Source organism: Aythya ferina (assembly GCF_964211825.1).
Source record: "Aythya ferina genome assembly, chromosome: 2".
NCBI lineage: Eukaryota > Metazoa > Chordata > Aves > Anseriformes > Anatidae > Aythya > Aythya ferina.
Genome location: NC_140297.1, coordinates 156,056,150 through 156,344,507, shown reverse-complemented (window position 1 = coordinate 156,344,507; position 288,358 = coordinate 156,056,150). Strand labels below are relative to the sequence as shown.

At 41.1% G+C, this 288,358-nt stretch overlaps 1 protein-coding gene across 1 annotated transcript; it reads left to right on the top strand.

Moving 5' to 3' along the window:
- The first annotated feature begins 63,439 nt into the window (after positions 1–63,439).
- COL22A1 (collagen type XXII alpha 1 chain) lies at positions 63,440–286,380 on the top strand. The gene is made up of 66 exons (XM_084512133.1): positions 63,440–63,540; positions 87,039–87,086; positions 87,247–87,405; positions 92,427–92,993; positions 129,491–129,565; positions 147,477–147,588; positions 155,577–155,700; positions 157,372–157,647; positions 158,699–158,779; positions 159,372–159,485; positions 160,043–160,087; positions 166,028–166,081; positions 166,846–166,881; positions 183,847–183,900; positions 185,468–185,521; positions 187,109–187,162; positions 192,264–192,317; positions 194,459–194,503; positions 198,986–199,039; positions 200,821–200,874; positions 202,414–202,449; positions 203,540–203,569; positions 204,448–204,501; positions 205,425–205,478; positions 216,320–216,373; positions 225,592–225,645; positions 226,059–226,112; positions 227,066–227,119; positions 227,782–227,835; positions 228,245–228,280; positions 231,044–231,106; positions 232,282–232,335; positions 233,146–233,187; positions 235,028–235,060; positions 238,264–238,317; positions 238,857–238,910; positions 240,074–240,127; positions 242,160–242,213; positions 243,797–243,850; positions 244,763–244,867; positions 245,394–245,438; positions 247,659–247,736; positions 251,193–251,228; positions 252,193–252,246; positions 258,585–258,629; positions 259,095–259,142; positions 261,113–261,226; positions 262,817–262,870; positions 265,544–265,597; positions 266,417–266,470; positions 267,826–267,879; positions 269,218–269,271; positions 270,082–270,135; positions 271,227–271,280; positions 271,952–271,996; positions 272,940–272,993; positions 273,988–274,041; positions 275,390–275,443; positions 278,037–278,108; positions 279,849–279,884; positions 280,139–280,183; positions 280,488–280,667; positions 282,872–282,938; positions 284,381–284,563; positions 285,412–285,489; positions 285,986–286,380. Exons 3-66 carry the CDS (start codon positions 87,315–87,317, stop codon positions 286,171–286,173), a joined length of 4,845 nt encoding a protein of 1,614 aa, XP_084368259.1. The 5' UTR covers positions 63,440–63,540; positions 87,039–87,086; positions 87,247–87,314; the 3' UTR covers positions 286,174–286,380.
- Positions 286,381–288,358: the final 1,978 nt, after the last annotated feature.

Here is a 288,358-nt window from a genome sequence, read left to right as displayed (position 1 = left end):
AAATGCAATAAACAGTAAATTTGTCTTTTTTTTTTTTTTCTTTCTTTTTTTTTTTAGATGATTTCATTTGTCCTTTGACACAATGATTGTTGAGTATTGTGAAAAACAGCAGTCTCCCTTTTCACAGGTAGCTGCAAAGAGTTCTCTGTGTAACTAGTTCTACTTGTTCCATATCCACAGTTAAAAAGCAAATGGACATATGCATACACATTTCCAAATACAAGATTTTTTTTTTCCCACGTGATATCTGATATCACAGATCTTAAAGCACAGCTTCACTGAAACTGGAGGAGGAACTTTAGGAGAACAATTGGATATTTAGTTGAGATTCAGATTTTAAGATATGAATTATGGTTTCTATAGTGTCCAGGGTTGCTTTGTGATAGTGAGTATTCAGAGAAAATGAGGTCCAGAAATCTGTTTCATGACTTCATATCACACAGCCTGACTCCCATCTTCTTAGGAGGAATGTCCCTGAGAGTCACGGGAAGATGTGTATTGATGAACTTCCCAATATATGGCCAAGCTCAGCTGCATCCTTTATTTTTGCATTAGGCACTAGCCATTTCAATTAGAAAGAACATTAGCTCACAGACCATAAATTCAGGAGACGAGGTGGTATCCCTCACTGCACTGCAATGGGATCTAATGACTTCTTTGTTTCAACAATACAGGGACCATTTAAAGCAGTGTCCCTTATGGATATTCTCCAGCACACGTGATGACTTTAGAGTACACAGTATATTTAGCAACAAAGGAGAGCAAAGCTGTGAGTTCTTCTGTTAGAAAAAATACAAGGCAGGGAAAATGTGGAAGCTGTCATTGGGCAGGCTCAGCACAATCTCACGTGAGCAGGCAAAACAACAGAGTTTGTATTGTACAGGAACTTGACTCTGGGTGTTATTTACCTTCAGCTTTTCTTCAGGTGTGTTGCATGAGCATGGCTGGTGTGTGCAGGAGGAGCAGTGGTCCTGTGGTCCAGAGCCTGGAGGGACCCAGTGTCCAGGCTGTGAACACTGTGGAAGGCAAAAATGAACACACCTCGTTGGCAAGTCCTCTCTGTGCATTGCACACTCGGTCTCACCTTAAAACACACCTCTGCAATATCAGCAGATCCCTGCTCCTGTGACTGCTGTGCAGTGCTGCCTGTAGTCCTTCCCCAGGGTGCCGGAGTTAGTTACACTTGTGTTACACTGTGATTAGCACAGCAAATCCATAGGGGAACAGCGATGTATAGTGTCCCTACCCTGCCATCCTAAAGCAGTGGGAACAGAGAAGGTAAAATATTTAGACTCCAGATGTCTTTATTTGCCAAAATAAAAATCCTTGCTGTAAAATATCTATAAAATGTAATTAAAATTGCCATTTATTTTTCTCACTGTTGCTAACATTTCTAGCAAAACTGAGTCACTTGGTGCTGCCAAATATAGCATTCCAGGTGTAAAACACTCTCAGATGTTCATGACATTTTGCACGTAAATAGTGAGTCATTGAGGATGATCTGGTACTATCCATATGCCTGATACAGAAATACTGTGATGAGTGGGAGATCAGTATACACACACGACAGGATAATGTTTGAGAATGAAAAGCTTGTGTTTGTGCATAGTTCTTAATAAAGATGTGGAATTGTGCATGTAATGAATCTTCTGCTTCAAAGACCATTTCACTAAGGAGGGTGACCATTATCCTCCAGCCTCCTAACTGCTGCTCCGTTTCTGAATATCAGGTTGGAGCTATTTTGTTGAAGTCCATTTCACATCTTCCTTCTTTTCCTTTTCCTTTTCCTTTTCCTTTTCCTTTTCCTTTTCCTTTTCCTTTTCCTTTTCCTTTTCCTTTTCCTCTTCCTCTTCCTCTTCCTCTTCCTCTTCCTCTTCCTCTTCCTCTTCCTCTTCCTCTTCCTCTTCCTTTTCCTTTTCCTTTTCCTTTTCCTTTTCCTTTTCCTTTTCCTTTTCCTTTTCCTTTTCCTTTTCCTTTTCCTTTTCCTTTTCCTTTTCCTTTTTTCTTCCCCTTCCCTTTCCTCTATCCTGTATGAAAAACTTGCAAACTGTGCTGCTGTGTAGAAGGCATCTGAATACACTGAAGGCAGCAGCCTGATGCATGGTGTGCTGCTGTCCCTTCAGAATGCCCATTCTCTGCCAGTCACCTATTTAATCTACTTTTCTGCTGCTACTTGGCATAAGGCAACAATAGAGGCTGTGTTTTCAGGCATTTTGTTTTCCCAGGGAAGAGGATTTGTTTCTGGAAAGCGTGTAGGAATAGTACACCCTGTAATCATGCTGGATATTCTAAGCCCTGGAGAAAGGCAGTGCTTGCTGAAATCCACACTATGGAATTGAGACGAATCATTTCAGCCTTAAAGACATAAGTCTCTCTTCTCACCAGCTACATAAGGATAAAAAGTCCTCTGCTGTTACAAGTGTGAGAGCTCAGCATCAGACCTGCTCTGCATCACGTGTCACAGGCAGTCACGCTGGTCCTGGGCACCTCCTTGCACCACCTTGGGACCCCTCTGTCTCCCTTTCCTCATCCAATGGTTAACTCTCACTCCTGTATCTCTTGTGTGAGATTGTAATAAAATTTTATCTCAGACTTTGTCTTGCCTAGAAAAGCAGTAGATGGTGAGGTACATTATGTCTATTTTCCCTTGATCTTCCTGAATGAAAAAAGTGCTTTTCTTCTTATTTCTCTCACCGTCAAGGGAAATACACTGAATTGCATTTATGCAGCATCATTAACCTGCCTGTCGTATAGCTTCCCTTGCATTCTACCTGCTTTCTCTCACCACAGAGAATTTCTTCTTGTCATCACCTTTTGCCTCGCATCGTTCACTCTGCATTTCCACATCTCTTCTCCTTCCACTGGTTCCCTCTGTTTCTTATCCAGTTCCTCATTCTTTTATTTCCTCTTCTTTCTCTTGTCCGTGCATTTCCCTGATGTCTTACCACGATGTTCCTCCTGTCTGTGCTCTAAAGAGAAGCAAGAACAAAGGGCAACTTCAGAGAGGGAATTCATAAGCGGGCTCTGTAGAGCTGGTGGTCCCATAGGTGCTATCAGAAATTCATTAAAGAGCAGTAAGAATGATAGAGTCTGAAAGATCATTAGACTAGAAATGTGATTTTCTTATTCTGGATGAAGGACATGAACACCCCCATCTCCTTGTTCAGTTTTGGGTTCCATCTGTCTAAATCAACAGAGTTCAATGTTTGGATGCTAGGCACTTATTTAGAAAAGCAACAAACTATAGGACTTATTATAGGATGATAAGAGGTCACCCCTTCACACTGCAGCAGGATTAAATAAATCTTGGCCGCCACTAGCACCAGTTTGTGTAACGTCTTAGAAGCTCCTTAGCTTGTAATCCGCTGCCCTCTGAGGCAGTCTGTGAGAGGTCCACTCCCCATCCTGATGGAAGCTTTCTTGTCTGTTTTCCCTTTCCTATTAGCTAATGTGTCCCTTGCTGAAAACCAAGACACTTGCCCTTTCTTTGCCCTCCATGGGCACAGAGAGCAATGGATAACAACTCTCTCCATACAGACCTTTTGGGTGCCTGAAGGTGATTATTGCACATCCACAGAGGCCCATGGGCCCAATCATTTCATTCTTCATTCCCAGTCTTGTTTTCCAGCACCTGTGTCACTCGTTGCTCTGTTCTGGACTCTCTCCAAGTTACCTACCTCTCCACTGCAGAGCAGTGTCAGGCACAGTGCTCTTGCTGAAGTGCCCTCCCTGCCTGGTTCAGTGACTAATTCCCTCCAGGGCCTTACATAAATGATGGTGTTTAAGAAGCCCCTGAGTGCCGTGTACCTTGTTTGCAGCACTGTCACAGGGTTTGCCTACAGAATACAGTCACTGTAAAATCTGTTTTGGTGTCTGGTGCTCTGGCTTCTCCACACCAAATCCCTGCAGGGACTCTCTGGGCTGACATTAAGTGCAAGTACTTTATTTCATTTCAAGAGTGAAACTGTGAACTAACAAGGTAGAATTCAGCTAAGATGAAATCCTATTTGTGCCTACAGGTAGGCATCTGCCTGTCAGTGGGGTGTCTTAATTTAGCCACTCCAGATTCTAGCAGCTAAGAAAAGCCATCTGGCACAGTTGAAGCTCCCAAGGTAACCCCAACTCACCTCTGGAAGCCAGTCTCAGAAGGCATGGGTTTTCCTTAGACTCTGCACTTTATCTGCCAGCCCAGCCTTGAAGTCCTCTAGGAAATCTCAGATATAGACTCATAGAATCATTAAGGTTCTAAAAGACCTCCAAGATCATCTGGTCCAACCATCACCCCACCACCAATGTCATCACTAAACTGTGTCCCTAATCACCATGTCCAACCTTTCCTTGGACACCCCCAGGGATGGTGACGCCACCACCTCCCTGTGCAACCCGTCCCAGTGCCTGACTGCTCTTTCTGAGAAGAAATGTCTCCTCATTTCCAACCTGAACATCCCCTTGTGCAACTTGAGGCCTTTCTCTCTAGTACTATCTATAGTTACCTGTGAGAAGAGGCCAACCCCCAGCTCCCCACACCTTCCTTTCAGGTAGTTGTGGAGAGCAATAAGGTCTCCCCTGAGCCTCTTCTTCTCAAATATATATAGGTACCTATATATATAATATATATTATATAGGCACCTATATATTAGGCACCTAACTATGGACAGCTGAGTTGAGCCCTGGTATCAGCTATAGGGTGACCTAAATCACTTGCCAAAAGCCACAGACTGTGTTGACTGTGGAGCCAAATGGTGGTGGCACATGTATATGAAGTTGAGTGGGCAATGCGCTGGTCCCCAACTTGCTGCTCTCTCTGCTCTGTTGACTTATATGGATCAGTTTTCCATAAACTATTTAGGACTCAGCTCAGTTGTCTATGGGCATTCAGCATGGTTTGAGTTACCTCTGGATGTTCTTCCATCCAGGAAAAAGCACTTCCTTTTTCTTGCACAGAACAATAATGTTCTCCTTCCAAGAAGCCTGTGTGCTCCAGACGGTTGTTTATGATGCTGAGGCTGTGTTCATTCCCTTGGCACCACTGACTGGGTAAACAGGCAGATCTCAAAGAAACAGTATTGGTACTTTCATCATTATTACACTAACTCTGCGATAAACTGGCAAATTATGCTACAAATTTTAAGAGAAAAAAATAAATCATTGCAATTTAAATTAAATGAAAAATTCATGTCCTACCATGGAGGTTATTGATAGAAAAACATTTCTCCAACTGGAAAAGTTGGAGAAGTTGCAACTTTTACAAGGACAGTGGAGCATAACCATGGGAAATGGCAATGATTTGTGCTTCTTCTTATTCACTAGATAAGTTGTCCTGTCTTTGGCTGGATGAAAGCAATCTGTTTTTTGACAAATCAGTGTTGGCTGTTTCTTATCACTTTCTTTTCTTTTAGATGTGTATTTATCAACTGTTTAATTACTCGGTCTATTTTCTTTCCAAGCACCAAAGTTAGGCTGACTCATCTAGAATTCACCTTTCCTTCTGTGATAGTGCTGTTTGCCCTTCTTTGCTCTTCTGGTACTTTTCCTCCATAAGATCTTAAAGATAATCTCTCATCATGCAGCGATTGCTTTTGGTAGTTCCTGATGTACCTTATTGCAATTGCATCAGTCCCCACTGACTTGCAGGCACCTAACTTATCCAAATATTATTTAACTGGTGCTGACCTGCCCTTTCCTCTATGCACCATTAATTCCAATTAAGTTGATAACCTGGTTGCAGTTAATTTTTTTTTTTTTTTTTTTTCTTTTTCTCCAGTCAGGCTGAAGCAAAAAGGCACTGTACCAAGCAAGAAAGATAAAGCCATCACATAGATAAAGCACTTCAGGTACATAGCTTAGGAGTTACATAGCAACAGCTGGCCATGAATTACAGGGAGAAATTATCCACAATCTAGATAGCTCCATTCAGCTAGAAAGCGGTACTCTTCTGAAGCTAAAAATGACATAAAAATCAAAGGGGGCCTAAAATTTTAACAGTGCTTGAAAGGAAGGGAGGAGTTTGGGTAAGTGAGGCTAATGTGAGTTAGTCAAAGGCTGACAGTCTGCCCATCTCACAGAAAGGCAGGGAGACAAAGATGTGGTGACAGAGTGAGATGTTACTAACTTTAAAGGATGAAAGGATGCAAATTTATGAAGATGCACTTAATACCCATACATTTAGCCTGAGTGTGGTTGTTAGACTTTGTTCTGAAAGCTTTGTGCCTTACAGGAACAAGTAAATAAGGCTGTGTGCAGAAGGCAGCTTTTGTGACTGCAGATATATGTAGCCACAGGCAGCTGAAAGGGAATTGTGCAGGGTCGGGTGCTTGATGGACCTATTCAAGTCGACAAAATGGGACCTTGTAGGTGCTAAGAAAGCTTTTGTGCTGCAGAAGGACACCCAGAAAAGCAATGACATTGCAGGGGAGGAGGTCAGAACCTTTGTCCACTTACCATGACATAGAAATAGAAGGACAGCTCAAATAAAAGCTTAGATCGAAAAAATGACATAATTTGGTTGGGTTTACACATAATAGACTCCATTCATACAAGCAAGAACTGTAGACAGAAAAATAATGACCTTGCATTCCTCTTATCCTTTAAACTTTTATTTTTGTAACTTGATGTCAGCAGTGGTATCTTACTTCAATGTGGATTGCCCTGTTAGACTCCAGATTTAATTCCTCATTAAGATATTTCAAAACCAATTAATTTTCTGAGTTTCAGAAAGATGTATGCGTATCACCTAGGAATGTAATGCTGGAGGCAAAGATGTACATGTTTATATATATCTTTGATAATCCTGTTACTTAGGTTATGAGTGTCTTGGAGAAGAGGCTGTTGCTGTATAAACACAAAAGGACAGCATTCATGGCCCTGAATAAGATTTTAAATATTTTCATAATCAAATAATGCACAGCAGGTTTCAGAAAAACAGACTGCCTATTTTGGAGACTGGTTTGTTACATGAATTTGTTATACCATCACCTTGTCTTGTAAGTCCTCAGTGTTTGCATCAGCCTCTTATCTTGAGTCATAAAGAGATTATAAACTCTTCAGTGCAAGGCAGACTTTTATTGCACGCATATAAAATGGAAAACATTACACTGGAGCCAAGCATTTCCACTGCTTACTTCATTAATGTAAACAGCAACAATAATAATGATGAATTGATTAAGGGTCATACAATGGAAAGTAGCTCAGAGTAGCAGGCTGAATTTAAAACTAAAAGAAAAAATTGAATCTGATTATCAGCACAAACTCCTTACAAAGGCATTGATCAGGATGTGGCTTAGTCTCCCAGGAAAAGCGGTAAGAGAGCTATCGTTTGCGTCCTTTATGATCAGATTGGATAATATTCTGTGTGGAACAATCAATCCTGCATTAGTCCAATGGGAATGGGCAGTGATTTTCATTTGTAATTTCAATTTCAAAGATGGATAGAGTGTGTTTCTTTGTACTGAAAGTGCAGAAGTTTGGAAAGGGAGTTTTATACATCTCCTGAGACAGCAGAGATTTGACTGGAATTAGAAGACAAAAGTGCAGAGGAGGAGGGAAAAATGGTGATGCCAAGAAATCTTTCTACTTGGCCATGGCCGGATCAGTCATCGGTCAACTTAGAGCCCCTGGAAGTCTATACAGATGCCTTCTGTAATTGTTGTGATAATAGCATTGAATTGGTCAGTGATCCTTGGACCTTTTGCTTAAAAAATGCAAAAAGAACAAGTGATGAGAAATGAATAGAGGGACTCAGACTGAAGGAAATAGAGGAGACAGAAAAAAAGTAGACTGGCCAAGAAGGTAATTCTAATGAGAAAAGATAGGGATGATAATAATAATAATAATGATAATAATAATAATAATAATAATAATAATAATAATCCTACAGTAGACTAAGGTGAAAATGTGTGAAACACAAACACATCATGATAAAGCCCTAGAAGCATAAAGCAGCAGTGCTTTAGATGAAAATATACTTTGGAAGAGAGAGAAAAGCTGCAAAGTGCTTTTCAAAAGGCCTTTGAGATGCATACAGGGAAGGTCTTTCTTAGCTGGAGGTCAACCCAGAATTTCTAGTGGAGTAAAAGGATGTTGGTGAAGAAGATGGATGTCTGGCTGTCAGGACCACGATACAGTTAATGAGAATAAATACATTTTGCTTACAGAACATGCACAGGATTGATTGTGCCTGTTTGTGAACGGCTTGATCTGACCAAAGATCAGACAGATGTAGATGTAGATGCATCTCCAACCCTACCCATACAATGAGGGGTAATGGCTCCAGCAGATAACTACCATCACGGGAGATGTGCTTAAGATAGTTTCAGAAAGAGCAAAGGAAGAGCAAGAAAGAGCAAAGTGTCTGGAGGTCAAAACATGGTGTGTGTTACAAATATTCAACGCCCTCACAACTGAAGTCTCTGTGTGATTTATCTGTGCTTTGCAAACTCAGTAATACTCAGTCTGGAGGGGCGTGCTCTTTTCTGTGAGCTTGTACATTCTCAGTCCTTCTGGATGTGTTTATAGTCAGGAAAATGATGGGTATTTGTGAGCACGCTCTGTGTGGACATCAACAGAGTACTCAAATGTGTTGGATGAGGGTTCAGTTTCACTCTGGTATACCCTGACTGGGCACTGAGCAGCACCATGGGCAGCAGAAACTGGTAAATTCCAGAAAACAGGAGAAAGTTTGAGTAAGCGAGCATATGCTTGTGTTTGCTAGCAGTTTTAGGTAATAAAAATATAGGTGTTCTTCCCCTTCTAATTACTTAAGTATGATATCATAAATATTAGCATTACAAATCATCAGCATTAGCTAATATTTTCAAGAGACAACACAGTAACATTTCAAACAGAAGAATGGCCAATTTTTACAGCTTTTTCTTTATCAAAATACAGAATGTGATGTGGTCTAGTGAGGGCATTGTAGAAGAAACTGCTAAACATAAAATCATACATTGCTATATTCATTATAGGCAGTGTTACAGTAGTTTTACAGTCTAGGGACATCAGCCCATCTCCTGAGTATATCATATAAGGTATATCAGCCATCAGAGAGTCCTCCAGGCACTAAGACTGCAAATGACAGCTTTCTTCTTTTAGGGCAAGGAGGAAGCTATCCAGAGATGTGTTACTGTGCCTCAGTATGAGACTGAAAGAAGTCACATCAAAATGGAAGGAAAACAGAGTGACATTGTGTCAGAATTTCCATCAGTCCTTACACAGAAGGAAGCAGTAAATTCATGCCCCACAACAAAGGATGAGTGAAAGCATCCAGGGATATATAAGGCTGGTGATTCTCCTTCTACATTCTGCACATATCCGTGCAGAAATGTATTACAAAACTAAATATGAACACTGCCTTTGCTGGAAAGCATGTAGAGAAATTTTATATGGAAGTATTTCTGTGGCCAAACTGCACATCAGTCTGACCAGGGGCTCTGTGCTGCACTGTGAGTCAGACAGTGCAGGGATGTGGACACAGCCCCGAGCAATCTGCTGTAGCTGACCTTGCTTGGAGCAGGGAGGTTGGATGAGATGATCTCTAGAGGTCCCATCCAACGTCAGTGATTCTGTGATTCTCCGAATTTGCCTCTCTAAATTCCAGAGGAGCTTCCAAATCACAAGCCTGATTTTGTTTATTTGTTTGCTTGTGTGTTTTCTCTGTGGCATGGTTAGATTCTCATAGTGATTTTATTAATTTTTTTAAAAAAGAAAAACAAAACAAACATCTTGGCTTTGATTTAATCAAAGCTGAATCAAGCTCCTGGTATTCATGAAGACAAATACCAAGAGCTTAATAGGCTCAGGAAACCAAAGTTCAGTTTTGGACAGCTTCAATCCATATGCACTTAGTGAGCCAAGGTATTTGATGTTTAATTCCCTGCCCATGGCAGGGAGTTGGAACTGAATGATCTTTCAGATCCCTTCTAACCCAAACCATTCAGTGATTCTGTGATTAGCCTCTTAGTTCAGTGAGAATTTTCTTAGTCAAAGACTTTGGGAGCTGTTCTTCTGTGTAACATTTCTAAGTTTTTGAGTATGGTTGAAGTCAACTGCGGAAAAATCAGTGTCTGGTTTATGGAAGTCTGCACTCACGTAAAGACTGCAGCAAGACAGAAAGAAAGAGAAGGAGTTAGTTGAGAAGGTTATAAGTTAAGCATTCTTTATTGGGTTTGGCACTGTTTTCTGATACACAGAAATGTGTATTAGAAAACCACAGGATTGTATTGCCGTGTGACCAGGGTTATTATGGAGGAAACTGAAATTAATGCTAAAAGTAATAGAAAGAATAGAATAAAATTCTGACAAAATTTCTGAGCACTTCAAACCTTATGATTAGTCCAGCATGCTAGAGATGTTCTTTAACAGTGATTAAAGTCTATAGACAGCCTCTTGGAAAGTGTGGAGATTTCTAAAAAAAAAAAATGATCCAATGGGTTGGAGAGCTACATAGTGAAGTATCAGGCACAAGCAGTAAAAGAACAGCCAAGGAGCAGCCAGGTGCAATGTGAACCCAGGGGAGCTGGGAACAACAGCTGAGGTGATAGAGGTGGGAGATGTCAGGTCCCGTCAGATGGTTGGGATCTTCCTGAGGTGATGTCCCAAGTGTCTCTTTCTACATCCAGCTGAGAGGTTTTGGATTCAAATCCTGCCATGTGTACAGCAGGAAAGCTTTGGAGCCCAGTAACTGTGATCTCTATTTAAAGGTCACAGGCTTGGCCTTGACCTGACAGTCAAGCTTGAGTCAGTCCACACTGAGGATTTGTCTCAGCTTGCCTAGGCTGAGCAGATTTTAACTTTCTTTTGTTATGATAGCAGCCATCTAGCAGTCAGGTAAGTATGGTCCACATTTGTTCTAGTTTAGCTTTAGTTTATAGTGATAACATAGAGTTACACTGGGGGGACTGAACAGCCTTTAAGTTCAAAATAAAATGTGGTGTGGGTGATACCAATGGTTGCAGACTGTAAACAGAGATCTCAAGGATCAACCAGTGGTCACTATGGAAGTGCAGCCCTATGCTGTTCAAGTAAAAATAGCTTTGGAGATAATAAGAGAAAAAAAATGAATAGTGAGCATGATCAGAAGAAAGAATATGTTAAAATCCCAGCAGACCCTAAACCAAAGAAGAGCAAAGCATCAACATCAGCATTATGATCCTCCCAAAAGAGAGGATGAAGAAAACCCCAACACAACATCACATTACTCATGGCAGGCATTTCAGGGTTCTGACAACACATCACAACCCATCTGCCACTACTCATGAGGAAGGCTGAAAAGATCAGCTGTAGAATCCAGACAGGCTCATTGAAATAATGAGTATGGTACCAAAGAAAAGGAGAAGATATCAAGATTTTTTTGATTATTGTGAATTTTCTGCATTAATATGGATTATGCATCTGTAGTGAGGTGGGGATTACTCTATTCTCCCATGTGCCTGGTGACAGGATGAGGGGGAATGGGCTAAAGTTGCGCCAGGGGAGGTTTAGGTTGGATATTAGGAAAAAATTCTTTACCGATAGGGTTGTTAGGCATTGGAATGGGCTGTCCAGGGAAGTGGTGGAGTCACCATCCCTGGAGGTCTTTAAAAGATGTTTAGATGTAGAGCTTAGTGATATAGTTTAGTGGAGGACTGGTTAGTGTTAGGTCAGAGGTTGGACTAGTTGATCTTGGAGGTCTCTTACAACCTAGACAATTCTGTGATTCTGTGATATATATATATATATATATATATATTTTTTTTTTTTTTGACTGGACTAATCATTTGGACTATTAAATTATGAAAGCTTTAAAAGAAAAGCTATAACAATAGCTCCATATATAACAATACCTCATATGTATATTGGCCATAGCAAGATTTTGAGTGAGACAGCTTACAAGTCCATCATAAATCTGTAACAAACACCAGCAAGCATTCTGGTTCCTGCTTTTCCAATGGACTGGGCTTCATGAATGAGACTTGTGAGCTAAGTAGTGGTCTGAAAGAGACTATGGGGAGAGGTGAAATATGTCTTTTCTGGATATATTACATGCAATCTTAGCCAGTAAAAAATTACCCGTGGAGTCATACTGTTGATATTTTTGGCTACCTTTTTGCCTATTGTATTATCTGCCTTAGAAGCGTGAACATTAGCAAAAGAGAATGCATTTGGTTCCACTTCTCTTTTTCAGGTTGCCTTTCAAACTTCCCAACTTCTGGGTACAGCAATATTTAGGAGAAAAAAAAATTGAAAAGAGAACAGAATTAGCCCCCCTTCCTTGTGCAAGCAGTTAGTGAAGATGAGCCCTACATAAACAAATGTTCTGGACTTGAAAAGAAAATTATGGTATATATCCACTAGGTGTAAGAATTCACCTACTTTCTTGTCTACAGACTGTAGCTAGTTTGTAATTTGTCATATTTCATGCGATGGATGAAGCTAAAATTATTTATCATTTTCATGAGAATATATGACTCTGATTGGATTTGTCCCTCATGTCTACAATGGTGCAAATGGGAAGCAGAAAACAGTATGGGTCTGCTCTGATGAGCTCCTGCTTACTAAAGGGCTGCTCTTCTATGGCAGTGAGATCTGAAGGTGTCTCTGAAAATTGTGCATGATTTTCTTTACTGTATGAAAGCAGCCCATAAGCTGATTACCCCCCATCACCATTGTATTTCAGATTTCAGTGTAAATTGTCTTTTGCTCTTCCTTTACTCTTCATTTATACTTAAGGAAAAGATTGTATATATTTTTTCTTTTGAAAAACTTAAATCCTCTTAAATCCTCTTTATTTTTTTGTCTTTTTAACTTCTCTTGCAGGACACCTTTTGTTCCCAACACAGACAATCTTTTGAGAAAAAAAACCACTTGTGCTTGAGACAATTTCTCATTTTTTTTAATTTTTATTTTTTCAAAATCAGGTGAAAAGGCAGGACAGAATATTAACATAAGAGGCTTAAACATGACTGAAGGATTGTAGTTCTGTGTGTGTGCATAAAAGAGCATGCAAGAGAGCACATTATATATAGTACATGGGGAAGTGGGTTACAGCTCATATTTTTGAAACAGTTGAGAAGAGTTAGGCAGATCCTTCAGAAGACCCATGCACTGCTTTGGAGATGTTGACTGCCATTTCGGGGATACCCTTCAGGTCTTTTTAAGTTTATATTTTTAAGAAAATTCATGTTAATATACATAAGCTGGAGATCCCCAAAGGCTTTGGAGATCTATTGGCATGTACCAATTATTTTTATTTGACTCCTAAGCCAAAAAGTCCATTCCCAGCTCTGAGTCAGGAGGATTTTAAGCACAGTGTTGACTTACGAGCTACTTCACCCCATGAGCTGCTTTCATTTGACAGAACAATTGATTAAAAAACCTACTTAGGCATTTCCTTCTCTCCTTCTTTTTGGTATTGAAATCTCCCAGCACCAGCAATTCCCTGGCAAACTATAAGCACATATTTCTTCTCTGTTCATTCCTGTGCAACTCAGTAGACTTCAGACAAACAGCAGCAAAACACATCAGGGATAAAAAAAAGGACAGAATTTTAAATGAAAAAAGAAAATCAATAGCCCATTTTCACAGGAGTTGAAGGACTTGTCCTGTGGACCGTGTTATCTGTGGAAAGGATCCCAGCACAGTAAATAGAAAGTCCTGCAGCAGAGAGGTAACTCTCTCTTTTAAACCAGTTCCTATAGTGCTGTGCTTAGCTCAAATCTTTGTCTTTACAGCCAAATGTATGTATGTATGTGTGTGTTTATTCTGGAAATGTCGTATTTCCTTTGTTTGTTTGTTTGTTTGGTTGGTTGGTTCATTTGTTTTGCAGAGACAGTGGGACTGCTGAATCTTTCTGAACACTGCCCACCACCTTCTGGAAGGATCTATCCTGCTTAGGAGCGTTACAAGCTGCTTTATATTGTGGGGAGTCATTCTGGCCCTTCTGGGAGAGCAAAACTCCGAGATTCTTTAGGAGCATTGACTCTCATTTAAGGTAGGACAGGCTCAGGAGGGTTTCATAGGGCTAACATGATTCATCTGGGTCAGTCAGGCTAAAAAAATCAAAGCAAAACACTTCGTTGGCTAGAAAGGAGTAAAGCCCAACGGGTTAGAAGCACATGGTTCATAAAAACAAGGCAGCATCAGCTGGGCTGCCCAAATGGCAGCAATTAACCTCCCATTGTGGCTGGAAGAGATTGCTTCCCCTCTGCTGCCTCCATGTCCTACCCCAGTCCATGCGTTATCTGTTTGGGTTGTGAATATATGAGGGAACATTCACAGCAGTAAGACTGTGCCTAGCACAATGGAACCAGGAACTTTTGGAAAATCCTGATGGCCAGCTAAACCAGAGGAAGGTCTATACACACTGATCCATCATCAGCTGCACATTCAGGTCCTGGATTTGTTCTTGCTCTTCATCTTGGGGTGTATGAACTGACTGGTGCTGGTCTTTGGAACCTTTGATACAGTCTTTAGTACATCTGTGATTTTTTAATTCACATTTTGTCTTACATGATGGCCAAGCACAACAGTACCACTAGTCTAGATTTTCCTTTATTAACATGAGGACAGGGGGACATGCAGTTAAGTGAATTCTTGCTCAGAGGCATAACTTGAGGAATATTGATACTCTGTATCTTACCTCCACTGTCCCGTATTGTACGTATGGAGTTGGTTTGTCATGGTTACTGCTGAAAGCTGATGCTCATCTGCAGCTACTCAGAGCTACTCACTGCTCCCCCAGGTCCCATCCCTGTGTCAGAACACTGTTGCAGCAATATTGCTACCCAGTGAAAGATGGGAAACATGGATACCTTAGCAGGGATGATGATATACTCTATATTTACAGGGCAGATGACCGACCTTCCAGAATAAATAGAGTAGTGGGAAAACGCGAGATATTTATTTCTCTCCTTGCAAAATGTTCCCTTACAAAAACAATAAAGTCTCTGCAGATTAAGATCATGGACTCTTCAAACCAGAAGAAAAGAGCACTGGTGTCACCAGCAACACCATTAACACCAGTAACACCAGTAATCTCACTTTGTTGTATAACTGAATTCTCTTCTTATACAATCCAGTGGTGATCAGCAATCTGGGCTAGGCAGACTACACTTTGAATAGCACAAAGCTCTAATCCTTATCTTTCCAAACTCAGTGCTTCTGTAACCTTCACCCCTGCTGATAGCATAACTCCTACACCCAGTCCCTCTAAGTATACGCCATGCTCTACTCAACCCAACAGCATCAGGAAGTATTCTGGGACTGGGCTGTCTGTGCTGATGAATGCTCCCCAGCATGCTTTCGGTCCATGAAAACAAGCATCCTCTCAAATAATTCTTGGGCACAAATTGGCACTTAGGGTCTTCCAGGAACCATGCAAAGGAGGCATTTTGCAAGCAGTCACTCTCCTTTGCAGGCTAGTACACTTTATTTTCATGGATGTGGGGTGCAACAGGTATGTTGGCTTCAGTACTCAAGAGCATACCAATCATCTTTCATTTATTGGGATAGATTTGGCCATCTCAAATTCCAGTGTGTTTTTGAATCTCTCCTGTTTTTCCTGGATGCTTGGAACTGAATTGATCTGTTCCTGCTGATCCTGATAAAAGCTCCATTCCTCTAGCTGTTCAAGACAGAAATGAAAAATAAATAGGCTCAGGAACCACTCAATGGCTACAGCACAGCAACCAAAATTGTGAATAGCTGTGCTTGCCACAATAGAACAGCTTAGAAAAACATCAAAGACAACACTGCTGCAAACATGACATTCATCAGTACATCTGATGAGAGGCTGAAAATAAGCACTGATATTGCCAAGCATCTGTCAGTGGATGTAGGGAGGCACTGGCCAAATGGGAAACATCTGCATCTTCTCCAACAACAATCAATGGAATAAATGAAAAAGGGTTGAAATAAGGCTTTTCTCTTCAAAAAGACTTGTGGGTGCTATGTTTCACAGACCGGAGTGTCTGTGTGCTGTCAGGAGATCCAGGTAATTCTGACAACCTGGCCATGAGACTAACAAAACTTGGAGCTGGTGGGACACAGGTGGAGGACAATGCAAAAGGGCTGGGCATAAGTGACACTGCCCAGTAGCTAAGCAGCATAAGGTCATAAGATCTCTGATATGATTGAAACCTGCTGTACTGCCTTCTACTTTCATCATGCCCTTATGAAGAATCTTCTACTTTGTGCAGTGAACATATAGATTCAGTGTATCTGAGTTGGTTGACATGGTTTGAAATAACTCTTGCTTCATATACCGCACTGTAGGCTACCAGCCTTCCTTGATCTTACACACCCCACCTTATCTTATACACTAGGATTTGGATGTAACATACATGATAGGGCTTTCCGAGACTCAATATACCCAGAAACCCTATCTCCGATTCTGTAGACAGTTTCTACTTTATACACTGAAACACAGATTTGGGGCATTACTTTAGGAATCAGCACCTTAGTTTAAGGACAGGTATGATTTGAGGATTTTAGGGCCACATGCCCTAGTGAAAGGAGCACAGACAACATGAATTACAAGCATAGAACAGGAAAAAAAAAAAAAAAAAGGAAAAATAATGAAAAGACAAAAAAGGTACATATTAGGAGAAAGATATCTGGAGGAGAGGAACTATTTAAAGATGAGTACTTAAAAAAAATAAAGTAAGAATACTGCTCCCTAATGAAGTAAGAAGAATACAGCACATTCATGTTGAATTTTATTTGGCATACAGAATCTGTTCAGGATCCACCTCCCTAAGTGGCTATAGAAGCGCTGACCCTAATCTCCCACTTCTTATCTCTCTGTAGGCTTTCTAAGCCTTTCAGTCCTCCTGAGCAAGCAAGACACCTCTTCTCTACATACCCTGCCACAGCAGCTTGGAGCCCACGGAGTAAATAGATCTTATTAGAGGAGGAGACACTTGGGAATGATAAAACAAAGAGCAAAGCAAGAATTGCCGGGCCGTCTGGTAAGTGTGGGAGCTGTTGTGTCCTTATTGATTGTACAGGAGTCGTGTCTAGATAGATGGTTAGAAATTTTTACCTTTGAAAATGTTACTCTGAGGAAGCTGAGAGCAGAGCAGGAGACAGGGCTGATCACAGGGATCAATGCAGAGCACAGGTGGAATGAGATTATTAATAAGTAATAGGCTCGAACTTTGGAGCTAATCGAATAAAAGAAGACATTTTCTAGATAGGGCATTGCAGAGGAACTTGATTGCCATTGTAATGGCAATGGAGAAATTAGAAACAATGAGCTGTACAGCAAAAACTGGCTCAAAATCCCTCCTCATGGAAGCATCTATTTAAAAGAACGGCTGCAACAGAACAATTTCTAGAAGAGAGATATTTCAGGATATTTAACAGGGGCTGTGAACAGGAATCAGTGATCTTTGGAGCATGTAAAAATTGAAATAATGCTGGCAAAAGATGCCAGATAAGCCTGCAATCTCAATTCTTCCAGCTATTACTAGCAGGGTGACAATTTCACACAGTTTGAAACTGAATGTCTAGGCTCTACAAATACCTTCACCTACAGGGACCACCTCCCATTATGCAGCACTCCTGTTCAGACTTTGGCACCTTTTTCTGAAGCACTACTTACTGTTAGTTTTAGAGGAAAAGGCCTGCAGATGTGAATGGAAATTAATCATTTCCCCCCAACTTTGTTGCTTCTCCAACAAAGTCTAGTCATCTTCTTCAGTCAGGATGGGTGCAAAACCCTGGAGACCTCTACAAAACTATATGTTTTTTAAATTATTATTATTTTTTAATTTTTTATTATTAGTATCTTATCTTTATTTTTATTATATATATATATTTATATATATATATAACACATTAAAACTTTTCTGCATCCTTTCTTGCTACATTTCCTAGGAGTTTTCTATAAGTAAAGCATGTTTATAGCTTTTCATGAAGAATTTGTCTTCTTTGTTGACATCCCCAGTGTCTTCTGATAGATTAGAAAATTGCTACTACTAAAATAGACTAGCTTATCCAGTCACTTAAGGAGCTCTAAAGCCAAGATACTAATAACAACCACCAGCAGATTTTCACTACTGGGGAAAGGTTCCAGGAGAATTTTAAGCCTGATTTGCCTAATTTCCTTAAGGAGATCTCCAAGATCCAAGGATTGAACGAGGCAATTAATGGGAAGCAGATGAGAATGCTGGTCTTGTTCCTACAATATGAAAAAGCATCTAAAAATGGAAAAAGCTCATTGGAAGGATATCAGGCACAGGGAATTTGTAAGCTTTGAGTCCTACTGGGTAGTTTTTCAAAAGAGGAAAACACTTCAGGTGCCTGTTGGAGAAAGGGGAAAAAGCTGACACTTTTGTTCTGGTTTAAGAGATGTTAGTCATGCTGCTTTCCTAAAACATTGGTGCTATAAACCCGGAAGAGCACACTAAAATCTGTGAGAGGCAAGAGGCACAATGCTGAGGGTGAATCTGTGCGTTTCAGCAAGCACAGGGCATGTTCTCTGCCTGAACAGCACAAACCTTATATCACTCATTTGGATGAAGAAATTTTTCAGGACCATGATGTGAAACATAATCTGCATACCTCTGGTGTGGGTAGCACCTTGGCTTTGCAGGTATGCAGCACTGTGTGTCTTCTTGGATGAGTCCAGGGCAGGTGTGATGTTGATTGTGCTGCTGCTATCACAGCAGAGCAATGACTGCAGTGTTTTGGGAATATTTCCTCACAAGGCTCTGACAGAAGCAAGAGAACATTAAATAACAAGACACACGTCCCAGTCAGCACCTTGGTTTTATGACATGATGGTTTGATGTTACCACTAAGTCCATGGAGCTATTCATTTAGTTCCCTTTTGGTGTGGGAACCACACTAAAAGTGGCCAATTTTGCTTTTGCTCCACAGCAGTTGAGCTGAGATTTCTGCTGATTCCCTTCATTTTGGGGGGAAAACTACCATGAGAGATTGGACCAAATGGCCTGCAGGGCACCAAGGGGACTCAGTTTGCCTTTATTTAGGACAATGTGTCTTATGTCCAGCTTTGGTCTGATAGGACGAGGACGTAAAAGCCCTATGTGTTGTGCTTTCGATTTATATACATCTCCTGTGCACAAGGTGCATTTGCTGATCTGTAATGGCTAAAGATCATCTTGAATGATGCCAATGATTTTATTTAATCCCTTCATCCCTGCTCCAACCATTCCTGGGAAGGCGATGCTTAAAATCAACCCTGAGCAGGTGCTTTGTTGGGAGTAGTAAGGTAGCCATGCTACCAATTATGCTATCCAAGCAACAACGTAGGTGCCATCCAGCTGCCAAATGATGTGTGTAGGCAGCACAGTGGGTTGGGCAGGACAGAACATGAGTAATAGTTCAGACCCGAAGGAGACCCTTTAAGGAGCCAGATTATCGAGATAATGACAGTGATCATAGAAAACACTCTCCCTCTCACTTTAATATACAGCTTCTCTGGAGAGGAACCCAGCTGGGAATACCAAGCAGGGTCACGGAGGAGATAGAGGAAAGAGTTAGGACTCTCCTGATACTTGAGCAGAGCATAATATAAAAAACTTTTTTTTTTTTTTTTTTTAATCATTGAGGCGTCTCTTTTGTAGGTATGATGTGCTTTCCTGGCTCATCCTAGGTTTCTTCATGCTTCTGCTTTTTTCCTGTCCAAAACAAAATTGGCAGGAGGAACAGCCAGCATATAACCCCATTCAGTGTGGAGCTCTTCCCCTAAAAATGTTCCTAGAGATGGAGAAAGAGCAGCCACTGCTCCTCCACAGCCAAGGTCCTGTAATGCCTGTTCTCATGCACTTGTCCTTTCCACTAACTTGCTGGGTTACTTATTGGATATGTTAATAGCACCTGAAAACATCTGGAGGAGCTGATATTTAGATATTATTCAACATCATGAGAAAGGAAAGAAAATGAATCTGAAGCTGATTAGAGAGTTCCCCTTCTGTTCCCTGACCTGTTAAGAAAGTGTTATGTACTAATAGCTTTAACTTCCCTTCCTATTATGCTCTGATAGGATTTGCCTTTCAAAGCACTCTGACAAGATAAGGCAGTAGGCTGTTAAATTGGAATAAGTAACATGGGCACATAAATGATGAACCGATCTGATAGTTAAGGTAGCCCACTGCAACCCTCACCATAAAAATAAATAAATAAATAAATAAATAAATAAATAAATAAAAATCTTCACTTATTTGACAGGGGGAGAGAAATTACCTCCACAAGTGAATTGGAGGGACCAGAAAACTCTGGTGAGACAGAGCAAGGGGAGCAGCAGCTTAGAGGAGAGTGACAGAAGGTTACAGTGTGCTAAGAGCTAGCATCTGTGTACTCTGGGGTCTTTGGGAGATAGAGTTGCTGGTGGTAGCTTCTTTATGTTGAACACAAAATTGTTTGTTCGGACAAAGGTGCTTTTGACAGACCCAAGAGCTCAATTCTACTGATACCAAGTGTACAGTCCTACTTAATGAGGAAAATTCACTGATTTTCCAGAAGCTCAGGAGGAGGCAAGACTCAACTAGCCCCTGATTTTGAGGCCCACCATGAAATTTAGAAAGTGAGTAAGAAAGTTTACACTTTTCCACTTTCAAGGAAGCTTGATGGGACTGTTTGCAGGTATGCAGTGATCTACATGTGTAGAGGTTTACAACACTGGATCCTTAGCCATGAGGCATACCTAGTACCCAGAGGGGATATAGGTGGCAGGCTGTAAATACATGATGAACAGGACCAACAGAAAATGTGGTGGAATTATACAAAACAGGGAGGATGAAGAAGACAGGTTGTTGTGCCTGAACTGGATCACTCAGCTTGTTGAAGATGACTAAGAAATATGTTATAGAATTTCCAGAAACGAAAGTATGTCTGTCAGAGCAAGGAATGTGCGGCACCAACAGTCAGAAATTTGGGGTAGTCCAGCCTTCACAACTTTTCCCTCTGGGTGTGAAAATAGAAAATACAGCTGATTGGCAGAATATTTGAAAAGTTTGATCTAGATCCCTGCCAGAAGATGAGTTTACGGATCTGAAGAGCCTCATAAAGAAGAGCCTTGGAGGTTTTAAATGGTATTTAATGGGTTTTTCATCAAGAGACTGTCTTCATTGGTCTTTAGCCATATATCAGATTGGGTGATGACCTCATGCAATTTGTAAAATTGTGCACAGGAATTTGGGAAAAAAACAGTTTGATTATGCCTCTGTTGAAATCAAGGGGAGTGTCTTTACTGATTGCAAAAAGGTGCAGGATCCAAGGCTTCTAGGAAGTGTAGGGGTTTCCCAGGGCATGTCTCTGTGTTGCAACACACACACCCACCTTCTGGTGACACTGAAGATCTCCTTGTTGGATTAGTTCTAACACCCAGTACAGTGAATGGAAAGATTCCTACTGAGTGCTGAATTTCTGAGTGCTGTGTTACAGTCCTCAGGGCAGAACAGTCATGGATTAGGAGGGTCTTTAATATATATGGATAATATAATGAACCTGTCTGATGGCACAGTGCATACTGGAGGAGGCTGTGACAGCTTGAGCTGTGGACCATGCTCTACAGAATTGGAGCTGCCTCTGTGCCCAGTTGATCACATAAGAGAAGAGGTCATTGTGAATTCACCAGGGAGCAGCTTACCTGAAGATGCGCAAGGCTGCCTTATTCCTCTCGTTGTGCTGGAAAGCTGCTCTTCATCCAGGCTTTGTTTGCTTGTGGTGAAATATGCTAACTCTCAGGAAAAAAATATTTTTTCTTTTCCTTCCTAATTCCTGCTGGAAAGCAATGCTAACAGGTAAGGAAAAAAAAAAATTAGATAGAGGGAGGTGAGTAAATGCATCACAATTCCCAGGGAGCTGGTAGGAATGAATTCAGAAAGCCCACAAAGAAATCAATGGAGCTCCCTTCCACATACACATTTGCACTAGAGGGGGAATTGGCAAGTAAGGGTGTAATCTTCATTGGCAGGGTCACTGGAATGACATTTAACCATGAAAAATTCTGATGCTCTCAGGCTTGGTTGAATGGGTTGCTCTCAGGTTGCTCCTTCCCTTGGTGACACTACATGGTTCTTTACAAGCCAGGAGACAGAAAATGGATCCAGTGCTACAGCTGCTATGGGGCTTCTGTCTGTTTATAAAGTGGTTGTCTTTCATCCAAGAGATTCCAAGAATGAAATAAAAGGTCCTGTCCATCTATCCAGACTAGGTGAAGTCATATAAGTGCTGAAACAAAAAGTGACTCTTGACTGAAGACCAAAATGACGTGAAGCCCCCAAGATCTCTGTATGCCACCAACCTTCTGAAAGGGATTTTAGCATCTGTCTATAGATGCTAAAATCTGTCTACACCATAGAATGGTGTGCCTGGTATAGCCTGGCACTGTGGGTGCAACAGGAGCATCTGGCTGGAGATCTGAGAGTGCCATGAAGAGGAAATGGGATAAGAATTTAATTCGCAGCAATTCGCAGTGAAGCTATCTCAAGATATCTATAGCTGGGACAAATTGATTAGAGAAGGCAATTTGCGTAACTTGTCTGCCATAGCTCTCCCAGTACACTTCAAATATTCCAAAACAACTCCTTTATGCAGACATGAGCAAAGAGGTATCTTTGTGTTTGGATTATCTTCTCCACGTAGGGCAGTTAGTCTGAAATTGCCATTCTGATTGATTCCACTTGAATGGATGGACATTTATGAGGGTGCTTTACCCACTATAATCTGTTTTACAGTACATGTAAAACGAACCAAACCCCCATGCTGAAATCAAGTAAAGTCATTAAATCATTTACACCCCAGTTCAGCCCAGTTTTGTGAGGTTTAAGAGAAGTGCAGCAGCTAATTCCATCCTTTAAGTCATGGGAAACATGATCATTCACTGTAAGTCAGAGGTCAAAGTTTTGGGGAAGTCTGGGATCTATTTGGTCTGCTTAGTGTATATATGTATCTATAAATATATATATATAATGTGCATATATAAATATATATATATATAATTTTTTAAGGGATGCTTTTTTCCGGGTAATTTTTTTTTTCTTGGCCATGATTATTTTTCTTCATTTTTTGTGTGTTCAGTGAACAGTGGTAGAGATTTTGGCAATGTCACCATGTAATCGTGTTGTATTTGAATGGGCAGACTTGAATGGGCTTTGCTCCTATGGTAACAGACTTTTAGCTGCAATTGTTCTTAGCTTTTTGAAAGTGCCATTAATCATTGCTCCCAGTTGCCTGGTTATCTGTGTGGCCTGGGCTTTCCAAGATTGGATCTCAAAAGGGTCAGGGCTTCACTGAGCAAAGTTAAGGAAAGCGAGTAACTGGGAAAATGAGATCAAGCCTTTTTCATCTTTTCCCTAATCCTGGACTAGGCAGAGGCCAAAGCAGCCCCAGCAGAGCTTGTATCAGCCAAGAGGTCACTGCAAATTCTGCCAGCCTCGATGGTTCTTTGTGGAGGATCATGCCAACAGGACTCTGACCCTTTCTGCCACATCCTGATTCCCTTCCATGGCAATATGCCCTTGGCTCAAAACTGAGAGAAATTCCCACTGTGCCAGCTGCCACGGGGATCTTCAGCTACTTCTTGAAGACATTACCTCTGGGGCTATGTCAGAAAACCAGGTGGAGTTGCAGCTAAGATTTTGGCAATATCTGCAACTCTGGGGCTGTGTTTAAGGTCACATTTCTGTAGCTGTGCTCGCTTTCATTTAATCTTGTTTGCTCTGACGTCAATGCAAATGTAGCAGCAAGCCCATGCTGTTACATGTTGTTGTTTTTTGTTTTTTTCCTCTCTCTCTTAAATCATGGCTGGCTTCTTATGATTGAGTTAGATTTACTATGGAGAGGGGCAGGTTGTTTTAACAGTGCAGTAGCTGGTGTGTTGGCATATTCTATCCAAATAGCATAACTGTACTTAATAATTCTATTCAATTGCTTCTTGTTATAGCAGCCAAAAACTGAGTTCACTGTGAGCTCTGTGTGCCTGAATCCTGGTGCGATTCAACCCTGAATGCTAATGTATTAGTCCTGCCTATTTTATACATAAACAATTTATTACCTTCATATGAATTAAATTTTCATGACATAGATTAATGTATTCTGTCTACCATCTGGAAGGTCCTACAGCGGTCTCCAAATGGTGCAGGGATCTGCATGTCATTGAAATGCAGCCCTTCCCAGAGTGGAGCACAGTAGCTGAATGGCACTGCACAACTTTTGGAGCACTGGGTAGCATGGAATGAACTAAAGAGCATCCTGCTGAAGCTAGAGGTAAATTTAAGTTAGAAGAGGTTGCAGTCAGTTTCTTGAGCAGCCCAGCAGGTTTAACAAACTCCCAATTCTTGCAAAATGTCTAAAGGGCATCCCTTGATTGCGAGGCACAGTGATGTTCAGTGACTTGTCTGTTGCTGTGGAGCAAGTCCGCAACAGTTCCTATGTCCCCTGCCTGCCCACTGCACTGCTCTATAAAGCAGCCTCTGTTTGAAGAGGGAAAGGCAGAACAGTCATATAATAGGCTTGAGGATAAAAGAAGTGACATTAAAATCTTTCAACATCCATGTCATTAATGGATCAGAGGATGGGCTGTCGTTGACTCTTCTGGCCTTAAACGCTACAGCATTCAAGAAGGAAATGGTAAGTTTTCAGGGAATTGGAAAGCTGTGGACTCTCAGGTCATGTTTAATCATTTTGTACAAAGAAGCTCTATTTGTAATACCCCTGCTGTCAAAGCATCAGTGGATTAACAGGACTAGCAGGTAATTCTGCTTTAACATCAATACTGGCATAACACTATATGCTGCCTACAGCTTAATAGCAACATTTGAAGAATGTATTTGTGGAGTGACAGTACTAAGTGAGTAATAGACACAGAATGTGGGTACGAAAGTTATCCCAAAGGGTAGAAAAATTATTCAGGGCATGTCCCAACCACTAAAGAGATGGGGTCTGCTTCACAGGCTCTGCTGCTAGCTCCCCAGTCTGTATTTCCCATCCTTCACCTTAAGCACTGAAGCCACAAATCAGTGAAATGGGACAGGATCTCCTGTTAGGATTTTCTCTAACAGCTGAAGATGGAGGAGCTGACCCCTGTCAGTTGTGCACAGCCTTTCAATAGCACACAACTGCCTGCCCAAAGCCTTTCCTGCTATAGGGAATCATCTGCTCTGATGAGACTGCACCCAAAAACTCTCACTGGAAGCATTCCCTAACTACAGTGTGAGGTCAGCATGGGCTATGAGCAATCTCTACCCATTTTGTTGAAACTATGGAGGTGATAATGTATTGGAGCAAGGGGTAAGGAAGTGAGAGAGGAGCTTTTGGTCTTGTAGCAGGGCTTTCAGGAAGAATGGAAGAATGGAAGAATACTGGTATGGAGCCTCTTTGTATTAAATTGTCCTTGTCGGAGGGCACCTCCAAGATAAAGACCCTTACTTTCAGCCTGCATAGTCATGCCAGCTCTTAGCTTCTGGATTAATTAGTCTAACAAAGCAAAACCAAAGTGTTGTGGCAGGAATAATGCCCCGCGATGATGTGAAAAGATGGGCTATGGGGACACGAGGGTCCCCATAGGAAGTTCATTTCCTAATCTTCTGTGTTTTAAGAAAAGATAATGGCAGTGCTGACATCCCCTTTCCAGAAGACAGGGATGTTTTTTTCTTCTATTCTGAATGAAACATTGCAAAAGAGAGCTGAGAAAAGGTGCTTGTCTCCCAGAGCATTCCTGAGTGCAATGGATGAGTGGCATGCATAGAACAGGCAGATTGAATGATTGCAGAGCTGCTTGCGCTGCCTCCAAGGTGCTGGCCTCTGTTATCAGTAGGATGGTGCAGGGTACCAAATTAATTCCTAGCCAGAAGCTTCCACTGTAGCAGATAGCTCCATCTCTCCGTCTTTTACAGTGCCAAGCTCTAAATTAAGAAAAACTGGCAAGGAAAGAGCTCAATTTCTTTGACTCTGCAAGTTCTGCTCACGCTACTATCTTTGTGAACATGTAATGAAAACAGGAGCTGCTGCTTAACAGGGATATTATTTTTATTTGTTCGTTATTGTTGTTTCATTCCACTCAGAGCAGTGAGAAGATTTATGTGTGTAATGTCATGCACACATACATACCACGACCCACAGCCCTGGAGCTCTGGACCCATGCTTTGCAGCATATGCAGACCTTTACTTCTCATAGTCTTGTTGAAAGGGCTGAGAGCTGCAGGTGCTCAGGACTTTTCGGAAATCAATCTCCTTATTCTGACAGCTAAGGCTAAGTTTTGTGAAGCTGAAGCTAGCATCTTAAATTACAATTTAGATCCTTAAATAAGTTGGCTGAATTTAAGAAGTGCAAAGCCAGTGCTACTACTGAAAAGCAGGTCATTTATTTTTATCTTAAATCTGTATTTAGAAATCTAATATTAGTTGCTCATTTTTTATAAATCTTTGTCTTGGTCTAAATAAGTAACTGTATCATTATTTTCATGTGGAAGTTGGAAAAGTAAGTTTACATTACTTTCCCATGGTACAGAGTACCTATAAGAAGCCCAGGAGTTCTGTAGCTCTTTTTTTTTTCCCCCCCCCTACAATATTGCAAATCCCTATAGGAAGATTCCAGAGTTATCTTGTTCAGTAAAGCTTGCCAGTGATATGGGAAGTCTGGTAGGCTCCACAATTTGCAACTTGTGTGTATGCTGTCGATTTCTAAAGTTCAAATTGAACTCTTCATGTATTCAGTGAGGAGCTATTAAAGTGGTGATAATACTAGGAATAAGAATGTGCCAAATTCTATGAAATGAATTAATTCCTCTTAGGATTCCCAACAATTTTTGAATAAATATTAAATATGGTTTTATTAAACACACTTTTAAGTTAATGACTGCAACTACTAAGTCATGTCCAAAATTCTTCTCACCTACAAAATAAAGTCCTTAACATAAAAACAAGCCCTCTATAGAACATCATTTCTAACAAGTTCCAATATAGGATGTAAAGAAATTTGCAGAGTTACACAGAAAAAAGGATTTCATACATACTCAGCATTACCAATTACAATTGTCAAGTCATTATAGCTTTGCATGCTTCTGTTTCTGACTCAACAGGTGCCACCTTCTGTAGAGCACTTGTTTTCCAAAAATTAAGTTCTTTAGAACTGAAACTATTTTGGGAACTAACAAAACAAACTTTCAAGTGTTTCTGAGTAACTTCTACTTATAATATTTTTACAACTATAATGCTCATATGAATTAGGAGAGGGAATCAGATCAAGTTTACAGGTGGAAAGCAGTCAGAGGGACAAAGCACTTCCTTGCCATTCCATGAGCAGCTTGTGGTGGAACAAGGTTTTGATGTGGATTCCTTTTATTAGGCTGGAGCTTAGTCTTTCTTTCATTCTGTTTTGAAACCTTTCTTGCTGTCATTGTGTAAATATACTAAGAAGTCCAATGGCAGGGGAGTTGTGACAAAATGACACAGTAGATCTTTGGTTCCTACATGGAGGAGACTCAACAGAGACTTGAAGCAAGTTCCCCCACTCACTCCACCTTGGTGCTTGGTTATTTTCAAGTCAGAGGCAGCTGGGTGTGATATTAGCCCTGTTTTCTGTCCTGCTGATTACAGATACTGTTATGTTTTAAGTTCACCAGCCTGAAAGACCATTTGGCCTCCTAGAACCCACTGTCTCACAGACATCATTCTCTTGTTAATTTTTTCCAGTACAGCAAATGATGATGTATCAGGGCATGTCCCTGATGTCGCAGGTGTTATCCTTATGCCAACTGACAAAAGCAGTCAGAGTACCAAGAGGCTGGATATTTAGGGATTTTCTGGGAGCTATTTGGGGACCAGCTTTACCTGTTTGTGCTCCATGACCTGAGTCATTTATTGTGCATGCAGAATCTAGAGTGGAAGCAAAGAAATTAATTCCTAGATGTTTAAACTGAATTGCTTCTTGCCCGTGTTGAATGACAGCATGTGTAATGGGTCTCCACGTGCCAGAGGGCTTTTCAATAGCAGAGCTTCAGGCATCACATGGGGAATTAAGGCACATCGAAGGCTTGGTGTTTATTTTGGAATTGAACTCAGAAACCTCCACTGCGGGGACAAGCTTTCAGCCAGATAAGCTGGAGGATTTGATCTGTGAACTTCCTTAGGTATTTCTGTCCTCCCCTTTGAACTGCAGCCATCAGCTGATATGCATGATGATGGGAATGAAAAGTATCTGAGTTGTGTAACATCTGCTTATCACTACAGATTATCCTGTAGCAATGAGATTAAAGCTTTTCCTTATGTAGGAAGAGCTTGGGATTTAGCTTTTTTTTGTTTGTTTGCTTGTTTTAATGTAATGTACTATACATCTGGTTTCATTAAGCAAAGAGAGGAAACTTCAAAAGTGTGGGTAAAGAAATAGGAATTTTAAAGCATCCCTTTCCATCATTATGTACCTGTAACCATGTACACTATGACCCCATATTGCCTCCTGGTTATGCTCATGGGACTGAAATGAGGAAGTGTTTTAGAGTCAACAGGAAAGTGATTTGCATAAAGTAGGGGTTTAGATCCCAAGCCCTGCAGAGCTTTGTGATACCACAACAGGCTGATGGACTGACTGACTTTCAGGCAAAAGTCCAGCTGGTTGTCAGGTTATCTAAGCACAATTCATGTGTAATGTGCTTATCCCGTTCTTCTGTTTCCCATTTTTGCCACATACAGAAAACCTCTGGGCTCCTGTGGCTGTTTTAAATCTGTCTAGTTTCATCAGCTGTAGAACAATAGAAGCTGAGGACCAAGACTGGAAAGGTTCCTCAGCTCAATCTCTTCTCTTGTCCTAGTAGTCAAGCTGATGAGCAAGGTTTCAAAACAGCATCAGATTTCCCTAAAACTCTATTACAAGTCTGACTTTCTGTCTATAAATCAAGTGTTTATTGCCCTGCAATAAGCAGTCTCCTGAAGTCAAAGTGAATTAAAAATTGCAGAAGTACCCCTCTCTGAGGACCATCCACTCTGGGCACTAAGACAGCTAACTTAAGCAGAGGGTCATCAGATTCCTCTTCATGGGGGACACCAAGTTTCCCATATCTGAGGCCACTCTGTGCTAATCGGCTGTTGTCTGTGGCCCTTTTGTCTCTTCCCTTCCATTACTGTGCAGTTTATATCAGAAGGATCAGTAAGCTGAGACTGGGGAGGAAAATACTTAAATTACATGAAGGCTGTGGTTTCTAAATAAAGACTGGTGGTCCCTTTGATAATACCACTATCATAATACTTTGATCCTGAGAGCTTGAAGCAGTCATTCTTTGTATGGGTCTCTCATTGACTGCAAAGGGAATTTTGGGCACAGAGCAATTACTTATACAAGATTGGGCCAATTACTTAATTAAATTTTAAGTAGGAGTATATACATAGCAGATGGACATTTTGAGAAGGTATTGAGTAATGTGTGCAGGGTAACAGAGGATGCAGCTTATCTTGCACATTAGCCTTGGATGGGTTTTAAGTGTATTAACATTAGGACTCCAATAGGATTTAGGTGGTGTGTAAAATTTCTCCAAGCCTTCTTAGCATGGCTGAATTTTCCTCAGATGAATGCAGCAGAGAATGACCCAATCAAATAATCACTCATCTGAAAATATCTTTAAAACAAATAATGTTTATAGGGACAAAGAGCCATTGTCTAGGCAGGTTGTCCTATAGGCTTGAATAGTTGGCTGAGTTTTAGTTGTGCACCCACTTTTAGAGGCATAAGGCTTTTCAACCAAGGTCTTTTAAAAACAATCATTTGGAGGCACTATATTGTTTACCTTTCCTTCCTTTCCATTCCCATACCTCACTGTGCATTGGAGCTTTCATTCTGTCTCATTGCTTTATGTGCCTGAATTTTAGGACAAGGTTTTATTTATATTTATTGTATTTCACTTTGCTTTTACAGAGCTGTAGGCAGCCTTAACTGCTTTCTTGGAACACAGCAAGACACAGAAAGGGCAAGAGATGTATCATTTTATTTATAATGATACTAAGCCCAAGTACTTAAAAAATTCTCACCAATATCAGTGAACAGAAATTACCAATGCAGAAATTGATTTGATTAAATGAGAGGTACTGTGAAATAAGATAGCTCACATACTCCTCTATTCATCACAGGAAGAACAAGTTAATACTATCCTTTAGTAAGAAATCTTTATGATAATTGGGTCTAGAGGTCCCAGCCACAGTCAAGAATATTGTTCTTGCCTGCCTGTAAAATGTATAGTCTGTACAAGACACAGAGAGTGGGAGTGGAAAAGGGACCGTAGGGAGGAGGACTTACTCATCTTGACAGAAGCAGGAACAGAGCCCATCTCCAAAATCAGCATTAATTTAACTGCCTGTCCTTTATAGAAAAGCACCTTGTGAAATTAGGCAGAATTTGAGTGGAAATGAAGGCACTGCCCTATAATGAACAATACAGGCATAGGAGTGAGGTGGATGGTCATACTTACCAGAAATGCCCATCACTCAGCATGTCAGAGGAAGAAGGGAAAGATGCACACCTGATCCTCAGATAGGAGCTCCTCCAAGATAACATGAATTCTGTTCTTATAACACTATTTTCTATGTGTTGTGGAGGTCCTAATCTTCCTTTAAGCTAGTGACTGCAGTCTACAGGCTGGTGCTGCCCACTGCTTAGAAAGGACACAATCTCTGGGACAGAATGGAAAAGAGAATGGTAATGTTGCATTGAGAAATAATTAAAGATAGACAACATTGGTGACTGTCAGAGGGGAGAAAAGTTCTGATTTCTCAGTTGTCAGGCTTATTTAGTTTCCATACATGGAGCCCTTTATTGTAGATTACTCAGGGGTAAGTCAGAGTGTGGAGTACAGTATTCAGGACTTATGGATATGAGAAGTACACTTCAAGGGACACCAAGATTGCACTCTTGCCAAACTCTCAAACAGGTAAAAAATGAATAGTAACTATTAATATGATGTATGATAGTGATACCTGCACCTGTTTGCTTTCTTTAAGGGTGCCCCAATGGCTGAGGAAAAGCTGATGCCCAGATATAACTGCAACGTCAGTGAAGTTACCATTGTGAACCTGCAGCCCAAGAAGAATCCCATCCTCATCCTGCCAAAAGATAAGCCAGGAAGTGAACACAGAAGCTCTGGTTTCCATCCTCCTTCTCCCAGGATGTCAGAGAAGAGGATAGCCCAGGGAGAGAAAAATCTGTGGCCTGAAAAGGTAAAAAAAGAGGGGCCTTTGTCTCCAGGCTTGCATCGTGCGAATGAGTCGAGTAGCACAGAGAACATTGCCCTGAAAAGGCCAGTGAAGTTGGCTCCCCTGGAGATCCCTGTGGAAGTGAAAGAAGCCCAGCTCCAAAAGATTATGAGCATCCAGAGAGAAGCCCAAATGGCTGCTCAGAAGCTGACAGCTATCAACTCCATCAGCAATGAACCCCATGTGAAAAGAGTGAAGAATCTCTCCCAGGGGGAGCTGGAAAACCTTCATAAGATAAGGCTGAATGAGAAAGCTGCAATGGAGAATAAAGATAATCCCCTTTCTCCTAAAAGCAGCAGGCCCCTGGGAGAAATTCAAGTTATTTTGCCTCCAGAGACAAGCTCAAAGTTGACTAAGCAACCAGGTGTTGGAGAGGCTCCCAAGACACTTCATAAGCTGTTAATCCCCACTCTCCAAGTGGACATGCATGAAGAGTCTAACAGCCCTGACAGCATCCCTGATCCTCACCAGAACACTTCTAGACGCCGATTCAGGGTAAAGCACATGAAAGAGCAGCAAGAAGACCACGGGAAAGCCACACCCTTAAAGGTCACGGATCCGAGTGTGGGAGAAGGCAAGAAGAAATCCGCAGGTCAACGAACACAAAAAACCCTCAGCAATGCAAGCAAGCTCATTGAGAATGTAGCCAAAAAGCAGAAGGAGAGAGGAGCACAGCAAGGGGAAACAGATGAAGCTTCTTTTGTAAGGAAACAGTCTACCCGAAGGATGGCCTTAGGAGACATCATCCAGGTAGATGAAGACTGAATATCATGATATTGGTCATGCACGGGAGATTTAGACACAACAGCTACCCAGTAAAGTGCTTTAGACTGACTGCTTAGAAGTCTTCAGAAGAGTATCTAGAAGCATTAGTAGACCACAAAGTGAAAAGATGTTAGCTCGTTGAACATCTTCATACTTTCTGAGATGCACAGAAGTGTCAAATATCCTCCTACTCTGTTCAGTACTAGAAATGCCCTGGCTAAAGTCCTGAGCCCCGTGTGGAGTACAACATTTCAAGACAGATGTGGACTATGCAGGGAAAATCTAGTTGTGTCATGGGTGGAAGGACCCAGAGAAAAGCAGGATCCTGGAAAATCTTGTATCTGGTGCAAGACTGAAAGAAATAACTTTATTTGCTTTTGAGAATAGAGCCCTGCCCTTTTCATCTGTGGCTGAAAAGAAAGGAAAGACTTTGAAGAAAGTCTTCAAAGATGTTGAAGAAAGACTGAAATTGTTCTTCATATCCACTTTGAGCAGGACAAAAAGTAATTTGCTTAAAATTTAGCAAGAAACGTTTAAGGTAGAAAAGGAGAAATAAATTTAAAGACAATAAACACCAAACAATGCTGTTTACAGAGATGAGAATCTCTGTCATTGAAATTTTAAATACATTAGACAAACACCTGCCAAGAATGACTTCAGAAAAGTTAATCCTTCACTCAGGCACAACAAGGGCTAGATGATCTGTAAAGACTTTCCACCCTTATTTTCTTGTGTTTTACAACCTGTCTCTTTCAGTTATGCAGTTGCAGGGCTACTAACCATGTCATCATCCTTTAGCACAAAAATATGCAATAAAAGTAAATTTCACTTTGCACTGATTCTTCTTCATTGTCTTACAGCTGGTTTCAAGATATTCACCGAATCTTTCAAAAGGCAGTATCTAATGGATGACTGCTTCTCCTTGATTTCTTCAGATGTACTTCTGTTTATTCTTTCACAATCTCTTGGTAAAGGTTGGAATACGTAATACTTATATTTTGCCTTGTCTCAAACAAGTCTGTCTTGTACTTTTTACATTTTTACCTTTGGCCACCTTTTAACACCATTGTCATCTTTTGAAGACTGACTATTATTTTTATGCATTATATGAAAAAGACTAATTATGCATAGTCTCAACTAGCCTCAACCTAGTCCTGGAAGCTTTTTAGCAGTAAAATCTATTCTGTGTTTCTTTAAATAGCCATTATGACAAGCTGCCAGAAATGCTAGCACAGTGCAAATATTATTAGTTAGATTAACATGTAATGAGATTGTGTTGTAAATGGATTTTTTTTCAGCAAAAAATGGGAGGTTCATTATATCATGGTAGTTTTCTTGTTTGCTTGGCTGTGTGTTTTATTTTTTTCATTAAAATTTTGATGACATGCACCCTGATTGTTCTCTTAGAACAAAACACAGCACCTAGAGATACTTCTGGAACTCATTCTTGGACATGCAGTTAATTTTTAGGTGGTCCTGTGTGTACCAAGGAGTTAGACTTGATGATCCTTGTGGGTGCCTTCTGACTCAGGATATTCTATGATTCTGTGGTTCTTGAGTATGTGTTGCTGAAGGGAAAACAGATTTTTTGCCTTGTATATTTTTGTTGATCTTCCTTCCTTTCCACTCCTTTGTTTTGGCTTACTTGCATTCACATGCTTTTTATGCTCCACTTCTAGGTCTGTCTTTGTTTTGGGTACTTTTGCTATGGTTCAGTTCATTGTGCATTACTGATTGCCTGGTCTCAGGTTCTTCCAAGTATTTCATGAACTCTATCTTTAACCCCACATAGAGTTTTCAGTTCCTTACTGGGTGATTCATTTTCAAATCAAATGGAACAAATTTGCTTTTCTGTAATACCCAGACCTTTCTACACAGGCAACAAGCACTTGAATTCAGGCAACAGGAATTGAATAATCAGAGGCAGACCTAGAGGCAAAGTGTCTCATAGAAAGGGAGATATCTCAAGGCAAAGAGAAAGGGTTGCTTAGCAAACTGCAAATTGTAAATGCTCTAAGCACTTGTGTTATGTAAAATGAGACAAAATACTGAGAATAAGGGGCCAAAGAAACTACTGAAACCTTCCTTAATAGAGTAAGAGTCAATACAAGAATTAATGAAAATACAGATTGGGGAATAAAAGTAGAGGTATGGCAGCAAAGATATGAGGAAGCCATATGAGATACTGGGAACATCTAGCAGCAAGAAGGAGAAATTATTTTTCACTCTAATTTTGACTGTTCTCAGGCAAAAAAAGACTAGCTGGCAGTAATTGCCAAGTTATTGTCTTGTAGGCTTCTTCAAGAAGTTAAAAGTTACCACACAGGACACGCTTTCTGGTGTCTTTCCCAGATACTCCTACACAGAAGCAAAACCAGCTGCAGAAACCAGGATTAAAATTGTGCCTAGGCTTGTCACAGCATCAGTAGCAGTAATTAAACAAATCATTCTGTGGCTTGCCACCAGCTCTATCTGTCAGTTTTCTATGGTGAGGGACATTGGGGAGTGAGGACCCTGAAACTATGCAGGCCGGATAATGCACGTTCAATTACAACCATTGTAATTGGTTGCAGAAAGCAAGGAATTAAAATCATATGCTAACCCAGAAGTTAAAATTACAAGGGGTATGTCTTCCTCATGATGTCTGGGCAGTAAGGAGAAAGTCATTTATCTCATAAACTCAACTACACCTTTGACTCACTGCATCTACTTAATTGTGAATATAAAACTTCAATTTCAGTGTGTTTTGGTGGCATCTCACAAGTTCCCAGCAAGGCAGTATTCCATATATTGAATGTGATCTCCAAAGAAAATCATGGCTACTAAAATTTGTATTTGACAGAAGAAGCAAAAGAACAGCAAGACTGAACAGGTGAGTTCTTGAGTTTAGCCTGGCTTAACTTAGAAGCTACTTCCCTTCACTAAGGTGATGTGAGAAAGTAAACTCCTCAAGTGGGTATTTGAGTCCACACGGCTGGGACTCTGTCCTGGTTTCATCTGGAATAGAGTTAATTTTCTTCACAGTAGATGATATGGTGCTGTGTTTTGTATTTAGGATGAGACTAATATTGGTAACATGGTGTTTACATGGCAATGGGGTCTGCAGGGGCGGCTTCTGTGAAGCACCCAGAAGCTGCTCCATGTCAGATAAGGGCCAGCTCCAGAAAGCTGCAGAATGGACCTGCTGCTGGCCAGAGCCAAGCCAGTGAGCAATATTGGTTTCACCTCTGTGACAGCAGAGTTAAGAAAGGAAAACAAACAAACAAAAACTGCTGCACAACAGCAGCTTGGAGACAGGAGTGAGAACCAGCCCTGCAGCCCCAACATGAGTGCAGCAGGAGGGCAGGAGGTGCCCCAGGCAGGCAGCAGCAGTTCCCCTGTGGCCTGTGGAGAGGCCCCTGGTGGAGCAGGCTGCCCCCTGCAGCCCATGGGTCCCACATGGAGCAGATCTCCACGCTGCAGCCCGTGGAGGAGCCCCCAGTGGAGCAGGTGGATGGGGCCTGGAGGAGTCTGCGGCCCATGGAGAGCCCCCACAGGAGCAGGCCCCGGGCTGGAGCTGCAGCCCATGGAGAGGAGCCCATGCAGGAGCAGGGGGTCTGGGGGGAGCTGCCACCTGTGGGGGACTCATGCTGGAGCAGTTTGCTCCTGGGGGATGGACCCCATGGGACAAAGCCATGTGGAAGCACAGAATGGTTGAGGTTGGAAGGGACCTCCAGAGATAATGTAGTTCACCCTGCCTGCAAGGCAGGGTCACCTAGAGCACACTGCACAGGAGCACATCCAGGCACGTTTTGAGTATCTCCAGATGAGGAGACTCCACAGCCTCTCTGGGCAACCTGTCCTAGTGCTCTTTCTCCCTCACAGTAAAGAAGTGCCCTCTCATTTTCAGCTGGAACTTCCTGTGCTTCAGTTTGTGCCGGTTGCCTCTTGTCTGTCTCTGGGCACAACTGAAAAGAGTCTGGCCCTGTCCTCTTGACACCCTCCCCTCAGAGATTAGTAAATATCAATAGGATCCTGTCTCAGTCTTCTCCAAGCTAAACAGGCCCAGCTCTCTCAGCCCTTTCATCCAATATAAATGCGTGCTGTCCAGGCTATTTATGCTGGTTAGGCCTTCCCACCCCATCTTATGCTGGCACTGCTTCTCAAACGGTGGTGCAGTGACCTGGAACAGGGAATTTAACATAGCAAATTCCTCAAAAAGACGAGTGTTCAACTGGGATCTGTCCCAGTCTTGATTCACTGAATTACTTCAGCCATGCTTAAGTCAGCATGAAGAAGGCAAGGACAGGGACAAACACATCCATTTTGGTGACTGACAGTACTTTTGTCATGTTAAAGTGTGTCTAAACTGTACTCTGAGGGCAATTAACTACTGTATCAGAGTGCCAAGGAACACAGTGACATGATATCAAGTGTTGAAAAATATGGTCTCCATTCTTAAATTCTATATACTGAAGAATAATTGTGTCTTTGGTTTAGATATGCCTGGGCAGTGATAGCTAGAAAAGCAGTGTAGAGAATATAATGCTTCACTGTGTTCAGTTTTGGGCTGTGTTCAGTTTTGGGCCTGTGTTCAGTTTTGGGCCCCTCGCTACAAGAAGGACATCGAGGTGCTTGAGCGGGTGCAGAGAAGGGCGACAAAGCTGGTGAGGGGCCTGGAGAACAAGTCCTACGAGGAGCGGCTGAGGGAGCTGGGCTTGTTCAGCCTGGAGAAGAGGAGGCTCAGGGGTGACCTTATCGCTCTTTTTAGGTACCTCAAGGGAGGCTGTAGCGAGGTGGGGGTTGGCCTGTTCTCCCACGTGCCTGGTGACAGGACGAGGGGGAATGGGCTTAAGTTGAGCCAGGGGAGTTTTAGGTTAGATGTTAGGAAGAACTTCTTCACTGAAAGGGTTGTGAGGCATTGGAACAGGCTGCCCAGGGAAGTGGTGGAGTCACCATCCCTGGAAGTCTTCAAAAGACGCTTAGATGTAGAGCTTAGGGATATGGTTTAGTGGAGGGCTGTTAGCGTTAGGTTGGAGGTTGGACTCGATGACCTTGAGGTCTCTTCCAACCTAGAAAATTCTGTGATTCTGTGTGACTCTCCTTTTCAAATCTGTGCATCCTTCTGCTCTTCTAGAATTTTTAAATCTTTTCAGTCTGAAATATGATGATAGTCACATTTTCCATAATGAAAAAGTGCATCACTATGAAAGGATCAAGAGAACTCTTGATCTTACCCGAATAATTTGAGAAGGATGCTCCCAAAATATTGCTTTTTGCTAGTAAAATTACTATGACTCAGTGTTATCTAATGTTTTCTGGTGTATAAAGTGAGTAATGAAAAAGCAGCCCTGTATACACATAAAACAGCATTTAGGATGCAAACTTGTTTTCAGAAGAGCCCCATAGAAAAAGTGAGATTAGGACAAAAGTTACTTTTGCAAGAGGGCAAAAGTAACTACTACTAACTACTACTCCAAGGTAGGTTTCGCAGAGAAGAACCAATCTCTGCTCCCATTTACATGCTCCCATTACAGCATCAGTCCTTGAAGTCAGTTCTGTTACTTCATCTTCAGACTGGCATCAGACAACATCTGACTCAAAAATGTGTCAAAACTGGGGATCATACAATCAATCAGAGAATCATCTAGGTTGGAAAAGACCTTCAAGATTATCAAGTCCAACTGTCAACCACACCTACTGAGTCCCATCACTAAACTAGGTCCCTTAGTGCCAAGTCCACACATCTCTTACATACCTCCAGAGATGGGGACTAAAACACTTCCACACGTAGCCCATTGCAGTGTTTGGCTGACACCCTTCTCGCTGTATCCTCCTTTCAGGTAGCAGCAGAGAGCAATGAGGTCTCCCCTCAGTCTCCTTTTCACAAGACTATTCAACCCCAATTTCCTCAGATGCTCCTCATAAGTTTTGTTTTCTAGTCCCTTCACCAGCTTCATTATCCTTCTCTGCACACACTCAAGCAACTCAATATTCTTGCAGTAAGGGGCCCAATCACTGAGGAAGACACAATCAGTGCACCTGAAATCTAATTGACTCATAAAAATATTCTCAAATATTGAGCAGAAAGACAAAAATTCCAGCAAATAAGACGAATCCATTCTTCTGTAAAGAAAGTTCTTAAAAGAATAAATAGTTTGTTTTTTTGATTCACATAATAGACTTAGATATGGTGTCTCAGTGGAAGTGTGAAGAGGGAATCCTGGAGACACTGGGTCCCAATCATGATTTGAAACAGTTGGGAGTGCTATGAAGTTGCCAACTGTTGGGGCTGTCCCCCAGACTGTGCAGAAGTGTCACTGGAGACACTGCCTGGGTGTTTGCCTGCTGTTCTTTCTTCCTTCAGCCTGCGGCAGAAAAACTCAGTCTTTGATGAAAGGCAAGACATAGAGAAGACATTCAGGAAAGCTTATATATGTGAGGATTTGGAACAACAGGCTAAGATTTTTTATTTTTATTATTCCTTATTATTAGACTCCCTTTGTAATTGCCGTTAAGTTGGTAGTGATTGCCATATGGATTTTGTGAGAAAAAACACCACAATTTTAGGAGATAACGATGTATTTATCAGCAGACTGAAAGAAGGGAAGGTAAAAGCCAGAAGCATGAAAATTGAGAAGCTCTCCAGAGCTTGATCTCACTCTGACTTCAGCTCTTGCTAGCAGTAAACTTTTCCCTGCCTCTTCGTGTCTCACGACTCTTCAAACTGTAGACTAGAAGGATGTGATGGATTCTCCAACACTTGAGACTTTCAAGGTTAAGCTACAGAAGGTGTTAAACAATCTTGTCTAGGCCTTGCTTTTATGAGGTTTTATGATAGGTTGAACTAGATGATCTGTGACATCCCGTCTTACCTGGGCTTTCCTATGATTTCTATGGTATCTATGATTTCTATGAATCACAGGGCAAGTCTGCATCTAGCAGTTGGTGCAAGTCTGGAGGAACATAAGTTGGGCCCAGCAGTAATGCATCAAAGGCTCTGCACTAGATTGTCCATGCACTTCTCTGGGATGTAACAAAGGGAGGAGTTTCCCACTGTAGAGGTTGTGATCGCTCTGGTACTGTGTGACTGGGAGTTTAAGCAAAAGCGGGGTCACTCCCAGAAGAGCTCAGCAATTCACAGTAGCAGGGAAATGCTGTTATTCTCAACTAGGATGTCTAGCTGTCAGTGTGAGACTTGGAGAGTGGAGAGTGTAAATGCTGGCTAGGATTTCTCTTGATCATGTAACCTGGGTACGTTCAACTCTTGGAAAAAGCTTTGCAACTTCACAAAAGAGCTGGCACCAAGCATGCCTTTGGGATAAATGTGCTAATGCTCTCAGGCCTTTTGTACCAACAGGTTGCCTTAATTTTCAGTTTGTGAGAGACATGATTTTAAACATAATTGTTTCGTCTGAATATTCACTGAGGCCCTGGGGTGACATGCTTTCAGGCAATTGCAGCAGAAACATCAATAAAAGGAGCAGTGCTGGAAAATCATTAGCAGAGTGTACTTTTAACTTTGTTCTTTGAGTACATGGGCTTCTACCCTGGGCAGGCTGCTAAGAGTTTTTCTGTCTCAAGAAATTTATTGTAGCAGCAGAAGTTGAAATTGGTTCAGTTAAAATAAAGAATGTGTGGAGCCTTTTGCTAAACCCAGAAGCAAACCCAAATCATGGGTTGTTAGAGGTACAAAACAGAGTGCATTTTTCTTTCTCATACTTCTCGTGGTAATTCCTCTTGGAAATAGGAACAGAAGCTCTGAAAGGCCTTTTGAGTGTTTCTGTCCCAGTAAGAAAGAGAAAGCAGCAAGCAAGCACCTTGTGAAAGTGTCAGCCAGTTTTCAAAGCAAGAAAGATCCAGAAAGTCCAATAAAGTTAAGATAAGCAAAGAGAACATGAGGCCTTGGTGGAACCGAACCTTTTTATTAGATTTTGTAGTCAATGGGAAACTATTAGAAGCACTTCAGTGAATTTCTAAGGCAATCATTTTTTTCAGACCTTCTGTAGGTTTACCTATCCAACTCCTGACAGACACCTGAACAGGGTTTTATTCTAACAGTACTACACTGCATATTAGAGGTGAGTCAAATGCACAGTGAGAGACATCTCAGCTCAGACTGGAGCTTTTCCCCTTATATTTCCATTTTCATTCTCATTTTGAGTGCCAAGATAAGAACATGGAGATCACTTACCAGTTACCATCAAGGGCAAAACAGACTTCACTTGAGGAATACTAAACTGATTTTTTGAGAATTACAGTAGGCTTGGATAGTGAAAGACAAAGACAAAAATATTAAAACTACACCTTCCCTACCTCCCACTATTAAGTCCTTGTAAGAAGGACATAAAATTATTAGAGTGTCTAAAGGAGGTCTACAAAGACGAAGGGTCTGGAGGGCAACACACATGAGAAATGGATGAAGTCGCTTGGTTTGTTCAGCCCAAAAAAGTCTGAGGGGAGGCCTCATGGCAGCCTGCAGCTCCCTCACGAGAGGAGTGGAGGGGAAGGTGCTGAGCTCTGCTCTCTGGGGACAGCGGCAGGACCCGAGGGAACGGCATGGAGCTGGGAGAGGGGAGGGTCAGGCTGGGTGTTAGGAAAAGGTTCTGCACCCAGAGCATGGTGGGGCACTGGGACAGGCTCCCCAGGGACATGGTCATGTCAGCAAGCCTGCCAGAGTTCAATAATTGTTTGGACAGTGCTCTCAGAAATACGGTTTGACTTTGGGTGGTCCTGTGTAGAGCCACCAGGCCCAATGTCACCCTTCATCCTAACCCCTCTACCCCAGCGGTGCAGGGGATGGGATGGGATGCATCTGCAGGGCTGCTGGGGAATCCCTGCTGCCTGTGGGCCTGGAGCCCCTCCTGCCCTCCTCCTCCTGGGGCCTGGGCCCTCTGCTGCTTCTCCCTCGCCCTGGGCCTCCTCCTCAGCCTGTGCCCGCTCTGCCCTTTCGGAAATCTGCTTTCCCCAGAAGAGCTAACAGTCTGTGCCCTGAGGGAAACGCTACCCCTTTCCTAAGATAGGAAACTGAGAGATGAGCCCTGGTTTGAGTCACCCAAACCATTACAGGCTGTTAGGATGTAAAATCAACCTTCATAACCTCTCACTTCTAACAACCCAAGACTGCTGTTATAAGGACAGATTATGGAAGATTTTTTTTTAATTATTATTATTTTTCCTCTTGAAAGTGAGCATCATTTTTCATGCCTTCAATTAATAATTTTCCATCTCTAGGTTTTCTCTGTTCATTTTTTTTTTTTTTTTGATTTTAAAGATCTGTCAGTAGAAGGTAATGAAAATGTAAGCAAGCCAGGGTTGTGTGGGTGGGAAATAAACTTTGGTGTTAAATTAAAAATCACAGTTTGAGGTCTGGGTGCACTTCCAGTGGTAATTCATTTGGTAAATCAACTGGTTTGTCCTATCATCAAGCTGTCATTTCTAAGCAGTGCTGCACCAGGTCCCTGCCAGGGACTATTAAACAAGCCATTATTATTTCAGCCCCATTAGCTAACGGGATACACCTCTCTACCCAAGTAAAGATGATAATCAGCTTCACCTTGAAACAGAATATTCAGCTTTTGTTTCTGAGATGTGACTTCCTGCATCATTACTAAATATCAACTGAAATTGTAAAACAAAGAGAGCATTCCACTTACAAAGGGGTGAGATAACCTGATCATTTCTTAACCTGGCTGTAGTGGAAAGTAGTGAAGACAAATTTGGGACCAGAGCTGCAGTTTCCATCAGGTATTATAGAATCATAGAGTCATAGAATATCCAGAGTTGGAAGGGACCCACAAGGTTCATTGAGTCCAACTCCTGAGTCCACACAGGACCACCCAAAAAGCATCCCATGTGTCTGAGAGTGTTGCCCAAACAATTCTTGAACTCTGGCAGGCTCAGTACTGTGATCACTGCCCTGGGGTGCCTGTCCCAGTGCCTGACCACCTCTGGGTGCAGAACCTTTCCTTAACACCCAGCCTGACCCTCCCCTGTCCCAGCTCCATGCCGTTCCCTCGGGTCCTGTCTCTGTTCCCAGAGAGCAGAGCTCAGAGCCTGCCCCTCCACTCCTCTCCTGATGGAGCTTCACGCTATCATGAGGCCTCCTCTCCCTCTTCTCTTCTCTTCTCTTCTCTTCTCTTCTCTTCTCTTCTCTTCTCTTCTCTTCTCTTCTCTTCTCTTCTCTTCTCTTCTCTTCTCTTCTCTTCTCTTCTCTTCTCTTCTCTTCTCTTCTCTTCTCTTCGCTTCGCTTCGCTTCGCTTCGCTTCGCTTCGCTTCGCTTCGCTTCCCTTCCCTTCCCTTCCCTTCCCTTCCCTTCCCTTCCCTTCCCTTCCCTTCCCTTCCCTTCCCTTCCCTTCCCTTCCCTTCCCTTCCCTTCCCTTCCCTTCCCTTCCCTTCCCTTCCCTTCCCTTCCCTTCCCTTCCCTTCCCTTCCCTTCCCTTCCCTTCTCAAGCTGAACAATCCAAGTGAATTCAGCAACTCCTCATACACTTTTCCCTCATGATGTATAACACAATATGCGTCCATCAACAGATCCACAAAGCTGAAGAAAGGCATTCTTGCTTCTAGTCATGAGTGGGCTGCATGATACTTGAGTAGATTACCTGAGACCTGACCCTGCCTGAGTTTTTAGTCATTTTTGTCTCCTGACTGTGAATCTGAGTCAGGCAAGGAAGTTATACAGGGACTATCAGCTTATGGCAGACAGCTGTAGATTCTGGTATACAATAAAATTCTAATTCATAGACCCTACAGCGCTGTCTATAGAGGTAAATTAAATGTCCATGACTGTTCTTTAACATGGAGGCCTGGTGACATGTGGCTATGCACATCCATACATTTTTACTCTCTTATGTGCCATAAGATGTTGGCTGCATGTCAGCTACCTTCTGGAAATGATTCTTGGCCCATATGGATTCCTAGAGGCCCAGGGAATGCCTGGGAGGCCACCTGACAGGGCACAAACCAGTCACCATGCATGGTAATGTGTCCTGGATCTCCTTAGGTTACTGATATGGGCTTTGCCTCAAAAGAGAAGCCCCTTTATTAATTTAGAATCCCCTTTATTAATTTAATTTACAGTCCCTGCAAGAAGTTATGGAAAATAAATGTTTGTAGGTAAGCAGTGATCCTTTGATATTCCTAGGCATGGTAAAGAATTGACCATATTGTGTCTCTTGTGCTGAATTTATTTAAAAGTGAAATTCTTGTTTGAAAGGAAGGTGAGGGTATTCTTTCACTAGAAGTGGAAAGCTGTCACAGGGAAGAGGCTAACTGGTTAAAAAGGGGCAATCTGAAAAACTGTAAAAGAATAAAAATCGAGTCCTAGTTTCCTGGCTGAACATGATGCTCAGTTTATTCCACCTGATTCATTTTCCTCTTTCAGTTACCTTTGAAAGCAGTGCATGCTGTGAAGCTCCTTAGCTGCCTATGGTAATTTTCCCCTGACCTTATTTACCAAAGGATCAGACTTGGAATTCCACTTCCATTTTGTCAGAGGTAGCCAACCCTGCTGGTCTTCTGGACCTGGAGGGTTTCCTCTTCTCCAGCCCAAAAGCTGCGAGGCTGCTGCAGTTCTGTGTCCCCAGGTCCAGTCTGGAGCAAGGCTGAGCACTGGTTCCCAGCAGATAAACACACGCGTACCTCAGTGCAGACATTTCTTTTTTTTTCTGACATCCACATGAACAAAAACAGCACTTAGAGAAACACTGAGAAGGATAGTTTAATCCTCTTCTTCCTGCTGGCTGATTGGAATTGAAACCTGCTATTGGAATATAGAAACACAATGTGAGCCTCTCCAACAGCTGGTCTGGGACACCCAGTTTGCCAGCCCCTGAACCCCGGCCTCTTCCAGTTGCTGGCATCAAGATCTTTTATGCCAGTGGCCAGTCATCTCAGCTGGCAGCTCACTAGCATTGGCACTTCACACTCAGAACAGAGAAGGTACCTAGAAATAGGGATAAATGAGGATATAGGGTAGACTGTAGTGATTAAGCACTGTCTGTCCAGTCAGACAAATGTACCGACAAGCAGCACAATAACATACAGCTACGTCCTTTTTCCTTCATTTCCTTGCTCTTGTTCCTCCCCAGTTCACCTCAAGACCTCCCTTTCCCTACCTTGAGTTCTTACTTTATATGTTCCATAATACATTACTGTAACCCTCTTAAAACCTTCCATCTTAAATTTCACACAGTCCCCCAACACCATTCCCATGAGAAGTCCTCTACTCTTTAGGCAATAACCCCTTTAGGTTGCATGGATTTCTGGGGTGGGAATGTCTTTGGTTGGCCCCTCCTGGTGGGTCCCACACCAAGACAGTGCACTAGTCCTCCTATGATGGTGTGAACAGCAGCTGATTCAGTGCTCTGGTTTTGTCTGATTGGATTTTCACTGATTAGGTTATTAGTGTTCCTCCACCTCTTGTTGTTCCTCTGATCCTTTGTGTCTTTGAGTCTATGTGTTAACTTTGCTTAGCCTTTAGTCAAAATACCTGATATTTGCTTTTGTATATCAGCAAAAAGGTGTTGGATTAGTCTGACTCACCTACCTTGGTTCTGGATATGAAGAGAGGGTAGGGTGCCCATGCTCCTAAGTTTCTAGTCAATCTAATTTGAAAAAAATAGAATCATAGAATACCCAAGTTGGAAGGGACCCACAGCGATCATTGAGTCCAACTCGTGGGTCCCCCCCAAAAATACTGGGGACATGATTTATTAAAGGTCCTAGAGCTGTTACTGGCAGAACTGCTGGTAATACCCATGTCTCTTGTACCCCTGTAGTCTAGTACAATGTATGAGCATCATGCAGATAGATGGTGAATCTGTGCTTAACTTTTTGTACTCTATCCCCTCTCATCACAGACATTTTCACCTCTGTCATCATTTAACATAGTTGAATCGAATTGAATCAAAAGGAATCAAATAGAATAGAAGAGATTAGTCAGAAGGGACCTACAAAGATCATCAAGTCCAACTGCCTGGCCATGTCAGGGTTAAACAAAAGTTAAAATAGGTTATTAAAGGCTTTATCCAAATGCCTATTGACTGCTGACAGGCATGGGGCATCAGCCACCTCTCTAGGAAGCCTGTATTAGTGTTTGACCACACTCATGGTAAAGAAATTTTTCCTAATATCCAGTCAGAGCATCCCTTTCCTCAAAATGGAAGTTTGAATTTCCATCACTGGAAGCACTGAATTTCTCAAACATCAGCAAGTGGCTGTGTCCTGCTGTCCTAGAAAGGGTTATTGCAGCAGCACTCCAGCAGATGGCTGGCTTCTGTCATGAATAAAGCTCGCCCAAGGAAAGTACATCATGCAGCAGCACTTGTACAGGAAGAGCAGAGATTTATTTCCTTCGGCTATTGATTAATACAGCAGTTCTCTTTCCACTTTGGACTCGTTAATGAGACTAAAAATAAAAACAGCTCTGTGCAGTTCAAGGAAGACAAATATGACAAAGCAAAGCAAACTGCTGACACAAAAAGGGTGCTCTTAAGAAAAAACACTGAATTTCATTCCTGGTTTAACTCTCATTCTTAAAAACTGGTACTACTAAAGTATTTATCACTTTTATTCTGGATGTATACTTTTTGGGTCATGCTAAAATAAGTGCCATTCCCCTTTTCTAGAACCAAAGGGGAGATGGAATGTATTTAAGCAAATAGATATGATTTGTCACAGCGGGAGTGTGAAAGATGAAACAAAAGAAGCCAGGCGAGATAATCTTGTGGTTCTTTTGCCTTCAGATCTGTGAATTAAAGTGAATGTGCCCAGCAGCAAAGCAAGCAGACCTTCAGAAATTGGAAGCTGTTGGACTCAGGTTGTTTCAAACAGAATCTTGGTCTGAAATTTTTCAGTTTTCAGTCTCATCACATACAAAAATAATTAAACCCCAGTTCTTTCTAACTATTGAAGTAAATTGTGGGGAAAAAGGGTCCCTAATCTAAGCATCATAAGCAACATACATGGATGTTTATCCAGTACTGATGCACTGGTACCATCACTGCCATCTGTGCAACAGCGAAGTTGACTGAAAAAGGGAGATTTGCCATTATAAGCAGTAGAGGATAAAGTTATTGCCAGGCAGCCACATCTGTGGGGTGAATATTGTAGCACAATGAGTCACAGGAAAGAGGACTAAGGTGACTTCAGGGCCTGTCACCTCATCCATGTTCCTGCTTTGTACAAATCCATCCTACTCGTGCTTTTAAAAAAAATCTCAGACAAACATACAAACAAAGAAAACACCCCAACCTGTCCAAGAGTAGAGATTCCACATCTATTCCTTTATTTCCATAGCTTTGTGAACATTCATCTTTTCTGTGACAATTTATCTCCCTAAATACAACCGAAGTCTATTGCTTGTTGACCTAACCCAGATGGCTATGCAGAAATATCTATTACCTTTCTCCTTCCAGCAACCTTCAACATATTTCAGGATTTCTGTCAAGTCTACCCTCAATTTCCTCTTTGCTAGGCTAAACAGTCCACTCCTTTCAATCTGTTTTCTTAGGTCATGTTGTCATGACTTCTGAGCTCTCTCATCCAGCTCTCTGAATGCTGTCCAGTTCAGCCATTTCATTCTTGTAATGTGGGGCCTGAGATGGAAAGCAGCACTGAGAGTTGCAAAAAGCTAGTATTTAAGAGTACTGGTTAAGCATCTTTAGGTTTGCAAATGAAAGCACCTGTTTTGCCATATGGCTGTTGTCAGTTCAACATGTGTCTTTCTTTTTTTGTTAGTGTAATGCCCTCCCCAGGTGAAGAGGTGAAGGGATTAAACACATTTGCCTGTATTCCAAGCAACAGTACTGGAGTTTATATTTGGAATGTGAACCAATCCATAAAAGTACTGCATTTCAAAGGCCCTCTTTCACATCCCATCTGTGCCATGGGAACAAACAGACCCATGGGTCATCCAGGGCAGTATTTTCTGTCTGACAGTTGTCGTCATTTATATTTAAAGAAGGTACCATTAACCTCACAGGAGATCATTGTGGGATGCTGTGGCCATGAGAAAGTGTTCTAATCCCGTGACAGAAAGACAGACTAATGCTTTTAAGTTTGATCATTTATGTACTCTTTTAAAAGCAGGGTATAATCCTCACTCACGGGGCTTGTTCACGTTCTCAGACTTCTAAATTCTTAGGTCCAGCAATCTGTAACATCACATTAAATCAATTTATTAACTTTCCTGAAGAAGTAATGGATTAGTAGTTATAGGGGAAGTGACATAATGGTACTTCATGACTTCTGCTGCCTTTTGGTAAGGTCCAACGTGACATTTTCAGATACAGACAATGAGCAAAAGATGATGTGTGAATGACATTGGAAAATAACCCAAATGCACTCAGTCAGATTGAGTGGAGATGCTGATTAGGCTCCTACCAGAGTCTGTACTAAATCCATAATTACTGAGTTATCTTCATTAAAGCCTTGGATGATGGGAGGCAGAAGAAAATGTGTAGTTAACACCATGATGATGGAAAAAAGCTGAGATGAAATTATTTCTCTGTACTCATATTCATTTATGAATAGAAGAATATTGCAGTTACTGACATCACAGTTCAATACATGGACAAATCAGATAGGTATGAGCAACAAGTCACAAGGGTAGCAAAAGCTTTTGAGGATATGAAAGAATCTGGATTGTAAAAGCTAGAAGAGAGTGTCTTGGGAGACACCCAACAGCATTGCTCAGCTGCCTAATCAGAAAACTCCTTTGTTTTAAGGAAATAAAGGATATTTTTTTTTCCGAGTCCATTTGACAGACACAGTAATTACCTTACTCTGTAGCAAAGGAAATTTAGGATAATCTTTCCAGCTTTAATAACAGTTAGGTAGTTATACTGTCTTACAAAGGGGCTTCCAAATCTGGGAGTCAACTGTGAAGGCAACTGAAGGCAGGTGACCAAGATGTGGGATATATTAGAGAGATGTCATTCTAGATGAACTACGATTTTCTATATATAAATTAATCCAGAATTGGTTCACTCACAGAGGTAAATGTTCACATCTCTCCTGGCCTAAAATTCTTTTTCTCACCCTACCTATGCCAAGTTAGCTGTTCACACAATTCAGTAGGTACCAGACTGTGCCATCTTGCCACCCAAATACACTGCTAAATGATAGGAACCTACTTGCTTACCTCAAAACACGGATACATAAAATCACTTGCAACCTCACAAGTGAGTTAAAACCGTAACTTTTAGTGGAGCTAAACAGAAACTCTTTGTCCCCTGAGCTGCGTGCATATTAGTCATTCATTTAGACGGGGGAATTAATGGTGGCTGATAAAAAAAATATAATGGCAAAAACTGATGGAAATAGAAGGGACAGAGAACTTAGGGAAAGTTCAAAACCTTTAAGACTCTTTGGTCTTAGGTTTGGTCTTTGGTTTGCCTAGATCATGACAGGAGCGGAGTATTAAACAGCCAGCACAATTTGCAACACCTGACTAAAACTTTCAGTTCAGGAGAGGAGCACTTCACATTGGCAGTAGTAGGGAAAATGTTTTCTTAGGCTCCCTTTGAGACCATGAGTTAGTTCCTACAGGGAGACATTTCTGAAACAGTGTTGAACTCTTCATTAAAATCACCGAGCCAGTTTTTGGCTTCATTGTAATATTTCTTTCCATCACTAGCAAGAAAGCTCTAAAAAGCCCATGAATAGTCTGTTGTGATGGGGCTTTTCAGCAGACCCACATAACCCTCATGCCAGCGCAAGGAATATATCAAGCTGACAAGACCAGACAGAGATTAACATCCCATTTGATGCAACACATCCCATTCGATGCAACAAGAGTAATTCCTTAACTACTGTGACATTTTAGAGGTCAAATTGTTGGTCAAGCCAATATATGCCTTCCCATTTCTTAGCTACGATCAGTGATCAGGACTAATTATTGTGTCTGAAACCTACCATGCTTGTTGTACCAGAAAAGGGTCCAGACCTGTACAATCTAGAGCCTAAGAACAGTGCTTTGCTTCATGACTTTCATGAGTATTCAGGGATGTGTTCTCCTATGAAATCCATACCCGAGGGTCAGACATTTATTCTGTGTATAGGATAGTTAAGACAACTTGAGCAAAAATATTTTTTTTTTGTGAGTAGTCTAAAACCAAGATCAGATTGATTCACAAAATTTAGTTCCCAAATCAGCTTTTAGCAAAACCCCGGAAGTTAAAAGTTTCATATTTATATATTGGGGAATTTTGGAAGGAAAAATGTAATTTTCAGTGGAAAATATTTTTAGTAAAGCTTTTTACCTTATGTTACAGCTGAGCTTTTCTTTCTGGGTTTATTATTTTTACATCTTTGCTTCTTAATGTGATTGAATCAATCTTCTCACAGACCTGTCTGTGGGACAAAATGTGAATGGCTAATCCAGAAAACTACTGCTGTCATATTTTCCTGTAGTCTAGCTATTTCATACAGTCATAGAATCATTTATGTTGGAAAAGACCTCTAAGATCATCTGGTCCAACTTCTAACCTAGCACTGCCAAGTCCACAATTAAACAAAATAACATAAAACAAAAGTTTACATGAGACATGATGTGCACATCTATGCTGTCAGATAAGTGTAGGTCGTGCACTCAAACTGAATTGCACCTCTGCTTTTTGAGATTGCATTTCAGGGTAAAGATTGTCATTGATTTTCATAGAACCGTAGAATCTCAGAATATCCTTTGTTGGAAGGCACCCACAAGGATCATCGAGTCCAATCCTGGCTCCACACGGGTCTGCCCAAAAATTCAGTTTTTGGGAAGATGCAAAGCTTTCCCAGTAGAGCAGAATGATATCCAAAATACGAGAAGCAAATTCCATTTGAAATGGATGTCATTGTTCCAGAAAGCAACTACACTTGGTCAGTAAAAGTTGTGAACTGTTTTTTGTCTTTTGGGCTCTCCTTCCACTGCAAGTGACAGTCTCACTTTTGTTACAGCTTCCTACAGTGTGTAGCACTGTGCATGGCTTTGCAGTGGGTAGAGGTCACCAGTAGAGTCTCACAGGGATGATGTGAGATCTTGTCTTAGAAAAAGAGCTGAATAACAAGGAGACAAAGCCCTCTAATAATATTAAATCATTCATGTTTGTGAAGACAGATGTCAAATGCACATAGTGATAGGAAAACTTCATGACACTGAAGGATGAGAAAATAAAACAGCAGATGAAATTCCTTATAGCTAGATTTAAAAGGATACATGGGAAACCAATCCTAAATGTATATACATAGTGATGAATTTTGAACCACTTGTTAAAAGAAGGTCTTGGGATTACATTAGGTAGATCTATGAAATGCTCAATAGCAGTTAAAGCATAACAAAACAAACACACACACGCACAGGAAGAACACAGAGAGGAAGACAATAAGGATTAAGTCACCTGATAAATCTTGGTATGACCAAATGTTGAGTACCAAGTCTGGCCCTTGTTGCTTCCCAAATAATTCCTCATCTTAATATGGATAAACTGTGAGAGAAGACTGGCAGGGATAGTCAAATGTCTGAGAAGGTTATAATGTGAAGAACAAGTAAATCAGCTACAATTATTCAGCCTGCAAGAAAAGAAGACTTAAGAGGAATATGATAGATGCTTGAATGATAATGGAGATGTTGAACAGAGAATGATTGCACTCTGGTCTAATAGTAGTAAGGATCATCAAATAAAATGAGAAGTTGGTTCTTTGAACAGTGCTGTTTAGGTTTGAAACTTTCTGCAGAAAAATGTTTGCATGGGTTCAGAAAAGGATTGTATATTTAATAAGCAAGAAGTGCACTGTAAATTAGATACCACCCTCTCATCTAGAAACAATCTAACCTACAGATTACTGGAGCTAGGGAGATTATTCTGGGAAAGCTTCATTGAATATTTGTCCTGCTTTTCTCTAGGAATGTTTCACTGGTTAGTAGTGGAGTCAAGATCTGGGGCGACATGAAACTTTGGTCTGACTCAGTACAGTTCTTTTTATGTTCTTGTCATTTCTAAAACACGTGCATGATCCCACCGTTTTCAAAATGCAACTGGTAAAATCATCTTCTGGCTTGCCTCTCTGCCAAGTCGCCATACCATCCTGCCCTAGGCTGCCTGATGTGTGTTTCATGAAATTCAAGCTTCTCTAGTATTCCTACACAGCTCTCACAATTCCTTCTCCTCCCAAATTTTCCATCTGTTCATATTTTACATTATGTCTGAAGACGAAATTTGCAGTCCTTTGCATCCAGCAACAGTCTGGATCATCCAGTTGTGTGCTGTACTATATGAAAAGAATAATCTGTGATCTTCAAAGTTACTTCACTCCCCACTCATCTCATTCCACCTGTCTGATAAGACAAACCTTGTCTTTAGTTCTCTCCTCTCCTCTCAAAATTTCTATTTCTTTTTCTTATGCCTTTTCTCAAATGATATGTTATCTAGTGTTAATGTTTTTAACACGATAAAAAAAACACAATCAGCTCTTCAATTGGAAAATGCATTTTATATTCATAGATTTTTTTATTTTTTTTATTTTATTTTTTTTTACCACCTTGCTCACTCTGCACAGAAGCTGGCTGCATTTGTTGTCTGTTACTGCTGATGCTTATTCTTCTCCGCGGTTTAAGGTCTTTGTCTAGTATGTATACTATACATAAAATATAGATATCCTTGTAACAAATTCATGTATTATTTACCTTTGACCACTTCACCAGCTCTATACCCTGTAACCTATCTTCCCTGACTAACTGTATTATTTCAAACCTTGAAAAAGCATTAGTTGGTTACCATTTAACATAAATTACCTTATCTCAGAATATCATCTTCATCTCTCAACCTTATTCCCTAAAAATTTCCTTCTAACATTTGCCTTGGCTTGAGGCCATGAATAAGCCAGATTCCATCTGGGTCATTATTTTTGTCTTCTGTATATGAAAATCTACAAAACTTTGCTTTCTGGAAGTCATGGGAGAAGAAATTTGAGTTTATCTTTAGATAAAATGAGATTTTTGCCTCCCAGTGGAATATAAAATGTGACTTATAGACCCAAAAGGTAACAAAATATGAAATAATTCACATTAGAATGCTATTTCTGCATTGAGAATGTTATTTTGTATTGAAAATATATGGAAAAAGTGTTTTATAAATATCTCTGGGCTTTTAAAATAGCTTCAGAAAGAGGTTGGCATAAGTAAGAATCTATGGCTGATACTGTAAACAACATAAACTTCCAAACACCTAGCATACCAAATGACAGGTTAATATCTTGGGGGGAAAAAAAGGAGGAATAAATAAATAAATAAATAAATAAGTGCACGATTCTCACTTTCTTAGGATGCTCAGCTCCTTTGTATTTGAGTAATAGCCCCATCTCAAATGTGTGTCGTGAAAGGTTTTATACCCTCAACACCACTCACTGTCCTGTATTTCCATGGTATATAACATGCAGTCTCTTGTATTTGATTTATGGCTGTCACACTGCTGTAAGTTGGGTTATAAATTCTCCAGCATGGTTCTAGAATTAAGCAAGGATGCTCAGCATACGAACAAGCTTTATTGATGTTGAGCTGTTGCAGGATGTACCAACCAGTGCAAGCTGGAGAAGAAACCATTTCAGATCGACTGTTTGGAGAGCCTGTTTCAGCTCAAATAAGAGACACAGTGCTAACTTAGAATAAATTTATTTTCTTATGGTATTGTTACAGGGTCGTGAGTGATAACAAGTACGTGAAGCTGATTTCTTGTTCATTCAAAGAATAAATATTTAATTTCAATGCAAGAACAGTTATAAAGATTAGAAAAAAAAGTGCAAAAATGATAACTTAGCAAGACAGTGTATAGAAGAATCTCTCTCTCAATCTGCATTTAATTCTCAAGAACAAGAGGATTAAAACGAATTCTTTGCTCATGTTTACAGATGAACTGCACAAAAAGCAAATTAATTTATTAGTGTATGTGTTCAACATTCAATGAGCAATATTTTTTTAATGAATTGGGACTTTGGAATTCCAGCTTGCTTGCTGAATGTAGGAACTCAAAGATGTAATTGGAAGAGAGGAAAGGAGAGGTCTCACCATCCTTACAGAGATGGAGATACTATATTTTAGTTTTACTTTCAGCAACCAAATCGACAGTCCTATGTCCAGTCTGCTGTGAAACATCCTGGCTCCATCGAAGTCCCAGGAAAGAGACATTGATGTTGATTTACCATATTACAAGGAAAGGTGCACTCCGGGAAAATCCTTGAAATGTTTTTCAACAAAAAGGAAGAAAAATTGTTCAGTACTACTCCATCAGGAAAGCTCCATTTTCAATTTGTTGACTAAGACTTGAGCAGGTCATCACAGGCATTTTCAGAAGCCTTATTCCAATGTACCAGTATCATTAAAAGGGTCCTGATTCCAAGCGTGATATGATTGATTAGCTTGTTCCAGAACTCACCACCGCGGACAATACAGAGAGACAAAATGCAGCACTTAATTATAGAACTGTACTGTCACCTATGGTCAGCTATATAATCCAGAGAAACTACTAAATCTAACAGTAGTCTTAATTTGCAATAATTAAATCATATAAATTACATAGCATTTGGTCATCTTCAATATTTATATTACTAACTGAAACCAAATTGTATGTTTGTCTTTTACATTGCTTTTGCAGATTATTGTGGAGGGAGCCATGTGATTAATCTCATTTATTATATATGCAGAAGTTTGTTCCACTATGAATTCTGCTTACATATCAGCCAAACGAGCTGCTTCAAATAGTGATATTTTACAAAAAAGAGTTTCAAAAGGATGGGACATCATTAAGAAAGTTTTCTCCTTTTCTCTAGAATTTTCTGTCCCAATTTACATAGAAACTACAAATGTTGTCTTATTAAATATTGCATCTGTGATATGGTCTAGGTACAGTACATCTAAATTCATCAAATTAAAGGTTACCGTTTTATAAAAGTGATTTGTGAATGAAGAGTCACAGGAGAGATGGTGCAGTATGTGGCTATCGTTAGGTAAATCAGGAAATAAATACTTGGAGTATAGCAGGAAAAATGATTTGTGTGGCTTATCATTGTGCTTACAACTGCTTTGGATTAAATGGGATTTAGGTGTAGCTGGGTTTATCAATATGGGAATTAATTATATATGACTCAAGTAGTCAACTAAAGAATGATGTCTCTAAAGATCAGGCAATACATTTTGAAAGTCTTAGCTAGTGTCTTTCTATTTTTTCACATTTTGTTGCTGCTCTGCTTTAGTCTTTACGGATTTATTCCAAAAAATACTGCAGAATTAATAGAATTTTTATTTGATGTTAGATTAACTCCGTGAGTCCTTTCAATAAACTGTGAGGATTCCATAATTCATGATTCTGTAACTTTCAGGACTGGATGAAGTGGTGCAGCAGTGCTCATCAAACAGAAATTATTTATGAATCAGGATTTGGGAATTATAAATCCTGTAATTTATTGATAACAACAAAGCAAGATAATACGAAATAGAACCAAAATAACATGGTCTTGTGATACAAGTATTATATAAAAGCTAAATTGTGCCATACAGCACAATAACATGACAGAGCACACAGTGCATAAGACAACATGAGATGGCACCTATACTCTACTGCAGAATTTAGTATCTTTCTTTCATTGCTTTTAATAGCTTTGGGTGCAGAAAATTCTGCACTGCAGAAAAAGAAAAAAAAAAAAAAAAACTACTATGCTGGATTTATTTTTTTTTGAGACCATTTGAAACTGCTTCATGCCTTGAAATGCAAACAATTTGGAACTATAACACATAATGCATATGAGACAATATATCTAAAAATATAAAAAGACCAGGAGTATTCCCCAGTGAACAAAATCTCTTCTTTCCTAGGGATTTATGAGTTGCCAACACACAGCTACTGATCTGAGCCTTGCTGACACCTGAATTTTCAGAAAATTTGTAAGAGAAACCTGTCAGAGCCCCGAGAGTCCATTAAGCTATCAGAAGAAAAGCACTGCATAATTGCAGCAATGTTATTGTGGAAAAACTGGCTGATGGTGGTGGCAATAGGGTTATATTTGGGATCAGAAAAACCAGTCGTTTCAGGCAGTTAAGGCACTGTGATTTGAAGTCTGTGCAGCTCCCGGGAGCGAACTGTTGTGGAATACAATGCCACAAAATGTTTGGAAGCAATATTCATATGGATTCACATGTGGCTGGTCGCATTTACTGAAGGAAGGGCTGTGAGCTATTTGAGCTGTACACCACTTCTTTGTGAAATCCCTGCACCACAATCACAGACTGAGAAGTTATTCTGGGGAAGTGCCGTGAAATGATTCCTGTTTTCTTAGCCACCTGCTGAGGCATCCATTCCTGAGGGGATGAGGCTAAACAGACCTTTTTGACCTGCTACAGCCATGCTCCTAACCGCAGGTTGAAAAGGGAAATCAAAAGCTCACGATCCAAACAGAAAGACTTGCAAAATTTGGGTAAATCAAAGTATACATCCATACAACAGTTATCATAGTCCTCTGAGCTGCTGGCACAGTGCTGTTTCGAGTAGAAAATCTAATCAGACAGCATTTTGAATTACCATCTACATATTCTTAAAACATTTTATGTTTCTCCCCACATCAGTGCAAAGATATTTTTATAGAGGAATGCTTTACCTTCTATTAATCACTCTGGTGATTCGAAGTAGAAGCAACAGCTTTAATAACTGAGTTTGCTTGAAGTATGTTGACAGATTATTTTTATAAGTAGTAGCTCAAATGCTAACTGCTAGAAAACATTTTAACACACATACTGTGCCACTGCTAAAGACAAAAATGAAGATCTTAGGTTATCTTCACTGTATGCAACCCTCATGTTTTGGTGCACCATTTGATTTTATCTCTTACAGCTGATCAAGCTAATGTGTTGGTGAAAAACACCCTTTGCTGTTGGTGTCACCAAATTCTTGGGAAGCTTCCTGGAGAAAGCCACCACCACCATCCCACAGACTGGATATTTTCACATTAAGTAAAGGTAATAATCAAACATTGGGATGAAAAATAAAGTAACCTGAAAAAAAAAGTCTGAAGACTGTCAGCATAAATATTTTATCACTCTATTATGGGAAAAGTTTTGGTTTGCTGCTTTGGCCTAGAGGTGGGTGACTCCCTTTCCTTCTGCTTCTTTTCATGTTCATTTCCATGTTCATTATGTGAATGCTAGAATGGGAACAGTCTGAGACAGATGTTTCCTTTCCAGGGATATTGATACATATGCAGAATTAGAAGCTGTATTTATATATATGTGTATATATATGTGTGTGTGTGTATGTATATATATATATTTGTGAAATAATGAAATAACAAATAATGATAGAGCTGTAAATAAATTGTACAACAACTCCAGAAGCTGGGCAGGCATCAAGCAGGTTGTGGGTCCTTAAGAAATCTGTTACCTTCCTGCACTCACCTGCAGATGGGTTCTGTCATGCCTCTGAACAGATTTTCTAGTAAACCGTGGCTAAAATGCAATCCTGGAAAGTTTTAGACAGCCATACTAGGAAGACTAACTTCACCTCCTAATTCAGCAAATATGTACCTAAGTGCTTTGCTGAATCAAGCTCTCAATTGTATTGAGGTAATGATCCCTGCAGGAAACCTAAAGGGAACAGTAAAGGTGATGATCTTTCTTCATTAGCAAAATCTTTCTATACTCACACAGAAGATACAGATACAGAACGATTTCTGCATAAGGATGTGAGGAACTGACAAATGAAATGCCTCTCTTGCAGATGCACTCTGTCAGACAGGATGGCCATGAATTGGTCTTAACAATGTGCAAAGGATAACATTACTGTGCCTTGTCTCACTGACAGTAACAGGGAGGATACTGGGGTGAGTGAAAATAACATCTGTCACTGGCAAAAGGGCTTACAGAAAGCGCCAGAGAGCTGCCAAAAGATTTTTGGTTGTGAGTAGCCTGGAGAAAAGGCAGTATGTAAAGGGGAGCTTTATTTTCCTGGAGGTATTATACCAGGAAAAACCTCCTGGAGACACACACTGCCCCATAGCAAGTGGGTACCATGTATGTATCATATACAAAACTGGACGGAGAGGCTGACTCACCAGAGGGCCACAGAAATCGAGAGAGATCCTAATGAGCTGGAGAGGTGGGCTGACATCAAGATGTTCAGCAAGGACAAGTGCAGAGTCCTGCATGTTATTGGGGAACAACCCCAGGCACCAGGATGTGCTGGGTGCCACCTGGTCCTGGTGGACACCAAGTAGAACAGAAGTCAGCAATGCTGACCCTTGCTTCTTAGAAGGCTAATGGTATTCTTGGCTGCATTAGGCAAGGTTTTGCCTGCAGGTGAAGAGGTGTGATCCTTCCCCTCTGCTCTGGTGAGGCTTCACATGGAGTGCTTGGTCCAGTTCTGGGCCTCCCAGTACACGAGAGGCCTGGACCTACTGGAGGGAGTCCAGCATTGGGCCACCAAGATGATGAAGAGATTGGAGCACCTCTCCTATGAGGAGAGGCTGAGAGAGCTGGCACTGTTCAGCATGGAGAAGAGAAGGCTCAGGGTGGATCTTACCCATTTGTAGAAATACCAGATGGGAGGGCACAAACATGATGGAGACATCATGTGTGGTGCCCAGTGACAGGACAAGAGGCAACAGGCACAAACTAGAACCCAGGAGGTTAACGGGCTGTGGAGTCTCCCTGCTTGGAGATGTTCAAAAGCCACCAGGACATGGGCCCGGGCACATGACCTCCAGAGGTCCCTTTCAACCTCAGCCATTCTGCGATTCTGTGATTCCACGATTCTTTGATACATTCTGCTCTGCTTCCTTATCACAGCAACCAGAGACAAAACCTCAGAGATCCTGGTTGCAGGGAGCACTGAGGCCTTCCTGCTGTGTGTTGGTTTGTGACAACTGTCAGCAAGTGACAATCACCAGTGTGACCCCTTCCCAGACATCGGCAGGCATGTGAGAGAGGCCAGATGAAAAAACAGCAGCTAATTCAGTTCAGCGGTCTCCCACCTGCCAGCAACTACTACGGTAGTGCTGAAATAATTAATCATAGAGGGTCACTGTTATGTTCAACTTGGACTTTTTTTTCCCAAACCATTGGAAATATGTATACATGTTTTAATGAATTGAAATTATACACACATAGATACATACATATATGTTTCTTATATATATATAAATATATATATGTATAAAATGAATACATGTTACCCAATAAGTACTGAAATGTGACATAGTGGGATGAACTAAATTTGGTCAATTATTTTTCTTTGTAAAGCTGAAAACATTGTGGAGGGGAACGTGCAGTGCTCCTTCAACTTCAGGGTGAGCTGTAAGGTGGCAGAAATCACTATGTTTCTGCACGTGCCTGTAACATTTAGCAGGCAGAGCACATTCAGTAAAGCTGACCTGCCACCAAAGATGTGCCCAATTTTGGTGGAGCTGAGCTGACTCAAGCCAGTTGACACCCAAGGCTTTAATCCCAAACTGGGAAATTTTAGCAGAAGCAGAACAACTCCAAAGCTTTGGTGAATGTGCTGCTCACAGAGGTGCTCTCTTGAGTTGACCGTATTTCCTGCTGTGCTAAATTAACACCTGGAAAGGCAGGACGTTGGTGCTGTCCTTTGCATCTCCTGCAACCCCCATTTGAGTCAAGCAGTTTGGGACTGACTGGGCTACCCTTCGAGTCTCACAGCCTGCTCTGATGAGCATTTGTCTATGATGACAATACATGGATTGCTACAGAATTGCTCCTTAAGGTAAAACAAACAAACAAAACAAAACAAAAAACTGCTGTCTGAAGCTTGCTGCTGTGGTGCTGTCAGATGAGAGACGGAGAGACGTGTCCTGGGGAGGGACAAAGGACTGGTGTCTCCAGCACACAGGGCTGAAACTGAAGCAGAAATATCCCAGCTGAGGGCTTTTTATTTAGACACTGATCTCAGGGAGGGGGTAAAAGCAGAGGCCACCTGTTTGCTGATCCAGAAAGAGCATTTCCTTCCCGGACTCTTTGGGAACGCATTTCGGTCCCTTCCCTGGAGGTGTCCCCCTCAGGGGACATTTCTCATCCCCTCGCTTGAGCAGGAGGCTCAGTCTGCCCCCCATACATTAAGTCTGCACCCCAATCCCCCTTCCCTCTGACATCTCCCTCATTGCCCCACATCCCTCAGCCTCCCTCAGCCTCCGCTCCCCCTCCCAAGCCCCCAGCCCCGTCCCCTTGCCGTCCCTCCCCGCTCCGGGCCGGCGGCGGGTCCCTCCCCGCCCACCATTTCCCTTCCCTTCCCCTTCCCCTCCCCTCGCTCCATAAACCCCTCGCCCGGCCCGCCCCGGCCCCTCGCCCGTCTCAGCGCCCGGCCCGGGCCGCTCCCACCCTCCAGGGCCCCGCCGGCACCCGGAGCCCGCTCGGCTGCTTCGGCGCCTCCTGCCCTGCGGCTCCCTCCGTGCTCTGCCTCTGCCTCTTCTTTTCTCTTTTCCCTCTTTTTTTTTCTCTCTCTCTCTCTTTCTTTCTTTCTCTCTCTTTCTTTCTTTCTTTCTTTCTTTCTTTCTTTCTTTCTTTCTTTCTTTCTTTCTTTCTTTCTTTCTTTCTTTCTTTCTTTCTTTCTTTTCTCTTCTCTCTCTTTCTCTTTCTTTCTCTCTTTCTTTCTCTCTTTCTTTCTCTCTTTCTTTCTCTCTTTCTTTCTCTCTTTCTTTCTCTCTTTCTTTCTCTCTTTCTTTCTCTCTTTCTTTCTCTCTTTCTTTCTCTCTTTCTTTCTCTCTTTCTTTCTTTCTCTTTCTTTCTTTCTTTCTTTCTCTTCTCTTCTCTCTTTCTCTCTTTTTTTCTCTCTTTCTCTTTCTTTCTCTCTCTTTCTCGCTTTCTCGCTTTCTTTCTCTCTTCTCTTTCTTTCTTACTTTCATTTCTCTCTTCTCTCTTTCTTTCTTTCATTCATTTCTCTCTTTTCTTTCTCTCTTTCTCTCTTTCTTTCTCTCTTTCTCTCTTTCTCTCTTTCTTTCTCTCTTTCTCTCTTTCTCTCTTTCTCTCTTTCTCTCTTTCTCTCTTTCTCTCTTTCTCTCTTTCTCTCTTTCTCTCTTTCTCTCTTTCTCTCTTTCTCTCTTTCTCTCTTTCTCTCTTTCTCTCTTTCTCTCTTTCTCTCTTTCTCTCTTTCTCTCTTTCTCTCTTTCTCTCTTTCTCTCTTTCTCTTTCTCTCTTTCTCTCTTCTCTTTCTTTATTTCATTTCTATCTTCTCTCTTTCTTTATTTCATTTCTCTCTTCTCTCTTCTTTCTTTCTCTCTTCTCTCTTCTCTTTCTCCTCTCTTCTCTTTCTTTCTCTCTTCCATTTCTCTCTTCTCTGTTCTCTTTCTCTCTTTCATTTCTCTCTTCTCTCTTCTCTTTCTCTCTTTCATTTCTCTCTTCTCTCTTCTCTTTCTTTCTCTCTTTCATTTCTCTCTTTCATTTCTCTCTTCTCTCTTCTCTTTCTATCTCTTTCATTTCTCTCTTCTCTCTTCTCTTTCTATCTCTTTCATTTATCTCTTCTCTTTCTATCTCTTTCTCCCCATCTTCTTTCTCCCCTTCTTTCTTCACTTCCTTCCTTCGCCCTTTCTATCCTCTCTTCCTCTCCTTCATTTCTCCCATTTTTTCTCACCTTCTTCCTTTTTTTTCTCGTTCTCCCCTCTTTTACTCTTCCCCTCTCTCTTTTTTCTCTCCTTTTTTTTTTTCTATTTTCCTCTTTTTTTTTTCTCTTTTCCTCCCATTCTGTTCTTTTCCTCACTTTTTTTTTTTTTTATTTTTTCATCTTCTATTTCCTCTTTTCATTTTTTTCTTGTCTTTTTTTTTTTGTTGTTGTTGTCTCCTCTCCTCTCCTCTCCTCTCCTCTCCTCTCCTCTCCTCTCCTCTCCTCTCCTCTCCTCTCCTCTCCTCTCCTCTCCTCTCCTCTCCTCTCCTCTCCTCTCCTCTCCTCTCCTCTCCTCTCCTCTCCTCTCCTCTCCTCTCCTCTCCTCTCCTCTCCTCTCCTCTCCTCTCCTCTCCTCTCCTCTACCATCCCACCCCCAGCAGAGGATGCAGCATTTTTCCCACCCCTGCTCCATCACCAGCACATCCCTGTGACTCTGCGTGTCTGCGTGTCCGTGTGTCTGTGCACTCCTGCCCTGCACACCCATCACCACAACACGTCCCTGGGGACTGACAGCTCTGCAGAGTGCACTTGGGCTGTGGTACAGGTCACCGGTGGTGCTGTGCTTGTGCAGGTAAGAGAACATCCTTGGTTTTACAAGCCTGGCACCTGGGACACTGTGACTGAACACAACCCTTGTTTTGTCCGTTTCTTTTCATTTTTCCTGTACACAGAGAGGTGGATCCAGTTCAGAAGATTTTTTTTTTCATTTGAATATGGAGACATGCAGGAACAGCATCTGTGTTTTAAAAAGAAAATTCAATCGGAACTGTGTTAAGCTATTTGAGGTTTGGTAATTTTTTCCTTAGTCAACAAAGTTTGTAGACCTGACTCACCTAGACTCTAGCTCAAGTCTTGCTCAGCCCTCGACTTGTGCTCGGCGGATGTGAAGAGCCTTCACTGCAGGTGGTAAAGCAGAGACGGGGAAGGGCTAATGCCCTCCTTGAGATGAACCACCCAGAAAGTTCAGAGCTGACAGGAGGTTTACAGATGTCAAGGTTGCATTATAATTGTTCTGTTTACACTTGGTTCTTCCAATCATACATTCCTTGGCATTTTGACGACCTAACACCTCCTTGTATTCTAACTGTGTGGCACTTCAGTTTCTATTAGTATGTGGGAATACCCCGGCGTGTTAACGGGATAATGTTTTTTTTTTTTTTTCAGTTCATGTTTATTATGAATGTGGTTTGCATCACTTTCTTGCTATAGCCTCCCAGTCTTCCTCTAAGCTGCCTTATTCAGCAGTTCTTTCCCTTCTGTATTTTTATAGAGCCAATGTTCTTAAAAAGTGTACTGACGGCTTCACAGCTGACACTTCACAGGCATTAGTATGCACGCAGTGCTGTGCCTGTTTGCATGTATTTTGATTAAGATCTTAAAATAACACAGCCCATCTGCACAGTGTGGACACTAATGGAATCATTCTCAGGAAGATGCACCTGCAAAATCTGTGCATGGAACTGTATGCTGAATTTCTACCGAGGATTACCCTAGATGTATGCCTGCATCTCCTCCTTTTCTTTTGCAAATGCCAGTTTAGACATCTGACTGGGAGGATGTTTGTATAAATACTAAAGGAAACATAGTATTTAATAAAATAGGAGGAGCAGTTTCTCCTAGGTCATGCAGTCAATCACAAGTTTTAGCCCACTTCAAAAGCTCCATGATTTTTTTAAGAGTAAGTATTTCTAAGCAGTTTTTATTGAACTTTTTAATTGAATCCTTCTGCTATTTCCTAGTGTGATGCTGCAATTCTTAATATATAGGAACTGCAGTTTGGATGTGTTTTTTGTCTGTGGATGGAAATATGCTCTGAAGTAAGCACCCAAGTAAGACATATCAAGTATATGAAAACATCTGTTAGAATTTACATCAGTGGAGTGTTTATGGAATGTTATTATGAAATAAAGTTGTAACTATATAATGCAGCTTTGCTGTTTATCTTTAATATGTGTGTTGTATTGCTGTGGATCCTGACAAGAGGCAGTGTGATGTTTTGGGATCCTTGCAGGGGGAAGCTGAGGCTTGGAGAAATTGCAGTACCATTCTGAACTTAGTGATAGGCAACCTGCCAACAGATGAATGTCATCTGTTTTTGGGTAGAATTATTCAAAGTAACTTGCAGAAGGGCAATCTTCAACACTTTTCAAAGTGAAGGGAAGAAAACAGGTCTGCTGGAGCAGTAAATGACAGTGCTGCTCTCTCCAGGTATCAGTTTGACCAAATCTTGCTTCATTAGTACAAATAGTATTCTCTATAATTTGAGCATTTGTCTTTGCAGTTTGTGTGAGACCTGTACCATGAATGAAAAGAGGCTTTGGGTTGGAACAGTATGCGTGATGGAAGGCTTAATGGGGGGGATGTATCAGTATGATTCATGAGTATGACTCATATTAGGATGGCGGAAGAACGAGGTCCCCAGTGGGTACCTAATGGAGGAGGAATTAGGTGGAAAAATCAGTTTGTTTCTGCATTTGTGGGAAGCTTTTTCTGAGCTCAAAGACCTAGACAATGTGTGGGTGAGCATGTCTGTAACACCTATACATACACATAAGTCTTTCCTTACTTCTGCTGACACTTCATACAGTTTTAGGGCAAATATCTTTGCTATGTGCCAGAGCTAGCTTTTCATCGTGGAAAGTATGATACTTTAAATAATAGGAATAAAAGTAGGCTTTTGTTTCCAACATGTGATAACTTCCTTGCTAAAATACGTTTCTGAGATTTGCTCAGCAATTATCTTGGCTTCAAAGGATATTTCAATTGTCACACTGTAACAGTTTTTGCTAAAACCTGTTTTGATTAATCACTGCCAGGTGATTGCAATTCCTCCCGTTTAAAAACCATTCTTAAATGGTTCCCCTTTCTCATAATGAAGAGCAAAACCTTTAAGAAAAAAACTGCATTAGATCAATGTCTCATCTGTATCACCATACCTGACTGGTACAGACGAATCCAGGCTATTTCAGCTGTTCAGGTAATGTTAAATTCCCCAAGCTTTCTGAGGTAAACTGTAATTTTATATGGTCTCCCACAACACCAAAATATCCTCATCCAACCTTTCCAGCTCTGTTTTCCCTCTTGAGGAAGATGTGGTGGTGCCACATCTTTCTTCCTTAGTTCTTTAGAGAGGAGCCATTCCTACACATCTTCCTTTGGCCAAATGAGTCTTAAGACATCAATGTTGGGTCCTTACTTACCAAAACTGTAGTAGACACTACCAGTTGTTATGAAGACATTTAGGAACATGAGAATTCATGTTTTGGGAACGAGGGAAGGGGGAAACAGCACCTACAGGAATTACTAATATAATCTACTTAATCACTGTAGCTGAGGAATTAGGAACTTATTTTGATTTTTTTTTTTTTATTTTTTATTTTTTAGGAAACATAGGTAGAACAAGAAAAGAACACCAAAAGAAGACATTAGAAACTACCTAGTTAGGCTTTGAAAACTCTCTCTCTATCTATCAATTTGTTCAATCTTGTACTTCATTTTTCTTGGTGTTTACCTAATGGCTTGTTCTGTTGCTGCTGAAGGTTTTGTGATGCCCTCCACTGGAAGTGGCATCAGTCTTCTGAGGTTGTCGTAAGCTAAACTCAACTCAGATGACCGTGTTCCAACTCATTTAGTGGTGCCAAGCAGGAGCTGGTATTTTGCTGGAAAAGAAGCTTCTGCAAAAGTCTCCAGTTGTGCTCTTGGGAGATTTACACCTCTTAAGCCTTCACGTTGTCTGCTCAAGCCACACTCAGACTTTCTGTCTTCTTGGCAAGCAAGTATGAAATCTTGTGAGTTAAATTCCAACTTCTAGTCTTCAGTTTCAAAATTTGTTTAAAAAATAGCGGTCGGGTTCTGAGGTGTTTTTCAGAGGAGAGGATGTGTTAGTCCTAGATCTTGATTTATAAACTACGTTAGGGGTCAGTAAAGTACAAGTGGAATTAAGAATTTTTGCCTTAACACCATGGTTAAAAACTCCATTGGACTATAGTCAGAGGTCTCAGACAACTGATACTGCAGTGGCACAATGTGCTGCAAAGCCTTTAACAAGTCTCTGCACAGTCAGATCTTCTGTCTGTGAATGATGGATAACATTAGAAGAACCTCTTGAATCAGCTGTAACTGAAATCCTAAAAAAAGTTTTTTATTAATATGCTGCATTCTGATTTCTTAATGAGTAATGTATTCTCTACGAACTGGGAACATTTCCAGAATACAGGTTCCAAAATACAGGTTTACCTGGATTCAATTTTTGAGAATTGAAAGACTTGTCCTGTAACATCTTTCTAGTTTTCTGTCCTGGAGCACATCTCTGATGCAGAATTCTGGCCAAAGCTGTTATATGCAGGGGTGTGAGGCCCTGGGACTCCAAATTTGTCCTGGCATGGTTCTGAAGATGTGAAGCATAAGGAAGATGCAGAATGGGGCAGGCATTTTTTTTTTTTTTCTTTTTGTCTCTGACACACGTGCATAAATTTACCTTACTGAGGTTCCAGCCCATTTCCATGACTCTTATGGTGTATTTGTACTCTTGAGAAATGTGCACAAAAAAATGGTCTTCAGAGATAATAACATAACACTGATAACCCTAAAAAACCGTCTTCCATGTCAGGACTCTTCCCTTCCTTTTTATGATCTCCGTTGCACTTGCTAGTGCTGGCTGCCATGGGAGTTGTGACCAGCAATTAAAATCCCCAGGTTGACAACCCCAGCAGAGGACCTTGGCTGGTGGCTCGGGGGAAGAGCGTGCACCAAATTCTTCTCCCCAATGTATTCCTGATGTTCAACTCCACTGACTAGGCTTAAATATTGTAGCAATTGCTTATGGTCTGCAAAACGGGACTGATAGTTCTGGTTGAGGAAAAAGTTGCTTTTCTCTCTTTGCCTCTGTTCCTAGTCTGAACATGGGGGTGGAGGGGGCTGATAATATTTATTTTCCACCATCACTAAAAGGTCTATGAAGATTAAATAGCTAATGCTTTGCCTAGCAAGAAAAAGGTACATACGCATTATTATTGCCTTGGGAAAAGAGTTTCAGAATTGGCAGTAGGTGGGTAGATGGTGAGTGTATAGTCTGCTAAAGACTTGTGGTATAGATCATAAATTTGACCTGGCATGGGGAAAATAAGAAACAACCCACCTGTATAATAAACATTATTGATACACAACAGATGTATTACAACCTACTGGTTAGTGGAAAATTAATTTCACTAGGTGATACAAGTAGCGAGCTAGTTTTCATTTCCTTGTGCTGCTAGAAACAACTTAAAAAAAAAAACAACAAAAAAACAACAGAGTTTGGTCTTGGGAGGTTGAAAGTTGGGCTGTAGAGGTATTGCCATTCAGATTATTTATAATATTGAGTTTTTCATGGCCAATACCTGGTATTTTGCATACAGTGATGAAGAAGAGTCTCAGACTTGTGACATAGTTTGAATTTTAAAGGCTGCTTGCTGTAAAGCAATATGAATATTCTTTAGTAACTTTCCATTGCTTGGTAGGGAAATTAGCAATAGAGGGCAGGTGCCTGTGAGCGCTGGCACCTGCTTGGAAAGGCTTGTGCTACAGAAATAGCACCACAGCCCATCCTGAGCACCCCCTGAAGAGCCACAAATCCCATATCAGGGTGGATGTGGCTGCAGAGCTGGCCAAAAAGTGCAAAACCTGGAGCTGATGTGGTTACATGTCACAAATGCTCCTCCAGGCTATGTTAGCCTTGACAATTCATTAGGAATGAATGAAATTGAATTATGGGTCATGTATTGCAAGTGCTGTCAGTCCTGATTATGCGGTCATTTAGATTTCCTTTGCTCAGGGAGTACTGCTATCGCAGAGCTTATCTACTATGCAGTAGATGCAAGCTATCCTTTCCCAGCTTATCAGAATCTATTTACTTTGCATTGATTCAGTTCCTTAGAAATTAATCTTTGATTCTTTGCAAAATAGAAGGATCCCCCTGAGTTTGGTTTAAGCAACTCAATTTGATTATTGTTATGTCCAGAATATTGATTCTTAAGTAATTTTAATAAGAGATGTCAAGCCCACCATATTTCACATCACATTTGAGGGGAAGTTTAAACTATTGACAGTTTAAAATATTTTTTGGAGTCATGCTCTTTGATCAGAGCTTAGCCAATGCTTGATAGTTGTTTTGACTGCTTATTACCCAAGTGCAATTTTTGCAGTGCTGTTTGCTTAACCATGTTGAATTATGTGTCTGTTGGCAGCATCCAGGTAATTCTTTCAAAAGCAACCAAGTTTATATTGATTTTCATAAGAAGAGGTATTCTGTATATCAATTGCAATTACTTTTTTTGAGCTGGAAAGTTTAGAGATGGGGGAACCAGGGGAATTTCTGTTGGCTACACACTTAGTATCAAACTAATTACCACTTGTACAACAGCACAACAGTAATTGCAATTTTATCAGTAGGTAAAGGTTACAAATAATGTGTATGGATTGTCTTGGTTATTACTGGGGTTAGAAATGAAACAACAGCTTATACCCATTTCAGAGCGCTTCTTGTAATGGACATCCCTGCAACCCTTTATCCATTTCAGTGGTAGGACACAGCTTTTGCTCTGCAGCAAATGAAATACCCTAATTAAGTGATAAGGCAGGAATGCAAAGGAATGTGTGGTTTTCAATACACTGTAATACTTAATTAGAGAAAGGTGCTCAGTGCTGTTCTTTGCAAAATATACCAGAAGATCTTCAACAAGCCCCATTGACTAGATCTAGACAGATGGTCAAAGGCACAGTGGTTGTAATTCTTGAGTAGAAAATCATGGACTCACAGAATGGTTCAGGTTGAGGAAAATGGTTGAGGAAGGGACCTCTGGAAGTCATCTGGTCCAAACTCCTGCTCAAGCAGGGCCACCTACAAGTGTTTGTTGTTCAGATGGGACGTCTTGAGTTTTAGTTTGTATCCATTGTCTTAAACTAGTTGAGTCCCCTCTAAAAGGCACTGGAACACAGTCCTGCTGTAGCACCTGAAGATCAGCTGGTCCCATGTGGGTGCTGGTAAGGCTCAAACCTACCTTATCTATAAGCTCTGCAGTGTCACAGCCCAGGATGCTCTCAGGCTGAACACGGGACTTGATGAATAGTTCTGCAATGGCCAGTGACTCCATGTTCCTGAAGCAGGAAGAAAAAAATCATTCCTTTCATAAAGCACAAGGCTTTAGCGTAGGTAATAAAATTGTGCAACTTCTCTGGGAGGCTAGGGAACTAGTGAACTACTCTTTCCTAACAAATGGGTTGGCAACCTTTGTTTGAGTTCTGAAATTTCATAAGCCACCTCGTGCTTGAGTTGTTTCAAACCAATTTCTCCCTGTCTCGCTTTGCTGTATAATTATGGTACCACCTGTAGTGTATTTCTACGAGTTGTTTTTCTGTTTTGTGGAGGCTTTTCTTAATTATACGCATAAGTACTTTTATGATTCATTCCTGAAATTAAAGCAGTTTACCACGTGGGCTTATTTTATTCTTTGTCATGCCTTATTTTATTCTTTGTCATCCCTTGGGTTTATTACTGAGTGCATTTTCTTTTTTTTGTTGTTGTTGCTTTGTTTTGTTTTGCTTTGTTTTTCACTCAAGTTATTTGTTCATTTCTAAGTACTTTCTTCTTTTATTTCACTCTTCTGTCTTTTTTATTCCCTTTTTGTATTTCTTTTTACAGTGGATATCTCTATTGTCATCTTTTGTTCCCCTAGTGTCCTTTTCTCTTCCCTTAGCAGCTGTTCCTCGACTACAGGCCATGACCCCAAGAAGGCTGTAGCAGTTACGAGCGGGCTATAAAATTAAGTTGTTAATTTTAGTTGCAGCAATACAGGGTAGTCAGAGAAGTGCTGCTTTCCAGGACACCATCCAATAGAGCTGTATACTGACTCCCTTACTTAAACTGTTTCTGAGTTAAGACTAGTAATAACACATGACAAAGCAAACAGATAAAGCATAAAGTAACCTTGTGCCAAATTTCCCTGGTATGATCTACAACTTAAAAATGTTTCCTCTTACTTCAATTTCTTTTCATTTCCACTTCAGTGTTTATGCTTTCAGTCTCTCTCCCAGAGAGTATCTTTGAAGGTAATAACCCACAAGGTGGATCCCAGCCAGCTGAGGAAGCCACAGAGGGAGCTTGCATATACAGGGGAGACTTTCCCACCTAGTTGGAGGAATTCTTTTATCCTTCTCCTTGTTAATGATGTGAAAAATCACTGTATCACTGTCTGAATTCCCTTAAATAATTACCATTGCACGTAGCACAGGTAGGTATAGTTCCTGGGCAGGGATTGTGCCACCAATCCCTGTGAGGTTTGTGTGGCTGTTAACCTTTCTTGGGTCTGCCTGCCTCGTGCAGAGTGGCCCAGAATAGAATAAAACAGAATCATTAAGGTTGGAAAAGACCTCCAAGATCATCTGATCCAGCCATCACCCTACCACCAATATCACCACTAAACCATGTCCCTAAGCACCACGTCCAACCTTTCCTTGGACACCACCAGGGATGGTGACTCCACCACCTCCCTGGGCAACCTGTCCCAGTGCCTAACTGCTCTTGCTGAGAAGAAATGTCTCCTCATTTCCAATCTGAACCTCCCCTAGTGCAACTTGAGGCCATTCCCTCTAGTCCTATCACTGGTTACCTGTGAGCAGAGGCCAATCCCCAGCTCCCCACAGCTTCCTTTCAGGTAGTTGCAGAGAGCAATGAGGTCTCCCCCGAGCCTCCTCTTCTCCAGACTAAACAACCCCAGTTCCTCAGCTGTTCCTCACAGGGCTTGCGCTCCAGGCCTTTCACCAGCTTCGTAGTCCTTCTCTGGACACGTTCCAGGGCAGATGATCACCTCCCTGACCCTGCTGGCTGCACTATTCCTGATACAAGTGAATATGTCTGAGACAGGTCCTTTCAGCCCAAGATGTCATGGTGGGTCACCTCACCTAGCTTTAGATGTCTGCTACCGAGTCCTCCCGCTCAACTGGACAGCCCTTACTCCCTTTGGTTTTGGGGAAGAAAAATGGGAGGTTTTACAGCATGATTCATCTGGCCTGTTTGAAATGTATTACTCCCTAGAAACGTCTGTTCCTCTCTATGGCTTATAAAGGGACAGCAGTGGTTTGCTCGGATAGAGACAATGACACTGTAAATCTCTGTATTTGGTCAGTTTAATCCCCGTAATTTCTATAAGGCCTTAGCACATCAGTCAACAGAGTTAACAAGCAGGACTACATTCCGACAGACAGGCTGGGGGGGGGAACCATGGCTGTTGACCAACAAGCAGTGGCACCACAATAAATTAAAACTGTGGAAAAGTTTTGAATTGATTATTAGAGCAGTTTAGGTTGAGCAGGAGGCTCTGGTCTAGCTGTAGCAGGGTGATGTGACAATTTTATCCCAGATACCAGATTTAGGACCCTTAAGGAGATACACATTTTGACTATGTTGCCCACATACCTACGTGCTCAGTCATGTGCAGATGATATAGGAAGTTTTGGGCTGCTGGGCTGCATGTTATCTTAAAAAAGCTCTTCCCTGTCTCCGCCAGGGCCCATGCAGGAGGAGGGATTACACTGGCTTTGGGGAAAACTAGCCTTTGGGTTGATTTATTCATCCCCCATAGCCAATTTATGACAATGCTGTTATGAAGACAGTGTTTGTCTTGCATTGAAGATGGCCAGCAAAAATAATTGCTGGAGCATGGTGACAATTTTCTGTGAAGCAGACACTTACGTGTATGATCCTTTTGCTTATTCCTGTTATAAATGGGATAATGTTTATTAATTCTGATTTGTCATTAACAGGCTCCACTGAGCATGGATTTTTCCATTGTCAGTCCTAAGCTGTCTGCAGATGTTGACCTTTATCTGTGAAGTCTCTCAATTAAATAACGGTATTATGAATACTCTTGACCCATGCCTAGGTGGGGGGATCCATGCTATTGTACATACAGCTTTTCTGCCTCATTACCAGCTCTTCTTGTTTAGCTAACTTGTTTGCCTGATCCGATGATAAGTGCTAATCCCTTCTCTGTTCTGTGACATGATGCTGTCTGTATGGGAGAGCTTCTCTCCTTAAATACCCTCCACAAGAATGGGAGGGGCAAGGAGGCTATTAATCCCTTTTGAATCGTTTCTGGCTGTGTACTCATGGGATTTGTGAAATTCTGTCTATTAGATTGTAAACTCTTTAGGCACTGGGATCATGTCTGGTAAACAGGTGACCTTTGCTGTCCCAGCAGAGATAACAAAGGAAAAGGAAGCTTTCCTTTTGGTGCAAGACTTGCCTTGCTGAACTGAGCTATATTCTCAGCAATGTCACAGCAACCTTAGGCAAAACAGATCCTTCAGTGTCTAAGTTCCCTGTGTGAAAAACTGGCATTTTACGGACTAGCTGACAGGTGAATGGCCTGATTATAGCCCTTTTCTCATTCCTCCAGGACCTGTTTCTAATTCAGTTCATAGCAGAGACTTGCTGGGAGATGTATGCTGATGGGAGACTTGAGGCATGGCAGCATCTGGAAGATCAGTTGAAGGAGCACTTTATTTCAGGGCTTTAAAAGACTCAGGAGAGAAAAACTTGGAGGAATTAGGATGGGAAAATTATGTGTAACTCTTTAGGGCAGAGCTTGTCTTTGAATTGTTCCCCTGCCAAAATCCCCTATGGTGCATTGAGAGGGAGTGTCACTAAACACTCCTAAATTATGCTTCAGGAGATGTAGGCAGGTTAAAAGAGGATTTTTGAAAGGATTTGTCCTACCTACCCCTGTTTTTTCCCACCTGTGATGTTTATTCATTTACCACCTATGATGTTTATTTATTGAACAATTCCTCTTTCTTGCTGAAAACCTCCCACTCAGTAACTTCCTCCATTGCTGCGAGTAGACAGTGCCAACTGCGTGAGAGTGGTAGGTTTTACACTAGGTCTCACAACTCCCAGCTGTCTTACTGGGTTTTCAAGTCAGGTATCACCTGCTCAGCGTTCTGGAATTGCCACCATTCAAAGTGTGTTGTCTGCTGCCAAGAGATGAGTCTTCTTTTTGGGCATCTGTATGACTATAGGGCTTGTTTTGTCCTTTTAAATAAAACATGAGATGCACATTGAAGCAGCCCAGTCCTGTGATTTTTGGAGTTATGCAATCTTGTGTTTTACTGAAGATGATCCTCTTTAGGTCATGGTTTATCACAAAAGGCAATCTTGTGGTCTTCTTGAGCAAGTCAAACTGAATCACAAAAATAATCTATGAATTTCAGTCCTCTGAGGTGTAAAATCACTCTTACATATCCAACAACAACTGAAAAGAATGGGAATTAAAAGCTAAAATTTGCAGAAGTGCTTGTCAGGTATTACATAGTGGGGGAATTTTTTCAAGTTTGTGTTATTATTTTCTAGCAGAAATAGGGTACCCGTGTCTTATTAAATAAATAAAATACCTGACACTTGAAGGAGAATAAACACTTAAATCATTCTGAGATGATTCCACTGACGTGAAAGTTTTAAGTTGTATTTGAAAATGCAGACAGCTTCCTTTGGTCACCATTGTATAAAAATAGTGGCATACATCTCTCTTTTAGCACCTGCTGGTTTGCCATAGGTTTTGGAATCCCTAATGTGTCCACAAGAAAAGCCGATGATTAAAATAAGTAGATTTTGAAGGTTGCAGAAGAAGTCTGAATGGCTGGGGACTCAGGAATTACTTTACATTCAAGTCTATATTTGAGGAAAAAAAGGTGTTTTGTATCCTCTGTGGTCTTTCATTGTATCTCCTGAGTTCAGAAAAAAGCCTCTAACCTTGTGCACACTGATGCTTTCTTGCACAGTAAAAACTGACTCTTTGGGATATGGTTTAAGTGATGGATGAACAGAATAGGAAATAAAGGTAAGAAAATTAATGCAATCCTGCCCTTACGTTTAATGCTTTCTGGGAATAAATCCATGAAGTCTAGGGAGGGCTCTGTCACTAACAACAGCTTTCTGTGATTTAAGGTTTCAACAGTGTATTTAGTGTTATATGGACTTAAGTGGAAAATGACTCCCAATTTATTGAGGCTTCTACTGTGGTTTCTTTATTTAGGAGTAGATTCTGTCATCCCAATGAAAAAAATATGGAGTACTTTAATCTGCTAAGAGGTATGTTGAGATACCAGTGGGATTGTCTGAACATCGATCTTTTTGCAAGCTGTGTTACTAAATCAGCAAGGCTAGCAAGGACTGTAGTCATTTCTGAAGAACATAATTCAGGGTGTGGTATTTCAAAAAAAAAAAAAGTCAAAGTTGGCTTCTCCTGATGTGATGAGTTCAGTAGGAACACTTGAAATATTGAAAATATTGAGCTTTTAAAATGTTTTCAGTAATTTGCAAAATGACTCAAATCTTTTTAAAAATTGTTTATGACAAATTACAAAAAAATAATGCACTCAGGCTGCTCTTTACATCAGAAGTAGATGAGCTAGAATATTGCTGGCAGCATCTTTTCTAGGCTAGTGCATCAGGAAATGCTTGAAATCAGACTAGAAGCTGGTGAGCTTTGATTGCCAGAGAGCAGTCTGAATTAAATGGGTATCTGCAAGTACTGGTGCATTCCCCAGTATTCATGGGGATACTGGGACCAGCACAGCAACTGGTCTTTAAGTGAAAGGGAGGGTGAGCAGTGCTTACGTGTTGTCTTGGCCCAGGAGGGAGGTAAGGGCTGGTGTTACCCAAGCAGTAATCATGGGAGGCACTGCAGTGGGGATAGCCCTTCATTGCCAGTCCTTTTCTGCTTTTGTGGTGGCTGTGAGGCTACTTTGGTCCCTGGGAGGGTGCAGCCTCTCAGGGCGGCGGGTGTTGTAGATCCCAAGTTCTGCCCACATCCTGCCTTTCCCAGCCTGTTTACTTGCAGGGCTCCAGCCTGCAAGAAGGGCATTCCTCTGCTGCAGGACAGCATTCAGAAACAAGGTAGGTCTTACGTGGCTGAGAAACACATGGTAGGCAAAGTACTCTTCCCACCTTTCTTTTTCTAAGTTGAGAAATGGGAGAATGTAGCCCAGTCCTAGATGATTGCTTTTCCCTTATAAATATTCCTTTTCTTTTGTGAGATTCACACCAGGCAAAAGCAATGCTGCTATTTATAACTTGTGGTTGAAGACAAGTCTCTCATTAAGTAGAAGAGTCATCTTAGAGTAACCGTTGAATGGACTTAAATGATTTGGTAATGTATTTTAAGGGCTTGTCCTCTGAAGAAAGGTGGTTAAGCCTCAGTATAGGGGCAGTGATACTTCACTCTTGTCTAATTCCTTTTGGTCTTAAGATATATATTTTTTGTTATTGTTGGTTTTGTTGTTGGAGTTTCTTTTTGATAAGAAAAGAAACTGTTTTTGTTACACTAACACATAGAGCTGCAGCTGCACATCAGAATGGAGTCAGGTGCTGAGATTCTGAAGATTTGCTGGTACAGAAAAATAATTGATTCCTGCTACTTGGAATCTGATGAAACTGAAATGTGTTAAGCCTTGATACTTAGCCTGCACTTGCATGATCTTTCCAATAACTCATGTTCCTTTGAAGTCATTTCATTGTCCTGACTCTCCTGGTCTTGAATTGTTGCCAGTGAATCTGAGTCCTCCTGGCGTAACTCATAGGCTGGAGTCATAAAGCTGACACTCTTGTACACTGGTATGCACTAGGGAAGAAATCTTTTTGCCTCTGGGATGTTATTAGGAACAGGATGACAACTTGTGAATATTTTCCAGGTATCATAATGTTTTACTGTATTGGAATGCTGAATAACATTGGTGATAACATCGCAGCAGTGTGTGACAGAAGAATAAGCATTTCATTTCTGTTGCACTGCGTTGCAGTGATCTGTGCTCTGGCTTAAGATGGACATGGAAAATCTTGGTGCTGAGACTTGTATTCTAGCTTTTAACATTGGTCTTTGCCTTTTAATGTTTTCAACCTTACAGGAACTTCACCTGAAAAGCATACAATAATAGGAAAAACTCTGGTCTAATGGCTCTTCAGTGGCATTGCTGTGGATATAACTGAATGCTTTATAAAAGCGACAGATTAGCTTTTACAGCATATGAAAACAAAGCTTTTACCTGAAATCTAATAATATGCTAGGAAGGGTGTTGCTCTGTAGTTTCTTTTTGTGTTTGTGTGTGTGTGTTTTTTCATTGATTCTTCTTAATTAGCAAAGTCAGAGGCAAGCTAGACAAGCTGCTACACATGAGTAAATGAATCAATATGTCAAACTAAGGCAGTGGTGTGGAAAGGGAATAAGGGGGCCATTGTCAGTGAGAAGAGACTCAGGAGTGGAGGAGTGGATGTACCGTGCAATTTTGTCTGACACTTTTCCACTGACTTCAGAAGTGGAAGGTGTGTGTCGAGTATGAAGAACTGTAGCATGCTTTTGATCTTTTCAGTGTTTCACACACCTCAGAGGGAAATAAAATTCTGTCTTCTCAAAGGGGAGAGCAAATGTGAAGTGCTAGGGTACTCCTGTCTCAGTGACTTGAGAGTCAGAGCTGGTGTTCATACACGTGGTAGCACCAGAGAGATGAGTTAAACCTACAGCAGTCTTCTGCTCAAATGGTTGTTTCGAAGAATAAAGGAAACCCAGCACTCTCTTCTGGTCTTACATAGCTATTTCAAGGGGGGAAAAAATCCCTTTCAACAGAAAAATGTCAAACATAACTACTGCACTTTATGATGCCAATCATATAGAGAAGACTATGCCATGGGAAGGTGTAGTTTATGTCAGACAAGCTGAGTATAATGGCTCTCCAAAGCCATTTGTATCCCAAGTAGTGTTGAAGATTTGTTGCTTTACTGCACTTGCAAATATAGCAAGGCAGAATTCTAACACAGCAAATGTTTCTCCAAATCTAACTGTTACTTGAACAAAGATTATTTCTTTTCCCATCCTCTTTATGGTATTTTAGGACTTACACCAGTTATTGCTTTAGTATAATTCTCCTCGGATGTCAGATTTGCCTGAGAGATGTAAGTCTTTGTGCCGGCAAGGCGTTTCACTGGAAATGAAAGCCACAGTCCAGCAGTTCAGATTTAAGCATGCTGAATTTCAGAGAGAAAATTCCTTCCCAGAATTTGGGAGTCACCCCAGCAACTCGCATGCCGTGCATGCCAAGTGGAAGCAATATGGGTGGGAGCTGAATGGGGAGTGGGATTGCATCGGAAGACCTGAAAGTTAGATGCATAAACAACGGCTGAAAAATGTACTTTCTTAGGTAGCTTTAAAAGATGTTTTCTAGTAAAAACATAGTGAATGCAGTTGCTATAGCTACTGGGGGGGGGGGGGGGGGGGATTGTTGAGAACTTCTTGAGATACTTGCGGTTTAGTTGTACACAAATGCATAATTTTTCTCACTCGGAGGGTTCAGCATCACCTTGCGTTTGGCTTCTCTCCTAAAGCATTTAAACTGCCACTGGTAAGCAGCAGCAGTGTTTAGAGCTTCTGAAGGGCATATAAAAAGCAAGGTGCTATGCTGATCTTGAGGAATCTTTTTATTTTTTCTCTCTTTATTGCGCAAGTAAAACACTGCTGATTTAGCTGAGCTGGTGTTTTATTTCATTTCTTATTTGCTCATCTGTTTGGGGTTCTTTTTAGGCTAAGGAATAACTATTGGCATTGTAGAGTTTTATGATCACTTTTGTAGGGAACATTTTGAAATTTTTGAATATTACCTGAGCCTAGCAACTCAAAACTAGGCCCCAAAAAACAAGTCAGGGTTTCAGATTAAAGTATGATGATTTAAGGATGCTGGAAACAGAAGATGAATGAATTCATTCTAGAGTTTCAGTATATCAGGTGATGGTAACTGATCACCTGAACAACTTTCTAGTTGTGGTGCAGGAATGTTTTGTCTCATAAATCAAGACTGAAAGCTCTCTAGAGCCAGAAAAGTACTGCCTCTTTTGTACAAGCTATAAATGAGGTACTGATATTTTAAGGATAATTTTGGACCCACGTTATGGAGGAGATCAGATTGCACATAATCTTCCTTTTTATCTGCTAAGATCTGTAAGTCAGAGTTGTCCTCTAAATTTGTTGACATAAATATGAAAAACAGTCATTCCTTAAATTAGGTCTTATGCATACCCATGGAAAACAAGAGTTATAACCTCAGTTTTCATCCAGTAAATAAGTCTGTCAGCCATGCTAACACAGAGAACAAAACAGCAAAACAAGGACAATCTCATATATATATATTTTAATTGAAATTAGAAGATATACTCAAAGTAAAGAGACAGCAACTTTATTTAACCTGTTACTCTTCAGAAAACAACTGCTTTGTTTATTTGTGTATGGGTAAATTTATGTGCATCTCTGCCCGTCATGATGGTGCATTAAATATTTTGCACTTGCCTTGATGTGAGAAGGAAAGCAATGAAAAACACTTGCTCTTTGCTTGGTGGGAAAGGAGATCTAGCGATAAAAAGACATAGAAAAGGTCAAGGAACTCAGTGCTTTATTTCACCTTTGTTTTTATTGGTGTGGTGTGTCCTCAGGTCCCCAGATCCTGGAGCCTACTTCCAGAGTCAGTGTGAGCATTTACATCAATTGAACATCAAGACTAACTTCATCCAGTTCAGTTTATCTGTACGGAAAAGTCAAACTGAAGTTTCACCCTTTAGGCAATTCAAGATTCTAAAAATGCCCTTTTAGGTCCTGTGTTCATAATGATTCACCCAGAAATTAGGCTAGGTCCTGAATGGGATGTTCTTAAGCAGTCTTTGTGTAAGTATACACGATATATAGTATAACAGTTCAAAATGGCATTGCTCTTTGAAGCTTCACTTTGTTCCTTTTACCCAAACCTGCTTTTGTAACACAATTTCATCATTCTGGAAGGGGTATCTGCTTAGAAATCTGTATGTGCTTCTTCTCCCCATTAGACAAAGTCTTTCTACTCAACTGTTTTCACCCTCTGCATCTGAACTGGCTAAAGTTTCCTATCGTTACTGTTAGTCTGTGAGTAGTTGCTGCTTTTGGCTGGCTTTATCTCACATTGACCACACAGACATCTGTTGATACATCAGCATCTAAATCTCAGCTGTTTATCTAGGCTCTGAGGAAGATAAGCAGCACTTCTTGTGTGTAGCTCACTTGTTTAACTCATCCTCCTCAGAAAGAGATAAAATCAATCTAGGTATGGATTTGTTTTCTTCTCCATGAGCTAGGAGGGGGACCCACCCTGAGTAGCTCAAGTATAACACATATAATGTTAGTTAAGGCACCTAATATCTGAATTTAGATTAAATAAAACCAAGCCAAAGCTCTACAGTGTCTTAGGAGACAGTGTAGTGTGAGAGAGCTTCTTAAATGCATCTCTAAAGTCCAGAAAGCACAGATGTCATTTGATTTAAGTTCTAGAACTGCTGTTTAAATGTGTATTTCTTTTCCATTTCTGCATTTTTTCCTGTCCTTTCTCCTCTACCAAAGTTTCCAGTTCTACATTTGCTGTCCTTTTCCTGTTAGCAGCTGTACGTCCTGCTGTCTGATCCTGGCATCCTCGTTTTTGGTTGTCTCTGCTTTTACTGCTTTCCTGATGTCACCATCCAGCCTTTGGCCATCTGCACGAACTGGTATGAGAACAAAGCACAGGGATAACGGGATAGCATCATAAAAAGACCTGTATGTAAGGATCAGTACTCTGTTTCTGAGATAACAATTCAGTCTGCAAGCTTGTCATTAGTTTTGGATTAATGGGAACTTTAGAAACATTTGAGTCCTTATTCAGTTAAAGTATCCTTCCTCTAATCATCACATAAAATCTTTGATATCTGCTACAGCCTATCTAGCCTCTCTCTCTTCTTTTGAGGTATGAATTCATGATATTAAAATATGAAAAGGAAAGGGAATCATGTAATTTTTAAGTTTCTGGTCTTTGACACAGCTTGGTGTCATAGGTGTCTTGTAGTTAATTACAAGAATTTGAGATATGAAGAAATGAGAATGTTAAGAAGACCTGAGTTTGTTATTGTTCCATGTTTCATCCCCAAGCTTTATTTTTGTATAGCTGTCTTCCTTTCTGCTCTCTATTTCCTTCAAGAGAGTGACTGCTGCCATTTCTGAGACTTGTGAGAAGAATTAAAAGAAATGAAGCAGAGTGGAGGGGATCGGCTGCAATGAGAATTGAGGTGATTCAAAACCCTTCCAGTCAGTGTCAGGATTATTGACACTGACCCTTTGCTTGGAGCACAGACAGGCAGACAGAGCTTTTGTGCTGGGGTGGTAGATATTGACCTTTCTTATAAACTACTAAGAATCCTTCTGCAGCTGACACGTCCCTGGTGTGAGAGTTATGTGTGAGCTGCAGAGCACAACTTTTGGTTTCTTACCCTTTCTGTAGAAGTGGCAGTAGTCATGAGAGCCCTTCATTGAGGAAAATTGGAGTAATTTGCACGCTTTCTCTGGCTACAGTTATTTTCTGTTTCATTTACAGCTTCCAGACCCTTATTTGCTATACTTCTTTTGACTTTTAACTTCTTCATTGGCATCCTGTTCTTACTCACAGCCCTAGAAACAGCAAAGCCAGGAAAAGGGACAGGAGTAGAGCTTTACTGCAGGTCTCCTGGCAGGATGATTCATGGGCAGCAATTTCCTCTCTGTTGCATTCAGAAACTGGGGGCAGGGAAGTATATTTTATCTCAGTCTCAGACTTAAGATCCTTGAAATTCTGCTTTTGCTTGAGTCTCATGTGCTCCCCTTACCTGCTAGTCCTGTGTTGATGGTGCTTACAATGTTGGGCAGAGATCCCAGCAGCATCACGGATCTGATTTTCAACTTGCCTTGACTCAAAGCTTGTGCTGCAATAAGGCTGTGCTTCTTAGTTCTCTCATTTCTCTTACTTTAAAGGAGCTTATTGTGACGGTGAAGGCATCTACAATGCAGACCCCTATGGTCAGAGAAGTTGCATTTTCCCTTTTCCTCCCATCCCTAGATCCTTTCATGAGAGAAACATTTTATGTTCAAGCCAAAAAAAAAGTCTGGGTGACATTTAGGCACCTACTTCCAAGACTTTCAGTCTCAAATCCTCTGTACAGCACCAGGGATGTAAAGAATGGCCTTCTCCAGAATATGTGGTGGGAGAGGGTTGCCTGCAAGCTGCTTATTTCCTTGCCCGTTCAGCTGTTCTTTTATTTTCTTTCTTTTAAAAGAGGTGGCAATGCTTGTTCTCTGTAGAGATGAGCCTGGAGATGCTCATCTGTGTGGATTTCAGGCAGTGGATCCCTCACAGGGGACAAGCGTTAAGTGAAAGCATCAGGGCAAGGCTGAGGATGTCACCCCCTTATCTGCACCTTCCCATGTGGTTCTGGGTATCTTCTGGTTTTATGGCCTTTGTTCAGAAATCTTTCACTTTTGTTGGTGTGGTGTTGTCCTCAGTAGAGTTCTGGGTTTCTTTACAGAGGCCAAAAACATGAAAATTAGGCAATGAAAAGGCTTTGCGATTGATCTCTTAATCAAATGTAGCCATCCTTTCTGTACACACCTTCAGAAAATTTGACGGCCATTAACATGTTGGAACAAGTGGAGGAGAGATTCACCCACATAGTGTGCGTAGGATACGTGTATCCCTGTATTTGGGAAATTATCTGTCCTCAGTAAAAATGTTGGGAAGTGGGTGGTTGATGAGTGTGTGGTACATTTCAAATGACTGTGGACCTTTTATTAACCCTTGGAATGAGAAACAATTGGTATGAGCTTATTTCTGGAACTTTTAGGGATTCTGGTAATCCCTTTTCATGCCATTATCATAATGCATTGGGCAAGAAATCCAAAGCAATGCTTCCCTGGATGGGCCTCAGTAGGACTTCTGGGAGATACATTCACCACGCTCCTCCCTGTTAGAAAAATATGTTGCCTATTTTCCAGATTTAGGCTGTTATCCCATCCCAATTCCTGGCTCCAGCTCTGTTAGCTGACTATATAAAGCCATGACATATGGGTCTTTTTACTGACATAATCCTGTACTGTACTAAAAAAAAGTAATATATTAGGTTTCATTCCAGGAGGTGGAAGAACTTCCATGAGGATATAAAAAGCAGGAAATGGGCCCAGTATGAGTAGAGCACTCTCATATTGAATGGCCTCAAGGGGCTCAGTGTTAAAGGCTTCTTCCCAATAGTTAATGCGGGCTGGAACCGCTCTGTCTATGCCTGAAAGGAAACGGGGTTTGTGGGACTTGCCTCATGCAGGTTTTAGGGCTTAAGTCAATGGACTGGTGTCCTGTGACCCTAAAATAAATCAATGTTCTCCACACATATGGCAGTAAGGACAGTCAGAGCATGTTGTGCTGGGGACGTCTTGGGATTTTCTACTCCACTGAAAGTTTCTTCCATGGTTTGGGCTGTTAACTTCTTTGGATGTCATTTTGGTTTTTGATTCACTAACATCACTCCTTATTAATCTGGATAGCCTTTACACCAGTGGCTCTAAAATTAGATGTTTGAATTGGGCTCCTCTTTCCATGAGGATGCCAGTGAATAGTGTTGTCTATAATCCTAAATTGACAGTGTGCTTTGTATTACATGCAAGTGGTGGACTTTTCAGTTCTAGGATATGTGTGTACTGCAAACCCTGCTATGGTGACAATATGAGAGATGCTTCTGTGCTAAGTTTAAAAAAGTTGCCAAGGTAAATTTGGGGTTTTCGTAGCCAGTCCATAGAAAGATTTGATATACAAGAATACAGTTTAAATATGAAGTTACTTCCTCTGGACAAATCACTGGAAAGTTATACTTGGGGTTATTGCATCAAGGCTTTAGCCTGCAGACACTGTATGGCTACAGCAGGCAAAAATACATCGCAAAGTGCTTGAGCAGTACTTAGGGTATTTTAGAACTGCAGCAATTTGGCAGGCAACCAGTAATAGCTTGTTTTAAATCGTCTGTGGGGGATGCACTCACAAAGGATCAATTGGTGGGATAGACGATCTAAACGTGGGTTAAGGAGTCAGGAGCTGCCCAATTCCAGTTCTGACTTTCTCTCAGGTTTCCCTGCAAGAGCACATGCAATGCCACGGAGGTTAGAAGAACGTTTCTACAGCTGCAAAGTGGAGTATGCAGAAATTAGGAAATGCCCGTGCTGAGTTAATCCAGTCCCCTCTGGAGAATGTTGTCTGATCCTTTAAGACACTCAGTTACCCTTCTCTGTATGATATTTTTTCCCATCCAATTCCTGCCTTGTTCAGTCTCCTGGACAGACACCTGTCACTTAGCAAGCAGCTAGTTATTAATTTCCCCCTCCTGATTGTTCTGCATGCAATTTATTTGTTGCATGATCAAACTTCTTTCCAAATGCAGCGATATTAATCATTCACGGGGCCTGGCAGTTCCAGCACCAAGTGCTTCAGAGCACCAAGAGAGTTCAGCTAAGGCAAAGAAACCGATGGGTTTGGAGGCTCTGCTGCTCTTCCCTCGGTGCCCCATTTCATCTCCTGTCAAAATGACAGATCTCTTTGGCTAGCATTCACGCCAACCATCTAAGTGCAAGCGATCTGCTTTTTGGGGAGCAGTTTACGAGCTGATTTTGAGACGTGATATTGCAAAATTTGGGAAGAACCACCAGCTCCCACAGTCTAAGTACTTACAGCAGGTGTTGGGGACCTCATGGCTGGCATGGTTCATGAAAGTCCCCAACTAACCAGCTGTGGAGCTGCTGACAGTCTCCTCCCTGGTTTCACAGATTTTCCATCGGTTGTAGTTAAACAAAGTACCTCGGGAGTAACTGTGGTGTTAGCAGAGGATTTTCTGCTCTATTATTCATTTGGGTTTTGAAATAATGCGCGCTGAAATCAATGGCCCTGTTTTCATTAACTACACTTGGCTTTAGATCAGGCCTGGAAAGATGCATGTCTTCCAGAAATGCCATGGGATGATTTCTTGAAAAAGCATTGAACAAAGATATACGATGGCATGAGCTGACTGGGGGGGAGAAAGCCCCATCTCTCTTTTATATGGTGTGCTTCCTGCTCATATCAGCAATAATTTAGATAATTAAATTGCTTAGTTCAGGAGTTGGAAGAGACACGATCAACAAGCTGACTCTACTAGATGTCAGATGTATTAGTGTTCTTTTTTTTTTTTTCTTTCTTTCTTTTTTTTTTTTGTTCGTGTGTGTGAAAAGCTGTATAATCGGACACTGTCTTTTCCACCCTAGGCTAACCTCTTCTTCAGAAGAGCATACTAAAGACATTTAAAATCACATTATGAATGCCAGCAGAGCTAGAACATTTATATGGTATATGGTGATGTGCAGCAGCAGACAAATGGGTGAGATTAAGAAAATCAATATCAGCACCCCTAGAATTTAACAGTGAGATGCACAGGTTGGTGTCAGGATCTAGTAAACCATTTCCTCCAGTAAAAGCTCAGGTATGTTAATGAGCACACTTCAGTCCCCAGCTAGACATGCTTTTTACATTCAGACTTGAATCACTGCTCCTTGCACTGTCCCTGAAGGGTCTTTGAACTTTTGCTTGCATGAGGTACGAGCGGTTTTATTAGATCGCACTGCTGAAATGATTGCCTTAGTATTGACTCCAGGTTTTTTGTTTGTGTGTTTTTGTTTTTTGAGTTAATACAGTTTTGTGACGGACTCATTTGTATAAAGGATGAAGGATCAAATAAATCGGTCTGTTTGGTGTGTGTGTGTGTGTGTGTGTTTTTTCCCATCTCTGATTCACAAAGGTTTTTGTGTCGGTGACATGCCTCAAACCAGGACAGAAGAGCAGAGTCTGGGGGCTGAAGCAGGGAATATCTAGTACTTGTGCTTAAATCACACATCCTAGAAATGCTCTGAAGTTTTCTGCTCTGCCACATTCTTTGTATCTGTCCCTTCTTTTCATTTTTGCAGGATGCCATTTCTAAGCACACAGTTTTACTTGTATTCTTTTATACAAGTTTTCCCTCCTTGTCCCCTGAATTACAATGATGTGACAGCACTATCTGAGAAGTGGGGCTAGAACAAAGTCCCTCTATTGTCCCTTCTGCATCCAGCCCAGGTAGGACAAAACCAGAGAGAGCAGGACAGAAAACCACATTGTCTTATTTGCAAAGAGCAGGGGCTTTGTTTTCCAAATGAACCCATGTCAGGATATTCTTTTATTTTGGTTCAAACAGGAAAAAACAAACAAACAAACAAACAAAAACACAAGAAAATGCAGCCCGGCTATGTTGTTTCGTTCTGAATGTGTATGGGATGCTTTGGATGCAGAGCCCTAGCTGTTCTCAGCTTCCGTTATGCTCAAGAAGACGAAGCAGCATCCCTTACAACACAGGAGTACAAGAGAAGCCCAACAATGAGCAAAAGAATAAAATATTTTTGAGAAGAGAAGATCCAGTTCTCCTTCAGCTCCTTTTTTTTTTTTCTTTCTTTTTTTTTTTTTCTTTCTTTCTTTCTTTCTTTTTTTTCTTTCTTTCTTTCTTTCTTTTTTTTTTTTTTTTTTCTCTCAGTGCTGCTTTTTATGACTGTACATTTCCCAAAGTGAGTTTACTTGCCATGGATGCTCACTGACCTAACTCTATACCACCCTCCGAAAAAGTTAAATGTTATGCAGAGCTTGTGTCTATCTTCTGCATATTGTTTGTTCAGCTGTGAGGCTGTATGAATAGCTTGGTATTATGCCTGTATTTTAAGCACAGAGAGCTCACTTTAACGTTTACCAGCATGCTTTTCAGCCCCGATGCCATTCCTACATCATATTTGCATGTAGCCAGAACTATTAATTTCTTTATTCCCTGGTAAACTATTAAAAATGGGACCTCGGGCACAGAGTTTGCAGTTTGGTAGCAAACTTGGACATAATAGGGTTTGTCAGGTCTTTTTGCAGTATCACTTAATACATGTAAATGTGTCACAAAGGGATCCCCTAGTGATGCTTGCAAAATAAACAGAAAAAAAAGAGGTATTTTTAAAGGATGTAAATTGATTTATGCCACCTGAAGGAAAAATATTCCCAAGTGATAGGCTGAAGTAAATAGTAATAACAGAAAACCACATTGCCCAACTGTAAACAGAGTCCCCTAAACATAATTTCTTATTCTTGGGTCACTCTGAAGCCTAGACTGTGCCAGTCTGGGCTCCTTTTCAACCCTTCCTCCTGGAATAGGATATAAACATTGATCAGATGCTGTGACCACAGACTGGGCTTTGTCTCATGGTGGTGAACTGAAATGGGAAGGAAACTGCTGTGGAAAACCTCTCACTAGAAATGCTTTATCTCCAACCTTTCTTCTAACACCCCCGAAGACTTCATTACTGGGATGTGAGTCTTGTTGATGTGGATGGGGCGCTTTCTTCTCCCTGAAACATCCATACATAAACCAGTTGCAAGTTAAGAGACTTGGTTCAATTCTCTGTGCTGTAAAAATGGATAAAATGATGTATTTTGGCCTGAATGCAAGAATAACACTGAACCACAAATGTGCATTAAAGCTACCACAGGTTATGATTCTAGATTTTAAGCAGATGTTCTGATTTGATTTGTGTTCCCCCTCTCCCCCTATTTTTAGTCCAAATGACTGCTCTGAGATACCTTTCAGCATTCAAAACACTGCAATGAACTCTTGAAGTATTTTAGCCTGGAGTGGGGATGAATGACTTCAAAACACAGCTCTCCAGTCCTTCTTTTGGGGCAGAAGTACGGGAAGCAAACCGTGCCCCCCAAGCTTTCCACGTTTGCTGTCTTCCGAGCCCGCCTCAGCTCATCCCGGCACCGTTCTGCTGAGTGACACCAGCTGCTGGTCTGCTCCATTTATCCTGGCCCCGTGTGGGTTAGCAGCTGGCAAAGGCTGTTTTTAATAATGTATTTATAAAACTTCACTGGTGTGCAAGCCCAGACACACAGAAATGACGTTTTGAGCTCCCGGTGCTGAGAGTGGAGAATGCCCCGTGGCAGATCTGGTTTCCCATCTCTCGCTGCCACCCCTAAGTGCCAGAAACCAATGTTTCCTGAGAAATACACAGGAGGAAAAACCTTGGGCTCCCATAAATATTTTAAATGGTGCTTGCCCCAATCCCTCCGCAGGCAGCTGCCCGATCAGTATTTCGGTAATGCGTTTATTTAGAAGGAAATTCTAACTACTGTAGGGGACTGTGATATTTTAATGCCTTTTTTTTTATATTTTACCCTGCAATCTCTTCCAGGGAGCTCAGACTTGAGCACCTCACTGTCTCGCAGGGACACCATCTGGCAGAGGTGTAAACTACAGCACCTGCTTGTACCCTTTGGATTTCGGGATGTTGCTTGAATAAAATAGCGGACTTTTATTTATTTATTTATTTTTGATCCTTTCTTGAATTTATATTCCACTGCTGGCAGATGCTTCTTACTTTTTATTTGCGGAGTGCAGGATGTGTTAGGTGCATTGTTTTCTTCTTGTCTGTATATGATACAGATTTTTTAAAATCAAGAGGCCTGTATTTTGTCCTTGGAATAAGAATTTACAGCTATGTCTCAATGACTACAGAAGATTTTTCATTTTTTTGCTTCCTAAGCCAGAATGATGTGCAATTTATTTCTGAGAGACATGATAGAGATTGGCCCAACATTTGACTGATCAAGACTGTATTTGAACAGATGCTGACACCACCGTTCTTTTTGTCTATGATTCCCCCAAAACCCTATGGCTTTGAAAAGAAATAGCCTAGAATGCATAATCAGCCCTACAGCAATGATCTACAATATAGTTGGCTTCTGTACCCATCAACAGAAGGAAGCTGATGTGCATGTTAAAAGACAGAGGAAGCAGAAATTCCTTAAGAAAATGAACCAAGAAATGTGTGCACTAAGAAAGAAAAGATGGATTCAGGAGCTGGGAGAAACTTTTCCAAAATGATTCCTTAGGCAATAAGAGATACAGAGTGGAAACTGTTTCCCCTTGCATGTATGAAGCTCAGTCCATAAAATTGCAATGACTTTATGATCTTTATAGTAAAAATTAGCTTTTAAAAAGAGTAAATAAATAATTAAATATTGAAATAATATAAAAAGAGTTAGCTTAGTGTTAGAAAATGTAGCTAAACTTTAATTGCCTTGCTACAATGCCTGCTGATTTCCGTGGCTTCAGACAGGGTAAATTTGAACCAGTGACCTTAAACTGAAGGTGTTCCACCTGAGCTTTTGCAATTCTTATCTAAATAGTCGAAAGACTCGTTCTGAAGCTGCTGAGTTTAATACTATAGATATCAACCGAGTGCAGCAAGCAAATGCATGAAAACAGCCACGTGTTTTTAGTGCTCAGCATTTCTGGGGCTTGGGAACGGAGAGCAGCGATGGGTACAGTGGCAATGGGTCGTGTGTGATTTGCAGTGGGCTGCAACTCGGTTCCGCGTTTAGTTTCCCCTAACGATGAATGTGTGGGAGGGCCGGGTCAGGAATGGTTTCCACTCCAGTGCGTTGATTGTGTAGTTGGCAGTGGGCTCAATTAAAGTATAATAATCTGGTAATCTCTCTCCTTTTTTTTCTGTCCAGGCTGCTGCACGCTGAATAGAGCCAGTGAAAGGCTATAGCATTTGAAAAGTAGGTGAACTTCTTGCCTCTTTGTCTGAGTGGTTTGTGTCTGGTCAACAAAATGACAGGCGGAAGCGACAGCTCCCCAGAACGGTGCTCCCATGGCTTGCATCATTGCTTCTGTTTGTTTTTCTATGAGATAACACTTGCTCTTTATTTTCCTTGCTAGACTACAAATTGGATTTCTTGCGAGCTTCTCACCACAGTGAAAAGACAAGCTGATGTGAGGAAGGAGATATGTCTGTTATGGGAAGATACCGCGTACCCCATCTCCTGGTTCTTCTTACACTTGTGTTCAGTGGGGAGAGAACTGAGGCACAAAGAGCAGGTATGCAGCATCCCACTCCTGTTAAATAGCTGCTGGGGCTTTTATGTGGCTGAGATGCTATCATTGGTAGGAGGAAAACAATAAAACAAATTAAAAAAAAAACAAACAAGCAAGACATTTACTGCTGAAAAAACATAAAACAGACCTTAGGGATGGAGGTAACTCAGGGATCAAGGTTATGATTTAACTAGAGTTCCTGGTTCTGCTGTGGGCTTAGACAAGTTGGCTCAGCCACCCACAACAAAGGGAGAAGCGTGATGTTTGCTCATGGATATGCCTCATCCATGGAGACGGCATGGAGACCATTCCTTACGTTGTCTTCAGGGGGTTTCAGGTTAGACCTGGCTAATCTTCCTTCTGGCTGGCTTTCCTGGTGCACTAAACAGAGTCAAGGTACTCTACTCATTCTTCTGGCTCATGGTTCCTACTGTCTAGAATGGACCCTGACCTGGTTTTTGGCCTGTGCCAGTTAGCGCCATCCCCCAAATGCCACTGAAGGGCAACCTGCTGTAGGTGGGCCTGCTTGAGCAGGGAGTTGGACCAGATCACCTCCAGAGGTCACTTCCAACCTCAGCCATTCTGCGATTCTGTAAATGAGGGTGGTGTGATTGAGAAGCTGTTCCTATGGGTTGTCTTCACAAGGACACATTATTTTTTGAGGGGAAATAGGAAGAGATATCTAGAAGTGCTAGAGATCAAGGGGAAAATACAATTGTAGACCTACTCTGCTTATTTGTTATGAAAGCCCAAAGGTTTATTTATTATCTTTTATTTATTTATATATGTTTGAGGTGGAGTCTTTCCGTCTCTTTTTCTAGCGAAGATGCTATTCTGTAACCTTGGCTAATTTATAGTAAAGAAAAGGAGTTTTTAGACTCTCTCTGGCTAAGGAATAGCTGCTTTACAGTGATGTTATGTGATCTGTGTAAGGCTTTTTGTATCAAGTTTAACAGGAGTAAGTACTTAGTAACAAAATAATGTGGAATAGCATTTTTTTTTTTTGCTTGTGGATCGCTCAAAGAAAGGAAATGGTGGTACCATTTATATGTTCTTTCTGTGATTACTTTAAATAATTTGGGTCTTATGACTTGTTTGTGGACTATTTTTAATGGCAATATAGCAAAATGGTTGACTCAGTGTCTGAGCTGGTGAATACAACTCCTAGAATTATGTTTCCACAGAGCATTCCTGTAATTACAAAACTGAAAGTTCACTTTCTATGAATTATCTCCCATATTCCCTTAACATGAACTGTTTCTGCCAGTAAACAACATTATAATAGCATTCTTGGAAAACAATCAATTTTGTCCAGTAGTGGACATTACTGTGCTAAAAATGCAGATTAATATTTAGTAAAAGCTTTTCTGCAGCATTTAATCTCACTGCCATCAGGTCTGTAAGCAAAGAATCACTAACTTTAAGAAAATGATCCCGAAAGACCATCTTTTTCTTCCCTGCAATACTGCCTGAATAGGCATTGCTTTTTAAACTTCAAAACCACCTTGTTTTAAGGCTCATTGCCCTTGAACACAGATAGGATAGATTCTTTCTGTTGTGTTTGTTTTTAAACTGCAGCCACCTCACCTGCTGAGAGTCATTAAAATGAGCAACAGGAAGGTCTGTACCTTGTGGGCTTTATAGTTAAACCTTTATATTCTTTAGTTAGTCTAATTTATTAAATATATATATATATTTTTTTTATGCATCATAGATTAACATAGTGGTGTTTTTTTTTTTTTTTTTTTTTGTTTGTTTGTTTGTTTTTTTTTTTTTTCATTTTGAAAGCAGAAATTTCTTGCTTAGCCTTTACTGTTATATCCTTTATATTTTACAAAGTGCAAGCAGAACTACACTTGGCAATCTAACCTATATACACGGATGTAATGTAATTGACATCCAATAATATAATTCCATATATTCCATCATCTTCATGCTATCGTTACCCTTGAGAGAATTGCTATTTTCCTCCTTGCAGCAATGTTCAGAAGGCTGCTCATGCTGCTGGTGTATCTATCCAGACCTTTCTTGCTCTGTGGTTAGAGAAAAGCATTCCCTCACTTACAAAATGCCATCACAGAACGTGATCTTGTGTGGACAGGTTGTTCCCAACATGAACCCAAACCCATACATATTAGTTTTTCCCTTAGATACTGGAGGAACGGCAGCACCTGGGGGAGCTCTCTGGAATATTCCTTGCAACAGAAATTAACACAGCAAGAGATGATGTTCATTTTCATCACCTGCAACATTCTGGGACCTTTATAGGCTTGAGAGTTGGGCCTGTGTCATCTTCATAACGTTCAACAAGGCCAAGTGCAAGGTCCTGCATCTGAGTTGGGACAATCCCAAGTACAGATACAGGCTGGGTGGAGAATGGATTGAAAGGAGCCCTGTCGAGAAGGACCTGTGGGTGTTGGTTGATGAGAAGCTCAATAAGAGCTGGCAATGTGCACTTGCAGCCCAGAAAGTCAACTGTATCCTGGGCTGCATCAAAAGCATCATTGCCAGAAGGGCAAGGGAGGTGATTGTCCCTCTCTGTTCTGCTCTTGTGAGACCCCACCTGGAGCTCTGTGTTCAGCTCTGCGGTCCCCAGCACCAGAAGGACATGGACCTGTTAGAAAGAGTCCAGGGGAGGGCCACAAAGATGATTAAGGGCTGGAGCACCTCTCCTGTGAGGACAGGCTGAGGGAATTGGGGTTGTTCAGCCTGGAGAAGAGAAGGCTCTGAGTAGACCTTACAGCAGTTTTTCAGTGCCTAAAGGGGGGCTACAGGAAAGCTGGGGAGGGACTCTTTGTCAGAGGGTATATGGACAGAACAAGGGGAATGGCTTTAAACTAAGAAATAATAGATTTAGACTAAATGTTCAGAATAAATTCTTCATTCAGAGGGTGGTGAGGCACTGGCACAGGCTGCCAAGAGAAGCTGTGGATGTCCCATCCCTGGAGGTGTTCAAGGCCAGGCTTGATGGGGCTTTGGGCAACCTGGTCTGGTGGGAGGTGTCCCTGCCCATGGCAGGGGTGTTGGAAATGGATTAGCTTTGTGGTCCCTTCCAACCCAAACCATTCTCTCATTCTGTGAGGTCTGAAAACAGCAGCTGGGGTCAGCCACTTTCCAGGCATGTCCACAGAGGTGAGGCAGGTTTGAAGTGAAGCTGGGAAATCAGTCAGTGGCTAAGGCAAGGACCAAGGGTGACAACTTTACCTTAAAAGCAGCTTGCAGAGGAAGGAGAGGCAAATGTTTCTTGAATGCTCCTAGAAGAGCTTCCTGAGGAGTTCACCCAAGGCCATGGATCCCTGATAGCCAAGCCCCACAGAATAACCATGCTCTCAGGGCCCTGGCAAGGATTTCAAAACTTCCACAGTGAATTTTTCAAGCATTTCCTATTGTTGTGCTTTGGTTCACGTTAGTGAGCCGCCCTGTATTAATTTCCTATGAAACTGAGCTGTGAGATGCACTTCAGATGCACATGTAATGTATCTTAGTCACTGATGTGCATTTAATTGCTGGAACTTGGCTGGAACTAGTCTGATGTGAAAACACACAAACTGTAGAGCAAGAATGACTGGAATCACATATTTTCACCACTACTCCCAGATTTTCTGACCAAAGGAAGTAGGTTGGTTTATCCAGGTTAGAGCCCAAAGGAGGTCATTGCCATAGATGTAGTGGGAATAGTTGGGGAAATCAGGGTCCTATAATGAAACAAGACAGATCTGCCCTCAGTGGGTGTGGATAGATGTGGGCTAGCTCAGAGCCTGGCAAAGCAGCAGGGTTTAAAAGCAATTGCCAGCAATTCAGAGGACACATATAACATCTCCAGTTCCATGGGGCAAAGAAAAGCCCTATAAAAGGGATGCAGTGGCACAGGCACTTGTACGGACCAGCTCTCTGTCATGCACCATGTTACATGTGTTTTTTTTTTTTTTTTTTTTTTTTTCATGTGATTCGTTGTACTTCCTGAGGTGATGTGGGAGAAGAACTACTGGAGAAATGATGGCTGATGGTTGTGACCATAGATACATTGACTTTGTAGAGCAGTTTTCAGTCTTGAAACTGTAATTTGTTAGGGACTATAGCTTATAATAGTAAATTAAATATATCTATGTATACATTTTGTCCAGCTGTGGCATTATGTTGATATGTCTTGGTCACCTCTGGGTCTTTTTATGAATATACTGCTGGTTGGCTTGTCTGTGTTCAGAAAGAGATAGAAAACATCTCCTGGGAGATCTATTTTCTTGGCAAGCAGCTGACAAATATATGACCAGTCTGGTTTCATAAGGCAAGAAAAGTGCAATTAAAATACATTTGCCTTTTGGATTACATAGGCCTCAGATTACAAATATCATGGCTGCAGCCAAAAGGGTGTTTGTGGAGATAAGTGAATTTTTCTCACACAAAGGAACTGCCCTTTGTTGTCAAGGAAGCCATCCCAGTATTCAGTGAGTCATCCTTTAGTCAATAGTCAATGGCAGAGAGCCTCAAAATCAAAATAATCTTGTTATAAACTTGCTTCACCAAGATATCATGCTGAGCAGAAGAAGTGCTTCTAGCTAAGCATAAATAAATCATAATGCTAATGCAAGAGGGAACATGAAAGCTTCACTACTCAAGGTCAGGATTGGCAAAGGGAAGGTCAGAGCAGGTCTCTTGAGCTGCCAAGGTCATTTCAGAGCATTGCCTGAGCAGAGGGACTGCAATGAAGTTTTTAAAAGAGAAAAATAGCTTCATATGCATGCAGATGGTGTAGGTGAAAGATTGAGCAAAGGAAGTTAGTAGTGCAGGAAGAGAAAGGCTTTGCATTTCAAAGAGAAGCGTGTGCCAATCTACTGTAGATGTCCTGAAACAGATGAGGTGAATCACAAGGAAGAGAGGCTGAGAATCTGCACTTTCTCTGCAGGATAGGGAGGTTTGCTGCCTCCTCAGAACAGCTCGCTGAGGAGCCATGCCCAGGGAATATTTGTTATATCTGATACTTGTCTTTCACCTTCCCTCAGCGATATATTCTGCCACTCCTGCAGGTTGCAAGAACGTTCACTATGACCTCGTGTTCATTTTGGACGCCTCCTCCAGCGTTGGAAAAGAAGATTTTGAGAAGGTTCGGCAGTGGGTGGCTAATTTGGTGGAAACTTTCGAGATTGGCCCAGATAAAACCCGTGTAGGTGTGGTGCGATACAGCGATCGGCCAACCACCGAGTTCGACCTGGGAAAATACAAAACCCGTGAGGAAATCAAAGAGGCCGCCAGAAAAATTAAGTACTATGGGGGCAACACAAACACTGGAGATGCTCTCAGGTACATCAACATGTACAGCTTTTCCAAAGAAGCAGGTGGGAGACTTAGTGATCGAACTGTTAAAAAAGTGGCTATCCTTCTGACTGATGGAAGGAGCCAGGATTACGTCTTGGATCCAGCCACTGCAGCTCGTCAGGCTGGAATTAGGATCTTTGCAGTGGGTGTTGGCGAAGCCTTAAAAGAGGAACTCGATGAGATTGCTTCAGAACCCAAGTCTGCTCACGTGTTTCATGTCTCCGATTACAATGCCATCGATAAAATTCGAGGGAAGCTGAGAAGGCGTCTCTGTGAAAGTAAGTAGAGCTCCCAGTTCTTCTACACAAAGAGAATTATAATAGGTGCAATTAACATTGGTCTGTGATTATTTCCTTCCATGATTACCTGGTTCTAAGTCTATGCTGATAGTTCTTTATTTTATTGTTTTCTGCTCTGTTCCCCTCTGTAAGAAGTTGTTTTACTACCCAGCGTGCAATGAAGCACTCACTTTCTGGGTTTTTCTGCCCAAGTCACCATTAAATACAAGACAGCTTCTAGTGGTCACCTGGAGAGCATAATATGACTTCACTTTTTGTTCTCATATAGTTTAGTTACTCTATTAGATTTTGTATTACTGAATAGATTTTAATCTATATCCAGTGTATTCTGGCATAGATGTGAAGGTTGACAGCTTATTCATACCCAGAATTTGATCTATTTTGTATACGAAATGTGCTTTTTTTTGCCTTTTTTTTTCCTTATTTTCTGGCATTATAATATGAAAAGAGTGCTCTGGATGCTTCTGAGATTAATCCTTTAGGAAACAAAAAGATACTTTTAATTTTTGGCCTTTCAGCATCCCAACTCTACTGACAACTGGTGTTCACAAGTGGTCTGACTACTAACCACATAAACCCTGCTGATGTTTTGAATGGTGTTTAATAGAGAACAGTGTCTGAAAATCACACAGTACAAATGAACTTTGAATTTCTAGCCCCTCGGAAAAGAACCGTAATAGCATTATATCTGCTATTAGTACTTCTTACCTAGGTCTGTGTTGCCTTCTCAAGAAATCATTTGCCCATCTGACAGAGTATAATTCTATTTGCCCGTGGCTTTCTGAGCCCATACTAGGTCCCCACATAAGAGCATACCACTCATTATTAAATCCCAAAGGATTAATAGGATCATCCTTACTCCAGAGTGTGATCATTGTCACTTTCCAGGGTGTTTGCTTCCACCTTCACTGGTGGGTTTGTTGGAGAGAAATAAAACCACTGAAAGGGCAGGTGAAAGGGAAGAGTTTAGTTGTGTTAGATACAGAGAAATTTAAGGGGAAGGTGGACTGCTAAATGAATTGTTTCAAATGTGAGAACAAAAGGAATCAGACTGCCATCAATGAACATTATTAGTAAGAACATTATTAGTAAGAAAGCTAGCAGAGAGGAAGGAATTAGCTGAACAAACAATGAGTGGATAATGTGTACATTTGGAGGGACATTCAGGCAGAATAACAAAGTGTAAGGAAGTGAACAGTGACAAGGGGAATTGAGTATTTAAGTACATGGGACACAGTGAATGCAGGTAGATTTGAAAGAAATGGATCTAGGATAGGGGAGTTATTCCAAGGCAGCAAACACAGGTGCATAAAAATGTATTAATCTTTGCGATGGCATGATTTCCACAGGAACAGAATTTTATAGGGGATAGGTGTACAACAGGTGTTCCCAGGTGGTGTTTTTCTGATTCAAGGATGCTGTTGAGATGCTCTAATGTCCCTAGACATAAGGACAATAGGCTAAGGATATGGTTTAGTGGGGACTGTTAGTGTTAGGTCAGAGGTTGGACTCGATGATCTTGAGGTCTCTTCCGACCTAGAAATTCTGTGATTCTGTGATAGAACCTTCATTCCAGTCTTAACAGGGGAGACTTTCTACTCAATGTCTGGCCTCAGTCCCTCTCACCACACTGGGAGCCTGATCTGGTTCTGTTTTCATTGGATATCAAAAAGTATTTATTCTCTTCCTCTGTACAGCAGTCCTTTCTCTTTGGATGGCTATTACAGAATCACAGAGTGGCTGACGTAGGAAGGGACTTCTGGAGGTCATCTGGCCCAACCACGCTGCTCAAGCAAGGATACCTAGACCAGGTTGCCCAGCCTTGCTAGAGCAGGTTACATATCTTTCCCAAGTCTTTTCTTTCTAGAATGAATACAAGGAAACTGCTCTGAGGCAGAATAAACTTGTTTAATTTATCGTTTTGCATGTTTTGCACTTAGTAGAAGATGTCCCTGCCCATGGCAGGGGGGTTGAAATGAGATAATTCTTAAGGTCCCTTCCAACCCAAATCATTCTATGATTTTATGTGAAATGAAGAAATTACGGGTGGCGCTGGAGCTGGCTGTTGAAGTAGGGTACGAGACAGCAAGAGCACCATCAGCAGAAGTGTTAACGTAGAGATCAGGTAACTTTCTAATCTGAATATGTGAAATAGAAATGTTTTGGAGGATGGCAGAGCAGGTGGAGAAAGAGACCCAGTCTATTCTGGTGCATGTGCCACTTTTAGTTGTGTTAATATGGTGGGAACAGGAGAGGGGTTCACCATAAGGGCTATAGGTATACATATTTAGAAGGTAAAACTTACAGTAGATGTTGTAGTTAACTTTCTGTAATTTTAATGTGACAACACTGCATAAAACAGGAATGTACAAAGTACTGGGTGGGTGGAAGACGTGACAAGGGCACATGCCAAGTTGTTTGGTTCGTGCACATTCTGAGATAAAAGCATGTATCATCAGAACCAAGCCAGGGTTTTAATAGACATAATCTTCTGTGAGTTCCTGGGAGACACATGAATCAATGAGTGGAACTGGTAGGGAGAAAGTTTTTTGTTGTATTGACTAGTGATGAGTCTTCCAGTCCCTGTGCTACTGTACTATGGAACGTGAAGAGTTGTGCAGTGTTGCAAATACAGGATTTCATGCCAGCAGCTGCTCATAATCTCTTGTCTCCAGTCTCACTGGATGTCTGTCCTAGACTCTGTCATTCCGTCTTGTTATATATGACTGAAATTATTTCTAAGAATATGTCATTATGAGCATTAGTAACATTCTCGGTCTCACTTGATCTTGTGGAAGTAAGCATAGCAGAATCAAAAAATAACATGTCTGCTCAGTGAGACATGGTGGCAGTGGGAGATATTTTTGCCAAAAGTCTCTGTTACATTCTGGACTATAGTTAGCAGGCAAAAATGGGTGATGGTTTTACAAGACAGCAGGAGAGATGTATTCTGCTAAAAATTCCGGAGATGCTACTTGGTTTCTAAATAGGATTTCTGCTTATATGTTGTACGGATAACAACAGACCTATGGAATATTTAAAAATATACTGGCACCTGCTTCTGGGAGGTAAATAGTAGGCTTATGCTTGTCAAAGAGAGCCAATTGGCTCACACACAGGTTTATTCGAAGCTGAACTTGATAACTTAGTATATGTATAAAGCTGTCAGACTGGCTCAAATCTGTTAGCTCTGGAGGTTAACAGTATCATCTGGTAAGCCTCAATGGGGGAGACGTTGCAATGGTTCCCTAAAACACCCGTATTTCTTAAATAACACTGATTCCAGTGCTCTGCACATTGTAATATTTGAGTTTATTGTGTTATCATTAAGCCAGACAAGGTACAGTTTTCAAAACTGACCAAAGACTTTCCAAAACTTTCTCACTACTCACTGGCTCCATAAAGAAGAAGTCTATGACTTGGACTACATCAACATGTATGATTTTGAAAAGAAATTTGGCATTAGACCTATAATCACTGCTAAGAGCTATTTTTTCTACATCTAATAATAGGAGAAGCACACACAGATGTTTTCTAAGGAAGTACTGTGCTCAGCATTGGTCTCTGTCCAGTAGTGAGCAGTATGTATAATGTAGCCCTTCCTACAGTCAGTTTTTTGTTGCCTGTGAGAGTGATTTGTATGCCACAATGAGTTTTTCTGCAAATGTGTAGACCAAAGAACCATGTCATCATACAAATCTCAAGTTCTTTACAAGTACAAGGAACTAGAGTTGAAATGTTTTGATATCTGGTAGGTACCAATGCTTTATTATTGATTTCAAAGCAAGTAACAAGTCCTGTGATGAAGTCTCAAAAGCAATCACATGTTCAGATGATACATAAAATGTATTTTTCTATTTTGTATGTGTCTTTCTTGACTTTGGGTTGTGTGCACAGTGCATAAAATAAGTGCTGTGCTGCTACTGCTCTATTTCTAATGCAAAAGGGGCTCTGACTTTCAAGACTCCAGCTTGAGTACCATTCAAAATAATATTCTAAAAGCTTCAGAGCTGTCTTTTCTTTGAAGTCAGCTTTCCTCAGGTTCATGGCATGTTCGCAGAAGAGCTTGTCATCAGAAAAGAGGGCTGTTTCTTCTTGGCCTTCAATATTAAAACTATCACATATACTGAGAACAAAGGGTAGGCATCTGAATTGCCATATTTTGTGGCAATTCAGTGACTGACAATTCCTGAAAGACTTAATCACCGTGGTCAAATTTCAACTGAGCATTTAAATATCTGAACACATCAGTACTTAGCAATATTTACCTAACTGTTGACATGAACATTTTATACTCCTTGTTGAGCTCTGAGATTTCACTGTAAAAACATTTATTTCTAGATAGCTTTGCGGTAGACATCATGAAGTAGGGAAGGAGGTAGAACTCAACAAGCTGACAGGAGTGAAAAGCCTGAAATATTTTAATGAACTTAGTTGTGGTAGTTTTCTTTTGAACTTTGTGAGCAGAATTTGTAGACTTGGGAATCTGTAGACTGGTTTAACCTTCAGAGTTGGAGTATGACTCTGTTTGTGTTCTCCAAAAGTTCAGCTTCGCCGTAGTTTTGTCTTACCTGCTGGTATTGCAAGGTCATCTAGAAGCTGCTTTTCATTATTGTGATCACTTGTAGAGACCTTCCACAAATGTGAACATAACTTCTTGTCATCTGGGAAGAACTTGGGGCATGCCAGAAGTGGACCTATAAATTTACTTGGAAAAAATTGTGGCACACACCTCCACGTTGAGTGCAGAGAAGGTTGAGGTGTTCTGGTGTAACAGACTGGCTGAAGTCTGATTAGCACAATATGTCCCATGAAGATTTTCTAACTCTTGTGCTTCTGCCTCATGTATGCATCATGCCTGCCACAAACAGCATTTTTACTGTGACGTTCGACATTCAGCTCTTTAACAGTATATCCAGGATATGTGCAGCTACTAATTTTGATTAGTAATGATGATTACTATTCTTTTTGTTTTATTAGTAATCAATGATTTTGATTCTCACTTGCAAATCTAGGCATTTCCAGATGTTTTGGAAAGTCTGATAAAAGCTGAGCAAACATCTGCTGCTATTTTAAAAAACCTGCAGTGACCCAGCTGGTATCACCTCTGATGTCTCTTGTTGCTTCTTGATGCTCTTGTCACCCCCAGCTGCAGTGGTGGCTTTCTCAAACTCTGTAGCATCTCCAGTTTGTAGTAGTCTTTTCATGTCACAGATGACAGGATCACACATCCTTTCACTCCTACACTTGCTGGATAACAGCAGTTTCCTGATAAGGCATAAAAAATCTGTGATATAATTTCCAATTCATTTATCTTTTGCTTGAAAGAGGAGAAGAACTTTCACTTTTCATGAATGGTGGGCTGAGAGGGCATAAAATATTTGATGGGCTCAATGGGAATGACATGCAACTTCCTTCTGCTATTTGGTGGGTTGAAGGACAGCCTGATATCTTGGTTTATGGCTCCAGCAAACACAGCAAGGATATTCTTTTTTTCTCTTGCAGCATTTTTGTTTGTTTGTTTTCAAAACAAACACTTGCCTTAAATTCTTGAATCCAATTTCCTACTTGTTGTGGTCATCACCAGCTTAAACCAAAACCATTCCAGAGCTGGTGAAACGCCTGAGCTCAAGGTTGAGCTGTGACTTCTGGTTGCTCCAGTTCCTCTGCAGATCCTGTAGAAGTAACTGTTTTCCCAGAGCATAAATACAGTCCTGTATGGCTTGTGTACAATCTCTATATCACTTAAATAACTTCCTATTTCACTTGGGATTCTGAAATGAATAGGTTTATTCTGAGTTAGCAACAGTGCTGTTTTACAGCCAGTTAAGCCCAGCCCTGCTGCTAAAAAAGAAAGGCTTACTCTTCCCAGCTTCCTTCTCCCATCTGTCAGCACAGGCTTTTACGTGGTCCCACCATGAACTACAGCAGGGAGACAATGAGAGTTGTTGCCTTCTTTCCTGGATTAATTTGCACTCTGATTTAGTTCACCGTGAAGCCACATGGCCATTTGCTGTTCCAGAGGAGAAACTGGCATGAGTGAGAACAAGAAATTAGAGATGGAAGGAAGAGCTGGACTGTGACTTTTGGTACAGAACTGGTTCATGCCAGCTTTATAAACCACATATCATTTGTTAAGGGCTTCATAATATGTTCTCACTATAAACATGAGCCTTTTTTCTGCCATCCTATGGTTAAAGTGTGCACAAAATGGATTGCTAGGCAGGTTCTTCCCATTCAAACTCATCTTCTAGGCTTCAGCACAGCTTACTTGCCTTGAATAATCTGCCTGTTTAACAAAAATATCCCATTGCAGACTGATCTCTTCATGATTTCATTACGTTTCCCTTAAATAGGCTGTTCAGTATGAGTAATTATTGCTGCCTTGCCACTAACTTAGCTTCTGGTTGTTTGGGGTGGTAGCTGTAACCACAGAGCTCTCCCTCCTTGGACACGCACTGTGCCTGGCTGGGAGCATCTTCCTGGTGGTGGGATGAGTGACCCAACTATTGCTCTCACTGCTACTACTTTGCAAAGGGATTTATCAGTTTGGTTTTCTTCCTGGATGCTCTGGAGAACGCAATATGCTAGTCATTGTCTTCAGGTAAGGAGGAAATTCAGCCCTGCAACAGCTGTGGTCTTGCTTCTGTTTTTGGTCACGGAGCAAAGGTGTGGATTGAGCACTCATCTAAATAACATATTTTTAGAAGTAACTCTGTGGCAGAAAAAGAAGTTACTTCTACTCAGATATAGCTGAAAAAAAGGAACCTGTTCCAAACCTATAGCTTCTTACAGACCACTGGGGACCTTACAAGGGGCTCTGAAGGTAGAGATACAATAAAATGGCATCAATTAACTCTTCTGCACTTGCCTTTCTTATCTCCAGTTTCTTTCTTTCCAGTTTCTTTCATAAAAGTAGTAGCATCATAAAACATGGGCAAACTTTTACATAAAACAATGAATCTCTGGACTGCCAACAATGTATTCTCCAAAATCACAGAATCTAGCTGAATGATAACATCTCTTCTAGCTTGAAATAGTTTTTCTTGCTTTTCAGTTAAGAAATCTCTCTGAATAATGTATAATGTGCAGCAAAACTAATTGTAAAGGCAGAGAGAAGATTAGACCCATGACAAATAAAAGTGAGCCCCAGACATTAGAAAGAAACATTGAGACACTCAGGGAAAGTATGGGTCTCAGTGACAGGAGAAATTACGTCTTATGAAAAAATAATGTGCCATTTAGAAAACAAAAAGAGGAAAAATACGGTGACTGTGGGAGCCTTTCCTAAACAGGGTAGGAATGAAAGAGAAGTACTGAAATAGGAACAGACAAAAGACTGGGACATATTGTTGTGTGCTGAAAGTTATTAGTAGCTTGTGTTTCAACACCGCCTGCAGCCCTCATTGATTTTGCAGGAAATCAGGGTGCTCAGCACTTTCCAAAATGAGGCTGTGGAGCCCAATACTTATCCACCTGCAATCAAAGGAGGCTTTCTGTCTGCTCCAGTGGACTCCAAAAGACAGGGTGAAAGAGAGGGCTCATCCTTGGGGTAGTACTTGGGTGTTTCTAATGGACCTGGGAGGAACCCTCAGCGGAAATAATAACCTCTGGGCAGGTGCTCAGCAGGAAACTAGGGCAAGGCACACAAAAACCTCTAAGGTTTCAGGTTTAGTTAAAGACTTTTCTGTCCAAGCTGAACAGAGAGATGAGGAGAAAACCACTGCCAGGTGTCCTTTGAAAAGCTAAAGGGCCTATAAAGTTCAGCAGCTGTTGTGTTGTCAGGGCTTTTTTCCTCTTTACTTAACAGCCCTCTAAGCTGACCTTTCACTGGAAGAAGGCCACTTATTTAATCTTCTAGGCCTGCTTTTTTGTGCTTTATGTGCCACAGAAGTCTAATGGTATCTTTCAGCACGTGGAGCTAGGCAATCACCCACCCTGGTTAGGCGCAACACTAAGTTAAAGATTTCCTCTGCTCTCCTTTGACTTGGGGACAAAGTTCTATTTAGGATAGGGAAAACCAGATCTGGAAACATGCTGTGGACACTTAGCCCTAATTCTGCTAACAGAGCTGTTACAATCTATTTCAAGTGACAGAGAAGTGTGAGTGCTCATCAGAGCATGCCATACAATGCCTTAAAGATACCAGTCAAAGCACGCTTTTTTTATTAGGCTTTTTTTATTAGACTTTTTAGGCTTTCTCCCGAAACTTGGGGTATTTCCTGAGCCCCACAACCTCTTATGAAATAAATGTTTCTGTAATCCTCATATACTAATGGTGAGCTTGGTCTCTAAGGTTTTGTATTGTTTTTTCTTCTCCTGGCTCCATATTATTGAAGGCTGAAAATCCTGTGGTGGATAGCTGCAATGACGTCTGCTACAGGTGATGAGGCTGCCTGAGCCACTTAGGCTAAAGTTTAGCACAAAAACTCTGTCCTGGTTATATACAAACTTTCTCATCAAAGAGTTTCACTGGGAAACTTGCGCCATTTTGCAGTGTTGAATCAAAATCTTCGTATCACCTGAAAGCTGAACTGCTTTTGGAAACCATTTCACTTGCAGAGTTGAACCATGAAAGCAAAACCTTGCTGAGACCTATTTAACCTGTCACATTAACAACGCCTGAAACAACCTGGGGAGGACCACCTATTTATAGGATCTGGGATGAAACCACTGTTTCCAGTTGTCTGGCTGAGTTGTGTTTAGGACACTGTGATGTTTATCCCTGTGCCCAGGACTGAAGCAAATCTTATCATCTAAATTTCTAAGGGCTTATTCTGAAGATTTTTAGGTAGATCTCTGATACACGGAAAACTTGTCTGACTCTCTGCAATAGAGATCTTCACCCAGATGTTGTTACTGGAATTCAAACTCAAATAACCATTTCCTTTTTCATCCAGCACTAGCATAAAGTGAAGTGATGAATACTTTATTTTTTGGAAAGCTTATAAAGTTTATCAGTTCTTTCTGCTACTGAATTTCATTTCTTATTTTGCTCTCAAATGAGCTGAACCAACAGAAAAAATTGAATTGCAGTGTACTGGTTTGTTGAGAATATTTCTTCCCCAATGGTAGAGCCGCAGTGTGGTTTAGCTGGTGGACTATTTTTGTTAGCAAATTCTAGGGTTAGAGTTTCAATCCCATCGAGGTCCCTACAAGCTACACCCAAAGACCAAATTCCTTTTTTTTTTTTTTTTTTAATTGGTAATTGGTTTATAATATGAAACAAAAGCAAGGAGAGCATTTTGAACATCTAGGGTTTTTTGTTAGAGTAGTAATTAGTGTCTTTAAAATGCAAATAAGAGATTGTAACAAGCCTGGTGATACTGATGTAGTTACAAATGACAGAAAATGGTGTCATTTTCTGGATGTCAGAAAATGCCTTTTGGTGTGCTCTCTGTTTTGGGAACTGTGAGTATTAACGCTGATCAAAAATAAGGAAGGTATATTTCAGGAAAATTAGCTGGATCAATCGGATACAGTGATTTTTGTCCCTCACTGTTCATAAACTGTTAAATATCAGTCTTGTGTGATGTCAAATTTCAAAACTCAGTTCATTTCATCACATCTTAATAGGAAAAATAAAGTGTCAGTTCAGCTATAACTTGATCTGTATTCTAGGAAATTAAACAATACATACGAACACACATATATTTATATATGTGTGTAAGCTCTAGAAAACAAAGCTGTGTCCTTTCAGCCTGAAGCATCAGTCCTTCCTTTTTTTTTTTTTTTTTTTTTTTTTTTTTACAGTGAGGCAGATAAAAAGCCCTAACATGTTAAAACCCTAGTGAAGATGAAATACATGACATTTTTACTGCAGTGTAACTACACACGATCAACCCAATCCACCACCTCTGGGCAAGCCTTCGTTTAGCTACACTGCAGTCAGAATCACTGTGCTTTTTTCCCCCAGGGTTTTATAGCAAGATGGATAACATATATTAGTTATCTGCTATAAAAACCTCTCACTTTTGGCAGTGAAGACATAACATCTCTGTGAGAGGCTGCAATACTAATATAACACAAGTAGGATGGCGCAGCAGAATTTTAGTCTCTAGTGCTAATGCTTTTTGGCAAATCACTCTAATTCCTTGAAGGGTGTTTCTGAGTTTAAAACAGATGTTGGATCAGAACCGAGATCCATAAATTGAATTAAATGATATTGTATCTTTACCTTCAGGTGTCTTCAGTGGGATTCATATTTCCTGACTTCAGTGGCCCGAAAGCTATTTGTCTAGACTCTTTTGATAGTCAATGAGAAGGAGTAGACACCTCCAGAGGGTGATTCATCCTTTTCTAAGAAGACTGTCCAAGACAGGTGGCATGATTCAACTTTGGAGTTCCTATCTCTTTTCATTAACTTCTGAGAGAGCTTAGATAACTCGCTTGTATCCCTCGCGTTGACAGCCAAAAGCAAATGAGTTGAATCTTTCCCACAGTACTCTGGGAATACAATAATGTTTGGTTCCTTATTCTAGTAAATCTGGCTGTTGGGACCTGCGTTACAGGTGCATATATAAGCTAGCATGGTTGTATCGTCCACATCACATTTCTTGTCTACTTATCTGAGGCTGTGGTATTTGTGCAGTTGCAAGAGACAACGCCAGGTTAGAAAATTATTTTCTAGTACTGCTAAATGTTTTGGGTCAAATATTATATTAGTAAATTGCACTTTGTCCTTCAGTCATGTGCAGAAAGGACTACACTTGCAAAAAGAATTGTTTCCTCTCCTTTATCTTGGGATCCTTCCCAAGGATTGTGGTAAATTGGCTCTTGAAGTAAAGTGCACAGTGATAGTACCTTGTGCAGTCTCTTGGCTCATTATAGCAAGGAAATAATGCTTTAAAAACCAGCTAATGGCTGAAATACAATTAGGAGTAATAGAGAAGGAGACAGCTATTTTAATTAATGTTGTTGAAAGACACCTTCACTAAGGATAGCCTTTTTTTCCCGTTAATTGAAGCATGTAGGTTGCATCCTGAGACAGGCCCACAAATCCACTCTTGTTTAATGATCTTTCAGGTTATCACTGTAAAAAAGACAGACACAAAACCAAACTGTTCTCTGTACTGGAGTCAAAATGGGAAGGGTCCTAGCTCAGACCTGTTCACATGCTACCAAGTTCATGGTATGGGCCCATACCAGTCATCTTCCCATCTATGTAAACTAAGAATCATAGAGATCATGTGTAGGACCTGGTGAAAAAGCCCAGCTGAAGAACTGCTGGTGCTTCTTGTGGGTTTGGGACTATGGACTGGAAAGCTGGCAAGTGACTTTGGATCATCAGAGTGTCCACATATGGTAATTAAAAAGTCTTGAATAAAGTTCACATCAATGATCATCTGATCTCATCAATGTATGTAAACATCTGAAGGAAGGATGCAATGAAAGTGGAGCCAGGCTCTTTCCAGTAGTGCCCAGTGCCAGGACAAGAGAAAATGGGCACAAAATGGAGCTCAGTAGGTTCCCATCAAGCAGGCTTCTGTGCTGTGTGGGTGGCTGAGCACTGGCACAGGTTGACCAGAGAGGTTGTGGAGTCTTCTCCTTGGAGATCTTCAAGTCCCTTCCCTTCGATGGCTAGATTAAGAACCTTGGATATCCTTTTTTTTCCTTCTTTTTTCTTTTTTGTATTTTTCATTCCCTATGTATGCACTGCCCTACCCCAGGGGTCCTGTCAGAATATACACATTGGCATAATCCCCCTGCCCTCATGCAGTTTAGGGAGAGCCTGCAGTCACAACTCACCTTCCAGAGACACGACCCCCTTCTAGACTCGTGGCCCTATTAATTCTGAGCTTGCTGCTTTAATGAAAAGGTTAACAGAGCATAGAGCCAGAAGGAAGCCATCATTATCTCAGCTTTATCACACAGGCCGTGAGACTCCCTGAACTGTGAGTATACAACGTCTTGGGCAAAAAAAGGCAAAACGTCCTAGAAAATTTACTGTGTTAGTTACAAATCAATATATTTAGGGAGGTATCTGCTAACTATTCCTCCAAGCTATCAGAGAGATCTGGACTGGAATAGTGAGTCATGCATGTTGATTTTTAACAGAGCTGTTTGAGGAGACGAGTGTAAAATTTGCAGAGCTACAAATCTTTTGAAAATTCAACATCATTTCCATTGGCTATCTCTATTCCTGTTAGCAAGCACAGCAGCTGATGCTTGGCTTGTTTATCTGATAAACTGTTCTTTGACTTCACAGTGGCCTTGATGATAACCTGAAGAATTAATTTCCTTGGACTAATATTATATTTATGATGTATTTTTTACCAAGGTAAAATTTATATGCTCACAGTTTTATATGCCGTGAGACACTGCATGTTCACACAATGTAGGATGGCACACAGGATCCTCTTTATGGCTGGTTCAGAATCAAGGATTTTTATCATCTATATTTAACAGTTTATCCCAGTGGGTGGGATTTTTTTTTTCATTGTAAACCTTTTTGCATATTATTATTTAGCTAAAAATGCTGTCCAAGATACTTGCTGACATGACGAGAATAAGGCACAGGACCTCTAAGCAAATGCAATTAGTGCATGGATTACTACACTCTGCAACCACACTCAGCCCTACAAACTATTTTTGGGATGATTACATACCTCAAGTAATTTGGCCTTGGAGGTGGCTATATTTATTTGTCTAAGTGCAGGAGACCTGTAATAATAATAAAAAAAAAAGTCTCAGTTTTTTTCTTTGATTTTCATGGGTTCATGCCTTGGCCATAAATGTTACAACCTGTTGAAATTTCCAAACCCATCTCTTCGTTTCACAGGGACAGGAAAGTTATTCCTTGTTCAGATCCTACTGGAGATTGTTTCCTTTTTATTTATTTATTTATTTATTTATTTTTAAAGTGCTCTTAATTCTTAATTTAGATTACTGCTAATGCAGTAAGATTTATTTTGTGGCTGTCATCTAAAGCTCGGAGTAGTTACACTCATTTGTGTTTACACTCAGTAGTATCTCACTGCAAGTTATTTTCCACGAACTCCTAATGTAGTAAGATAATATATATTTTTTTTTAATTAACCAAAACCTTGGAGAAAGTATTAGACTCTGATTTGCCACAACATTGCACAGCTATTTACATCAGTCCTGAGTCATTTCTGGTGGATTCAATGGTTTTCTTCCGTTCACACAGCAGGGCAGTAAGAGATCTCAGAGGAAAACCTTAGGTGACCTGATTTACACGCACATCATGCTGGAATTAAGCTGTTTGAATACTGCAGCAGTGGCACACGTTGTCTGGTGTTTCCCAGCAGGTCTTGAGCCTAACCTTGAAGGATCTCTGCTGCTGAAGGAGCCACCCACATTGCTCTCCATCTCACCTATGTACTCACAGACTGCTGTGAGGTTGGGTTTGTAAGATATCCTCACCACATTGGTGATTTTATTAGATTGTAAAGCACCGATCTGCTGTTAGATGTGGTGCATCTCCCTTCACTATGGGGAAAACTCTGAAGATTTGTGTGAGAGGCTTGGTGCCTAAAGAAGATGCATGATCTTGGTGTAAGATCTGTTTCCGTTCTAAAACACAGCTTGTCCTGTGAAGCCAATGCAGAAAATCTCTTTAGGAATTTATTTGTTTGGGTATATGAGGTTGCACTGGGTATGGGGTTTGCATTCCTACATCTCCCTAGTGTGCTTCAGAATTCAGTGTGGACCTGGCCTGGCTTTGTAGCTTTCCAGATTTTGTTTCTGCTCACTTGTCTTCTCTTGCTGATAAACAGACATTGTCGGTGTCATGCTAGGATGATGCAAGGTTGGGGCAGTTCAGTGGTGTTGCAGCAGCCCTTGAGGCCATAATTGTGTGAAGCTGGCCCCTTTCATCTTCTGTTCTGTTCTTTTTTCTTCCCAATAATTGTCTTCCCTTCACCACAAAGTGTACAGGAGAAAAACAGCTTTTCAGGAAAAGTGTTTTCTACCCGTAAATCTGTGCTGCGGTGGGAGGAGAGGGAAAAATGCCAAGAGAAGCAGATAGAAGTACAGAGTCACAAAGAGTTTGGGTTGTCTGTGGCTTCTCCCCTCTGTTTGTTATGGCATAAGCTTCCGAATCACCTGGTGACAGCAGAAGGCAATGGAATTAGTGCCCTCCTTCATCTGTTTAGCTTAGGGAGCTACCTGCGGCTGGGTGGTTTCAAACTGAGTAGAAGATGAAGTCTAGATCAAGACACTTAGTGAAAGGTGGAAGCTGATCATCTTTTTGGGGGGCATTTCTGGCTGATGGGGAACTCCACATCTCCTGAAGGACTTGAGCATATTCCACAATCTTGAGCATATTCCACAATCTTCACTTGGAGTTGGGCTCCTTTGGTTAGCAGGCTCCTTTGGTTAGCAGGCTCCATCCAGAGCCTTTCTTTTCACTTCACTTTACTCAGTGCTTTTTATAGCATCTGCTAAGGGATTTTTTTTCTTTAATGTAAATGTAAATGTTTCTTTTTTTTAATGTAAATGTTTCTTTAATGTAAATATGTGCATATATATATATATATTTATATTCATATATATATATAACCACATGTGAATCAAGTGATTTTCTTTCAGTAAATGTAAATCCAGGGAATGTAAACCACAGGGGTGGCTAAACATGCTATTCATGCTGGGTGGGTCTGTGCTCCCATGGGGGGAGCAGAAGTCCTAATTTCAGGATAGTACAGACTGAGTCTCCATCAAATAGATGTTTAATTATATGATTTTGGATGGGAAAGTGGAGAACACAGACATATATCTGCAATGTATCTATAACTGTATAGTCATTTTCTGCTTAAGATTTTTTTGTTTTGCCTTTTTTTTTTTTTTTTTTTTTTTTTTCCTGACATTGTGCATTATTTTCCAAGAATTGGTAGGAACTATAAAAAAGCAGCTGAAGTCAGTAAAGAGAAACCCACTTCGGGTCTGGGTGTCATTTGTTTTCCTGCTCATAAGCGGAGCTTTTCATCTCACTCTTGTCTCATCATCAGGCTGGATGCCAAGTTTGAGTCTCCCTACACTTTTAGGTTTGTAGCTAAGGAGGAACTGTGCTGGAGTGATAGTGTGAAGAAGTGTTAAATGTTATCTTTCACCTAGGAAAATAAAACACAGAGCTTTCTCCCCTAAGATTCTGCCTAGCATCATTTAACCTTCCCTGCTGGATACACAGCTTCTGCTATGGCAGCTCTTTTCAATGAAAGTGAGGCATATAGAGATGAAATGCAGCTGCAAGTGGATGCTTTCTTAGTTAAATAATGTACACCACGACAATGTTAATTAAAAAGCAATTGCATTTAGCAGTTAATGTACCTGTAGTTAAGGCAAATAGGATCTGCATACACAGCTTTATGTTTACTTGGACAGATACTTTATGATGAAAACTTGTGTTAATTCAATAACTGCATGAAATACCTTCACAAGAGAGTCCTTGAGCTGCAGACATGTGGTACTGATACTGCTTCCAATATAGACCTATTAAAATATTGTCCTGTCCTTAGCAGGTGCTTGCCCAGCCCTCCTTAAAGATCAGCAGAGAAGACATATCTATATTCGAGTCTTGCGTCTCTGTTTTAAATATATAGGTCCAAATTCATTCTTGCTCAATAATTATAGCACATATTAATCTGCCTCATGATTCAAGACTTGCTTCTGACCAGGGATGAAATTTTGTCCTTTACTGCCCAGAGATAATATTGCCATTCTCTCTTTTTGCTTTTCATATTTATTAAAAGGCCTCTGGAGTCTCTCTGGAGATTCTCAGCTTTATTATATTTGGAGAAACATGATCTCAGTAACATACTCTGATTAAAAGAATGGATTTTGTGTTTTTATTATTATTTTTTTCCTGGTCTAAGAATGTGGCTTAAAATATACTTCCTTTCAAACAAGACTGCCAATCTGTTTAATGTATAATTCTTTACTTTGGGCTGAGTCTGAATCTTATCTTTATGTTACTGTTTTATTTGGAGTTATAAAGTGACCTTGCACTAACTTAAAAAATTCATGCCACATTAAACACCAGTCTTGCTAATGATCTAAATTCCCAAACCACCTGTAGAATAATATATTAGGGGGTATGACCGTCAGTGCCCATCATGCCTTTGAAGAAGTATGGAAAGCTGAAAACAAAGGGACAGTCAGCTATATTAGAACTTGTTGCACTCATGGGAATTGTGGAGTCAACCACAGCCTCTGCATAACAAACCGGACCACAAACACTTTGAAAAACACTATGGCACATTGACTGGCTAAATCCCTGCATCAAGACAAAAGTGGAAACTGAAGGCTGCTTCTCAAGGGGCAATATATATATATATATATTTTTTTTTTTTTCTTTTTAATTCTGAAGCTAATTAATCACTGCAACAAGATCACCAGGAGTGTTGCTGGAGTGTGTCCCTTTGGTCTTTTTAAATGCAGGTTGATGCTTTTGTAAGAGATGGTCTTGCTCAGTTCATCCTCAAACTGCTGGTTTTAACAGAATTTCCTTCTGCAAAAGAAGGGATTAATTCCCAAACTAGCAGATATCTCAGTGGGACATGAGCGGTCTGATGTCCTGTACAAGAAGCTTTGATGCTGGTCATTCTCTGTAGCTGCAAAATCTGTTAATCTGGTAGTAAGAGATGAAAAACCCTCTTTGAGAGATCACCAGTACAAGCTTTCCTCCAGACAAAAAGCTACCAGAGCAGCTCTCTGTCAGACTGAGCTTCCAGACTCTGGTGGGAGGGATGTTTAGATCTATAACTGTTTATGTGTGGAGGGTTGTTTTTTTTTTTTTTTTTTTTTTTTTTTTTTTTTTTTTTTATTGCAGCAACTTTGCCCTGGCATGAACAGAAAATGGGAAGAAGGAAAAATGGCAAACACATCCTTGATTAGAAGGCAAACTGTGCCCTAATGGAGATGATTAGAGACAAATTGAAGACTTTGTTTGTACATAAGGCAGTAGAGTGCTTTTCTTGTGTGGTGGCCTGGAAGGCTGCCAAGATGTTTCTCAGTTAGCTAATCCTGAGTCAGTTAGGGGCACAGAAAACAATGCCACGTATCTAACACTTCCTAGGGAAAGAGGGCATATGCTCATGCCGGTGATCACTGCAGATAGCAAGCTCTCACTTTCCCACCGGGATTGCTGGCTCCGTAGATACTCTGACCTCTGACCTGCCTGCTTCCTGGAGAGGCAGTGCTGGGTCAATTCAGGAGGAACTGGTCTTGGAACTGATCATTGTAAAGACAGAGAGTTCTGCTGCAAAGCCAATGCTGTGATGGCTAGGGAAGGCCAGGTGAAGTGCATGGTATCCCTGCCCATGGCAGCAGGGTTGGACCAGAATCACAGAACCATAAAATCACAGAATCACATAATCGTTTGGGTTGGAAGGGAACTTAAAGCCCATATAGTTCAACCCTCCTGCCATGGGCAAGGACACCTCCCACCAGCCCAGGTTGCCCAAAGCCCCATCCAGCCTGGCCTTGAACACCTCCAGGGATGGGGCATCCACAGCTTCTCTGGGCAGCCTGTGCCAGTGCCTCACCACCCTCTGAGTGAAGAATTTCTTTCTAACATCTCAGCTAAATCTCCCTTCTTTTAGTTTAAAATCATTCCCACTTGACTTGTTACTACCTGCCTGACCAGAGGATCCTTAAAGGCCTCTTCCAACCCAAATCACTATGATTCTATAACTTTATGGATGGGATGGATGAAGTCTGACATTGAAAGGGCTCAGTCCTGCATTGTCTTACTTCTCATATGAAAATTCATTCTTTCTGTAACACTGTGTGTCACATAAAAGCATGTCCTGCTCATAGAAGTACCCCTGTGTAGGCCATTCCAGGCTGGAGTCACAAACATCTGGAAGACATTCTGCCTGTCTGTCCTCTTGGCCAGCTACACTACCACTAGTAGCTTAAGGCAGTGTCCTGGTGAAGCTTAAGCTACCATTGGTAGCTACCACTGGTACTTAAGGACTTAACATGCCCTTGTCTCCTTTGTGCTCTATCGTAAAAAAAGCTGGAGTAACTCCTTCGCATCCTTGCCGTTCTGGATAGCTCAGAGTGAGCTCTGGGATTCAGGCCACTCTCAGTAAGACTTCTCCCTCTGTGGGTTGCTGTGCTGAGGAGTAGTGATGGAGACCTTGATTCTACACATACACACACAGTGAGACAAGGAGAAATGTGCTGTGTTAACGTAGGTGCTTGTGAACTGTACCACTACCTGTACAGGGCCTGGCCCTGGTGCTATCCCACCACAGGCCTTGGGACACTCCATGGGTCCCTATGAGGAGCAGCTGAAGGAACTGGGGGTGTTCAGTCTGGAGAAGAGGAGGCTCAGGGGAGACCTCATTGCTCTCTGCAGCTCCCTGAAAGGAAGGTGTGGGGAGCTGGGGGTTGGCCTTTGCTCACAGGTAACCAGTGTTAGGACTAGAGGGAATGGCCTCAAGTTGCACAAGGGGAGGTTCAGGTTGGAAATGAGGAGACATTTCCTCTCAGCAAGAGCAGTCAGGCACTGGGACGGGTTGCCCAGGGAGGTGGTGGAGTCACTGTCCCTGGGGGTGTTCAAGGAAAGGTTGGACGTGGTGCTTAGGGACACGGTTTAGTGGGTGACATTGGTGGCAGGGGAATGGTTGGATCAGATGATCTTGGAGGTCTTTTCCAACCTTAATGATTCTATGATTATGTGGGTTCACTCTGTGCTAATGAGCACTTTCTAAACAATGCCCGGACATGGTTCAGGGGATAGCAAAGTCCTGGGCCAGGAAGCTTTCCCTAATAGGCAGTGGGAATGTGCCATCCAATTTTGGGGTGGATGGGAGTAGAAGAGTTCATCTCTGCCTTCTCTCCCTCATGGCCAGAGACCAAGTTTAGTTTGTATAGAAATATGTAAAAAGCTTTGAGCACTGTAAAGTGGATAGGATGTTTGAATGTGGAAGCATTGGGCCATACTGCACTATTTTGGGGGGTGGGTAGTATTGCCCTCAGCTTGTCTTGAATGCTTGCATTGTCTTGCTTTTCACAGCACAGCCATTGAGCCTGTAACTAGTTCATACACTTACAGCATCCTTGATGGTGTCTTCTTCTGTGTGGACTTGGGTTTTCATTCAGTGAACCATGAAGTCTAACCTGATACATTGCTGGGATGAGGAGGCCAGTGAAATACAGAAGCTCATGGCACCTCATGATCAAAGGCAAAAACGTGATTTATTATATACAATTTATATAATTATATGATAATTACATATATAATTTTATGTAATCACTGTTTATTAAGGCAAAGTTATCTTTGACCTCTCCACAAAAGGCAAGCTGAGGCAAGCTGCCATTCCCTCTTCTCTCCTTGCTCCCCAATAACTCTTTGTGAGCCTCATCTAGATTAATCTCAGTTGAGGTGAATATCTGCCCAACCTCAAATTGAGGTTTGGGGGTTAGCAGCTATAACAGGACATTTTGCTGTTTTATAGCAGATCATTTTGGATAAGGCTCAGTTTGTGGTGTCCAACGTTGCAGATTTAGCTTTGTTTCACTGCTATCAGCGACAGACGGGTGGTCAGAAAACAAAACACCCAGCTACATTCTGCACTCATTTACAGTGATCTAAATCCAGATTAATTTCACTCTAATGAATGAACAACTAAGCAAAAGAGTTGGCCTATCACCACACTTAGCACTAATTAGTATTTTTCTTACCAATGACTGCAGAAAAGCCGATCTGTTTTGTATTCTGAGCTGAAAAAACACCCTCTGGTTTGCAGTAATTTTCATCACCAGCGTGTATATCATTCCCCCGGGCTTCCACAGCTGCTTAGAAAATCCTGTTGGGGGGACAAAATAATTTAGCCAGGCTGCTGGTGGTGAGGAAGTGTGGTGCAGGGAAAGCTACACATGCGGTCTGCCATGGGGACTTCCTGGAATTCATGCTGGCCTCGGCTTGCTTGCATCTGTTTTTGTGATAGCTGCTTTCCATGCAAATAGACCAGCTTTTGTGAAATGCCACCGTGGACCTGTGTGAGTGGCAGCTGTGCTCTGCAGTCAGGGTAGCTTTGCCTTTGTTGGAGGGGTTGGTAGTTGCTTTTGGTTATTCAGAGCCTCAATTAAAGAAGGAGAGCTGTGGTTATTAGTTGTGCTCACTGGGGCAGAGCACAATGATGTCTGCTCGGCGTGCGAGGGAACCCCCTGGCTGCTTCAGACAGCTCGAGCTTCCAAAAGACCCAGGAGAAACAGGGAGGGGAAGAGGACAAAGTGCCAAGCAGGGGTACTTTGGGCTAAACATGCCGCAGGCATCCTACGCTCTGGAGGGGATGCGGGACAATGCGTGGGAATGGTGCCGGTGCCAACAAATCCTGGCAGAGGGGTCTTTGTTCTCCCATGTTGTTTGCTGAGCTGATGGGGGTCCCATTTCCACAGTCCTGAAGTAGCAGGTGGCAAAGAGCCAACTGGTCCACTATGGGACTTGTGGGGTGTGTTTTGGAGTTATTAGGAGGTTTATAAGAAATGGATTAACTTCCTTAGCTCTCTTTTTCCATCCCCATCCTTCCCCTCACATGTATGTCGCATAATTTTTATAATGAACTTATATTTTCTGCCACTTTATGGTTTTCGCCACTCTAGCTAATTACACAGACTATTTATAATCTTATCAGAAAGTGATAAATGAAAAGCTTTAATATGTCTGGTCATAATCTTGTAGCAGACTCCACCACTGTTACTCCCATGTCTATTCACACGCAATCCCAGCACAGTATGTGTCCTGCTACACTTCTGAAAGTTCAAACTTATTCTGCTGTGATCCTTGTCCAGAAACAATTTCTTCTTCAGGTCAGCACATAAAATCTGCTCACCAAGGCTGTATCTCTGCAAGATAAGTCAGGTAAACATGCACAAACCTTTACCATATTCAGCTAAAGCTCAAGTCTCTCTTTTAAAGAGGAAGCATCCAGCCTCCACACCCTGTATAAAGCATGGGAAACAACTGCTTAAGTGTTACATAGAGCTCAAAAAAAAAAAAAAAAATTAAGCACTGATTGCACAAATAGGAATTTACCTCTATCCTAGTGCAGAAGGGGGGAGTATTATCACAGAACCATAGAATCACAGAATGGGTTGGGTTGGAAGGGACCTTAAAGATCACCTAATTCCAACTCCCCTGCCATGGGCAGGGACAACTCCCACCAGACCAGGTTGCCCAAAGCCCCATCCAGCCTGGCCTTGAACACCTCCAGGGATGGGTCATCCACAGCTTCTCTGGGCTGCTTGTGCCAGTGCCTCACCACTCTCTGAGTGAATAATTTCACCCTTACATCTCATCTGCATCTCCCCTGTTTTAGTTTTAAACCATCAGCCCTTGTCCTGTCATTATCCAACAAAGCAAAAAGTTGTTCTCCATCTTTTTATAAGCCCCCTTTAAGCTGCAGTGAGGTCTCCCTGGAACCTTCTCTCCTCCAGCTGGACAGCCCCAACTCTCTCAGCCTTTCTTCATAGGGGAGAAGAATTATCTCATATTACCTGAGATAACAGATATGAAAGAAAAAAATAATAATAAAAAAAAAGAAGCAACATCTGCAATGTTCTTGGTGCCCATATGGCTCTTCAGGGGTGTGCAAAACAAAACAAAACAAAACAAAACAAAACAAAAACACCACCAACGACAACAAAAAATCTCTTGGGGAATTAGTGTTTTAAAATATGTGGTGTCTCTTCAAGGACAACTTCCGGAGATGTGTTTCAGCACAGACTGCTAAGCTGCTGCTGCAGTTGGTGGCAGCAAATGTGGCCTTCCCTGAGTCTGCAAGAGCTTTTCAAAAGCCATTTACCATCTCAGGCTGGAGAGATGGTATTACAGTATGAGCAATGGTTGAACGTTGTCCTTCAAGACTAATCAGAGGCTCTTGAGCTGAAATGCTCTACTTCTGCCTACAGTTTTTATTTTATTTCTGATTGAAACATCAGTTTCAATTCTCTCTTTCCTAACTGGCAGCAGATAAAATTATCTGCCTCCTGCACTGTATAGCCCTACGTGCATGTGCTTGTGGACATGACATTGTGTAGGAAAGGAAACCACTCAGAAATGTTTGGGAACCGTTAATTAAGTGCCTGTCATAGGGAAAATGCTAATTCATTAAGACTGGAACTACCTGGGAAAAGCCAAATTAGATAAGTTTTTGGTGATGAAGGGGAATTGGAAGAAAAAAAATATATTATTAAAATGCTTGATTTTAACCTTTTTTTCAAAATGAAAAAGTTCCATTTTTGGTTCAAAATGTCCATTACTTAATGCATAAAAAAAATAAAATACAAAAATCAATGCAAATCACGTTCCCCTTCAGGCAGACAGCATACTCAGCTCTCTAGGTAGGAGCTGCAGGGATTGGTAGAGTTGCACTAAGCTTGCAGATCCTCAGGTGACACATCGTGGTGTACTTTTTGTGACTATGTAGCTGCAACTTTTATAGCCTGAATTCCTCCTGGAATGTCTCTGTGGAGGTTTGGGTCGTCTTGCTGGCCGGCTAGCAGAACAGCACAGTTTAATTCCAAATACACACAGACGACGACACATGGTTACTGCACAGTGCAGCAGTCCTGTATTATGGCACAGGACATGATAAATGGGAGCTTTTCTTGCACAGATAGGCTCTTAGTGAGGAATGAAGATCTCAGTATCCAGAAGTGGCAGGGTTGTAGCTGCTGATTGATACTCATGTGCTCGTTGTCTCTTAAATTGTTTCCGTTTCGTACTCTGGGTTGATTCTCTCCCCCTCCCCTTTTTGCAGTTTTCTTGCTTGAAGCATCGTTTCAGACCTCTTATATCTCCTTAACAAAATGAGTGATTGCCATTTCTGAACAGGGAAAACTTCATAAAAGGGAGAGGAGGGGAAGAATGTTCTTGACCGATGTGTGCACCTGGCTCGAGGAACAGAGCTCAGCTTGTGCCTGCTTTGATTTATAGCTCCCAATCGCTTTGCTTTCCAAGTTCCTGTTGTAACTTCCTTTCTGTAGCAGAGAGGGGAGGGGACAGATATGGTTAAAAGCATTTCCCACTTATTTGCTGTTCTTGCAGCTGCTTTTAGGCTTGAGGAAAGAGATTCCTGGAAGTTCCTGTGGAATTGAAGTGCCCAGGTCTCATGCAAGCCTCCTTAGAAAGTATGGACCTAGTGGCATGGTTGAGAATGGGCAGGTGGACAAGGCTGCTTGGATAAAATGAATATTGGACTGCAATTGCTTTTCAAGACATGAGTCAGAAATTTCGGCCTGGCTCTTCTAGGTATGTTTGAGAGCTGTAAGACACAGACAGTCCCTTGATGGTTCTGAATTCAGTAAAGGTGTCAAAGGTGTCATTGATAGAAATGACACTGAGGCCATGAAGTGTGTCCAGAGAAAGGCTGGTGAAGGGCCTGGAGCACAAGTCCTGTGAGGAGCGGATGAGGGAACTGGGGGTGTTTGGTCTGGAGAAGAGGAGGCTCGGGGGAGACTTCATTGCTCTCTGCAACTGTCTGAAAGGAAGCTGCAGAGAGCTGGGGGTCGGCCTCTTCTCACAGGTAACTAGGGATAGGACTAGAGGGAATGGCTTCAAGTTGTGCCAGGGAAGGTTCAGGTTGGAAATGAGGAGACATTTCTTCTCAGAAAGAGCGGTCAGGCATTGGGACGGATTGCCCAGGGACGTGGTGGAGTCACCGTCCCTGTGGTGTTCAAGGAAAAGAAAAAAAAAAATAGTCTCCCACAGAATTTGTGGAACCTGGTGTAGGCCGAGCTCAAAATGGCGCTCTGGGAATCACTCAGGTGGGTCCCTGTGTGGTCCCTTGAGGCTCATTTTTCCCTGCTGTTAAAAACTCTGAAAGCTGGGTTGCAGCAGAGCTCTGGAGAAATGAGAAATTGATGCCTGAGCAATATATTTTTGGCTGAAATGTGTGTGAACAGCAAGCTGGAGCCAGGGATATTGCTAGGGAGGATGGAGGGAGCCTATGTGGCTGGAGCCATGGCATTCACCAGGTGCACCCAGCCCCTTCTGCCAGGACGCTAATTTATCCTGGCTTCTTCTGAGAGGAAACTAAAGTCATTTATTTATCTTCAAAAACCCTCTATTTTGCAAAGGTGGTGTTACAATTCCTTACAAAACAAAAACAAACTCTTAACCAGAGTCAAGCCTTGTATTTATACAGAAATTTCCTGGCTTTGCTCTTGTGATATAATTATACCGTTGAAGGTTTGAGTCCCAAAGCCGCTGTTACAGTATACCAAAAAATACCCACGTGGAAGATGATACTGTTCAATCTGCAGTTGTATAATTACACCAGAAGAGTAACGCCAGTCAGAGTCCCTTTAAAACATGTCCTTGAGCTATATATCTCTCTTGAAAGTTATTTGAGTACAACTAGTGTATATTTATTGATCGGCCATAATGGCACCAGCTTTAAAAGAAGTTGCTCCTAATTAATTCAGTTCTGGAATTACTTTGAAGGAACAAAATGCCACACTTGGGTTTCTTCTTATAATTATTGGGAAGCTCCCCCCCCCCCCCCCTTTATTTTTTTTGTTTTTGGTGAAAGTTTAACAAATAGAGTAAACTTTTCTGTCTTTTCAGGATTTGCTTTCTTAACATCAATTATAAAACCTAACTTGGGGCCTCACCATTTTGTCAGTGCTTGCATTAGGAGCCTCTGTACTCTTTTCTCTTTGCTATGGCACACGTGAGGGTAATGGATCAGTGGGCTTGGACCTCCTTCTGCAGATCTGTGGCTGTACCGCTCTGCTGGGCTTATTTAGGAAATATGCCTTTCATGAGTACTGAGTGCAAGTGAGATGGATGGGGTTTTATAGCAGAAATACTGTAATGTTCCTATTCAGTGAGACCCAGCGCATCCGAGCTCTGCACTGAATTTGTTTTTATTCTCAGTTTTTTCAATTACAGAGCTAACACAGAATCGCTACTTTTAAAACCAAATGAAACAAAAACACCTTCTCTGTCCTGTCAAAAGCATTTTACAACATTTGAGCCCATCTCCCTGTTGTGAGATTTGCTGCTGGCAAAATTTTGTTTCCATATTACTTGCTTAATAGTGCAGGAAAAAAAGATAAGAGAGATCCATTCCTCATAGCGGAGATTCTTCTCCTCCTGATTCTACAATCAACACTTGCACATGTAGTATTGATCCTTATAAGTTTTAAAACAAGTACAAAGAACAGATATTTCAGTTCAGCTCTTCTTATGGAGCACAGAAGTTAAATTTGTTCATTACGCTGAAGGATATTGGAATTAAGCTATATTGAGGTGGGAGGCATTTAAGAAACAGCTGAGGATGCTCTAGTAGTTGTCTAGCTCTTCTGCTATGCAGACCCTAAAACACTGCTGTAGCAGAGCTGTGGTGTGTGGTAGGGCATATTTAAGCCTCTTTTCCTTGCCATTCATAGACCACACAGACACAGTCCACAGATTTCTTTGCATTTCTGCTTACTGTGTTTGAATTAGAAGCAAATTATAATGGTAATAGATTTAATGGTGAAAAACAGTGGAAATTTATCTGTACTTCAATCTTATTTGTACTTGAATAAAAATATATTTATTATAATTAATTATCACTGTATTATTATTATATGGTATATGTAATGGTTTATGTCTATATATTATTTATAAAGTATTAATAATTGTATTTTAATCTGTATCTTATCTGAGTTTTTGAGACAACAGATCAGAAAGTTAAGCCTGTTTTCAGCAAAAAGCAGAGGGAAGATGAGGGAAGATGTACAACAGCTCTTCCAAACCAGAAAGAACTGACTTTAGTTCCACCCTTGAATGAGGAGCTGCACCTGTCAATTATATACCGTCAAGTACATTATATATTGATCTCTTCATCCTGTAATTCTGGGTTACTCGTTTGATAAGTGGTAGCTTTGTCTGACCACAGCCAAGTGAACAATACCTTTAATCCTTGTTCTTCATCTGGGACACAGAGGCAAGCAGGAAACTTTCCCAGCCTTACAGCCCATGATGTACACGCAGGGAATCACCTAAAATTGATGTGAGGAACCTAGTAGCTGGGTTTGGGGACATGGTCCATTTGTGCTGATAGAGCAGCTGTGGGATATGACTCAAACCCACACTGTCATTCCACTGAATATTTTATAGGTCATCAGCATGAAGCCATTTTAATGGAAATTTTTCTGCTAAGGCACTGATCAGCCACTTGAGAAAGCCAGCAGTTCTTTGGGTTCGAGCACACTTTGCAAGGTGAAGCTTCACCCCTTGCTCGAGATGGACAAACCCGAGGGAAAGGGGTGGACTCGCCCTATTGCAGTGATCATCTCACAGTTGGGATGGAAAGCGCTGCAGCTGCTAATTGCTTTTCTCAAAACCTTGTGCCGTTTGCCGACAAGCTCCTTGGCACACAGTCTGTGTGTTTGTTTAGGGGCAGACACAAGCAAATTAGCTTGGAAGTGCTGAGGCCTGATGCTATATTCATATTCCCATAGTGCCATTTATTCCTGTGGGAGCATGTGCAAATTAATTCTGGAGGCTGCTCACTTAAATGGTGCTAATTGCATCGGTCCTCTTGACAAGATACGTCTGCTGTCAGACGTCCAACGAGTTTCTTGCGTTTGTGTGGGTGTGTTAGAGAGGGAGAGGCTATCGGAGAATCTTATAGTGTAGGTGTCTCTTGGAAAGAGGAGTCCTCACCAAGATTCGGGAGCTCCAAAAGGAACTTTGGATGGAGATTTAAAGACAGGCTAATGGATTAGCCTGGAGATAAGGCTACTGAGATGTTCAGAAAAAAATATTAATACATTTTTCTTTTTTTCACCAGGTTCAAAAGTACTTTAAGTGCTTGGAAATCCCAGAACGCCCTGCATTTCCCCTGTCCTGACTTAAACAGGATAAGATGTTTCTTGGCTGTGCAATCAGCCCCTTCCCACTTTCTTTTTTTTTTGAAATGAATGCATGTAAAATTGGTGACCTGTGACCATAAAATGAATTTAGCAGTTTTGCCCAAGAGGCTCCTTTTGATCTTTATTACAGAGCTCTTAGCAAAGGATGATATTTACGGGTTGTATCCGAACTAGGAACCGTAAATGTGGCCAGAAGCGTTCCTGGGCAATGTAATGCACTCATCTGTGCTGGTAAACTCGGAGAATGATGTCTGGCACATTTGGCCCAGGCCAGCTAATGCTCTGTCTGACGATTTGTAGGGCCCAGATGGGCACTTTTAGCATGCCAGGGACTGTTCACGGACAGCAGAGGCCTTGTTTTGGAGGCTAAAACCTTTTGCTAGCATAGACGTGAACTTGAACATGCCATGGCTTCAGTGCATATGACCGTGCTTGTTTTACTTGGATAAATGCAACTGTGGCGTCCTTGATAGATGTCTAACTTGGGAACCGTGTGTCCTCAAGTTCCCCCTGTAATCAGAAGGAAGGGAATAGCTTTTTCAGGGGTAAATCAGGGCACCTAGTTTGGGTTTCTGCTCTGAATTGCCCTCTGAAGGAGCTGTGCTTCTCAGTCCCTGTAGAAGGAGTCAGAGAAGAACATCCTCCTGCCTGGGACCTTAAATGTGTGTGGTGTGAATACACCCTGGGGTGTAATACCTACTAATAGCTTTGCTTGCCCTCTGTGTGATATATGGCAGCTACTGAGCAGTGCAGGGCACTGAATGCATGGTTATTAGCAGAGCCACATTTTCTGGCCGCTGTGCTGATAAAAAGAGAGAGAGACAGACTAAAGTTATGTGAGAGCAGATACCTGCACTCCCACCTCAGTCACCTCTGATCCTGCTCTGCAGCCAGGAAAGTTCATGAGCAGGACTGAGCTGGGTGCTGGTGCTTATTTAGTCTGAATTACAAATATGGCAACCTCATCAGAGTCAGAATCAACGTAGGCACTATTTGAAGAGAAAAAGGCAGAATCCACATTGGCTATAGCATCCACGAAGTGCTGATTTTCCTGGCATTGATGGACTTCAAACTTCACGGTGTACTAGATACAACATGATTCCAGAAAGGAAGAATTACATTAGGCATTAAACTTCAAGGTGGAATCACATAATTGCTGTGGTGCTCTGTTTTACTTACACATTGCTGCAAATTATAATGTTAGTATAGAAGCAATTGCAGTATCATTACACTGCCAGTGCCGCCACTGCAATTGAAAGATATGCCAGGTTTTTTTTCCTTATGAATTTGTTTTCAAGGGTGGGTTGCACATTAAGGATCACTTCATTCTTTGGTAAGGAACATTTGACAATGAACATTTGCAAAAAGTCTTTAGTGCATATGGGCAGAGCGTGGAGGTATACTTTTAAAAGAAGTATTTTTAAAAGTGTTCAAAAAAAAAAAAAAGAATTTTGAGGCTTCATAATACTCCATGCAGAGTGTTTTATAAAAGGGAAAAAAAAAAAAAAAAGGAGAGCAAATAAAAGTAGTGCTATATATAGGAGTCATTTTTGTTATCAACTGACTGCGGGGAGTTAAGTGTTCTGGAGGAACTGCTGCACAGTGAACCAAGTAACTGAAGAGCAGAGCTAATGGGGTCTGGGAGATCTCCACTGAGAAACTAGTTTCATGAAATCTCCTTAACATTAAGAAGAATTTTGTCACTAGGCCCTTGTCCTATAAGCTTGAGCTTCAATGGGAAAATTTCTTCCAATGCAGAAAAAAAAAAAAAAAAAAAAAAAAAGCAATATTAACTACCAGAGAAAAATGAAGCTTGTTCTGTGCAGCTAAGCTCTTCCCCCTTAAATCCTTCAAATCTCTCTTATTGGCATGTTTAGCTCTGAAAAACACACAAGGTCCTGAATTCATCTTTGGACACTGGCCAAAGAAACGTTATCCTTTGCAAATATTTTGAGTTATGGTCTAAATTTTCGGAAGACAGCTTTTAATGAGGCTTATGAATTGTGAATTATTTAATGAGGCCTGGATTTGCCAGGCTATTTATTTAGCCATGGGTAGAATTTGTGGTAGGGTAAAGATCTGTCTCAGAGCATAAAACAATTCAAATGTTTAAATTAGGTAGATCATGCTTTTTAGGAGAAAGTGGATGCTTTCTGCTGCAGAAATGGAAAAATGATGGAAAATGATGGAGATCCAGAGAGTTGCTGAATCTCTGGCAAAGCACTAGGCACTGCTGAAATTCTGGAATCCTAAAATTCTGGTTTTGGAAAAACAAAAAAAAGAAACATGGCAATAAATAATGCTTGCTTTAACCTTCCTGTGTTTCTCTTCTCACCTCTGCTTTATTCTCGTGTAACTTGACAGTTACACGTGTTCAGCATTCATTATACACAAATCCCTGGAGGAGTGCTTGGCAGCTGAGGGCTTGCTTATTCTTGAAAGAATAAAAATGAAATTGAAGAAACTGTTTAAAAAGTTTTGTCCTAAGGACAAAAGGACAGAATGCTGGAAACTGGAGATTATGTTTAGCTCTTTGTACAGAAGGTTTCTCAATAGAAAACCCTGAGGGGCAGAAGGATCACAATGCTCCTAGTCAAGGATCAGTGTAACAGGTGTGATACTGAGACTTCTGCAGCTCCCTCAGGAGGGGAGCGGAGGGGCAGGCGCTGAGCTCTGCTCTCTGGGGACAGTGACAGGACCCGAGGGAACGGCATGGAGGTGGGACAGGGGAGGGTCAGGCTGGGGGTTAGGGAAAGGTTCTGCACCCAGAGGTGGTCGGGCACTGGGACAGGCTCCCCAGTGCAGTGGTCACAGCACTGAGCCTGGCAGAATTCAAGAATAGTTTGGACAATGTTCTCAGACACATGGTCTGATTATTTATTTATTTATTGGGGTGGGGACCCAAAAGTTGGATTCGATGATCCCTGTGGGTCCTTTCCAGCTCGGATATTCTATGATCTATGACTTTAACTGAACTTTCAAAGGGAGGGAGTTGCCTTCTCAAGGATGTTGGATTTAGGGTTCTCAGCAGAGAGACAACCTCATGTCCTCCTAACATGAGCTAGTCCAGAAGTGGAAAAAGGAAATATCATAAAGAAAAAATTGCCTTGTGCTTTAAATCTGTCTCAATGCAGCTTTAAGGGAGAGTTTAGTAGATTTAATAACCCACTGCAGTGCAAAATCATTTCTCCATTTGTGTGTTTGTAGACCCTAAATGGAGCTTTGTGTTGAGCAAATTCTTTACCTTTCCCATTCCCTTTTCCTCCCTTCTTTCTTTTTCTTTCTTTCTTTTTCTTTCTTTCTTTCTTTCTTTCTTTCTTTCTTTCTTTCTTTCTTTCTTTCTTTCTTTCTTTCTTTCTTTCTTTCTTTCTTTTTCTTTCTTTCTTTCTTTCTTTCTTTCTTTCTTTCTTTCTTTCTTTCTTTCTTTCTTTCTTTCTTTCTTTCTTTCTTTCTCTTTTTCTTCCTTCCTTCTTTCCTTCCTTCCTTCCTTCCTTCCTTCCTTCCTTCCTTCCTTCCTTCCTTCCTTCCTTCCTTCCTTCCTTCCTTCCTTCCTTCCTTCCTTCCTTCCCTCCTTCCTTCCCTTTCTTTCTTGCCTGCCTTTTCCTGCCTGCCTTCCATCTCTCTGTGACGCTGTGTCTTTCTCTCTGTTCTTTTCTGTTTTTCTTTTACTCTCTTTTTTTCTGTCCCTTTTCCTTGACTTTCCTTTGACATAACAAGGAGAGTTAAAACATCAGATCATTCACATTGTTCTTTCCTAAATTCTTAGCTCTATTATTACAGTTTCACGTCAATACGTTATTAATGCTAATTTAATGCTACTGAAAGTTTCTGAGCTGACATGCTCTGCTGACACGTCTTACAGTGCATATACTCCGTAAGGTGCACTGTCTCTTTTAATTTTAAAATATTTGACAGCTTTGGGTTTTTTTCATGGGGCGTAACTTAAAGGATGATATGTAAAAGTGAGGTTTAAATCACTCATTATCATCAAACAGATTTCAGTATGATTTGCTTAAAGAAAAGGGTGTTAGCTTCACTTTCAGGAAACAACACTCTGCTTCCTTGAACCAAGGAGCTCAGATGAACCAAGTCAGCATGTCCAGTGATGAGCAGGATTCAGAGGAAGATATCAACATCAAAATAAGTGGGACAGAGAGCCCCATTTCCTTCAGGTTCTTAAGCATTTTTATGATGGGATTTTCCTCACCTGTATTTAAATGTCTTAAAATAAAGTAAAAGAGATATGTAAGCTCTGTTTGTATTCAGTGCAGAGAAGGACATTTCCAAAGAGTGTTGCAACCCACCTTAAGCCTGGTGTCCAAGACAGCTGTAGAGGGTGCTGAGATAGTTCAGAACAGGTAGAAGCTTTTCAGAGCCTGGTGTATTGCATCACTTTTTGGTGCATTGGGTGCACAGGCACTGTGAGACTTGTCAGCATCTTTTGAAAGGATTCATGAGACATTTTCTGTAAGAAAGTGTCCCCAGTGCTTGGAAATGATTGAACATCTTTTTGAAGGATATACAACATCCATTTCTCTTTGAGATTCAATTGTCACTATGACCACAATATTTTTCCCAATATTTTCTGTTGTTACTCTTTTGTACTTAAGACAGTCCTGCAGCAGGCATCCTCTATGCTAATATGACTCTGTTCCAGAGGACCTAGTAGGATGGAGTGAGGGAGGACAGGGATCATGGTGGAAAAATAGAATTTTTTGTCAAGATCATCATCAGCCCTGGAACAGGGAAAGTGGAAAACCATTGTTCCTGAGTCAGCCTCAAGACTTGTGTGAGGCTGATTTGGATCCTCTGTTTTCTCACTGATGAGAGATCCACAAACAATTCTGAACAATTTGGAGTTTTCTGGAAAAAAAAAAAAAAAAAAAAAAAAAAGAAGGAGATGATCTCTAGCCATCCCAACAAAGCATACTGTCATTGCTGGAAAGTGTGGACTATTACAGTAGAAAGTGTTGACTACTATAGGATAAGAGAAGAAAGATACCTGGGAAAAAATTTAGCTGTTGAGCACAACACTAATTATGGGCCTTTAAAATGATGATAATGTATTGCTAATTCAAAAAGTTATTCAAATGTATAGTTATAGACCAGTTTACCTGATTCAGTCACAAAAAAAAAAAAAAGAATAGTTGATGTGGAAGCTGGTGAATAAAGTATTACAGATGAGAATTATTATGTATCCCTATTCAGGGATTATGTTTTTATGAGAAGGAGGTCATCTCTAAGAAAACTCATTTCTTTCTGCGAGGAGTTATGGTTTGGTTGATATGGTAACTACCCAGATATAATATATTTGTTCTTAGGCATTGTTACTGCCTACTGAATGACATTTGCATTAAAAAGTAACACTATACAGTAGATTAAGAACTGACTGAACTCATGTAGCAGGTATCAGTGGAAAGGCATCATTTCTAGTGCAAATGTAAAAGGGATATATAGAAGTTCTGGTGCTATTCCAAATTTCTGTGAACCCTATGGACATAAATATAAAATCTTTGTCATAATATTTGTGGATAGAGCAAAGGATTGATAGAATATTGCATAAGGCAGAGGACAAGGAAGTAATTTTAAGCAATATGTATTTAAAAGCTACTGCAAAATCGTATAGCTTTGCTCCTGAAGGAAAACACCAGGGCTGTAATTTTATTTTATGAAATACTTAACGTGCATGGGAATCAAATTTTCTAAGGTAGCCAGAAAGGACATAACAATGACCAGTGGCTGAAAGCTCAGGTTACTTAGTTGTGTCTTCTCTTTTACAGAATGCTTAAATGCTTACAAATTAACAGAGGTGTAGCTGCAGTGCAGATTCTATTACTCTATTTGCCACTCATGTTGGATGCTCACTGCTGCAAACCTTCTGAGGAATTCTCCAAACACCACAAGTGTTTGCCTGAAGCTTGGCCTGGCAATAGAAAAAGAATGGGTGTAAGCACTCTTCTTTAGTGCTAAAATCTTTATCAGGGATCTGGAAAAAAGAAGGGATCTCCAAAAGAAGGGAACAGCTTTTGCCATCCCTTTTCTCTCAGTGCACCCCTGGATGTAGCACTGGGACCTGGTTTCCAGCTGGGACCAGTTGATTTGCTTTCATTCTGGCACAGTCTTCCTTTGGACACAAGGAGCCGTGCTGCTAAGTTAGATGGTAAAGCACTAGCCTCTGATACGTCTGTACGAATTATTCTGTAGCTGGAAAGTGAGCATAGCAAATATTTTCTTTTCCTTGTGGATTATTTGTTCTTGTGCATTAGATATGGACAGGAAGGCAGTACAAGACATCTGTAAAATAAAGGCCAAAGTGAGGCCACAGTTGTTTAAGAGGTAATAAGAGATTTAAAGGACAAAGTTATAAGAAGAAAATTGGCATTTCTATTTCTTTGTGGCAAGAGAGTTCTGCATCAAGGCCAAGCATATAGTTTTTCTGTATAATCCTGGTTCAAACACAGGAGCTACAACCAGGAAGATTTTTCTAGCCCATGCTTCCCTGCTAGGAAGCCATGGTTCTTTCTAATTGAACCTAGTGGAGGGTGTCTGATGTCATTAAAGATTGAAGTGATAATTAATGTATCTATAATTTAGCAGCATTAGTTCCCTGTTACACGAAGAGGTACCCTGCTGTGTTTGTGACTTGTTTTATTCTTCTTTGTGTATCTCTCTGAGGCAGCATAGGTGAATGGCATTTTTGTGATTTTATTTATTCCTCCCAATTGTTTACTCTTTATCTGGGAGAATTTTGCTCATTTTGATTTCTTACTTTGCTTATTTTATTGCATAGCCATACATCTTCCGATTCTGTGACCAGGCCTCAGAAGTACTGTTTCCTGCACTGACTCAGTACCTGTAACCAAAAGAGCATTCGTTCTTAGCAAAAGCAGAATTCAAAGCATCAATTTAATATCTGCACAGGGCTTTTGATACTTCTAAGCAAATCTTTTGTCAGTACAGCTTGGTTTTGAATGGGAGAAGTGGCATCACTTTGGCTCTTGCAAGTCTTAAGGGTTTCAAAGTTCTCCTAACAGAGGAGAGTTTTACTATTGTTTTGAGAGGTTGTACAGGCCTCTGATGAAGAGGAAAAAAAATGATGATTTCACCTGTCTAATGCAAAGATACAAGTAGTCTTGAATGAAGTATCCAGGTTTTCAATCCACTAGGTAAAATGGAGCACAAGAGATCTCTGGCTAAAATTTACATGAAATGACCCTGTGATCACTCAGTATTGGTTCCTGGTAGTGGATGGTGCTGCATCCAGCTCTGGGGTCGCCAGGACAAGTAAGACGTGGATGTGTTAGAGCTGGTCTGTAGGCGTCTTTATCAGGCTTTGTAGTGATAGGACAAGTTGTAATGGTTTTAAACTGAAAAAGGGTGGTTTTATATTATATATAAGGAAGAAGTTATTTACTCAGAGGGTGATGAGGCCCTGGCACAGGCTGCCTAGAGAAGCTGTGGATGCCCCATCCCTGGAGTGCTCAAGGCCAGGCTGGATGGGGCTTTGGGCAACCTGGTCTGGTGGGAGGTGTCCCTGCCCATGGCAGGGGGTTGATATTAGGTGATCTTTAAGTCACTTCCAACCAAACCCATTCTGTGGTTCTGTGTGATGTGAAAAAAAAGGTGATGGCTCTGAATTTTATCTGTAGAAGCAACAGCCCTGAAGGTAGCACAAAGAAAATCTGCTTGCATGATTCTACTTGGCAAAGAGATGTAGGCATAGAACCACAGAATGGCTTGGGTTGAAAGGTACCTTACAGACCATGCTGGTGTTTCTCTCAAAAACATGCTGGTAGGAATTTGACTGAGGTGCTCTACAAGTACTGACAAACTCCTTGCCTATGTGAACTATGCAGCAGCAGATGCTTGGCTGAGTAAAGACACTTTTGTGCTGTGTTGATACAAAATTGTCCCAGTTCTAAACACCCTGGATAACACATGCTAGTAAGAGTGACTGCTCTGTGGTCTCCTTTGCTGCTGCAGCAAAGGGTGGCTGGATGTGTTCAACTGCTTTTTATTGCTGTGTTGGCTTTTGGGATTTCTGGCAATGGATTTTACAGTCTTCTTTGTTTCCACTGAGCTTAGCGTATCTCAGCTGCATCTGATAATCTGGCCCATAAATTCGTCAGCACAATGAAACAGGAAAAATATCTGATTTCATTGCTAGGCTTAACTAAACATTGTGGAATATCAGATTTTTTATTGGAAGTTGGAAAGCAGGAGGAGAAATGTAGGTTCTGCTGTCAACATCCTCAGACAAATCATTCTTACCTCACAATTTTTATGTAGCTTCATGAACAGTTCAAGGTAAGCCTACTGAAGAAAGTCTTCAGAGAGCCCTGTGGAATTGTGTCCCACTGGTGAGGGCGTTGCCTCTGCTGGGGTCACTCTTGCTTTGACTCCTGGCTCCATGCTCTTTTGGAAGCAGCTAGCCCTTGCTGCTCCTTGACAAGCACAACAACTGAAGGAATAATGTATGAAATATCAGGTGAAGATGATATTATGCAGCAAGACAAGTTTTGCAACTGCAGAATATATATATATATATATTACGGTGTTTACAATTAGGCAAATGGAAGAATGGGACTTAGTTTTCCTCACCTGGCTGCATTTAAATAAGAGAAAGGACATGAATGTGGGGCTGTGCATGCAGTGTGTAGTCAGAGGTTCATTTGTACATTCTCATTAAACCTCGAGCTGGTTGTCCCCATTGATTACAAGTGTGCAATTATCTATTGATCTGGGAAAACAAAACATAAATAAATGTTGCTTCAAAGATATGTCAGGAAAGAGGTGAATAGGTAGACAGTTCTCCGCAGAAAAGCATTTACCCACAGCTGTGATGACACTAATTGGGAGCATGAGAAATGACTGGGTATTTTCATGATTTCCTTTGGAGCCTGTGTATAGGGCTGGATGTTCTTCAAAGTTTTAGTCATACTTAATAATGCTTTCTGCTTGAGCAAACTCAAGGAGAACAGACACATAAGAGTCATGGCCCTAGAGCAGTGTTGTCAGGGGAACCACGCACAATTCAGTAAGATACCTGAGAGTGGGCTTCACTTTGACACTGGCTTCTTATGGGACCTTTTCACGATCAAAGTCAGTTCATCATTCCGTGCTCCAGATTCTGCTTCCCATCTTCTTTCTGTTTTAGGTAGAGATTTATATATTTATGAGTAGGAGCTGTTCTATCTATCTGAAAAGTTTGAGCAGCACCCAAATATTAACTGGGCCTTGAGATGGGCCTTCTCACCAAATCTGACAATGGAATCATATTTTAAATATTCTTAAGTTTTTGTGCCTTCCATGAAGATTTATGGAGTAATGAAAGAAAGCCAAAGTAATGACCTAGCTGTGGGGAAGGCTCTGTTTGGCTTCTTGGCTGGCTGGTCAAGAAAAAAGTAGCTCAAAACCAGATGAAGTGTCTTTGGTCTCTTGCCTAGCCTGTGGTTAAGGGATAGGATAGGGGAAGGGAATTTAGGGCATGTAGAGAGAGACAGGGAACATAATTTTTGCAATGGGACCACATGGAAGTGTACAAATCCCAAGAAATCAGGTTCTGTTAGTTACATATCTTGCAAAATGATGTATTTACCTGTAATAATTTTGTACTGGTTCTTTTGCTTTTTCAGATGTTCTGTGTCCAAACGTCCGTGTGGAAGGAGATCGATTCAAGCATACCAATGGAGACACTGATGAGATTCCAGGTAAAGAGACACACTTTTTGTGCTGTAAATTGGGGGTTGAAAAAATAGAATTATACATTTCTGGTGTGATGTTCTTATCTGTTACACAGTTTAGCTGTCATTTTTTTAATCTAACACATTCAGTGATGGAGAATTAGTCTAGAAACTGTAGGACTGGAAAAGAGTTATCTGACCATGGACAGAAAATTTATCATGAGCTTTTTTTTTGCTTTTTTTTTTTCTTTCTTTTTTTTTTTTTTTTTGACATGGCAGAAAATTAAAAAGCTAGTGGGTCTTAGAGTAGTGGACAGAGGAAAGTAACAAGATTGGAGATTTTTTATGTATTTATTTATTTTTTTAATCACTCAACATTTGGTGAGTTTGAATGTCCATTTATTTGGTCTCTGATTGTTGTGGGATGACCACAACCAATAGTAATTACCATTGATGATCAGGTTATACATATGTATGTAAGAGAAAAACAAAAAGAAAGAGAGAAAGAAATTTACAAGAAGAACCAGCTCATCTGAAACACTGGTGAGAAATCAAGAGGAAAGCAGATTTGGTTTTCTGTGGGTTCTGATACATCCTTCCAGGCAGATGAAGGACTTAATTTCCCAGACATATGCAGGGGCTGTGCTTCTTTTCTACCCACCCAAGACTGTTTGAGCTGTTGGCAGAGAAAATCTGTGCAGCAAGGATGTGCTGTGAATATCTCTGATTGACCCAAAATCTGTGGTGAGAGGCAGGAGGCTCTTCTGAAGGTTGATTATGAGTCAAAATGGTAAAGGTCTGACAGCTCTGCTACACGTTAAGAGTTTTTTTCACTGGGGGACTTTCACTGCCTGCACAAAATATAAGTTCAACTGTGCTGTCTGTAGGCAGCTATTTTGGCTGCAGTCTGGCTTCACCTAGGCCTGTGATGTTGTTGGGTGGTAGCACCTTTTCTGGTTGTCAGACGCAACCCCATAGTCCCCATACACCCAATCTCAACTGCTGTCCACTTCTAGGTCTTGTGTCAACTGTGTCAACTTATTCTGACAGTCCTCCCGGGCTGTGCAAATGGTAGAGATATACAACAGATAACCATACTAATTCTGAAGGAACCTGTTTGCGGTGGAAGTTGCAGCTCAAAATGAGTAGGAGGATTGTATCCCTCTCACAAGATCATCTTCTATGTGATGCTTTCCAGAAGTCTGGTGTTGCAAATGGCTGCCTATTTCCGTGTCTAGTCCGTGTTTATCAGAGTAGAATTTTAATTCATGTGCTAATTGATACACCCTGTGCTTTCATTTGATTTCAAAATAAAATCTGATAGGAAGCGTAAAGGACAAGTGTTCCACTTCAGGTCCAATGCAAGAGCATTGAGTACAGTGAGGTATACATTTTTATATACATGCACATTTATATATGTAGATAACTATACTCTTCTGCAGTGTTTCTGTCTTTTAACTGTAGACTAGTTCAGGTTGGAAGTAAACAATGGAAGTCATCTGGTCCAACCTTCTGCTGGAAGTGAGACCTAACTTCAAGGTCCTCTTTGAAATTAACAGATTGTTTTGGGCCTTGTATAGTTGAGTTTTGAGTATCTTCAAAGACAGATTTTCCATGAGTCCCCTAGGCCCCTGTTCCAGTTTTGCTGCTATCACATTTTTTTTTTTTTTCCCTAATATCTAATCAGAATTTTATTTGTTGCAAGGTTTCTGTTCTCCTGGTTGGACAGATAGCATGGTGCAGGCATTTACTGGACACCACAATCCTCTGTTCACCATTAAAGCACAAAGGCTCATCGTCCTATGGAGTGGCTTAATAACAAGGTTATTGTAATATTTGACTAAAAATGGTCTAGAGGTCATTGTGCTGCTGCAGATGGATCAGTATGGGACCAAAATGCTTACTTATGCACTCCCTGCATGCACTGTGATAGTTTCAGAAGACTGCAGGCCCTTGAGTCCAATTCCAGCAGAATATCATTGCATTTTCTGAGCTAAAGTAATTGGAAAATTTCTGTTGGCTTAGACCACTGAATTTCCTTTTCTGAAATAATGTGTTATGCTGGTAGTTGCTGCTGAAGGGCTTTTTTTGTGCTGCCCCAAAGAGGACTGTGCTGCAGTTCTGAGGAGCAGCTTTCCACCCACTCCTCACACCTGTGAGAGCACTTCAGCTCTGGGGTTTCTGTGGATTCACCACTGACAGCACAGAGGGGAAGGCAGTTCCTCTGCCAACTAGTCCTCAACTATTAAAGGATTTGCAGTTAATACCTGTGTCTTCCACTCCACTTGGAAGCTTCATGAGAGCCAAAATTGGTACTTGCCTGCAGGCTCCTAGCATGGCAATTCGCAGCAGCATCCTGCACAAGTTTGTTTCTAGACTGGCATAAAGTGGAGCCCCATAGGGTGGATGTTGCAGCTAACCTCATTTTAGGGTTGTGTTTAGGCTGTATTAAAAGGCTTCTCACAGCAAACACCTTTCCTCTTTCTGGCAGGGATAAGGTGACAGAACTGGAAGTAAGAAGGAGAAAAGTCCTAAAGCCTAAAGTCCTTTTTTTTTTTTTTTTTTTTTTTTTTTTTTTTTTTTATAATTGCAATGCAGCAGCACATGTCACAGGCAATTGTTTCACACAGAATATCACCAATGCCAGCCCTTTCCCATATACAATACCTACGTACACATAATAACACAACCAGCGACCTCTAAGTGTCTGATTGCAGTTAGCTGAATGTGAATTGAGTCACTTTGGATCAGCAAAAGTAAACATAAAGGCTAGATGATAGATGAGGTATAAAAGGACTAACTTTGTGCAATGAAGGGAGCCGGTGGTGTCACTGAACAGTGGAAGATGTGTGGGATTTTGTTAGGGTTGAGGCTGAGGGTAGGGGCACAGCTGAGAGCATGGCCCAGGCACAACCCAACAAATAACTGCATGAAAAAGGATGCTATCAGCTGGAAGAGAACCAGCAGACTAAAATGATATTTTCCCTTCAAAAGGCAGGTGCTTCTTTTCTTTAAAGAAACAGAACTAAGCTAATCTCATCTATCTGAACTTCAGCAAGCATTTGCCAGAGTACTGTATTGAAAATAATTGCTAAAATTAAAAAGGATAGATATTAATAAAAGATATAAAATGAGACAGAAACTGGCTAGCAGGGAAGTAATGATGGAGTTTCTAGGAAAGGGAATAACAAGCCTGAGGGCAGACAATGATGGACCTCCTCAGGTCCAATTTTAGGTCTAATCTTCTCTGTGAATATCCACAATATAAATTAGGATCAAGCTATCATGCAGGAGGAACTGGTTTGTCTCAAAAGCTTGGGATTTTTTCCAACTGACTTGGGACCATTTGTTCAAAGGATGTGTTATGGGACTTAGGGATCAGGACCAGGAATCTGTGCCATAAACCCATATTTTTTGACGGCGTCTTAGCAGATGCTTGTAAGCCACAGAGCTGTACAGCTGGAGGAAAAGACAATGGTCATTGTTGGATAGGGTAAAGTAGGTCTTGTAGAGATAGGGAGGAATTCATGGGAATGGGCAGGGTTTTGGTTGCAATTTATCTAGAAGAGCGTGCTTAGACTTCTTTGGTCAGGAAAAATGGGTTTGGTCTCAAGAAACTAATATTGTGTTCAGGAGCCAGAGAGCCTATTTTCAACAGGAGATTACAAAACTGTAACATGCAGGTGGAAGGGGGAGATATGATTGCCTTCCACAAATAGATCAGGGGAATAGCTGAAGGGAGATAGGGGAATCACTCAAGCTAAAGGACAAAGAGTATCATAAAAAATGGGTATCAGCTGTTTAAGAAATACATTCAGGTAAGGCATTAGAAGAAGGCTTCAGACTGTCAGAGATACAAAGTCCTGGAACCAGCTGTGAAGTAATAGTAATGGAGACAAACAGCAATGGACAGGGCTACTTCTCATAGCAGAAGGCTGTACACTGACCCTCTGGTATCACAGCATTTAAATGAGAAATCACTAGCTGTAGCATCAAATGATGGTTGCCACAGTGAAATATGATTGCATGAGGTAAGGATATATAGGCAGCTTTACTGTACTACTGATACAAATTTTGGCAGTGAAGTGAAGCAGCATCTGCTGAGCAGTTCACAACACGTAAATTCTGAATATAAATGTTTCTGCACGCATTAGGAATCACACTGGGAATTCTGCAAGAAAGAGAGAAATCTGGTTAGGATACCAGGATAAACACTGTTTCTCTTCCAGAAAGTCTGATGTTTTAAAGCAATGCTTAATGATACTTAAAATGAATTTCTTTCAGCATCCTTGTGGGTACCATGAGTTTTTGTTTTGTTTTTTAATCAAGAAGGGAAACGAAAACAGAAGAGGGTTTAACTCATCTGCCCTGAAATATTCAAAATAAAACCACAGTTGTAATACTTAATCTCTCATATATTTCTATATTGTTATTTTGGTCCATCACTGTTCAACAAGGGATCATAGCCTACTACGAATTGTGTCCAGGCAGGAAAACAATGATAAAATTTTGCACCCTGAAGATATACCCCTTGTGTAGTTTTATGAACTGTTATATTACATTGAAACAACACATGAATTATCAAGCTATTGAAAAATGAATTATACTTCATGAGGTTTTAAAACTTCACATTTGAATTATTTGGTTATTAAAATAGACCTGCAGGACATGCAGGATTTGGTTGCAGAAATCTGCATGATCCTAGATGTAAAAATGAGCTGAGCTCTGGTCTTCAGCATTGTCCACCAGAGGAGATAATGCTACTCAGCAGATGTCAGTTCCTATTTTCAGAGTGAATCTGCCACAGAAGTAAAGAACGACTTGCACACACATTTTTATAAAATGGTAGGAAAAATTAACCCTGGGGAGGGATGCTTCCAACCACTGCATAACATTATGCATAACGTACAAGCCACACTGGATGGTGTTAATGGGGAAAGGAGGAAACATGAAAGCCCTGACTCTGTCTCCTAAGTAGTCACAAAGGCCATGGTGTGAAGAATAGCAGACATTGCATTATGGGTTGTGCCACGGATTGACCTCAGCAATCTAACTCTCTTCCCCATCTCTGAAACCTTCATTCACAGATGAGCAAAATGCCAGCATATTTATGATCTCCGTGTTTTTCTGTAGCTCTATAAAAGACATTTGGGCATTCTACTATAGAGACACCGGCTGTAAAACTAGTAGCCTACAATTATAGCCTGTAATGGCTGTGTTTAACTGTCAGCATGTCTCCAGTGTCCTGTGGTTTGCCATACAGGGTCTGCATTCCAGAGATGCCAGTGACTAACCAGCTAATTATAATATTCCTGGGACTATTTATATTTTTTATATTAAAACGTGGTAGCAGGAGAGAACTGGAACATCCAGGCTGTTGAATCTGCAGAAGGAGCACGTTAGATCCATGTCCCTCAGGGGGCAAAAGTGCTCTTGTCACAGCATGATGGGCATTTTGCCCTCCCTTTGCACTTGGTACACTGCATCATTCATCTCAAAGTCTCCTTGAGAATCCCCTGAGAGGAGAGTGGTGAATCCAGGAATAGCTGCAGAGCTCTGTAGTGGATCACTGACTTCAGACAGTAGATGCATGCAGTTTTGCAGCAAACTTGAAGGTGGCTATTCATGTAGACACCAGCCACTCAATCCACAGTGGTGTAACCATATGTGCAAGACTGGATGTAGCTATGAGAGATGAGGGAGAAAGATGGAGCTTTCCTGTGCCAAGGTGCAGTCACATTGTTTTCACATCTTTCAATAACCACCCATGAGATGATGATAGAGTGGAGGAGGCCAAGAGCTTCTTCCTTCCTTCCTTCCTTCCTTCCTTCCTTCCTTCCTTCCTTCCTTCCTTCCTTCCTTCCTTCCTTCCTTCCTTCCTTCCTTCCTTCCTTCCTTCCTTCCTTCCTCCCTCCCTCCCTCCCTCCCTCCCTCCCTCCCTCCCTCCCTCCCTCCCTCCCTCCCTCCCTCCCTCCCTCCCTCCCTCCCTCCCTCCCTCCCTCCCTCCCTCCCTCCCTCCCTCCCTCCCTCCCTTCCTTCCTTCCTTCCTTCCTTCCTTCCTTCCTTCCTTCCTTCCTTCCTTTTTGGGCCCCTCGCTACAAGAAGGACATCGAGGTGCTTGAGCGGGTGCAGAGAAGGGCGAAGAAGCTGGTGAAGGGCCTGGAGAACAAGTCCTACGAGGAGCGGCTGAGGGAGCTGGGCTTGTTCAGCCTGGAGAAAAGGAGGCTCAGGGGCGACCTTATCGCTCTCTGTAGGTATCTCAAGGGAGGCTGTAGCGAGGTGGGGGTTGGTCTGTTCTCCCACGTGCCTGGTGACAGGACGAGGGGGAATGGACTTAAGTTGCGCCAGGGGAGTTTTAGGTTAGATGTTAGGAAGAACTTCTTTACTGAAAGGGTTGTGAGGCATTGGAACAGGCTGCCCAGGGAAGTGGTGGAGTCACCATCCCTGGAAGTCTTCAAAAGAGGTTTAGATGTGGAGCTTAGGGATATGGTTTAGTGGGGACTGCTAGCGTTAGGTCAGAGGTTGGACTCGATGATCTTGAGGTCTCTTCCAACCTAGAAATTCTGTGATTCTGTGATTCTGTGATTCTGTGATTCTGTGATTCTGTGATTCTGTGATTCTGTGATTCCTTCCTTCCTTCCTTCCTTCCTTCCTTCCTTCCTTCCTTCCTTCCTTCCTTCCTTCCTTCCTTCCTTCCTTCCTTCCTTCCTTCCTTCCTTCCTTCCTTCCTTCCTTCCTTCCTTCCTTCTTCTCAACTTTTCCTTCCTCTCAACTTTTCCTTCCCCCCTACTTTTCCTAGGAAGTTCCCCATATACAATTTGGTAAAGAGTGATCAGCATTGCCTTAAGTGCTAAAGATCATCCCTGAAGGTCTTCAGGAAATGTGTAGATTTAGAACCCAGTAGCATGATATAGTGATGGACTGTAGTACTAGGTTAAAGGTTGGACCAGATGATCTTAGAGGGCTTTTCCAACCTGAATGCTTCTATTATTCTATGATCTCTGTTCTATACGAATCTGGAGAGGTGGATTTGAAGCCTGGCTCCTGAGACAAATGTATCTGACTATAGCTGCTGTGTCTCCATGAGAAGCAAGCAGGAAAAGCAGCAGTTGATGTGTTGTCCAAGAGTCAGCATTGCGTGAGCTGGAGAGACTGGATGGACTTATGTGGGTTGGATTCATCCTCTAGGCTGGTAGATGGGATACCTGTGGAGGTAGTCTTAGGAAGTCATTTTCAGCTTTGATTTTCAGGAGGCTATGGACTGTAAAATAGCTAATCTCAACAACATATCCGGGTTATCACACTTAAAAGAACTTTGAAGGTTTTCAGAAGTCACCAAATGACTCACCACTCACTGTTCAAGGACATTTTAGTACCCAGTAACTCCAAGAAAAGCAGCTCAAATAAGCAAATGATTGCCAATAAATCATCTGTGAACTGTAGCTGTAGCCGCTACAGTCCTATGGGCTAGCTCTAACCTGTGTGTTAGGTGTACACCATGGCATGCCCAGTGTCCAGATCCCCCAGTTATCCAGGATGGGGACCTGTGGTGGTTTCACTTGGGCTTATGAACAAAAGCATCCTGCAGATTGTACATCATCACACTGCCCCCAACAGAGCTGGGTTCAGGAATTTCTTGAATTAAAACCCCATGTTTTAAACTTTTTTTTTTTTTTTTTTTTTTTTTTTCCCTAATATGTTCACAGTTGTAGCTACTTCCCAACATCATGGATCTCAGTGGACTTTTCATACTGTGACCTGAACAGCTCTAGGCATTGAATCTGCACTGGAGAAGGTAGCCCAGATTAGCTGCTCAAAGACATCAGGCAAAATAGAGAACAAATGCTGAAATTACTTTAGGATTTGCTACTGCAGGAAGAAAACTGGAATATTTGGTAAAAACTGAGCAGTCCCCATGAAAACCTTTCTCTGGTCTGAATCCCAGCAGTAACAAATTTTGACTTCTGCATTCACATTAAATACTTACATGGGTTAACCATGCACAGAAATACGCACATGAAATATTCAGATACCTGCATATTTTAAAAATATCTATCCCCAAAGGTTGCAGTGTTTTTCTTGTTATTTTTGTTTTTAAACTAGTAGCGTTTGCTTTCTTCCAGAAGTCAAACAAGCCTGGGCTTTTTCTTACTGCAGTGTATTTGAGGTTGATAAAAGAGAAATAAATTCAATTTCTGCCTCTTCATAGCCCAAGAAGCAACCAATCCTTTGGCTATAAAAAGATTAATAGTTTGGAGAATGGTGAGGTACCTGCCAGATATTTCTCGGTCCAGATAGTTTTGATTAATCCTACTTCAGAAAGAGATTGCTGCAAAAGAAGGTACTGGAAAAAGCATCTCCTAGATTTGTCACTGCAAGTGTTTTGGCCATTGTGCACATAAGATGGGAAGAAGGTGTATATACAGTTTCAAGAACCTCCTCCTAATGCTTGGAAATAAATCAGCCTGTGTGATGCAAATGGTCTCCAGTGACTGCTGTGGTCAGTTTTGAGATCACCTACAGGTTTAATCTATTTGGTACTGATTGTCTGGCACAAAGCAACCAGCACAGTCTCTTAGAAAGCAGTCCCTAGCTGCTGTCATATTAGGCCTTGCTCATAGCACCTAAAATTAACACGAGTACTTTTACTTTCATGAATAATCTGTTGATGAGGTTTTTGCTCATGTACCTTTCCACAGCCTGAAAACACTGGTAGTCTTTTGGGCAAGCAAACAGTAGGTAATGTTGAGTTCATCAGTCCTGCCACTCTCATATGCACTTATCTGCTGTTGCTCTTCTCACCTATATGCAAAGAGTTCTCCTGGGTCCACTGTGCTGCCAGCAAAACCTTTATTCAAAGAAGTGTGGAGTCCTCCCCTCCCTGCTGCTAACTCAAGTGGTTACCCTGTGGTTAGTCCATTTGATGGATTTCCACAGAGCACCTCAGCTCCTGAGGAACTCAAAGGAGGGTTTCGAAATAGAGGAACTAATTAAAATCAGAACTTAATACAAATAGTCCTGCTAAGTTCAGCTGGTGCAAGCCTATCTGGCATACAAGGACATCAAAGGAATAATGAACCCCTGTTTAATCTTGTAAATCACTGGAGCAGGAAAGGAGCTGAAAGAGGGCCGATGGCAGTAAGCCAAATGTCCATCACCGAGAAAATGGAGAATGACTTCTACACAGAAGAGCCTTCAGCAACGAGGTGAGAGTTCAGTGTCAAGACCAGCTTTCAGTGTCATTCAGTATGCCACTTGCCCCTGTCCGAAAACAGAGGCAAACAGATAAGAGAGGATGAGTAGGCTGGTGTAGATAAACGGAACAGTGCATTGAATAAAGTGGCGTGTTATTAACATGGGATCAGGTGCTGAAACGTGCTGCATTAGAGACAGCTGCCATAGACATGTATTTATTTCCTGCTCTTACAACAGGCCGCGGGTTAGATTCTACCAGGTGTGTCCATCTATAATATGTGTATTCACCTACTTGCTTATGACTTTGACCTCTTTCTTTCTCTCTAGTACTGCCTCTGTGGTCTCGTTTTCTTATTCATTTTATAACCCTCTTATCTTTCCTGAAAGGTTATCTTCCCCTTCCTGTGTAAGGGTATGAAGTGTTTCTGGTCCTTGTTTTTCTGAGTAAAGCTTTAGGCTGATGTTTGCACAAAAGAGTAGCCCTGTAGTTCAGCCTAGTGAATGCCTGCTCATCTGCCTTGCTGCTTCACCGTGCTTGCTCCTTTTTGAAGTAAAACTATGTGATATCCCTCAATGTCCCTGCTTCTGGTAATCCCAGATGCAGACTGAAGCTCAAGCTGAGGTTGAATTCATTTTGGCTTCTGCAAGGGACTGTTGTGGCTTGCTGCTTTGCTGGGCCAAACAAAAAGTAGAAATTGTCCCTCCTAGTGTCATGATGCCTAGAAAGCAAACCAGGATCAGTAAAACAGCAGCCTGAGTAGTGGCAACAGGTATCAGGGTACATCTGTTTTATTATGGTTATAAATGAGACCATCTAGAATATCTTCTAAGACACCTTCTGGAGTATCACCTGGAAGGTACTTGGCTTGCTGAAATAACTTCTTCATGCTGTAAGAGCTGTTCCTCCTGCTTCAGCAGTGCCTCATTAGAAGCTTAAGCTCTTACCTGCTCTTCCCAATGAGGCTGTATTAAAATTCCAGTGGATCTCATGGGAAGAGAGTCAGATCATGAAGTGCTGCTTAAATCTCAACTGTAGCATCTGTGGAAACAAAGGACACTTGGTTAATAGCAAGAACTTCTTTAAAACACCCTTGAGGCCCCCTAATCTATAGGCTTTGGAGAATTGTATAGTTCCACAATTCTCTTACAATCTGCTTTTAAATGTAGCAAATTAATTTTAAGGACTTGTGCAACCCATTTGCTCACCACACTGCTTCACTCAGGGTGTGTGGGCAGTGAGTAAATCTCTCTGGTTTACTCCTCAGGTGCAGTCCTTAATGATCTGGGAGTAAGTCAGATAACAGCTGCTGGATGCTACTTTTGAATCAAACTGTTAAGCTGGGAATGCTGGATGTAGGATGAAATATCTGTGCAGAATGTAAGATACTGCTTTCTCTGTTTTTGTGGGAGAGGTGAACTATAGGGGGCCAGAAGATAGAATTCTTATCCATTGTAAGTCTTTGGAAATCACTTAGTTGTTGACAGCCAGAAAGGTTTTCCAGGAAAAGACCTGAGGGTAATGGTGAATAAAAATTGGACATGAGCCAGCAATGTGTTCTTGCAGCCCAGAAAGCCAACCGTGTCCTGGGTTGCATCAAGAGCAGTGTGGCTAGCAGGTTGAGGGAGGTGATTCTGGCCAACTCAAACCATTGCATGATTCTGTAATAACATCAGTGCACAACATCTCCCCTCCTAAATACTACTTTTATTGCCCAGTGATTCGAGCACTGATGAACTGTTGTGGATATGGATAATTTTAACATAGTGGAAGAACTTTGGAGATGGAGTACTCAGTTATCCCTAAAAATATCCCTAATTATCTAAGGTTCTGTCAGCTCTTGCCAGAATTTCCTTTCCTGTGATGGAAGGAATGTCAGGAACAGCAAAAATGCTGTAGCAGATGATGGCTACTATAACAGTAACAGCAACACATGTTTAGTAAAACAGTACATGTAGGTTTCCCCTTCAGTCTTTGGACACTTACTTCTGTCCCAGCCCTGGACTGAAACACATCTTCACTGTCCAGAAAGAACTATTTTCAGCCTATAGTATTTTGGAAAACAAGGATGCCAAGGGTTTAGATACAGTAAAAGAAAAATTATAACTCTCATTTATACTCTGACTTCAGGTAGCTAATTGCCAGACACAGCTGGCTAAAAATACATCATTGAATTTCAGAATATGGCATGGTAGCCTTTTCCCTTTCCTTTTCCTTTTCCTTTTCCTTTTCCTTTTCCTTTTCCTTTTCCTTTTCCTTTTCCTTTTCCTTTTCCTTTTCCTTTTCCTTTCCCTTTCCCTTTCCCTTTCCCTTTCCCTTTCCCTTTCCCTTTCCCTTTCCCTTTCCCTTTCCCCTTTCCCTTTCCCCTTTCCCTTTCCCTTTCCCTTTCCCTTTCCCTTTCCCTTTCCCTTTCCCTTTCCCTTTCCCTTTCCCTTTCCCTTTCCCTTTCCCTTTCCCTTTCCCTTTCCCTTTCCCTTTCCCTTTCCTTTTCCCTTTCCCTTTCCCTTTCCCTTTCCCTTTCCCTTTCCCTTTCCCTTTCCCTTTCCCTTTCCCTTTCCCTTTCCCTTTCCCTTTCCCTTTCCCTTTCCTTTTCCTTTCCCCTTTCCTTTTCCTTTCCCCTTCCCCTTCCCCTTTTCCCTTTTCCTGTACATATTAGCAGAATATAACTAGGGGAGGTAACAAAAATGGCCACCTAAGGTGGTAATAGTCTTGCAGACCATATTGGAGAAATTGAATGAGTGTGTTCAGTATCTAGTGAACATGCAGGCTCTTCATTGTGAGCACAGGCAAACCATGTAAACTTAACTTTCATGAATGCAGAAATGTTAGGAAATAGAATTGATAAATTCTTGTATTTTCTGAAAGACTCCTAGGTGACACTATTCTTCCTAGGAATTCATACACTTCTCTACCAGAAAGTTTACTGCCATTGTCCTCTGCTAGTGAAAGTAACGTGCTGTCTTATCACAGGCACTACAGATTGCCATTTTCAGAAGTGTCAGAGGAACAGTAGCTGATGACAACCTCCCTTGACCTTGGCACTTGGCAGTACTCCATCAGTATCTAGACAAGGCTGATAATTCAGCTTGAAGTTTAACTAAGACCAGCATATGGAGCATTTCCTGCAAACGCCACTTAGTTTTATATTAGTGCTTGTGGCTGGAAATCCTCTGTGATAAATGTAGTCCAGACACATCACCTGAGGCTCCAATGCCCAGTGCCTTTCCAGATTCCTTTCTCACCTGATTTCCACGTTGCCCACAAAAAAACTTTTACAATTAGAAGTAGTCCAGTGGCCCCCCAACAAGTGTTACCTCGAGCTCCTTGGGAATGCAAAGCAGGAACCTTTTCTTAGAAAGTTTCTTTAGACAAAATAAGAAGCTAATGGCCCTGTCCTACTTTGAGAAGACTTTCCAAATGTGCACACTGTTATGTTTCTGGTTACTAAAACTTCTTGCTGTTGCTTTGGTTTTCTGAGTTTGGGTACTGTTTTTTTCTTGTGACAATCCCCTGCCCCCTAATACAGATTCTTAATGGAATCAAGCAGAAATCCAGCTTGTGATCAGGGGAACCAACTATGGCCCCTTCAGCCTCATCTTGAAATAATTACTATTAAAAAAAAAAAAAGTGGGTCTGTGAGACAGAGCTCTTTGATCATCCTTTAGCCACACTTTAGTGTGTGGCAGTGTGCAGTGTGGACATCCTTCCTGTAAAAAAGAATCTGTTGAATGTTAGAGGTAGACGATGTAGAAATTGTCTAGTGCCAAGTTTTACCAATCTTTTCCCTGCAACAGGCAGCCTACTTTCTGATTCTGGGAAAATGAGCTGCTTCCTGTAAGGGGCTATTACTTGCAAGTAAAGATACATTCGGCTGATTTGATCAGTAGAGCAGTGCATAAGAAATTGCTTTTCAAGCCAAGTATGCTGTTAGGCATCTAGGCTTCTCTTTCAGGTCACTGTTTTAATTTTAATGTTAACGGGCTAGGGTGTGCTGCTTTTCAGGTGACGTCATTAGGTTAGAGGGTTTCAGTGGCCCCATATTGTTTTAGTAGCCATAATGAAGTAGGAAGCTTATGATCAAAGAGTATTATTCATCTTATTAATTGTCATATTTATGGCATTACTGATTAAATAATTTATAAGCCATCTGGGAAACCACACCTGTCCTTTTACACACATAGGAAAAAAAATAATCCTTTTCAAGCAAAGCACCTGAGAACAGAAAACTTCCCCCCTTTCATCCTGTGCTGGAGCATGGTGCAATGGCTTGGTAACAGAACCTTTGTCCTTGCTAATTCAGCTAGATATGTTTCTTCCACTTCATTTTTGGAGAGGACTGGGAAGCTTTGTGTAGGACCTCATTTTCCCTGTAGCCCTCAGACAGCATTTGACTTGTGTCTTCTAACCATAGCTCAACTCTCAAACTCCTGTTTTCCCACATTTGGCTTTTTGGAGTTGGAGACATCTGTGAATTTTCTTGGATCCAGGGATGACGCCACTCAATGCCACTCATTGGCAGTGACAATGTGATTTGTTCTTGATGGTGGAAAACTAATGTGCAGCCCAAATTTCTGCTGTCAGTCCATCCCAGAAATGTAGTACAACAGACTAAATAGGCAGTAAGACATTTAGGGAAAGATCTAAGTGAACTGTTTTCACTGCATTGTTAGCAGCCAGGTAGTGCTGGGTGAAAGATTCTTTTCAAGTGTTGGAGAAATTATTACATAATAACTTATTTTTTAGCAGTGATATTTAATACTAAATTAAAAGCATCACACTGGTTCCCTCACAATCCCAGTCCTAGTCCTGAAGTCAACAAGGGAAGAACATATTCAATCCAGTGCTTCCAGGCACATGAAATAAACAAAATAATAAAAATAAAGACTATATATGTTTTCTTCTCCTTCAACTAGAATAATCTTGGAGATTACTTTCAAGCACAAATTTGTATGGGACTCTTCTCATGTCTTCTTTCCAGTCTCACCTGGGCAATCTGCCCAGACCAATCTCTCAACTCAACTGACAATATTTGGGGTTTGTTTCTTCTCCCTCTTAGAAATGGTATAGTACCTGTTTAAGGGAATACATACATGGTCAAGAGATACTATTAAGGAGATTCTGTAAATGGTCAGGATAGCAAACTTAAGATATTGCTCCTCTGATTTTAAAAATCTGCAACTTTTATTCAATCCTGAATGCAAATGAGGCAAAACATAAATATGTAATTATGTAAACATAAATATGTAATTATGTAAACATAAATTATGTGTAATTATTTACATTTTTTTTCCTCTTGACTTCTGCTTCATTCAATGCAAAAAAAAAAAAAAAAAAAAAAAAAAAAGATAATATGTACAATAGGTGGAACAGGTGGAAAACACCTCACTTCAGTGGTCTGAAAATTATGGTCTGTATGGGCTTCCATTCTAGTGAATGGAAGGAGGTAGGCACTGCCAAATAGTCATATGGCCTGTCTTTAGATAGGTCCAAGACAGATGTGTTGAGTCAGCTACCTAGATACTCCTGTATTTCTCTGCTGGCCCACAAGGAAACTGAGGCAACCTGCATACATCAGAAGTCTCCTGTTTTGGACAGCTAAAATTAGGTGAGGTGCATCCCATTCTCAAAACACAGTTCTTTGTTTAGTGCATGGCCTGATGCTGTATTTTCTGTAATGCTACTAAAATCCTTGAGGTAATGGACGATTGAAATGTCTATTGCCTCCTCAGGTTTGGTAGGCAATGAAATATCTAAGAGTGTGAGTCATTTCACCAGCTATTCACCAGCTACAGACTTTACTAGGTAAGGTTTAGCAAGGAGACTGAGCATCCTAAGCTCTCTTTATGTCAATGGAGACAAACATGCACTTTTAGCATCTGTTTTAGCATGAGATGAATCTTTCCCTAGAAGTGCATGTATTCAACCCTCTTTGCCTGAGAATCTATGTTATTACACTGTCTAAAGAGCTGACCTTTAGCTAGGTGAAGTGCTCCATGTGAAGTGCTCTGAGAACATGAATTTGTTTCATAGCTCTCTCTAAGGAAATTAGAGGCAATACCTGAATTAAATACAGAGCAAAATCATGGTGTAATTAAGACAAAAGCATTTGCTGATTTTGGGTGTGCACTCTGACACATTTAGAGCTCAACTTTTCCATGAGACTAAAAGGCACTTCAAATTTTCAAAAAACAACCCTTGTTCATTTCTAAATTAAAAGTATATCAAAAAAATTTCAAGTTGTAAATCCATAGCCTGAATACGAAAAAGGTATAGTGATTTACTGGTGTGCTTTATTCAGTTCTGAATGCAATTGGACACTATAAGTTGTATGTGACCTACCCTAAGTACTGCAAGTTCTGCTTGCAAATAGTCCTAATAGCCTTGTTTGCATTTCATTGTGTTGTTTAGGAATCTCAGGGAAAAAAAAAAAAAAAGAGAGAGAGATGGAATAAACCTGACTCTTGGCTTATATCTACTGCAAAAACACGCTAGTGTGCACACCTCAATAGTTACTTGTGATGTGAATGCTAACTTGAGTTTTTAGAGAAAGATGAGTCTAAGTTTGGATCTGAGCTAACTTAGCAGGAAATCCTTGTCACTGTATCTTGTACTTGTGTACCTGAGCAACATTCAGCCTTACAAGGTCCATGGACTGAGCAATTCTTCATGGCTTTTAGACTCTTGTGACTTGACACTGTGACATGGCTTGGGCAGCTTTTCAGCCCTATTCATTCACACCTTAGCTCCTGTGAACAGTGCACAATTTTCCTTGCCTGCCAGTACTGGCTCTTACCAGCAAAGCTCAACTGCCTTCCTCGATTTTCTGCAGCTGGTGTAGATGAAGGATATGTATTGCATGATGAAATGAGCTATGGGAGAGTTTATATGGGCGACTCATACTGCATACTGTTTTTCATGTGATAGCCAGCAGGGAGCTCTCGTGTTCTGGTAGGGTCTATTTGCTACGATTTATAGCTGCAATCGTGGCTGATTACTGCATGTCAGAAGGGTGTATCACTAGCGTTGCTGCAGAGGTGATTATGAGGTGGAGCCATGAGGCCCTGGAGCATCTTAACTGCCTATTTGCCCTCCTGAAAGTCCAGTAAGAGCTGAAAATAGAGTGGGCAGGAGGGAAAAGCTGTTGACAGCCAAGAAAGTTACTGTAATACAAAAGGCCTCAACTTGGCACCAGGCAACCATTTCTGTCTTTTCAAACAATTAAGATTATATTTCTTCAGAAAAAGCAATTTCTTTAGAAAAAGCTCCATGTCAGAAGTTTTGTACTTTATTTGCTGTCTGCTGTCACATCTTGATCTGCCTGGAGGCTGGACCACACATTTTTTTTGCACCTATTTATTCCTATAAATTTGAAAAATGATATCATTAGGCAGGTTCCTTTTCCTATTGCAGCAGTTTTGAAGTCCTGCTGTGGCTTTCAGTGGAAAAGATTCACAAAGGGAACTAAGAAGCCCGAGAGTTTTAAGGCTTAAGTTCACTACACAAAAATGTTTGTCAATTCTGAAAAGGATTTAGGAGCTCACTAATTGAACAATGTTGAAACTCCTGTCATAGTTCAACATCAATTTACTAAAATAATTTGTTTTAATATCACCAGTTTCATGTATTGGAATACATCCATGGGATACCATATGTGCAGTCCCGTGTCTGAGAGGGGAAGGAGATGCTGGAATAACCCCAAAAAAGAAAGACATGGGTTCTGTTTTAAGCCACAGAAACACAGAATCACAGAATGGGTGAGGTTGGAAGGGACCCCTGGAGGTCATCTTCACCAACCCTCTGCTGAAGCAGGGTGGCCCAGGACTATGTCCAGAAAGCTTTTGGGGATCTACAAGGAGGGAGACAACACAACCTCTGGGCAAGCTGTTCCAGTCTTCAGTCTTTCCTAAGTCACTCTTGGCCTGGCTTTTGCACTGTCTTTGCCTCTAACTCCACAGTGTGTCTGGTTCTGGGAGCAGCTAACAGTTTGGATGTGCATTCTGTGGAGGTAGTTTGGAGGTAAATTCAGGATAGTTGAATCCACAGAGCACTGCAGCTCCAGGATCTAGATACATTCAGGATCAAGGCACAGTTGTACCCACTCTGTCCCTGGCAGGGTTTAGTACCTGGGACTTTGCGTCACAAAAGCATGGGCTCTTTGTGGCTGGAAGGACATTGGTGCTAGAAATGCATAGACCCACATGAACAGCTTGAGCTTGAGCTAATAAGCCTTGTCAGAACAAAGTCAGAAGCTTGACACAAGTGTCTGCAGTCCAGATTAACCACTCATAGTGATGATCAGTTAATTGGACTAGGTTGTATTAAAACTATTAGAAAAGTGTATGCAAACAAGTGTCTTGCACTAGCAATTTTCAGTAAGTATTACAGTTTGCACACATGCATTTTTCAACCTTATCTTAGACTTTCCAGGGATTAATGAATTATATAGTATTTTCAAGGCGCTGTGGCAATGCAAACAATAACTGTTGATTTCTGGAGAACTTTATTTTAATTTCTCCAAGACTTGTTACATTTTGACTCTGAGCTTGGTTTTGAGATTTTGGGCTAAGCAGATTAGGCCACATGAGAATTTTGTTCTGGCTTTTCCCAGCAACAAGGTTAATCTCTGAAGTGCTACATCTGTGGGCTAAGATAACCTAAGTACGGTTATAGACATTCCCCACTGCTCCCCTTTGTGTATATAGCAGCCTGATCAATGCCTTGTATTTGTACTTCTGATACGGACAGGATTTGACCTGATGGATTCGTTCAGCGTGAAACAGATCTTTGGAATGAAAGAAAATGGAATTCAGAGCTCTTATGTGCGACTTGGAAGTTTTCCTGTTGTTCAGAAAACTGAGTGAGTACCCTGGTCCTTCACTGTATTTTTGTCTGAGACTCTGATTTTTGTTGTTTGGTTCCTCTAGGTTTATTGTGAAGTACCTGGTACCTACAGATATTCTGCTGCTTTCATCAGCTCTTTCAGTCCCGCTGGCTCAGAATTTATAAAAGGTGCTTGGGATCCTCTGTACCAACTTGAGGCTTCATGCTGGTAGACAATGAGCCGGTCACAGTGTATCTCAATGGCTGTGAGGAGCAGTATTAAGAAAGTCACAAAATAATTTAGGGCCTAGTAAATAGACTCTAAAAGGAATATTTGGTAGCTCTCCTGTTGAGATACAGAATCATAGAATCATCTAGGCTGGAAGAGACTTTCAAGACTGTCAAGTCCAACCATCTTGAACTGGAAGTGCAGGTCGTGACCTGGTTTTCTTTCTCCGCAAAGGGCACAGGCTCACGTCTTCTATCTCATGGATGCAGCTGGTGATGTGAGACTAGTCCCCACAGAGGTCTGAGCTTCTTCCCCTGTTGGCATCATGGGCAGATGGGAGATGTGGGTCACAATCTGTGTGTCTGTCTCCAAGAGGTTCTTGCATATTCTACATCCTGGGCATAAATGGAGGTGCAGCTCTTGATCTGAATCATCACAGAGTAGAGATCCAGTGGGCAGGGCTTTGATCTCTTTGGGATTGCAGAAACGAGATAGGATAGCTCACCCACCATGGTGACACCACCTCTTCAGGAAGGTTGGGTTGGGGCAGTGGGGAGAAGGAGTTGCACTGTGTGTGAGAGCAGCAGGGAGGCATGGAGCTCAGTTTGACAAAAGTGTTTTAAGTAGGAAAAGTAAAGATTTAAGTTTTCTTGGGTAAAAAGTAAATGTTTAAGATTTCTAAAGTTTTAAGAATATAGATCTTGGAGTAGTCCAGTAGTTTCTGGGATCCGAAAAGCTCTGTGAACTAACTCTATGTAATTGGAAGAAACTCCTGCTGTCTTTTGCTCCTCTGTCCTTTTGCCACATATGTAATGTGAAAATTAATTCCAAAGTGAAGATAATGACAGACTAATACAATGTCTAACAGTTGTGGAATTGTTCTGACCATAAGGAACTGAAGTTCAGGCAACCTTGAACATGTTTGCAGTCCCTTTTTGGTTTTTAGGAGATACTGAGTATTTTTTTCATTAAGTCCTGTAGAGACAATGTAAAACTGTCTACAGGATCATTTACACCATATTATTTCAGATATTTTTAGAAATATTAGCAAATAATACACTTCATAATCTGAATGTCATTTGTGGCACTGTAGTGTATCTTCTAACATTTTTCTTCTAAAAATTACCAAAGTAACTCCCCTCACTGTGAATTGTATAATGATGGTGATTCTCTGAGTTCAAGTGGGTTTTCTGGTGAAAGCTGCAGTTCAGAATATATTAAAATATATTTGTTAATTGCAAGAGACCACTTTGTAGTAGATATTATCAGTTAGCTAATAAGGTTTTTGGCCTCATAGAAGAAGGAGCAGTTTTTAATCCTGTGTCACCATCAGTTTGGTCCCTGGAGCCTTTTATAACCTGAGGCTGCCAGTTGTGTCGTAGGCTATCAGACTGTTTTCTCTTTGGGTTGTCATTTGAGTTGTGCTAGCATTAGCCTTGAAAAGAGTGAGTGCATAATTTCACTGAGTAACCACAAGCCATAGATTGAATTGTCATCATTAACATCTTTGCAGTAAATTTCACTCTGCTGGTTTGAACTTCAGCTTAAAAAATCGATGGTAATTCTTTTCCTTCTTACAGATGAAGGCTGTTTTTTGTTGTTGTTGTTGGATTTTTCATGTTGTTGTTTGTTTGTTTTCAGTTTTGTCTTTTCTATTTAGCTCACTGCATCTTTGAGATTGTCCCGTGACTTTCATTTGCTTGATTTCACAATATATGTTAATCTTGTAGCCCACCTGGATTGATTTGCTCTTCTCTCCTCTCTTTCTTTCTCTCTCTATATATAAACACAACATAAAGAGTCTTAAAAAAAAAGTCCAAAAATGGTTTATTGAATGGAAAACTGTTTGCTCTAATGCCCATGAATGATGTCAAGTCTCAGGGCATGTAAATTCATCATCTGGAAGAAGGCCAACAAACTAAGGCATCTTGGTCTTGACAAGTAGTGTATACATCGCTGATGTGTGCAGGGAAGGAAATAAACCTTTTTCTTTTTTTTTTTTTTTTTTTTTTTTTTTGTCTTACAACAGCTTGTGGGTACAATCCTTGCTTGCTGTGGCTTGTAATAACAAGCAGTAGTGTACTCTATCACTGGAGAGAGTTACCATCAGGGCCTGTGTAGAAAGTAGCTCTCAATGCAGGGAACTGCAGCTTCTACTTAAGAAATTCTGGGAGTGTTGATCTACTGAACTGGAGCTCTGGGAAACAGGACTAATGCAATCCTCAGGTGTATAAGCAGGAACTTGCAAGTATGGGCTAACTATCTCTGTTATGAGGAACTCTGTCAGCACTTCTTTGTCCAGTCTTTGTGTCCATAATTCAATAGATAAGAATGAAATGAATGGAAGGTTAAAGAATCAGGAAACAAGTCTAATAGTGAGAAACTCAAGCACAACACAGTCAGGTAAAATTAAGAAGAAGTTAACAACTGGGGTGATCACCACTTATAAGCACCTTTGGGGAATGAAAGGTTAGTAGAGGGTCTTTGATGCAATGGATAGTGGTAGATTGAAAGCCAGTGCCTGCCTGTTAACATCATCAAAAAACAGCTTGGAAGAAATGCACACTTTTAATGAATGCATTTACCCTCTGGAACAACTTACCATGGATTATAGAGAGCTGTCCATTTGCACTGCTTTTAGAAATTAAGAGCTGAAGCACTTTGTTCTTGTTTTTGCTGTTGATGTTCTCCCAGAAAAGCTGAGGAAGCAAAGCCAGACCAACCAGCTATGATGACTTTCCATCTGCTCAGATTGCATCCATTTATTTGTTCATGTTGTTTTTAAAATAAGTAGGATATTTTTGCCCAGTCTTTTTTTTTTTTTTTTTTTTTTTTTTTTTTTTTTTTTTTCCAATTGTCTATTTTGCCAATTGGGAGTAAAGTATCCTAAATTAGTACATTGAAATGACTAAGCTTCCTTTTAAATGATTAACAGAAACATAGAACTAAGGAAGATTTTTTTTTCTGTTTTCAGCCTTTTGCATTTTAACTTCCATACTCCTGTGGTTTGGGAATGAAACCAAATGGATATGTCACTGCAGAAAGTGTCTGCATATTTGGTTCATTTTACTTGTTGGATGTCAGGATTCAGAGATGGTGCATATAGGGTCATTGCTCACAGAAAATGAAATCTCATAAGGCTGAACAAAACTGATAACTGGAATAATAAACAAAACAAAAACATCTGTCCTGTCTTGCAGATAACCTCAAGCAACATTTAGCAACTGATAGCTACATCTCATAATTAGATACAAAATCGTTAACCAAGTAATATATTTAATTCACTTTATTATCTGCTTAAAGGATTTGTATCATTTTATATAAACACTCGTACTTTTACAAAGTGCCAGCTTAGTTGCATGGGAAATGTGCCTATTAATCTTCCAATCTGGAGCCTACACCCATGAACTTTCTTCCCGTTCATAGTGAGGCACCCTGCGAGTGATCAAATGCAACAGACAGGATGCAATCTGTGTCCTGGGCACTGCAGGACTGGCAGGTCTCTCTAGCTGCCTGAGGACTAGTCTAGTGCTAGTGCTTCTCCCCACAGCTCAGGTAGCTGGGGCTCTCCTGCTGTTTGCTCATGGCTCCTCAGTGGATCTTCTGTGCCCCAGATCTTGGGTTTGGTTTATTCAGGCATGTTTCTCTTCACGGTTGTCTTGGCTAATGACAAGATTTTGGCTCACTATCCCATTCTCTCCTCCGTTTATTTCTTCTGGTCCTAACTCCAAAGGCTTTATTCTGCAATGTATATCCCTCAGTCCCCTTTTGCCTGATCTGGCTCCAGCCTGGCTTGGTTCTTATCCCAGCTGCCACCTCACAGAACTTCTTGATGCTTGGCTGGCTGTTCCTGTCTGGAATAGCCTGCTGTTACTGCCCCTTCCCTTCCCTTCCCTTCCCTTCCCTTCCCTTCCCTTCCCTTCCCTTCCCTTCCCTTCCCTTCCCTTCCCTTCCCTTCCCTTCCCTTCCCTTCCCTTCCCTTCCCTTCCCTTCCCTTCCCTTCCCTTCCCTTCCCTTCCCTTCCCTTCCCTTCCCTTCCCTTCCCTTCCCTTCCCTTCCCTTCCCTTCCCTTCCCTTCCCTTCCCTTCCCTTCCCTTCCCTTCCCTTCCCTTCCCCCTCTTCTTCTGCTTCTCATCCTCCTCTTCCTACTTAGTGGTTAGTGGTTTTTAGTTGAGGTGAAAATGGTCAGATTTTCTAGGTGTATTCATTATGTCCCTTCCTCACCAAATGCAAACACCTTATTAATAACCATTACATTCTGTGTCTGAAATGAGAACCGATAATCTTATTTTTCTCCACTGTATTATTGTTATAGATGTAGGATATCACTCTGATTGTTACAGATGTAAGCTCTTATGCCAAACAAAAACATGTAAGAAGGAGGATATATCGTGTAAATGGAAAATGGCTAAGAGAGTCTCCTGCCTGGTCATTATCATCTTTTCTTTGTAGAAGTTGTGATTTACCTGACCTTGGTGATGGTTTAATTAACTCTTAGACCAACCTGCAGCACCAGAGGATTCCCATGTCTTGGAGTTTTATAATGAGCTCTTCTGCAATCCATCCTGTTGTCAGAGTTATAGACCAAGAAGCCGGCAGAGAGCTCCCTGTAGGTACCAGCCATCCAGCAAAGCTCCATAATATGGATCATCAGTTCAATTCAGCCTTGAGTGAAAGAAGGAAGTAAAACATACCTAGGGACAGCAATTCCTGCCCTTGGATTCCTAAGTATAGCTGGGCTTTTAGATGGACATCACTTTTTAGTGAGGAAAGAAATGAAAGCTCATAAACAGAGGTGCTGTTATTTATGCAGTAATGCGTCTCTGTAAAAGATGCAAGGACCAAGGACTTGAGAAACAGCTTTTATCATATCTTCAGAGCAATGAGCGTTTTTAGGTTTGCTTTTGGCAGGGAGCCTTTTTCTGTCTGGTACTTGCAGTCAGTTCTTCAGCACCTTAAAAAATCAGTTGAGGTTGACAGGTAATAGGTCATTATAGCTTTCTATCAGTGTAAGTCAACCCAATGGACCATTTGCCAGTCTCTGTGTGACGATGTGTGGCCAGACTCACAAGGATATTTAGGTACCTAATTCTCAGTTATTTCTGTGGGTATTAAGCATCTGAAAACCTTTTTCTGAATTTAAGCTTGCATGGTGATATTCCTGTTTCCAGATCAAAAGTATACAGAGAGACTGTCTGAGCTCAGAGGCCAGCAATCAGCTCTTCCAGATTTGGTTGTAGGCTGTCAGGCCCAACATGGTATCATCACAAGGGATTAACTTCAACCACATGCCCGTATACCTACCTGCTCAGCAAAGCAGCGATGCCACAGTTACAGACACTGCCTTTAATTTGTACTAGGAATGAAGCACGCCTGTATACATGGAGTTGTAAAAGCAACAAGGAAAGGCAGCATGGAAAGCAAGAGTCAAGCTGCTGTTGATGTGATAACAGCAAACGTGTTATGGACCAGGACAGCTAAGCACCCCCAGACCTGTAAATCTGCCATCTTGTGCCACCTGGGGATTAACTGAGAAACCATTTTCCTGCTTTGCTTTAATTCGGGAGGAGGTTAGAGTTGGTGGTGGTGTGTAGCCAGAAAAATAAGTCAGTAGGGTTCTTTTGTGCCTAAAAGGCAAACCAGAGTCCTAAAAATCTGGGTAGGGACGCAGCCCACTAAACCCAGCTGTGATGATGAAGGTAGGTGGTGAGGAGTGAGTTAAGTTAAATGCACTGGGCATCTATTCTGAAACAGCAGAGGTTTAGGAGCTGAGCTACAGGGAAATTTCCATACAAACTGCACTCTCATGTGGAAATGTTCAAGAGGATGCAGTGATAAGAAAAGTGTTTTTAGCTGTCAGTCTTCCACCTTGCTGAAGTTTCTTGATCTGTCAATGATGTTAAAAGCCAAGCAAAGCTTCTTCTTTGACAAACACGGAGACAATGAGTGTCCAAAGCCATTTGACAGGAAATTTGCATGAGGGCATGTCAACAGTTCAAGAGACCTGGCTGGGTGCCCTCTCGGGAGGGCTGATGTGACCAACTTTGCTCCCTCTTGCCAAATATCCCCTAGTTTTTCTTGGTGGTTTTCAGTGCCCAGTCATGCCAGTTTTATTCTCCATGGCAGCTCTGCCATGTGACAACTGACAGGCTTCTTGTTTCATTGTTAAGGGAGGGAATGTCTGGTTATTTTGTGTACCACAGGGGAGATCAATGCTGGCATGAGGTGGATCTGTGACCAGGGAGGGATGGTTCATGAATGCCTATTACTGAGAAATAAGACAGCCTTGTCTGCTCTCCAAAGGGAAGGAGCTGGTTTAGTTTTCTCTTGTGCTGGAAGACTCCAGAAGGTGCCTTTGCCCCCAGTGGGAAGACCAGCTTATAATGATGCATAGTCTCCATGGGCTTTTTATACAGCAAAAACTACAGCAGTGGAAAAAAAAAATCACAGTAATACTTATTCTGAAATTTAAACTTGGCTAAAAATACAGGAAATTCAAAGCACTGAATAAATGATGATTGAATATTTTGGCCTTCAACTTTTGCTGTAAATGTAAAACAAAACATTCTGGAAATGCTGAAGATGACATTTTTGCCTTAAACTCCAGTAACAACTTCTAGCTTTGCATGCCGTTGGGTTAACTGTGCCAGTTTCTGCATAGCAATGGTCTGTGTTGAGTATTCAGTATTCCTTAAGAGTACTCTCTTCACTGTTTTGCTCTTTTGCTCTTTATTAACTGCTGCTGTTGTCTTTTTTTTTTTTTTTTTTTTCCTAATGGGTGCTTATGCCTGACTGCTCAGATGTCCAGAAGCAAAGACATGATATTTAGGAAGGGCCTATTTAGGAGTAATCAGAGGAGCAGGCTGTCCTGGGCATTAGGAACAATGAAGTTAGCTGGGTAGCTGGGACTATTCAACTGGGAAAAGAGATTGCTTAGAGGCAATATAAGTAAAGTTTGCAAAATCATGAATGCAATAAAATAATAGAAAAATAATTGGTTCATTGTGTTGCACCGTTATAAAGAGAGCATAAAGAGAAATCATAAAGAGTTGGAGGGAGGGAGAGCATGTTTGTTCCATTCATCCTCATTCCTAGATGTCCATTTATGCCTAGTGACAAAAAATTGTGATTTTGGGTTAATTATCCCTTCTGTCCAGCTCATTTCTGGTATGTTCTTATGTTGGGGTTGAGTCAAACAGTGCTGGTTTTGGTTAATTCAGACTTATGCATGGACCATGGTGTCACAATGAACAAATTTCTGCCTAAGGTACTTGTAAAGTGTGATTTGAGAAGGTTCTGTTCTCCCAGGCCACCAGCCAAGGAAAATATCCTTGGGCAGGAATGAGGTGTAGTGCCTATTTTGGGGAAAATATCACAATATTTGTTACTATAATTTGGTACATTTATAGAGGATTTCAAGCATGCCTGTCCACTGTCAGATTTCAGAGGTCTCCAGTGCATCTAGAGAAGAACAGGACGATTTGCTGCATGCATGAACTGAATCATCAGGTGAAAATCAATTGCTTTGACATGATGAGTCTGAGACTGAAGCTTTTTGCTGTTCCTTATTTAACCTGAGAGCTTCATTGTTGGAATGGAGAAGGGCTCCTCAAGGACAGAACCACCTGGAGGGCACAAGCTCATGTTCATCGTTTTTAAGCTGCCAAATACAGCAGATTTTGTGGGAACGACATGATACTTTTGGGAAGCATTGTTGGGACATGCAGAGTTTTTAGAAATTCTGCTCTACACTGCTAAGCCTGATACATTGCTCTCTTTTTCCCTCCCCATGCCAGGGATGTATTCCCACAAGGTCTGCCTGATGAATATGCCTTTGTAACTACCTTCAAATTCCGGAAGGCTTCCAGAAAAGAAGACTGGTATATTTGGCAGATTATTGACAAGTACGGCATACCACAGGTATGAGACCCTAAGGTTGGAGTAAAGGGCCGTCTTTTCCAATCTAACATTCTTAGTATTATACTAAGCTTAGAGATTTGAGTGTGCTTCAGCAGGAGATGGTTTGGTTGGGTTGTATGTTTTTCAGGGTTTTATGTTTTGTTGGAGACAGCTGAAAACCTGAACTGTGTAGATGGAGAGAGAAAAAAGAACTCAATATTCTCAGTAATATTTTCAAAAGCGCCTTCAATTGTGGTGCCAAAAGTGTTCTTAGAGCCTCATGAGCCTTGTTTCATGCACAGTCTCTTGAACTTTGGCCACTAAGTGTTTGTGTACCTGCTTAGTTTACAGACAGCTGACACTTCTAAGTCAGCACTGATCTGAGACGGCATTTCTAGCCAGCATGGTGCCCAGCTGCATGGAGATGTTGAGTCAGGTTTGGAGGCAGCCTACCCTGTGTTGCTTCCATCAGGCACAGTTTGGTGCCAATGTGGCCAAACTCCTTTCAGCTTTGCAGCTCATGGATGCTCCACTGCTTCCCCAGGCTCTGAGCTCTGCTCCATTCCCTGCTGCTTGCCAGTAACTGTCTGTCTTTGATAAAAGAGAAAATCAATTTTTAAATGAGCTAGGAGTATAACGTCTTCAAAAGCCTATGTTTACCTACTCCGTAGCTTGCAACATGGGGTATGTGTAGCACGATGTTGCTAGGAATGGCTTGTGGAGAGAAAGGCAGAGACATGTAAAGGAAGAAAGATGGAGGGAATCAATGGTGAGGTATTGATTCTGCAGTGATCAAGTGGAGTGGTGTGATTTAATAGAAGATTAAAATGGAATTTTGTTTTCACTCATTTGAAAATGCTTTGCCTAAGAGTGGTCACCTGGGACTTCATTTTTTATGTGTTACACTAGATAATTTTACTCTGAAAGGAAGACATTTGAGGCCATCTATCCTTAAACTTCTAGCTTTCCTCCATCACTAGGCATTGTCTCTTTTATTTCTAATTAAATGATTTAGGTCAGGAACCAGTCTTCAGCACTGACTTCAAGTCGCACAGCTTGTCTGTGTCCACACTGTGTAATAACATGGTCCTAGGTCTCCTCAGAGCCCGAGGCATAATCATTATTGTGTGTTTTGGTCTTCAGTTCAAAGTGTCTTGAATAATCTGTAATGCTACAGCGGAGCAGACTGTTTGCATATCAGGAAATGAGGGGTTTGTCCATGCCCTGTGGGATGGTTGAGGACATGTGAGGGGGACTAAAGAGCACAGAGCCTGCTGGGAAGTAGTGGAGGATTGCACAGGGTAAAGGGATCCAAAACAGGCTCAGCTTTGTCTGTATACTTTTGGGGAGACGTCTCTGACATGTGCTAGCACCCAACCGTGCCCAAGCATTGCCAGGGAGGCATTATGGTGGCATGGGATGAAACCATACCAGGGACAGTGCTCATGAGGAGAGGCAAGGTCAGGATGGTCAAGGGTTTGTGCTCAAGCCAGTGCCCAGCCCTGTCTGTTCACTAGAACAGGTATAGGCTCCCTATCCAACTTCATATCTCATCCAAAAGAACATCCTCTGCTCTTTGCATCAGCTTCTAACCAAATGCCTGTCTTTGGGGTGTCAGTTGCAATGGAAAGCAGGCAGGAGGAAGGAGGAGGCTGTACACCTAATGGCAAAATCACCTCTGTCTGTTTTCAGGTCTCAATCCGTCTGGACGGAGAGAACAAAGCCGTGGAGTACAATGCCGTTGGGCTCACCAAAGATGCCGTGAGAGTGGTCTTCCGCAGCGCACGAGTCAGTGATCTCTTTGACCGCAGCTGGCACAAGATTGCCCTCAGCATTCAGTCAACAGCTGTCTCGCTGTACATAGACTGCAAGCTGGTGCAGATGCTGCCTATTGAAGACAGGGAAAATATTGACATTCAGGGAAAGACTGTGATTGGCAAACGTTTGTATGATAGTGTCCCTATTGATGTAAGTACTGCGTGTATCAAGTAGAACTGGTGTAACTTTCAGTGCTGGGCTTGCAGCATGTGATTGTATTTTGGGGCGTTTTTGTTGTAAATGTCCCTTATCCTAAAGCAGCATAACTGGAATATTACCTGTGTTGCACAGCTAAAACAGATTGGCATTTCATCGCGTGTAAGACTTGTGGCCTTTTATGCGAGATTGTCAATATCTATGTAAAAGGGATTAAAAATGAGAAATGTATTTCATCTTTCGGTCTAGTCCCAGGATACACAAGAGTTAAGATCAGAGACAAAATCATCCATAAATATGATCGAAATAAGTACTGAGCTACACACATAAAGATGTTTTTCTGTCCAGTCTGGCCTTATGAAGGTTTCCACTTGTGACAGCAAGGGATGGGGAAAAAAAAGAAATCCTGATGACTAAGTAGAGTCACGACATAGTCTCTATTCCTTGGAAAATAAGGCTGATATTTAATAGCTCTTGCTCTAATTGAACTTAAGGTTATACCTGCACATTGGTCTGGTTGCTGCATTAACCTGGTATAACTTAAGCATGATGGGTGGTTTGAGACTTAGGTAATCTTTCTTAGCTGCACAACAAGGATGGGATGTGCATATTAAGTGTGCTAATAGCATTTCTCACACAGGGGTAAATGGTCAGAAGATGCAAGTCGCAACAGGAGAAAAACAAACCTTATGTCTAGATGAAATTCTAGGAAGGATATAGGTGGGCAAAATATGTCTTCCCAGACAGGAATTTGGCCAGGACACAGCGATTAGCAGAGTTCCTTATTGAATTAAAACCTGCATCACAGAGTTAATAGGCGTATTCAGGGGCTCATTAACACAGCACTCTTGAAGAATGCTGAGATATTGGTCTGTTATTGAGAGAGAAAGAAAGAGATTGACTACGGGAGTCACAGAATCGCCATGAATTTAGCCCCATCTGGTTTTTATTTGCATTCATCTGCACCGTGTGTATCCAAACAAAAGGACATGTGGTCTTTAATAATTCACTGTCTCTGAGACTATTGCCTCACTTTGTCTTCCAGTTTGATCTTCAGCGGATGGTTATTTACTGTGATTCTCGGCATGCTGAGCTGGAGACCTGCTGTGACATTCCCTCTGGACCAGTAAGCTTCTTTTTGTCATTAATTCATTTTCACATGAACACTCTTCATTGAAATCTATTACACAAACCAGGAAATTTATGACAGTGTGGGTTTATCATTTTTATAATGATGGTGAATCAAACCTAGCTATATAATTGGTAAAGTAGCAGTGCCAGAAGAGAACTGTAAAGGGATGAGTATGAGGAATTTGAAGTTTCCAAGTCACTTTTTCCCTGTCAAACTGTCATGGGAAACAAAACCCTGAAGTGATGATGGAACAACAGAAATTCAGCATGAAATATTCAGCACGAATCCCACTGGTTTTATTTGGGGAGAGCTAACACAGTGCCAGTTACTGCTTAGTTTCCTGTGCCCAGCTCTCAGTAGTCACTTCCACTCCCCTTTCACTCTTCTCCTCTCGATCCTGGTTAAAGAGATTCATTGTTCATTTTGCCACATTTTCTCCCATTGCTCGAATGAATGGCTTTTGTGGGATTTCATTCCTAACATATTTAGCTGTGCAGTAATGCCTATGCGGTTTCTCTAAAGTGGGTGGAAGATAAAGTTTTCTAGCATCAAAGTCTTCATCATGACCCTGAGTGTTTGGGTGCAGTGCCAGGTCACGGTCCTGACAGAAGCACCTCCCGTGGAAGTGAAGCCCACTGTTGGCAGCGAGCAAGTTGCCCACCTCAAGACCGTCAATTGCTCCTGTTCTGCTGGAGAAAAGGTGAGTGTAGAGTGTGTTTTTTTTTCTGGTATGTTGAATGGGTTTGGAAATAATGATACCATGCAAGTGAGTTATAAGAAAGACCGTGTTTGTGAAGTGCTTGGAGACCTAGTGGTGGTAAGCACTTCACAGAAAGAACCAGATGGTGGGATGTCTATAGAGGTAATGGCAATCTTCCCAGGTGTTTTATCTTTATTTAATTCAGTTTTGATCATGCTGATAGTCTTGAAAGCAACCTTGGAGAACAAAGTGGTTATTTTTATCCACCCCAGTCTTGTGCATCGTTCTTCAGTTGAGTAGGAAGAAATTCTGGAAATAAATATAGCCACCCTGAGAAAGATCTCATACCTTTTAAAAATCATATAATGCTTGTATTGGCTGTGACTGGGACCTCTGAGCAGCCAACTTCACTGTCACTGCTTGTGAAGACCTGTCACTTTTAGCCTGCTGTCCACTAAAACCAGAAAACCTTTCTGTTGTTCTCAATGACTGTGGGATTGGGTCCCTTTGTTATATAATGGCAAGATCCATCTGACTAATCATGTTTTTTTCTTTAGGGTGAGAGAGGCCCAACCGGCCCTGAAGGTCCCAAAGGCCAAAAGGTCAGTAAGATGTGCTGGTTCATCTGTCTGATAAAGCCAACAACAAAAAAAAGGCAGTTTCAGAGTAAATAGAGGAGTTGAAGATTTTGAGAAATAAGGATCAATTTGACATATCACTAAGTTCAGATACTTTTCAATGACCTTGGAGTGCTGGGGACTCTGCCTGACTCGTAGCTTTGCTCTAGGCTTGCATTTGAGCCTCTGTTGCCACTTGAGAATAAACGTGTTCCAAAATCTTTTCACATAGGTTCTAAACTGGTGTTTTTTGCAAACTCCTATTTTTCACTGGGTCATGCACAGCTTTCATGATGAGTCACCTGGAAACCCTTCTGTGCTGAGCCTTGCTCAGCAGCACTAGATAGCTGTAGGTTAGGTAGCAGCCTCCCAGTCACTCTCTACAATGTCTCCTGAGAATGGGGCAAGGGATTAGCCACAATCTGTTATTAACGAGCGCGTTTTAGTCATGAGCTGATGTTAAATACAGGCCACTTTCCTTAGTACTCTTCTTCCTAGATAACAGGGTAGGAGAACGGTTGTGATGGCTGCTTCAAGTTTCACAGTGCAACCTCTATATTATCCTGCATGTTCTGCAAGCTTCTTTGATGTGTGTGTGTTGTGCACATTCAACACGCAGGCATTCTCCTTCTTGCATGGCTCTAGTTCGAGCTGTGAAACAGACTTAGAGGAGAACACTTGTACTGGAAGAAAACAAGGGTTCATGTTGCTTTAGAGGTGAAAGTTGGTGGTGTTGGTGGTTCCCAGTTTCACCATCTGTGTGATTAAAAAGCCTTTGGGGAAGAATCTGTATTCAAAAATGTTTCTATATGAATCACTTTTGCAAATTCAGTGACTGAATTTAAAACTGGTGAATAAACTCACTGCAGCCCAGCAAAAGGTATTCGGTTGTCCTGAAACACTGTGAGAGAGGAGAGGAGAGGAAAAATATCAGGGTTTTGGAAGGTCAGATATCCTCAGCACTGATTTTGTTGTGGTGGAGTTGGTGTTTTTTGTTGTTTTGTTTTGGTTTTTGTTTGTTTTTTTGGGGGGGCAAACTTTGCTCTTCTGCCTGCAGAGAGAAACCTTGAGTGATGAGGATCTGTGTTTGGGGGTATGTTTTCTGCTGGCAATAAAGAGCACGGGTGCATTAGTGTTCAGATGTGCCTGACTGAAACTGCAGAAAATATTTCCTTATGGGAATATAAATAGCAACTTTCTATTTTAATCTGTGACAGCCTAAATAATAAGGGGCTGTTTTGAAGAATGGCAGAGCCATGACTCCTGTGAGGAGGCTGCAGAAGGGCGATGAGGGTTATAATAAAAGTGCCCTGCAGCAGCATCCCGTTGTCTTTCAGTGCTTTGACAAGGTCTGCACACTGGCAAGGATGTCTGTAGTGTGCAGCACGGCACAGTGTAGGAGGTATTAGTTGTTTACGTAACAGGCTATGTCCAAGCACCACAGCAGGAGCCTTTTTTTAACAGATCTCCAAATGGCTGTCCCACCCCTGCAGGTGGGTGACTCGATGGCTCTGGAGATGTGTATGGCTTTTTGTTGGATGTAGTGTTCCATGACTTGCATGCTACTAAGGTAGGGCCATGTCACAGGCACTGAGAGTCGGGGATGATGCCACTTAGATGGCTCTGACAGCAGTCTGGTACAAACAACTGATGATTTGAGGCAGACAGCTTAGCTTCTTTATCTGCTAAAGAAGGCAAGCCATAGATTTGATTCCTGACTAGCAAAGATTAAATAATATATAAAGCCCTTGACAACAGTCCTTGCACAGGCCAGCCAAAGACCAGCTTGCTGGAGATCAGCTTTGTCCCAATCCCTGCTCTCTGTGCAGAGACAAATTTCTCTCCCCTCCTTTCTATTTGTGTATTATTGAGCCACCCAAACTGAAATGCTGGCAATAGGGAAGAAAGGAGGTGCTATTTGCAGCTCTCCAGTATTACCATGAGGTGGGCCAAGGCCCCACAGAAATGACTGGCTTCTGCATTATGGGGTAGAGGTGTCCAAAATACGGTCTAGGGTCATTCAACTCGTCTCCTTGTTTCTAAGGGGCAAGGTTTTAAAGTTGTGTTGTTGTGTAATGAGGATGGCTCTAAAGTTTTTTTTAAGGGAATGAATATTGAATATTTCTATTTGTTACATAAATCTAAGAGCTGTGGCTTCAAGAAATGCTACAAAAAAAAAAAAAAAATTAAAAAAAATCCATATCCACCATACTCTTAGGTTTGATTAAAACACGCTAGCAAGCAAGTACAGCCTAAGAAAAGACTAAGCATTAATTGACTAAATGGAGAGGTGGGAGTAAACTAATTAAGAAGGAAAGGAATTATCAGAAAAAGGTAGAAACAGTGATGTCAGGACTCTGAGTCAGAAGTCATGATTTTCTCTATAGACATCAACATAATTGAACATCTCTTTATTGGGGGTGAGTTGCAAGGCTGAAATCTAATCCTAAATAACCAGAGCCCTAGGGATATTTAAGTGGACTGTAGGCACTTGGGCATTATCCAGAAGTATTTTACAGGCTGGTACTGAGAAATACCCCACAAGGGACCTTATGGCCATATAAGTACGCAGGAAAGCAGCTGATGTAGCTGCTTCAAAAAAAAACTATGTGCAGCTGGTGTGAGTCACCTGAGAAATGAGTCCCACTAGGGGGTACTAATAGCAGTGGAGATCAATGACAGAAACCAAAATAAACCCCTTGCCCCCAAAAGGGGGATCTTTAGAGAGGCTGATAAAAGGAAGAGGACTGTAACACTATTTCTCTAGAGTAAGATAGTTGTTATTGTTGTTTTGTCTTGGATTTCTTTGTTTGTTTTTCCCTGGATTAGAGCAGTAGCTGGTGGCTTATTCATTCCTTGTCCAAAGTAGAAATAATGGCTACTTTTTTTTTTTTTTTTTACTTTTTTTTTTTTTTTTCTTTTCAGTCAGTTTGAGGGTCTGTTTAGCAAAGTGATTGTGACAGTCATCTATCCGGGTTGAAGGCAAAGAGATTAGTGTTCAGGCTCCATTATCCTGAGGTCCCAAAATATATTTCTTCTTTTGGTAAGGGTTGTTTAGACAAGCTTTTCCTATGGTGCTATCTGACTGGGGTAATACTCCAAGCATATACCCTGCATGGGAGGATAATGAGTTTCTGTCCTTCTTTAATTTGACTTTCAAAACCCATGGCAAAACAGGAGCTTGCAGTTACTAGAAAAAAGTAGAAAAAAAATATCTTAGAGATGAACATTTTTGCTTCAGTCATCTATGCTGCCAAACTTGGGTTTCTGTATGGAGACGCACTGTACATGTTTTGGAAGGAGATACAGTAAAGGATGGTGTTGGGGAAGAGCAAGATAGGAAATAGCCTTGGAAGAATTGGCTTGAACTTGGGTCTTATTGACAAGTTTTAGATTCTAACAGCCCAATGGAATATATTTTCCTTCTGTACTTGCCACCCATGCTGTGTTTTTTGGAGGCAGACAGGCTGGCTGGAGCACTGGGCTGATGGTCAGTGGGCTTCTGTTCTCTTCTAGGACTGCTGTCAATCTGTGCTCCAAGTTTAAGGAAAATCTTTTATATGTGGGATCTGTTTCCATCCACTTCGCAGAAATGGTGTTGCTTACCTGCCTTTGACTATAATGGTGTTTGTTTTTTTTTTCCTCTTGGCAAAATTGATATGGATGTTTTCAAAAGCCTATCTGCATCAGGGGAAAAGAAAGCATGATTTTGAAAAATATTTCAGTTTCTGGTGCAGCTAAACACATTTTTTGGACAGAGATCAGGACAAAATGAATCACAGAATCACAGAATTTCTAGGTTGGAAGAGACCTCAAGATCATCGAGTCCAACCTCTGACCTAACGCTAGCAGTCCCCACTAAACCATATCCCTAAGCTCTACATCTAAACCTCTTTTGAAGACTTCCAGGGATGGTGACTCCACCACTTCCCTGGGCAGCCAATTGAGATAAAAAAAGAAATCCTATGCAGTCCACATGGGACGACTGGGGAGTGGTCAACTGGGATGACTGGTCACTGGATTTACTGCCATTGTGGCAGTTCAAAATTCCCATTCCAAGTCTGAGATATTTTCAGCCTGATACCATGTCTACACCAGACTACCTAAACTGCCTACAATCAAAAGTCAATGGCGGGTACAAACAGGTGAGGCATGTGCAAGGAACAGTGTTACTGTGTTTCAGCATGATGGATGGAAGGCTCAGCAGTATTGCTGGTATATGTGTTCTGGGTGAGAACCAGGCAGGAGGTAACTAGAGGTGCATAGGCAGAGCCTTCTGCTCTCCATCACCTCCTGGTGCAGGAGGACTCAAAGGAGTGACTGGCAACACTAAAAATAGCTTTAAACAGGTCATTTATGTACATACGTACATAAGTAATGTACGTATGCTCAGCTGGTCCCTCTTCCAGTCTTAAGACTCTGGAGTACATGACCATGGTTTTCAGGCATTTTTTTCTGCACTTGTAGGTTTTATCATCTTTAGTTCTATATTTGATAGATGTTTATCAAATGGTACATCTTCCTTGGCTCTCTGTTTATTTCACTCCTTAACCTGGAAAATATTTTCTCTTTCCTGGGTGAAAACTATCCTTCTTCTACGGGGCCCCCGGCACAAGAAGGACATGGAAGCACTAGAACAAGTCCAGAGGAGGGCCACAAAGATGATCAAGGGGTTGGAGCACCTCTTCGATGAAGACAGGCTGAGGAGGTTGGGGTTGTTCAGCCTTGAGAAGAGAAGGCTCCAGAAGCACCTTACAGCAGCCTGCAAGTGCCTAAAGGGGGCTACAGAAGAGCTGCGGAGGGACTCTTTGTCAGGCAGTGCAGTGATAGGACAAGGGGGGGGTGTCTTTAAACTAAGAAATAGAAGATTATGATTAGATATAAGGAATAAATTCTTTTCTCAGAGGGTGCTGAGGCACTGGCCCAGAGAAGCTGTGGATGCCCCATCCCTGGTGGCGTTCAAGGACAGGCTGGATGGGGCTTTGGGCAACCTGGTCTGGTGGGAGGTGTCCCTGCCCATGGCAGAGGGGTTATAAACTGATGGTCTTCAGGGTCCCTTCCAATCCAAACTATTCTATGATTCCTAGAAAACAAGTGAAGATAAAGTTTTGTCTGGGTTTTATTTGATCACTGTTCCTCCCTATATACTTGTTTTTCCAGTTTTTGTTTCCCTACCAATCATAATTTGGATTTTTTTAATGTTTTCAACTATCTTTTTACATCTTACCTTTCTTTCATTTCCATTTGTGGAAGCAGTGAGAGTGACTGTGTGTGTTGTACCTTTCTGCTAGGGAATGGAGGAGTTGGCTGATCATGAAAACCTGATGTGAATGAAAACAATGTTTTTTCAAAATTGGAAGTATAAATATAACTCTAAAGTCCTGACAATATTTACAGGTTTATTTTTTCCACATCTTAGATGTGCACCCTCTAGGTGTTATGCAAACCAACTTTCTAAGTTCTTCCTGGTTTAAGAGAAAATAATGACTTCTGAAGTACTTCACAATAGAGAGCTCTATGCCTAGCCAGTGCACCCTGAAGGGTTCCAGCAGTATTTTCATATGAAAAATAGAGTGCAAAATCAATCTGAGAGCTTGGGCATTCAAGTCTGTATAAATGTAATGAAGTCCACCCCGTCCTTCTGGACTTTCAGCAGGAGCTGAAATCTCAGTAGAGACTAGTGGGAACAGAAGTATCCACAATCTCAGCCAAGCCCTCATTGCACTGCTCTCCAAAAAGCAAGTAAAAAATAATGAACAACCAAATAAAACCACAAGGCAGCCAAAACCTAACTGTGAAATGCAAACACCAACATCATGCAGCTCACAAGTGAGGACAATGGGGAGGATAAGTGGAAATTTTTGTCCATTATTTCTGGGCCTGTGGTTATCTCTGTGGTATCAACAACCTTTCTTCTTTTTGAAGGGAGAAAGCGGCAGTCAAGGGCTTCCTGGACTCAGAGGAGAAAAAGGAGAGTCAGTAAGTAAGAAATAGAATGATTTTTAGATAACAAGGTGGAAATACAAGTAGTTTTTCTCTCCTCTACATGGAACATTTGCTCACAGTGTTAGTGTACTCTGTTTAATATGTTTCTCTTGCTGGGCCTTTATACCAGGGAGAAACTGGTCTTTCTAGCATCCATTGGCCTTTCAGGGGGGAATGGATGGGTTCATCCCTGAGTTTAGTTGATAATTAACTTAGTATTGGCATTTTAGTTAAAATATGTGTCTTGGATGTACTTGGTTTTAGCACAGCTGCACGTCCAGCAGAGGACAGTAAGAGGCAACTACACACAAAGAAGATGCAAATCTCTCCCAACTTCTTTACATTCAGATAACCAAGATCCTGCTTTCCCCAGCTGCAATTAGTGCAAATGCCAGGCTGAGTTTTTAAGCAAGGAGGTTTTTAACCCTCAGTCTAATTAGAGTTGCTGGCATCTTTGATTTTGAAAATGTAATATCAGACTCTGGTATTGGTGAAAAACAAGATGTGTTTTCTGGTGCTAGAGTAGGAGAATTGGGGATGGGCTATCTATTTTAATTTGTAACTGAAGTATTTTTGAGGGATTTTGCCCCGAAAAGTAACTTTACTTACATTAACCATCCTGTGATTGTGTGCATATATGTATTAGTGATATTTATGCACACACACACATAGATATCAAGGAAAAGATGAAATATGTATTTACAGTATAGTTTGACACCCTTGCTATTAAATGTACCTTCTTCTTTTTGCATTTCTAGGGCAGAGTCTATGGCAGAGGAGAAAAAGGAGAAAAGGTAAGATCTAATCCATTCTTGAACTAATTAAATGAGAGATGCTTGCTTAGCTTGGAGGTAACTTTTGGAGGGCACAGAATGCAATAGATGTGATACAATTGGATCTTTGTGGGGAAGTTTTATATTGAGTTAAGCTTCTTTCTATAGAAAAGCTTTCAAGTGTTCATTGCTTTTCCCCTTCATATTCTTTGAGTTTCCTTTGTGCACTGGACATGTAAAATGCTATTAAATTGAAATCATAATCTTTGTTTTATGTAAGCAGCAGTGAGTTCATGGAGGATAATGCAGTAAAGTAACTGTCTGGAAGGATGAAAAACAAACGGAATGTATAAGTTCAAGTTTATTGAATTTTCAACAGGATTAAATTTGGGTCATGAGGAGACTGCTATAATTCTTTTTTTTCCATTGGATATTTTCATTAATAACCTGAAGGACAAAAGCCAGAGTATTTTCATATTGCAAATATCAGTTAAGATAGAGAAATAAGACTTAGAGTTTTAAAATTAAAGATAGAAAGTAACACCACTGAAAATTGCTGGATCATCTGTCTTGAAAAATATGTTCAACTGTGATCAACAGTGAGAAATAAAGCATAACTGGATTAATGTATATCGAAAGAGACATGAATTTCCAGACAATTCTGGTTGGGAACTTCCCACTCCCCCAAAAAATGAGGTTATACACCTAGAATGAAAAGGGCAAGTAGCTGTTTCCCCCCACAACTCCATATTGCACCTGGCTGTGTGTGTTTTCCTTTTTTTCCAAAATGAAATTTCATGTTGTAGGGTACAATGAGAAAAGATCAACAGGAGGGTCTAAGAGATGGATGGGATGAAATAAGGAAATCGTCATGCTTCATACTGCAAATGGGTTTAAGAGTCTGTGGACCTGTTTTCCAGGGATTCTGTGGCTACCCGATTGCTCAGGGAATTTAAAATAATATTGGATTGTGATCTGAAAGGAAGATTGCTGCAGTGGCAAGAACATGGCATTTATGGCCATTCCATCTCCTCATTTGTTCTTTCTATGATTATGATATATTGATTGTATATGGTGGTAATGTGTCATGTGAAATTACAATCTAAATGAGGGTTGCTCATGGCAGGAAATATTATTGAGCTGGGCTAGAGACATGGGGGCTGTAAAGCGCACATTTCTGCATCCATCTTCCTGCAGTCCTCCTACTGACAGCCACTATTTAGCCTCTGAGACTCAGAATTCAGCCTTTGGAAACCAGCTCGTGCTTGGCAGGTGGTGAGAGTCAGCAGTCTGATGGGAAACATGATGTTTACAATGTAAGTTGTGCTGCAGTTGAAGCAAGTTCCTGTTTTCTTATGTTCTGATCTCTGCAAAAAGTGGTGGAAAACATCACTCCATCTATAGTATTCTCATGCCTGGAAAAATAGGTCTGCAAATCTGGATCAGAGGGGGGAAAAATAAGAAGATCTCCCCAGACACAATAGGTTTGCCCAGAACTGCTCTGATTGGGATAGCCAAATAACTCAGACTGCCCCAAATGACTGTAAAGGCACAGAGATCCCGGAGCTGATGGCCAGCTTATTTTGTTGATTTGGAGCACCTACCAGCCAAGGCAGCATGTGCTCCTCTGCAGAGGATGTGCATTTGGGAGCCAGTGTGTGTGCCTCCCGTGTCCACCAGTGCCTGAGAGTCATTGCTGTTGCTGATGGAAAGCAAAAATTGACATGCTGTGACTCCCTAGCTTGATTAAAGGGAACATGATGGGGTTTGTGTCTGTGTGTATTTTTTTCTGAACATAAAAAATCATCTTAAAGTCAGCCTTTAGGTGTAAAGGTGAGCATTCAGTAGCAGAAAGTGGTAGGTAGGGTAGGGAGGTCACCCCTGCATGTTTGTGTGCAGTGGATATATGGCTGGAGGACGTGTCTGTGTCTTGCTGTCAGAAGAAGCCTCTTTGAGAGGGAAGGGGCCAGAACTACGGGGTGATGGGCTACACGTATCTGTGATGCTGATTGCCATCTACCATCCTGAAAAAGGAGGAGCACAGCCTAGGAAACGAGACCTTTTCCAGACAGGAGAACGTGACACACCTGGAAGGAGAGGATTCATGTGGCTCCTTTTTGTTTGCCTGCTGTGCTGTAATGGCTGCGTGAGCATGAATTCTTGTTTTTCACTCTGGCTGTGACAGCTTTATGTTTCCTTGATTTTATGGGTATGGGCCAGGGCTAGGAAACTAGATCAGAGATATTTGACTTCAAACAGCTGCAGTCCGTGCAATCTTTGTTATGTGTGTGCTGTGGACTCTCTTGTAGGAACAAGGCTCCCATCCTAAGTGTTGAGAGAGGAAGGTTATCACACTTTTGAAAAGACTGAGATGATGAGATTAAATCAATCCCCTTACTATAGTATTGCTTTCCAGCTGTGCTAGTGCCAAACACCTGCCAGATCGTGTTTTTGCCAAGTATTGTGTGTAGGGCAATTACGTGAGGTCTGAGGCATTTGTTAGAGGACAAATCCAGTGCTTTTCCAGGAGGACAACAGTGGCACTGGCCTTGCTTCCCCAGGCCATTACCTCAGTTATATCTCTAAGTTAAAGCCAGAGTGGTGCTTGCATTAGAACACATAACATGCCAAGCACATCATTAGTGGTAAACCAAAAGATAATAGCAGCTGTGGCTAAAAACCTAATTCATGTCGACATGAGGTCTTGTGTGACTTTGTAAACCAAGAAATTTGCTGTGATGGAACAAGTGACAGCCCAGCGTGTCCTGCCAGCCCTAAAGAACTCAGCTTGATGGAGGATGATCTCTAGGTGCAGAAACATGCAAGTACAGACCAAGGAATTGTACACAGATACCAAACCAGAAAATAACGTAATGTATCTTCAAGTGATCATGCAAACTGCTCCTGGGTAGATTTTCTTATTCAGGTGTGGTTCTGTTGCCATTGCTCTGTGTTGGATCTTGATTTTCTGCTGTTGGCCATCATCTTTCAGCCCTTGAAGTGTTTAATCCCCGTGGCATTAAGACATAGTCTGTTATATTTCTGTTCCTAAATTTGTGCTGTGTCTTTATTCACTTGTTTTTCACACATTCATGTTACCAATAGGCTGATTTTATATGGTAAAATATCCAAATCTGTAACATGATCAACATGAAAGGCACTGTTTTGGCTTTCTTCTGTAGGTTATTTGAGCAGGTATTTGCTAGACCAGATGGCCTGGTCCTCCAAAGCTTATAAAGCATATCTTCAGACCTCTGTTCCTCCAAAAGGGATGGGAGCAGGAGAGGAATGAGGGCAAGAAGAACAGCTGTAGAGCATTTTTTAAGGATGTTTCAAACAAGACGGAGTTTCAGTGACTTGATCAAAGTCAGGTAAATCACATTTGACAAGGGAGGTTCTGTACAGTTTGTGGTCTGCATTCCTGGGGCACAGCCATCCACGTCACAAGCCACTCTGCTCTTTTAATGCCCCCGTACAAAGTTTAATTTAGAGGCTTTCAAAATCTTACACCCTTGTCTTGCAAGGTGCAGAGTATTTTCCAGCACTGCTGAGCCACCCTTGCCTCCCAAAAACCAACGGTGCTGAGAAGGGTCTGTGAGTGAAAAGGGGAAGTGATGGCTTTGTATGTGAAAAATCTGTGGTACTCTGAGTGGTATGGACACATCAGTAGGAATTCATCTTTTCATTGCTTCTTTTATTGCAAAAGCTAAGGGGAAGCAAAAGAAACGAGCTGATGGCAAGTTTCAAAGGAACGAAATGAAGTTGCTTTTCATACAGTATGCATTGGAGATTCTCCTTGCAGTTTGCTCTGGAGGATGAAATGTGTGTGTTTAAAAAAATAAAGTTCATACAAATTCTTTGAAGAGAGACATCTGTCAAGATCTATTCAGTACAAAAGACATTATCTTTGCTTTAGGATGTCTGCAAGTCACTTTCAATTGTGATGTGCAATCACAGGACAGTAGGCTGGAGAAGTCTCCTATGAGGCCACTGCTGCAGATGGGCTATGGGCTGGCTGTTCTTACAGTTTTTGTTCAACTCTTGGTGAACCTCCCGAACAGCCTCATTGCCCAGGAGGGGACGGAAGTTTCCCCAGCCTGTTCAGGGTTCGGGACAATGCTGCCTAGAGCTGTTGAAGAAAAATCTCTGGCTCCTCATGTGTGGAAGAACAAGATATAGAATAGCTTGGTTAGTAATGTGTGGTGCCAGGGAGAAAAATGAATGAGGATTTTGATTAAAAAGTTGGGTCTTGTGATTGCTGCTTTGATTTTTTTCCATAGGAAGCCACTCTGTAGAGGAAAAAATTCTAACCCAGAGCACCCACCTTCCCCTGCAGAGGTGTGGATGAAGGTTTCATTACAGATTACAGTGCTCTATGGGAGTTCCCTTGATAATATGTTTCCAAGAGTATCTGAGCTTTCCCTTTGTGCCTTATCTGTTTCCCTTCATGCTAATAATCACAAACGCAGCAATGAATATGAGAAACAACTTTAGAAGATTAAGTCTATGTTCTCCTAAAATGTGTGTGGGGTTTTGTGTTGTTGGAATTTTTTCATGGTAATGACTTGCCCTGATAAAAAATTCAGGCGGATTATTATAGGATTTCTAATGAGAATAAAACCTCTGAAGTGGCTTGGCTTATTAGAGATGCAGTGACTGCAAGACCAAGCATAGAGAAGCAGGCAGATTGCTAAGGCTCTGGACTATGCTGCAGGAGAAGTGGGCTTTAAACTTGGTTCCAACAGATTTGCTGACCTTAGGCAAAGCAGCTAGTCTTTGTTCCTGTAAAATGAAGCTGGAGACTCTCTTTCCCTCCAGGCTTTGAATATCTTTCCTGCTATATCCTTCAAATAAAGGCCTTGTTTCCCTTTCCCTTATGTGTCTTCCAAACTGGAGATATTGCCATTTTTAGAGCTTCTGGAAAAGCTGTGGAAATCCACCCTGCCAGATGCAGTCTATCTACGTGCAACCCTTCTCTCTCTGTCTTTACCCCGAGGCAGCTGGATATAAGAAAGGTCTGACCTAAAAGCCATGTAACTTCTTTGCCCCACATAACTTCTTTATCAGCATGGTTTACCAAATGACCACAGTGCCTCTTGGTCGGGGCTGGCTGGCAGCCAGCAACATGGGGCTCAAGTAAAATGGGTGCAGAAATGCCTGAAAAAAGAACATAGCTGGAGTCTAATGTTGCACAGGTTGGAGGGCAAGGAGAGCTTTTGCCTGGATTTTTTTTAAGGGATGCATTTGGACATCAGAAGGGCTGTTATAGTGGCTCACTTGCTGGAATTTTGGACTTGCAGAGCTATACTGTTTGAGAGTCAGGTCCCTGAGTGTCAGGGTGCAACAAGGGGCAGTTACACCCCAAGGGAAATGCAGGCTGGAGCTGATATGCCATGGCCGGCAGCATAGGGACCTCACAGCACCCACATCATGGAGCAGAGTGGGTCACTGATAGAACTCAGGTTCATCCAGGAGTCTAGATCACCAGGCTCATCCCTGGTGATGAAGCAGATCAAAATCTAAGTCGGGAAGCTGAGCCTGAAAGGTAGGGCCAGGAGCAGCCAGGTACATGGCCAGGTTGCTGCAGTGCAGTTCAACTAAGTGCCAAATGTGAGAGCCTCAACTTAAAACCAGCTTGAATACAAAGCAGGGAGAATAACCAAAACATAGTAGAACATGTGTTCTGAGCATTTATACAATGTGGAGTCTAAGCTTGCAAGGATTAAGAATCAGTCCATATACCTAAACTGATGTTGCGTCCTTTTGCCACTGAAGCCTTGAGCCCTGTTGCAGGCAAGATGCTGCAGAAGTTTCTAGGCCTTGCTTGGGCTGCTGTAGTGTTTGGATAGTCATCAAGTTCAAAATATCTTGAATATAGCTTGGTTTACCTGGGGCTGGCTGGCTGAGAGGAGACTGAGGGCTCTGGGAGGCACCAGGGTCCAGGACTGCAGGCAGCACTCTTTCAGCCAGCACATCTTGACAGTAACAAGAAGGTAAAACATTTCCAAGTTCGGAGATACTATTGAGTCTGAAATTGGAAAACAAAACAAAACCCCAGTCACCCAGTAATTGGTGTTCCTTGGAGACAAGGTCTGTGGAAACATTGCCTCCTCAGGGCATGGTTCTTAGCACTCACATCTTGTTAGTTTATTGCCAAATGAAAAATAATGTGAGCATAGCTCAAATTGAGCTGGTAATGGAAAGTGAAAGTGCAATATCTGCAGATTTTTTTTTTCCTTATATATATTTTTTTCTGCTTCTGGGAATTATATCCCTCAGAATCCATTCCTGGCTACGGGCTTCATCTGGTTAAGGTCATCCAGCACTTAACATCCCCATCCAATGTTTACATGTCTTCCTAATGGTCCACATCTGTATAATAGCACCTCCACTAATTCCTAAGGCTTTCGTGGAGCTCATTGGAGTAATTTGTAGCTGTCATTTCTTTTCTGAGTCTTCTCATTAAAGAGTAAGGTGTAGTAATGTCGCTGTCTGCCTTGGTGCTCTGAGTACGGTCTGAATCCTCTTGTGCACACAGACAATTTCGGTCTGCACCTCAAGTATTTCTCAGTCCTCTTAACTGTAGTTAAAGTACATTCTGCACAGCTAAATAACTGTGGTTTGATGGAGTTTTTTTCTTAACAATAATTAGAGGGCTTTAGAGAAATTCTGTGGTTTTCTGTGACCCAGAATAACAGCTGCAGATGGTAATAAACAGCTCAAAGCCAGATCACTTACTAATTGTGCATCGTGACAGCTTAATTCTCAGCAGTGCAAGGGTACTAGTAACTTGTTTTTTACTTACATAAACTTAGAAAACATCACTTTATTTTTTCTTTCTTTCTTTTTCTCTCTCAGCGTTGGACTCTGGCTGGCAGACACACTGCTGGTATATAATGACATCTACTGGCAACCAGAAATTTGTGAAATCCCCAGCACTTCTTTAGAGGCTTTCTCTGCCAAGATCCATTGGCAGCGTAGAAAGGAAGCGAATGAGAAAGATTTGCCATCTTTTTGCTTCCTCTGTTAGAAGAGCTGGAGGGGAGAGGTAGAAAAAAAAAATCAGATTTCCTTGATTCTGTCATTTATAACTCTTGCTCAGATTTGAGATGTTCCTGAGAGCGATATTGCAATTGATAGGTATGGATTAGCTGTCTGTTAGGTGCAAAAGTGAAAAGCTTTGCTAGCGGTGTGAAACAGGTCTTGTAGCCTATTGAATTACAGACAGCTGAAGCATTACACAAAGCAGGTTGCTATCTGCTGTCTGTCAAAGCCATCTAAGTTCTCTCTGCCCCTCTCACATTTTCACATCTGCCCTTCCAGCCAGCCCATGATAGCCACGCAGCTTTTCCTCCCTCTCAATGTTTCTGATATTAGGGCAGGGGCAGTGTCACAAGCTCTGCTCTGCTGTTGCAGTCAAGCAGCCCAGTTTTTCCCCTTCTCATGGTGTGCTCCGCTGATCAAAGCAGTTTCCTGGCTGAATTTCCTTGGTCATGGCTGAGCACCGTGGCTCTGTGACAGTGCAGGTGGAGGGGCAGGTGGTATCACAGCACCCCTGTGTTTCATGCTGTTCTGTATGAACCCTGGTACCAACCTGGACATCTGAAGTTCACCCTTTTGGGTCTCTCACCCTTTGTCTTCAGCACTACCTAGTCTTCCAAAGCCTACAAGACCTGTCGTCTCTGGATATGACATAAAGATGATGATTTTTGTCTCAGACCTTTCTGGGCAATGAACACACACACAATAGCAAATGTTTTTTTCATGGCAAATGCTTATTTCCCAGTAAAACAGTGAGAAGATCATTAGTGGTCATTATTTCAAGAGAATCAGATGCATTTGGTGCTGAAGTGGCCTGGAGATCCAGTTTTGTCCCCAGCTCTGGCATTGGCTCCACAGGGGATCTTGTCCTCAGCTTTTCCCCTTGTGCCTTGGTGTCTCCATATGTAAAATGAGAAGAATAATCACAGCACTTCGAAATGAAGACTTGGGAGCAGCATTGCTTTATAGTCCAGGTAGGGGAAGAAATCATGGACAAGTTGATGCGGTTAAACTTGAGGAAAAGCTTTCTACACACTTCAGTGAGGCACTGGAGTAGTCTGTAAGTGGTGAATGTGGAATAACAGAAGCAGCAGATGTATTAGAGCAGGTTTTCACTGGATTTTGGAGTACCTCAAGACAGTACTTCCTTGCCCTGATATGCTCTTCTCAGATGTTGCACAAAATGCTGCTGACACTTTTAAGGGGTGTGTGGACGTCTGGAGCATCAGGGGCTTCCCAGAAGCAGAGCAAAAGGAATTAAAAGATTTTTCTAGCAATATAAATACATATCAATCCAGCACCTGACTAATCATCCACATGCTCCAAACTATTTTCTGTGTGCTATCTGTAGATGTAAGAATGTAAATTAATAAGTGTCATGATATATGACTGAGTTATTTTTTCTACTTCAGTGGACACTTCCCCTCTAGCACTTCACAAGCTTTTTGCCTCATCCCAAGCTCTGGCATATACCAGGAAGGAGCATCAGCTTTTACTTTGAGACAAGGAAGGTTTTAGAGCAGAGCTGTTCTGTTTTTCACATTTCAAAGTGTCCAACAAATGCATCCTCTTGTCCCAACCATGAGAAACAGAAATGGGAATTTAATTTTGGTAACAGTTCTTCCACATCAGTAGAAATTTGGGATGGATGAGTAAGGACCTCTTGCTCACATCATATCTGGTTTTATTGGCTTTCCATGATCAGGTATAGAGGATTTTTTATGTTCAAGATATATTTTGTCACTGGAAAAATAGATGAGATCTTATTATCTGGTCTGGTTATACAAGGAAAATCTGTATCCCTGGGCTATCTTTCACAAGCAGAGAGGATTCTGGCTTTCACCATGTCAAGGCAGGATACAAATGATCTGTCAATCAATCCCTCATCTTGATACATATTGTTCAATAATATGAAGTCATCTTTGCTTTCTCTTTCACACTGGATTTCTTAGGTGCTCCAGGGGCCACCAGACTGTGCTACATGTGCATCCTGATTAGCACGGGGATTTAAATCCTACTTTACTGTGACAGTCTTTTGCTGTTTGCAAAGACTGGTACATAGGCAGAATACCAAGGGAGATGCAAGCAGAATCAACTGAGTTGTCTCTTGCCTTTGCTTGCATGTTTTTCCTCTGAGATCTGCAAGAAAATCTGCCTCCCAGCAACTAATACTTTTGCTGCTGGTAATCCAACCTCTTGTAATCCATTTTTTTTTCTCAGTTGTTTTTCTGAACTTGAGAGGATTTGGTCAGTTGATCAAACAACTCGTATAGCTGTTGAACAGAGGAATTTCAAATGCAACAGCTAGGACATTATCTGTTATCTCCCTTGCTTTGTTACAGAGGTAGATGTTCAGTGCAAGTAAGTCTTGAAGGCAGTCTTGATACAGGTGGGGCAGTTGCTTAATACGTGGGGCAGTTTTAATACTGTTGAATTGATAGTTGAACAGTTGTCAGAGGTGTCAGACCATCCCACTCTTTCAGGAATCCCCTATGTAGTTAGTGAAGGAGTGTCACAGTGGACTTGCAGGTAGTATGAAGCTAATTAGCAGTAATGATGAGTGCTTTGAAGTCTTAGGAGATTCCCATCCTATTCTGAACACTGACCTTGATCAGGATACGGTCGGTTACCAAGTCACTAAGTTCTGATGAATCTTCTCACCTGCAGCACCAAGTTTATGGGTGTATATTTATATATATATACACATATGTATATATGTTCATAACTATCATTTAACAAGCTGTCTGAATACTGGGCTGGGCTTCCTGATAGACTAAGCACACTTACAACTTCTACTGACTCCTGTGTATGTTGTCCACATGGCTTTTCTTTTTATAAAATCAGAATATAATACTGTGACAAAGCAAGATGATTTTCTTCTCTTCTTAGAATGAACTGAAGTGAACTCCTAGTTGAAATGAATGTCTTATTTCTTGCAGAAGCAGAAGATAATGCCAGTTTTGTTGTCAAATTTTCCAAGATATTAATAGAGTTTTAGCATCATTAAGCTAATACAATCCTGCATCTGTGCCTTAGAAAATGGCAGTCATTTGTGCTGCCTGTCTGGTCAGCAGCTTTTGAAAATGGAGCTGGGTGACACATCCACTGCAGCTCTGCATCTCAGTTCATCTGCAGATCACCTCTGGCCTTTAATGAAACTTAATATTTCCCTCATCACTCCAAAACAAAACAAAAGAAACAAAACTAAACTAAACAACAACAAAACAAAACTCCAAGCCCAGGACTGACAATATTTCTAAAGACATACTCAATTTGCAACATCTCCTTCTGCACTTTTCTCATCAAACCCTGAAAACTGTTTAGGGCTGGATTAGCAGCAGCCACTTACCCACAGTCTTTTGGTTTATCCTTTGGGAACATCAGGTTGCCAAATTAAATGCAGGTCAAATAGCCAGGAGAAAGATTTGACTTATGGTTAGGGCACTGACCTAGGACCTAGGAAATTTGCAGTGAGTTTCTATCTTTGTCACAGACTCTGGGGCCTTCCATGTGTTTCCAGTTGCACCTCTGACTTATCACCCTTGTGGAATGAAAGCAATATTGGAGTTGCTGTAAATTCTCATTTCACAGGGATACTGTGAAGTTAATTAACAGAGGAGAGAGAGGTGTATTAATCATGAAACTGTAACACTGTGCAGCTCAGTTTTCCTTCTGTTTCCATTTATCTTGCCCGTTTTCTTCTATTTTGATTCAGCTTTTGCTATTTCATCTCCCACCTTGGCCATAGATCCCCCGCCTTGCCAAGCTGTCAATATGCTGAGTGTGTGATTCATGGAGCCCTGCTTGGCAGATTTGTGCAGGTCTCCCAGTGACACCTCTATTGATGTTTTGTGACGGGGTTAGACATTTTTATTTCATTTTGGGATTAGAAAAGGGGTGCTTTTGTGTTAGGTGTAGACCAATCTGGAAGAGAGAATAAAGGTGGTATATAGAATTGACCTTGGTGTGGTACATCTTCTGTAGTCTGCTTTGTGAAGGTGAAGGAAAAGTCCGGTGATTTACTTGAATTTGACAGGAAAATAAGAATCTAACCATGTGTTTTGGACTGTCTTTTTTTTTTTTTTTTCCCCATTATTTTCTTGTTTAGTTTGCTCTCATTTCCATTAACATAGGCCACAACCCAGAGTTTGAAATAAAATATGTGATTATAGGCCACAGCTGCTCTCAAGTTGGAAGAAATGTTTGTAAACTTGGCAGCTGCTTAAGGAGCTGCAAGTGGAGGAAAGAAAAGCAGTTAAACTTGAGCAGATTGCTTAAAAAGCAGCACTGATGGGTTATTCCTTCCTGTGCTTTCCATGTCTCTCTAGAATCAGGTAATACTGAATTATTGTATCTCTGTATCTTTCCATGTACAGGAGGACAACTTCTTCCTCCATTTTAGGTCTCTGTTCTGAGGCTGGATATGGCAAAATCTGTGTAGTAGTAGTTCCATCTTTGAGGAAGCATATTATCTAGCAATTAGATTATCTACTTTGTAATTTTACAATTATCTCCATTCAGCCATCTGAGGATCTACATGGGATGTAGATATAATCTAGTCACAGCCCATATACATAACATTCAGTGATTATATGGGCTAGTAAGGCTCAGTTTAACCCAAGGAAGGGGAATCTTTGGATGATATGCAACAAATTAAGCTGAGTGTGCATTATGAGTGCATATGGTGAGCATGTAATGATAGGTTTTAAAATAATAATTTCAAAAGAGACCTTACAACCTTCCTGACCATGGAGGGATCTCTAGCCTAGAGCTGACATGATTTGGTAAATCCATGTGACACTGGTATGCCAGGAACATGTCCTTACTCAAATCTAAAAATGGGATAACTGCTGATGCACAAGCCAATAAAGGAACCTATCTATAAATGTTTATACTTTCCCAGCTCACCTGTATTTTCAGCTGCTGTAGTAACCTGAAGCTGATGGGGATATCTTTATTCTTAGTCATATCAATACTCTGCAGCAGCTGAGAGTTGCCTGGGCTCTCAATTTCTTTGGGATGTGGCATTTTCTTTTGCCCATTGGGTCTGGAAAAAACACATGGCTCATAAAAACCTTGCTTTGAGACACCCAGGAAGGACAAAAGTAGTGCTTAGGCCTTGCTCTGTATCTTTTTCTGTGAGACTGAACACAACCATTAAATACAAGCAAATTCAAAATTCTATCTTACTGAATGCTGCCTAATCTTTTTGTTTTAGTATGGCTTAGAAAACCTCTTAATTTGCTCACAGAATTTGTATCAGTTCATTAGGGAAAGAAAGATTGAGTTCTCGGAGTGATTTATTTGGTGCTACATCCTCAGTTTGTAAGAGTCAGTATTTTGGGAAATTCCTAAGCCAAACTGCCATATTTACTAATACACTTCTTCACAGGTAAAAATACATACATGCTCAAACATTTTTGCACAAAACTATAGGCCAAGGAAACAACAGGCCACCCCACCCAAAGTATGAAGGTACTCCATCAAAACTAGGAGCTGTTGGCTAAGCCTAAGGGAAGCTGCCTTAGAAGCTGTACTCTGTACCTCTCCTTAATAGTAGTCTCTTCTGCTTCTTCCCTGGAGTCCTGGTCCTTGTTACCTTCCTGTCCTAGTCCAGATGTTTCTCTAGAAAGGAGAAAAAGTTCCCTAAAAAAGTTCAGCTGTCCATAAAGTAGATGGGTGGCAGCAGAAATGCATGGGATAAAGAGTTACGTACGGTTTACATGTCACCACCAGAATCTCATTGTGTCGAAGCTGGGAACACAGCCAGCCTGTGAATATACAGAATTATTTTTATCCTTCTCAGTGTGTACAACCACGGTTGGCCTTAGTGCAAGAAATGCAATGAGCTTTTCTTCCCCAGGGCTTAATGCCAGCTGCTGAAGCTGACCCATTTCTCGCAGCGTGATAACTAGATCCTTCAGCCCAGTGCACTTGCAGAGCCGTGTCTGCTTGGCAGCTATTTCACTAGCCTGTACCCTCTGTCTCTGCTATTTCTTTATTACATTTACATATCGCTTGCAATTTTGAACTGGGCTTTTGAGTGTAGTGACTGTCATTTAGTATTTATTCATACAGTGTCTGACAGAGTGACCCAAGCAGGAAAGAAATGAGGCCTTGCTGTAATTCAAGTAAATACTCATAGAATGACTCTTGAAAAATGAAAAGTGGCATTTGTAGAAATATGTAGCTACCCGCTAGGTACGTTACCTCTGTATGCTAACAGTCTGTACCACTATATGACTTCAGTGCTTGCAGTACCTACCAGCCCTCTCTTGCTCAGCAGTGGCTGCTTCCACGTGGCTGAGAGCACACCACAGTGATATCCCACGAGAAGGCCTCTGGCCACTTGAGATCCGATGGCAGTTCGCCAGATGTAGACCCTTCTGTCAAGGGTTTTGCCAACGATGAGCTAATCAACGTGTTTATTCTCTTGTTAACCTTGGTGGGAAGGTTTGATTAAAGGCCACTGGCTGTGCAGTGCAGAGGATGAAGCTAAACATACGTGGCTAGATTTTCAGTGAATGAGGAAAAGACAGTATGTTCAAGAACTTAAAAAGAAACTAAAAAGTACTCAGGAAAATCTACTGCCTTCCTTTTGAGCCTCATTGCTGGAGTTGTAACCTCCCCAGCAAGAACTCCTCTTCAAAACCATCATTTCAGGCCCCTTTGATTTCTCCTTCAATCAATATTGTCATTCTCTAATTGCAACTTTCCCTGGCCTTAGTGGTTTCCAGGAGAGATGCACTGGTCCTTTGCTAACCCAGCTGACCTAATTGGGGTGAGGGCAAGGGGGGAACACACAGCTTTGGGGTACACCAACACTTCCTGAGGTCTTAGCAGCACAGTAAGCCCAACAGTTGGGATCTTACCTGGTTAAAAAATAATTCTGTTGGCCACTTGAAAAGAAAATGTGATCATTCTGTGATTGTGATGCAGTTCATGAATTGGGTATTAAAAAGGAAAAAAAAAAAAAAAAAAGAAAAAAAAAAAAAAGAAAAAAAAAAGCTTAGTGAAATAAATTGCCCTGGCAACAGAACTCTGTTCCAGTTAGCTGCGTCCTTTAGTGAGGGTTTTGGCAGCTGGCAGTGAGCTGAGGGTGCAGGCTCTTGGTTGCTTTCCATCCCTGCCTGTCACAGCTCCTTTGGCACCATATGAAAGCACAGCAATGTCAGTGCTTTTCTGCTTCCCGCTCTCTTCCGCTGATCACTCCTGTAGGTTATGCACTTTACTTTGTGAACGTGCGTGTTTCGATATAGACAACACAATCTCAAGCTTTTATTGAGGTTCAAAGAGCTGCTGAACCTACCCTTTGCCTGACAGTCTTTTCTGCTGGACACAAAGCAGTTTTCCAGGGCTACAAGGGAGTCAGATGAAGTGGCAGAAGTAGGAGACCTACTTTGTTGGGTGGTGGCATTCAGTGGTGGTTCCCCAGTGGATGTTAAACTTTTATTGAGAATCTAGGTTGCTTCTGCACAGTTTTCTGGTAAGGCTGGTGGGTACTTGAAGATTGCCACTGCAAACTGATTAAATTTATTTCTAGTGAAGGGTCAGTTCTGTGCTGGAGCACCTGGGGTGTGCCACACAGTGCTTATGCAGCAGGAGGGAGGCTGTGGCAGTAGATACAGATGGAGAAAATGTCTTTAGGGAGCTCCTTGGAGAGCTGGGCTTTGCTGGTTCATGTACTCCTTGAGCATGGTGAATCCCTGAAGCCTCTTTCCCCTCCTTGTTGACCCTGGGGCTGATCAGTGGGCTGAAAAGCTGCTCCTGGTATGTATGATCACTGGGTAGGGGAGAGTCTACAGTTCTTTCCTGAAAATGGCCATGCAGTCCCTTCATTGTGAAGGCCAACACGTTGTTCTGGACTTCACATCTTTGCAGGCAGCTTTCTTGTGGAAAATCAAAAGGGGAAACCGAAGTGTATAAAACCCTGAACAGCTTGGTCTGAGTTCACTGTTGATGGTGCTTTTCATTAGGAGACATTTCTTCTCAGAAAGAGCAGTCAGGCATTGGAATGGGTTCCTGAGGGAGGTGGTGGAGTCACTGTCCCTGGGGGTGTTTAACTAAAGTTTGGACATGGTGCTTAGGGACATAGTTTAGTGGGTGACATTGGTGGTAGGGGTATGGTTGGACCAGATGATCTTGGAGGTCTTTTCTAACCTTAATGATTCTGTGATTCTATGAGTGGAAGGTTGGAGGAGAAACACTTTTAGGTGCTGTCCAACATGAATGGCTCATTGAGCACTTTATGAAATTTATTGACTGATATCAGGGTTACTTTGTTCAGCTATGCCAAGAAGTGGTTACTTCATAAAGAAGAAGAAAGAAAAAAAAAAAAAGAAAAAGAAAAGTTATTTAACCCTATTCCTTTAATTTGCCAAGAAAACATACAAATCATTGTTCTACCTATGCTGCACATTTTGCCATGGAACAGCAGTTTCTTCAAGTTATATTGACCTCTTAGAGCAAATAATTTCCTTTAAAATCACATTTGCTATTTGATGGGTTTTCTATCTCATCAGGGAGCCGTTCAAATACAGCAGATCTGATTTGTACCACTAGCTGCATTGGAAATCCTAGGCCAAGTGCTGCATGAAGGTTCAGTTAGCAAGAAATGTGATTATTAAAGTATTTAATGACTTCAATTTACATATAGAGTACAGATACTTTTCAGATACTGTCTTTTATTATCCTTTAAGTGCAAAATATACTCATAAGTGCAAACTATGCTTATAAATAAGGCCATATTTTGTCTTTTTGTCTGAAATTGATTGGAACCTTGCCCTTAGAATACATCCATCCAAGTGTACTAGACTGTTCATGAAAAAAAAACAAAGCAAATAAAACTGAGAATGGCAGGATTTGGCCTGAACTTACTTGCATAGGTAGGTAGTCCATACGTGTTTACAGTTAGCTTAGAAAATTCCAGAGTTGCTGGATACATTTCTAATTTTCATGTGCTTGGCTTAACCACTTCAGTGTTATTTCAATGGGATCTTTCTGTGTTACAGAAGTAGACAGGGAAAAAGCTCTCAGTGGCTTAGCTCTGCTTTGTGCCATGCCACTTGCTAGCAGTCTAGCAGTTTTAATCATAGAATCATAGAATCATAAAGGTTGGAAAAGCCCTCCAAGATAATCTGGTCCAACCATCCCCCTACCACCAATGCTACCCACTAAACTGTGTCCCTAAGCACCACGTCCAACCTCTACCTAATGTCCCATGCATGGATGTCCACCGTTTCAGGTAGCAGAAATGCTGGTAACCATCCATTGTAGGACACATGCCAACGTCTCTTGTAAAACCCAGCAATGCTGGATCCTGGGTGCCATCAGTTGAAGCATGAACATGCAGGACAAACATAGGCAGGCTGCTGGATTTTGAACAAATCTGTGTAATACTGGGCATAATCCTGCTCCTTCACTGAGTACTGTCTGAAACGTGCTCTGAGTCTTTGAAGACATCAGCTGTTGACTATGAGAAGTACCTACTGATAAAGGTCTAAATGGAATGGCTTCTAAGGTGTACCTTATGGCTTAACGTGAACAGGTAAAAGGGGAAATAAATGATATATCTCTGGCAGTATGTTGGCCACAGAAAATTTCAAGTCCCTGTACTTTGAAATGCAGCAATGAGAGTTTGTCAGTGAAATGTTTCTATGCTTGAAATAGTTTTATTTAACAAGGATATGCCTCTAATTTTGTTCTTGGAAAAAAGACTCCTCCTGGCTGGTATTTACAAAAAAAAAAAAAAAATCAGTAAGAGGCAGATGGTTGGAAAATTGGAAGTGAACACATTCAAATATGGCCAAGTTGCAGGTGATTGAGCAGCATCTTTTACAGCAAGGAGGAGAGGTTGGCCTCAACTTCCAAGAGGTAACTGTGATCTCTAAATACACAGATATATATACTATTTCATACAAGGTACATTTTGTTTTGGTGTTTTAGGGTGAAGAAGGAGCCCCCGGCTTTCCTGGATTGAAAGGTGATAAAGGAGAAAAAGTAAGTCCGAGCCTTTACTAACTACACTGTGATGTGTTCATAAAGCTATTGAGGAAGGCTTATGAAAATAGATCTTCGTAAGTCTTTTGTCTTACCTCTGTTTTCTTTTTGTGTGTTAGCAAGATGCTAAGAAAATAAAACTGTGTTGTGCTGTTTGTCTGCAAAGTAACCCTTCGCATCTCTAAGCCTGTGCTCAGCCACATTTGGCAAATATGTGGAGATCGCAGGGGCAGGAACTTTGTCCAAAGGCTGTAAAACTCTGAAACAGGATAGAAGAGGGCTCAGAGCTAAGTGTTTCCACACACAGGAATACCGATATTTCTTCAGTATGAGACATAGAAGGCAAAAGAGTATCATGTCCTTTTTCTTCACTGAGCATAAATAACCTTTGGACTGAGATGGCCTTTTGCTGCTTACTGTGGCAGCCTCGTATAACACAAACAAACAAAGAAAAAGATAATCCAGTACCAGGCTTGCTCTATCTGTTAGTATTTACTCTGGACACTTTTGTCAGAGATGCCTTAAATGTCATTTGCAGGAGAGATTTCAGCAATTTAGATGTTTCCCACCTGTTCTAAAACAGTAAATATTCAGGATTGCAAAAGGCAAGAGCCCCCTCCAAGTAATACACAGCAAACCTGTTTGGTTTAATCAGAGCCCATAGTAACCATTTGCAGTGCCTGTGCCTGTTTCTCATTTGAGGCTTTTTTTTTTCTTTTTTCCTTTTTTTAAATAATCCTCCTAAAAAGAAACTGCTGCAGAACCTAGGAGTAAAAACACTCGGCCAATTCCTTCCCATGTACTTGGGCTTTCCTGTTCTGTGTCTATTCCCTTCCCACTCTCCATTTGTTCTTTAAACTGCCAGCTGCATGCAGTAAAACTTGGCTTTCCCCTGTGTTTGCTGCAGTCCCTGTTATCTGTGCTGCTGCCAGCCTCAACATATTTAGTCCCATTCATCCTGGTGTGCAGACAGATTTAAGAAGCGGTGCCTGGTTTTCCTGTTCGTTTGTTTTCTACAGCTTTGCACATTCCCAGCTCTGAGCCTCACTTCCCTGTAGGTAGGGTAGTTCCTGAGGGCTGCTTCAGTTTTTCAAGGCTTCTTTTCTGTTTGCTTTTAGGCTCATTGCTTATGTTCATTACAGCTGTGCCCAAAGGCTTCTGAGCTTTGGAGTGGATGCTGTACAGGCACGGAGTCGAAAATAAATAAAAAATCAGTATTTAGTTATAAAACAGCAGGTTTTTGAGACAACAGAATGGTGGACAGGCTGAGGAAAGATGATATTAAGATGACTCAATGGTTATGTGTCTCATCGGCTGCAGAGCTTTTATATTAATTTACTCTTAAGTGAGTTAAGTGGCCAAGAGTGCCTAGTTCCTCATTAACAGCTCATCAATTGGCCATAGTGTGTTAATGTTAGCTGCAGCTCCTCCAGAGACTGTAAATAATAAATGTTTGTGTAGAAATGATTCTCCTCATTCCTTATTCTTGTCTTGCTGCATTACTCATGTCCTTGCGCTTGCAAGTGGTGTTAATATCGTGCTGATGACAGTCCTGTTGTTGTTACAGGGGTCCCTTGGCTCGCCTGGCCTCCCAGGGAAGGATGGAGCAAAAGGAGAAGCTGTAAGGTTTTTTTATTCTTCCCCTCCCCCACCCATGTAATCCTTGTATTGCAGTGCAAACCAGGCAGTGGAAATCAATCTGTATTGAGTGAAACACGTCTTGGGGATTTGTATGGCCATTTTAGGAGCAGCAGAAACAAACGGCAGGAGGTTAATAGCCTCGGCACTCTCCCTCGCATGTTCCCAGCGACAGTGGGTGTTGTACGGATTAGCCATCCCCAGACGCTCCAGGGGCAGCTCTGTTCCCATTCATTAAGCTGGAAGAGGGGGGAAGTCGTGGCAGCCTAAGGTCTGGGACTCGTTGTGGCTGTGGTGGTTGATAGCTGCAGCTGCAGAGCTCAGCAATTTGGTTTGAGTCTGGCCAAGAGACGTCAGCCAGTGGAGAGGGCAGGGGGTGCTTCCAGGAGCATCTTGTGCTTCCAGGAGCAAATAGATAGGTGTGGGAGAAATATCACAGAATCATAGACTGGCTTGGGTTGGAAGGAACCTTAAAGATCATCTATTTCCAACCCCCTGCCATGGGCAAGGATGTCACCCACTACATCAGGTTGTCCATGACCCTATCCAGCCTGGCCTTGAACACCTCCAGGGATGGGGCATCCGCAACCTCTCTGGGCAAACAGGCAGCTCAGCCACAGAAACAAGGACCTGAGCTCTTCTTGGGCACTTCTAAAAGCTAAGGACAAAGAAGGAGGTTCAGAGATAGGTCAAAGAAGGACAAAGCATACCAAATTTTGCCTTTAAAAGAATTGCACATGAGGAATAAAACCACAGATAAATTTTCCAGCATCTTATATAAATGTGTTTTAGAGTTTTCATCCTTTCCTATGTTCGACCACTGGAGTTCAAACACCATCCCTTTCAATTTTCTTCATCCCAATGGTCTGTTATTCTGAACTCTTTGCCTTACTTGACTTCTTTTTGCCTTAGCTGTCCTTGGGGAAGGAACTTGATCATCCCATTCACCATCCCTTTTCAGCAGTCATTTTATGGTGTCTGGAGGAGCTTGGGGAAAGGGCTTGGAATGCCTCAAAAGTAATGATACACAGCAGAAAAGCTCCTACTTCTCTGACACTCTACATCCTGTTTCTGCTTTGTGCCACCTGGACCCGTGACCTGCACAGGCATAGTGTGCCTTATCTCTTCCAGAACTGGTACACCCTCATTGCTTCCTGCATGGCACGGTCTGGTATCGGACAGTGACTTACTTGGGTTTGCAGAATTTCTTATAGGATGTGTTTATTGCACCAACCAAATGCAATATGTTATCTCCAAGGAATCATCAGCTGAAGAATGTAGTTGGTGCAAGCTGTTTGCTTCGTACAGAACTCATTTCTAGCTATTTTGGTGGTTGTGTTTGAAGAGCAGATGAATAACTACTTCAGTTTTCTGTTTGTCTCCTTCTGCTTTTATTTTTGCAAAGAAAGCACAATGCAGACTCTCAAATCTCCAGATAATGGTACTCAGGACTGTAGATAGTGGATAGAGCTTCCATTTCTAAAGCTATATATAAAGACTGCTTTGAGTTATCTTAGCCTCTGTAGAAAAAAATATTAGCATTTACCACTTCTGCTGCTGTTACTTACAGGGTGAACCAGGACAGCCAGGAGCATTTGGACTGCCTGGGCCAGCAGGTCCAAAGGTAAGCTTTCAATTTCTTCTTTACATGGGTAAGTGTACCTTTTACACTGAGTTTTTGTATGTGTGGATTGCTTGAATTATTGTTTTTTGTTTGGAGGCCTGCTGACATAACAGAAATTAGGCAAAGTATGTAAAGAGATCTTTTATTTGATCAGTATAGTTAGAGAAGGTGAAGAGAACATGTTTCAGGGCACATAAACCTTACTTCATGTTTTCAGTAAACTCTTCCAACTCTGACAAAGATGCAGGTACATATTCTCATGAGCAATGCTTAGTCTTCCTTCCAAAGTCTCAGCTCTCCTTGCCTTGTTCCCTGGTTAGTGAGGGGATAAATAGCCATCAGCTAGTTTCAGTCATCTTTATGATACACAAAGACAATGGTGCATTAGATTGATGAGTGTTTTTTTTCAGGGATGTCATGCACAGCAAGTTCAGCTCAGCCTATGAAAGATGCGGCAAGGATAATAGATTGATAATCCAAATTTGCTTGACCCAGTTCTGCTCCCATACATGCTAAGGTCTTTGAGCATCACATTTTTCTGGAAGATCTGTATCTGTTTAACTAAACCTCCTGTTGAGTTTACTGATGGCTTTGTCCTCAAATAGGAGTTAAATACCTGAATATTTTTCCAGATGTCATCCTGATGGTCACCTGGTTCTGTCTGAGAGGACTCTATAACGCAGTTTATTTATAGTTTATTTATAGTTTCTTTTGGGTTTCTCAGCTACAGAGAGGCTCTTTCTCCAAAATATCTTGTTTTCATAGAGGGAAATGTTCATCATTTCCTAAAGTCTCATCAGGAGGGTATCAGAACTAATGGTGTATTTGTGGATTAGTGGAAATACTTGGCAGCCATCCCACGGTTCTCTGCAGGAGCTGTATTGCCTTCAGCAACATGAAGGGGTTGATTGTGGAAGCTGCATGGCAGCACATTCAGCAGGGGATAAATGACAGCTGTAAAGCAGGGCTGGGCTGAGCTGAGAAGGGGTACTCTGGATATTGTTTTGCCCTTCAGTGGTATTAGGAAGTAGATGAAACGAACTGGATTCATCACCCATAAATGCCTGTCAGCTGCATCTCACATATTATATAATAAACAAATACGTGTTTTCTCTATGCCCTGCATATTTTCTGTAGTGGAATTAAAAGCCAGTAAGCTCTACAATACCCAGTCTCCTTGTACAGTGAAGCTTCTCACTTTTGCTTTACAAAGCTTTTACAGACTAAGCTAAATTGAGGCAACTACATCTACCTGCAGAAGGGCTTGATCCTGGAAGATGCTCTGTATTTCCCACCAGGATCATCAGGCACATGTAGTTCAGCCAAATAATGCGCCAATACTGAATGCAAGTTCAGCACTATGGGCTGGGCAGAATAGGTGCTGATGGAGCTGAACCTAAACACAGCCTGAGTAGAGAGTGCCAAATGCTCCTAGAGAAGAGGTGAGCTGGCTAACCCCCATCCTCTAAGCTACAGTGGCTAAATATAAAATGATCATGTGCTGTCACGGTGACTTTTATTTATTTGAACGGATGCACTGGCTATTTGCAGTGTCCTTGAGCTGGATTCTGGCCTGAACTATTTTAAGAAACAATCCTGATTTTGTTGTCAGGGCTTTAAAAGTCTAAAATATGAATCAACACTCCTTTGCAAAGCCCAGCCGCCTTGCTGGTGTGGAACGGGATGTATAGAGATGCGTGGAGCTGGCAATCAGAAAGGTCATGTCTCCAATTACAGTTGTAATGATTGCTTTTTGCCAGATCACTTACTTTTATTTAAATTCATCGGCATCAATACAGTGGCTCCAGGCTCCATAGAAACCTACCTTGCATTTTCTATGTTCATTTGGGATGTGGTCCTTCCCAGCTCAACCCATCTTCATTTCCATTAAGCCAGGCAAGCTCAGTTACACTTGGTAGCTGTACGTACACCCCTGGAAATTCATCTGCTTGGCTGAGGAATTTCCAATCTTTTGCCTCAGTGTCAATTGCCAGCAATTTCTTTCTTTTAAGAAGGTACCAAGCAATTTTTACAGACCTCATTAATTGCATGATGAAATTTTCAGCAGCACAGAAAAGGGTCTTGCAGACTTCTTGTTATAAGACTTCACTCCCTAGGAGTACCCTAAATAGATGATGAGTCCATTAGGGTACATGTATGATTTACAGGAATTAAATGCCCTCTGTATGTGATTTCTGTCTTTACTGTTTTTGCTGCTCAATGAAGTCTAATGGGGAGTTGTTCCTAGCTCAGTGTCTTCATCATAACAATTATTTTTCTTCCCCCAACTCATCAAGCTTGGTGGGTAAACTTCAGTGGTCGATAAACTTCTCCATCCAGGAAGGATGTCTGATCGTGCTGGCTACAAGTGGGTGGAGGCAAAGAAGAGCTCTCAGTGTCAGCCTTGTGCCAATCCAAGTCAGAGCGTCTGGTTATAGAAGGTGCTGTGGTAGTCTGGGATGTCAGTAAACATCAATTGCTCAACGTAGAAGGCTCCCATGTAAATACGTGGGACGTGGCAAGATAATTTAAATGGAGTAAATGAGTCTGGAAAAAAAAGCACAATTCCATCACTATGGTTTTATAGCAGTTAAATAAAGCTTGAATGTTTGAGACCAGACCCTTTAGCCTATACAGTCCTGCAGCAAATACTCAACCTTTTTCTTTTTTTTTTTTTTCTTCTTGTATCTTTAATAAAAGGTTAAAGAGATTTTTTTTTTTTGTGGCTGTCATTGCTGTTGAACTGACATAGCTATAGCATTGCTATCTGAACTGACAGATATCTATGCTCAATAGGAAAAAAAAAAAAAAAGGAGGAGACAAAAAATAAGCCTTTGAAATATAAAGTATTAGGTAAGGCTTTCATTTTGACAAATTTCCTAATTCTTGTTCACTTCAGCTGTCGAAGGTCTTGCACTTCTCAGGTTTACCAGACATGATCTCAGCACAGGCCTTGAGTGGGATCAGCAAGTCTTCCCGTCCAGACAAACCCAGTTTCTCTATCTATAATATTTGCTGCCTGCTATAACCACAGCTTATGCAACAGTCTGAGTTGGGTGTTGAGAATTTGGACAACTCAGAGCAAGCTTCTGTTTCCGTAGGGGTTTTGCCTGGAATTTGACAGTATTATTTTTCGGCAGGTTGAGATAAGTGTTTGCCTGCTTCTCTTTCTCTGTTATTAGTGGGCTTGTACAGCTGACACTGCCTGATGCTGTAGAGATTGACTTTGCTTGTGCATAAACCCAGCTGTTGTTAACCTGTTTATGAATCTCCCCATGAGTTTGCAGCGTGGCTGGCTTCCGTTCTTAACCTGGGTTCAACTGTTTTACAGCTGGGCTGATGAGCTGCTCGTAAGCTTCGGGGCATGGTTTCATCTGTTCTAAAGAGCAAAGTCCTTTCTGGCAAAGGCATGGGACAGTTTTGGCAATGCACTGCTTAAAGAGGTGGTGAAACTCTTGCCAACTACAGTCCAGCCAGCCGGCCAGGTCTGTGCTTAACAACTGTTGCAAATGAGATTGTCATTTTGGGCTAAATGCGAGTGTAAACAGCGGCGTGACATGACCAGCCTCCCAGGCACTCGTGCTGGGACAAAAATACCCCAGTTCTGCTAATAGTTCACTCCAGACACATCTTGTATTTTTAAATGTTTTATTTTATTTTTTAATAGGAAATGTCCATTAAGAAGGAATGTAGAATCATTTAAAAATACAATCCTGGTCTGTTTTGAAGCCCTATCCACTGTGGCAACCCAGTACAGGCATTAACCAGATAGGAGAGGGAAAAAGAAGGAAAGAGAGATAAGAAACAACATAATCAGCCCATCTGGTGATGTAAGAGGCCTACGCAACTCTCACGGCCACCTTATCAGTTGTAGGCTGCCAACGTAGGGTTGCTCTGAGGGCTGATCCTGTTCAGCCAAGGATCCAGACAATTTGTGGGGTTGTAAGGTGCACAAACACACAGAGAGAGCCTATCAGTTTGCCATCTCTGAGGGAGACAGCTAGTGTATAACCAGCTGAAAGACTGCTGAAATGTCTCTGATCCTTGTGTATTTGTGTTGTTTATGATGAAACTGTGGTCTTTTTTGCCTTAAACATATTTGGGGCACATCGAGTCATAGAAAGGCCTAAGCTGGAAGGGACCTTGAAAGATCATCAGGAAGATCATCAGGTTGTGAGAAAAGGGAGCCAAGATGAGATTATCTAACACCTCTTGAAAACCTCCAGTGATGGGAAGTCTACCACATCCCTTAGGAGTTTGTTCCAGTGATTGATTTTTCTCACTGTCAAAAATATCTTTTGTACTTAAAAGCAAAACCTCTCCTGGTGTAGCTTGTACACAATTGCCCCTCATCTTTTCTCATACAGCTCCTTGTGAAAAGAGAGCCTCCATCCTCTCTGTAGTAAGTACAGGAATACTGTGATGAGGTCCCTTCTGAGCCTTCTCTGCTCCAAGGCTAAAAGACATAATTCTTTTAGTCTTCCTCACAGGCCAGTTTCTCAAGCCCATTGACCATCTTCTTTGGACCCCCTCTAGTCTGCATCTTTTTTGCATTGTAGGGACCAGAACTGGACACAGTGCTCCAGACGCGTCCTGACAAACACTGATCATGAGAGAGGCATGATCACGTCCCTAACTTTGTTAGTAATGCCACTGTGGGTGCAGCCCAGGACCTGAATTACCTTCGTTTGTTAGTTTTCATACAATTCTTGCTTGCACACTCTTCCAACCTGCCCAGGTCTCTTTATAAAATGTCTCTCCCTTCTGACCTGTCCACCTCACCACCCAATTTACTGAGTGTTTTCACCTCTGAAACAACCCATAGAGGAATTTGTGTGTGACAGGTTGAAAAGCAAGGCTGGAAGCAGAGCAGTAAAACTTGCTAATGCCTGAGTGCTGGGGACAAAATCAAACATTGGGGCATCACTTTGGGTAAGTAAAGTCAAACACTGCTCTGTATATTAGAGCTGAGATAACTGAGAAGCCTCAACAGCCCCCTGTGAGCCAAGGAATACAGGTTACATTTCTGAATAACTCATTTTTGGGGGTCTTTTTTGTGAAACAGTTCCCATTGCTTTACTGTATCTCAATTCTTTGCCAGGGATCTGAGGGAAAACAGGGTCCTCCAGGCATTAAAGGCTACGTAGGAGCACCGGTAAGTTATGATTCCTATTACATTTTTGACATTGTGGAAACTTTATCCATTTTTTTTTCAGTGTGTTCTGCCCACCTTTTTTTTTTTTTTTTTTTTTTTTTTTTGAATTAAGAGATATCAAGTATATCTGACTATTTACCTGTGCTCTGTCCAAATAGTGACATTTTCTTGACTTCATTGAGTTTCTTGTGACTTCTTTAAATGAGAGCAGATCTGTACCTACTGCAGAGCTGTCAGTAGAAATTACTTGATTACCAAGGTAACAGCTGGGGATTTTGTGATGCTCCCACTGTAATGCAATTGCTTTGGTCTGTATTGATGCACCATTTATATGGTGCTTGAAAACTTCATCATAACACCAAGCAAAACCACCAGCTCTCAGTGAGTTTCCAATCATATTTTCAAAACTGTCAGGAAACAGCACTTTGGACTCAGGGGACAGACCTGCCTTGAATGGACAGACAACAATAAGAAAATAAATCACATGCTGTCAAGTTAGCATCTCTGTCTTGTGGTCTCACCTTGGTAATTACAGAGGCAGCCTTATAGCTGGTGTTGCAAAGGCTGATTGGATTTGCTGGGGTTTAATGACCTGGCTGTACATCGGTGTGCTTTAGTGGCATACCAGACGTGCTCATGCACCAAAAGATTTCCCTGTGCCAGCCAAGGTCTTGCTTTACAACTCACTACAAAGAGACCTGATGTGTTCAAAAGAGCACGGGTGCTTATGTCTTTGCCCAGGTGTGTGTTGTCTCTCTGCATGGTCTAACATCGAATTGTGTTAGGCAAGAAGAAGATGAAATGAATAGAGGGGTGGCATTACCTGCCCATGTCCTAGATCCTTGCAATATTAATGAGATAAATGGACAAGGAGATGAGAATACTTCCTTCCTGCTCCCTGAGTCACCTTTCTGTGTGAAAAGCAAAGCACCCACCTGTGGTGCAGTGTTACCAAAGGTCCTGTCCATGTCTATCATCAGACTGACATTTGGCTTGGGCTGCTGGGCAGGAACAAGGCTGTAATCATCCATGCAGTGTGTATGAGGGCCCCATGGTTATTAGTGCATTAAGGGAGTCACATTTTAAACCTCTTCCCATCTGCTTTTTGGAAGTAGTGGGGTTATTGCTTTGCCGTGTGGGAAGCTGTGCAGGCTCATTTTAGGTTGTTAGAGGTAGATGGAGCTGTGCAGAGTTTTCTCACAGTCAACCATGGCATGAAAGCTGAAGTCCTTCATAATTATCTGTGTCATCCTTATGGACCAAGTAAGTCCAGACATGTAGTTCTCATCAGCTTGGAGTTAAGTCTTCAGCACAGTGTAAAGTAAACTAAAGTTTAAATATAAATATATTGTAAGAAGTGTTTCAAACTTCAGCAGTTTTGGAGAGATCACTACTGACTGAGCATATTTGTCTGCCTGTGGCCTTAAGTCGATTGCTCGGTTGGTACAATAAAGGTAAAATACACAGTGCTTCCTGTGCTGAGGGGGGCTGAAATCCATTCCTGCCCATTTTGTTGATCGCCTATGTTAGCACTGCTGTCTTTCATCAAACTGAGCTCCAGCAAATGGTTCTGGTGTACCTGGGAGAAGATGAATTTTGCTGTCCAGATGAACTCTAGGACTGGTTTCACAGAGCAAAAATGCACTTGGGCCTCCAGGACAGGGATTTTTGCTTGCCAGTTCTCAGAGGTACCTGCTGTCTGTCTAGCTACTTCATCCAAAACCACCAGGAAAGGGTATTCTTGCTTATTTATGCGATAGGTTTTTCCATCAGCATTGTCCTCTACCCGAGTTCTCATTGTTTATGAGCAACACAAAAAATGTGGAGTAGTGGGTGGTTTCTAGACCATCTGCAGCTGTGGTGTGTTCCCTGTCCATCCTCACTGCTGCTGGCAGGAGGATCATGTGTCTGGGAACAAGATAATATTACAGACAATCTTGTGTCCACGGGTCATCCCTGCTCTTTTTGTCTGTTTAGACCTTGCTTGTGGCCAATGTGGAGTACTGGCAATGAGGTAAACGTCCTTGAGGTTCACTTAAATAGATTGTGCAGATGTGCAGTGATTTGGTGACTAATTAGAGGAGGTAGATATGCTTCTTATTGAATTGAATTCCATAATCTCTTTTTGCTTTTCTTTTTAGGGTCTCCAAGGAGAAAGAGGAGAAAAAGGAACACGAGGAGACAAGGTATTCCTGCTGCATGCTAGGAAAAGCCAGGCTGTTCTTTGCCTTTTTCCTTTAAACCACCAGCTTTGAAGGGTGATGTTGGAAAGTTTCCTCACTGCTGTGCACCTCCTGGTGCTGTCCATGAATGACCTCCCATGGGAGTGCAGGAGGGGTTTACAGATCTCTTCTGTCTCCTAAGGCCACATTTAAGTCTGGAAAGAGGAGGGATGGGGTGCTGGGATGCCACTGAGGACAGCTAGTGGGGTGTCCACGCTGTTTGCACCGCTTGTGAGCCCTGAATAACCACTGACTGCTGCTGACCAAGTTTTCATCCAGCATTTCCTTGTCTTGGTGTAGTTGCTGAGATGATCCAACATTTCTGCCTTCTCCCATCACTGTAAGCTCAGTTTTTAATGAGTACCACGAAGTTTCTCTATTAAAAGCTTCATCCAACTGGTGATGCTGATGATCCCGTTTCCTGCTCTCTCCTGTCTGGGGATAGGGTTTTTATGCAGCACAGGACTCTCTGGGATTTGAACCACCTTTATGGTTCAGTGAAGAGGCCAAGTGCCTATTATAACCAGAGTACACATTTAAAAGGAGAGCTGGGCAGACACAAAGCCCTTCGTTATTTCAGTCTGCTTGTTGTGTTTGGAGAGATCTCAGATGAGCCCACACTTCTGTTGCAGACCTGTCAGCCATTGCTGAAGGCTTCTCAGAAATGCCTGCAAAAATGCATTTTGCCGCCTCTGCCAGGAGAAAAGGGTGACGACTGGGTCCTGCCCTGGGAAGCAGTGGAATGTATGGCATAACCAGGCTCTCAGCCCAACCAAAGTTCTCCATCTTGCTTGGGTCTCAAATTGGCCCTGAGGCAGGAATATCTCAGTGCCATTCTGGCAGCTTTGCCTGTGTTCAAGCTTCCTTTAAGTGATAACCTGGCCATAAGTGTTTGTGCAAAGGAGGGAATAGCTTGCCAACTCGTCCTTGTTCCCATTTCTCACTCTATCTCTTCCTGGAGAAGAAACATGGAAATGTAGACCTCGCTTCTGCCTGGCAGGACAAATGATTAACAGGCCCTTAACATGAGATACTGCATTTTGCTTTCCTGTGCATTAGGGTGTCTGTTCCCACCATTCATTTTGTTGTTTAGTTAGAAGTAGCCATGGCCAGGTTTCATATTACCGATTCTCACCATTGCAACCAGAGCAAGAAGCTGGATCTCGCTTTATCTTCATCATGCTTTTGCCTCAGCCCCTTGCAGGACTGGTGTGTTGTGTCTAGCCGGTGCTTCAGCTGCTTTTCCAGAGGTCAGGTTGTCCAATCTGCTGGAATATTTGGCTCCTGGATGAAAATCTGTCTTTCTGACATCACCATGATGGCAGAGAGAGCTGGAGCAGTGTGTGGGCTGGTGGCTGACTAAGCTAAAGATTAAAGTGAGAAAGGAATGAAATAGGTTTTGTTCCATTATAAGGATATGAACAATTAGAGCTCCCTTTTATTTCCTTTTTTTCTTTTTTCTTTCTTTTTTTTTTCCCCCTTTTCTTTTCTTGTATTTTCTTCCTGAGGCAGACAGATCTCTGCTTCAACAATTGTGCTTTGTTTTTTTCCCAACTTGAAGCTGTTCTCAGAGCATCTACTGCTGCTGCTTTACCTTCCACCAGCCGGGACTACTGTGAACACAGTGGGCGTTAGTGTGGCGGGCCAAATATTTCCTTGTCTGCTTTTCAGTTTGTAATTTGAATACTGACACCTACGCAACCCGTGCTTCTTCTCTGCCTGAGGAGAAGAGTGTTTATTGTATCAGAGAAGTGTTACCCATGTACTGATTACTGGTCTGTTCAATCTGTACCGCGGTATGACAAAAGTCCTAATATCCCAGAATAATATCCCATCTTGCCTTTATGTTCTTATATCTTGCAACCTCTGATGGAAATACTGAGGTTTTGTAGTGAGGGTCCCAAATCCAGTATTACCAGTTACATCTAATCTTTAGGAGAACCACTGGTTATTATGAGCGGCATCTCATCCTTTTGTGTCTGGTGGGCTCGCTGTAGACTTCTGTACAATTCTATTTTCACCAAATCATTGTAGGCTGATGTATAAATTTTCTTCAGCAGGGGAAGGAAAGGGAGTCTTGAAGTGAAAATTTGAGAATAAATCTTTTATTGAGCTTTTTCTTTCTTTGAAGAAAAAAATTCTGTCTCTAAATGGCATTTTTCAAAGAATGAAAAAAATCACCTAAGAAATAAATTTATAATAACAGATTTTTCTGAAGACACAACTGAAAGAAGAGTTCTCTGGAACATTTTCAAACAGCTCTAGTGCATGCATTTATATAAATAATACATTTGCCTTTCCCAGCCCCCATTAGGAGCAGTAAGAATATTGACTTTTTTTTTTTTTTTTTTTTTTTTTTTGGCAGCTAAATGAGCGTGTGTGAAGTACTTGTTGCTGCACTGTATTGATGCTAACAAATTCTCTTGAGAATATAGTGCTCATTTTGTCAGCAACCCACCAGACTGTCACTGAAAGTCTCAAATTCAGGATGCTCATAGCTGGGTTAGACAGTGCAAATGTTTTATGAATGTAGAAACTGTTGCCCCAGCAGTGAGTAGATCTGGGTGCCTGACACTGCTTTTCAGCTGCTTTTTGTAGGGTGTAAGTCTCTCTAATTTCACTCCTTGGATGCATCTTTTTGAAATAACTTTTCTGTTACAAGACCGATTGACTTTCTAAAGGGAGGAAAGAAATGAAATGATTTGCAAATCCATTGCTGGATGCTGAATTAAGGCATTTTCAAAAGGAGCTAATTAAATCCAATGCTGCAAGTGTAGGTTTGTTTGCATATAACAACTGAGATCTATCAGAGATACTGTGGGATAGTAATCAGAACTAAAAAGTCTGAAATTCAAAAAAATAAAAATAGAGTAAAGCTAATATTTTGCTGTCACTCCTTGTATTTGTAGAATTCGTTCATGTACACTTATGTTAACACTAGCAGCGTGTGTATGTATTTGATTATTTAAATTCAGCAGTGTATGCAGGCTCCAAACAAAATCAGTGTTCCATTCTACAGAGATTTAAGCACTTAACACAGCGAGAGAAAGTCCCCGCTCAATGAGTTTTAAATTATGATGGCTACATGGGCAAGGGCCATGATCTGTAAGGAAAGAAGTAAGTTTGGCGGGATTGATCTAGTCATCATTTCTGTCAAGGACCTGGTTTATAAAATATGAATTATGCTTATTAACTTTGAACGTGGAAGTACAATGGAGGTCAGGTTCAGAATTCAAAATGGTCTTTTACATGTAAATGTAATCCCCCCAGAGCAGAAGATGACATTGAGAAGCAAGAATAGGATGCTGCATACACAACTAATTGTGCACTGCTGCAGATTAGGATCATGGAATCACAGAAGGGTTTGAGTTGGAAGGGACCCTAAAGATCACCTAAATCCAGCCCTCCCTCTCACAAGCAGGGACATCATTGGGAACTGATTAAGGAGCTGTCCTGCAAAAGGTGGTTTGGGGTAAAGCAAACATTAACCTGGGATTTAAACAAAAGAACAGTCTATAAAGCATGAAATAATCTTTCTTCTCAGAGTTAGCCTCAGCTGTGTCCAGCTTCGGGCATCTAGTTACAGTCAAGACGTGGAAAAATTGAATAATGCCCAAATAAGAGCAATAAAAATGATAAGAGGTCAGGAAAATACACCCAGTAAGAAAAGTTGAAAGTACTGAGGTTGTTTAGTCTGGAGTTTGAAGTTTGAGGGGGGAGTTTTGTAAGACTTCAGATACATAAGAGGCTGTTGTAAAGATGAAGGGAGCAATCTGTTTTCTGTGTCTGGAGGGGTGAGGAAAGACGTACTAGTTTGAAACAGTAGTGAGAAAAAAGTCAGGTTTAGACACAGGGGAAAAACATATCTGCAGGTGTTAAAAGTAAAGCGGTGGAATAGGTTGCCTGTGGACTTTGGGGACTGTCCATCTCTGAAGACATATAAGAATGGATTAATTGATCCCCCAGGCTAAGGAAAGCAAAGGTGAAAAATCAAACATTTTTCTGAAGTGGGTAAAAATGTCCGGTTCCTGGATTTTTGGCTCATTATTTTTGTAAAACCTATTACAGATTGATGTTCTCCTAGTTTATATGAACCTGGGTCAGAAGGCAGAGGAAGGATGCCCAAGTAGAAAGCTGGCACACAACCACTTCTCAGAATTCACCTCCCAGTTACCTGATGCTAAGTTTTCTAGCTAGATAAGTGCCATCAGTTAGTAAAGTTAGAGGGGATAGAAGTTTCATTGCATTCACCTTCTTGTTTCAGGATGCTCCCAGCAACTTTTCTGAGTACACATATGTGGACTTCAGGCATTTTCTCTACCGGGCTAGCTTGAATTACTTTTCTTTCATCTTTCTGCTTGGAAAGAATAACATGGACATTTCTTGTATAACACTAACCCAAACATCACAGATGTGTTACAGAGTTTTTTTCTCATCCTTCTCCAGGGAGAACGAGGCCTAGATGGACTCCCAGGAAAGCCAGGTGTGGAGGGGAAACAGGTACGTGGCAAATACTCAGCAGGTGGAAGCTTTTCTTTGGAGCGAGTGAAAGTTTCTTTAAATTTGAGACTTATCTTGGACAGCTGCTGAGTCATGACAGGACCCCATTGCATCAGCAGTTTTCAGAATCCTTATTCTAAGGCTCTACATGTATGTTAGCAGTTTTCTTTCTTTTTTATTTTCTTTTTTTTTTTTTTTTCTTTTATTCTCCCTTTTCTTTTTTTTCATTTTTTTTTTCTTTTTCAAAATTAAATAGTAATGCAATATCCACTTAAAAGTAATGCCAAACCTTTAAACATGATAGGTTAGAAGCTTGTCTGAATTTTTATCAAAGACATAAGGAAGCACAAACGAAAAATTTAGCTGTTTGATCCTGACTTTTATAAAGTGTGTTTTCTTTCCACCCACAACATGAAAGGAGGAGAACTGGGTTTGGTTTATTTTCAATAGAAAAACTATAGCTTGGAACTATTTACATTTTTAAGACAAGATGAAACCAGAAAGTTATTCTATAAAATCAGTACACTTCTGCAGATTAGACAGATAACACTTTGTCTGTATCTAAAACTATCTATAGATCCCACAAGACTGTTTTCATTACTCATCGTAATGTCCCTAATGAGAATCATCCTTTACTCCCAAGGATCTTCTGGTCTAAATAGCAAAGGATGGAGTAAGAAACAGAGACAAGTGATGTGATTTGCCAAAAGTCTTTGCAACTAATAGTTACCACCCTTGAGCCTGAAGCCTCCAGGCTCCTGTGTCTGCATCCTATCCCCTAACCCTCGCTGTTTCCCTCTATGGAAAGGATCGTTTGGAGGCATGATTTTGCATTTGCAGAGGTGGAGAAGCTGCCCAACTGCATCGCTTTCACTCTTTTGGCAGTCGGAATTTCAATTTGATTTGGTTTATTTGGGAAGTCATTTTGTTTCCATATCAGACATCTTTTGTATTTAGATGGCAAGGTGTAGTGTCATAAGTAATCATAGTCTTTGTTAAACTATACTTTCCTTTCTGTGAGGTGATAGAGATTATTTCACTTTTTTTTTTTTTTTTTCTTTTTCTCTGTGGGAGATTTGATAGTTAATCATCACTTTCTCTCTGCTGTGTTTCTCAGCCATGGTTTATCCTATGCCATGAAATATTTCTCTGGTTAGTGTTTATCACTATCCTTATAAGATGGAAATGTTTCCCAGTGTTAGATGTGGCACTGGCATCTCAATGAACTATGTTCACTGTGCCTGTTGCGTTGTTTACAGGACTGGTTTGTACTTGCAGCAAGTGTGGATGAAGTGAGAAATTGCAGAGGGATGTGAAGGTGGATGCTGATTGTTTACTACTCCTAAGGAACAATTTCTCCAAGTGACACCCTATTACAGAAGTCGGGTTATTCTGAAGTTTTTCTGCCTTTTTCATGTCTAGACTCCTAGCAGTGGGCAAATCTTCACGCCTGAATTTTATCCTAAATTTTGTGTTTGACACTGATTTACTCCCTGAACTGCAATCCTTCTGAACCAGCTGAAATTGGATTGCTATTATCGTGCCTGCTGTGGCATCTCCATCCTTATTCCCCTTCCTGTCTACATGGTAGAGCCAAAGCAGCCTTGAGTGTTGTATTAGCTGTTATTGCAGTGCAATGGGACATAACTGTTGATACCCAAACCTGCAACTTTCTGTTTGTCCTGTACTTTAAAGGGAATTGCAAATGATGACCTGGAATAAGTAAAACAAAGGTAAAAGGTATACAAAGTATGCAAAACTCTGTTTTTTCCTTTTTACAGGGCCCTGCTGGCAGCCCAGGTCCTCCAGGTGCCAGTGGGACCAAAGGAGAAAAGGTGAGTTGGGATGAGATGTACAGGAGGCATTCAGAGACATCAATTATTTCCTCCTAGAGCCCCCAGAAATATCATGGCTGTTGACTTAATATTTATCTTATTTATGTTTATGTGAACATATGAATGTTTAACTTTCCTGATGTTGCTTCAGTCTGAAATGGGAGTGAGAGGTCAAACAGGTCTGGTTGTAGCTCTGCTACTCCTAGTTTAATCCTCTTTGTGGAAGTAGAAGGATGTAGAGAGTAGTTTGGTCCAAGAAGACTTCATCAGTTACAAAAGGTGAGTAGAAATTTCACTGTGTTTGTGTAGAGGCTGGTTTTGTGACCCAGAAGATGTCGAATTGACTCAGAAAGTGCCAATCAGATGAGACCGGTCCTCTTATCTGCATGATAATTATTCATTGCTCTCAGCAGCAATTTCAACCTTGTTATTTTACAGATTTATTAAAGTTTCCAGGACAGCCTTATCTTTCCCTTCCTACTCAGGTTGACATTGTGGTTTTGATATTTCCTATCTAGTTCTTTAGCATGAATAGAAAGTTGTGTCCAGTTCTGGATTTTCTTTCTCCTTTTCTCATCCAAGCAGTGAACCTTATCCAAGAGTGCACAGATCAGAAGCAAATCTTATTATTTTCCCAATCAGATTGAAAATATATGGGTGAGATCTCAGAAGCACCTACAAGTAGGGCATATCCATGGAGATGATAAGAGAGAGCAATATCTTTGTGCTCCAGGATGTTGAAGTGGATAACAATCTTGATTTCATAACACTTCATCATCTCTCTAGTAGTTGCATGTAGCCCTTCCAGAAAACGTTTAACTCCTTGCTCCATAACTTTCAGTGTAGGTGACGTGTCTCTTCAGTCCTTCTGACACAGTATGGGCACACTTTGGAATAAATAACAAATAGTAATTAAAACGAAAGAGAATGAAAGGTATGATGGGTCACTTGGAGACCTACAAGAATAATGAAGAAACGACAAGCGTGTGAAAGGAAACATGATGATTTTTGCATTGGTTTGTACCTAAAGTGAAAGAGACACCTTCTGGAGGCATAGTCATAAAATGTAATAAATACTGGACACCACTGGAGACAAACTGCTGGAATAAATGGATAGCCTAGGTGGCAGTAAATCATGTAGAGTGGATCATGTAGAGTAGCATCCTAGTGTCCTGCAAACACAGGATCATTCTGCTCTGTAAGAAAGACTTCAGGAAACTGGCACCATTTTAAGTCAGTAAATATCATTGGAATCAGTGTGTAACATCACGGTGTCACAGAAGACAAGCAGTTCCTGCATATATTCACTTATAGGGTAGAAAGAACAAGAGTTAATGGGGATTGCATATTCATATCTATCAACTCCGGGTTGGTATAGAAAATAAGAACGTACAAGAGCAGTTGGAAAACATATTGGGAAGTTTGCTTTTGTTCTGTGTTATGTAGTGTGTTATGCTGTGTTTTGTGTTATGTTGTGTTTTTTTGTTTTGTTTTGTTTTGTTTTGTTTTGTTTTAAATTTCTGTCGTATTTCCCTGCAGGGTGAACCAGGGCTACCAGGATTGCCAGGCTCTTCAGTAAGATTTTTTTTTTTTTCAAACGTTATAAGCTATATGGAAGCTGGGGACTCGAGAACTTTATTAAATGTTCTTAAATAGATTTAAAAAAAAAAAAAAAAAAAAAAAAAGTGAAGTTTAAGCCAGTAAAGATTTCTGAAGAAGGACCATGACAAATTCCAGTTAGGAAATGTCCTGCCACAATTTTGGGAGATATTGAAATGTGAAGATTAGGACTTCATGAGACAATGAAACGTTACCTCAGGTAAATCAGAGAAATGCTGTGACATGACTTTGTGGGTTCCAGGACAGCTGTTGAGCCAATGCCAACAAAAGTGGTAAACGACAAGCCAAGAAGATAGAAGAGAGGGGGCTGATCTTTCGCATGACGCTAGCTTTACATGTCTTTCAATATCTCCCATCTCTTGTCCCATCTTGTCCCAACTTGTCCCATCTCTGCCCCTGCCTTCAAGGGACACAAGAATGTCTACAGGTAATCTCCTCGACTAGAAAGTTGTGGATACCAAAGGAGGGAGGGAGAAAGACTTCTGGAAAACAAAAAAAAACAAAAAAAAAAAAAAAAAGGAGAAAAAAAAAAAAAAAGAAAAACTGTGTGGGTAGGAGCCTCTTACTGTTCTACTTAAATGGGAAATTACTGATGTGATGGTAGTTGCCAAGAGATTTTGAAAGATGTACATGAAACCTGAAAATGAGCACTGTCTTGTCCCAATGCCCACTGAAGTTTCAGGAGGCGGGTGCAGAGGGCTGAGAAGACCGACAGTTGTCAGTTACGGCCCTGATGGTTGCATCAAGGAGAATTATGAACTTATGTATACTGACAAGATAATGAATTATGTTCCTACTGTTTATACAGCCTCACAAATCCCTTCACAGGGAACTGAGTGAACAAACCCTGACAGTCTGAGCTTCTTAAATAGAAAATATCCCCCAGCCTGCAATGGGATTTGAGGAGTTGTTGCACTTAGAGTGTATCTTAAGGAAATGGCAAGGAGAGAAAAATAAACTGTGTGGGACAGTCACAGCCCAGAGCCTTCCATGTTGTCTTTTTTTTTTTTTTTTTCCCCTGTATAACCTCACATTTTTATTGCAGGTACACACTGAAGGCTTAAAAGGCGAGCAAGTAAGAGAGATTCAATATCTGTGCTTCTGCTGCAAGGATGCTTTTACGTATTTTAACTGTCTGCTAGATTAGATTTTGCTTTAGAATGATATTTCAAAATTAAGGTGGATAAAAGCAATGTCAGGACATCAAGAAACAAGTTAACATACTTACAGCAGGGAAAATAAACAGAAGAGGGGAAAGGGTAACATCCTTAGAAAGTGCAATGAGTCTAACACGAGTGACAAGTGTAAATTGGAAGGGGTCAGCTATGCAATTCTTTACATCCTGGAAAGTGTTAATATAAAAGTGAAACTGTGTCCAAGTTTTATGCTGAGTTTGTGTCTGAACATGGCTACTCAAACAGGGAAAAGACACCAATTTCTTCTGTCAATTTTCCTACGTATATTTTAATTTTTACTTTGTGTTGTTTTAAGTTGTATTTTACTCCTATTTCATGTAATTATATGCGGCATACATACAATACTTTAAAGCCCTTCACAGCTGTGCTGGCTCTGGGGAAAATGCTGCGGAAGCTGCTTTTGCAAGAATTGCTTTTCTCCACTGCTGAACCCCAGCCCACAGTGTTTTCCTGGAATATCCAGGATAGCCCAGGGTCTGTGGCAGAGTTACTACCTTTGAAGAACAGAGAGCCAGTTACGGATAAAGGCTGGCTAAGTGTGGGTGGATCAGTCTGCGTGCAGCCTAATGAGTGCTGATAATTCAAATAACCCCAGGGTGAAGTAGAAAACCAGCTGGTCTCTGCACTGTTTTTTTTGGGACCTATAAGGAAAGGGGTGGTGTAGGTCCTGTATAGATGGCTCGCATGAGTACTGTGTCCATATAATTTTTCCTATAGATATTTTATCTTATTTTATTTTTTTTTCTTATGTCTGTAGGGAGAGCCTGGCCCACGAGGACCACAAGGCCAACCTGGACTTCCTGGACCTCAAGTAAGTGGTTTATCTCACTGCTTACAAGCCCCAGAAACTGAAACTCAAGCTGAGCTGAGGTATACATGCAAAATCTTATATGTTATTTGAGTACTAAGAGCTTAATCAGTGTGCCCAGCCTTCTGTTTCTTCACTGGTGAGAGAAACTCTCCTGCTGTTGGTGGCCACTCTGGATGTATGGAGGTGGCACCCAGGACATAGGTGGTCATGACACAGTGGCATACATTACCTCAAGGCTGTTGTCCTGCAAAAGCTGATTCTTTTTCCATTTCTAATGTCCTGAGGAGCTGTATGAGTATTCAGCACATCTCAGAGAGGAGCCTCAACGGTAACCTCTAAGTCATCATAGAATGATGGGCAAAGAATCATTGCTTTATGCCACAATGTCCCAGCAAAAATCTTCTGCATATGAAAAATAAGAGATGTGTGTTTGTGTTTCAGCAGGGAATACAACACAATATTTGCAACAATTTAAGCACTCCAGTATTCTTACTTTTCACTTGATTGCGGCTTCTTCCAGGTACATTTTATAACCCAGCTCTGCAGGAAATCTCACTTCAGACAATCACTGCTGTCTCATTTGCACACACTCTGTATTTCCTCATTTCTGAATTGTTTGTTGTGTTTCACTGTTGGTTGGGTTTTGTAAAATTGATGGCATTGTGAAGATGCATTACTTAGGCATATCTGCCTTTAACTATGTAATTGTGTGGTCTGGATTTAATCAGGGCATTGTCACTTTTTCTCTATCCTGTTTTCTTATTCTCTTCGGCTCACAGGACAATATAATTATCAGTTAAGAACTGTCTAGGTAGCCATTCAGTAGCGGTAGCCCAGAAAATGGTGACGTAATTCATTAGTTTTTTGTTTTTTTGTTTGTTTTTAACTTGGTTAACTTTCTAAAAATATTTTCACTTTTAAAGGGAGAGGCTGGTCCAGAAGGCAAGCCTGGAGTCCCGGGTTTACCAGGTCAAAGGGTGAGTTGCTCTTTTTATTTAATGTATGTCTCAGTGTGCTGAGTACAGCTGTGCTCAATAAGCATTGATACTTTGACTCACCTTATATTCAGTTTTTTACTTATTTAAGGATCCTTGAAGCCTGGATCCTTTCTCTTGTTTCTTCTTTATAGTCCAGCAACTTTCAGTACCTCTTGGTATGAAATTCAACAAATTTGTGTGCAGTGACCAGTAGGACCCTGGGAAAATTTCTTGTAATTTCTTCTCCTCTCTTTGTGTCTGCTTCTTGGTGCCAAGAGGATTCTTGATCCTCTTTCCCACACAGACACTTTGGAACCCCTATGTATACATATATATATGTTTATCAGAGGTTAAAATAATGGAAGCTTTATTTCTCACTGATGTGCCCCTTCTAAAGGGATGCTCCTGAGTCATACTTGGCCACATGGTTAGTCTTTTAAAAACATAGTAAAACATCTGTAGGAGGAGCAATGAGTGATAGGAAAGATCCAAGAAGATGTCTTCTGGGAATAGATTTTGAGCACAGACAAATATCCCCTTGCACCTTGTAAATAGTAGAAGAGCATAAAATCCAGCAAAGCCTCCTATAGAAGTCTCATAGAAGCTATCTATGAACTTGCCATGCCTTGTGAACTGACCTACAAAATCATTTAATTTTAGGTGGAAAATGGGTTGGAAGATTCTTAGAAATGCATTAATTACTAAAAACATAAAAATGGAGTGGAGTTTTCCTGTGAATGAAACTTGAAATATTTTTACCACTGTTAAGATATGACTCTGAGTGTGTAGAGCCTCTGGTAAGATGGGCAAGTTGAAATTTCAGATAAATGGTGCTGTCTTGGAAGTCAAATAAATCCAAAGACACCTTCAATACTTTATATAAATTAAAGCCATTCTTTTTTTGTTTGGTCTGTACTCAAACAGAAGATCCCACAAAATTCTGGTGTACCATTCTCCACAAGGAGGTTAGATAGTATATTTTTTTTTGTTTTGTTTTGTTTTGTTTCCTCTTCTTGTATTTTAAAAAAATACTTTCTTTGACTCATACCTATATGTTGAAATATTCAAGTGCTGATAAAAGGGAAATTTCATAGTAGGCCTAATTATTTCTTATGAATGCTCTGAGCCTGCCTTTCCTTGCTTTAGCCCATTTGTAGGAAGAACATCTCATTAAGCAACAGATAAGTGTGGGAGTGAGATACATGCTTAACCTTTGTGGAGACCGTCACTTCAATCTCAGTATTGGTGTTTGATGGGCTACTTTTTTAGGTTGTCACAGAGACTTGATTGTAGCTTAATCCATAGAGGAGGTCACAAGGGTTGCTTGTAGTGCTTGGCACCTGAGTCAGCACCAGTGGTGTTAAAAAGTGGGCATGAGAGCACTACCTGGGGGCATGTTAGGGTTATGGGCAGAGGACAATACAGGGAGGAAATATATTTTGGTAGGTGGGTTTCTATAGGCTTCGAGTTGAATTGCATGTCACTGACTGGAACTGTAACCTTGGCTTTTAGGAATCTTCTTCCAGAGAATATGTGCCTGCAGTGTTATGTTAATGCCACAGTGGAAAAGGGCATTTATTTGCTTTCTTGTACTTTTCCAGTGCTTAGAAAATATCAGCTAATGGCTTAGCAAATAACTCTGCTGTGCTTTACTTATGAGTTGACAAGTTCTGAATTGTCCTGATTTTAAAGCCTGCTGTGAAACATCGTTTCTTGAGTAAGATTAATAGAGCGTATTAGCTGAGTAAAGGACAGTGATCAGTCAGGGTCTGCGACAGGATACGAAATAGCTCCTGCTAATGATCATTTGATTAGAGATGTCATTTGATACATACTGTGTTTGAATGTTTCCCTAGACTCTGTTGTGTCTAGCTAGTTAGACTTCTCCTAAGGGTCTTTATTAGTCACCAGGCGTCTTAGGTGGTTAGATATATTTTTTTAATTAAAGGCTGTTATTCAATGACGGAATACCTGGGATGAATCAAAGCCTTGGGCTTGGTGGATATACATGGATAACCTACAGATGTTGGAGAGAGAATGGATTAGCAGATGCTACTGATTCACCATTAGTACAGTTGTTGCCAAAGCACAATTCCATGCATTGATTACCATTTTACCTAAATTTTGCTGCAAAAACAAGTATTTCCCTAAGCAGATTTAGAAGTTAAAATGCCAAGAGCAGTAATCATCTCCTGCTCCTTCTCTTCCTCTGAAGCTACAGCTCAGATCTGCAGTGATTCTTCTAGCACACACCCAAACAAAAAGACTTTCTAGCAGCACAGCCCAGCAATGAGGCCGTGGCCTCGGTCATGATACCACAGATTCATTTGTGACTCTGGCCCTGGCTTGTAAGACACTGGCCACATCTCTCTTCACCTCTGTATCTGCTCTATATAGGAGCAGAAGTGTATGGTTATACAAGTATGTGAGCAAACCAAAGAGAGCCAAAGCAGTGGTGTGAGTGTGTGTTTGTTTAACACTAAGCAAGTTTACCTGCACAATTTCAGGTCATGCCAACTAGTCTCATACAAATGTCAGAAGAAATTCTTTCCTCAGAGGTGGGTGGGACACTGGCACAGGCTGCCCAGAGAAGCTGTGGATGCCTCATCCCTGGAGGTGCTCAAGGCCAGGCTGGATGGGGCTTTGGGCAACCTGGGCTGGTGGGAGGTGTCCCTGCCCATAGGAGGGGGGTTGGAATTAGATGGGCTTTAAGGTCCATTCCAACCAAAACCATTCTGTGATTCTATGATTCTGTGATCTGTGAGCTTTTCATGTGGAGCTTAGGCCTGTTGGAATTATTAGCATAGTCATAGCTTTCTTCATTGTGGTGAGGACTGAAAGTCAGACATAGCCAGAAGCAGATTTGGGTCCCTTTCCAGCATTGTTAGCAGATCTGTGCTGAACAGCTGAAAAACACTAAATGTCTGCTTGGCTGGCCCCTCTGCTGTTTTATACAGCTGGAGTTTCAGGATATGATGTTATGCCAGTTTATATCTCCTGAAAATTTCATTCATAAGGGACTTACTTCATAAGTCTTCTGCACTAATATCTTGTAACTAACTGGACAGATTACAGTGCAAGATTAAATTCCAAGTTCTGATCTGCTTGACTTCAAAGCCATCTCGAGTAGCAAGCTGCAAGAGGGGCTGATATAAAACAGTTGCTGTTCTGCAGTATGATTCAAGTTCCCTTTGGCTGTATGATCCTGAACCGAAATTTAGGTGAAGATGGTGTGCACACACACTGAGCTCCTGTCCTGACACATATATGCAGATGCAACCATTTGCTGGAGTTCTTAGAAGGCTGCAGTGCTTTAGTTAGCTGTAATGTAGCTGGAATGGACTACTAATGAACTAAAGATGTTTGGAACCATTTCACAGAGGAATTCATTCATGCCTCATAACACAGTCTACTGGAAGTGAAGAGATTTTGAAATCTGTGAGGACAGAGCCATCATTGGATGATGTTAGAAATGTGATGCAGGAGCCACCTACACAGTGTACATGAGGTTTCACAGAAGATGACATAGTCATATGGTGTCAAATACCCTAGTGACAGTTTGGCCAACAGGAGTAGGGTCATACATTTCGGACAGACTTCTAGGAAAGAAGGAGGTATGATATTCTTTTGGCATGAATTGCTGTTCCTGTTGAAGAAATAAAAGAATATATGGGTTAGTACAGTTGGCAGTAAGCAAGGAATGTTCTTCACAGAGTCACCATTTGTGTCATAGGAAACACAGGAAAGATAGTACGGGTTTAGTTTCTTAAGATGGTTCCTGCAAATTTAATCTTTCATTTAAATGCATTTGCTATACATTTTGGCCAAAATATTTTTTTCCAATCACCCCTGCTTAGACTGAACAGTTACAGAGTGTTTTGCTAATGTTTGACACAACTATGGCTGAATAACCAGGTGGGGTGAAGAAGCCTTGTCATCAAGGCTTTTGATGGCCCAAGGCTTCTTCTGACCTGTATAAAACCAATGTATTAAGACAACATCTGTTGCTTTTTGAGGGCTCACCACAAAACTAGACTTTCTGTTTGCAGACACCGAGAACCTTAGGTAAGGCCTAGCCACATCCAGCTAGTCTCCTCCAAGCAGATTTGAGCACCACAGTGCATTTTCAAACAACTTTCCAGAAGTTGTGGACAAATCAGGATGCTCATAGCTGTAACTGGTGTGTCCCAGAAAGTATGCCCAAAGGTTGGGAATCACTGCCCAACAGGAGGATGAACTCTGGGGGAGCAGGTGACAGTCTGGAAAAAGCACTACTAGACCCTAGTTGGCATTAGAAGGAGAAGAGCTCCTAAGGTGATGCAAGAATGTGATTGAGTGTCTTCCTAATATTTTATTTAGAAAAATTAAACAAGACACTTCTGAGGGCAGGGAGTGGAGGCAGTGTTGTACTCTTAAAAAAAAATAAAAAAATAAAGTAAAATAAAAGTGATGGTATTGTAGTGATCTTATTGCCAAATTTATTAGAAGCTCACCTTGCTATCTATGAACCTCTTCCTCCTGTAGTCCATTCCCAGGAGCTCCAATATGGACAGTGCATTTTCAATGTAATTGTAATAATGCACACTTGCAGATAAAGATTTTAGACAAGGAAAGGTAATCTGAGGGCTGCTTACACCTTGTGGAGCTGCCCAGTACTGACAACACACTAAGGAGAGCATAAGCTGCGGAGACAGAACACCTTTCAAGCATTTAAAAGAAGTTCTCTGTTAGTCTGCTTTAGTTGCAGGTCTTGAAGTCCTTTATGGGCATAGAAAAAAATGTGCATGATCTCCTTAGTACATCTGCTGAACTGCTAATCTGACAATTCACCTCTATCCTTTGATCCTATCTGGGGAGGAGGATATAACAGTTCTAGCCTGAATCAGACAACTGGGTTATATTCATTTTATTAGCCAGCTGCTTCAAAGTGCCTGACACCTAAGGTCTATATTTTGACAATGATACCCTCACATCAAGCACACACAGTGCAAAGAATGTAGCTTTGCTGTTCTTATCTGTCCTGTAAGACCTTTGAGTGAGACAGAACTGTTTCTCTGACTTTACTAAATCTGCCTGAAAAAGAGTTAGAGAGTCTGTATTCATTTTCCACCCCCCACCCCCCTCTCTTCCTGTCCTTTTCCTGTAAAATGGAAGAGAATCGAAGTACTTTGATTCTTCTCTTTTTTTTTGACAACTGGTCTACTGAATTTTGTTGGAAATAAACCCAACTTTCTGTGCTTGATAGACGCAAGAGGTGCAGGTGACTGACATGCTCCTGAAAAGCATAAAAATGTTTGGGCAAACTAATGTAAATGTGGGGTTCTTCTGAAGTGTGCTAGCACTGCTAGCAGGTCAAGGGAAGTGTTCCATGCTGGTGCAGCCTCACCTCAAGCACTGTGTACAGTTTTGGGTATCACAGTCTAAGGAGGACATAAAACTGTTAGAGAGTGTCCAAAGGAGGGCTACAAAGATGATGAAGGGTCTGGAGGGGAAGATGTTTGAGGAGCAGCCAAGGTCCCTTGGTTTGTTGAGCCCAGAGCAGAGCAGGCTGAGGGGAGGCCTCATGGGGGCCTGCAGCTCCCTCACGAGGGGAGCGGAGGGGCAGGCGCTGAGCTCTGCTCTCTGGGGACAGCAACAGGACCCGAGTGGATGGCATGGAGCTGGGACAGGGCAGAGTCAGGCTGTGGGTTAGGGAAAGATTCTGCACCCAGAGGTGGTCGGGCACTGGGACAGGCTCCCCAAGGCAGTGGTCACAGCACCGAGCCTGAGGGAGTTCAAGGATCATGATTCAAGGATCGTGATTGAAATTTCATAAGAAAATCAAGAGAAAACATCTATTTATCCTGTAAGAGTACTTTCCACTTAGGCATGATGTAACAGCTACCTAGACCCACCGTGATTTTGATGTGTGATATTGCAGCCTAGTTTTCTGGATTTTTATTCTCAGAATTTTCTCATGCTCAAAGAACAATCAGTGCACAGCACTAAAAAATACACGAGTCTCACAGAATAGTAAGAACAGTCTTATGGAGAAAAAAAATCTTAATGGAAAACATCTTTTAAAAGTTATATTCTTTAATGAATGTCCTTATCCATGGTTAAGACTGCAATGTAACTGCATCAGGTAGATAGGTAATAATAAGTCCCCTTTTTTCAACTTATTTGGTGCACAAGATAACTTATGCACAGTCAAGTACAGAATGAGAATGAATTGGATGTCAAAACAGAATAACATAAAAAATTTACTGCAAGGCCTTTCTTTTGTGAGTGAACTGCAAAGTTCAGGATTGCATTCTTGCAGGTTGGAGGCAAGAGGAATGAGGGCAACTCCAGGAGTGCGTTACCAAGGGGTGTCTTCTGCATCCTTAATTCAGCTGTCATGTTTCAGCAGGTTTTCATGTGCATATGTCCACATCCCTTAAAAGTTTATCCCTGAAGTCAGAGCAGCACAAAAAGCTTAACAGACTTTTCTTGACTCTTTACAACTAGATTAACAAGGCTGTGAGTCTCAGTAACTGCTAAATATTTGTTTTACAATATAGCCTAAAGGGTTCCGTTAAAACTGGGAACTACAGGGTTCAGGGCACACCCTCCACCCTCCAAGTGTTAAAAAAAAACACTTGCCAATACATGAAAGGTTTGTCCCCATTAACTGTAATGGGAGAGATAAATTTCTCAGATCCCTGGAGGCTGCTGAGCTCTTTTTTGTGGTTTTTTTTTTTTTTTTTTGATGGCAGGACAGAAATACAGGTGTTTGACTTTCCCCCTCTTGACCTCTGTCTCCTGTTAAAGTGGATTGTTGCACATGATGTTCCTAGTTTGGCCAGTCATAACTTGAAACGGGCAGCAAACAGTGTTTCAACTCTTATTTCTCTGTGTATGAACTCCCCTTGATTTGAACAACCTTAGACTTGTAAAGTGCATGGGAAAAAAATGGTATTTCCAGAAAAAAGATGTGCTGTGTTTGGTAAATAAAGCAGAAGAGGAAAATCATTTTGCCCAGCAAACTGAGCAGACTTAGTTTGAAAGAGCCAGTCCCAAAGTGTGACTTCTTTCAATGTCCAGAAGTCCTAATAAGTCCCTTATTTCTCTTTGTCACATCAGCCCTCCATAATCACCCATAGGCCGGCCAGTCCCAGTGGTGTTTACATGCACATGTAGACACTCCTGCTTCTAAATTTACTGACATTGTCCAATACATACAGAGCCTGTAAAAACATGGTGCCTTTAGGGTGTTCAACCATTGATTGCAACTGCTGGATTTCCTCTGATGATGTATAGGTAAAGAGACAGGGCTGAAAGAGGTAATCCTATATCCCACCCAGTTTACAGAGAAAACAGTTGGCATTTATGCTTGCAGTCATACTAATTCACAGTTAAGGGTTTTTCCTACATACTTGGTACCAAAACCTCTCTTTCTGGGGCCAAACCTCAGTGAAAATCATGTTATGAGAATATATAGCTGTTCAAGCTATTGGACAGCAAGTTAATAAAGTCTCAAGCTATGATACCTTTCAGAATTTCCCCTCTAGCAGAGCAGAACCAATATGTCCCTCTGGTTTCATGTCTCCTGTATGGTAAAGATGTTTCCAGTGGTTAGTTGTGTTTGTACGTATCTGTGGGTGCTTGAACTGTTTGGGTGATATTGCCCTTGCAAATTTCAGCAGCGCAGAAATTGAAATGTAAGTAAATGAAAAAAAGGCAGGAAGAAAGGATTGATGGTGTAGATTAAATCCAGAGTGAAACTGTAATTGTCAGTGAGGTAAATATATTCATTTCCAATAAGACACATTTTTAACTGTGCTATTATTCAAATTGCTGATAAAGGCAAATAACATATATTTCATATATTCAAAGAGTACACATTCTTACACACATAGCTGATTCTTGCTATAAGTAACAGAGCATAATTGCTAGTTTTGTCTGTCATATTATTAGGTGATGTGACATTTCACTGAGCATTGCTCTCATAGGTATAATTTCTCCCAGCAAGTATTTCTGTACTTTCCAGACAGGCTGTAATATTATGGAGCAACCCTGTTGTAGTTTGATTTTGGCTAACCTCTGAGTGGCCAAAATGTTCCCTTCACAATGGGAAGTACACTTTCAGCCTCTCTGTCAGTATAATTATGTGCTGCTCTGAGGGATTTCTCAGTGTTTTGAAAAGCACCAATGTTTCTCAGTGTTATACCCAAGAAAAGGATAGACTCCTTTCACATCTGTTATTGCTGCAGCAGATTAGCGTGCCTGGCCATTTGTGTGGAAACAGAAGAACTAGTGTATACTTATCTCAGACAGCAAAATTTGTCCTTCCTCCCTCTTCTCAGCTTTTGAGATCAGTTTGGGAGCAAACTGGAGCTGCTATCTCCTTCCTCAGGTTCCCCAAGTAATTTTATCTGATGCCACCAATTTTCCAAAAAGCAGTATATTCAGAAAACTATATCTGGATAATGCTCTTAAGTCACTAAAGTCACATCCCTGTGGACCACCAAAATAAGGTCTATATGTACTGCTTGGTTGCAAGGTCACAAGTCTCAATGGGATTTTGTTGTCCTGAACACCAGCATATGCATCAGTCATCATGGTTTTCATGTAAAGTACATCACAGGGTGTATTCATGCTCTCCCAGCTGTCAATGCCTGTTTTGGGGTGACTTCTCAGGAAGCTAATTCCTTTATGCTCTTTCAAAGGGCTATCAAAATGTTTATGTCAGGTATATATCAGGTTTCTTGTCTTCATCTAACGCACTCTCTGATTTAATGTCTCTAAATAGAACTGAAGGAGATGCACAAACATTGCAAGGGGAGTTGTAAAAACACCCAGTAAGCAATGAAGTTGGTGAGACATGATGGAAACAATAATACTGTGTTTTCTGCTGCCCTCAGTGTTGTAGCTGTGGAACCAGACATCTTAACACATGGTTCCCACGTTGATAGAGAGCTGGAGGTGAGATGCTTCTCGTATGCAGTCATGCTCATCTTCCATGTTTGGCCCAACATACCACAACCCTGTATATTCTATTCATATTCTTATCTATTTAAATGAGTTTTTTTAAGAGGGTGTCTTGTGTGGTCTCACTGTCAGTTGGCAACATGAGTCTCCAACTAGGAAATGTGTTGATTCGTGTGGTGACAGAAGTCCTCCAGGTTTAAATGGGCTTTGACAAGGAAAGAAGTGATGGATGTTGGAAAAAGCAGAAGGAACACTCATGAATAGTGCATGTACTTGAGAGCATTATGAACATTTGTGTTGGTATCAGGGTCCTGGCAATGACTGCAAACTCTTTCTGGTATCCAAGGACCTCATAATTGTTCTTTTAATATTTTTCTTATATTTTTCTGTACATGAGAGCTGATATTTTTATTATCAAAAAAAAAAAAAAATAAGGAAAACATCAGATTCTGACACCCCAGCTAACAAAACTCAGTCAATATTTTGTAAAATGTGATGAAAACTTGTTTTGTTTGTGATATGTTAGCTGTTTCACTCATTTAAGTCAACAAGAATTATAGAAATTGTTTCTGGATATTTCAGTAAAGAAAAATAAAGGGAAAATTACATATCTGACTTACACAGCTGTATGACAAATCACATCATCAGTCACACGAAACTTGCTTAATTATAATATCCTTCTAAAAAGAAAAGCAGTTTGGGTGAGAAGCAGAAATGAGGAAAAAAATCATTTCTCTGACTTCCTGGTATTTACATGATTTATCTTGTAACCTCCTAGCACATTATGAAAACTCTCAGAATTACTAATGATTCAGTATCTATACATGTCAGGGAAGGATAGATTATTTTCACAAGAAAGCTGAGTCACAAAATATGTGACTTGCCCAAAGTAACACGGCAAGTAAGCTACTGAGTTGAGAAACAAACCAAATTTCTGCCTGAACTCCAGTATTTCAGGCATCCTTTCTCCATCCTTTCTTCCTCTTTTTTCTCATGTAGGACATCTTCCCTGTGAACTAGTTGAGATCAACCCCATAGAGAACACAGGTGAAGGAGCACTTTGGTGAAGTGCACATGGGTGCACTTTTCTCAAGGGTGTGCTCCAAGTCCTGGCTTATCCTCCCCTTGCAGTACTGAAGCTCTGCTGTTCCTGTGGAGGAAGTTTTTTTTGCTTGCAGAGGAGTCACTGAGCTCTGTCCCTTAGTGATAATGCCAACTCCAGTTAGAAATGCCTCATGTATTCATGTTTTCTGGCATAGGGATTGTGAATCTTTTATACATGTATTCCTCCATGTAGCAGAGTTCTTAATTATTTTCTTTATGTGTAAGGTAGTGCAGGGAGCACAAGGGACACTGCTTGGCTTGGTTGGGAAGGGGTGAAGGTCTACACTGGTAGCAGAGAAAGTGCCTCAGTGTGTCTGCACTTGGTGCCTCTCTTGACAGTATCTCAGCATTGTGCCTTCTCTGATCCCCTTTGGGCAACACCCAGGTGTGATTGCAGAGTGTTAGAGGTCAAGAGACGCAAGAAACAAACCTTCATTTATGGGGGTGATGGTTACACTCCATCTGTGAGGCTTTGTAGATCCAAATTCACAAGAAAGAGAATTTGAATTCCCTACAGCCTTTGAGAGACATTAATTTCCAGATGTGACCTGTGCTAGGATCGCATGTCATTCTGCCTCTTGGTGCACATACTTGGGTGGCAAGAACCACACAGACCACTGGAGTTGCACATCCAAATGGTGTGTGCTGCCTTCATTTCTAGCACTTATGTTTTGTATACCCATGTAATGGAGATTTACCAGTTTGGGGGTAAAAGTTCTTGGAAAATCTCAGTAACATTTTTTTTTCCTTGGTGTCTAATATTTGCTTTTCTGTTGAACACATAGGGTAAGAAGGGGGAACCTGGATTCCCGGGAATCAATGGTCTAATCGGCCCTCAGGTAAGTGGCAATTTCTTCATTTTCACATAATATGTGAGAAAATGTATATTGTGGCACCAGGTGCCTTGGAACCACAATGCAGCATCCCATGAGCTTATTCTCTTCTCATCTATACTGTCTTTGGAACTTTGAAGGTGTTTCACCTTTAAGATTTACTCTGAAGTGAATAAGAGTCTGCCTGTCTGGCAGCAATTACTTTTACCTTCCACAGTTTTTCAGCATCTTTGTATGAGGGCAGAAGGAGGTGTTTTGTATGTGATTTTCCCATTGCTTTTGCATAGAGTGGTATCATTCCACAGGGAAAGCAATGACATGTTCTTTGTAATATTTAGGACAGTGCCTGAGCTAATTGTTGGCCGTGTGAATTGGCAGTTGCAGATATATCTCCTGTGCTGCAGTCTTGAGGGAAAAACAGTTTAAAAGGTATTTGCTTTATAGAAAGCACACTTCTTTGCACACCGTTTTTTTTTTTGTGGTTTGCTTGTTTTTATTTGCACATCAGTTTTTGTTTTGGTTTGGTTTGTTGTTTTTTTTGTTACTTTGATGGTCACATTTCCACTTGTTACAAGGTGTCATGAGCTGGCTTATTAGGGAAGGTACAGACAGAGGCTTAAAACTATGTCTATTCTCCCAGTGAGGGATGATGTGAAGAATGTTTTAAGTTCATGACCCCTTATCTCTATTTTTTTTAAGCTTTTGTCGAGATAATGTACCAACTTGCACCATCTGTAACTTTATAAGGACAAAACAGTGCTATGTGTGTCATGTATTGTCAAGGAGGGTTTGTCTCTACCTTGGAACAACCCATTCTGCTCTGTGCTGTTATAACCCTGGCACTTGCCTCTGGCTTGGCTTCTTGCTAACTTTGTAGCCAAATTCAGTCAACCCGAGTCACTATTTAGGGTCATTCTGCATAATGAGAAAAATATCTTTGGGAATGTCCTCAGGCAGGAAGGATTTCAGGCAAATCAGGATTTGCTTCAAGCTAATCACTCAGGAGCAAACTGAGTATTTCATTTGTTCCCCTTCTCAAGCTAACAAACAGTGTCTTTGACTTCGGGATTTTGTTACAACACTCAGTTAAGTTTGGAGCATGAATGAAGAACCTCCATTACTACAGCTATTGGTGATGTATTGCAACAAACAGCATACAGCTCAACAGCAGATGCTGATTTTTCGTTTATTTCCTCTGGCAAGCTATGCCCGTGTAACCAGGAAACATGATCTAGAAATGGATTCTGCAGCAGACGTTTAGCAGTGAGGTGTTCCCATGTCTGCAGAGGCCGTCAGCGATGCAATCCAGGGTTTTCAGATCCTGTGCGGGTGAGGACCCTTGTGTTCAGCTGGGAACTTTGCCCTGCCACACCACCCGATATTGATCTACACATTTTTAAGACTTTTTCATTTGGTACACTATTTGGTTTGTAAATACTTCAGCAGCAGCCTTCAAGAAGAATGAAGGAATTATTTCCAATGGATTTAATTTTAGTATTTTTTTTTTCCCCCGGATAATATTAAAAGGTCTCCCCACGCCTTCTGAACTATGTGTGTAGCCACCGGGAGAGGATTTTCCTTGCTTTTGGGGAAGATTTGTCTCCATGCATTAATTCTGATATATCTAACTATCCATCCAAACAATGTCATACTTGCTCAGCTCAAGTTCTCTGTAACTTTACAAAAAATATATATGCATATGTTAGCAATTTCATAAACATATCTGCGAGAACTGCTGACATAGCAATAAGTAGTTTTCCTTTCAGCACAGGCTAAATAAAGTTTTCAAATTTTATGTTAATTAAAGCTGCATATAGTGCTAGCCCCATTGAGGGATACTTAAATTGACTCTTCCTCCAAGCTAACTGTGAGGATGGAAAAACATCATTCCTATTCCTGCAGTGACACGCTGTCCCCAATATATTACTGTAGATTTCCATATTTCTGTTTGGAGAAAGTGCTTACGTTCAACTTGTGACAAAACTACTTTTCAGCTTAACAGCAGTTTTTATGACATTAGGTTTCTAAGCACTTTATCAGCATTTCTCTCTCTCTTTTTTTTTTTTTTTTTTTTTTTTTTTCCCTCTCCATTTTACCTTAATCACTCTATGCCCCCAAAATACCCAAGAAGAGAAGTGGTTTCCTTAGGCTGTAGTTACTGTGAGATTCTTCCAAATGATTTATGGAAGTCTGGGCCACCTGTATCCATACCATCTTCATGGTGTTGAGGACCAACAGATTTGATTTGCTCATACATTAATTAGTTTAGGACACTAAAATAACCTCCCTTCCTCTGCTATTTTAAATTTAAATATAGTTTTGTTTTCTGACCTGTCTGCCTCCATGGACAGCTGTGTGGGCAGAAGAAAGGAATGGAGATAGGGGTGAAGAAGCCGTGTTGTTACTGAAACGCATAGAAAAGGCCACAAAAGGATGCCAGTAGATTCTTACCCCCCTTGTTCTTCAGAACCCACTGGGTCAGCAGATTCAGTGACAACCCGCAGCAGAGATGATGTCTGTCTGGCTGTAGAGGACCCTTGATTGGGCATCTTCATATTTCAGAGTTAATTAAGTGACACATCTGATGAAGCAGTGAGAAGGCAATTTCTTAGCCAGCCTGGGGATGTTTTGTGACAACAGGGTAGCCACAGTTTTGCCTTTCTCCTTACATGCCCCAACTCAAACTAAACTTTAATCTAAAAAGTCCTTTTGATTTTTTTCCTTCTAAATCTGCCATGGTGGTGAGCCTGTCCATGTACTTGCTTGTTCCATGTTATCCAGTCAGCACCCCCAAAAAGGAGCACCTATTTTCATGACCCTTACAAATGTTGCATCTTGCAGTGTCATTAAGCCCTGGGCATTAAACACATTGGGGTTTATTTCCCCTCTGGATATTAATGTTTTTCCTGCAGCAGAGACACAGACATCTGAGCTCGTAATGCGTTTGTGTTGTTATTATTTACTTGTACTATTTTTGTTTGCAGGAAACTTAATCATGGGCCAAGCTTCTATTGCAGTAGGCTGTTCAAATGCAGACTGAAAAATGAGCATTTCTGCAAAGTGCTTTCAGTCGAAACAGATGGATGAGTACCAAGCACGGCAAACAATGAGGCTGTGCATTTCTGCATGGTTGCCTGAGATCCTGATGTACCGCATCTGTCCCGTTGTTGGGAGGAAGAGTTCAGAGAAGGGGCTGAAGGCAGTTGATGAGGCACCTTTTCAAATGCTTTTCTAGGCATGAGGGGTATTCTGAGGAGGCAGGAGATCCACAGTTAGGCATGGTACGCCAGGTGAGCAGTGAGGGCTGCATTTGCTGGCTCAGTAAAGGGGGAATTTGATGTCCCAGTACCCGTTGAGGGCTCAGACTCTGGGCTGAGTCACTGTGTTACCAGGGCTGGGATTCAGCTCCATAAACAAGTTCTTGTTACTAGCAATTAAGGGCAGAGATGCATGTGTCTGTGCTCCTGTTAAAGTTGACTAAGGTCCAGTTAATACTGGTGGTGGAGCCCAGGCAGCCATTCAACTCTCCTGAAGCAGCCACTTCCAAATTCTCCACTGAGCCACTCTCTAGGCTTCCTGAGCTGAGCAGGTGCATGCTGTCCACCAGTGGGAAGGCAAAATGATTCAAAACTATCTGAAATTTAAGTTAAAGTTCCATAACTTATGCTTGTGATATGTCTGGGCCATTATTGAGGTTTGCTTTATGGTAAATAACCTAGTGATAGAACTAAGACCTGTAAGGGAGACCAGTACAAGCTGTACCTTTTATGGCTGTGGCTGGCAGTGATTCAATTAGTATAGACTCATTTGTAGGGTGTGAGATCAAGCCCAGCTTTTCTTAAGTAGCTCAGAGGAAATAAATGGTATCCTTCGAAATGCATGGTGTCCTTAATGTCCTTTTTGTGATGCAAGTTAATACTGCGAAATGTAAGAAAAATATACAGGCCTCAGCTGCAAAGCTCAGATTGAATTAAACTATGCCAGTGCTGCTTGAAATTGGAAGATACTGCTCAGAGCTATCTTTAATAAGATCTATACCTTTAACAAAACAAATGAAAAAAAAAAATCACCAGACTGTAGACCACTAATAGTACTGAAACAAGAGACCATACGAAAGATTTTTTTATTCTCTCATTTGCTGTACTGGCTCAGTAAAACAACTGAAAGCAAACAAACAGGAAATAAATCTTAATCTGTGGACAAAAGAGATCATGTTCATATTTTACACTAAGTGATGAAATTAAACAAATACTGCTTTGCACTGAAAGCAAGAAATTCTCCTGCAGAGAGTGCCATGTACAAAGTCAACTTTATTCAGTACCCTTACAGAGCTGGAAAGACAGTTCAGGGAATCTCTGTTCAATACATTTATTTTTTAAAATAATGTTGGTATTCCAATTATAATGCCACCTGGTGAAACAACTGGAGACCTCATTCATTTATAAATTATGACAGTATCACTGAAACCAACTATACAGGATACATCATAGGAAATGTTCAGATCTGTTGGCTCCTCAGGCTTTTTGGTTTTCAGCATCATCAGCAGTACCCTTTTCCTATATCCTTTTATCTTTTCTTGGTTTGTAAGGCAGGATTCAAGCAAAGAAAGCAAAACAGTACTCTACTGCAGCATTAATGAAGATAACTCACAGGAGTTGTGTTGTTGGATGTGGTCATGCCAGAGGTGAAAAAAGATGAGCAGATGTGAGAGGCAGACAGAGACTGTTCAGATGTAGTAAAGGAGAAATAGAGATCTGGGGTAGCAGAGGACATGGTGAGGCACATGGACTGCTCCACACAATTTGCTGCAACAGCCAACTCTGATGGGAAGGAAAGGGAAATAAAGGGGAGTCATCATGGAGCCAACAGGTCAGGTCTGTGAGGACTTCCCAAGAGGTGAAGGGAATAATTGGTTCTGAACTGGAGACAAGCCCCAGCACTGGAGGAGGAAGACTCTCAGCACCGTGTCATTCATTTCACTATCATTGTGGCAGGAGACAGGATGTTCCTGGGTGTCCTGGAGGTTTGTCTCATTCATAAAGATGGCACACTGCCTAAAGGGTCCAGACCACAGTCTGTTTTTTTCATGGATTTAGGGCTTTTCTAAGCCTTTCTCACAGTGCTAGAGGCTCTAGGCATTGGCATGGAATAATATGAAGAAAATAGGGTTGTGCAAGCTTTGCCTGCAGAGACGGATATCTGGAAAAGCCATCAGACTTCAGTTTCCATCTTGGAATGACATTTGTTCACCTTTCTTTAAAACATAGCCATTCTTTTTTTTTTTTCCTGGAAAATAGATTTGGGCAAACAACCTACTGATGCAGTCACACACAAAAGCTTTTGTTCCTTTTCAAAGTTTCCTTAGGGAGTGCAGAACCCAAATCTTAATAGGCCTTTCCCAGCCTGTCTTTCAGCAGGGTATGTGCTGGAAGAAGAGAGCATCCTTTAGTGGTTCCTGGAGAACAGGCACAGCTGTACCTTCAGTATCATGTCAGATTTCTTTCCTGAGAACTGTCCTTGTATTACATTGTCTTAGGAATGGAGCTAGATAAAACATAAGCCTGAAAAATATCCCACACCACAATGTCTGTATAGTTGTCCCTACCCTAACACACACACCTGTTATCCTGATATTTGGATTTTAAAGAACATTTGCAATATTTTTGTTTCCAAATAGCAGTTTGATAATAACTTCTAAACATTTTCATAGAAGAGCCATGTTTTGCATTTGTTTTCCAAACTGAGATTGTATACTTCTGTTTTGGAGAACAAAGTTTTTATCTTCCATTTTTTTTCAGCATGTAGGAAGCACACATCGGCATCTTTACCAGTCAGGAAAAACAAAAGCAAAAAACAAAAAACAAAAAACAAAAAAAAAAAAAAAAAAAAAAAAAAAAAAAAAAAAAAACAACAAAAAAACTCCATCTATTTTTTTCTTCTGGATTGGAATTTTAAAGGGACAGCCTTGGGATTTGGGTCAGGGACTCTCATCTGTATAATTCATCAGATGTTCAGTGAAAAAGGTGATCAGCAAAATAAGGTGCTTTAATCTGGATTCAGGACAAAAGGAAATCAAGGAAAACAGATTGTGTGAGATTTTGGTATTAAACAATATTGGCTGTCCTCCTGCTGCTTTTTTTTTTTTTTTTTTTTTTTTCCTTCTTTAACACTAATAAATGCTGTCAGTTAGTTTGGACCTTTCTAAATACTTGGGAGAATAGTTCTTTCTCTGAAGTGTACTCAGAAGTGGATGTACTGGTGTACACGGTCAGCTGGATCAGGCTGTCAGAATCCTGCATGCTTCCCCAGGTTGCAGGTAGTCAAGGCATAGAATTGTTCTTTCTAAATCCATCTCAGAGAGTCTTTATCAGAAGAGCTATCCATTTTTGGGTTTCACTTTGTTGGTGCACTATGTGGTGAAGTTCACTGGGTAGCCCAGTCTTAGGCGTAATGTCCCAGCTGATTGCTTTCAAAGGGAGTAATGGCACTGAAAAATAGCAGTAGTCATGGGTAAGGATCAGTGTGCTTCGATTTCAAGACTCAGGATTGAATGAAGTTTCTGTGTTCCAGAATATGGAAAGTTTAAGAGAAAAATCAGAAATTCTTTGGATAATAGGGATATCCAAAGTTGCTAGGAGAAAGAGTTTGGACCAGGAGGATGTGGAGCCACATGTTTCAGGAGTTAGGCTGCTTGCTGATGGATACGTGAGTGAAACTTTTCTTAAGGGGAAGATTGATCCTGTCTAGGGTGTGTATCCTATGTGGGGGATGACCAGGCTGATGCTGAGTCCTGGCTGAGGTTTGCTGTGGTATGGCAGTTTCATTAATCCTTATGGATTGTTTACTAGATGCCATTGTCACAAAAATCAGAAAGAAATGATAATTTTTATAGGTCATGAAGAAGATAAAAATGATGCTATTAAATATATGGAAATATGTTCTTTGCTCTTATAAGCCATTTTTTAAAATAACCTGCACTGTTAGGTAAAGCATGACTGTTTCTGGAAATGTCTGGGTGTCAGACAAATTTCACACCTCTTGGTAGAAGCTCCCTGTTGTAGGGCTATGGGGAATATGTGTTTGATCTTTGGAGGTCATGAGGTCATGGCAGAGAGAAAGAACAAAATTAGGTTAATATGTAGGAAACCAGGAAACAGGCAAGGAAAGCTTGCAAAGGTAAATTTCACACTTTTATAATTTTTTTTTTGTGCTTATGTACAATCCACTTGGCTGCTGAGTCAGTCTGTTTTTGTATTTCTAAAGCTACCCTTGACTTCTTTCCTAGCACTGCACACATTCTTCATGACAACCACTTCTTGGAGCCCATGCCTTATTCAAGGCCTCCCAACAATACCATCCTGGTAGGGTTAGAGTACGGCCAAACAGGACTTTGAGGTGCCTGGCATCTGATCTCCGTTCTGTTGCCCTCTGCTGGTATTTTTTTCTAGTACTGGGCTATTTTGGACTGTTATTTATTTATTTATTTATTTTTATGTCAAAATCTCTTTTAAATGATGGATGGGCTTATCCAGGTGTGTCCTGATGGGTCCAGAGCTCCTTAAATGCAGGCCTTTCCTGCAATGGCATCTGAACCCCCATGCCCAGAATCAGGCACAGGGTTCCCCAGAAGTTACGTCAGCAGCATCGGGCATCCCAAGGCATTTGTTCCTGTGGATTTTTGAGCTGTGCTCACACTTGAGACACTCTGCAAATACTGATGTTGGTGGTGGAATGATTCCATGTCTATTCTGGACTGAGTTGCAGTGAAAGCAGATTATGGGTGGTGTATAAACCAAGTGCATCTTCAGGTCTCTTTTTTGGTTGCTTAGCACCATCTATTGGTGAGATGATGTGCTCTCTTCTGGCTGATTTTTACAAGCATATTCTAAAATGACTGCTTATCCAGTGCTTTCTCTGTCAAACTATGCCACAAAAATTGCCTTGTTCTTTTTCATTATCACCATTTTATCGTCTCCAGCTACAATTTTCCTTACATGTTAAATGCTAATATTGATCCATGACTTGTAATATCATTGTAATAAAAAAAATCACTGTAATAAAAAAACATATTGTAATAAAAAAATCACAAAAGCTGTGATTTTTGATATTGATACTGAATTGTAACACAGGTCTAGCAGAAAAGAAGCTAACTAATCATTTTCTATCTTGTATTGGTTGCTCACTTTTAGTTTTTTACATAGAGTGTTGTATATGTTTTTGTTTGGTTGTTTATTTGTTTGTTTTGGGATGTGTTTTTGAAGTACAGATATCAAAATTCCCTCTGTGCTGGAAACTGAAAATGACTTAAATCATGGTGTTAGAAAGTCTGAAAGAGACAGACAAGGTTAAAGTTTCAACTCTGTCATGTATCCATCCTTATACTGATTGCATAGGTCCTGATACAAAAACCACATGAACACAAGCTTCATTGTAAGTACAGGATAAATCCTATCTTGTCATCCAGCAGAAGCTGAAGGTAACAAAAACCTCTGTATCTCAGGCAGCCTATTAAGATTTGTCAAGTATAGAAAGAAAGTCCTCAGCTAGGAACTCACTTTTAACAATTTACCTTGTACACAAAAATAAATCCCTATGAAAATTGGATAGCTATTGAGATGAAATTTTCCCAAGGGAATTTTTGCAGGAAGGTGAGTAAGACTTCTAGGACATTTCCAGCTGCATGTGTGCATTGAAGTATGAGTTTGTGAAAATCTTTTATTGTCATAAAGGTTAACATAGAGCACTGAATTGGTGGAATATTTATTTTAAAACACCTGATCCAATATATAGTTCTCCATACACTTGGATTCTTATTCAAAAACAAGCAAGCAAACAAACAAACAGAAACACCACAAGTCTGTGCCATTCACTAGTTACTTCAGAGATCTTTTTGCAGTAGCAAATCATTTGTTTTGAAACTTTAATCAAGATTAAACTAGGCTGGATGCCACAAGGGGTCCCACTGTATCTTGTAGTGGAGTCCAGGATGGAGCTCACCTCGTAACAACAGTAACTAGTGCCTTAAGCAGGAGATCCTGTTCTGTTCATGAGCACAGTTCCCTGGGAGCTCAATTTGGCATCTTTCAGGTTTTGGACACAAGTTAATGAAGCACGAAGCTCATTGCTGATGCTGTTTGGAATGGGCTGCATTTGCACAGAGGAAGGGCCTGAGGCTTTTTGCCACTATCAGGGAGATTAATAAATGGGTTTTGCTTCTCTTACAGGGACCTCCAGGGCCCCCAGGCATTGCTGGATCCCCTGGACCACCTGGAGCACCAGTAAGAAAACAACTTTGTTTGTTTATTTGTTTATTTTTGTTGCTTGTTTTATATCAAGAAATAAAAAAATAAAAAACAAACAAACAAACAAACAAAAAAAAAAACAGGAGAATTTAGGTGATTGGATTTCAGTGGGAACTGAGACAGGTCCTCTGGCAATGTGTGTTTTCTCTTGTATTTTCATGATGAACAGCCACAGCTGGCCCTGCAGGACAATGTCTCTGCATCAAGCACTGGAATCACTTTGACGCTACTTGCACAAAAGTCAATGTCTGCAGGATTCCCCACGGCAGGGACCTGACTTCTGCGGAAGGGAGAATTGTATTTGAATTGAAAGCAGAAGCCTCCGGTGAGGTGGCTGTAAAGGGCAGAAATACTGATTTTGTGTGTGTGTGCTGGATTCTTTTTTTCAGGGACTGCCAGGAGAGGTTGGCGTTTCTGGTAAAACCGGACCCCCAGGACCAGCTGTAAGTTTGGAGGGATGGTTTGCATCACCTCCATGCTCTCCGTGACTTCACATATTTTACTTCTAAAGTCTTTGCTCCCTTCCTGCAGGTTGTCTGCAGGTTTTAAATGCTAGCTCCAACACTGTCTCCTTTAATGCAGGCATTAGCCTGATGCCTTTAGTGATCAAGAAGCTTACCAGATGCAGCTGCACACTGGCACTGTGATGTTTTCATTATATGATAACTTTCAAAAGTCATTTTGCATTTGGCACAATATTCGTCTTCCAGACCTGGAGTTTCCTGAATCAGGCCAAAGAAGTGAAATAAAAATCTCAGTTTTAGCAGAGCATCACAATTTCTATTCACTCTTATGTCAAGAAAGGTGAATTATGGAATACTTAGTATTCAGAAGTGCCAGCTACAGCCTGCAGTGTTTGGAGATTCCCTGATGCTCAGAAAAGGGATACTTTTTTTTTTTTTTTCTTCTCTCACCATTTAAATGCATTTTAGAAGTAATTTTAATTCTTATCTTGCTGAATCATTATGTCTATATGTTGTATAAGATATTACTAATATTTAAAAGGTGAGACAGACTTTAGAAAATCTTTATTGGTAAATAATAGAGATGTACAGAAAATGATAAGTAAAAATGCAATTTTTAAAGTTGTTCAGGACTCCACAGTCTTCATAAAACTTTTATATTGTTTTTTCTCTGTAACGATACTGACATCCAGTGGTCGTTCACTATAATTGTGATACTGAAAAAAGGCCGAGCAGGTACATGTATATGCCTTGAAAGAGGTTTTGTATAATTTGAGTCACAGGAATGAAAAAGTCAGAAGAAAATGCATTAAATTGATCTTTTTCTTAAACTTGGTCAGTGGCAAGAGTGATGATTTCAGTGTGCTTATGTTTAGCTTGCTGTTAATGATTTAAAGAATAGGAACGTAGAGCTGATAATTTTCTCTTTTTAGGGTTTGCCAGGCAAAAATGGATTAAATGGTCTTCCTGGGCTCCCAGGTCAAAAGGCAAGTGACACCACAAACACCGGCATAACCTACTCACCTGGCAGCTTACCTGAGTGAGCTAGCAAGCATAAGCAGGAAGGGAACAGATCTCCAGAGCCAAACACACCTCACCTGATTCCTCTGGTGAAGCTGCATATACCTCTTTAACACTGATACACAGCCCTTTGCAGTATCCAGCGCACTTCCAAGCTACACAGCACGTTTCAGCTCTTGATCACCAGTCTCTACTCTCCATGCAGACACCACCTACACTGAAAGATCAGATTCAAAGGTTTCAGCTAAACATTCCAGTGGCCAAGACTCCAACCCCACAATTATCTGTTTTTCTTAACAGAAATAATGTAGACTTTTTCACCACATACAACTTAAAGAAAGTGAATGGAGATTTTGTTTTCCAGCAAATTTACTCTGGAAATCTTTAATATAATACCAGTTGACTTTGTGTTATTCCAGAGATATCCCGGTAGATTTATTGGTGCTGCAGATGTGCCTGCAAATAGTGCTAGAATGGTAAAACTTTCCTGGAAAGATACTCCCATGTGGCTCCATTTACATCCTCAGGCTGATACTGGGGCTTTGAGTCAAAATATTCCTCACTGTTGCCTGCAGACATGTTCCACTACCAGAGGAGTTTGAATATTAACATCTCGTATTCCCTGCAGGGAGAACAAGGGGAAAAGGGTGAAGAAGGCTTTCCTGGAAAAGCTGGCCCCAAGGTAAGTAATTTTATTGAATAGTTTGCTGTAGCCAGAGTCAGCCAAGGCGTGATTTTGGAAGGCCTTGTGCTGAAGTCAGGAGGGTAATGTTCCTCTAAAGTTTGATGGATAACAGAGTAAGCAGTTATGGCTCAGTGCCTCTTACTGTTCATGGTGTTCCAAGTTACCAAACCACATCTGATGCTCCTCTCTCAAGTCTACATGTGTAGGAAGATCTCATCTGTCCCTTGCATTGGTTCCTTGTGGTCTGGGATCCTAAGACATCAGGAAGGCAGTTTCAGTGCCTTTCTGAAAGTAGGTAGAAGAACATGTGCCAGGACAATAGGGGGTACAATTTACCAATGAGAAAGCATTCTTGCAACAGGGTCTTGTCCTTACACTGTTAAAGTTGTGTTTTTGTTTTTTTCAGGGTGACCCAGGGAGCCGTGGCCAAGCTGGTGAACAGGTGAGCAGAAAAAATTATGCTAGCAGCAACTTCAGAGCGATGTAAAGTGACCACATTCAATGACAAAGCCATCTGCCAATAAAAAGAAAAGTGAAAGTCAGCAAGTGAATGGATGAGATTCATGGTTGGTCAAAGTAATGTGGACATTCCAGAGCAAATATACTAAATCCAGGTTTATCTGTATCTCAGAAAATTCAGTCTTCTTGTTGCAGGTGGATAAGGAAGAAAAGGAAGGCAGAGTGGCATAAAAGTTATTGTTTTTCCTTCACATTGCACATAAACCCACCGTGCTAGTGGCAGTTCTGGATGATGGTGAAGTTTTTGTAGCTATGAGATGCAAGGGGTCATGCAGTCATTTCTAGATCATAAATGCTTGTTAGCACATAACCCCAGCTGACTGTTAGAAATTACACAGTTATCTTCGTCTTTATGCACTGGGATTTAGGTTTTAGCAGATATCTGTTGAGCTCAGAGAGGAACAAGGGAACCATCCTGGGATTTCCTAAAGCTGCCTGGAGCCCAATCAGGACCACTAACCAGAGATGTTAATGTCATCGTCTGCACACCAACTTTTCACCTGCAGCATGAAAATCTGGAGAAAGAGATACCTGTATCAGACAGTCTTAAATCTTTGGCATACATCTTTGGATACTGAGTTATAGAGTATAAGCCAGTAATAGAAGAGTCTCAGAGCTTCAGTCTTCTCTCCTACCGGTCTCAGTCCAATTGTCTGCTATAAAGATGAAAGGGGAGAATGGTCATGACCTCTGCTCCCATGTTGTCTTTTGCAGTAAAACAGATCACACACTATCTGTACCATCAACTGGACTAGAAGGAGTAGCAGAAGAAGGTGTCCATGAGGAATTTCATATAGCAGCTTTCCATAAGCTGTGACAGTCTCTCCTTGCCTATTCACTTTGGGGAGCTAATTGCCATTTTCCCTTATTTGTCAGGGCTGTTTCGAATTTTAATCCCCCTTCCCAAAACACCTCTCTCTCCACAGTACCGTGTTCTCCATACATTATAAAAATGTTTCTGTCACTATTAAATAGGGCAAGCCCTTAGAGGACTTCACTTCATCTTTCTCTGAATTTGAAAGGCAGCAGCCAGTTACAGGTGTGTGAATGTAATTGTTTAATCAGTTGTACACCACCCTCCAGAGAGCCTTCTTCTACTCTGTTTTTCTGTAGTTTGCTAATGAGAACGTTACGTTGGCCTGTGTCAGACGTCTTACTAATGTCAAGATACATCACACAAATGCTTCCTTCTTGCCTGCTTAGTTATCCTGTCAAGGGAGGGAACTGGATGGATTTAACATGATTAGTTTTTAGCAGATCCACATTGACTGTTTCTTAATACCTTCCTGTCTTTGAGCTCATACAAGCTCATTGACATTTTGCTTCAGTAGCTTTCTAGAGACCATATTGACACCACATGCCTTTATTTTTCTTCTAAATACTCTCTTTTTCGTCTCTTTAATATTAGGCTGTTTGTTAGTCCTTCTCATGATCTCTGGGATCTCATCATCAGCCAGGATCCCACAGTGGCTCTCAAAAAACACCACTCCATCTCGTCTCCAAATGTCACCATCTTTCAAAATGCTCCAAACATCGTCCTGATGTTCCCAGTTCTGCTCAGTCAGCAAAATATCTTTTTCCTCCTGTGAGTCCTTCTGCAGACTCATTGCACCTATATCACGATAATGTTTGGACTCTTCTGATAAAGAGATAATCTCTTTAAAGAGGGGATTACCAGTTATAAATTCATGTTCCTACAATGCTTAGTGCAATTGGGTTCTGTCCATCACTGAGATTCTTTTAGATATTGAAGTACAAATACACGTAGCAGGATAGTTATAAATAACAAACCCTGTGATTATTTTCAGATGACAAACTGGGTCAACTTGTAGCTAAGTTTAAGAATACTTGATATATTTAGAACAAACCACATGACACAGAGATTACAATTACTCCAACAGCAGGCATTATAAAGCAGAAAGTCAAAGGTGAGGCTCAGACAGAAACAAATTCAAATGTGAAATAGTGCATCAAGACAATTCTAGACCTGTTCATTAGGTAACATCTGTACTGTTCAGATTACTAGAGTATTGTGTTTGCACTACCAGACTACCCAAGATGATTAAAATATTAAAAATATATATAAAAAAAAAATATTTTCTTAGCTGCTGTTATTTATTTGCTTGGTGCTGCTACAAAACAGCGTGAAGAAAACTTGCCCTAAATTTCATGGTCTCAGTTAACTGTGTAAAGGCAAAAAAAGAGAGATCTCAGTTGCTGTTTTAAGTAATAATTTTGCAAGAAAAAATATATGTTGTAATTGAACAAGATGCTGTTTTCTCCCATCAAGACACACATATAATGATTCCAGGGCAAAAAAAAAGTTCAGTACAGCCCATATGTGTTGTGGTGTGACTAGGTATCAAGAAGTAACTGTGCACTCACTATGAGTGCTGAACAATTCAGACTAATATCAGTCATGAATAGAGATAGACAGCTAAATCAAGGTTTCATCCTTCCCAGCCTAAGGGCTAGCTGGATTAATCTGCCCTGAGAGCCAGCCTTGATGTATTTTTAAATGACATGAATGAACAAGTGAAGAGTTTAGCCTGCCATTCTTCCCTTTCATTCTTAATGATGTTTGAGATTTTGAGACTAATAATGTTTTTTGTTTGTTTGTTTTTTAATAGAAGGCATTCTTGAGGACTGTTCCTAGATTTCACCTACTACTTTCTCTGACTTTCAGGGTGAAGCAGGTCTTCCTGGTCCTCAGGGTTTGCCTGGACTGAGAGGAGAAAAAGGAGATCAGGTGAGTAACTTCGAGCTATAACTTGATTTTATTTGTCCATTTGGTGCCAGGTGGACTTACCTCAAGTGTCCCTAGATAATATTCTCTCTTGGTGGGTTTGCTGTGGTGGCATCTAGCAAGACCACCAAGTACCCCAATGTGGTACTTTACTGCCTTGTGACCACTACTGACTGCAGTGGAGGTGCTAAAGAACAGGATCTATCCTGAGCACAGAAGGTTTTAACTGTAGTCATACTGCTTGCGAGGCAGTGGAAGAGGTACAGGACTCCTTAGGCCTCATTTTCAGAAATACCTGCATGATTTAAGAACATTAGAAAAATGATGATAACAACTAAAATGCCAAATTCCTCTTGTCACTGAGCTCTGGAGAAGGTTCCAGACGGTTGGATTATTTTCTGATGGCCTAACTTCCACCCAAGTCCTGATGTTTGATGCTTCCCCCAGCTAGTTCTAGACCTTCAGAGGCATCTACACACTGAAAAATAGTTGGATCAGGGACCTGGTAGTAAATTTAGCCATGTCAGTGAGGCCATTAGTCCTGATAGCTGACTGTGTGCTTGAATGTAAGCAAGAAAGATCTAAAATTGACTCAAGATTTGCTCGTTGATTTGCTGTATTATATACACTGTACAGTGTAGAATATAGAATATATTCTCTGTCTACATGAAATCATAGAAAGGTAGGTCATCTAGCTCTTATGTGAATACAGGCTAAATATGTTTGTTTATGCACTTTGAGGAATATTCACATCATCCTCGTTAAGGGTCTTCTATTCAGGATACCAAGTTTCTTAAGCAAAGTAGAGATGTAGGCACCAGTGAATGGATGACTCAAGTCTTTCAACATAAGAAAACTAGTAGCATCGTTGTTCTCTCTGAGTCTTAAGTTGGTTCTGCTTCTTGTCTTTTTCAAATGGAAAAAAATCTGTGTTTTAAAACTGCATCAGTCAATAGGACCTTCTACATGCAAGTTGATGTAGGATTGGTGCTTTCCTTTTCATGAATTTAATCACCAGTGGTTGGTTTTTGAAAATAGTGTGGATTTTGTGAAGCCATCTCAAAAATGTTACCCTTTCAATTGTTTGCACCACATCTTGGATGACAGGTAAGATCAACTGAAACTGTAAAATGAGACTGATACAATCAAATTTCCTGCTTTTGTTTTTCTGCATTTAGGGAGAAAAAGGAAAAGATGGTCTCCCGGGACTGAAAGGTGAAAGAGGAGAAAAAGTAAGCCACTAATTGGTGGGCCATCAAACTACAGGTGCCACTTCCAGATAAGTCAACCTGGACTTCCCAGCTGATAGATCCTCGAGGTTTGGGGAGGGGTCATGGGTGGTGCAGGAACTGCAGAGCTCTGCAGTCCCATTGGGGGATGTACAGAGGAAGGAGGAACTGGAGGAAAAATGAGGGGGTAGATAGGTAGGAAAAGATTGTTATGAATGAACCAGGTGCCAGCTACTGGAGTCAGACCAGGGCTGTGGGTGCCCCTGGCCTGTGGTGCCAGCTACTGGGGTGACTGGGGGGGCCTCAATGCCAGCAACTGCAACCAGTGGGGTCTTCCACTCCCAGGCACTGGGGTGGGAGCAGAGTGTGGTCCCCAACCAGCTACAGCAGTGAGTCTAGTGTGGGTGAGGTGAGTGTGCAACTTTACCTCACATAACAGTTTTAGCTAAAACACACTTTCCAATCAAGAATTCTGATCATCTTTAACCTAAAATGTAAGTTAAGCTCTATATCACTCCTACGGGGAACAGAGTAATGTTAGAAATTCACTGCAAGGTGATAAAGACAACAAAGTGAGCATCTTGTGTGCAACAAAATTAGGATAGCAGAAATTCTGGCCAGAGCAGCAGGGTAAATTCCATCCATGAGACAAGGCTGAACTCAGGGACTCTGGGATTTTCAGTGTCTCTGAACTGACAGATTGTCATTAGGCTACGTTTCATATGTAATGTTGCATCTTCTTGATGGTAAAGCTGCATTTTATTTGCACAGATTTTTATATCCTTAGTTATATTCTTCTTTTTCTCTCCCTAGGGTGACACAGGTTCCCCTGGCCCACCAGGCTTACCTGGAACAGTAAGTAAGGTTATATTTTGTGCTGCAAGCAATGTTCTGGGCATCATTACACTTCTTCCACACAAATGCCTCAGTAACAAAGCTTTTCAAGATCTGTACTTCTTTGCAGAAACATTAGGACCCATTTACTCTCAGATTAACTCCCTTAGCTTGAGAGAAGCACTATTAAGGCACATTTGGTCTTTTATATTTTCAGGAGGTTGTGCACTCCTCTGCCTCTTTGGAAACAGCTCTTTCCTATGTCCTTGTTTTGTGGTAGCATTTATTTTAAATTTGCGATATATTTAGCAGCTGTAGGAGCTGATGATGAAGGTCATGGGTGAAGATGGGGAGTATGTTTGCACAGATTTTCTAGGGTGAGCTAGATTTTCCCACCTGGAATCTCCCAGTAGATGGGATACCAGAACAGATGCCAGTGAACAACAACTTGTCTTGTGGTGAACAATTCGCCTTTTCCCAGGAAGAGCGGAGGACTCCACTTCTCACTGACAGTAGCTTATGGGGTGAAGGATTCAGCTTCAATGATGCTGTAACCTCCCAGAGCCTTTGTTGTGTACAGTGCTATCCTGTGCTGAAAGCCCAGGAAGATCTTCTCATCCCACAGCTTGTACCTAGATACTTGGGTTCAGTACTGCATCCAGCCCACAACCAAACAAATCATATCTGATTACACGTATCTTTTGTACTAATAAGAGATATTAAACAAACAAACAAACAAAAATTTTTTTTTTTTTTTTTAATGAGCCTGCACAATGTCTTTTGGAAGCCTGAGAATAATTACAACAAAGGTAGCTATGGGCAATTTAAACCAGCAACCACTGAAAGTAAATAGAAAATCACCACATTACCCTCTAGCAAAATTTGAGTAAGCAGCTTGGAGCAAGCACTAGGAATGGGCCTCTCATTGCAACAGAAAGGCTGATCCCAGCCACAGATCCTCCATAAAATGGCAAACACCCACATTTCAGCTTTGCTTGCCACAGCTGATTACAGCTGCCACATTCACAGATTATGGAGAGAATTTGAATAAACATCTGTTGGTGAAAATCCAATGTCTACAAGCCTTCATGCAGCAAGGGAGGGGGTATTATAACTTCTTCCCTGCCATCAGTTGGGTCTCTTTACTCTGTGACAAAGGGGGTCTTGTGGGAAGAGTGTGTCTTGGTCAAAGGTTTGGAAAAGTCTTATAAATGTAGTACCACAAGGCTAGGTATAAAGATATGACTGACCACTCAAGCTTCCTGTGTTTGTAGGGAGAGGTAATTTCTATCTCAGCTGTAAAAATAGACAACAATTTTGACATGTTCTCATTTCATCAAGGACTATTTTTTTTTCTCCTGATTTTATCAGTTTTGATGATAAATACTGTCTCTCTCTACTAAATGAGATCCTTATTTTTGGGGTCAGTCCTTCAGGATGATCACGTTACGAGACAACCACCTATGTTGTCTTATATGTCTTATAGGTGGTACAAAGTAGAGAGAAAAATTACCAAGCACAGTCATGGAGTCAGAAACCTTAATAATACTGAAGATGGCTCCAAGTGGAAAAGTGAGGGGAGCTTGCTAATAGCTCAAGGTTAAAGATTGTTTGGCTTTTCATAGGGGTGGGACATATAGGGCAGTTTTGAGTTTATGTTCATATTTCAAATCTTCTAGGAAATATCTGATACTTGTGGGCTTTTTTCCAAGCAGCCAGATGTTATAATGCGTTGCTCATTTATAAACCTACTAATGGATACATTCAATGTATAATCTATAATGACAAGGAGAGTATGTAAGTTATTGCATTTCCAGGAAAATAGATGATGATGCTTTTAACACTCCTCTTTCTGTTCCAGACAGCCTTCTTCACCCCACACCCTAGGATTCCTGTAAGTAACATCGCTAGCAAAGATGACCTCTAGTTTGTTGCCTCTCTGGTAGAGACAGAGTACCTTAATATTTCCAATGTTATTTACATGCTTTTTGTAAAGAGCTCAATTTGAGCCTGGTTCTGGGTAACTTCACCATTGTAACTAGCAGTGCTGAGTGCCACAGATGTGTCCTGGTACAGCAATGTCCAAATCAGCTTTATTCAGGAGACAGCTGCATGCTGTCCCACTGTTTAAATGAGGAGTGCTTGCAGTACATAGTGGGAATTACCTGGCATTATTAGGATCACATCATTGGTATGTGAATAAGCCTGTTAAGGATCAGGAGGCTTTATGGCATGTATAAATGGCAGAGGTAGACTGCAATCATGGTATTAAAAAAAAAAAAAGTGTGTATGACAGGTTCTTCAGAGGTGGAGGAAATAGGAATGTGAGGTAGTGCTGAAAATGGAGACAGGATTTCTTTGGTTCTCGCTTCCTTTTTGTTCGTAGCTTGCTAATATATATACAAAGGAAATATGCAGAAAAATGACATCTTATGTGGTCTTTGTAGCGCTGCAGTCACAGAAGGAGTGCACAGGAGGAGCAGTAACCTTTTGCTTTGAGTGCATTTCTTTTGTAAATGAGCTGCAAGACAGTGAAGAATAAAAGGCTTGAAGTGTGTCAGCGGGTCGTATTGCAGAGTTTTCTCCATGTGCAAGTTAAATGCGATGATGCTTACTGTTGCACAGAACTGCACATAGCATTGCAAGGTCTGGGAGGAGAAGGGGAGGTAAAAATAGTTACCTTTGATTTGCAGCTTTCCAAATTAAGGTGTCAGAAGGTGATGATATGCCTCAGGAGATTGTCATGGGTTATGTTATAGAGGCTGCAGCAACAGCAGGGTGCTGAAAATTGTCATGCACTCTCCAAAACACAGCACTTGCTTTCCATTCAGTCTGTGGTGTATAGTAACAGGGAGAGGCAGGAAACACAGCCTGAATAGAAGGCAGCAGCACCATTACTCTGTTTCCTCATTATTAGTTTAAATCTATTTCATTTAAAACACACCACAATAATTGTCAGAAATGGAAAAGCTCTGACCAAGTGAGTCAAAGGCTGCTATTTACCTATCACCACAGCTCGGTTGTGTGTTTTGGGTGCCATGAGCTCTGCAGAAACTCACTGATCCAGCAGTGCAGTAGAGGGGTTTCTTCCATGGGGCACGGTGAACTTTTCCATGTATATCTATATATCTATAGAAAATTAAAATTATTAAATATTTCTTGGAGATGGGGTGCATAAGAACCACAGTGGTGGTCAAGTTTGATGTCTGGAAATGGCAAAAGCAGTAAAACAGGAGATGACTCCTCACTTTGCCTTCTGTCTCCCACTGCAGCTGTCCACAGCTGAGCCCCCACTCCCTGCTCTCCTTCAAATGGTACAGAAAATATGAATGCATTAATTGAGAGTACAGCAGGACACTGCCAAGAGAGGAGGTCAAGAAAGCTGTAAGCTACCAATCTGGCCCAGCTTGGTAGCAGCTGTTAGTTGTCACCACATCATTTCTGTTCATTGAGCTGGAGAAAAGAAGTGGGTGGCAGTGGATTAAGTCCAGCTGCCAGGGGCCAGAGGTCTCCACAATGTGCAGCACTAGTGGACAGTGTTAACAGTCTCAGCGGATAGTCACGGATTCAGCAAATTTGGGAAGGACTCATAGGCAGATTTGCTGGCAGGTTGGGTTAAGGAAAACAACCTCTGCCCTTGGTTGTGGCTGTGCAAGGACATCAGACTGGACTTTTGCCAATTTTGCATTGACATGCAAGTCAAATATCAAGGAAAATGTAGGAGAAAGGAGAATATTAAAAATGCTTCCTCCTTTTACCTCCTGAGTTACTTCTTCCTTTTGCAGTCTTGTTCTCCCTGATAATACATGCCCTTATTCACATTTAGTAACACCACCCTTAGCTACAAATTTATTAATATATGTATGTTCTTTGTTGCTCTGCTCCCTTAAAAGGGTTTCAGAGCTTGAAATGTTATTGTGCAAAACAAATTTCAGGCACAACCATTCAGGTTTGTTAGATAGGACTTTTGCTTTAAGTACTTCATGTGGTTGCACTATTCTTCTGAAGGCCAGTAGATGGCATCAGGGACTGCCTCATTAGAATTGGTCTAATGGGGTATTAATTGTAAAGTAAAATTCCTCAAATTATTTATCACAAACCATAATATTTATTCATAATGCATAATAAATACAGACATAAGTAGTATTTATGCTGTTACATTTATTTTGTCTGTTAGAGAATCATTTGCAAATGGACTTTGAATTCCCAGATGTTGCAGATATGATTGGCAAATAGTAGATGTGAATAAAATACAAACTGGTTTGTTCACGGATTCTGCATTTTGACTGATCACTATTCCTTGTGTGTGTGCTGGGGGGTGCTTAAATCACTGATGTTCTTATTGTTCCTTGATTGCATAATTGAAACACCTCCTATGATAAATAATGAATAAGTAATGAGTGCTATTGCCTGAATACATATAGTCATATAAATAAACAACCATGGTTATTCAAGTAGTGACCGAGTTATTCTGGCTGGTACCATAATTGTGTGCAGTTCCACCCAATTTATAAAAAGCAGAAATATGTACTTATTGATTATTATTAAAGAACGCACAACAAAACTGATGAACTTCTGTCTGAAAGCATCTTCAATTTACTTAAAGAGGAAGAAGAGAGGTAAATTAATCCTATTAGTCAGTAATGGTAGTGAAGGATATATTGACAATGCAGGAGGGGGGTAAGCTGCATGAATTTGTGGTGGTGTTAACAAAACTAGAGATCTGGAAAAGCCATCTAATACATATTTCTGGAAATGCTCAAGTTGAGACCCTGAAAACCTCTGTCTTATAGGTGGAAAAGGGAGCTTGCCCGTATGTGGAACATTTTTCCCCCTGTAGGACTGTAGGACCACATTCCTGATGCACAGCACAATGCAGTGGCTGTGGTGCTGTTGCTGTTGGTTGTGCCATCTGGCCTATTAATACATTGGAGCTGAATTGATCAAATTTTAGGACCGTAAATTCTTTAACTACTCTTCTCCATGAAGGGAAGCTCTTCTCTTTTTAAACTGAACATATTTTGCAATTAATATCACAACATGACTGGTGTGCCTTCTAGCTTTTATTTCTCTGTTTTTTCTTATTGTTTTATATAGGGTGAACCTGGACCAAAAGGGGAGAAAGGAGATCAAGGAACAAGTGGAGAACCTGTAAGGACAGCTACGTTTTTTTTCAGCTAGTTTTGAACTTTATCAGGGAGAAGACATGTCTGAAGACTGTCTGTTTTGGAAGGAGAGGGTGGGACATGCTCCTTCTGTAGCTGGCATGCTTCTCTAATCAGAAATGGCCACGGGGGTGCTTGGCTTTGGCTCTACAGGAAGATAGATGACTGCATGAAATTAAGCACCTGATTTATATCCCAGGGCCTTAGTGGCTAAGGACTATGGGGTTTGCAACACAGAACTTGGCTGACAGTAAGGTTGTACAGGATTTATTAAGGGCTTTTGAAATGATGTGACCCAGCTAAATTATGCATTTGGCTACTCTGCTTATATTCTGCCTTGCTCTTGTTCTGGAGGGAGCCCTGAGGAGCGGCAGACTCCCATTCAGTCACAGCCTCCATAAAAAAAAAAAAAAAAAAAAAACACTTTCTTCTCTTGATGGGGGGAAGGAGAAACATCTTCTTTTGATGAGGAGAAGAACTGAACAGTTTTCTTCAGCTCTTCCACCTCAGCTTCTGTTTTTGCAGGGATTACCAGGGGTCCCAGGTGAACAGGGTGTCCCAGGACCTGCAGGACTACAGGTAAGAAGGGACAGAAAGAAAGAAAGCCGTGGTATGACCAAAGAGGACTGCCTTCATGGTGCATTTCACTGGAAATAATCCTTCCCCTACACACTGACAGCCCACATCTCCTTCATTTTTGTAAGTTCAGGGACTTCTGTAGAGGTATTTGTTCATGATGGACATCAGGACAACATAAGGAGAATCAAAGCAGAAATATGTCATCTCTGAATCGAGATGAGTGTCATCTGAGAGACTCAGGAACTTCAGGTTCCTTCAAGAAAGCATCTTGTTTTGGTGCTTTCAAAGCAGAGGTCTCACAGATAAGTTACTGCAACGCATTAGCAAAGTGTTGCAGAACATTCAGATTCAACCCCAGCCCATTTGATCCTGAAGGCACCATGTCTTATGTGAAATAGATTTATAGTCTCAATTGTCTTCTAAAAATTTATTGGTTCATGCCCATTATTTCCATTTACCACTGAGGTATGTTTCCATGTAATCATGTAGGGGTGTTCACTCTGCCTTCATCTGTACTGTGTCCAAGCTATGTAATCATCTATTACTAGGGAATCAGCTGTATAAACAAATTAACAGCAGTCTTAGCATCATGAAAACAAACAAACAAAAACAATAATGCCATGCAATTTTAAACTCACGTTTGCTAAAAGGGGGACCAAATCAGTTGGTAGACTCCTCTTAGTCCTGCCAAAAACCTTATAAAAGAGCTAAGGCATTTGAGTCATATGTAGGAATGGGGCAAAGTCTCTGCACTGTGATCTGTTTTGACCATTTCTAAATGATTGTTGTTTGTATTTGAGAACCACAGGCAAAAGCTCCTCTTTGCAGGGAGATCATCAGAGTTCAGCTGGCATTGAAGTAGCAGGTAGGCCGGAGGATAGGAAAGCGCTTCCCCTAGATGAATGTCTGCAAGTTTCAGCATGCAGTGCTGTGAAATAGCCTCTGAGCTGATCAGTCATTAGTAATTCCTCTTATGTCCCAGGGTTTTATTTTTATATTTCATTTTCTTGCTGCATAGAGAACTGGGAGCCATTTCCTCAGCTGTTAAACTCCTCCATGAATTGATTAGCTGAGTGCACATTCAGGCATTTTGAAGTCTTCTTGTCTGGCAGGCAGTCCCATCCCATCATTAATCAGCTGGCATCTCTTTTCTTTCTGCACAGGGCACAAAGGGGCAGAAAGGCGCTCGAGGAGAAGTTGGAGCCCCTGGAGAGGCTGTGAGTAACTGCTTCCCTTGCAGCATTTTTTCCCTGATAGTAACACACCTGAAGGGACTTTGAAGTCCCTGCTTTGCAGATTCACAGTCCCAAGCAGCTTGGGCACAGGGCGCATCCTAATCTGCAGCTGGAAGGAGTCACTGCTTGTGGGGAAACAGACTCAGCTGCACCAAACCTATCAATGCCCCACTCAGCCCAGCTCTGAATTGTTTGTCTTTTGTTGGCCAAATCTCTCCCTCTCTAATAAAATGCCTTCTTTTCTGAGTGAGGTGAGGCTGAGCTTGCTACTTCACTGCGATATCAGCCAAGCCCAGGCAGCCAGCTTGTGCACGGAGTGAGCTTTGCATCAGCAGCCAGAATTAGCTTTTGATCACAGTTGGTTTTAGGCTTCTTAGTCAATTCTGCTTTCCTTAATAAAGCCTCAGCACCATAGGAATCATCACATACCACTTTTCAAGGCATGTGTTGTAGGGAGTGCTGCCATTCTCTGAAAGAACAGTGAAGAATTCAAGTCCTATTTTATTATTGTGGCAGTGTATAAGCCCTTTGTGGCTGAATAAAAGACCACGTACTTTCTTTTTAAGCAGAGAAGGAAGACTGAAGAACTATTTCAAGCAGTGACTGGGCGAGATGATGTTTGTATCTGGGAGAAGGAAGCCATAGGAAATCCAAGCAAAGTGTCCTAGAGCTTTGAAATTCTTTCTTGTATCTTTGTGTTCATGGTTTTCCTTCTTGGATTTGTGCTCAGATGTTGTATTTAGCAGTGCTTTGACCCTGAACTCTGAATTGCCTGTCCCTAGCATTCTGTCACTCTCAGTTGAAGGACTCCTTAAACTTTGTGGGGAAAAAAGTTAAAAAGTGTCCAGCTATCCCCAAACCAATTCATTGGTTTTATTTCTTATTATTACCTGGTGTCTTGGAGGATATGAATGATGTGCAAGTACCGGCATATGTAAGCATCTGTTTGTTTGCCATTCTTTCACAGACTGCCACTGCTCTACACGTTTATTTTGGCTTATAGACCAGTGACTGCGAACAACACAGAAATGAGGAAACTTTTAATTCTCTTTTAGTGAGCCAGACAAACAGATAGTCATTCACTTTCTGAAGAGCTGTGCTCTGGAAGAGTTTCACCATATTACCATATTCCACTGTTTGCACTGTCCTGTATCTAGTATCTGCAAGATGTTGCTAACCAGCTCTTCTGATAGAAAGAGTTTCTATACTCCAGGTCAGACAGATTATTTCACTTTGCTGATGCAGATGTTTTTAGATAGCCTGTTTTTACCATGAATGGCTTAGGAATACTAATAGATATTCTTTTCCTTGTGAAGCTGTGGCAGCAGGTGAACCCTGGCTACTGCAGGCTGATGAAGGATTCCAGAGATAAAAACTTTGACCTGATGCTATCAAGTCTAGAGGAAAATGTCCAACTATAGCCTGGTAACCCCAAAACATACATCTCTATGGGGACAAAAAATCCAAAAGCATACATGCTCCTGTGTCCCCTGTACATGACTGGGGACATACAGGGGCTCTTTCATCCCAAATAGCTTTCACTTGAAGACAGAAGTGCCTGTAATTCAGAACAACAACAGTCTGAATGGTTTCTGCTGTTTGTCTATGTAGTGGGAATGAGTATTTTCAGGTCTTGCTCCTCAGTGTAGAGAAAGGTAGAATTGTCAACATAGCATATTTTGTTGGCCTAGATTTTTGTTTTAATGATGAATCAACATACTTTCCTCTGTTCTTTTGATGTTTTGGTCTCAGACCTTTCTTCCCGTATCTCAGTGAGATTTAGGATTTATTTTGATGGTGGGTAATTTAAGCTCCCTAGGAGAGTCTTCATCCATTTTGTATTGCTTCATGCTTCTTTACACTACAAAGTGTTTCACAAAAGCACCATTTTTTGTTTTGTGCTTGTACAACACCTTGTCTGACATGAACTCCAATCTCACTTGGAACATCTTGTTCCTGTGATAGTACAAGCTGTGAATTACATATGCACTTGCATTTGATTTTCTTAAAACAGGGTGCGACTGGACCAGCAGGGCCCCCAGGTCCAAGAGGATTGCCAGGAAATGTGGTATGTATGCGCTGGTGTATTTATTTTCCCATCTGTGCCCTGATTTCTTTATTTAATATGTTTAGATTTCCCTCCCATGGGGTATTTTATAAGGTTCAAAAGGCTGTGTTTCATTACACTTCTTTATGGTTGAATTGAAAGATGTGGTGGCACCTGGGAATGGTGTTTCCATTAAACATATTTTCATATTCATTTGTAACAAGAGGGAGGCATGGAGCTGCTTCACTCCTCATCAAATTGTCAAAAACATTTTTTGCTGCCAACTCTTCAAGAGAAAAATTGTGATGTTTATTGTCTGGCTGGTTTTGTTTCCTTTGCCTCATTTCCATTTGTCCTTTCCTTTTGAAAACTTGACTTCTTGATATAAAGATTGCATAGTAAGCTCTTATTCTGTGTTAAGAAAACATGTAAGTATTAGATCCTACAATCAGAGCCTTGAAGTCAGTACAGCATCCTCCTTACCTCAGTACATGCTCATCACCATTATTAAATTGTGCATGATAAAGCTTTTCTTGTCTGCATAGAAATCTTTAGGCTTACTCTACTCCCTGCTCCACCAGTGTAATTTTCTATTTAGAGCCTGGGATTTCTCTGAGTTTATGCTGGAGTAAGTGAAAAACAGCACTTAGACCCCATGATAAAGCATTCAGGCACAATGGTTTAGCACAGAGGGCTCTTTAAGGTAGAGTTTGTCAGCTGGTAAATCTGAGAAATCTTAAATTGCCTTTCTACTAATTGTTAAGTCACATTTCCTTTAATTGTATTAATATGGTGATATCATTTCAAACTGGAAGGTGATATCCAAAATGAAGACCTTGGTCAATTTCATATTCTTTTAAGCTAAGTTCTCTACTAGTAATACCAATATATTACCTATAAAATCTAATAGAGTTGTAAATGATTTTTACTGGTGCATAAAAGAAAATAATTATTGCATCCACACATAGAAGTCAATCCAACCTTATGGTGCCACAGCATTTCATATTTTAAAATGGAGTACTACTCTGTAGCTTACACATATTTTGGTGAGTCAGGAAGCTACAGTATTTGATTTGGAGCTCATATATAATCATCTATATTTTGACAAGGAAACCTTTTTGATCTGCCAAGACATGAAAAGGGTCAAAAACTGAAACAAAAAGTAAAACAAACACAGCTACATTTTCCAGTTTGTGGCTTTGAAGAACATTAGCCATAAAGAAATGTAGACTTTGTTTTGCGAGACTTTTGGCTTCTTTGACACAGAGGTGATGATTAAGAACTACTGGGGATTTCACAGAATGAAACAGTTATTGGTAGAAGGAGAATGCACAAATCCGGGATTAGCTCTATTTCTGCTTCTGCTGTTCAGCTCTTTTTTATACTGAAAAAATAACTCCTTTAAGCACTTGGTACACAGCTCTTCTGTGGTTTTCTGGATTGTCTGATTCTCTGGATTCTCTAGTTGTCTGTACTGGAAAGTGTAAAACTGATACTAATCCTTGAGATAGACTGTACTGAATACACTGGTCTATCCATTTTCTTTAGTATCAAATATTGCCTAAAAAGAAAAGTTTTAATCCTTAAAGTTCTTTTCTCTTCAGGGAGTGCATGGAGATCCCGGACTACCAGGAAAGGAAGGAGAAAAAGGGGAAAAGGTGAGCTTGTTCTTTCATGGATTTGTTTCTTTTCTTCTTGGCCATTTTAAGTAACCTGGTAGGGAAACAACTTGAATGCGAAATTATTTCATAGGTTCATGGACTACTAAGACACATGGGCTCATGGGTCATCTCACCTGACCTCCTCTACTACAAATGCTAAAAGGACTTCACCCTCTTCAGCTTTATAATTTAGTAAAACCACTGAGATACAACTGGATACAGTGAAGTCATTGCTACCCATTTAATACAATGATGATCTTCTTCTGTCCTCACCACCCGACAAGATGGAAGAAAAGCTTCCTTTTGTTGCTTAGGAAATTGAGATCTCTGCTTTCCTGATAAACTGCTATAATTGGGCCATTAGTTTAGCTTTTCAGTGCACCCTTGATGCTTTGCATGTCTGTTTTGCTCAACTGTTATGTCCTATCTTACAGCTAGGCAATGAGCTCTCTCTGAGGACAAGGACTTGTAATATACTACTACTTTTCACAGTGCCCATCATGCCAATGTCCCAATCTTTGTTTGCTATAGTAAGAATGATTAATCAGAGACATGGCACCCTATATGTAGGACATGGGATTTAAAATGAGGATGAATTACAGTTTTTTCAGTCAAATTGTGTTCCAGAATACTGATATACATCTCAGCACCATGTATGAATCAAGGGCTCCCTCATCTAGTTGGTTCCAAAACATTTTGAAATGTTGTTTTATTTTTTAAGGAAAATTACAAATATCTTGATATTCCTGTAGGAAAAGGCTTCCCAAAAAGAAGATACCTTGTGATTCCAAGAAAAATTCAGATCATGAGTCTAGAAGAAAATGCACATCTTTTAGTCACAATGAAAGATCTGAGACAGGAATAGTCTTTAGGGTGTGATTAACAGGTTTGTTGGATTGTCTTCTACAGGGTGACCCAGGAAAAGAAGGAAAAGTGGGTTTACCAGGGCCTGCTGGTGAACCAGGGCCTGCTGGAGAGCCAGGTTTGCCTGGCAAGGGTAAAGATGGAGAACGGGTAAGTACTGCTAGCAAGCTCTGGTCTCAGGTAGTTCAGTATGGGCTAGACAAACAAAGCTTCTGCAGTGAAATGGTGGACTTTGGTAAAGAATTAGGTTAATCACAGATACTTACAGGCCATCTACCTGAAGACATGAAAGGTCTTGTCATGCAAAATGCTGCAGATCCCAGTGCTGTATGCAAAAAGGCAAAGAGAACAGAAGATGTATTTCTGAACATTATACCCTCTTCGCTGTGTCATGCTGGCCATCTCCAAATGGAGACCTCCATGAGGACTAACGATCAAATGTCCTTGTGACCAGTACAAAAACACCTAGATTGTTGAAAGTTCCTTAAAAGCATTTAGTTGTAATAAAGTTAGTAGATTATTTAATTTGCTTACAAGTTATCCATAGACTATTACAAGGATGGTGTGGAGCAAGGAGGGTGGTGGTGGTGGGGGTGGTTGCTGTTTTCACTGTCTCAAAGATTCCTGTCTTTGGCTGCGCAATGATGCTTCTTTGGTTTTGGTTCTGTCACTTTAGGGGGAAAGAGGTCCACCAGGCTTGCCAGGACCTTTTGGGCATAAGGTGAGAAAGTCTGGACTTTATTGTTCATTGCAGATTGCTTCCCTTCATTGCTGAAACTGAAGAAGAAGTTGTGGTGAAAAATATGGTCTGTTTTTCACCAGAAAATAGAGGTTGTGAAACTTGCACTCAAAAACTACTTAGGACATTCCTTTCTTTATTATTCCAATACCTCTATAGATGCAAATACTAGGATATGAATTAACTGTGTTCACTTTCCACATTTAAAATTTCTTCAAGTATTATGCAACTTCAACACAGACTAAATGCTAAATGCTGCACACATTTTCAGGGAAATTGTGACTGGGGACCTTTAATCCATGCAACAAGAGAGACATTGCATAGCAAAAGGATGAACTACTCTTGAGACCACCTGTCAACTCATCAAAGAACACTCCTCCATAGCATTTATTTCTTTCACCTCTCTCAAAGGGAAATTAATTATTTTCCATTGAGACTGAATAGGCCTGGTTTGCCTTCCTATACTGTAGCTAAGGCAGACTAACTTGTTGATTAAGTTAATGTCTGCAATGGAAAATAAAGTTTATTCCCTTACAAGTGCACAGCAAATAGAGAAAGGAGTAAAATGGCAAAAACATTTGCTTCTGGAAGCATCTGGATTTTACATGAGTCTTCAATCACATATATGAGAAATTCTTTTTGAAATGGCTGTTTATTGATCTGTATTGGAAGATGAATAAGTTATTGAAACAGATTTTGTAAATGACAGAGGTGGGAATATAGCAGTATGAAACTGGATCCATATAGGTCCAGTATTTTTTAAATACGCAAACTGCTATGAAACATTTTATTTTGATTTTGTTGCATTCTGTATAAATGATTTATGCTCTGTTGTATATACCTTGGTCAGTTCAGAACATAGACACAATAACAGAGTCAGAAGTAACATAAAAATCTCAAAAAAAAAAAAAAAAAACACAGTGGGAAATCTAATGAAATAGTCTGTTCAATATCAACACAAGATGGTAGGGATCTTAATTGTGCATGGAAAAATGCTATTGAACTTTTTGTATTGAAATCATTTTCTTGAACAAAATAACAGATAAGGGATCTGCAGTAGTGTTTGAACTAATCAGAATACATTTTCTCTCACTGTCCTTACAGTATTGCTTCTTTGTAATATAAGATTAGTTTAAGAAGGAAAGAAAGGAAATAAAGTAGGAGATATTGCAGACTAAATTCAGGGTGGGCAGAATCCATGGGTAACCATTTTTCTATCAAGCTTTTGTATAGCTGGAAATAGTGTAATAATAAATAACATAAATAAGACTCATTGTTATAAGTCTACTGCCAACGTGAGACTGACTCTCATAACCACAATACAATCCATAAAAATCTTATTTGATATTTCTACCTATAACAAGAAAAGAGAACGGACATTAAATTTAAGTACTGTATCTGAATTCTTGCTTAACTCTCTGTCTACAATGCCCATTAAACAGCGCCAAGTAGTTGTCTGTGCTCTGCAGGTTTTAATATAGAAAATTTAGTTTTCTGGAAGGGAGATCTTGCCATTTGTAGTGTAGTCCCCTAGAGAGAGTGGTAGAAATGCTTTAAAAATTATTAATATTCTGCTGTGAACAGTCCTATGTTGGTAAAGGAAAATATTAAGATGTAACACATCTTTAATTCTGTCTTCCCTGGATAAATAATCTTTATTTAGCAATGTTTGCAGTTTAGCTGTCTACCGTAAAAATGCAGAGAAAGAAAAGCACACTGTGGTGCTTAGTGTTTGCCCAAGCCAAGGAGAGTGTCTAATACCCTGCAGGCAATTGCAAATGTAAAACTCCATAAAAGCAGATGCGCTGTTCAACAAAAATCTGAAGTTCTCAATTTACTGCAGTGTATCAGCCACTGTAGCATATGGGAATACTGCTGGAAATCGGATGCTGTGCACTAAAATAAATTAAAATACTTGTAGAAGCTGCGTTCCTGCTCAGTTATGTGATGTGGTACGTGCTGACATGGTGTGAGTGCTCATGGAGGTGGGCTGGTGCCCCTCTCAAGGAGGGAGGCACTTTTCCTGGCATGACGTTACAGAAACTGTTTTGTATCTCTGTCCTGACATAACCTGATCCCATTCCTTGGTGGGCAGGATCAGGTCAGGATGTAACAATATTATGTTCTTTTGTAAAACCTTCTTGCATTTTGGCACCTTTTCTCAACAGTGCACAAAACGTATAACTTCTGCCTTCATTTCAGGGTGAGAGGGGAGCTCCTGGCCTCCCTGGACAGCCAGGAGACAGAGGTGTTCCAGGAATCGGACTGGCTGGACCCCCTGTAAGTAGCAGGTGCTGCTGTAGCTTGTGACAAGATAAAAACCTAACTCATTGCCATCTGGAGAATGGGTTCTCTGTGCTCTCCTCTGCCAAGAGCATTTTATCCCCTGAAGATGCAAAACTGCAAAGTGTCCCAGAGGCTGCCATCCATGGCTCAGATGTCTGTTGTGAGGGCTCTCGATGCATTCCGTTTTAGTTGAAAGAGAAAGGCAGAAAAGTGCAATCAGAGTGATTGATATCACTGACTGTTACTTGTGACTTTTCCACAGCATCTTGACATGCTGGCTCTGGATGTGAGCCAACATCTGTGCTGAGCCAGCAGAAGATGTAACCCTCCTGTCACCCCATTAGGAGGGATGAATGTGGCAGATATGTCCACATCTGATAGGGAAATAAAAAATCAGGTTAGTTAAAATGCTGCGTTATAAGAGAGCCATCATAAGAGAGCCCCATAATTCCCCACAAAGATTTAGTTATGCACCTCATCCAGCTCTGCCCTCTCCTCCAGCTGTTGTTGTTGAAGTTCTACCATCATCAGCAGGCCATGAGATGTACCTGGGACTGGCCTCAGAAAGTCTAGATTTTCATCTCGTAGGGATAAAAATCCAGACTTTCATCAATCCAGTACTTGACACGCATGACTCCTCTGGAGATCAGGGGAATTTGGGAGTGCTCTGACTGTAGCTTCCCTGCTCAGTCCTCCATCTATGCACTGAATGCACAAGTAAAATGTGTCTAGAAGGAATCAAACTTTATTCCCAGCTGCAATTGCTAGAGGATGTCAGAGACCTTGCATCCTTTCACAGCCCCTTGAATATGCCATGATACTGTACCAGTCATCACAGCCAACATTTTCATGCTCTGGTTATCTAGACAGAAGTTTCCTAATTAGTACATGAAATAGCCTTGAAATGAGAAGTCATGTTGCTGAATGATACTGGCTGATAAATTTTATGGGATGTATCTCTATTTAATATTAGATTTTACCATTCTGAATACTATTTATGGTAAAGCTGTCCGGGTCAGACATATAAGACACCAAGAACATGTCCTGGCCTTTATGGTCCTCAGCAATGTTATCACCGACTGAAGATTTTCTGGGTGTTATTTGTTATAATTTATATAAGAAACTGTGATGTTCTTGCGTTTCTTAAGGTTCAGTCATTAATATTAAAATAAAATTAGCAAGTGAACATCTGACTTGTTTAAAAGTCACTAAACTGTGGCTAGTTTTTAATTACTGATTTCTAGATTCAGTGCAGGGTTAGGTGAGCTTACTTCTGCACCCTGATGTACACTGGATACCAAAGTCATTCTTCATTAGGTTGTTAGCATCCACATCCACGAACATAAATGTCTAAGAACTTGACTCTAGATATAGACATCACTTCTCACACACTAGAGGATTACTTTTTTACTATGTCATTGTTGTTTGACCACAGTCAGGATGAGTAGGTGGTGCTGGTACATACCAAAATATTCCTGATTGACTTCTTTTTATTTATTTTATCTGCTTCACTGAATATATATATATATTTAATTACCATTATGGTGATTTTCTTCACTGTAGGTTTATCATAACCGCAGCTCCAGTGCAAAGATTCAGAATTTGAAAAGCTCTGTATAACCTTGAATCCATCAGTCTTGCACAAAGACTGAGTCCTGCTAAAAAATAGAATAATCTCAGTGGAGCTGCTTCAATGCATATTTATACACTGAATAAAGGTGTCAGCCTCTACCCTTTTTAGCAACGTGACAGAACTGTGTATGATGTTTTCAGCTTCTAAGAGCCAGCAACTCTTTTTAATTGGAGTTCTCACCCTGTTTCCTCCTGTCCCCTTAACCTCTATTGGACTTTACACCCTGCATAAAAGGTATACAAAGAAGAGGTTTTTTTGTTTGTATGTTTGTTTGTTTGTTTGTTTTTACTTTGTCTGCTGAAGTATTATGTTACTATTTGCATAACACTGAGCCCTAAAAAGAGTATTAGGTGTGGTCTTCCCAGCTGAACAATAAACAGAAGAGGTAACTGTATGGAGAAATGGAGCGCATTCACGTGCTCATGTTCTAGCTCCCTAATGGAAACATGATGCATAAAGTAGCAGGGAGCTGCTCATGCTCTGCCTTTCCCTCTTCATATTACCATGGGTTCAGCATGAAGTATTTAGCCTGTGCTTTAGCAGACCATTAAGGCATCTCGCACAGAGAACTGTTTGAGGATTAGCGAATTAATGTGCCTGAAATAGAAACCAAAGGGAGAGGAGTAATAGTGTGAGCCAATTTATTCAAACACAGCACTAGAGATGTGAGGTCAAGCCTTGTTTGGGATGCATTTGGAATACCAGATTGACCCATCTCTGCTGGATATGGGTACCACATCACTACTGCGGTGTTCCTATAGGACTGGATACCTTCTAATGGGCTCACTGTACTATGCACCTAGGTAAGTTGCATCTCCAAACAAATAGCATATGAAAGTCCACTGGACTCCGTGCTTTGACCTCATTTAAAGAACACACAGGTCCCATGGGATGCTTTTCCTTGTTTTAGAAGTAGCTGAACACGGTGGCTTTTGGGACCCAGGAGAGGTGGTCCTGTCCCAGCCCAGCAGATCACGAGGCTGCTGTGATTCTGTGCCCGTGGGTCCAGCTAGAAGCAAGGCTGAGCCCATATTGCCAAGGGGCACATGCATACACAATGCCCATGAACACACAAACGCTGACAAACAGACCAGGACACCAGTGCAGACAGACTGATGCCTTTATCAACACCCACATACACCTAAACAACACTCCGAGGAATGTGACTAAGCATGTCTTGATCCTGCATCTGCTCTCTGGCCGATCAGGTTGGAAGGCCACCGTTAGGTCTCGGACACCCAGTCCACCCAGTGCCCAGGCCCTGCACCTCAGCCTCCTCCAGCTGCTTACACCCCAACCTGTGAGCCCCTTGGGTTCACAGCCTCTCAGCTCAGCTTCTGGCACCTACACCTTCCTATTCACCAGCTAGTCTGACTTGAAGCTCAGCAAGATTCAGGCCCACAGGCTCAAATTCGTGAGCTCACCCATTCAGAAGGGTGTTACAAATTGGATTTAATGATGATACAGGACAGACTGTGGTGATGAAGTGGAGGGCTCAGTCAGACAAGAGACATGTTAAAGTACAGCTGGCTCCTTTAGTCCCTTTTTCTGTCTTTTCTCTCCCATTTTTTCCCCATGATCCACTCAATTTCTCCCTTACTGTGCCTTTGATCCTCCCCCATGAACATCCCACTGAGAGTATTGCACACTACCACTGTGTCTGTCTGAGCAGCCTGTCAGACTAGCTCCTTTTTTTTGCTTTTCATTTTCTCCTTATTCTTATCTCTGTGCTTCAGGACCCACCCTGACCAGCCAAGAGGAGATGTTAATTTTAAGCTCTGCTAGTGTTCTAAATGCTGTATCTTCTCTGTTTGCAGGGCCCTGTTGGACCACCAGGAGACAAAGGGTCATTGGTACAGTATGTCTTTCTAACTACACCCAGATTTTGTGGGACGGGGCAAACAAATGAATTGTGCTACCATCATTGATTTCATAAAGGCATGATTAATTTATTGCTTTGGTTTGGCCAAGAAAAGTAGGGTCATGTATTAGCTAGCCAAAGGGGACTTCACATGGGCACTACCACCACCTATCTGCTCAAGTGGGTTGTGAGACCAAGAGTTATCTAGACTCTTGATCTGGTGACAGCTTTTCCTTACCTGTTAGTATAGTCCCACAAGTGGAAAGAATGAGTCACTTTTTTAACCCTTCACTGAGAAAATTTTTTCAAGGCATATAATTCAAGGCACACTGCTATGAGATATAACCAAGGCCTCAAAGGTTTAAATTAAAGCATTTTTAAGCATTTTCCTTGCTTAAGTCTTACAGAAAACCTTGCCTTGAAGTATTCACCAAACATACCTAGTTCCTCAACATATGGTTTGTAAGGATGTAATCCATTGGAGTGTAGCCAATAGCTGTGTACTGTGGTTTCATTCACTGGCATTAATTTCCAGTGCTATAGCCAATTCTGGTGTGTACCCATTTGGCACTGAGGAGCTGGACCTTCTTTTCTCCTCTACAGCCCCATCATCAGTCATATTTTTTCCCTGTTCATAAACTTGCCTGCCTATAAAGAGTCATTATTACCTTTCCAGTCAAGGTATGTGAGGCTTGACTTTAGTGATACACATAAAGCTCCATGAGGCACAGAAATGACTGTTACTGTGATAGTTCAATGTGGGATCAGTTTGTTGTTGTTGGTTTGTTTCTTTTTCTTAATCTCTCTTAGAGTGGTTTAACTGATAGTTTTTTGTTTGTTTATTTAATTAATTATTTTCCTAATAACTATTGTGTTGAGAATTTCTTTTCTTCAGTTAATTAGAACCTGATAAGTACTGCTCACGTTAGTGGATTTTTCTGTTCTCTCCCTGCCAGGGTCCCCGTGGTGTACCTGGTGTCCCCGGACCACAGGGTCCTCCTGGCCAGGATGTAAGTAAAATAAAAGTGTAAGTGCCCAAGAAACTTGCCAGTGCTTGAATCTAATAAAACTTGTGCATATACTCAACCACAGTCGCTGGGTGTTACCGGGATGGTCCAAGGGAGGTGGTTTGAGAAATGAGGCTGTTATGTTTTAGGATTTCAGGATTTAGGATTTTAGGATTTTCAGAAAAAAAATAGGCAGAGTAACCTTTCAAGGGAAGTGGTGGACTTTACCACTGAACTATTAGTTTAAAATGACACCAGAGACCCAGGTTGGCAGCATACACTAGGGAATGATCCTACGATAGTTGAGCCCTCTAGGAACTTCTTGGAAGCCTCTGAGGTAGGTAACCTGCAATATTTCTATAAGTGTAGGGCCACAGCCATTAAAAAAGCTTTTTATGAGCTCATTTTGCTGCTGCTACTGAGCTTGAGAGATGACACTTTAACCTCTTCTCAGTGCGTTTTCCTCACTCCTGCCATCTCCATGGTTGAGTCATGTTGCTGAGGGATAGAAAGGAATATGGCAGACTCCCAGCTGGAAAGCTGAGCCCTCTTGCTGCCTGCCTCTGACTGCCCCTCTAACTCTCTGCCTTGTCTCAGATGTTTGAATTTTTAATCAAGAGGTTTTAAACAGGAGATGCAATAGATGGGTTTATTACAACTGTGTCTGAGGACAGTGCCAGAGCCAACTTTTCTGAGTCTCTTTCTGTCTCTGCTCAGATCAGCATTGGCTGGTCAGCTCTTGAAGAGGCAGTACTACAGTCTTTAAGTATCTCCTTTTTCCAGCAGAAAATTACCCAAGCAGAAACATTCCTTATGGTTCTTATAAAGCGCATCCTCTATTACACAACTGTTTTAATTGCATTCAATATGCCTTTTAGGAGCTCTCTGTATTCTGCTTGATCACCTGTTAAGCAATTTTACCTGTGTTTCAGGATATATAAATGTAACTACAGTGCACATTCCGACATTTCCTGGTAGAACAGCAGGGGTATCTAGTTTGACAAGATCATGAATTTCCAGTTTCTTTATCTCCACTTTCATTTGTGACTAGTACAAAGGATTTCTGGTTCTGCTTTAGCACATTTCTATATCAATGTAGCATTCCTGTGTTCTTTGAAGCATAGCCATTTTTGTATCCTCTTGTTTTTATAGTGTATGTCATCGGTTAGAAAAGCTCTGATTTGAATTGCTAATATAAACTTGCTGTGTAATTCCCAAGCCATTCAGTGGCAACAGCATTAACGACTTGTCTCAGTGTCTCGTCTTTTGCTGTGGTCCTTGCAAATGTATTCCATGTTTTTTGTTTTTTTTTTTTTTTCTTCTGAGACTGAATAAATCTAAATCTTCTACATCACATTTACATACACTAGGCTATTCTCTGCCTTATTTTTCCAGCTGCAGAATCATCAGCTTTTGGAATCGTGCCTGCTATATGTTGTTGTTTACTCTGGTGTTGTAAAATCAGATTCACAGTTGTATTTTGGGAAGTGAAAAAGTAAATACTTCCTTTGCAGTAGCTTTGACCAGAATCATCTCCAACAGGAAAAGGTTGTTTGTTTGTTTGTTTTTCATATAACTGCATCTTCGCATCTTTCTATTGCCCTAAAAGCATGTGCCATAGTTTTTTACAATAGCGCTGCCCAACGTTATCTTTTGAAACATCTGTTGGCAACTTGATCAAATATCAAGAGTTCTCAGGACAGTATGTTGCTTTATTAAAACTTAGGTTTTGAAAATCCTTGCCCACATTTACAGTTATGGTTTGGCTTTGTTCTGCTACTCTTAGTATAAGGCTTGGTGCTTATTTGTATGAACTATTCTCCAGAGTCCACTATGTCCATAAATCCCTCCACAGTTTCTTCTTCTGGGACAAAGCAGGAACAGAAGGATCTGCTGCTTAATTTTTTTATGGCTTCTTTGGCCCATATACATTGTTTCCTCCTCTCTTAATTTTTTTCCTGGTTAACTAAAGCCTCAATTCTTAAAGCCTGAAAAATGCAGGCTTTTTATGTTCTTTGTTGTTCCCTATGGTTGGACTACTTTGCTCAATAAAAGGACTACTATATGCCTAATTTCATTCCTTCTATTACTTCAAATATTAATTTTACTTGCTTTTGAAAAAAAGCACATTTTAAGCTGGCAGTATTCCTATATCAACCATTAAAAAAGCCTAGCCTTAAGTACCTTCTTCAGAGAAATTGACCAGCTTTGTCTTATGCTCTGAGAACTGCAGAAAATAATTCTACACATTTATCTGGAAGCATCCACTCTCCTCTGCCTGTCTGCTGGGAGAGAAAATGTTTCCATCCAACATACCTACTTAGCTCCTTTAGATTAAAATACAGTATGAATGACAAATTCTCTTGTCCTGCTATTAACAGTGATGGCACCTGTTTAATAGGGTCTTACTGTACTTTGATTATGATAATTTTAATTAACATAAACACTGAATTAATCACTTTTTAATTATGTTAATTATTACTGATAACTACATTCCAATATTACTGGGAAGCTAATCTTCCCCTGCATTTATTTGTGTAATTACAAAAACTTTGTGTATGCATACATTATTGCCATCGGATCTGAAAAGCAGAGTTTTCTGGTCTGTGCTTGGTTTTCCCATGTGGATAGAAGGCCATTTCCAAGGAATTCTTGTGTTTGGTTTAGAATCCATGAACCCCAAATCAACATAAATTTATTAACCCCCCTTTTGTGTTTTTATTCATGGAGATTAGAACACTTTTAAGTTATTGCATTTTGTGCTTAATTTTCTATCTTGAAATAGTACTTCCCCACCATAAGCCTTCAATTTTACTGTGGCTGGCTTCCTTATAATTTTTCTCTTCCTTTTATTTTCACATGCATCATTTGCCCAAGCATCATTTTTCAGTGTGTCATTTACACAGCTTCCACCCATTCTCAGTTTGGGCCCATTTGTGTGTGTCAGATTTTGCAGGCCAGTTGAGTACTCTGGATCCTGTGCATCACACCTCCTCATTGGTGTCTGCTTTTTCCTGCACTGCTGTGCCACTGGTATTTGTTATTCTAATCTGTATCAGCCACTGTTGGATGTGAACTCCTGAAAATGGTTGAACTTTGTGAGCATTCCAAATAGTGGTGTTTCTTTGAGTCTGCATGTTCTTGCATCACATTAGCAGTTTTGTTTTTCAGAGCCAAGTAGTTTTTTGGGGTAGACTCTTTAGAGTCCTCCTCTTCTCTTTCTCTTTTCCAGTTTCCACCCCTGATAGTCAGCTTGTCAGGTGCAGTTATACTCCAGTTATACTCCATGCCTTCCTTCTACCATTTTCTGCCAGCTCTGAGTGATGTTTGCAGCTTGCTATGGACTGTCAGCCTTTTCTAACTCCGGGCCTGAATAGCTCAGCAGTCTTTTCTCTGCTTTGGACTCTGATTTCCATTGCGTGTTCTGCAATAATGCAACATGCTGAAGTGCCCGTGTCCTATGTCTGATTTGTTCCTTTCAGCTCAGACAAGCTTTCTTCAATGTAGACTCTGTTTTTACAGTCTTGTACCTTTCAACTCCTTGGCTTTTCCTGGGGATACTGTAGTTTTCAGATTTGGCAGCCATGGCACATAGCTTAATTTCTCCTCCTGGCTTACTTGCATCCTGTTAAAAGACATTACCACTCCACATCTTACAGCTTTCAAGAAAATAGGTTCATCTCTTTGTCTCAAGGCATTCTGATGTCATGTGGATATCACAGCTATGCTTAAATATTTCCAAGGATTTCAGTTTTAATTGCTCTCTTCTCATGTTTCTTTTCTCATAACAAAAAAGTATCTTCCTTTGCTCTTCTTTAAATAAAACTTCCTTAAATGCTCAAATTCTACCTCTAGTACCATGTCATACTTAGATGCCTAAGCAAAAGGTTGTCAGTGGGCCTGGTGGTAGAAATAGTTATTTTATAGCTACTTTAATAGCATAAAACACATTTCTATATTGGCTTTTCTATGTTGCTTTCTGATCCAGGATAATTCTCGTAGCTGAAGTCTTCGCTTTCTGTTGAACTCCTTAAAGTAAGTGCTGTGTGAGCCTTCCCGAACAAAGCAGATCTGGGAATATAAGGTCAGCACAGCTGGTATTTAGGCAATCCTCTTCCCAATTTGAGAAGCAGTTGAAGAGGATGTCAAAAGCATGGCCTGAAGATTAGTGATTGTGGAACAAAAGGAACTTTGGGATCATCCCACAATCTTATAACAACCACAAAGCTGCTCTGTAGAAACAGCAAAACTTGAAAACAGTTATAAAGTTGTCTCATATTTCCTTAGTTCCCCAGAATTTGTGGGGAATTATGAACCGACAATCTCCTTTACACCTTACCTTCTCTTGATTCTTACATGTGGAGGGTTTAGTTCCTCAAGAAGCCATCTTTTCATTCATGGACTTCAATACCACTTCAGTTCCACTTTGGCTCCACATCAGTTTATATTTACCATTCATCTCTTAGAAATTCAAGGTAACTGAGTGGTTGTTGCTTGCTCAGAGGTGTTTAATGTAGACATAGGAAAAGTGCAACCAAGAGTTTCCCATTTTCTCTTTCCTCTGATAAGGGGTAGAGAATTTAAATGATGAGTGAGATACAAGGATCAAATTCAGTTTTGCCCTATAGCTGTAACGATAGTGCAGCAGAGTATCATAACTGTGCCTGTGTGCTTACCCAGTGCACTTAAGTCATTAATTCCCCAGGCAGCCCAAGAACTTCCCATCTGGTTGCCTGCATAAATACTACAGTGGACTGATGGGAGACAGTGGACCAACTCAAGACAAGGTGATGGACATAACTCCTAATCCCCTTCCTGATAAAGCATTTGACTAATTATTAAAGCAGCTTTCCAGGTGAAAATTTTGGGTAGTCTCGGATGATTCCCTAGACAGCCCCTGAAGAGCCTAGGCCGATTAATAGGCACTACTGCTGTTGATTAACGTCCTGGGTGAGGAATCTGACACTGTCCCAGAGACCTTCCCAGGTGGGTGCTATTGCAGAAGCAACCAAACCGAGCAAAGCTGAGATACTTTTAAGTAGTCAGTGGAAACTGTTCTGCAAGTGCAATAGCGGTAATGTAGGACAAACTTTTTTGTATGACATTAAAATAGTTAGAAGGTATTTTGTATGTAGTTTAAGATAATCAACAGCAGTGGATCTTGGATGTGCTGGAGTGGTTACGTAGTAGCTTGATAGAGGAATCTAGCTGAGAATGATTTTGGGAAATCTCACCCAGTCCAACTGAAAATGCCACTGCAAATTTCTGTCGCTATCTGGACGATGACCAACTGTCCTGTTCAAGAGATTCAGTTCCCCATATGAGTATTATTTTTATGCTAAGATTCCAAAAAAAAAAAAAAAAAGTTGTTTGTTTAAAAAATTAATGACTTGCTAATTGCAAGAAGGAGATTCCCATTGGGAGTCCTCTTCCAAACCATGATTTCTTGCATCTTAAATTGTAAGGGTGCTGTTCATTTCTTTATCTTTGTCATGAAAACCGACAAAAATACTCTCCCCATCCAAGGCAGAGCGGAGGGGCAGGTGATGAGCTCTGCTCTCTGGGGACAGTGACAGTACCTGAGGGAACGGCATGGAGCTGGGACAGGGGAGGGTCAGGCTGGGGATTAGGAAAATTTTCTGCACACACAGGTGGTTGGGCACTGGGACAGGCTCCCCAGGGCAGTGGTCAAGGCACTGAGCCTGCTAGATTTCAAGAAGTGTTTGGACAACACTCTCAGATACATGGTCTGATTTTTGGGTGGTTCTGTGTGAAGCCACGCAATGGATAGTATGATCCTTGTGGGTCCCTTCCAATTCTGGTTATTCTATAGTTCTATTTTAAAAGATGTGGAGGAAAAGATAAAATAAAAGGTTTACTGCTATTTTGGGTACAAGGACATGTTTGCAAGGCACATGCAAAGAAGGGCCACAGTTTTTCATTTTACAACTGTCTTCAGGGATTTAAAGCTTCATCCTTCACACTACTGCTGTTCGTAGTGTTTCCTGGGACCAGAAGACATGCCAAAGCAATTTCAGTTGTTGTGTGGCTCAGATGAACTTCACCTGGTCATACTGTAGATAAGTGAGATTTAGGATGAAGTGCAAAAAAAGTGATTAAGAAGTGGAAAACAAAAAAAAAAGAAGAAGAAGAAGGAGAGAGAACACTTTTAAAGTTGTAAGTAGTTAAAAGATTTGACTGTGTGCCACATTCAAAGAGCAGTGGTGCTTGGTGGCAGAAAGCAGTAATGTATGTTAGCCCAGAGCAGTCAGCAGAGTGTGGGAGCAACCAGGGGGTTAGTGTGTGATACTTTCAAGATTTGTTTTTCTCTTGATTTGTAGGGTCTACCTGGAAATCCAGGGGAAAGAGGACCTCCTGGAAAACCAGTACGTAACTTCACTTCTATGTTACACCCCCAAAAGATGTCCTACTGTTGTTCTGTTCTCTGTTTTATCTCAGTTTGCACCTGTATATGTCACCTCAAGTGCAGTTCAGTGCTTTTTCCTTGATGCTCTTCTCAGGAAAAATACTAAAAACCATTAAAGTGTTAAGGTGAAAATATCTGTGATGGTTTTTGAACAGTATGTAAATAACTGGATGGCCTGCATGCAAATAAAAGACAAAATTTTAAAGCCAATTTTTTAACACTACTCTGCAGTACAATATGCAAGGACATGAGCAAGAATGCAAAGAGCTCAACTCATCTCAGACATGGTAAAGTATATTGATAATGTAAAGGAGCATGTATGGTCTTGGCCCAAATTGAAACCAGGCCTTAGGCACATTCAGGAAAATTTCTTACTTTGGTGCCTTTTAAAATTGCCTGAGATAATTAATTTCTCATTCCACAGGGTTCCCCACCCCTGCTCTCTCCAGAGGACATCAATCTCTTAGTAAAGGTAATCAGCTTTTGAGCATGGTGGGGGTTTATGCTTGGTTCAAACCTGACTAACCTCCTGTGATGGAGTGTCAGAGTTTTAAGTTCCTTAAAACACTCTGCCAGAGGTTGAAAATTCCTTGAAAATTGCTTGCATTGCTGTTGGGACACACAAGAATGTGTTGGAGATCAAAATCCAGTGCTTTCTGACAATCCCCAGTAGTGACGTGGCCTACAAAGACATTTGTAATGTGGTGTGTGTTGCAAATGCTCTGAGACTTTTCCAGCTCTTTGACAGGCCTATACCTCCACAGAGAAATAAATACTGTCAAGAAGTATTACCTAAAGCAGGAAATGGAAATCACTGTAATCAAATGGCTGATGTTTCATGTACACCTGCAACAGTGACTAGAGTAGGTTTGAACTGTGGGTGTGAAGTCAATTTGCATGGCGCACCTAAGAGTATGCAGGTAATTAACCCCAGCTGCACTCGTGTTTCAAAAGGGGCCATCTGTCTGTCTGCTTTTACTCTCCATGTAGACCGTTGCCTGGGAAATGAGTCAGTACTTGATAGATGCTGACTGCAAAATCTTTAAAGATTTACATGGGCTGAGTTGGGGGATTTTTAAGCAGGCTTGGGAAATAGCACGAAATCCTTTCTTATTGATTAAAAGAAACTTTATTTTATTTTATTTTATTTTATTTTATTTTATTTTATTTTATTTTATTTTATTTTATTTTTTATTTTATATTTTATTTTAATCTTTTTTTTACTAACTCTATTAAAAAGACCCTTTTAAGATTGCTGCTGTGAAATACCTTCGTTGAAGAGCTCTCTTTCTCTGAGTATTTTTCTGGAGAATTCACTGTATTGCAATGTTTAGGATTTCTGATCAGGACAATAGCAACGGAGTGCTTGTGGAGTATGGGATGTCATTATGATATTCCTATGTTTTCATCCTTTGATTATGTTGATTAGGTCAACGCACCTGTACACCCTGCGTATTTGTTCTGTTTGGTGCTTTTTTACTCCACATTGGTGCAGTTTACGTTGAGCAGCACTTAAGATCCCAGATGAAATTAAGGCTCTGTTGTTCTGGGTGTCTCTCAAGCTCTTTTTATTTTTATTTATTTATTTTTTTTAAGTAGAACAATATGCATGAAGGAACTGAGGTTTAAAAGGACATTTTCCCCCACAATTTCACAGTGGATCACTGATGGAGCTGGGAGCTGTACCAAGCGGACCTGAAGTCCTGTCTGCTGGGCTATGCTCTCTCTTGTAGCCAGGTTTCACTCCGCTTGTGCTGAAGGGAGTCTATCTTTGAAATGAAAATGTCATCCACATGGTATTTCATTCCTTAAGGGTAGTAGAAATGTGAAGACTACAGAGATAATCCTTCAAAGAGTTTTTGAAGGAGGGAGGTTGTAATTCTCCATGACAGAATTAGGCCAGGACACTGCGATATTCACTTGGTCATCATGAACTGCAGCAGATGAATTCTCCTTGGCCAGACTAGTTTCTGAATAGTTTCCTTTGTGGAATACCCTTTCTGACACTGTGCTGCAAAGGGGTTTTCACTAGCAGTCTGTCCCCTTAACAGTAACTCGACTCTTTCCAACTGGTGTAGAGTCACAGCTTACAAGTCTTGTAGCTTCAAAACAAAGCTCTTCTTGGTAGTGTTGCTTTGTGGCTGCCTGATCTTCTCATTTCCTCAGTTACTTGACCTTTCATGATCAGTTAGTTGCCCATGTATGATAGGAAACTTCCCATGGGAGCCTGTGTGATCTCAGCAGCTGACCCTCACTGTCCTCCACACTAACCTTACTTCAATTCTGTATGTTAAAATAATCCAGATCATCCCCAACGTGGTCAAAATGCAAAGGCCTATAGGTTATGCTGGCTTTACACTTGTGCATTCATACTAGCTGTCTGCAGGTTGTACTGGATGTCTTCAGTCTGTTTCTAATTTATTTAGTAATGTTTTCTCGTAGGATGTGTGCACTGAGTGCCCTCCTGGCCCACCAGGACTACCAGGCATTCCAGGCTTCAAAGGTGATAAAGGTCTCCGAGGACCACCAGGTAGAGATGGCCAGGATGGGAAAATGGTAAGAAAACTAGGGAAACGGTCGTTCATTGGATGTGGTTTAACCCATTTTTTCTTACAATATTTTTACATGGTTTATATTTTTTTTTCAGTGACAATGTACTGAATCTGTTGTAGATATCTGTGAAGTCAATGGACTGGATTTCAGTTGCTGCTGTGTCTGTAGATAGGCCAAGGCCATCTCTGCTTATGGTGACATAAGTATCCTTGGCTTTTTCTGTACGAGAAGGACCTAAATAGTAGCACTTACTTTTCTTTTTTTTTTTCTTTTTCTTTTTTTCTTTTTTTTTTTTTTTTTTTTCCTTTTGGCACGTTTTGAGCCTCGTAAAATGCATGGGAGCTGAAGTGGTTGAAGTGTTCCACAATTCTGTAATTCAGAGCTTACAGCTCTGGACCTGCTGGGTCCTAGAACACTAAGAAATTTAAGAGCTGCAAAGTAACTTTTTTCCTGCCCACCATTTACTCTGTGGGAGATACCAAATCATAGAATCATTCAGGTTGGAAAAAATCTCAAAGATCATCTGGTCCAACCCGTAACCTAGCAGGCATAGGTTGTGCTTGTAGTTCAGAAGGAGAAATAGCAGTGGTGTGTAAGAAGGAAATAGAGAGCAGTGCTGAGCAGTGAGCAGAGTCCACTGCTGGTAGGTCCATGATCATTATGTGGATTTTCTGTGGTTACAAGGATATCTGAGGGGAAGTGTTACAAGTAGCTGCAGTTTAAGAGACACAAATTTTGCAGAGGTCTTGAAATAAAGGAAGGGGGTTAAGGATTTTTAATAAATAACACATATTGAAATTAATCCCTTAAGCTTTTCAGTAGACTGTCAGAACAGGGTGAGAGGAAAAGTAATGATTCTCTACTATCCAGAGATCCTGTATTATTCATATCTCATATCAAAGGCTCTTCTAATGTTCTCAGTTTCAGTTTTCCTCCATCCATCATGCTAGTGGATCTCTATGCTTCTATTAAGTGGATGTAAGCGAATGAAAAAGTTTGAGGTCTAACTGAGAATTTGGCCCATCTATCCACTGATGCATCCCATTTGAACTGCAAGAAGGAATTTGGGAGAGGAAAATACAGTCCTTACTCTCCCAGGAAAACAGTTGCTCCTGTAAAAAAACACATGGAAAAAGTCTTTATTCTAATTAATCATCATCTTGACCATACTGTACCATGGGGGTCCCAGCAAGAGAGGTTCAAGGCTTACTCAGAAAGGAGATTCCCTTGTAATTAATCCTTGCCTGGTACTATTGTTATGATTTCCACCTGAGGTCTTGTGTTTTCAGTAGTGGCCAAGGCTGTTACCAATGGACATATACAGTACAACCACAAATATTTCCTAAGGTGTAGTTTGTCTGGGAAAGACCCACCTACGGTGTTAGACATTGTTGTGTGTTAACCCACAGGGATATGTGCTGACAAATCTGTCTGAAGACATACTGAAGCATTGGCCCCAACTGAGGGGCAAATGCTGACATGCTCTGCCCTCCTGATTGGGAGAAAAAAAAACAAACAAGCAAGCAAACACACAAAAACAAAACAAAACAGAACAAAACACTAGTATTTACCTCTACCTCTTCTGCATTGCAGGGAAATGCTGGTCCCAGAGGTCCTGCAGGCCCACCTGGGCTGGATGGTCCAAAGGTTGGTTCATTTTCTTTAGTTGCCTAAGCAGAACCTTTCTGTGATTAGTTAGTGATCTGGGTGACACAGGATCTTGGTGGCACCCATCCCTGTGTAAAGGGGTAGGACTGACCTCTTGGGTGGGCCCTGTACTGGTGATTCACTGTAGTACTACAGGCATATAAAACTGTACAGCTCTCCACATGAACACTTCTTCATTTAACTACAGACATCTACCATCCTTCTGTTCAGAAAAAAACAAGCCAACAAACAAACAAAAAATAAAACAGAGTAATTCTGATTGATTCTTGAATTAATTTCATTTCATTGTAATTTTAATGAGAGAGAAAGACCTTAGAGTAAATGTGAATCCATATCAGGTGAGGAAGAAATTAAAACCTTACCAGTAGTCCCTCTGCATGATCCTCTCCAGTATGAATTTCATATGCTTGAATCCCTTTAAATTAAAGGGTGACTCAATGGGCTGCTGGACTCCAAATACACTACCTTTCATGGTTGCTTTTTCCACAGACTCTGAATATTCCCTGAAATATGCTGTAGGAAGAATCACTTGTTTCGTCTCTATGTTTCTGCCTCATGGACATAGGCCAACATCGAACACAATGTCTGTAGGATTCAAATAATGTCACATTTCAAGTGTTTCCCATTAATAGTTCTGTCATCAGTCTGCTCATAATGCCAGTGCCTGGTCAGAGTCAAAACCCTTACAGCTACCTAATGTGAAACAAATCAAAACAAATTAATGGAGAGAGAGATAAGGCATGAAAACCACAGTTCCCTCTATACTTTCCTGCATCCTGACCTACTGTCTAAAACAGCTTCTGCTATTTTAACATCTTTGTATTTGCGTTTATTAGAATGTAGGAAAAGCTAATAAAGATTCATATATATTAACTTCATATCTTGTAATTAGATGTATATTGGGGGTGAGCAGTAAAGTCTCAAAAGCAAATATGAGGTTGGTCAAAATGACAGTACATGAAATTTTCAAAAGAATTAGCACCCCATAAAGACATTAACTGGCAGAAAACCCATGCAGCCTGAGGCATACCTCATCAGCTGCTTTATTGAGTGCTATGGAAAAGTGTAGGTCAGGAGAGCAAGACTGGGTCATAGAATCATAGAACTGTTTGGTTGGAAGATCACCTAATTCCAACCCCCCTGCCATTGGCAGGGACACCTTCCACCAGATCAGGTTGCCCTAAGCCCCATCCAGCCTGGCCTTGAGCACCTCCAGGGATGGGGCATCCACAGCTCCTCTGGGCAGCCTGTGCCAGTGCCTCACCACTCTCTGAGTGAAGAATTTCTTCCTTATATCTAATCTACATTTACCCTCCTTTAGTTTAAAGTCATTCCCCCTTGCCTATCACTTCACTCCCTGACAGAGTCCCCCCCCAGCTTTTCTGTAGCCCTCTAGTAGGAAGGCCTCTGTAAGGTCTCCCTGGAGCCTTCGCTTCTCCAGGCTGAACAACCCCAACTCCCTTACCAGAGGCTCTCAACAGCTTCTGAGATTGTTTAGCTGAAATAGTAAGACCAATTTTAAACTGTACATGTACAGAATATAAAGTTAAATATTTGATAAATAGTCTAATTTCATTCATTTAGAATATCAATTATTTGATTTTTATATTCTGCACATATACAGTTTAATATTAAGTAAAATAGCAAATTCACAGAGTTGGTAAATGATAAGAGAAAATACTGTAAAACTTTTGAGAAGGTTGCGAAGACATAACTGTCATTGTGAATTTTTCCATATATATGAGAAGGCCATATATATGAGAAGGCTCCTAGCGGGGTAAGACCCAGAGACCACTTTTGAAAATGCAGTAAGTTGTCCTTTCCAGCATCATGCAAACTGGTACAATATCCCATTCTGAAACAGAGTAGTGAAACTGCAGATCTTCGCTCACGAGCTGCTTCATGCCTTCTGGCAATATGAATTAGGCCTATTTTAGTTGATAAATAACAGTTCTTCTTTCCCCACTTGTCTCCTAGCTCTCATGTAATGAACCAGAGTATCATTTCAATGGTCTGCAATTCATTAGTATCCTGTACATTGTTCAGCTCATAATTTGTATCCCTATCATCTCAGCATTTTTTGCTTTGTGAGATTTATCTTGTCTAACTGTAAACATTGATATTACGGACATCTACTTTTGAGTTTGTTGCCTCCGTTCTGTTGTCATGAGGACAGAGAGAAATGGGGAGAGAGAGGCACTTTATGGGTGTTAATTTTCTGACTGCACCTTAGAAATGTTGCTTTTGTTGCTGTTGTCCCTGAAGGGAGAGGAGATTGGTAGCTCATACTGTGGGTGCCTTCTTTGGACTAGATGATGCCTTACCAAAATCCCATTTAGTACATTGCCTAACAACCTGTCTATTTTTAAGGATGTGTCTGTCCTCTTCACGTCCCTGAGACTATATATAAATATATATATATATATAAAAGACTACACTGGGTCTGTTCAAAGACCATTTTCCCAGATATTCCTAGCTCCAACATTCGTAGAGAAAATCTAGGGCAGAATTTAAGAGGAGAGCAAGCAGGGCTCAGTTCTTATTTTTGTGTTTTACGAGCAAATGTCCAAGTGCTTTATGAAATAGGTCAAAAAGCTGACACAACACTGAATCTAAAGTGACCTTCCATTACTTTTTTTTTTTCATTATCAGGGTGCTAAAGGAGACCGTGGTACAACTGGGGATGCAGGAGAAAAAGGAGAACAGGTAAAAATTGAGTATGCTTTTCAACAGTGTCATCACTGTCACTCCTTCTTCATCAATAGCTGCTATAATGCTGGTAGAGGAACCAGAGACAGAAGAAAAAGACGGGAGCTCTCCGTTGCTGCAAAACCTCAGATGGGCTTCCTTTCCCCTCTCCAGCAAAACATTTCCCTGTCTTGTTTTGGTGGATTCCCAAATGATTCCCAGATGATCCTCACCTCTACATTGGATACATTCGGTTCCCTAGAGTAACCAACTTCTGGTCATTTCCTCAGCTAATTTCTAGATGAGATCCAGGCAATTACGTGTCTCTGGGCTGAAAAAGCTAGTGCTGCTATTTATCGTGGACAATGAGTTTAAGGGTGGCCTCTTTTAGGAGGGATTGAGATGCCACAGGAAAGACAATAGTCTAAATTGGAGCAAACTTTTACACTTTTTTTGCCAAGGGCTGAGTCAGTAGTTGAAAGTGCAAATCAGCACATCTTCAATAAGATCTGTAGGATATTTTAAACAGCATCGATTTCCAGCCTGGTTTTGTGCTTTGTCCAGCCCCACGATGTTTGCTCTCACCTCTTGTTAACATACCATGAAATACACATTAGAGAAAGTACACCCTGAATGTAACTGTATTTATTTCTGAAGTGCATGTTTTGGAAACTAAGGCTTTCATTTTAAAAGCTGTGGTTCATTATTTCTTTATAACTAGCTCCCTGTGACCTGTCTTATTTTGATTTTACCTCCCAGTGCCCAATGACCAATGAACTTATATACAATTAGAAATGTGGACAATGTATAAAATCTCTCCCTTTTGTTTTTTTTCAGGGTCACCCAGGGATGCCTGGCTTCGCAGGGGCTCCTGGAACTCCTGGTCCTCCTGTAAGTTCTTCTGTTGCAAAGCAGATGGTCTGGTATTTTCCTTACTAATAAAGGTAGTTGCAGCAAGGAACATTCTCACCTGTCTGCATTGCATTTGCCTTTTCCAGTGGGTTCCTAATGGTCCCATGAGTGTCATAGAATTCCCTGCTCATGATAATTGCTATTTAAAACATCAGCCACTTTTCATTGATTGCTTCAACTCACTCTGTAAATGGATGCTAAGCTTCACTCACTCTCTTTACACAAGGCAATGATCATGAAAACCCTTCCACAGAGACTATTTAGTAGTATGCACATAGGTGTTTCCTTATAAGCAGAGTAAGTTGTCAGTCTGGAACCAGCAGATCTAACAGTGGGTTGGATTCTCAGTTTTATGCAGTAGTACAAGACTAGATTTTTCTCCAATTTTTGTATCCTGTGGTTTACTTCTGAATTAAAAGGCCTTTTACATGTGTCCTATTCCATCGCAGTCCTTTTCATTTCTTGTTCTACTCTCTCCACAAATACAATGATTCTTCATTGTATTTATAAAGGCATAATACTGGGGTGTCATTGCAGAATCAATGCTGGAATAACTTGTCTCTCATGCTTGTGATATTGCACTTAAACTCTCCAAGAGCAGGGACTTTTCCTGAGCATCAGGCTTTTCTTTCCAACCCTCTTCTCTTTGCCCATAGTCATCACTACTCATATTGCTGCTTGCAGAGTAGTGGGGCTCTGCCGTTCTAAGGGTATGCAGCCTTTGTCTTTTCTGTGGATCAGCACAGTCTCTTCAAAGCTAAATTTCCATTGCAATACCTAAAGAACAGGAGGTACCAGAAAAAAGGATTGGATTAAAATTCTGTTTTCAGATGGTAGCAGTGCCTAGAGCCTGATGAATGCTTTGCCACCAGGACAATACATGGACCCTGTTTGAGGGTCATTTGCAGTCCTGCAAGCTCATCTTAAGAAGCATTTTCTTAGGATAAACTGATAGCACAGGCACAGTTACTGCCCTGGCTGTAGGCATAGTCCAGTAGGATTAGAGCTCTTAAAACTATCCCATGACACTCTCACATGAATCATGAATGGAGTGTCATGGACAAATGAAAAGTGAAAAATAAAACTGATCCTGTCAAAGGAGAGTAAATCGTGATGTTTCCCTAGACATTTTTTTCCTGCAACTTTTACTGTGCCTTTTTCCTCTTTCATTTACTTGTAGTTCCAGGGTGGTAGGGATTGCAGTCACAAATATAGCAAATGTGTTAATTATTAATATAATTATTCATGTTGTTTCTGCTTTTTTTGTTGTTGTTGTTGTTTGGTTGGTTGGTTTGTGTTTGTTTGTTTTTGTTTTTGTTTTTGTTTTTGTTTAGGGACCAGATGGGGCACCAGGACCAATAGGACCAGCAGGAAACCCAGGAGACATAGTAAGCTCTACGCTCTGTGTTATACCACTAGCCTTACCTAGACTTAGCTCTGTGAAGTAAAGCTGAGCTGGAACCAATGTAATGTCCTTTGAAAGGTCCCCAGATTATTCAATCTGAAACATCTCTACACCTGCAAGTAGGACCCACACAAATAGCAGCAGATTACTCTGTTCCTGAAGCTTTGTTTACTCACCAAAAGGAACTCCAAATTAGCCAGAGAGAAAATCCAGTCCATGGGACCTCTTTGCTGCACCTTTGCCTACCATCTAAGGAGGTTTTTGTACCTCTCGTCTATCTGTACTTGTATGAACATCTTGTAGCCACTATAATAGGATGACTTAATCTGTTAGGATGGCTCATGACCCAGGATAACACCTGAGTTGTGCCTGGGGATTGTCAAAACAAACCAGCACCGTTTTGAAGAATGCCATAGCACAGACTGCTCAGATCCCAGGCCCTTAGACCATTCCCTGGCACCACTGAAAATATGAGTACAGATGTAAACTTCAAGAAGTCCATGAAGAATTTTTCTACTGCTGTTTTATTTGAAGAGTGTTCAGATGCTGTTTTATGGTAATGCATCACAAAACCCTGGGAGAGATGGGTAATCTGACGGCAGTCTGATTGATGCTTACTTAAGTGTGAAAAGGAAAAATGAACCATCCTGGAGTAATGCATGATTTAGGACTGTGTAATTCTGTGATTAATTTCTAGAGCAATGTTTCCTAATCAGCAAGACACCTTTTGCACATCTGTTCAGTCTGAACTTCATCATAAGGGACCAGTAATGGTCTTTCTGGTTGTGAAATCAGTGAGCGCTCCCAGCAGAGAGCACAAAGACTACATGGACTTCCCTTTTTAAAAGCAGGTTAAGGCAGAAATAATTTGAAGGACGTTGGGTACTTTTGTCAGTCCTGTAGAAAAAGACAGGGTTTCTTTCTTGGGACAGTCAATGAGGCACTTCTCATAACTGCTGATTCAGTAGATATAAAATATAGGCCTTCTATTTTCTGGCTGAACACTTCATGCAAGAAGCACTCAGTGTTAAATATAATTAAACTGCAGAAAAAAAAAATACTAGTGATTCTAGTGGTTTCTCCATCTGTAACAACTTATAATTAATATTGGATGTTTTGCTTTAAAAGAAAACTTTCCAATTTATGCAGGAATGAACTCAAGAAAACCTATATATAGGTTTATACCTGTATATGGTATGATGTGAGCTGCAAGACCAGATTTTCACAGTGGTCCCTTGTCAAATGCAGCATGTGATGGTTCTTCATCTGAGAAACATCTGCATGACTTGTCTGAACCACGGTGTTTCTGCTTTCTTTCCAGGGTAAAGATGGCCCTCCAGGTCCACAGGGCCCACCAGGTGTGCCAGGACTTCCAGTGAGTGCCGTTCAGCTCCTTCTCACTCAGTACATTTAACTGTTTATAAGCATAGGTGACATTTCTGGGGTGCTTTGAATGCTTTGTGTGATCTTTAAAGGGTACCTACCATATTGGTGCTATGTGTTTGATACAGGACACAATGAGCACCGTGTTTGATCACTTTAAATCTAAGTGTTTATTACCAATGTGAAACAGGCCTGTTCCTCATCCGCCTCCTTGTTCTTTGTCATAAATACTCTTATGTAGAGCAGAAAAATCACCTAATAGCTCCAGTATGAGGACATGAGGATTCATAGCCTGGAATACCATCTTCATCTCAGTCCATAGTTAAAATAATTCCTTTGCACTTGCTTAAGATCAAGTGCATCTTGGGCATAAACACTTCTCTTCTGGAAAACATATTAGTACAATATTTTATTTTGGCTTTTATGCCTAATAGAGATAGGGACAGAACTATCTCCAGTGCAAAGCAGTCTAGTTGATTGAAGATGATGCTGTTATAATGATTTATAACAGCTGTTTTTAGAATCTTGTTTTAAGGCTGTTGGCATACTTACCTTGCTGAAAAGGAGGAAACCCCATAGAACTGCCATATGGAAAAGGGAAACAGTTTGTGCTGCTATAGTGGTGTGGCAAGGGCAGGTTTATGGCTGAACTGTAGAAATATCAGACTTTTTGGAGGGCTAGACAAACTTAAGTAATGCCACAATGGAACAGACTTGCTATTGTGAGTTTTCACACTGACAAAGAATTTCCAATCTATTCTATAAACTTCTTCTTATCCCCTGCTTTGCATTTCATTAACAGGGCATTGCTGGGAATGATGGCAAAGATGGCAAGCCAGGATCTCTTGGGGAACCGGTAATGTAATTTAAAGCTGTTTCACTCAGGCAATCATGAACGACATCCAGTTATTGCTTTTGGAGCTGCCTATCTATGGACTCCTCAGTGGGGGCAGGGAATCTGTTGGCACATCTTTTTTTAACACCATAAGGACTATATTGTCTTGATCAATTTATAACTTTCATGTACGAGCAATCTTGAAAAGAAACTGGGTTCTTTTACTTTTACAGCTGCCATAAATACTCTAAAACCTAGTGATTCCACCTTTACAACTACTTCAAATATTGCAGAGAAGGGAGGTTGTGCATTAAACTTGGGGATCCAATTTTTAGGGAGAAGATTATGGTGTGTAAAAAATTTAGAGGAGTTGTCTTTAAAGAACCCTTTTCTGGGTTGCTCTCTGACAGTTCTGTTATCCAGAATTAAGAGGTTTGTATTTGTTGTTCTCTACTTAGTCTATACTTGCATTTATTGAGGGGGGGGGGGGGGGGGGGGGAAAAGAAAAAAAAAGATATAAAGTTGTAAGCCAAAAGGAAATGCTAATAAATCAGAGAAAGGGAGATGTTAATAAATCAGATGAATATAATTCCTTGCAACTGTATTTGTTAGACGAAGAATGTGCTTGCAGAATCTGGAGTTTCCATCCTCTTTGCCAAATGGTACTAGGTGCTTCTGTAAGGAGCCAGGTCCCCAGTCATTTAGGGGAACCAATAAGTGGAGCAGTGCTTGTCACAAAAGCTGTAGACAGCTGTGTGCTTGCATCAGAACACATGGTTTCTGTGTGCAGATAATGATTTTATATGTGCTGACTAGGTATTGCTGCAGTTGTGTGCATTACCCCTCTGAAATAAAAACACTGTAAAGTTACAACAGTCCAAAGGTGTAAGTGCCTTTGAAATTCAAAGGGTGCGCTCATGACAGTGATCGACATGTGTGGGAATGTCTCTGTCACTGCTGTCCTTGCACACTCAGGCACAGACACAGCTGGAGAAACCTCAGGCAATCACAATTCTCAGCGTTACACCTAAGGGTATGAGTGGGGAGAATTTTGAACAGCAGAGGGATGGACCTGAGAGCCTTGTTAACATGAACATGATTGTTTCCCATAGGGAAAACCTGGAGAACCAGGGCTCCCAGGCCAGGAGGGTGCCAGAGGCTTACCGGTAGGTAATTCTTCTGTATTATAGATGGGAAGCTTTTGTCAGACAGCTGACAACCCTTACTGATGTGATCAGGTGTGAGTGACATGGACAAAGGTATTGGGTGCACCCTCAGCAAGTTTGCAACCAAGCTGTGTGATGTGGTTGATGTGCTGGAGGGAAGGGATGCCATCCAGAGGGATCTGGACAGGCTTAAGAGGTGGGCCTGTGCAAAACTAATGAAGTTCAACAAGGCTAAGTGCAAGGTCCTACACTTGGGTCAGGGTAATTTAAAGGAGATTGGGTTCCTCACCTAGAGTTTAAAGCAGATAACCTCATGACACCCCTTCTACCAGACACCTGGACACACCTGTAGCTCTTGTGCTCTCTTATGTGTCCTGAAAGGAAGGAAATGATGAAATTAAGAGCTAAATGATTTTTTGGGCTGGTCATACCATGAATACATACCCTATAGTCTTGGTCTTGCAGCCTAAGGAGCTGTGGAAAAGACTTTTATCTCCCCAAGACGTTGTTCTACCTAATTGCTGCCTGACACATGGCAGCTCCATGTTGACCAGTCCTTTGTAACCACAAGAAAACAGGGAAAGTTATTAAGTGCACATTCTAGATAGAACATTGTCATTCTTCCATGTGTTACGGTAATGGGCGATGGTTTATTTCATTCTCTTTTGCAGGGTTTCAAAGGACAGAGAGGAGACACGGGTCCCCCAGGTCCCCGGGTAAGCAACATGCACTGCATGCATTGTGGTATTTTGGAGAAAGGTTTTATGAATTGAAGTTGACCTTTCTAGGGCTACAGGTGAAAATGATGGCGGGCCTGCATTTAACGTGGCTGTTTTCAAACACAACTCCACAGCCTAAAATCACAGCAGCTGTTTTCATTCCCTCTGCTGAAGTTCTACTGCTGGTAAGGCGAGGCAGCTGGTAGATCTGAGCTCTCTAATGATAGTCCTTTGAGATAGTCCTTTGTGAGCAATATTCACAGGATGCCTCCATACTGTATCCTACTGGTACAAATGACATACAAGTTGAGGAACGCTACTGCATCCATTGGATGAGAATCAGCTTTCCTCCAGAAGTGCCTAAGTCATGCAGAGTGAGATAAGAAACAAACATACAGAAATGAGAATAGAAATGTTTCTAGCCATTTGGCTTACTTGCCTGTGCCTCAAGAAGCCTAAAACTCAAGTCCTGCATAAGAACTTGGTTTCTCTATTCTGAGCAATGCAGTACAAAATGCTCCCTAGTGTAGAAAGTAGAAAACAAAACTGAACTTCTTTCTGCCTCAGTAATTCTGATTTTCCATGGGGAAAGAAAATGCTTTGCTTAGAGGAGCTTAGCTGAGCAATCCACTGCTAGAACTCCTCATCCCTTCTTCCTTACAATAGTTTCTATACCATGAATATGTTGGTGGTTTTCAGTCACTGCTGTAGCAGTAACAAATCTGCTAGGAGCAGTGCCTTATGCATCACTTTCAGAAGACGCTTCCAAGTTATTTTTGTAATCTGTGTGACATGTATGATGTACAAGGCTCTTAATGGCTTTAAAAAGTCATCACTGAGCTCAGTCCGATATTGCAGAAACCCCATACCACTTGCAAAGGTGTTGCTGGCCTGTCATTGACCTTGAGCTGATATCCCTTTCTTTTTTGCTGAATTGCAGGGGGAACCAGGTGCGACAGGTCCTGCTGGGCGCGAGGGACCACCAGGGAAGGACGTAAGTGTACTATTTTGAGCAGCCATTAATCTTCTCCCTGACAAATGAAAAATTTCATTCACAGTGACCCCTCCCTAAAAACAACCGCAGAAATTGCAATAAAGGGCGAATTACCGCAGCAGTGCACAGGAAATGATTTGTACAAAGCTCATTAAGGTAACGAGGAATTTGAGAGCCTTTATCACCACTCGGCTGCTGACACTTAAATGTCAGGTATATCTTTGGAAAAGCAGAGAGATCTGTGCTGTTTAAATCCCAGGCTCTACTGTGTAGCCGTGGACCTGCTTTCTGCCACTCCTCCCCGAGCCGTGCTTCACTCTGTAGGTCCCACTGGGCCAGGTTCCGTCACGCTTCTCCTGCAAAAGCTGTACCTTACTGCACACATAGCTTAACCAAAATCTATGTAATACTCATGGAATGAGACGCTGCTGCTCAGAGGAAAGAGAGATGGTACGAACAGATCCTCTGACATTATTAACGTCAAATGCAGTCACATAACAAAGTCTCTGGAGAGCATAACTGAAGAAGGATCCTGCAGCAGCTGCTGAGCAATGTACCAGGTGGCTGATATGCCATTGCTGTGGGATTTGGGGAAGTGGTTTCTCATTTGCACCCCCCTAGTATCACTGGAAGACTGTTGTGCTGTAAATGGTACCCTACAAAGCAAAATGGCAGGTAGACCTAGGGAAACCCCTCAGAGAATACAGAAGCAGGTTGCTCAGGAGAGAACAATGTAGTCCAGTCCCTGAGGAATCCAGCTTCAAAATCAGCTGATGCTAATGGGTTCTGCTTGTAATCAGACTGCATTTGGTGATAAATGTTTACACTTCAGAAGAGTGGTCTTCCACTACCTGGAAGGAGGTAGTGAAGGTTTTCTTTAATGTTGTTTTTCCCTAATACACAAACAATGTAATTTAATAGGAACATTTTTAAATGATGTTTTGCTTGCCTGTCAGGTATTTCCCACTCACCAGAATACTTTTCTTCATTTCAGGGCGATACCGGTCCCATAGGGCCACAGGGTCCTCGAGGACTCAGAGGGCAGCCGGTGAGTTTTCTCTCCTGACAAGCAGTTTCTGGAGATACACTGGGTTTACTGGGGATGTTCTGCATCCCAGACCTCTGGTTTGGAAGAATGCTATGCAAAATCAGGGTGATGTTTGATAAAACACTACCTTTTCTGGGGAAAAAAATAAATAAATCAGAAGTATATTGCTGGAAACCAATGAGGACTAATAGGAGCACAAAGTATTCTTGGTTTCTGACTTCGGTGGGAGAGTTTAATGATTTCTGCCAGGACTGCAGTGTCAGGCATGCTCATATTCCAGACCTGCCCCTGATATATCACTTCTTACAGAGCCTCAGAATATGGTTTTCAAAGGTAGACACTAACTGCAGGTGCCCTGTTTGAGATATTTGGGGTTCATGTGACACCATTCATTTTTGTCGTGCTCTTTTCTGACAAAAAAGCATAATTTCAAGAAAAAGATTTATGTAATTGAACACATGTAGGGTTTTATTATATCTTCAGCAGAGAAATGGCAATTTAGTTGACATTTCAGAAAGTGTCATTTGGGATGTCTGAGAAATTACTTTTATTAATTTAACAGGCACTTCAATTCTCTTAAAACCCAGAGCTTTCCAAATTTGGATTCAGGTCTCAGTCACTGAAACTGGGCATATCTTTATTATTTTGCAATAAGAGTTATTTCTTTTCCTTCTGGGAAGACATGCTAGTGAAACAAATTCTGTAACATGTTCCGTATCTGGGCAAAATGCTGATTCAGCCAGCAATGCCAGGAGCTGGAATGGCAGGTCCCTTGAAGCTAGGAGGGTAGGGGGTTAGATTAGACTGTAGGAACATATGGAGAGCTCCTCTGTCTACCTTGTAATTTATCTCATTATTCCTGGACTGCTGGCATTAGTCATTAATGTGTTGTGCCCCTTCACAACAGTAGTAATGAATAAAAAGGTTTGAGGAGAAGGAAATTACCACCCCAAGCCATGTTCTTCTTTGGAGAAGAGCCACCTGGGTTTTTATATGTTGGAGGGCAAAGTATCAGTTTATCTTTTTTTTTTTTTTTTTTTTTTTTCCTCTGCTTTGTTTCTTGATTAATAGAAAGCACGAGGTATGATTCTGAATATTGCCAGTAAAAAGGCTGGTCTTTATGGTCAACTCCAATGCAATGACTTTTTATCCTGTGATGGGGTTAGCCATGCACTCAGGCATGCAGAAATTGTGGGGTTGACTGAAAATAGGAAATCCTTACTCTGTAATCTCCCAAAAGAGGAGGTTGGACGATGTTAGTGAAATCCCTGCTGGTATAGCAGCAGGTGGATATTTTTATTGATTGTGGTATATGTTACTTCACTAAACTTTTTTCCTTTTCATCTAGGGCAAGAATGGATTGCCTGGATCTGCAGGAGAGCCTGGCCCAGCAGGTAACCCAGTAAGTATAACAAAGTTCCCTTTGCAGCAAGCAGTTACATCAAGGAGAGGTGACGGATGAAGTATAGATGGAGAGGGTTATGTATAGCAGCTTATAAGTTGCTTTGTCCGAAGGTAGAGGTCAGTGACCTGAAAATCATTGCCTGGCCACAACATCAGAGGAGTTTTGGCTATATTCCTGGAATTGAGCTGCAAGCTGGGTCATCTTTTTATTTTTATATTTTTTAATCAGCAAATCTGTTCACAGAAAAAAAAAGAAATGATCGATTACCTGGTATGGAGGAAAGATTGGCATGCCTCGTCTTTACAAGTTGATTTAATTTTGCCAAGCAGAGACTGCGTAGCCAGCAGAGAGTTGTCACAGGGAAGGGGATGGCCTCGGGGAGTTGCCAGGCGGCCATGGAGGAACAGCAGCAGTAGAAAAATTCTCCCCAGGCACTTGGGAAAAGAGCAGGCAGTGGGCAGTAAACCAAGATCACGGAGCAGAATGAATCCCCCGGGGGCATCCTGTGTGTGGAAGAACAACGTGGTAATGAAGGGCTGTAAGGAGGACAGAAAGCAGTTGTTGTTTTTTCTCTGTTCTTCTGCTGCAAATTGTTCAGGATTCAGCAAACCCATGCAGATGAACCTTTGTGCCCACCAGCACCTATTGCAGTGCAGGGCTTTTCCTTCTCTTTGACCACCTAGACATTACAGCTCATTGGGATGGTAAATTCAGACAGAAACAAAAGGCATAGGAAACTGAAAAAATAATTGTAGTGGGACTTTGCTCACCTTTGTGGCACTCAGCCCTTGCAATACCATAAAGCAACCTCAGCCTTGCCACTAACTTGTGCCCTGAGCAAGTTTTGCTTTGCTGCTCAGATGTCTTCTCTCATGAGGCTGCAGAGAAGCAAACAACACCTTTGTGCATGGGGAGATGATAACATGCAGGTGGGGTTTGGGTGGTGCAGTCTGCCAGCCTTTCCACAGACAATAATCCTCTGCTTTTTTTGTCTTTGCCACAGTCTCTTTTTGACTTGCTGGGACCACTGCCATTGCCTCTTACCCCATAGATCTTCGCTCTTGCCCTTTCAACCTCCATTTCTTCTTATCGTGTCAACCACTCCTCCCAATTCTTACTGCTTTTTGGCTTTCTTGGTTGCTCCCCATGTGTTTTACAAGGTTGCTGCAGTTCTGGAATGCTCTGTGAGTGCCAAACAGGGGTTAGCTTTTAATCATCATCATGTTATCACATTACCTACCTAGACAGTCAGATGGTGACCCAGGGTCTCACCAGGCCGCTTCCTGCACAAACACAGAACTAAAGCAGCCTCTGCTCCAGAGGATTTACAGTCCAAAAATAACGTAAGAGATTGAAAAACGATAAAGTCAGATGGATGAGAAAGGGGAAACAATGACAGTGTTGGTCAGCAGAACAGACAGTCATCTCATCAGTATCTTTCTCTGTCATGAAAATGAATTCTCTCTCCTTCACAAAGGTAATTATGAGAAGTGTTTCCTTGTGCTGTACACTACTCCATTTATTTCCAGCCTTGTCTGGAAATGCACCCATTTCCTTCGCAATTTGGTGTGACAAGCCAATATTTCTGTTTGAAGAAAAGGAGAAGAGAGAAAGATGATTGTGACAATCAGGATTTCTTTTCCACCTTATGAACTACTTCACCATTGCTGATTTGTATCACAAGGACATTGGGCAACACCTGCCAGGAGCCTTCTCCTTTTGCATCTGCTGTTTGACAGCGCCCATGCTGCTCTACCGTGTTCATGCCTATATATGACATTGAGGCCCAACCCCTAGAAACTCCAGACTTTTCTCTTTTGTGCAACATTAGCAATGCTTCAAATCACTGCATACTCAACAGCCACGTGCTTTGTGCCTGTTTGATTTGTTGGCATTCACTTGACAAAAAAATGAGCTTAAAATAAAGGCAGGTTTCATTCTAAGAAGAAAAAAAGGTTACATTCTGAATTAGAAGGTGGCAAATAAAGTTCTGAAAATAAAAGGTTAAAAAAAAAAAAAGAATTAAAAAAAAAAAAAAAAAAAGTATATGTGAAATGGATCTGTTTCCTGAACTGACATTTAAGCTGCCCTGATCTGTAAGAAAATGGGACAGTTTGGCAGAACATCACAAGAGATAAGTAAAAGGCGGACGTTTTTGAAATTGAACCTGAAAATAAGAGCAAAGGAGAAGCTCAGTAGCTGTTGTCTGTTAATTGTATTCTCAGATTTGAGCTATATGACCATCTGCACTGCTTCCCTGTTGTTGTGCATCGCGGCATTTCATCGGCTGCAACGACAACTTAGAAACCATGCAGCACCAGAAGTAGCTGCTGAACATACCTCCTGTCACTTCCATAATTGTCACTTTCTTTTCATCCTTTCACAGGGACCCCACACAGCTTATTAATAATGCAGACCTGGTATCTGCAATCTGCTCTTCTAAATGACTTTGTTCTTCCTTTCCTTGTCAGTTTTAGGAGCCCTGCTGCTACGGTGAAATTTGCATATTCCAATGTATCTGTAAGTGCATGCTCTGGAAAAGAAGTGGTGGAGAAAGGGCTGCTAGTGTCTCTCTCATTTCTGTCCAAAGGGTCCTAAAGGAAATAAAGGAGAGAATGGCAGCCCAGGACTCCCTGGCTTCATAGGACCCCGAGGACCACCTGTAAGTATGTCTGGGGATGGATTAGAGCCACTAATTACCTGCTTTTAGATGGTGGGCAGATGAAGGTGGGACATAGTTTTCTTTAATTAGGTAGAAATCATAGGCAGGAGATCTCACAGAACCAGAAGCCACATGCTCTACTTCCAAAGGAAACTGGTCTGCAAAGACTGGCGTTATTTTTATGGGCAAATGACTGTAATCTCATTTAATGAATTGGTATTTGTCAGTCAGCCCTGGTAATGTGCACATTAATTGGGATGGTTCAACAGTCTTCTCAATACGTGTATGGGGTTATTTGAGTTACCCAGTCTATGTCTCTGCATGAACTCCAGAAGGGCTAAATCCAGAAATTTTAAGTGCAGATAGTAATATGGTTATTCTTGATATTTGCTGCTCCCAGGAAAATTCCTTTGTTACCTGCAACAGAGGCAAACTGCGATTAAAACATGTAAATATCTCCCAAATTGATTTAAAATAATATTCACATGAAAATATCACAGCTTTGAAATCCAGTGTCTTTAGCCCTTCCAAGGCAAGCAAAATAAGTTACTACATTCCACTAGAAGGGTAGAAAAGGTGAATGTTAGGTAAATATTTTCATTTCTAACTCTAGTGTGATAAAATGAGATTTTAATTGTTTTTATGTGAATCTAGAATTTCTTCCTTTTTTATTTTTTAATGATCGGTAAGGGAGTTTTGTGATGAAAAGAGAAGAAAAATATTTCTCTGGAAAATTAATTTAAGGCAGCAAACACGGTGGCCATTTAAAGCAGAAGTGGCCCTAAGGAATACTCAAGTGGGTCTGATGCTGCCTGATTTGGAGCTGATGTGATCACACATCTGTGATTAGTTGCATTGCTCATGCATATGGAGACGTATGCTAGCAAAGTGGAAGTTACTCCATGTATTGCCAGGTTATGGAAAAATGCCATCTGCATACACACATTACAGATATGATCACGTGTGAATTGTAAATGGATTGTAAAGATGAATCCATCTACTCATGATATGGGAATGCAGGCAGAATTTTAGCAACCTGTAGTTTAATGTTTGCTTTGTTTCCATCAGTATGCTCCAGGACTGCAGTGATTTATTTTTTTTTTCCTGAAATGCAAAGATTGTACTGCTTTATTATCACATTCTAAATGTAGAGTATAGAAAAAAAAATCCTGATGGGGTGCTTATTTAAATTGAGTTTATTTGATACAGTTCTAAAATATGGGCAAGCTTTCAAGATAGAATTTGTTTTATAACTGACTCTGTATCCATTATCTCAGCTTCTGTGATACAAGATGATACCTCTCATTACCAAATATGCATCCCTTACATCTTTAGACAGTTATGCCTATAACATTGGCAGTGCTTAAGCTAAACCAGCCCAAGTTAAAGGGTAGGAAGCTTTGTGAAACATCTGTAAGAAAAAGAAATAGAACTTACTGAAAGCAGAAATGCATTTTCAATAAAACATCTCTGCTGATCTCAGCTGGTTCTGTAGATGTGCTTTCCTTTTATTTACAAACAGTTACATGGTATATAGCTTTACTAAAAATCCTTTCTCAATAGGATGTGCTTTTCCAGGAATGACCTATAGCAGTAGGCTGACAATAAATAGTCCAAACCCACTACTGTGTGGTAGAAAACTTGTGCTTTAGACAGAAAGTGAGACTCTTGGTTAATAGGTAGGGTTGGTCTTCCAAGTCCTTGCAGTACGGTCATAAATCCACTCTCTCTACTTCTCAGGGAGATCCAGGAGAAAAAGGCCCTCCAGGAAAAGAGGTAAGTTAAACTCCTGGTTGTTTCAGTGCTAGTGTCTCAGGAAAAAACATCGAGGATGCTACCTGGTTTGCAACAAACTCATTTTTTTCTTGATTTGTTGATATTTGAGAGCAAACAGAGAGCTCTCACGGATCTGTGGGACCAACAGGGAAATGTATTTTCCCCAGGTTGCAAGAATCATTGTGAATGCATACGTTTTATTACTTACTGTTATTATGGATAGCTCTTTCATGCTCACCTTTATTTTGTTGCAGGGTGCACCAGGGAAACCAGGTGAAATTGGCTCCAAAGGAGACAGAGTAGGTTGGAAAGTATTATTAGTTATTTCATTACACTGAAATAAAAACAGCTATTTTGAGGTAGGGGCCGGGGTAAGGGGTCATTTAAGAGTGAAGTGTGGCCTGTGGAGATCTGCTATGCTTCCCCTTTCCTCCCAGCCCTCTCTTTAATCATTCAGCGTCAGTAATAATTTGTGGATCATTTGTAATGCACCAGATGTTGTATTCAGTAACTTTGCCAGCTCAGCTGTTTGTGTTTTGCTGTGCTTGGAACTCAGAAGTTTGCCTTTTATTTCGTGGTGGTAATGTCAGTTTTTGTGCTTAGGGAGACCCTGGCATCAAAGGCGAAAAAGGCCCTCAAGGAGAAAAGGGCCCTCCAGGTGAACCCGGGATACCTGGTCATAAAGGTCATCCAGGACTGATGGGTCCCCATGGGCCACCAGGAGACACGGGGCAGATTGGACCTCCTGGTCCCCCAGGACAGCCAGGATTTCCAGGACCAAGGGTAAGGCTGCCAGATAAGGGCTTTGTATGGTAATTTTACTGCCACAGTACAATCAGAAAAGCTCCTATGGTAAGGCTGACAGAAATCTGAGCAAGGATATGTTACAACGGGGAAGCAGCATTTTTATCTCTTATCTCTTCATACATAAAAATCAGAACTGTAAGATATCGTAGAGATTTGGTGTGGGGGTGTTGGATTGGACTTCAAGAGAGCTGAACAATTCAGACCCATAGCCAAAGCCAGTCTCTGACTCCTCTAAAAGCCTAATCAGGTCATGAGACTATGTCCTTGGGTACCTGGAGTCTGAAAAAGCTTCTTCCTATATGGATGTTAACGCATAGCATTTCATGTAGAGTTCTTATGCCTTCCTCTGCCACTGGTTATTATGAGAGACAAAACACTAAGCCGCGGAAAGGTCACTGCTCCATTCCTGGAAATCCTGTAGTCAGCTCATCAGAATTCATGAAATCCCATTTTCATTTAATACATAAATATATATATATATTTTTCTCTTTCTAACGGGAAACAATCTAGCTATTGAGAGTGCCTGAGGGTAATGTATGTAGAAGAATGGAAACAACTACTGACACTAATGAAGCTGCTATGCCCATCCTGAGGATGAATTTGAGACTACCTCGGGGGGAATAAACAGTAAAGTAATCTGTAATGTAAAGGCTGGGTAAATTTTAGACAAAGCATTTTTTTCATGTCTCAACAGCACAGAGACATTTGATGATATCCAGTGATGATTATGGAGACTTAATGCAACTAATAGGGTTAAAACTTCAAAAGATAATATGTAAGCCTTCTAATTATGTACCACAACCATGTTTACTTACTGGGATATTCACTAAGAGCCGTCACAAGTAGTTAGTAGTAATGACATTTTTTTTTCGTCACCAACAAACACATCTCTTTCTCATGCAAAAACCCACTACAAAAATTTACATTGTGAAGGAGGCAGCAAATGCACCAACTCCATACCTATCAGCATTTATTTCAGTTAAAATTGAAATTTTTGTTAGCTACTTAATAAAATCTACATTTATTAATGAGTAATTTCTGGTTCAAAAGACCTCATTAAGTTTTTGTAAACAGAGGGCACAGTCCTTATATTTTAAAAGGATAAGTCTGGGTGAAAAACAACACTTTTGTGTGAATAGTTTCATTCACAGAAGAATGCCATTTTTAGGCTGATCAGAAATGTTTTCAAAATCGTCACAAATTGAAAGAAGAATTTTAACCAAAAAATGAAAAATTTTTCAAGTGAAACATATCACTTTACAAATTATAAAGGAAAATATTTAATCTTTTGTGCTCAAAATGGTTTATCTTTAAAATACAGCTAAAATTATTCTTCTGAGTTTGTGAAATATGGAAATATAAGCATCTAGTTACCCTAAAACCATTATTTTATAGTCTTGGAAAGCCTCAGCCAAAATATTCTCCTTCCAGTCTACCAAAAATGATTTCATCAGTTTTTCAGTTGGACACTCAGTGTTGTTGTTTACACAGCTTTGAGTTTTAATGGGTATTACAGCTGTTTAACAGCACTGTCACACAAAGGAGCTGAGAGAGGGAATAAAAGATGCTGTCCCTTGGAGGCTGTGCAAGGAACCGAGTCCAGGCAGCCCCATCTCTCTGTCTCCCTTCAGCGGCCTGGAATCAGGCAAAAGCTTGTGCATGTTTGGAAGAATGAGCATCGTGTGTGTGAATTGGCTTCTGTTCTGCTGAGATAAGGCCTGTCAGCAGGCGATGCATCCAGTATCAGCGCATATACCAAGTCCAGAGACTCTCCTTAACTACTCTGGAGGCACACATACTTCTCTCTGCAAGGAAACGTGCAGAGCTGAGGAAGCAGGTAGGCTGTCCACCATGGCCTAGTGGAGCAGAGGAAGTCTCCTGATTCAATTTCTATTACTTTCCCTGTTAGTGTATAGGAGGGAGATTTTATCTAGGAAGGAAATGAGGAAAGAGAGCAACTGTGTCCTCTGATCAGGCTCCCTGCTTACACCTTGACAGCCAGGTGGGAACTGTGGATGTTCTGAGTCCCTTTATGTTCTTCTTCCAGGCAGTCCCTGCAGCCCTGCATATGCACTAGGTGGAGAAATGCAACCCTCTAAGCCTTTCATCAAAAGTTTCATTTGCACATCTCCTGGCTGTGATTAGTATGTCTTATTATTACTGTGATTATTACACCCTAGGGGGAACCTCCATCTCTAGAGACTTTGAGAAGACTCGTCCAAGAGGAATTAGCTAAGCAGCTAGATGGTAAGTAATCAGCTCTGAGAAGCCAACAGATAGATCTTAGTGCATCAAACACACTTCCCATAGCTGCAGTGCTATAACTGGCACCTGAACCTCTTCTGCTTTTGGGAGGTGATGTTGCAACAAGCTTGCCTGGAAGGCAGGTATGTGTAAAATGAAATGTGCTGAGCAAGCTTTACCATTCCCCAGGCTTGACGTTCCCAGCAGCATTGCATGGGCTTTTCTCCCCTCTTCAGCCTAAGGACATTGCCTGTGCTAATCACATTGTGGCTTTTGCTCCCAACACAGCTTTGTTTTAGAATCATTCCTGCAGATGCCTGGGTTCAGATGGTAGGGAATAAAGAAGATACAAATTAGAACAGATTCATTCGGGGCCTTGGAAGTGAAAGTAAGCAGAGTAGAAGCCCACAGAGGGTCTATGGGCCCTGGTAAACTTGCTTTGAGGTTCCAGCTGGAGGAGAAATGTTCCTGATTTCTGGTTGTGACACTCAATGCCCACCAGTATGAGGAGAGGGTGCAGGGTGAATCTAGGCTGCTGTTTCTCTCAGAATATATGAATTGCAGACCACTACTGACAGTGAACTGCAGAGCTGTAGCACTTCTCCTCACACAGCTCTTGGAGCAGCTGAAACATATCCATGGGAATTTTCCTCCACTCCAGAGATCGTGGTGAAATGAGGTGATTTATTTGAAGGAGTTTATTTACATGCTCTCAGACTTCGATTTCCACTGCAGCCTAAAAGCAGTCAAGATTTTGCGTCATTGAAGTCAACATAGAAAACCCTTTTCCCTTCATTCTGTAGGATGTTTTTGTGATGCTAAGTATGTCTTAAGAGCCCTCAAGGCTGCTTAGGGTTTGAATCTGGAAGCCACAAGCAATGTGCCTGCATGGAAATCAGAGAACATGCTGACACAGGGAGCTGCCTTAGTCACAGTTTCTGACTTCACAGGCAGAGATGGGTACATTGGCTTTCACTCCACATGTACAACAGCCCAGAACAAGAAAAGAAAGCTTTCTCCCTACAGAGCAGCCATGTAGCATCTCACTGGGTAGCAGAAGCAATACAGACAGGCTCTTATTTTCAGATCAGCAATGATCACAGTTCTACAGAAGTCCACCAACTGTACAATTAAAGGAAATGATGTTTCAGATCCCTGGTGCACAAGGAACAGAGAGAAGTGTTTAGGATTCAGCATGATATTCAGGAGAGGATTGAAGCTATGGAGAAAATAATGTTCAAATCATCTAGAAAGGTCCAGTGAGGCACCAACACTGCTAACAGGGAAGGATTATGTGGGGATAACACATAATCCCTGTGACAACACATGGATTTTACTGGACTCTGTTTCTGGACACTCTTTTACTGGACACTGTTTCTGGCTCTCATGTCTTGGAGCACTGACCTTCTGGTCTAACAAACCCATTCATTCCTCTCTCTTCACAGCAAAGTTATCCTATCTCTTGGCTCAGATACAGCCTGCACATGTAAAAGCATCCCATGGCAGACCAGGACCTCCTGGTCCCCCTGGGAAAGAAGGACTACCAGGAAGACCCGGCCCTCCAGGAGAGCCTGGCCGGCCTGGACAGACTGGGTCTGAAGGGCTACCTGGCCCCATTGGCCCCAAAGGTGAGCAAACCTTGATATGTTCAGGAATTCCAATAAAGGGATGTGTCTACCGTGTGTTCTTCAGAGTAGGCACTGGGTAGCAGTAGTATATCTGAGGTGGTGAGTGACAAGCAGCTCTGGTGAAGAGCTAGGAAATGATAGGACATTGATAGGACAAGTAATGGTTTTAAATAGGACAAGGAGTAATTTTTTTAAACTAAAAAAGAGCAGATTTTGATTACTTTTAGGAAGAAATTCTTTACTCAGAGGGTGGTGAGGCACTGGCACAGGTTGCCCAGAGAAGCTGTGGATGCCCATGGATGCTGTGGATGTTCACGCTTCAAATTGGTTAAACTGTTTCCCTAAGAGTCGTATTTTCTGAAAGCCTTTTATTTATTTATTTTTAAATACAGTCATCCCATAACTTGCCAGATATTTGAGTATCCTCCAATTTTCTAGTGTCTAAGTTTGTATCATGGTCTTACTTTGCCTTGGGCAGACTTACTGAGATGTTTCAGTGATACAAGTAGTAAGTGGACTTGCTTAACAACTTTGGTATTCACCTCTCCTGTTAGTAGCCTCTAAGTGGCACTTAGAAGTCATGTTAGAAGCAGGCTCAGTCTTCTAAAGCAGATTTCGTGAATGTGGCCAGCAATTGCAGAGTGTGTGTTCTACCTCTGATCAGAATTGGAGTGGTTCAGGTCTTCATTCCTCCTTATGCCCCATCTCAGAGGAGTGACCATAATTAGGAACAGCTTTTTAGCAAATATATTGGCATTGGTGTGAATGGAAGACCTGTGGTAGTATTATTTACATCTGCAGGTAATGCTTATAGATTTATTGTTGTTGCTTTTTTCCCCTCTCTACAGGAGAAAGAGGAGCAAAGGGTGAGAAAGGAGATACTGGCATTGGCCAACGAGGTGAAATAGGTCCTCCAGGAATTCCAGGTATGTTTATTCAGAAAGCCCCACAAAACATCACTCAGAACAGTCATGAAGACAAGGGCTCTTCAACATTAGATAAACTATCAAGATAACATAAATAACAGCATACACACTTTCTGTAGCCAGTGGCCCAAAGGGAAGAAACCTAACACTAGCATCACATCTGGCCACTTTTCAACATCTGTCCACTTTTCACTTTTTTCAACAACCCATGTTGTTGAAGCATGACAATGTGGAAACTCTACTATATGGAAACTCTACAATGTGGAAACTCTACATTTGTGAAAGCATAGTAGAGTTGTGCATACAGGGTGGAAATCTTGCATTCAGAGGATCCATGTTTGCCATAACCTTGTAGATAAGTGCCAACCAGACCCAAAACTGTAGAGGCTGATGCCTGCATCCCATGTGGGAGTACCGCAGTCTCCTGTGATGTTGCACTGCTGAGTATGGTACCCTAAGGGTGCCACTCACCAAGGGCATTGTGTTTTTATTTTAGGCCTCCCAGGGGAGCCTGGCTATGCCAAAGATGGGATGCCAGGACCACCTGGCCCTCAAGGTGAAGCTGGGGTGCCTGGTCTCATGGGCCCACAGGGACCTCCAGGAGCCAATGGACAGTGTGACCCCACTCAGTGCGCTTACTATGCAAGCCTGGCTGCCAGGCCCGCCAATGTCAAAGGGCCCTAGCATGCAGGGAGCATCCCCAGACTTGTTTTTAAAACTTGAATTCATCAAGCCTGCCAAGAGCTCTCGGATGTCTTCGACTGTGTTTCTTTCATGGGAGGCCTTCTAAAGCCAACAAATGCTGCCGGTCGGTCAGATTATTTTTATTAATTATTATTATTATTATTATCTTTGATGTGATATGTGAATTTGTTCTTGTTTTCTCTAACACCAGGGCATATTAAAACATTAAAAATAAGTGTTTTTTTCTCTTTTGAAGAACATACGACATGGATGCATTGTGTAGCTGTTTATGCAAAACAATTCAGATACCACTTTTTTTTTTTTTTTTTTTTTTTTTTTATGATGTTAATTCTTTCCAAAGCTTTACCTCTCACCTTTGAAACTGAAATCAAATCCTGCACTGTGCAGCCAGGGCATTAACTGTGAGACAGTCTGACTGCAGGATTATTGGTGCTAGCTGCCATCTACATGGAGAGGAGGAGGGCAAGACATCTTACCCATGCCAAAGCTGGGTAAGATGGCTCCAATATACTCAGCTCACAGTGGACAGACACTTACGGACAGGCAATGCGTTCCTTGGAAGCTTATCTTCCTTCTGCCAGGGAGATGCCTCTGCAAAAAGCCGTGATGCTGTCCTCCATCAGCTCAGGGTTGCCAAATCCGCTTTTCATTGTCAGTGCACACATAATTCCCTACCGCTGTGTCACCCAAGAAATTTGCCAGTGAAGCACAGAACATCTTCTGATATTAAAAATCTCAGGAAGCCAAGCACAACCCAACTTCACTGCTTTGAATGATCCACCATGACAATAAGTTGGCAGGGTTGTGTCTTAGAAGGCAGGTGAGAGATTACAGGCTGGTCTAGGAGAGTGTTGATCTCTAATGAAAAGGTCAGATCAAATTGGTATTCAGAAACCCAGAGAAAATTGTGTTTGAGAGTGAAAGCCAAAACTCAGACATGGGTCCTTTTTCCTTATCAGCTCATTTTCAAAATCTTAAATAAAGAGATAATAAGGGAAAGAGTCTGAGAATGCCTTTATAATTGGTCATTTTGGTCTAACCCTCTGAGACTTGCCCATACACAATGGTGTGGATCTGAATGATGAACTCAGAGATGTGTACCAGCAAAGGAGCTGCATTTCCAAAACTCTTCTGAACAAAGCAGTTTGTACTGAAGGATCAGAGTAATGAACCTGATACAGGCACTAAGTGCTGAATCTGTTTAGAAATCTCATCAGGTCTTTTGCAGACAGAAATGCAGGCCCCCTGACCTGGCGTGTTCTCCACATGGCACAGTGCTTCCAAGCTGGCTAAGCCAACCAGAAACCACAGCTGTCTACAACCCTCCCAGAATCAGACACTGGCTAAAGCCCAGAGCTAGCTATTTGCCAGACTTGGAGTCTTTTCCTTACCCTGCAGCAGATAAAATTTGCCTCTGCTTTACTGAAAAATGAAATTAAATAGCATGTTCACTGCCAGGGTTAAACAAAGTCTTTCCCTTTTAGATCTCAGTGGTGATATTTTTGCTATTTCCTATGCAAATAATCTCTTTGATTTGATTTTACTGTAATTCTTGCTATGGAAAGACCAATCAAAGTGAAAATATCATGAAGTGAAAAGCTCACTGCTTTTTAGTAACTCTCAATAGTATATGTTGCTGTACTGCATCTTAAGCCAGCTCGCTATATTTCAGTATTAGGCAAGCATTTTGATCACATCGTATTTAACAGCATCATTTTTCCTAGTCCAGTTTTCATCCCTCCAGTGGGGAGGTACAACAGGCTTCCTACTCAAGAGATGTCTCCCAATATAGCACCAGCCATTATTTTGAATAAATATGACAATGAACAGGTTTTATGGAGGTCATGCATGTTAACTCTGCCATATTAATGTGACATTTAGTTCCTGTCCTGATGGTAACTCGTCAGACTCTGTATCGTATATGTTTATATGTGCCATGCATGACATATACTTCAGTACATTCAAACATACCATGTGAAGGCTAAATACATAATGATATTCTGTTAAGCAAATGTCAGGGTCTTTCACCCTTCCAAGACTGTATAATTAGATAAAGGAGATCTTGTTGTTTTGTTTCTTTGTGGGTTTGTTTGTTTGTTTTTGCTTTATAGTTGTTTTCTTTTGTTGTTTTGTTTCAGTTTTGTTTTGTTTTGTTTCTTTTTTT

Bases quoted from the DNA above. Each gene is read 5' to 3' on its own strand.
- COL22A1 (XM_084512133.1), top strand. From the start codon at position 87,315: ATGTCTGTTATGGGAAGATACCGCGTACCCCATCTCCTGGTTCTTCTT. The intron at 265,598-266,416 runs GTAAAAATTGAG...GTTTTTTTTCAG, and splicing joins CAGGAGAAAAAGGAGAACAG to GGTCACCCAGGGATGCCTGG. The intron at 284,564-285,411 runs GTGAGCAAACCT...CCCTCTCTACAG, and splicing joins TGGCCCCATTGGCCCCAAAG to GAGAAAGAGGAGCAAAGGGT.